The sequence below is a fragment of the Parus major genome, chromosome 7, assembly GCF_001522545.3.
Source record: "Parus major isolate Abel chromosome 7, Parus_major1.1, whole genome shotgun sequence".
Taxonomy (NCBI): Eukaryota; Metazoa; Chordata; class Aves; order Passeriformes; family Paridae; genus Parus; species Parus major.
Genome location: NC_031776.1, coordinates 6,514,521 through 6,784,129, shown reverse-complemented (window position 1 = coordinate 6,784,129; position 269,609 = coordinate 6,514,521). Strand labels below are relative to the sequence as shown.

The 269,609-nt window shown below is 37.5% G+C and overlaps 1 protein-coding gene across 8 annotated transcripts; it reads right to left on the bottom strand.

The window, feature by feature from the left end:
* Positions 1 to 26,456: 26,456 nt before the first annotated feature.
* GULP1 (GULP PTB domain containing engulfment adaptor 1) lies at positions 26,457 to 170,137 on the bottom strand. Of its 8 annotated transcripts, XM_015635108.3 has the most exons (15): positions 170,041 to 170,119; positions 167,925 to 168,004; positions 150,698 to 150,751; positions 141,636 to 141,737; positions 101,797 to 101,885; positions 89,111 to 89,172; positions 67,832 to 67,903; positions 58,550 to 58,648; positions 56,219 to 56,356; positions 54,704 to 54,820; positions 54,259 to 54,351; positions 45,652 to 45,876; positions 42,689 to 42,827; positions 35,949 to 36,043; positions 26,457 to 28,543 (listed from the first exon to the last, which is right to left on the bottom strand). In XM_015635108.3, the coding sequence occupies exons 5-15, from the start codon at positions 101,822 to 101,824 to the stop codon at positions 28,472 to 28,474; spliced, it is 1,140 nt and encodes a 379-aa protein (XP_015490594.1). In that variant the 5' UTR covers positions 101,825 to 101,885; positions 141,636 to 141,737; positions 150,698 to 150,751; positions 167,925 to 168,004; positions 170,041 to 170,119; the 3' UTR covers positions 26,457 to 28,471. The 8 variants fall into 8 exon arrangements, with proteins under 8 accessions (XP_015490594.1, XP_015490595.1, XP_018863078.1 ...); XM_015635109.2 differs by lacking the exon at positions 167,925 to 168,004 and having other exon boundaries at positions 170,041 to 170,137; XM_019007533.2 differs by lacking the exons at positions 141,636 to 141,737; positions 167,925 to 168,004 and adding an exon at positions 34,189 to 34,199 and having other exon boundaries at positions 170,041 to 170,137.
* Between the last annotated feature and the right edge of the window lie 99,472 nt (positions 170,138 to 269,609).

Below are 269,609 nucleotides of genomic sequence, written 5' to 3'. Positions count from 1 at the left end.
TGAGTGAGCAGGTGAATATCCCACACCATGTCTGTGGGCACCAGGAACAGATGCCCAGCCCTGGGGCACTGGCAGCTCTGCAAGTCCAGACTCCATCTCTCACACTAGCCAAAGCCGCCATCTGCATGATCTGTGTGGGCTTCCAGCCTTTAAGGGAGTTGCTCTTTTAAGCCTCACTTTTATAGCTCAAAAATATAAAATATCTGTCACACACAACCAAGTTAGAAGTAGCAATAAGCCAAATTTCCTATTAACATGCCAGCTATTGTTCTTCTCTTATACTATTGTTCATTAGGGTTGGCAAAGATTATCTGGGGAACTGGATGACTTTATCACATGTTATTTATCCCACACTCAACACTCAGCAACGTGCTCACTGATACGGTCAGCGAATCCCATGTTCACCACATCCCATAAAGAAAACTCCCTCAGGTCAGCTTGTGATTCTCACTGTAAAAAAATCTCCCAGCAAGGTCCTCTTCTCTCCTCAAAGGTTTTGACCAGCTATAAGCCATGAATTATTCCATAGTCATCACAGGACATAGTTGTGTCCACAGATCCATCTTTCCTAATATCTTTTTCTGCCTTACTTTTGGATTTTGCTGCTGCATGTCACCAATCTGTGACAGCATTCAGTGTCAAATGGGGGAGGAAAAGATGCCCTGCTCTCTCACCTTAGCATTTGAGCAGATCCTACAAAGTGGCCTCAATGCTCCAGCTATAACTTGCTGTGTGTGATGCCTCTTATCTCTTGTTGAATGGAACAGTGTGGGGAGACCAGTGACTGTTTGCACACACCAGTGTTTTGCAGAGTGATTTAAACTCAAGTAATGCACAGAATTAAAGAAATGTTATTTTTCCAAACCACAGGCAAACAAATCCCAGTGTTCTGCTCTACCACTGGTGACTGGATTATCCATTTTACATCTTTACAGTTTTTCATTCACATTTCTTTGTACTCTTAGTGAAACAACAAAGTGGATATGCACATGTGGATTTTGTCATGAATGGAACATGAATTTGTAGATTTTCATCCCTACTGAAATCCCCTGTACATAAAAGAAATCAGCTAAAGAGGATCCTGATTAAGAGTTTTTTTGTTTGTAGCCAAAACTTCTCTCAGCTCTAGGACAAGACGTAAACAAAAGAAATACCTAATTGGCTTTTATTGCACTAAACTTCTTAAGTTCTATAAACAATAATAATCATCCCAGATAGCAAGTTTGCTTTTTAGAGTTTTTTTTTGGTTGGGTTTTTTTGCTTTAAGTTAAAGAATAAAGATGAAGTATCCAGTTTGTTAGTAAAATACAGTTAATGGAGTGCATTTTTATATCTATCAAATTCAATGTAATAACTTAAAATGCAAATTAAGTAAAGCACAAAAATGAGAGTAGATGAAAAAAGATTGAATTCACTATTTCAGGATGTTTTGTAAAATGGATCTGTATATATCCTGAGCTTTCAATATGAGTCCTTTCTAGGAGGTGGTCTAGGGTGAATTGTGTTGCTTAAAGCAATTTTAGTGGAGGTTGCAATATATGCAGGATTCTGGTGATGATGAAGACTTTCTGCATATCAGATGTTTGACTTGGTCTCAGCAATCTAAGTTGGCAAAAAAAAGTACCTCATCTTTCCCATTGCTGGGTCTGGCCTCCTACACCATCAGGACAATTATAGGGTTTGCTGGTTCAAATTCTTGCCCATTTTCCATAGGGTCTGACCCTCTTCTATGAGACTGAGACATTAAGGGAGGAACTCCAAAAGAAACTTGCATGTTTATGCATAGCTACTCATAAAAAGCTTTAGTGGCCAGAAGAGTGTTTGATATTTACTCCATTTGCCAGTTTTCTATGAAAGCCAAAAGGATCTGAAATTAAATGATCTGTGTTCAATACAAGCCATTAATGTATCCAAGCACTGTTGGATGTTGAAGCAGAAAATAACAGCTTCGCTGGGTAATGATGTCTTTCAAAAAACAGACACCGTACTTTACTTAGCTGTGGTTGACAGAAATAATTGCTATCCTGAATATATGCAACCTCTTACAAATACATTTCTTTATGCTTTTATCAAACTTGGAGAAAAAGATTTTCTTGACCAACAGCGCTTATAACTAGAAGTCCTCATGTAACTTAAATTAAAGTTAATTGAAGGTTTTAAGGCAGTTTAATTGAATCTACAGACTTAAAACCATGGAGTCACTATATTTAGTGCAAGGATAAAATCCACAGTTTCCTTTTGATCACATAAAACCAATTTACAGAAGAGAAATAGACATTTTAAGATCCCTTACTCACATGAGTAGCATGCATGCAAGTGGATGTGCCTTTTATTTATTTTAATCTGCAGTGGAAACCACTGAAAACTTAAGAGTGTCCTTCCAAACTGAGCCCTAAGGAAACCCCATTTTCCTCAGTACCATTTGCTAGCTTTTTACTAGCAAACAGTGCTGGAGTGAGGTGAGCCAATAATAAAGGACTGAGCAGAAGAAAAAAGCTGCAAGTGGCTGCAGACCATGACATGGGACACTATAGCTGAAGACAATAAACACTAGCCTATTTTACAAATAGGAACATGTCAATTTAAAAACCTTTTTGTTTTGTTAACAAAGGAACTAAATTAAGCACAAGGATTACTTTGGCTTATGAATTAGCAAAATAAACACAGGAAAGAAAGCCAGTCTTCAAACAAAACATACCTCACGAATGAGATACCAAACCAGGCTGTAAAGCACAAAAAGATTTTTGAAACCTCCTCTGTGTGCAATACATATGACTTTCAAAATATGTACACCAGGTCTATCAACTTGCAAGTATGCATGTGTTTGAAATGGTCATGACATCTAAGGGTAAACAAAAGCATGCAGAACATACATCTCATGAGTATTTTGCAGAAAGTACATCTGAGAAGAAAATAAAAAAAATAAATAAACAACAAACAAACAATCAGCCCAAATGAAATCTGACCGAGAAATAAAATGGAACGGGCTTATTACACATCCTTCTTGATTTTCCCTAAAACAATTTTCAACAGGCCAACAAATTATAAACATACAAATTCTCATACTATTATCAGTCTATTTCTGTATAAACAAAAGCCTAAATACCAGTGAAATGACTTTGTACATTTATAGATAGCATTCTTTGGCCCCATCAGAAATAGCCTACAGACAATTTTGACATCTGCACTTGTGTCCAAAGCAGAGCCAAGGCCCTGTTTTGGCTTTCCATCTGCAAGCATAGAAATACTGCAATGAGCAACCTGCAGTACAAATACTCTGACAATCTGATTATTACAAATTTGGATTAGTTTTTCTTCATTTTTGACAAACTAGAGCTGGTGACCATCCCCTCAAAGATACCCAATCCCCACTTGAAATGCAACCACAAACAGAGACAGGTGGTGCTTAACTTTTTGAGTTGAAGACAATGGAGTTTTATTTCTGATGCTGAAGTATAAAAATAAGATAGAAAACCCAAAAATATGGCAAGTTTTAACAGCTTTACTCTTCATTCCTCCTCCCTGGCCTTATGACTGATGTGAAGCTTACCCCACCTGCTGAGACATTTACTCCTTGGTTACTACATGTAGTAAGGCTCATTCCCCACTTATCCACTGGGGAGTATGGCAGTGTTTAGTGTTTCCCTGGCTGCAATTCATGACTTTTCTGTCTCATTTCTTGGCTTTGTGTCTCTAAGAAGAGTCTAGCTCTGTCCTCCCTGTAACATTTGTCCCCAAGGGAGCTGAAGGAAGCAAAGGGATGCTCTCTGCCTTCTGCAGTGTGTGCTGAGCAAACCCATCCCCCTCAGCCCCTCTGTACATGAACATGGTCCCATCAAAGCTGTCTTGGTGGAGCTCTGCTGGATCCCCACCACCTGTCAGCACCCCTCCTGTCCTGGGATGCCCCAAACGGAACATGGTACTTATGATGTGATTCCACAAGTGCCACATGGAAAGGAGTGATGACTTCCCTCAACCGGCTGTGTATGTCTAGACTCCAAATATTGTCTGTTTTAGACTTCTTGAGGATGTGGGACTCAGCCTGGGCCACAGTCCAGCCTCTGTGTTCTCAGCTTTGCTTTCAGTGTGTCTTCCAGCATTTTGTGAAAAAAGAGAAGCTTTTCCTTATCTGCCTCCTGCCTTGGGGTTCCTGCATTCTTTTTCTTCATCCAGCCTGACCTCTAGTCTATCCCTTCTGGAGTCACTCCCCAGTGACACAAATTTTCAACTTTCATCTATCTGACGGGGTCCCAGCCCCATCACATACTTTGAGTCATGCTGTGTAGCCCAGAATTGTAAATGACTCATGTGCTTGCTTTATGGCCACATCACATATTTGTGCTAAAGCATGGAAGAACTTAGTTCAAAACCCAGACATAATGCAGGGGTTCCCAGCAGAAAAAGGATGTTTGTCAACAGCTTCCACACAATCCCCTTGCATTAGAAACAGGAAATTCTGTGGTATCTCAACTATTGCCATATGGAAGACTTTTCTAAACCCCTAATTTTTACTAGTCTTGGGTAGTCATCAAGTTGCTGTATTCATCTTGGCACCAAACCACAGAAATTTCCTTTTTTTTTGTGTCGATATGGAGGACCTTAGGAAAGAGTCAGGGCAAATAGGTACTGTTCTCATCTGGGGTGATGTTGCCTCAGAAAACTCTTGCAACAGAAGTGAATGAAAACTATTCATACATTACTACACACAAAATACATCTCTGTTGTGGATTAAATGCAGAAAAATGCAACCTTTTTGCAATGCATCCTTGCTAGTGATACTGAGATCTGAACAAAATCTGCTCCCACTTCACCATCAAAGTTTTTCTTTACAAGTTACAACCTCTCCTAAATGCAGAAACACTGCTGTGCAAGATAACTGTAGTTTTCTTGTTAACATTAATGTGGCAAATGCAGTGCCCGTACACCCAGCCCTGAACTGTGGATAGAGGCTGGCCTGGCAGAGGTTCATTTTGTCCTGCATGGGATGAACGTGCTAATCATGGTTATATAAGTCTTGCACCAGGTTTTGCAGGATTCTTGGTACAATACTGGCACTGTAAAGTGCTGCTGACGTTACCATAAGCCACCAGAGTTTTCATTTATTTAGAAAATAAGCATGCTTATTTATATGCTGTTGAGGTAAATTCTAGTGCAGACAGTCACGCTGGCTTCCTCTGCAAGATTTGCCATATTAAGTCTACCTTTGTCTATCAGCTATATCTGATACCAGTGCTCTGGTTTGAAAACTCTGAACACCCCCATTGTACTACCTGCTTTCCTGCTGTGCAGAAACAGAGATGTTCACTTTTTTTCAGTGTTTCATGTTCACAGACATAAGGGGGCCATCATTTGGGCCCATGTAAATTAGAGCCACGCATTCATTCGTACGCGGGTGTTTGAGAAGCGCCTCTCTGGTTCACGCTTCTCCTGCTGTTTTGTAAAAGCAGCTGGCGAGGGAGAGGACCCAGGCAAATGCTTCTCAGTAATGAAGCCCCGAGAGGTCACATGCCTCACACCCTCTGCGTTCCTGCAGATGCTTTCCATCAGCAGCCGGCAGGGATGTGCCTCCAGGAAGGCTCCCAAACAGATGCTCCGCACAGGCTGTTTCTGCTTCTCCAGCACGTCTTTGCTGGGAGGGTGCTTTGGGCTACACACGCCTGAAGGGGGAAGAAGGGCAGGGAGAGGCAGCTAGAACTCACCAAAGCCACAGCAAACTTCTGTAAATCAACGGGCTGCAGATCTCACAGGCAAGGCAAAGGAAGTCACAGGATGGATCAGAGGGATTGCTGGGCTGCTGGTTAGAATCAAACTCCCAGGGATATGAGGACTGTCATGAGAAAACTGCAGAATAGTGGAAGATTTCTTCATTGCGTTAGTCAGGGTCAGGATGCCTGTTCTGCAAATTTTATTGTCCCTAATTCCAAATCTGCTTTTGGCTCAGTTAGAAACAATCTCCACTCACTACGTATTATGAATATATAATAATCATCATTATATCAATATAAATATAATTATATTAATATTGAGATATTTATATATTTCAAAACGGTTTTAAAATATTTTTGTTTGAACCTACTGTAAAATGAAGCTATAAAACATCAGACTTGTACCTCAAGTGGAATGTTTTGGAGCAACTTAAACAACACACAGGCATATATTAATGCAAGCTGCAGCTCCTCCTAAGGCAGTTTATAGTTCTATTTTTTAAAAGCTAGCCTGCTTGCTTTGTTTAAATTTCCAAAACTGAAGTATTTTTTAACAGTTTTATAACATGAATATGATGCTTAAGTAATATAAAAAATAATTACATTTGTTTACTTTTTTTACCATTATACTTTAGGCTAATCTTGCTAATTAATATAGCAGCAGCACTTTCAAAAAAGATGATACATGATTTAAATAACAATTGAAAGGAAATAAAACTGTCAATATTACATTAGCTTTTATGCTTCCATCTACCAATATTAATTTCCCTTCTGTTTTAACTAAGATTTACAACTTAAGTGATACAACAGCAAATATTTACCAATACAAATTTTTCCAGTAAACAAGAACAATTCACTCAGCTTTCTTTTCCCCAATGAGTTTTACTAGATCATGCTTTTATGTTAGGATTGATAGATCTAGCTTTAACCATTAGAAGGTAAAATCTGCTGTATCTAAATATGAGGCCAAAAAGTCAATTGAAAAAAATCTCATTGGTATTGAATGATTTAGGATTACCCTCATTCCCACCTTCCTGTAGACATTTGACAGCCTTAAATTTAATCAATATTGAGTAAGACTACTGTCAAGATTTGTTTCCTTATATGCTTTTTCCCCCCCAGAGATTCAAGAACTGATTTAAGCCTGATCTATTTGGAGGCTCTTTCTGCTTTTGATTTTGTCTACAGTTCCCCTATCTGCCTCATAAAGTAAATTAGAAAACTTCTCATGTCTAACAAATTTATGGAAGGCTTGCTTACAGAAAGTTGCTATCTGCATGACACCACTGCCATAATCTGGTGTATGTGGCAGTGCTGGTCTGGACAAGCCCTGGATGAACTTGCTCTTTTTATGTAAAGCAACCTCTTTCTTCTAAGAGTTAAAGTTGAAAGACAGGTCAGTGTGGTCCAGACAATCTCGGTGTTATCACATGTCATTAATTATGCTTCATCCTTTATCTCCTGAGTGATACATTCATTAGACCAAGGCATGTATTGCTTAATGAGACATTTTGACTTTATTACTCTTTCCCAAGTGTTCAGGGAAATTTATATTTTTAAGTTTAAAGCACAGCCAAATTGACAGTGATAGACAGTTTGGCATTAGGCACTTTTTTCCAAGATTTAGTCCAACACTGTCTTATTGAATACAGCTGCAAAACTCAGATCCTACAGATGGTCACCACAATTCTCAGAGACTAGAAAGCCAAGTCATTGGTGCCAGCTTATGTAATGACCCTTAAAGCACTGACATGTACAAGAAAATCCACGTGTCTTTACTGTGCCTTTTTTCCTAAGCAGGCGTGGTTGAAAGGGGGACTTTAGCTGTGTGGGGTTCTCTGAGAGGCTGGTGTTACCCGAGATGGGTGTGAGGGTCCCCACTCTGGTCCTGTGCCCAGCAAGAAACAAAGCCAGACTGTTAATGACAGCTTTCCCATGGTGGTGGGAAAGAAGGACAGCGGACAATCGTTGCTAGATCAGTTCCTCTCCCGGACACATTGACCTTCTCATGGCAAATAATGGTAATTTTTTTGCAGCTGAACACATAAACACTGTTTTCATTTTCTGTGGGCTGTTCTGCAGGGAAAAGAAAAAAACCCAACTCCAACAAAAAATCAAGCTGCAGTCAGTAAACCAGTTTCTACTCCTGCCCTCTTTCTGTATGCATGGCTCCTAGGGCTCATATTTTTATGGAAAACCCAAACATAGGTGGTAATAGTTTGTAAAAACAAGAGGGGCAGTTGTTCCAAGTTTTCTCATTTTCCTTCACTGCAGTTTGGAATCCATCTTCCAGTCCTAATGTTCCCACTCCTTACCCAGCCACTGACACCTTAACATGGGGCTGATCGTTGAGTTTGATGTCACAAAGGGACGGTTCAAGAGTTACACAGAAAATAAGAATTGGAAAGGCATAAACTTACATTACAAGAAGCAGATCCTATTTGTATACAAAAATAAGGGTTGCTGAACATTTGAAAGGGACAGAACCTCCTCTTGACAAAATTTAATGATCTATTTTTGTCTGATGCTTCTTTGAGGCATCAGCACCTCCCTGAGAAGGAGAAGGAAACTGCAGAGTATTTTGGATGCAGATGATCCAGCAGGCAGTCTTCTACCATCCCCATGCAACACTTTCTCTAGGTTTTCACTAAGCAAATTAGTATGAGTGTAGAATTTATATCATTATGATAAAAATAATTTTATCATATTGATAAAAATTATTTGTTTGCCCAATTGCAGAGATCTTGTTAAAAAATTCTGCAAACTGAATTTCCAGATGAGTTTTGCATTAATTAATTGTATGTGTTTTAAATATGATTATGCATTAATTAATTAATTTTATGTGTTTTAAATATGATTATGAAATCATATTTGGACTATTATTAAAATTTAGTATTCTCTTTTAATGACATTTTTATTCTACCAATAAAAAAGGTTAGAATTAAACATTACATGTTTGATTCTAATTAAGAAGATTAATTCTCACCTTAATCTGTCTATTAAGTAGAAAATATAGAGTTACATATCTATATATATTTTTTGAGAATAATGTTTTGATAGCAGAAAGCAGGATGGAGAGTTGGATGCATAGTTAGATTCTGCTCAAAACTCAGTTGAATAAAATCAAACCATGCCAATTTAAATCAGCTGCAAATCTGGCCTCTGACTATGTTGTTTTCCATTTGGACAGAGGGATGTGCAATACATCAACCGGTCATATTAAAAAATGATCCAAGGTTATTCAGCCAGAGAAATCATTAAGCTGTTTGATTTTTCACTGTGGGTGATCATACAATTTTTATTCCCAGAAAGAAAATAAGAAAATTGGTCTAAACGCTGTACTCTTCTAGTCTGCCCTATTTAAAAGAGGTTAATAACATTAAAAACTCACCCTTGAACTAAAAGTCACTACCATAGTGCAAGGCTGAAGGCTTTGAGGAAATGACCAGTGCCTGGAGAGGCAGAGAAAGTTTGGAAGGGAGGGAGGAAGGGGATATGACCATTTGGGCAAGGAGAGCCCAGCCAAGGGCAGAGGAGCGTGAAAGCTCTAAAAGAAATCAAGGAAGAACATTGGAGGCAGGGACAAGACACTTTGTAGGTAGCTAAAAATTAGACCTTAGAAGAATGTGCATTCCAGAAGTTTGCCAGAACCTTGCTTTCTGTGCTCATTGCCCTTCCACTCCCTGCCTGTTCATCACCAGCGAGCTATCTGCACCTGCAGCCCCTGCACAGCTGAAGCATCCCCTTACCCTGCCCTCCCTTACCAGAGAGGCTTCCACCAGCTCCTTTTCCAGTGCCATCCCAAAGGCCCAGATCCCACCCAGCTGGCCTGGTTCTTGCCAAGCACCACATTAATATTTGAGTTACCAATGTGTCACAGTCACCACAGCAAACAACCTAAAAGCTCTTCTGCAGGCTGCTCCTTGTGAACACCCCACAGCAGCAAGCACTGCTGGATGCAGCTGCACACCAATGCTGGCAGACACAGATGAGCCCTGCAGCCCCCTGTGCCTTCACTCCATGAGTGCTGGCACCCTCACACCCTGGCACAAAGCACAGCTGCTTCCCACCAGGCTGCCACAGATACAGCTGGCATCAAATAGAAGCTCCTGGACCTCAGCCTCTTGTGTTTTACTCTGCTGGATGCTGCTGCACTCCCTGGGGATTGTGCAGAACTGACACCGTGCCTCAGTGCTGACCAAAATATTCATGTTGCTTTGTTGCCTTTTTAATATTTTGGCAAGTAATTGTTTGAACATCTTTTTCTTACCAACCTGCTAGATTGAAGATAAAAGTACTCTGAATTTACCCGGTGCTACAAAAAAACCTGTGAAGCTGTTCACTAAACTGCTGCCATCTGTCAGACACTCATTTAAGTACACTGCATACAGCAAAAGTGGATTTGATTAAAGAAGGTCTTGAAAATATATTCTTACTGTCTGAGACTAAGCCAAATACCTCTTTTCTTCCCCCTCCCCCCAGACCCCCCCAGCCTAAGCTTATCTGTACTTATTCCAAGGAACTGTACTGACATGGTCTCCTTAGAGATTTTTTTTATAATCTTTGGCACAACCAAAAGCCTTAATAATTTCCTTGACGTTTGCTGTTTATTTAGGGCCAATGTAAGCCATCTATTATATATCCCAATCCTTAAATGACCCTTAAATGGCAATTTAATCACATTTTTCTCAGAATCAATACTGTTGTTGGCCAAAAATCCACCTAGGACTGCTAAGGACTAATAATGTAGTCTAATGACTATGACTACTCTAATAAATTCAATCCATTTTTACTGTGTCTTGTCCTTCACAGGGCTTCCAGAAATTGCAGTTTGGAGTCTAGACAGGTTTATATTTTTTGCATAAACTTGAGACATGTAGTTTCTCACTCCTCAAATCAGTACATTTTTGCCACACACAAGGAAGAGCTTCAGCTATCAGATATCTCACATCCTTGGATTCAACTCGAAATTTCTACAACTGAGACTAAAAGCAATCTTTTTATGAGTTTTTTTGCCCAAAGGTGACTTAGAGCCTCCAGTCCTTCTGTTCCAGTGCTCCAGCCCCCCCTGGATCTGTTGACTTTTTGATTCTTCTTGTCCTCTTAAACCTCTGTCCACTTGAGGTTGCAAACCTCTGTTCAGTTTAATATCAAGAAACTTTCCATTTCCTACAGGAATAACAATTCCAGCATGCTCTGGAGCTCGTGCCCATGGACCCCTGCAGATACCCTGATCTGAGGTGTGGAGTTGTGTGCAGCTTGCTGAGCATGGGAAGTGTCGGAGCACAGGCTGAGCAGAGAGCGAGCCTGCAGCTGGGACAAGGCAGCAGCCACGGGGCAAAGGCAGGACACTGAGCCATGGCAAGGCCTCACTGGGGATATCAAGAAGCTTTTTCCACAAGGGAACACCGTAAAACTTCTTGCAAGGTTTCTTAACTGAGAGCAGGGAAAAGGCACACATGCTCTCTTTCAAAGTCAAACAGGGCTGGCAAAGGCTATGTTCAGATCTTTTTATTTTTATCTCTTTCTTTTGAATTTCCTGTTTCATATATGACCTTGTTCCACATATTACACAAACAAATCTGATTTTTTGTTTTTGCCTGTTTGCTTTGAACAAGGGTGCAGACAGATCTTAAAATCTTGGCTGACTTGAGATCCTGTCACCCTTCCTAAACTAAAAGTGCTCTTGTCACGTGCCAGCCAATGCACTGATCTCTCTTCTGGCACTTCCAAACCACCACACACTTCCTTCAGAGGGTGACTGCTGTTCTGGTTTGTATATGCTGTGACAAACATGACATGTGATATGTTTTGTGCTCTGTTCTCAAATTGCTTCAACTGGACTGCTTTGGATTCTCTATAAACTCCAGGACGTGAGAAGATAATCTGCTTTCTACACATTCATTCTTAACAGCACTGACAGGCCAACCTCTAATTATTTTATCAGGGTTTTGTTCTGGTCCTGCAAAGTATCCAACAAAATTTTGTCCTAGATCCCAGTTCCTGTCCAGAATTCCTGTTACTAGAATTTCAGCACCCTCTTTTTCACACAGCTTTTAGAGATCTCTTCATTTTATAACTTTCTTCTTTCTTCTTCTCCTTTCCCTCCCAAGATTGACATCACTTATTTCCTGAACAACATACAGAAAACTGTTACTCAAAAAGAAAAATGGGCTTTGTTCATTTGTTAGTAATTTAGTAAATCTTCTGGAAGCAGATCATTGCTTTCATAAGAAATTACCTTGATGATTTTCATGAACAAAATCTTTAAGAGGCAAGAGAAAACTGGAAAATAAATTATTTAAATTGAACCATGAGACTAAAAAAAGAGAAACCATGACCTAGAAACTGCAGATTTTTTGCATAGCTGTCTAAAACTTCTCCAAGTATTCAATCTTTAAATGGAGATCTGGATGAAGGTGAGAGATTATATAGGATGGCTATTATTAACTGTGGTAATCTCTGCAATGCTGTGGAGTTTTTCTACAATTGACTCTCTATGGGAACTTTCTGTGGTTTTATTAAAAGTATAATAAGGTTCAACAGAAATGTTATAAGAAATTAAAATATTTAATTTAGATAATCCTAGAGGATTTAATTCTTGCATATTTTTACTGACATATTTGAATACACAATTATGCAGAGTTCCTGTTTTGGTTACAAGATCCTTTATAAAATTGATACAACATAAGAAGTACAGACTACTTTTCTAGAAGCATGGAAATGTAAATATCCTTATGTTCTTATATTATTACCTCACTTGTGATTTTATATACTTACTGCATTTCTTCACAGTGTTTAAGTTGAAAGCAGATGCAACTGTAAGACTGAAATCATTATATTTGCTTACTTTATTTTACATTATCTATCTTTTATTAACTCTCTGGATGTTACTCATCACTGCACATGTTTTCTGCTCAGGCTTCTCCCAGTTTTCGTTCTCTGGCTCACAGAGTCACTCACATGCAATATTGCAGTGACAGCAACCTGAAAGTGGATTAATGGGACAGTTCAGGTGAGGTATTCTGATTCAAGCTAAGTGGGAGACAAGTGATTTGGAAATTAATGAAAGAACCTGAGCAAAATTATTATTTAATGACTCCATCAGGTACTGGTAGAACAAGAGATGTGAGTGATATATTGATATAAAACAGTATGACAGGTTCATTAAAACAATAGTATACACTGTAAGATTCACAATATATATGGAAGACAGAATTCCTTGAAGCCTCTGATAATAATTACATGAGAAAAGAAATTGGGAATTATCATGGGGGAGTTTTATTCTGCAGGTCTCCAAATCAAGAAAACCTGGTAAAGTATCTCTAAGTGTAACTATTTTATCATTACATTTCTTTTTATTTTTAACTCCATGAGCTGTTGCCATTGTTATTTTATAATTTTTTTTTAACAGCAGGGTGGTCTTAATTATCTTGTTTATGGTTCTAATGAGAGGTATAGATGAGTGGCAGTGCTGGTTTTTCAATCACACCTCAGTAATTTGATTTGTGGCATAGTACTCCATCTCTCCTCACAACAGTGAGGAAATCCACTATTTACCAAAACAGATAGAAAAGGACCCTTTACTCAGCTTGGATTAAAAGCAAATAAATAACTCATATCTCCTTTGGTACCACCAGGAAAACCCAACACTTGGCACCATGACACCCAGTAAGGCTGGGTTTTAGAAGACTGCTTACTGCAGATGCCTTGTTTACTGAAGCTTTCCCTCAAAAAAATCTAAGTGTCCAGGTCTGTCTTCTTCCAGCTGTATTCTTTACAGCTGGAACTCTTTGTTTTTATTTTTATTTTTGTTTCCCTGGTGGGAAAGCATGATCAGATATAGAAGAGTTGACATCACCTCCAGCAGGTTTAGGGGAGCCTTCAAATCCTGAATCATGGGGAAAAAAATCCAAAAAACAAACAAAGCCCTCAAAGCTTTTGCACAAATCAAAGGATTCCGTTCAGGCTTCAATTCCCTCTGTCCAGGCATGGAAGAAGATGGCCCAAACAGCTCATCCAAGCATTTCCTTGCAGGGCCTGTGTGCCTGCAGTCACTGGATGTGGCTAAATCCCCAGCCCAGAGCACCCAGGGAAAAGGCTGATTGTAGCAGGAGGATGCACAAACCAGTCCTTGAGGCAGTCAGATTAAATCCAGGGGTCAGGCAAGGACTGAAAGGGTTCAAATGGCTCAAAGTACCCACAAATGTTGAGTATAAATACACAAATATCTTCCTGCAGATCTCCAAGTTGCACCTCTGTCTCTCCACTGCCCCACCTAAACTTAGTTATGCTATTGCAAAGTCAGAAAATACTTGGGACCTGATTAGCATAAGAGATTTGATAATCAGGCAAGAACAAAAAGAGCTTTGAAGATTGCAAGAAGATAGAATCAGACTGGCAACAGGGAAGAAGACTGAATCAAGTAGAAGAGATGCTGCAAAAATGTGTAAGTTTGTATAATGTTTAACCTAATCATTGTAGTAAAAAATTACTAGCCTTCCTAGAATGGTATATAAACATATGTAGTCCACAGTAAATTTGGATTCTGATCACCAGTCAGTTGTCCCCATCTCTCCCCATTGCCAAAATTGCACAATCTGGTATTTTCCACTGAATTTCTGTGGAATTTGGATTCTAAATTCTGACTGAATCCTGAGAAAACCACTGGAAAAATATAGAAAAAAATCAATCTACACAGTAAGGATATCTGAGTGGGGTCACACCTTAAAGGGATGTCTTTTAATGATGGTAAATTTTCAAGTCTCAGGTTTGTAACATAAGGACTTTTCCAGATAGAAAATTTTCGGAGTGAACCACATAATGACACATATAAAATAAAAGCAGGAAGTTGCACTTTCTCTTAACAGATGGAAACAGCAGATGTGCCCAGATAATTTAATAATTTGTGGCAATATTAGTTTTAGATCCAGAGCAGTCTGAGAAAAAACACATTGGATTTTCCCCAAGGACATCAGTAAAATAAAAATCAACTAACATCCAAATAGATGAAGCCGATCAGCACATCACTACATTTCTTCATGTAGTAGTTTGGTGCAGTGTCACCTTGACACAGGGTGCTGCTGCAGCAAAGGAAATCACACAACAAGAGCCATCTGCATGTGGTAGAAGTCAAATTGAGTATCCCATGCTTAGCATTTCACCAGGCAATCCTTTGGAAAGGCTGCTCTGGAACACTGCAGGCTCCTGCTGGGATTGGGGGTCTGTAAATGTAATTGTTTAAGACTGCAGCTGTGTGACATGCTTTACTGCAGAGATGTACAACTGCAGGATTAAATGGACAATCCATCCAGAGAAACAGAAACAACTGGACTGAAGATCCTCTGTCAGTTTAGGATTTTAGCAAGCTGAAATGATAACTTTCCCTGCTGTTCACAACTGTGCAGCTTCTTACTGAGCCTGCAAGAGTTTCAGCATCAAAATAAGCTGCACTCTGCTCACACATTATTGGGATTTTATACCCACACTTTAAAGTAGTAGGACAAAGTAGCCTACAGATGTTTCAGTGTCTTGAAAGAGCCAGGATTCCATACTGGACTCTTCTGATAAGAGTATTTCTAACGAATTCCTGTTCCATCTGCAATAAAATAATGTCAGGAAGCACAAGTATTTTAAAACAGCATAAAATCATAAGATAGCTTATTATGACACCTTTTTCTTTCATTATATCTTTTTTCCTAACTCCAAAGGCTGTTGTCTTTAAAAGGATTTAAATTTCCTTGTTTAAGAGCAAGTGGTTTGAATTATTTTCTTTATAGCTGTAGTGAGATCTATAGATTAGAGGTTTTTCCCAGAGCTCTTCCTAGCTGTCTTTTCCAACTCATCTTTCTTCATTTCTGTCCTCCCTTCCCATAAAGGAAACATTCCTGCCCATCTCTCCTCCCTTTAGATTTATTCACTCCTTATCCCATGGGAAGATCACTTCCTCATCTGTTAAAACAGAAAACCCAACCCAAATGCCAACTCGACCCACCAACAAACCCCATCATTGCAGCGTTAGCAAGCCTGGATGAGAAAGGACATTGCTGCTTCCCAATATCCCCTGAGGCACTCGGTGCAGTCCTGCTGAGCCACAGGATGTCACTGTCACTCCCCAGGGGACACACTCCATGCTACCCTGCTGAGATCAGGAGCCAGAGAAGCTGACATCTCCCCTCATCCCCCTTTGCTTCCCCTAAATTCCCCTTTGCCTTCGAGCACTGCTGCACTCCCCACTAACACAAAGCCACCTGGGGTTTCTGTATGTGCCACAAGCCAGGTCCTGCAGGGCCTCCCACCCTGGCAATGCCACAGGGGGGTGAAACGCTTCCTGCTCAGCTGAGATATGGTTATTTCTGAGGTATTTCTGAGGTTATTTCTGAGGTTATTTCTGAGGTTATTTCTGTTTGCAGTTATTGGAGGCCAGAGTCTGTGGCACCTGTGTGGTTTGGAAGAGTTTCTGTGGTCTGTTTTCATGTGGAGGTATCTCAGCCCTCTTCAGCCTCTTGCTGTGTGTTTAGGTAGGATGGGACATCCCAAAAAATAAATCACTGCAGTTGTGGCATGGCCATAGAGTGAATGATGACTAATTCAGTATGAGCCTTTCTCTCTGCCAAGCTGCTAAAAGAGTACAGAAAAGGGACAGGCCTGATTTGACTCCCCTGGTGTGCCAAAAGCTTGGGCAGTGACTAAAATAATCTAGGATTTTGGTAAGTAAAACAAAGCAGACACTTGTCAAGGTTTTCCTAGCAGAGCAGCCTGAGATTTGCAAACTGCATGTTCTGACTTAGATCAAAACCACAGAGCATGTTGGAGTTTAGCTTGGATTTGAGTTTTTCCAGAAACAATGGAAACTTGGTATCACTTCAGATCACAGATAAAAGTAAGATCTTCATTGCAGAGTTCAGCTTGTGGTCATGTCATGTGAAAGGAGGTCAGATTACCAGTGACCGCACTGAAAGCTTTACTCATAGCTGAGTTCAGATATCATGAGAAGTAAGAAAGCTCTCCAATATCTGACCAAAAAACATTGCAGCCTAGAAGTATTAATGAAATTAACTTGGGTTAAACTTTGCTAAGTAGATATCTAAAGACAGCTAAAACATCAACTCAGAGCAAAGTAATTCAGCTCAACAGAAAAAACACCAAGGAAGGCTTCCATCGCTTTTGATGGTTTGGGCTTTTTTGCCTTGAAAATGCTGGCTGCAGATGACCTACATACTTCTGTGGCTAGATCAAATGTATTAGTAAAGGATAAAATTAAAACTATGGTCATGCCATTAGATTATAAAAAAGCCTTCTGAGCAATTTTTAACTCTTTGTTCTGGGTATATTTGAAGAAAGAGTAACATCTTAATCATGTAATTTTCCTATTTTCCTAAAGCAGCCATTCCCCCCTTTTCTTTTCTCCATTACTCTGTCCTTTCAGTGGCAGCCTTGTGTGAATCAGAAAGAACAACTTTAATTAAGGAGGTCTAGGACTTACAACATGGTACATTTAGAAGCTGGTTCTGGCAAATTTACCAGTCAGTCACACTGAGGAGTGTACTCCTCTGTGGCACACCCCTGATTTACCACAACACAGGCTCTCCTTGGAACACAAGACTCTCAGGACGATTTCAGTGAGAAAATTAGCTAACAACTCTTCCTACTGTTAACAATTTGTCTAATAAAACCTAGGTACTAGGATGTACGTATCTGAAATCAGATATGGGGAAGAGAGAACACATCCTGCACATGAGCTAGCTTTGTTTTAGTGGTGTAATGCACTGAGTTGCCTTCCAACAAAACCTTCTCAAAATGTGGTGTTAATTTTGACACAACTGCCCTTTCACTGTAACTCCCTGATGTGTAATATTTTTTTTTTATTTCTATGTAAGGCTGTGTTAACCATTCAGAGTAACAGCATCTGTCACACATCTACCACAACACATCTCAACCTGTAGCAAGAACTTTGCATCCTTGATCTCTTTCTCTCAAAATTCCCTTTGTTCTTCATTGAAAATGCTAGAGTAAATAAAAAATATTTTGATTTTCTCTTACTATATTCATATCCACAAAGAAAAGTTGGCATAAGCTATGTATTAAATAAGAAATGCATATAAGTGTGTATGTACATAAATAAAGTCATTAGTTTCTAAGCTGGTAGATTGCAGCATCACTGATGTGGCAGCAAGGAAGGCCACAGCTCTTACACATATTTCATGTGGTTACTTACTGTGATATTGTGGGCTTTTCCAAAAGATTAAAGATGAGAGCTGGAGTTTACAGTATTGATAAGCCAGCCTTGCCATATTCTTAGAAAGAGAAAAGGTTCTTTTTCTTTTTCAAACTGCAGGGTGATTTCACATAGGCAGAGATCATGATATAATTATGAAATGTATACTTATTTTTTCTTTCTTTCAGAAAGGGAAAACAAGAACTAACTAAATTTCCTGGAAATGGGACTAGAAATGTGTTTGCTAATTATTCCAGGGAGGAGATATCTGCCAAGCCTAGGGGAGCAAAGTGTCTACATTATCTGTCAAATATCTAAGGGTACCTATGGGACAATCACAGAGAGAACCAGTGTCACACTGAAATTTATTATACTCTGTCAATAAAAGCTATTGTGAAACAATACCAATTAAATTAAATGCCTAACAATCCATGAAAGGGTCACATAAAAACATACTCCCATTCACCACCACAAATCTGTATCCCTCTGAGCAAGGGGTTCCTTGCAGTTAAAATTTCCTTGATTTGGACACACAGACTGAGTGGAGAAGGAAAGCATGGGCTCTAAACACATCAGTCACTGGATGTGAAGTCAGGCAGCAAGAACTGGGAAGGCAGAGAGGATGGATGCCCCAGTGCTACAGAAGTCCAACATCTCTGTGCTGTGCACATATAACCTCGCACAGAATGCGGTTCAGTGCTTCTCTGGCAGCTGCTGAAAATGCTGACACAAGATGGAAAGCAATTGAACAACAGAATTGTACAGCCTTCCCTCCTGCCTTTCCCTGCACTGTCCTTGGCTGCAAGTCTTTCCTGTGCCTCTCCCTATTAATTACACTAACAGGCTGCTAATGTGACAGCTTGTCATTTTTGTCCCCATCCCAACCTTCTCTCCAGCCAGCCTCTGTGCTTGCACTTTGCCCAGCCACACTGGCCAGACACCAGCTCCAGCCACAACTTCCAGGGAGCTGACAAAGCTGTTGGAATGTGACCTGGCCCGGCCTGGCAGTCTGTGCAGGGACAGGTGACATCCCTGTGGCACACACAGCCCTTTTCTCACAGAGACAGCGCTGACTGAAGAGTGTTTTACCCTCAGCAGAGGTCAGGAGAACCCCTGGCCACACCGCAAAGACTCACAAGAAAAGCTGCTTATACCTAATGCAGCTGAAGAGAAAAGAAGATTGTGCAAAGGCCTGGACCACAAAAACCGTCTGAGAACTACTTGCACAGGATCCTGAGTGTCCTGGAGTTACCAGGAATTGAGACTGCCATGACAGAGGCAGTGGCCCATGTGGAAATTAATTCATCAGTCAGTGCAGGGGATTAAACTGGAAGCTTTACAGTCTGCTTGGATGGTGGTCTTACCCTGAGTCAATACATAAGTTTGGAGGAGGCACTGCTGTTGGTAATTTTTCTGGAATTCCTAAGACATGGCATATGGGCCTTCAGCAATCCACAGGAGGATGACAGGATTATCAGGAATACTGGTCATGAAGAATTGTGTGGGTGGCAGAGCTGGGATGGTGGAGGCAGCCAAGTCTGTGGGGCAGCAATTCACTTTTCCATGTGTATTCAATTGGCCATAGCCACAGACTGGTCCTGAGACAGCCCTGTGGAAAGCAGGAGAATATTTGGCCTGGCCTCAAGCAGCATCTCCTCAGCAAATGAACTGCTGAGGACCATGATGGCAGCCACACAAAGAAAGTCCTTCCAGACAGACTTTAATGGGAACTGGGACTGATTCACTGGAAGTATCTAGTCTGCCTTTCATGAGGTTAAAACGCTCAAACAAGGCTTCAAACAAGTCCTACAGCAATGCTGTTTGGAAACTTGGTTTCCCCCTCAGCAGACACTCCAAAGGAACCAATTTAAGCTTGAGGGGAAAAAAAAAACAACCCAACTAAGGCCTAGCAAATGGGATTCAGGACAGGGTTTCCTTTAAATCCTTTAAGTTTCCTTTAAATTTCCTTTAAGTCCTGTAAACTCTGTTCAAGAGCCCAGATTAATGAATGTGGCTGTGACTATGTAAATATGATTCTGGTGTGGGCACAGGGACTGCTGGGGTGAGGAAGAGGAGAGCTGAAAGAGAAGAGAGGAATCCAGAGCAGTGGAACAATATAATAAATAACAATATAACAAAAATATACAATTTATACATAAAATCTTATTTCTGTCTAAATCTCACTATGAACATAAAGGAATGGCCTGACATCCAATGACACCAAGAGACTGAAAAAGATATGGAAGCATTTTTCTGTTGCTATCTCAACATACCTACTGTGGTACAAAAACTGGGAAACATCCAACATAGCAGTACAACTGGAAGGTAACCAGTTTCTCTTAACAACACAGCTTTGAAAAGGAAGTTTATAGAAGACAATCTCAGGGCAGCATGCAAGAATTTTAGCAAGAAATTATTTTTATAAAATAAAGATATGGCACTGTTTGCCTGCTTTCTAAATTTGGCAAAGTTTTTCTACTATGTACTTATGCACTAATGGGACAAAAACTGTAACACCAGAATAAAAACAAGTCACTAGCTGGTTGGATAAAAAAGGAAGACTACAGGATTGTACCAACATTACCCTTAAAAAAGTGTTTGAGGCATTACTGCATCTTGAATTTCCCTGCCTTTGCTCAGGTCTGTATGCCCAGAACTTGTTTCCCTGGGTGCCCACAGGAACAAACTCCCCACAAACTCCTGCTGTGCTCTCCTGGCAGTGTCCTCAAGTGCTGCTTTCCAGGAGTGTAACCTCAGATCAGCTCCAGTCAGAGCTCAAGTCGTGTGATGCTGTTGCATAAGGTGGGGGTGGGAAAAAGCACAACTGTAAGGAAACAGGGAGCTGTAGATCACAAACTAATCCAGCATTCCTGGAAAACAGCAGGCTTCTTGGGGCCAACCACAGGAGATATTTTTTTTTTGAAACTTTTCTTGGAGGCTTATTTGCCCTTTAAACACCAACATACAATTTGTGATTCCCAGGAGGAAGGCTGGAGGTTAGGTTTTAAGGAAAAAAAATCTTGCCACTATTTCTAAGCAGAAATGTCAGAATGTTGAGATATACACCCACTACATATTTCTCAGCTTTCCAGACAGTTCTCTAGGAAGACTGAAATTGTGGAAAAATAAAAATGAATTCATAAAACCTAAGCAATTATAAGAAAAATAAGTAGTATTCAAACAAATAGAATCTAGAATACTCTATGGACTTGCAAATAAGAGCTTACATTTATAAAACATAGGGATGATGCATTTTTTTTTATATTTCATTAAACTCCCTTGCTTATTGTTTTGTTGCTTTTTAATCAAATTTGGGGAGTCAGAATGTGTCCCTGTTTAATATAAATTCTGCCAGAATGTATTTGAAGGTACCTTTTACCATGGCTTCCCCCTCAGGCTGAGGAAAAGCAAGTTTTAAATGTTCTCTGTTTTGTGATGGCTGAGAGAGGGGCCAATGTCTGGAGCACATTTGATGTCTTTCTGCACCCATTTGCCTTGTGCTTGAAATCCTGATGGAGATTGACTTGACATTTCCACAAACTCTGTCAGCTCTGTTAATCTGTATTCCTGTTCAGCAGCAGCTGCAGGGTCTGGAGCACGTCCCCATTCAGCCACCCCAAAGTGCCCCCTCCTGACTCCAGGGGGACCTTTGGAAGCATCAGTCTCTGGAAGGAAAGCTTGCAGTGCCCCCGTTTTGCATGTGTGCAGCATTCCCACTCCAGTGTGAAGAGATCAATGAGCAAATACCATTTGAAATATTGTAAACAGCTTGTCCACACGTTTTTTTCTGAAAAATGAAAGCCATCTGCAGCACAGTAGTTTTAGGCCCTTGATAGATATTGCTCAGTAGCATTTTCTGCATCAGCTATACATTCACAGATGGTCTAAAAATAGCTTTTCAGAGCAGTTAAGCATCATGTGAATGTTTTCTGTGGTCTGTGTCATGCAAATTCAGGTTTTTCCTGCTGATAAACTCATACTAACTTTCTCATTTTATATATATTTTATATATTTTCTCACTGCTTCCCTGAACCTTTTCTCACTGTAACAGTTTGCTTATGAGCACACAGCAAGATTCAGGATGCCCCCTGCACAGGAATCAAGTATTGCTTAGAATATTGTGTGGGACTTTTTCCCCTTTGGCATTCAACCCTTTAGCCAGGGAGGTCTGTGAGAGACTGAATCAGTGGTCCTGAGAAAACAAATTGTTATTTTCCTAAGTTTCAAGTAAATTCATTATGGCTCTATGACTCATGTAGCTTTAATGGCCTTAGTGGTTTATTTATTAGAGTGCCAAGAGGCAATTTATCTTGTTTACTTAGCTCTCTAGTCACATGTTTCAGACATTTAAATAAGATTCCATTCTTTTAAAATACCTACTTTTAAAAGGGCTAATAAATAGTAAAATCTATGAGATTATCCTACTCCAAATTTCATACATCAAACCTTTGCCATGTTAGCACAGCACACAACTGTGACGACACAGATCACAGCCTTGTTCAGCCTTTTTACATCAAATATTACAGAAATCTACAGGTTCTATCCAAATACACACAGTGAGTGCTAAAAATCCTTCACATCCTGGGGGACAGATTTTAGTGCAGACTCACTAAAACCTTAGAGATATGAAAACAGACATATAGTTTGTAAAGTCAACATCAACACTTTTCATCAGGAGACACTCTGACTCAAAATCTGGAAACAGCATCAAGTGTTTTAATTTTTTTTGTTAATTTTTTTGTTTGTTTTTTTGCTTCTCAGCAGCAGTATGGCAGATCATCATCTAAGCTACATAAATACAGCCTGACTCATGAATTCAGTCACACAAGCAATCCCACAGAGCATTTCCATGCTCCTGTACAATCACTCATTCACTCACCTAGAAAACTCTTACCTTTATTGCCAAGTGCAGTTGCTTATTTTGCATCCCAGATTTATCAATCACAAATTATATGAGATCATGTCACTATTTTACAGAGTTGAAGAGTTTCATAAACTTAAGATTTATTCTGGCTTTTTCATAATATATAAGGTTGCAAAAATGGGGGAAACCCATTCTTGCATTGTTTACACTGCAGGTGACTTTAATCTGCCATTATGGTGGCTCTCTTCCACTACAAAAACAATAGCAAAGTATGGAAATGAGTAATAATGTTCTAACATAATCTAAACATTAATGACAAAGAGAAAAAAATCTCAGATTTTTAACCTATCCAGGCCCCTCAAGTAGGTTTTGCTGCTTCCCCCCCACCAAGAACCATATTACCTTTAGAGCCTTATCCTATTGCAGTGCACAGACTAAGGATCTTCTGTCTTTTCACTGTCAAGGATTGCTTAATTTGAAAACAATGAAGCTCCTTTAAAAAAACCCCCAAAATACAAGAACACCAAAATATTTAAAATGGGCAATAATTATCCAAAGCAAACCAGATCCCTAGAGAACTCATTCAGTTCCTTTCAGTGAAACATGCTCTAAATATTTCAATTCTAATATGGCACAGAAGCTTCAAAAAGCATCTTGTGTTTACTGAATAAAATGCTTACAGAATACAATCATAAAAGAAATAAAACTTGCCACAATTTAAATGTCACACATGGTAAAACCAGAGGTAGCTTTCAGGAGTACTCAAGTTGAACAGAATTTCTGAGTTTCTTTTTGGTCAGAGAAGCTTGTGTGTAACATGAAGTTGCAAAGCAAATGGAATCAATAAAAATTCTAAAGGGTCTATTCTAAAACTCCTCTTTTGGGAAGGTTTTCATAAGGAGATTAATTTATATAAAGGTTTTATTAACAGGCATTTAGAAAACATGGATAACTGTGATCCCTTCCAATTAATATTAGAATAAAGGCAATTAGCTAAAGAACTTTGTAATGGCTTAGAACAGCTTCCTTCTGGAAGCCTTTGTCAGATTCACAACCAGGTTTTAATAAGGTACAAACTAGCAGAAATTAGGATAATTGCATGGAAACTGGAGCTTGCAGCAGGCAGCATCGTGGCTCACTGTGACTACCTACTCTGTGTGAGGCAATATTCATTGCTTCTGGCACACTCCAACAACTCCAAGAGCAGTTCTTGGGGACTGCAGACATGGCAAATCTGCTTCTTGGCAGCCCTCGTGCAACCCTGAGATAGGCAGAGAAAGTGATGGGGCATAACGAGAGAAGTTCTCGCATCACTTAAGTTCCACAAAAAAACACAGCGTGACTGAACTGCCTAAAGCTGGCACAAGATGATATTTTGTTCTCTTTTGATTTTCTTCTAGACTTCCTTCCTAATCTGTTTCTGCTACTTCTTAATGTTTATTGTCATGCATCAGCTCTGCTGAAATAAACAGTGGAAAATGTGAGGGGGGGAAAAAAAAAAGGAAAAAGGAGTCTAAAGGCTGAAATCTGCTGACTTTGGTTACTGTCATTCATACAAAACTTAAAATAAGTTCAGTCCATTCCAGAATCCACTTTAGGAGACTTAACCTGCAGGGTTCATTATCCTCAACAATATAGAAATTAAATTCTTAGGAAATTTCTTAAAAACAAAAATTAAATTACATATTCATATGTTTGGAAAGCTTTACCTCATCACACACATAAATTACATATTCACTCCACAAATTCCACCACATCTTGTACTTGCAGAAAGTGTTTTGGTCTGATGAATAAATAAATGTGCAGTTTCTTTATGCACCACCACTGGCTGAATGCCAAAGCATCCCAGGAAGGCAGCAGGTATTACAAATATCAGGCTTTCCCTCAGACAAAACACTGCCTTACCCTTCTGAAATAACTGAACAAGCCCAGATATTTAAAGTCCTGGTCTCCATTCCATTTATGACAACTGCTCACCAGTACTTTTCACCAGCTCACAGCGTAACTCATGCCTCAGTCTCTCATTAAGAATTTGTCTAAAAAAGAAAGGGGGGGAAAATCAGGCTAATGAAGTACCAAAGCTCACCTAACACCTAACAGTAGGCATTTTCAGTTGCATTTTAGAACATATGGACAATTATTCTGAGGGTTTTTACGTGTGACTTCTGCATCTTCTAATTTTAAAAAGCAACAACAAAACCCCAAAGTGTGAAAATAAGGAAACTGAGAGCTTGCCTGCAATTCTTAACACATCTCCTGTCTTGAGAGGGTGTCCAAAGGGTGACAACCTCTAGTGACAAATGAGATACAGTGCAGATAGGGGTTCTGTGTGTTTAAGGAGACGTTTCTCAGGCAGTGAGAGTCTCCTCCTTTGCAGAAGGGACTCTTTTTGTGAAGCAGAGTTGCTTGGTGTGGATAAGACCATACTTAGTTCCACAAATTGAAAATTAATCATCATAATGAAGTCTCAGAGGCAGCCCCATTCCTTGGCACATTCAATCACCTCTGGGATTACACAACCACACTTCTGCAAGTGAGAGAATTTCTCCTTCTTTTCTTCCTTTCCGTCTCTGAAGCCAGAATGGAATATAATTCCTTTCACCACATGAAGGATTTGGTCTTTACCTATTTGAGCAATTTGATCAGTTTTATCAGTTTTTTTAAATTTGGTTTTATCAGTTATGTTTAGCACAAATCCTATGTCACATGGAAGGGCAAGAACCACTTGTTGGAAGTAAAGATGAGTTAGGCCAAGAACATCCTGTGATGCTGCTCAGTGATTCATCAAAGGTTAAAAAATGAAAACACAAACTCACCATATTTCAGCTGTTTGACTTCAGAATTCTAACCTAAGCAGCTCATTTACTCAGGTATACCACAGTAGGCAGCCAGGAAGAAAAACCAGTTCATATCAAAGGAAAAAAAGGAATATAAAGAAAAGAATCCTGCTTCCAAGTGCTAATATAGCTTGGTATGACAGGCCAGGACAGTTGCTGAGCAGACAAGTGGAACCAAAATCTACTATTACATGTCCAGAAGTGATACAGCCACAGTTAGCATGGCCAGCAGAGTGATCACAGATTAAGGAAGAAAAAAACGGGAATGGAAAGAAAAGGCATCCAAAAGAAAGGAAAAAGTGTTGACAAAACAGGGAGCATGAAGCTGCACTGGTATTTTATTTTTGTTGCAATAATCACTTTTCTCAAAAGGACTGATGCCATCTGCAGCAGCCTGTGCCATTCAAACACCTGGGTTATAGAGATTGTTTTTTAAGGCTCAGGAAAACTTCATTTATATCCTTCCCTCCTTAAATAGTCAGCCAGCAGCCAAGCATAGAGAAAAGTATGGGTGGAAAAAAAGGCAAAAAGAAAAGTCAATTAAATCCAGGAAGCACTGCAGAGAGTTACTCCCTAATTGTCAGCATTATACAGCTGCATGTAGAACAAGATTTTCCTCTGCTGATTGTAGATTAGCCCAAATTCAGTAATAAAAGGGATTGGAGTCATTCTACCCATCTGAGATCATCAATCATCTGATCCTTTCCAAAGGTGACTTTTGACCTGTTCCAGCACTAAACCCTCCTTTGTGGCAGGTCCAGCCCAATATTTAAGCATCTCCCCACCCAACCTTCCATCTGGGCATTTTAGTGAATGAACACTGTGTTCTAGGATGCAATTTATTTAAAAACATTTATTTTAGGCAAAATTAAACAGACATTTGAGATTACATAGAAATACAGTTTCCAATTGGATCACATAAAAATTAAAAATGCACTGTTGTGTTGATTGAAGTATTTAGGTATTTTTGTATATACTGACCAGGTATATAAGATTTAACCATGCCATTTGCAGTCAACTATCATAAAAATCAGTAACGAAAAAGGTTTCTTAAAATGTGCAAATATTATCTTAGTGTTACCATTGATAATAAATGACCACTAAATAGATGCTTATTATGTAAAGCTTTTTAAAGTACAATAAAAATACAAATTCTATTTGTTAAAAAAGGCCATTGCTATGGCTACTAAACATCCTCCTTATACAAATTCAAAAATACTATATGACAAACAAAATTATAAAGACTTTTCTTTATGAAACATATACTATTCTATTTGTTAGTGATTTCATATATTTTTATATATATATTTCTCTATAATACTCTATATGAATGATGAACTGAGAATAAGAGACAGGAAGACAAATGTAATGTAGGATGTTAAGGCCCCAGTTCAGCAAGGTACCTGAGGATGTGTCAAACCCAGCAAAGGAATAGTCCCATTCTTTTACTGGACTCCAAAAGTACATGCACAAGTACTTTGTTGAACAAGGCATAAAAATATATGTGATAAAATTGAAAAATGTCGTTTTGGTGTAAAGTGTGACTGTTAAGGACAAAACCATAAGTGTCACCAAAAAAAACCTCTCATAAAAAAAAATAATCTGAAAATTTTTGGGGTGGGTTTTTTTCCACATTTGTATGTTTTGAAGGGAAAATCCTAGAAGTTTGAAAGTTTTTGAAATGAACTCAACATAGTAATTTTCTGAGATAGGTTTAAGATGGTGTTTTATTGCTTATGAGAAAGATTAATGAATATGCATAGACATGTCAGCATTCATTTCACCAGCAGCTGAGAATTTTGGTGTGCAGGTATTTCTGTAACATGAACAACCAGTGGGTACAAAGGACTTACTTATAGTTAATTCTTTGCAGAAAGCCTCAAAATTAAAGACATGGAACACTAAAGAAGAGAGTAAAGTAATTATACTCAACAGAGCCTGATTCTAAACACTCAGGTGTTGAAAGTAATTACAGAACTGAGCCCAGTGCCTGCTTATAAACAAAATTACACAAGTCCCTAAGTAAATGCAATACCATAATCTTCCTTTTAAGTTATGGCTAGCATGTAAAGGATTCCAAGGTACTTTACACTTCAGCTATAAAATATCAAAACAAAGGGTGGTTGCTTTGCCATTCTGCAGTTTAGCAGTTCTTCTAGGCTCATTAAGCACTAATTAGCAGACTAACAACTTTGTTAGTTTCAAAAACATGAATGAAGGACCTAAAATCTGGATTTTATAAACCAATGACAACATATGTACAGGACAGTAACCACACACAGAGATGGAAATCAATCACGCTGCATCCAGATTTACTTCTGAAGCATATAGTTATGGTTAGTATTTTATGCTTTTTTCACTGCAAATTGAAATTTTTGTAGTAGATAATTTTTGTAGTAGATATTAATAATTTTATTGTTTGAATATTAAATAATGTCTTAAAAGCATAATTTCAAAAAGCATAATTTGAAATGCCAGGTAAAATATTATGTAGAATTCATGCCTGGACATTTGCAGAGAGAGACAGACAGAGACACAGAGAAGTATGTGAGACCTTGCTGAAGAACTTCTCCAAGCTAATAGTCATAAAGCATAGTAAACTCGGGCCAAAATGTGACAGAAAGAAACACAACAGCGTAATTTAATCCATAATTCATAAAGAAATACAACTTTTTACATTTGTACAGGGAAAGACTGGAAGTAAGTTGGATTTTTACAGAAGCAAGCCTCACGAGAGTTTACATGTTCAAAAAAAGCAATTTTTTGGCACATGGATAGTATCTGTGAGCACATGTTCAGAAATAAAAAAAACCCACTGTGGAGGAACTTCACATTGACTTTCTTGGCATCAGCACCTGCTGTCTAGTGGGTCAAGACAGAATACTGTGCCTTCAAGAGTTAATCCCATTTTGAACCCCTCCTGCAATGAAACAAGACATCATTAGTAAAGAGCCAAGTGAGTTCTGGAGGATTATGCTCCTTGTAAAAACATTTAAATTCAAGCATATCTTTAGGCAGACAAACTGCTTCAGTACATCAGCCTGAATTCACAAACATTTACATTATTTAGTCAGCCACTTTTTCATAAGTCTTAGTGGTTAACTCGTCGTACAACAGCACAGCTACAGTGTGCACACAAAGTGAAGAAAATACTATAGAATAAAAATATTGAATATTCTTGTACATAGGTCGACAGAAATCCAAACAAGTTTGACTCTACCATGTTGTTCCTGAGTAAAAATCAAGAACATTAATATTGAAAAATACAGGTATGACATGGACATTGCTACTGATACAAAATGTCTCCAATGTTCTGTGGTGCCTAAGCCTGACAAAACACGCTGACTACCCCACCTCAGGGGGCTGCTCTGAATTCCTCCCAGTGCACTTAAATTGACAGGGCTTTACTGCCCACTGCCATCTGAGCTTCATGAAAAAGGCACATAAAATCATACTTGCTCTACTGCAAATGAAAAAACTGTGCATTTTAAAAGCATGTAACTCAGTAAAAAAAACCAGAGGGGTATTTTGAAAGTGCAATGAGTTGCTTTAAAAGTTCAGACCAAGATTCCTGAGTTTACTCATATTCATTTTATTAGTAGAAACACTAAAAAGATTATAAGCTGGATGCTATCACCTCCTCTATGGAAAAGAAATTCATTCTAGAAATACTTTTTTTTGTACGCTTTTATAATGCTTGGCTTGCTAAAGGTACTTAGTTCACACCAGTCCTAAAGTAACAACTGCACAATTTTAATACAGGCAAAATACTCTTTTTTTTCATTTCTCTTTTTACATGAAGAGAAGCTGAATAATTGTGGCTTGACCCTCAAAAGTCATCTTGGAGTCAAGAAAATTTCAGTCTCTTGGGTGAAAGTACTTTGAAGGTTTAAGCAATTGGAAACAGGGCTCTGACTTGAAGTGCCATGAGAACATCGACTCCAGTGGCGGCTGTGGCAGCGCTCTGTTCAGTGAGAGAGTGCTGATTGTGTGCTATGAAATCAATAACAGGTCCTTTCATCAAGAAAATATCATATAAACAAGATAAATCTCTTTGTAAAACCATCTGTGTGGGGATTAGGCACAACCTCAAGTCCTTCCCTCACATGCAGAGTAGTACCTCAAGAATGCATCTTTTGGGTTTAGAAGATAAATCCTGTGTCAAACCAGCTTAATTCAAACAAATTCAAGGCACACGTTAGCATTTGAAAAGTGTATGAATATCTAATAACCCTGCCAGCTACTGCTATCAGGAGAATAATGTGGAGAAACAGAACAAACCTCCTGGCAATAGCTATTTAATGGTCTGAGAATTTCCAAGTAAAAGCTGCATTTTCCTAAAGGCAGATCCATACCATGATATGCCAAGTAGCAGCACTGTGGTGGAAACACTCCCCAACTGAGTTACCCAGTTTGTTCTGACTGGGTGACACAGCAACGCTCACTAGTGTTATTTAAGATTTGTTTTTTTTTGTTTTTTTTTAATCTGTATTTTCCAAAGGATTAAAAGGAAGAACATTCAATGCAGAAGATTGTTCAAGCAAACAGTAGCTGAAATTCCAAGTGAAACACATCCTGTTACAGACAGTGTTAATTTACCCAAAGGGTAAATTAATTCATGTAACTGCAGTTAGAGGACCGCTAACCCAGAAGGAAAATTCAGAGAAATTAGCCCTAGTGTCTAACCTGTTACATTTTAAACCCTGCAGTTAAAGTGTGCCTAGGATGTTCAACTTCTGAAGTATCTCAAGGCTCCTTCCAGTTTTGAGCTTGTAAAGGGATACAGCAACAAAGGATTGTTGTTGGTGCTTCAAGCTGAGGATGCTCAATGAGCTCCAGCAGCAGAACATCACCAGCAACTGGTTTGACAAGGACAGAGACCTTCATCCTGAGCCAGCCAGAGCCTTCACTGAACATCCATCCCATTCCAGTCCTGCCCACTCTTATTTTTATCTTATTTTTACAGTGCTTAACTTTTCCCTTTCCCCTTTGCCCTTTTCCCAGCAAGTGAAGAGCAAATCAGATGATGCATTTTGGAAGTACGCTCATCTCACTGCTCTTATGTTGAGCATGTCAAGTTTTTTCCCACACAAACTGATATTTTGTCACTTAGCACTTTGCTTGTGTTTGCTATGACTTGACTTAGAACCATTTCCACTTTCTTGAAGAACTGTGGCCTCCTTGACCTTTCCTTCTGCAGCTTCATTCCAGACACTTCCCCTCACCTCTGTTTAGTCCTTCTCAAACTGTGGTATTTTGCATTTAAAACAATTACATTTCCACACATTTGCAATGTGATCAGTGTTAATCCGCTCACAGACTGCTGCTCTTCATGGATCATAATTATTAGAAAGCCTTTTTAACTTTATTACCAAAATGAATTATTGCCTATCCTAAAAGAAATCAGTGCTGTGGTTGCCAGGTGCTGTTACCAGCTGCACTCCTGAGAGCAATGGCTCATGCCCATTCTGTGACAGGGACAAGGCATTTCATGGTCACTTCTGAGCCACACCAAACCCACAAGCATCAATATCAGATTCTGCAGTTCCAAGCAGGCTCAAACTTCCATGACAACCACAAGGCCAAAAGGCCCAACAGCATAGAGAGGACATCAAAGCAATCCAGGTGTCCAGCTGGGCATTACTTTCATTAAAGGAATGTAAAATCTAGATTTTTTTTCCTCTTGGATATTTAAGCAGAAGACATGAAGTGCACAGGAGTATAAAGAGAGGAATTGTTTTGTCTAAATCAATATTCCTAAAAAATAATTGCAGTCCTCAAAAGGGAAAAAAATAATCAGAGTATCTCCATCCATAAGACTTCCTGGGCAAAGTGATTGCAATTTCCAAAGATGAGGAAGGCACAGATTTCAGATCTCCCACAGCCGTCACTATTCCTAACCCTTCAGGTTCAGCAACATAACTCCAAATTCTTAGTTAATTTTTGGAATCTCCAAAACTATACTTTGGCAAACACATAATTAAAAAATCAAATCCTATCAGCTGCAGTCAAGCAAGCACAGGAAGGCTGTAGGAGTAGATTCTCCTTTCCATGCAGAGCAGAACTGTTGCTGATGCAGGCAATTGTTCTCACAGTGGTGCGGAACACTGAGTGCCATGTGTGCTTTTAGTACTGCAGTTCATATCTACCCTGAGCTGCACAGGGCTCCCCAGTGCTCTGCCTCCCAGGGGAAGCTGCTCTCTGATCATTTCAGAACAGCACACACCAGCTTTTAACTCCACAGCTGTAATAGTAATGAAATCAGTTGCAATGACACAGATTACAAATTATGATTTTTTTTCCCCCCCTAATAAACCTGACTAATGTGTTAGGCAATTCTTTTTAATGACATATATATAGAGTCAGCTTCTTGGTAAACATTATAGTTTATATCTATCTATATAAAATACATCACTAATTTTAATAGACAGCACTTAAAATATTTTGCCTTGTGAAATTCAGACCCTTCAGCTTTTAATAATGTGTTTTCTTAGCATAACTCTGCCTGTTCATTAAAACCCAGGTGTGCTATGGCTTCCTGTATTTCAAAGGTTCAGGAAACAGAAACTCTTCATGCATTCAGAAAAATCTCTCTGATTTGCTGATTTTCAGGGAATGCTGAAAAAGGCCACCCCATGGCACTGGCCAGGAGAGGGAATAAGAAGGGCTATGAAGTGTGCATCTACATTGTGCCTTGCTTTCCTGTGTTCATGTCCTCCTCAAGGAGCTTTTTTACTTTAGGGGCATTTTAACACAAGGACTGAGTGGTTTAGTCACCTATTAAGTAATGGTATTGTACTAAGGGATGTGATTGATGCCTTTAAGAGAGGAGCAAAGCTTGTTTTCACTCAAAGCAGCTCAGAAAAAATCCCTCTTCCAAAACCAGCCTTTTTTTTTTGGTGTCAGGGGTAAAAAGATGTGAGCTATTCTGGTTAAAACCAGTAAGCAGTACAGCACAAAGAACTTGCACTTTATCAGGAGATAAATTTGCCAAAGTCAGCCTTATGGCTCAGAAGCTAAATCGCTTATCACTTCACAGTGACTTCACTCAATGAGCTTAAGTCAGCACAAACCCGAGGAAACAATGACAAATTTACATATCTCTGAGAAGAGTATTTAGAGGGCTGAGCATAACTTATTTCAGATGGAAAGATGTCAGCCTACTGACTGCTTCAGGGCATGCAGGGAGAATGGCTTGCAGCTCCTGGAAGCTTTCTGATATTAACTACCTTGAGATTTTAATAAATTATAGCAACTGCTGCTGGTGTGATTCATGATCCAGGGAAACTTCTCCTCACTGCAAGATTTCTGGGAAAGTAGACATTCATTTTATTAATGTCTGGATACAGTCAAAATAAAGATGAAAATATGTTTCAGCATAAGGGTGCAGGGAAACAGGAGGTTGGACAGTCATCAGAGAGAGGCCTGAGCTGTAAAAGTCACATCTCGGCACATGTTTGAGTTTTAAGCTCTCCAAAAAGATCAGCAGAGATTGGACTGAGAAATGGAATAGAAAGCTTAACTGTGAAATTTGGATCGTCACTGAGGTTTAAAAATATGAGTGTTCCCCTAGAGGCCAGGGAACTTTATCTGATCTCATGAAGTTCAGAATGCAGGATGCAAAGGAAAAGCACCCACTACTCAAGAGTTTATTCTCCGGTGCCTCTCCTCTCCCACTTTGTTCCCAAATCACCTCCAGCACAAGGCTAGATCAGGACAGCTTTTCTGCACATGGGGTGTGTGTGCTGAGGCACCTCACATGTTCCACACAAGAAACAGGGTAAGAGAGTCTGGACTGGGCTGCTCCCATCAGGCTGACACAGCTCTGCCTGCCATCCTCACTGCAGGGAGAGCTGGATTCAACAGCCCATGGAGGAAGCTTTTACTTGGAACTATTTGCTAGGTGTCTGCAAAAAACTTACCTTTACAGATTTAATGGAATACATAATTACTGAAACACAGGTTGTACTTCCATAATGCAAAGATAACAGATTCATTCACTTTGCATTTCAGAAAAGAAGAGAGGCTCACATTTCTCTTCCCTGTTTCTCATGGATTGGATTTCCAGAGCATGTTACATGTTCTGTGCTCCCACCTTCCTCACAGGCTGCGTCTAACAGCTGTTGAGACTAGCACAGCTGCTTCTGCTCCTTGAAAAGTTTTAAATCATTATGTCCAAAAAGAGACTTACTCTCAAATGTGACTGTACTAACACAATCTCTGTACTACAGGTTTTGCTTAAACCATTTCACTAGTGACAATCTGATAATGACAACTGGAGATTTCACAAGTACACATGGAAAACAAACAGCAGTGAAAACAAAGGCCGAGTATGAGCACCTGGCAAGACAGACTAAAGAAAACAACCATCAGCTGTTCCTAAATTAGAGATTGTAGGCCCCTAAAAATGAAAATGGCTCTGACTCAGAGTACAATAAATAAAACATAAATCCTAAAATTTTTAAACATTATCAAATATACATAAAAATAGAAACACAAGACAAACACGTGCACATTTCAACTGTAAATGCTTTAAATACCATTAGTAAAATATGAAATACCAACCATCGCTGACGCTGTGCACCCAGGAAAGCACAAGAAGATAAAAGAGACATTAGGAAAAACATGTTTCAATCTGCATTTTGCACCAAACATGCAGAAAAATCACTGCACACAGTCTTTGCTTTGGCTCAAGTTAAAATATGGGATTTTGAATATCCATTTGGGTGTACACTTGTTCTCAGCTGGATCATACATGGCAAGATTTGTGCCTACATAAAGGCCCACAAATTAATTTTTAGTGAATAGCTGATATGCTAGGGGTAGTGCCTTTGCAACAGGACACAGGAATACCGTAATGCTTGGAGGTTTTGATTGGCTGTCTCCTTTTTTTTAGATCAAGAGAGTACAAACAATGGGAGATTTTAATTTCATGACTTCAAACATCTTTGATAAAGACATTTACTACTCCATTCCCTGATGTTCTATGAGTTGACAGCACTTTGTAGTGTACTAGCCAAGCAATTCCAAATATTGTCAGAACATGACCTGTAATACGAACTCAGTATGTGACATTTAAATATTGACATACCATTATTAGTGGTAACCACAGTTGTTATGATTTATTTTTACCTAAAACAATGGAAATGCTGGTAATATATCAATGGGAGGTGCTGTAAGATTTGGGGTTTGTGTTCAAGGGCTTGGTAACAACATTACAGCATTCACAAGTCTCAAACATGATGTTGGAATTGCAAAGAAGACAGTTTTGGCTTTTAGCTGCTCTTTGAAATTATGTGGGGGACCAAGAAGCTAAATTTCTTCCTACACTGTGAGTAGAGTTTGTCAGTGGAACCATGCTGAACTGACATGGAAAAGAAAATGTACTCAGGAAAATGAAATGGTATTTAAATCATTTTTAAGCCAGATTTAAAAGCCTCTGCTGCTGTCTAGGCAGGACAGAAGGAGCCCGAGAGCAAATGCTCTTGGACTTTGTGGGCTCCTAAGAGACAAGTGGGCTGCAAACCCTGGGAATGCTTTCTGCTGAGGAGCCAGGATCCTAGAAATTCAAGTTTCCATTGTTTCCAGACTTTTCTTTTGCTGGCAGGCTGCTTACAAAACAGTAGAGATAAGCAAGCTGGCAAGGAACTAGAAGTTTTGCAAGTCTGACGGCAGAGCATCATTTGTTCCAAAACTTGAGGACTTTCTCCTAGAATCGTTTCACAATTGGGTCAATAACTGAATGGACAATGCTGAGTGTTTCAGAATCAAAAAACATTTTCTAATAAAAACACAACAGTTCAGAATTCTTGAATCAATTCTCAAGAGTTGAATTGCCCCAGGGCTCCGGAGAGTTGTTTTTAAAGGCAACAGAAAATTGCCATGGCCCCAGAAGCACCTAAGTCTGCCTGATGCTGTGAAACACCAAAGTGATGCCACTGAGGGAAAGAGGAGGGTACATTGGGATGGTGGAGATTGCTGCAGCTCAAGATCAAGGGATCTGGAGGGCTCTTGGCTCAGCTCTTTTTTTCAGCTCCCTCAGCCCCTTCCCAGGCAATGATTCCCAAGCCATTTTGGTTACACTGCTGAGAAAGCCTTCATTAGTGTAGCCAACTATTGTATTGCATTGGTACCAGGTGGGGCTCTGGAGGCAAACCCAAACTCCAGCTTAGAGATCAGAGATAGACTTACAAAAGGAATGGTCAGAAATAGGGGTTTGTCTGTGCATTAGTGTGTGCATTGTGGAACAGGTTTCCAGAACGTGGTAAGAATTTATTTCAAGAAAAGGCATGCAGCCATTTAAACCCACGTAAATCAGTAGTTACCTGCATCTCATCTAGTTTGGACTGAATGTCTGGAGGGAAATCTCCTGCTCCACAGCTAAAAGGGTCAAAAGGTTCTGCTCCAAAAAGGTCTCTCTCTGCAATAACAGAAAAGTGAGTCACTGGGAGAACAGATATGGGCTACAACAGCGTTCTGAAAAAGCCACTTTACATCTCCTTCTGAGCTGAGTAACGGCACCACCAGATACACCACTCATGAACCACAACTTTTAACATCCCAGTTTGAAAGCCAAGTCTTGGGCGGTTTTCCAGACTTCAATACTGAAATATATTTCCAAGAACACCAATGAACTTCTGTTTAAGCCTCTCTTTGTCTTCCTTTAATGCTTGTGACTTCTAGAGATCCGATGAGAAGTTGCTGCTATTTGAAGAGGACGTCATACACTGATGGGTGCTCTGGAGTCTGTGTGCACAAGGAGTTTCAAAAATGAAGTGGAAGCAACTGGACATGAGCTGCCAAATTTCATCTCCATATTATGTCAACAACAAATTACCAACCCACTAATCTCCATGCCCCCCATCTGCAATTCCTCAGATTAAGGATGTTTTTGTGAGACAAGCAAATACTCAGGCAAGGCAAGGCCTTTGATACAATTCCTCAATGAACAACTAGCAGTAATTAAAACTAAAAACCATGTGAGTTTTAAAATCTTGGATAAGACCACAAAATAGAAACAAAAACCAAAAAAACCAGGATCATGAATTGCCAGTTACACTAAAATGTCACTAAATTTGGGTGCATAAATAGGATGATTGCAAATTTCCCTTTCTCAATACCAAAAGTTTCTCAGTTTTTCTTAACTGCAGCATGCATTCCAGGGGTCAAAGGGAGGGGGATGTTTCTTTTTTCATCTGGGAAAGAAGAAACACCTCCAATACAATTAGGTTATTTTATCATATTAGACCAGTACAGTTCTTCATATCTGCCTGCACAAATACTTTCTTTGTTTTTTTCAGGCTTTGGGTTTTTTTTCCTTCCTTCTTAGTAATGTATTTTTCTTTCCTATGGTTAAAGGTTCCAACTCTAGACACTTTTCCCATCTCACATTGGATTAAACTACAGCAGTTAAAAAAAGAATTTTGCTAACCCAACTCAACTCCACTGATTGCAGAATTTAAATAATCAAGTTTCTACAGTCTTGTCATTGGTGGAGAAAAAACCAGAACCATTAGGAGATATCCTCTCTCCTAACTTCCATGGCTGCTAGCAAGAAACCTGACAAGGATTCTACCTGCCTCAAAACAATTTGAGTTTTAGAGCATGACAATAAGGGGGGGGCAATAACCCTGAAGTGATTGGATAGTTAAGCACAAAATTCACCCTGAACACCTGAGGTCTGGGTGACAATTAACTGCTGGACCCAACCCTTCCCTATCACAGTGTTCCCAGTCCCATTATCCTTGGAGCATCACTTCCCTACAGCTGCACAGATGGTTTGGTTTTGGCATCCTCAGAGGCAGAATTTTACACCTGTGTTCTCCAGGCTCTTCAACAGTTATTGCATGTATCAGTCTGTCAGGGCTTTGCCCTTATCAATTAGGTGTTATCAGGCTGCACACCAGGCATTTTAAATAACTGGCAACTACCATCATTTGCTCCCACAATAAAGAAATTTCCATCACAAAGTGCAGAAACTTGAGCAGAATTTGATTGATTACATATTTCAAAAACTGTGACTAAACAGCTACAAACTGTCACATGGGACCAGGAGATGGCTTGGAAAAGAGAGCCTTATTCCAAGAGCCCACTGGAGCCAAGAAGAAATCCAGTCTTTCCTGGCAGAGGCAGACCACCTGCGTGCAAGAGAGACTTCAGCTCGGATAATCTAATGTAAAAATTAGGTTCTTCCTCATCCTTTGCCTCTTTCACAGCCAAAATGGGTCTGCTCCAGTATAACCAGTGTCCTGAAATGCTCTGATGCTCCTAGCAAATAACCTTCAGATGTGTAGCAGCTTTGACTTGCAATCTAAGCTCTACTGGGCAAAAACTGATTCTACTTTGTAACACTCAACAGTCTATGGTTCATTATGTAGGTCCATTTTCTTTCTTTTTACCTTTAAAAGGAGCTGACAGCTTTCTCTGTGGTCTGACAATTGAAAGCAGACAGTTCCAACACCAAGGCTCAGCAAACATTCTATGAATGTATTTAGGAAAAAAATGGTGAAGGACAAAACTCCTGTGTTTAATTTGTACCGAATTATGTCTTATGACTATTTTTAAAAGCAAATATTTTGTACACTATTGTGGCTACTATCTCATTCATGCCTTGTTATTGGGCTTTTATTAATGAAAGCACTTTTGAGCTTGTTAGCAGGAGAACAACAGAAGTTTTAACTCCTTTAATGCCACTTCTTCCTTTAATGTGAAAGAGTTTTGAATTTATACTGTATACAAGGCAGAATTTAAAACCAATCAGTGTGATTTGTTCCAAGTGACAACAACTTGTTTACAAGCCTAGTAAACCCTGCACAGAATCATATTCAAACTAGAGAAGCATCACCTAGGTGGATTTTTGTGGAAAGCTATTACTTGGGGAACTATCTCTATCCTAATTTGCTATCCATTTCAGCTGAACAAATCCACAGAACAACTGCTTTTCTGCATTTAAAGTTTGAGTGTTGTAAGACAGACTTCACTGCTAAGAGTCAGGGAGGGACAAAGTTCCATGGAATATTTTCAATAGCACTGTCAGTATTTGCCTTGGGAACAAGAGCTGAAGAACATGTGTAAAATGGAGAAATATGAAGATTTCATCCCTGCAGAGCTGCACTATTACATGGGATATCCGTGAGCTTATCCACCAGTGTTCACCCCACTCATGATGGAGGGGGGCCTCCTTTTTAGCACAGATTGGATAAATTGGTAACTTTTTATTTCAGGCCAGAGTATTTGCATGAAAATTAGCTCTAACCAGAATATCTTGCCTGGTACACTCCCCCAAATTACTGTAGCATAGACAGGCATTTCTTTCTCCAATAGACAGCAACCAGGAAGCCTTTGAAAATGATCCTTTCAAATGGTACAAATGATTTCCTTTCCCTTTCTCATTCCTTTCTAAATGGAAATAAATTCACAAGCTGCAAAATTGACCCACAAATTCAAAAGCCATGAAATGTTGATGTTTTAGATCCTCAGCTCAAACCACAGGATAACATGAACAAGTAATAAATTCTGGGACCTGACATTCAGGAGAACATACACATAATACTGGAGAATAGCGACCTGCAGTCTATGATCAATTCAAAATTAGCAATTACTAAGCAAAAATACAAATATTTGGCTTTTCTGCTGCACTTGACATCCCAGTCTCTACCTTAGCTCTCATCCAGGCACACAGCTATGCTCATATACACTTTGCCCAGATGGAGCAGCTGTGATGACAAAAATGAATCACACTGAGAGACAAGCACACAAAGAAATATTTGGAATAAACTGAGAGGGATATCCAGAAAGCCTTTCCTTTAGCTGCAGGCTACTCCATATTTTTTTCTTTGGAAGTAAATACAGCCATTATTCTGACAAAACACTCTTAAATATCTGTAGAAAAAGAGCACCTTGGAGCAGATTTGTGACCTTTGTGACCTTGGATTTTTCACAATGTATTTGTGTGAAAAGAATATTGAACAACTCAATAAAGAATAATCCTCTGCAGTTCTTTTCTGAGATATGAAAATAATGCTGTGCCAAAAAGAAACATAAGTTAATTCCTCCTTTAATTAAAGTAATAATTTAATTCTGACCATTCAGATAACTTACAAGAACATACAACAACCCCTTACTCCATGAGGAAGAAGCAGCATGCAATCTCTAGTAAATCTCTGGCATTGCAGTTTTGGTTGCATTTCACTATGCTGCAATTATTACCTAAAGAGTCAAATGTGCATTTGTCCAATGTGCAACCTCCTGAAACAAAAATTATGCCATTTTCTCCTTTGAATAGGTAAACCCCATTTATTTGCTACTGCTGATACAGCCAGTAGTGAGAAGACATTTACTGAGTAATCCTGTTGGAGCACTGCTGAATATGAACTCAAAATCTCAAGATTTAACTGATTTTTTAAAGCTTAAATGCCTTGGAAATAGCTGTCTTTCAAAAAAAAAAAAAACAACAAAAAACAACAACAACAAAAAATCAAACAACAACAAAAAAACAACCAAATTACACAAGCAGTCACTGTTGCCCTCCTCTTATTAAAGTATTAAAAATGTGGGTTTCTTAATCCACATGCCATGAGCTTGGCAAAGCCAGAGATACCATTTATCATCCCCAAATTATTTTCTCTGGCAAATTACCACAGGAAGAACTGGTAAGCAAAATTCTAACTCTGGGCACTTCTCTTTATGGGAAGCTGAACTGTCATCCTGGTGCCAGTAATTACCCATGGAACTTGGTCCTGGAGGAATGCAAAGTGCTTGGTATTTTTGCAGGTTTCCTACAAGTCTCCATGCCTTTCTGGGGCACTGTTATTTTTGGCTGGTTTCTCAAACTGCCCAATGGACAATTAAGATGAACTTTGGCTTTTAAAAGCACGTTTTGCTTGAGCAGCACAAGATCCCTGGGTAACAAGCCCCACTTAGCCAAAAAGGAATAAATGAGGTGATACTAACAAATATATGGTAAACCCTCATCTTTCTTCTCTATTACTGAATATCAAAAAGGTAAAAGTTACAAAATTACAAAATCCAACAAAATCACCCTGTAATTTCACCAAACCATCTCTGCTTGAGTGCAGTGAAAAAGAAAGTAGAGATAGGAATAGGAAAAGATGATCTCAGAAAATGGAGACTCCAAACTTTGGCTGCTCTTGGTTGCCAGCTGTCTGACTCATACTGGAGAAAGAAATGCCAGCTTGCTGCTACTGACAGCAGTAACACCACAAAGCAATGCATTATTGCCCATTGTCACAGTAATGGGACATTGCTCAGCCTTATGGCAGCTGAACTTTCTCATCTGGGACAGTAAAGTCCTTCTCTGATGATAAAATATTCCTCTCCTGTTTCAGTGACACTCTGAAATATACCAAAAAGCATTAATAGCTGAAGAACACAGTAATTTTTAACACAGAAAGTACCACAACACAGACTGAAAGAGCAGGGATCAAAAGTACAAAGAACATGATGGGCTTTGTAATCGCTCCCTGAAGTGGCATCTCTGAACAGCATCATCTCAACTGAAGGCAAATCAGTCAAGTGCAAAAGCAGTAACAACTTAAAAAAATAAATATCACTGTTAATAACCAACACTTTTTTTTTTTTTAATATTAGAAAACCCACTGCCTGAACAATTATAAATCCCATATAGCTGGAATTTTCAAGATCCCTCAAGACTGAGTGCTGACTCCCACAAGATTTCTATTCAACTGAGCCACAATCTCAATGGAACTGAGGTAGGACAATAGGTAAAAAATAAAATCTTGACCTATAATTGAAGTTGCCATTCTTGAAGCTGTATATGCACATTTAGACCTATTTTATGGCATTCCTGTAGTTTCAGAGAAGCAATCCTTCAATTATTTATTACAAAGCCATAAAATCTCTCAATAGAGCAGTTCTATTCTAATATTCTATTAGAATATTTTAAATTCTATAAAAATAATTAATACTGACTATACTTGATAGATGTAAAATTCTGTTAGTATACCTTTTGAGATTCCCACAGAAATTCATTAATTATTCAAAAATATTCTCTTTTAAAAACCAGCGTTCTTTATTGAATTAGAGTCTCACAATTTACTTTCTCTTTAGAAGGTGACAGACATTGTGAGCAATGGAACCAACCAGTGCATCAGACGTGGGCTTGGGGAGGGAAGACTTTCACTGATTTAAGTTATAAAATGCATTTTTTGTGCACAGCTCCCATTCATAGCTGAAAATTCTACATCCTCCGAGGCATGCCCTGAAACAGCACAATCTCCTCAAATGTGTTCCATGTGGTGGCAGGCAGTAACGTTAATGTCCCTTATCCACTCTAAATTAGACATCAGGAACAGAAGATGCAAACACAGACTGGCATTTCCACAACCTCTAACATCACTTGTGCATGCCCAAATCTCCTCTCCCTCAAGGGACTTCCAAAGCTTTTAAAAAGACTTTCTGGACCCAAAAAAAATCTCTAATGAAGTCAAGAACATTACCCTATATTCTTTCAAGCCTTTGCAAAATAAAATTGCTGTTGTTAACAACCTTTTGAAGACCTTTCAGGAGTGGTTGACAGATCTGGAGAGGTTCATCAACGATAGATAAACAAAGTTGTGCATGATATGAAAAGCAGTATTGAAAACAGCATTCTAAGTCTCCTTGAGGGGTTTCTTTGGCTCTCCCTTGAGCACCACCATCACCATACTTACTCCACCTGCTGCCTTCCCCAGAAACGCAGGCTCTAGGTGCTAGAACCGTGGGCTTGACAAGGAAAGAACTAACAGGAAGGGAAAGTATTCCTTGAAGTACAGAAAAGAAACTGTAAAAGAAAAGCCAAGTTAAAATCCCCAACCCAACTCCTTCCAAGTGTATATGTCATAGTTTCACAGTAAGTTTGTTTATAATGCAACTTGGCAGCAACATCAAGGACTTTGGGAAGATGGTATAAAGATGAAACGGCATTAGTGAATGTGATTTACCAAAACTGTATTTGGCTTTTCATGCAAAACGTACGTAAAACTTTAAAGATGCTTTATTAAAAAATAATGTAAGCAAAAAGTAGGTCAGTTGTTACAAAACTTACTGATCTCTGTAGATCTACTGGGTACTGGAGGAGGCTGTGTACCATTGCGAGTAGGTGTTGATGACTGAGGGGATATGGGAGAAAAGGGAACCATATCAAAGATGTCAGTGGAGGGTGATTTAGGTGTCACACTGCCTGCCTACAATAAGGACAATAAATATTAGGGCAATGTTTCACATGAAAAAGATCACAATACTGAATTCTTCAGCATGCAGATAAGAGTCACATTTTGAAAATAAAGTTAAAAACAACCATCAGCATGCAAACCCCAGCTCCTGACACCAAGCAAATGGCATTTGCAGTACAGACTCTGACACATGCTAACATTACCAAGTACAAAAGCAGAAAAATTTTAATTTTTCACTTTTCAGTCAAAAATGTATCACAGTTACACCTGAGAAAGCTGTGACAAGCAGTTCTCTCTTGCAAAGGTATAAGCACAGACACCTTCATAAGACCCAGCTGAGGTAATATGGCACCAACAATGTGCTCTGCTCTGGAGAGCACAGAACCAAGTTAAAAGATACAATCCCAGGATTTTTGGTTTACTAATTCTTCTTTACAGGATCTCTTATTTGGCAGCTTAGAGAAACTGGTATGATCAAAGCTTTAAATGGGTTTTTCTATAAGCAATAATCTAGACACGTGATATACTGAATGTTAATATCCAAAATAAACCTCTTGTACTTGAAGGTAAAACTGAAGAGATTTCATTCAGAAGACCCAGAAATTTGGAAGGGTTCAAAAAAAATACTAGGCAAGCAAGAAACCCCAAAACCACCATTTACTATAGTTCTACAATCATATTTGGTTTTGAATGGTTCATTCCTCCTGCCACCAGTCCACTACTCCAGGGCACAAGCGAGGCACAGTCAAGTCAAAATATACTGAACACTAAAGACAGAGGATGAAATAGATTAAAAATGAGACTGAAGAGCTGAAGGCAAAACTAGTTTGCATGTTCATGTTATTGCTGAGACAATACAGAAAGCCCCCTACCCTGTGTATTAGAAAAACTAGCCAGGCACAGCAAAAGCCTGCAGCTTTGAAAGAAGATTCAGTTTGCCCAAACTATCCACACAGAAATTTTGAAGCACCAGTTAAATTAGTCACATGGATCATTTTATTCAGAATACACAAATATGATAACCTGGCAAGCAGGTGGTCCTTAGCACTGCTTGTCCATGAGAGTCCCAAGGGTAAACCCTTAGTTTGGAATGCTGCTTTCTTCAGAGCCCGTGCTGCAGACCTGCAGCTGCCCTGGGACAGCTCATGTCACAGATTCCTAAGCCTATAGGAAGCCCTGAACCACCCCTATTTCTCTCTGGAGGCTCTCAGCAGTGGCTGCTGAGAAGCAATATTGATCCACAGCTTTCCTCTGAAGCACTGTTAAAAGAGGAAAAAACACAAAGCTCTCAACTCCTACATTTCCTATTTCTTTGAGGTTTTGTGATTCTTAGGAGTTTTGAAGTCGTATTTTAAATTTGGATTAATATTTTAAAATTGGATTAAGAGAGATCTATCTCTCTATTCAGTGTCTAAAAGATCCTAGGATGTTTCTTCCCAGATATACAGAAGCATAGCAAATGAAAAAAATCTACATTTAACATGCTGTTTTTACTTTTTTGCCTTTTTTAAAAAATATTCTCTCAGTCATTGCTATTCCCAAGCATGACCTTAGATTAATTAACTTCATACAAGAACCAGTTTTCAAGATTTTAACACACCCAGAACTCTCACTGTCCTCAACTTGAGTTACTATTGGAATTTTGAAGATCATGTGTTGTGAAAAGATTTCAGTGCAGAGTTTAGACACCACAGGCTCCTGTCAGTGTCCATGGACCTTGCATTAACCCTGCAGAGAACCAGGATAATCTGAGTCTGGCAGATCCCTGGATGTCATCTGCTCCCACTCAAAGCAGGGCAATGGATGTGCTGGACCCAAAATAAACATTATAATAAAGAATCACACTCCTTCCTTCAACCTAAACCTGCTCTGATTCTAGACAGGCTTTTATCGGCATCAGGAAGGTGGGATCAGGTTTAGGGCATAAATAAAAGCTTACATCAACACCCATGGACAATCCTAGAATGTCTTGGAGATCATATGTGCTAATGGAGAATCTTATTATTTGCCAAATGTTTATGGCTAACAACTCTTACATTTAGCTATAAATGCGCCTTTTAGGCAAAAAAAGAAAACCCAAATTTTAGACTAATTTCCCAGTTACATTCCATTTTCTTGAATTCCCTTACTGGTATTGTTATATTGGTATATATATCCCTACTGATATTGTTTAATTAAAACTGCAAGTGAATTAAGAAATGTGTATTTTGAATACATAAGAGCACAAAAAGCATTTATATTTAGTGTACACATGCAGAAAGCCAGGATGGTCACTAAATAAAGCCAAATATTACTTGCAAATGGAAGAAAAGTTGAGAGTATAAGCACATGAATATGAAAAAGCAGGCAATATGCCCATTTCATATTTGAGAATAATTTTCAACCTTCATTTTGCACAGTTTTTATAAAGTATGCTAAAAGTTATTTAATGGTTCATTGCTTTTCTATTAATTCTTAGGGGGAAGAAGCCCTTGAAGTAGGGCCTTTAGAATTGTTTTGAATCGTTATTCTTCATATAAAAAAAAATTAACAGAAGATTGACAGATAACAGAGATCATTAATTAATAGATTAATTTAAACATGTTGGAAAAATAAGCATTTATGTTTTGGGGATTGGAGAGAAAAAGCTCTGTAGAAATAAGAGTAATTCTTCACAAATCCCATATTTTGAGAGTACCCCTAGAGAACCTAAGATTCATCTACCCTATCCTTTAGCCACTGTACAAAATGCACATTTTTAATACAAGTTAATACACAACAGAGAACAAAAGAAGGCCAAAAAATAAAATAAAAAAAAAAAAACAAAACTGAAAAAGCTTTTGCACAGCAAGATTACACGAGGTCTTGGGCAGCTGTATTCACTGGCAGGCTTTGGAAGACCACTTTTTGAAGGTGGTGGTATTAACAATCCAGGTGGTAGTCTAGAGTCAGGAGAACTCCTAGGAGTAAGCGTAATGGAAGAGATATCTAAACAAGGAGGTGAATCCTCATTGTTACACCAGAAAAAAGTAGAGGGTCTTTGAAACATATGTTCATCATTATCACACTTTATGTGCAGCAGCTGAAAAGGAATCACAGAAAGAGAAAACATTTCTGAGGAACAGAACGTGGTAACATCAGGGAAAGAAGAAAAAAAGAAACACATTTCATATTTCAAAAATGCTTTTCAGCAACTTGCTGTTCAGTGCTATAGTTACAAGATACAGAACTTGAAAATACTTCAAAACAAAATATTAGAATATGCCACGTTAAGACACAACCCAGTACCAACTGGAACAAAGACAACTTGATCCTTGATCATGACACCAAATAAAATGAAGTCAGACATCATTCCAATAGTGTGTGTGAGATGCTAAGAAATGTCTAAATCCAACAAGGTACCAGCAATCTCTCACATCTGCACTTGTAAATTAGCATGGAGGCAAAAATCTGGGGAGAAGAATTACTGTGCTGGTTAAGGCACTGGTCAGGCTTTTCTCTAACTGAGGAAAAAAGTACCATATCTCATCAATGCTGAAAGAACAGCTCATTATTCAACTAAAATCTTCAGTAGACAGATTAATCTTTGGATCTTAACAGAAAGGATTGCACCCTTGTGCAGAAGGTTCTTGGCCACAGCCAAGAGTTCCACATGGAGAAGCAGGATTGGCAGCGGGGCTGGAGATGTCCTGCCCAAATCTCTGTGACTGGCCCAGGCTGAGGCAGTGGCAGATGAGTGCAACAAGAATTCTGAAGCTTGCTTTTGCTCCCTTTGTAGTGTTACACAATGGATATGTCATGATTATTTCATTAGAAGTTTGCATAACTTAGTAAAGCAGGATTCAATCAATTATTTTAAACCATTTTTTTCAGTGTTATGTAGGAAAAAACCCAGATTTCAAATCCTTTTAAAATGAGTCTCAACTTCTTTCTTCACTTTCTTTACAGATTAACCTGACTAAGGGTACAGTTGACTAAATGTAGTAACAATGCCATACTTGAGAATATCAAAAGAATCCACAAAATTCCCTACTCAAAACTTGCAATTCAGCATTAAAGAAAAAAAATAATAAAAAAGATTTTCATCTCAACTTCAAAAATTTCCATACTGGACTTGTGAAATGGAGGGTTTGGAATGATAACCAATAAAAAAGAAATAAAAAAACCTACAGGAGAGAATTTTGATTATTATTTCAAGAGTATCACCAGACTACAGGTGGAAGAGTTGCGGTGCTACTGTGAATTACTGCCATGGAATCTGTGCTGCTATACATAACTATGGGAAAAAAACAGCCCTCAGAATAATAAATGCTCAAAAAGACTAAATACAGTGTCATTAAGAAAGCCAAATACTCTCCTGAAATGCAAAACAGCGAAGGATAAGTAGTTTTCCTAAGAAGGCATGGATGTCACATGAAAATGACACAGAAAGCAGCAAAATGCACAAAGGACACCAAGCAGCAAAGCCATGAGGATGATGAACATGTATCAAATCTAGGGAATGGAAAAATTCAGTACAAAAGCAGAATATACAGCCCTGGTCATCTGAGCCTGGAACTGGAGCAGTCACAGGTCTCACCAGTGACACTTAGGACACCACACAATAAACACCGTGCCGAGCTTCTTACAATCGTTTTGGGAATTCACCTGCTCAGGAAACGAATTTTCCCCAGGAATTCTTCATTTGCAGAGCAGCACAGAACCCATCAGGTGCTGGGAGTGCTGCTCTGCCTCTCATGCCATGTCCCAGAAGGACCTGTGAGGCTGATGGGCTTCCTGCTCACAGCCATCTGGTCCAAGGAGCCCACCACAGGGGCAGCAGGGTGAACAGCAGCAGATGCACAAAGTGCAGGGGGAAAAAGGAAGAGACCCTCACTCTAAAGAATAAAACCTGAAAGGGTGTAGCTTCTGAAATTTAATACTCTTACACAAAATTGTAAAGGAAGAAAATATAGCAAAAATAATGAAATTGTCATGTCATTTAGCAACTGTCTTTTTTCTGAGGTTCCCACTCAGACCTGTAGTAATAGTGGCATTGATACAATATGTTCCAATTTGGGCCTCATTCCATTAACATAAGAAAACAAAAAGAAATGATACTCCATGAAATTATCATACTAGTTCAGTGGATTTGGTCTCTTTTATGGTTAGATATAACTATGTGCCAGCAAAGGATTTATTTTTGACTCTACTGAAAATGGTGCTGAAGATGCATTCTTGTGCTGCATCATACTAGAAAATGTAATGTGACTGAGGATTTATTAATCAGGAAATCACTTCAAAATTGTTTCTTTTTACAATTCTCTAGACACTGATTGCAATCTCTGTGTCATAGCCACATAGCAATCACCTAAGTGTGAATTAGAATAAATCAGGAAATGGTTTTGTTCCTCAGAACAAATCGGTAATATACAGAACCACCAGGAAACTGCAGTGATGTTCCAGGGAATGGGGAGAGACCTTCAATGAAAATTATGCATTTAATAAAAGAACCTGCTCATTTCCTGAGATTTGGGACTACTAAGAACACTCACTAATTCATAAAATATTGTATAAATATTAGCAGTTTCATTAATTAACTGCTACATCTTCAGTTCATTTAGTAATTTTTCAGTGACATGAAAAAGCATAAGCAATTTCAAATTAATTTTGTTTAACATCATAAATGTAACAGAATTTTATATCCTAATGAAGAAGTGCTCAAACAACTGAATACAGAATATTATAAACCTAAAAAAGCTAAAGATAGGCAAAAAAAAAACAACAAACCAACAATAAGGTGCACTTTCACACTTGGCAATTTTGGTGGAAACAGGAAACAAGTGAGATGTATAAAAACATTCCAAAATGGTTTTTGAAATCTGAATACAGTTCCAACTGGGGCTTTCCCATGAGTGTGGTCACTGGGGCAGGTGGCCTATGCTCCTAGGTCACAACAAAACCTTGGAGGAAAGGTCTAATCAATCAGTATCTTTAATGCTCTGCTTAGAACTGGAGGGGTTTTGCACCACCTCCATGTAGGAGCATGGACTCCACGCTTTTTTGTTAATACTTATGGTGCATGGAAGAACACTGATCCTTCTGGGGCTGCTTCTCCCAGTTCCTCTTCCTGCTGCCCTTCAGTTCTGCTTTGCCCACATTTCAGTGTTCTCAGGGAAGCCTTCTGGGCAGCACTGGTGATGGAAACAGCAGCAAGTGTGACATGATGTGAACCCACTCTCCAGGGCTGCACTGAGCTCTGGAGGCTGCAGCTACACACAGCAGCAGCACCCAAAGCCTCCCTGTGCTACAAACAGGAGCAGTGTCCCCACAGGCAAACGAGGAGATGAGAATCCAGCAGTCCTCACATAATCAAGACCAAATGCAAAAAAGACCAGCGATTAAAGCACTGCCAAACCACTAAAACAGATGAGAAGTAAACAACAGATAGACAAGTCACAGAAACTTCAGCAGTGCATGCAAAGGAGTGAGACAAAGGAAACATTCCATGCCAACATTTCCCATGGCACATGGAAGCGCAGCTCCACAGGCAAACTAAGGAAACTTAGTTTGGGGTTGCATGTCCTCGACAGAGCCACTCAGGACACCAAAAAAAGTGATAGTTCCTGTTGCATAACACTTCTGCACTGGCAAACACAGTCAGCTTTTCAAAGTTCTAGGAAAACTGCTCAAAACCATTGACCCAAATGCAGAAAAAATGATCACTAAGCCGTTTATTATTTACTAAATGTGCTGAGCAAATGTAAATCTAATTAGCTACAATATCCTGAGAGAAAAAAACCTGAAGATTGATAATTTGATGTTCAACTTTCACAATATATTTTATGCAAAAGTATTTCATTATACAATCCAGTTTTCTCTCTTTTATTTCCAACTATGATCTCATTGCCTTAATGGCATCTTTTATAGGTTCAGAAAGAAATTTTATTTTTCCCATAGAGTTTATGAACTGACAGAAAAAGCACCTAAATTAGATTGATGTTGATTTGGCCATATGGCTAGATTTAGAGCAGCTACAGAAAAAATTTTCATAGTGTTGCTAATAAGCAAGCAAGGAGAGAATCCTGATGGCAATTGTATCCCTCAAAAGCAGAACTTGATTGCTGTCAATGCTTTTCATCCTTTAACATATTGCAAGAATGCAAAGGGTAGGTAATTGCATTATTCACACATGTATTTTGCACCCATTTCACTGTCAGTGTTACTTTAAAATATGTCCTCAAATAAGCCCTTAGTTGGCCCGCAAAAAAAACTGCAATACAGGCAAGAATCATCAGAAAAGTCGTTTTAGACTAAATTTCCCTTTGTACATTCCAAAGAAACCTTTAACTTGCACTACTTATGGATTGAGAAATGTCATCACTAAATTTTTAAATTATTACTACTTTCAATTTGCATATGCAAGTGTATGGGGTTTTTTGTTGCTTTTTTTTTTCAATAGAGCAACCGAAGACTCGCAATAAACTCCCCAGTAATCCAATTCACTATTATTACTGAAAACATAATTTAATTGAAATAATTCATTATAGATATTTCAACTGGAAAAATGTTCTCTTTTATGAAATTATAAACCCAAAGTATTTTTGATTCTGTGCTTGAAATGAAGCTTTAAGCTTACAATTCACTGCTTGCATTTTGTTTCTCTTAGGCCATGCATGGATTTCTGGGTAAGTCATCAATTTGTACACATTTTGATGTGAAGGATCAGCAAATGAAGGTGTTTTTGTATATGTTTTGCAAAGAAAAGTGTTCAACACTACCACCCAAGAATTCAATATGTGAGAACAGGGCCAACTCCTTTTAGAGAAGTAAATCTGTCAGCAAAGCCACATATTGCAGTCCAGCCTGGCACATTGACATAGTTTGTAAAACTACAGAAAAAATGTTTCAAAAACATTTTGGAAGTAAGAGAGACTCTGAATTTTAAATCTTGATAGTATTACATGGATCCTGAGCAAATGGTTTTATTTCATATTTAGCTACAAACCTATTTTCAGTGACAATGGGAAGTTAGAAAAGTTTCTTCCAAATGACAGCCTGGATGTATCTACTTAGAACTGAAACATGTTGAAACAATTTTTAATTTTTTTTCATGTGCAGTGAACCAGATGCTTAAAACCATACACATACTAAGTTATCCATCCAGTTTAAAGATGCTCTCACATTCTATTTTCTTTTGATATTGAAGTGAAAACAGGAAATATAATCTGGTCCTGCTTGTGGGTAAATGATCTGGGAATCAGGAGACTGAGCTGTCAGAAAGAGAAGAATTGGCTTGCTTTAAAGAAAAAAAAAAACAAAACCAAAAAAACCTCCCAAACCACACAAACAAACAACAAGGGTCAGTGATATAATACAAAAAAAAAATGTATTTTTCTGCTGCATTTCAATTTCCCGAAAGAGTTTTCTCCCTCCTTTATTTCATTAAAAACTAACGGGAAGACTAATCTGTCTAGAATGATTAAAGACAAGAAAATCAATGCACCTCAGAAGCAGAAATAAAGAAATTATATAGACTGGCACTGCATGCAAATGGTACCATGGCTTCCCAGTTACTGCCAGGTGGGAAAGGCATTCTGTGCTGGAATCTTAACATATAAATCCTGACAGTGACAGTGACAGTGTGTCACACTGCAGGTGCAATAAATTCTAAAAGCCCCTGTCTCCTCTCCTGGGGATGGAAAACAGCCTCCCACTGCCAGCCTGACACTCTGCCTGCTTAGACCCCCCTGGCTTCACTGGGATGGGCTCTGAGGGAGGAGAGGACACAGCCCAGAGTGATGCCAATGTTCCTGTTGTTTGTGCACTGCCAGCACAGGCTCCTGCACACCCCCTGCTCTGGGAAGGAGAGGAAAAAACTCTTCAAAACTGTTGAAACTGTTCAGTCAGTTGCTGCTGGGGCTGCTGCAGTCCTGCATCAGCTGCTGACTGCAGGGACTGCTGTGGCCATGCACTGATCACAACAGCAAGGGCTCAGCCAACAGCCTGTATGGCAGGGAAGCCACCTGAGCTCACCTGCAAACACTGAGAGGGCACAAACAGCAGGCAAACAAACAAATACAAAAAGGAAAGCACAAGGTATGGAAATCCAAGGTACTGGTTAAGCACAAACAACAACAAAGAAGCAACTTTTAAGCATCTGTAGCTGGCTTCTGAAATTGAATATTTCTTTACAAGCTGCTGTGATGCCCGTTAAAGGCACATGTTCTCTTATCACATTAGGTGTCAAGGATCAAGGCTTAAACTTTCCATTGACCACTGAACAATCCCTTGCCTAGACCTCAGCAGAGGAGCTGGACTGCCAGACAAGGAGCTCCAGCCGTAAAAGATTAAAAAAAATATAAATTAATCAGAATTTTTATTATGTCTTAGAAAAATCTTATGGAATCTCTGCATAATTCAACAGTGTGATATGAAAAATACAAGAAAACTTAGAACTTATAGTTTAATAAATCTGTTCTAAATCACAAGAACGATTATCTTATGTTCACAGCATATAATACCAGGACTATCTTCATGGAAGGAAGCTTTCCTCCATCCACACAAAAGTGCTTAGAAAGGGGCTCAAACAAGGTATTATTTCCCATGTTGGATATTCAGCATCATTTAAACTATTTGATTTCAGAAAATACTATCAGCAGATGTGAAAAATTTACTCTGACAAAATAATCACCATATATATCTGTTACTTTAATTTTGAAGACAGAGCAGCAGCAGTACAGATATTTTTAGTTTAAATTCACCAAAATCTCCAATTAATTAGTTTAAAACTAAAGTGACATTTTTCTTTACAGAAATTATGTGGAAATAGGGGAAATAAATTTTTGCACCACTTCTTTTTTTTTCTGATAGGAATTGAGACTTTGCAGAATCATACTTGAAATTATAATTTATTTGAATGAAAAATGTAAAAACTTGATTGTAAAGGATAGCAGGCAGTCAATTGTCTTATGAATTGTTTGTAATTTTGTTCCTTCATACATATTTGTTGCTCACATAGTAAAAAAGGAGATAGGTGTCATCATATTTAATACTATTCCAGGCATTTTGGCTGATAATCCTTTTAATGAACTCAAACTGCCCTAAAAATATTTATGCTTCTTTTTCTGAAGCCACTTGACAACCTCACCAGTCCATTCCTTCATTCATTCTCAGCCTAACACTTGCACTGACATGGAGTTATACCTGCACCAGCACACTTGAGAGCTCTGATTTCCCATCTCCACAAGATCTGGTTCAGAAAGGACTGCCTGAAAGCTGCCTCTTGGGAAGGTGCCAAAGTCGATAGTGCTTGGTGGGAACGGCTGTGGGCCTGGAGCTGAGAAAGACATTTTCCTAAAAATGTGCTTGGTGTTGCTTGGTTGGTTGGTTGGTTTTGTTTTGTTTCGATTTTTGGCTGCACAAGTGATGGAAGAATCCTGTAAAAGGAAAGGAGCTTAATCCAAACAGGATCCAATTAGCTGAGGCTGTTGAGGACCATGCTCAGGGATGACCCAGCATCTCCAAGAGTACAGAGAGCTCCATCCTCTGGGCATCCTGTTCCAACACTCATCCATTTATAGAAATCTTTCGTGTCAGAATGGATGCAGATGTTGAACAGGCTCTTAGGTGACTCTTACTGCAATTTTAATCATTTGTGACAGGAAATGTTTGGGGTTTTCATTTTAAAGATTAAGGAGTAAATAAAGCAATAAAATACAAGTGCAAATTAATAGCCAACAGTGATTATTGAAATGAATTAATTAATAGCAATATTTATCAATATTCCATAGTTTTGTTGAAGCACAAGTGCTATTTAAGTGATATGCTTATTCACTGTACCAGTAGTAATTAACAATAAAACACCATCTTGGGAGAGAGTTTACAAGTGGCTGGCAAATTAAAATATTTAGATAAGTGCAACCTACATTTTTGAAGGTCCTCCCTGGGTGTCAGGAAGTGCCAGCCAGCAATTCAAACAAGCTTCTGTCCTGATCATCTACGGGAACCGCAGAGCAGCTGGAATTTCCAGTGAGGAACCCACCCTTGCTGCTCTTTCCCTAGCACCCAGCATTAGTTCCCAAGACCTAATGACTCCTTGGCAGTCACTGTCAGTCACAGGTGACTGTGTGCTTGTGACAAAGTTGTGAGGAGCTCCCAGGCAGCATTTAGCAACCAGATCCTTTCAGTGCAGAATGGATTTTCACCCTCAGCTGGCACATTCAGATCTCTGCTCCAGGGAGCATTTACTGTCCTAGGCAGCAACAAATAGGTATGGGAGAGGCAGAACTGGAGAGACTGAACTCTGCACTTCTGCTGACTCCTCCAGTGCCACTGTTAGTTCAACACTGCCCTTCAACAGACGTGTTACTTGATCACTGCATGTTAATGGCAATCTCTGGGAGCAGCAGGGATGCTCATAATGATCAAAAAGTGATTAGAAATGCCAGTGACTTCAGACACAAGAGTTATGTCATGTACTTACTGGAGACGCGTGTACTTGTGTTATTCTTAACTGGTTTTCCAAATCTTGAACTTTATTTTTCAGTTCTGCATTTTCAGTTTCTAATTCTTGAATCTACAAAGCAAGTGGTTATTCAAAAGCTGTTGGGATAGTCATGGATTTCAACAATAGCATCCACTGAGCATAAGTTTCATCAGAGGTCTGGTGATTTAGAATCAAGGTTTAACTCATGATCTGACTACAAAACATATTTAAATTTCAGTACCCTTCATATTTCAACCTTGCTTTTCTAGTGTCCTTGCAGGACAGCAAAACATAAAATATTTTTTAACACTTTTTCTTCAAAAGAAAGTGTTTTTTTTACCTTAGCAATCTGAGAAATTATGCTTCCATATAAAGCAGATAATACAAATACAGTAGGGTGTACTTTTATCTCTTAAAAAGAACAACATAGTTCAGAACTTACTCTTTTCTGTAAACCTGCAATTTGTTTCCTTGTTTCAACATCTTTTCCTCCGGATTCCAGAAATTTCCTGTAAGCTAAGTCAAATGCTTGACCAATTGTTAAAGTTATCTCTTCCGCCTTTACATAAAACATAAGACTGAAATTAGTAAATTCAGAATATTTGCTGGAGCTCCTTTCATTTCAGAAGATCACAAAATACTTTATACCATGTATCATATCCAAAGGCTTTGCCCCATCCACCACGAAGCCAACACTACAAAGGAGCATGAGGAGCATGAAAAGCACCCCTCAGCAAAAAACCTTGGCAAAACGTTATGAAGGAATGGAAAAGTATTTTGGGATATTTGAAAAAAGTGCCAGGACACTTTTACTTTGGAGTATTGAAAGAAAGGATATTGGACAGTATAAATTATGTCTTCAACTTCCATAAACACAGATACCATACCGCAGAATGGCTTTTCCTGGTGATTTCTGAAGCAAATACAGCCGGTTCAATCATTAAAGTCTTTTAGATTTAATTTAAATAATGTTTTCATGTCATTGGATATTTTGACCCCTATTGATTTTAAATCTGGATTTCAACACTTATTTTGGTGAGTACTATAAAAGCTCACTCAGAATACTGTAGACAAGTATTTATCTGCCCAATTATTTCCAATTACATACATCCAGAAAAAAAAAAAATCCACAGAAACTGCATTTGTATATGCAAAGTATACTAATTTACTACTTCTGTGCTGATTCATATCCTATGTTATGATGTGTTTATACAGTCAATGCAGTATATCTGTGTCAAAAATGATGGGGGTAAAATAAGTCTACAGGAAGCTGATGGAGGACACCAAGGTTTCAGAAACAAATGATGCCAAAGCAGGACCAATAAAAGGTAAACTTATGGATACACTACTTGCTTAGAACAAGAGCAGAGAAAGTAAATACAGTAAGGAATAACTGTTCTGTCTCAGACACCAGAGAATGTCAGTGCTTGGTGCAATGAGTTCTCTGGGAGTGCTTTGTGGTGCTAAACTTCAGAGATGTGGCAGGGAAAGGGGCGGACAAAGAAGGGAGAACCTTGCTGTGATAAAATAATAAGAAACCCCAAAACAACAAACAACACACAAAAACCCCAATACTAAAAGCAGAGACAGACACATCAGCAGAAAAGCTTGCAATTGGTATCTCAGCCCCAGAACTGCAGTAATCTGTGCAAACAGCTGTGCAAACAGCTCAAGCCTGGTGGGATGGAGCCTGTTCTCCAAGAGTATTTTGCAGATTCTTCCCCCATGATGCTGAGCTCGGCAGTAAGAGAAATTATCCCAGAAAACCACCTCAGATAACTGAAGAGACTCTTCCTCAATTTAGTGCTTCTAAGTTGCAACACACCATACTGGCATGAAAAATTGAGTCCCAGTTAAAAGGGAGGCTGTCTCTTCTTAACCATTCCCACCTCATTTCAAGGCTGACCCATCAGCAGGACAGTGACCTCGAGCCCTGCAGAGCGTCCCGTGTACTTACACACTTTTCACTGTCAAACACATAGCACAGGTGCTTATTTGATTCTGAGTCTTTGCATATGAAAGTAAATATTCTCTTGTCAGTTTTGTCATCAGCACAAAAGGATATCCTGTGGAGCTGGCAGTTGTGCTGGACCTCCTGCAAACAAACAGAAAGGTAATTTTTAAGAAATTGCCGCACTCACTTAGGGTAAAGATACACAAAGGAAAGCTCTGGATTTCCTTATAAGAGCAAGCAAGCTGCAGTAATGTTTTTGAATGTCTCTTATTGTACATGAGAGCACCCAAAAAATGAACCTAAAATGTAACAGAAGTTAGCAAACTCATCTACTTTAAAAAACACTCCTGTTTTTACTGAATGTAAACAGGAAGTTATTATTTGGACAGCATTTATCTGGAAGTGTTTATTTGGACAGTAATTTCTGTTCTAGAAAATTGATTTCTGTTGCCTTGCATCCCTCTGCAATTTATTTAGGGCCTGATTATGTAAAATAATCTGTTCTTTTTCCAGGTGCACACATGTTTAAATTTCATCATCTCCCAAGGTTTGTTAAAATGGATTTACTGAAATGAGTCCTTACTTTGCTACATTAAATATAGAGAACATAAATAAAATGACTTTGCTAACCAAATAAAGAGAAATAAATCTGACATATAAAATGTCATGCAAATACTGTTTCCTTGAGGTGTCACATAAGCAGCTTCTAAGCATTATTATTTGCATATTTTTGCTACTCTGTTTAATTTTCCATTAAAAAGCAAGTTCCAGCAATTTAAAAAGTTGCAATGGCAATTCTCTTCAGCTGGGAGAGCTTGACAAGACTGAAATAAACTATCTCAACTATTTTTTTTTGTTGTTTTTCTTCAAGAAGTCTCTTCTTGGTATTTTATTTTATTTTATTTGGCTTATTACATGGGAAAGCGGTATTTGTTTTAAAGGAAAATATGTCGCTTAGATGTGAACTATTATCTATTAAAAAAGAAAATCCCTGCAGCACTGGGGTTCCCAGCTTGCTGTAAGCCCATAAACAAGGCCATGCACACAACCACATAGCCAAAAAATGCACCCTATGGGCAATCTTTTCCCTTTGCCCCAAGTGAGTTCATTTTCTCAGTCTTCACAGCTGTTCTGAGTATTCTGTTTCTCCCATGTCCCAAATCTCTGTCCTGTGGTAGCTCCTTAATACACAGAAATAATAACCTGTGCTTGCCCTATGAGGCTTACAGAGCCTTATAATTATTTGATATCATTTAAGGACAGAACCAGTTTTCTGTAGTCCTTTTTTTGAGTGCCAAGTACAGAATCAAGTCCTGATATATGTGCTGGCCTCTTGTTCCTACTGCCATTAATAGTCACTATGTGACTAAAACTCAGTATTCCTCTTTAACATTCTGAAGTGCTTTGTTTCAAAAACACACTGCAAAAAAGACTTTAATTACTCCTGATAACATGAAATTGAATTTCCTAAAGCATTTGTAAACTGTGAGAAAAAGAAGGAAAACTCAATTGAAATTTACATGCAGCTACAGGAACCTAAGTGGGGGAGATAAAAAGACTGCTCACAGATGATTACTACATGAGTTGTAATAACAACATTGCTAAGAGATTAGAATGTTCCTCCTCTCCCAGGAACATATATCCCACAGCTTTCTGTTAATCTCTGCAGGAAGGCTAAGATCCTTTGGCATTTCAAACTGTTATTTTAAAACAGTTTTTGCCAGGATATGGTGTTTAGCACCCCCATCTGCCCTACGGCATAAGGAAGATGCAAAAACTCCAATTAAAGCTGACAGGGATATTTCTTGTCCCCTCTGCTTTTGTATGAACTGTTGAGTTCTGGTTGTGTAAAGAGTCTGAAGAAAAAATGAGCTGCAAGCATCTCTAGCTTTGAACTACAGCTATCATTTGAGGAAAGACACTGCTACTGCCTGAATGCATCAATTTATCCACAATTAAGAAGCAGGAACAAAAGAATTTTCCAAATTCGATATTCAACATATATATGGAAAGGTTTTTATCATATGCAGTGTTAACATTTATTTGGATAATTGCTTTCATCTACCTCCAACTTTAAAAGTCCTGCTGTGAGAGGATTAGAAAAAACTGAATATCACATTAGGTACAGCTTGCCTTCAGGACTATCATGTACCTTCCTGGAAAGATGTCACCCAGGTGTTGTAACAAAACATGATATTTTAGAAGATTTTTTTTGCATCAACAGAATGGATTTTGTTATAGTACCTTAAAAAATACAAAACAATGAAAATCTTAAAACCAGTGAAACAAATATTTACTAGTTCAGCATGAAAAAGCCCCATGTAAGTTTCTTACCTTTGTCTTTGGATCTAGAATTTTTACACCATAGATTGAGATTTGTAACTCAACTTTGGGTGTCTTTTGGCCTTCAGATTTCTTGATATGTCTTGCAAACTGAAACATGAAAAACACAACAGCAATTGTATTAATACTAAGTTCATTTGTTCTATTAATTCTCATTTTCTCTCAACTCTCTCCACCTGAAGTTGTTTCCTTCCTTCTTCAATAAGCTTCTCATAAACAACACCAACAAGAGTCAGTTTCATTCTTGGACAATTCCAAGAGTCTCAGTTGGGCACAGACCAACATTTCTAATGGCACACTACAGAATGTTCCTAAAATTCAGGAAGAAGTGTTTTAAAATTACTTATTATGTTCCCCTGAAACTTTTATCTGCTTTCTATGCACTTAATTGAAGCTTTAGCATGAGATTTCTCTGAGAGCAGAAGAATCATGAATACTTTCAACTTAGCAGCAGCCTGGTCGCTGAGTGGGGAAGATCAGTGTGTTTTCCACACCCCCCTATTTCTAAACTCACATCCATACTCGTGCATGGAGGATACTTCCAGATGTTTAAGATATTCCATATCCTTTTTTAAACAGTTTGGGTTTCAAACAGGGTCAGTTTGAAAGCACTACAGCTGTTAACACCTAAGAAGTACTCAATCTATTTTATTCTCAGAATTCATCTGCCTGCAGCCCACTAGATGATGGCTACACAGCAATTTATATGGCTGGGCTGGGTAATATGTCCTGTTCAATATGTTTTCCATCCTTTTCTATCTCCTTTTCTAGACTTACCTCCCTCTCTCTTGTGAACATTGCCTATGAAATCAGCTCAGTATCTCAAATTTGCTCTTTTCAAGACAGTTAAGAAGTGCCCTAAATTTGAGCACCTTCCTTAGAAAACATATGTGATTGCTCCATGTTTTGCTCTGTAACCAGAGCAGAATGTTTCCCTTATACTCTCAAGTCTTTGACAGCCTGCAATGGTATTTTCAAATGCTTAAATAAGGATGATGATTCACCAAAGGCCAGAAGTCAAAGCCTCTCTTTCAAAGCTCTATGTTTGAACACATTATCCTCCACATTCCCATTCAAGAATGAGCTGGGTCAGTACAAACATTGTGTCAGAAGTCAGTGTGGGCAGTGGCTTTTAGTGCCATCAGTAATCTAGGGTGTCACCAAGGGTGCTGTCCTGTCAGATCTGGAAGACACGAGCCTGAATTGCCTTGTGATTGTGAAGTGCTCGGCTGTAGTCAACTGACACCTCTCCCACAAATCCTTAAAAATTCTGATTAGTTATTCATTTTAGTGATAGTGTAGGGTTTGGATTTTTGCTCTGATCTTTTTCCAACTAGTTCTTGGAAAATCTTCTCGTAGCACAAGTGATTTACACAATATGACTGTCAATCTCTTTTAGTTCATTTTGTTTATGGGCACCTTCATTCATGGCAAATTATTAACTTGTTTGGAGAACCTCCCTAAAAACACAGAATGAATCTGGTTTTTTCCTTCCTCCCAATTTTATTCCTCATTTTGAAGGCACACTTATTGGACTTTCAATGGCTAAACATTAATTAATAATTAATCCTATTAACTTCACATGGTAACAGGACTTACCCAGACACTTCAGAACTGATTAATGCACCCCAATAGCTGATCAGTATCACACACTTGGTAAAACAAACTTAATCCTCCCACCCCAAAACCCCCAACAACTAACCCCCATCTAAACCACTCTGTGCCATTCTCAATAACAACTCCTAAATAAAAATACCTATTTTGCATTTCAACATCTAAAACTGCTACTGTCACTGGCCAAATATTTTATAAAGGTTCATAGAGGATGACTTACTAGTGAAAACCACCTAGTTGAGAGTCAAGAAAATATAATTTCTAGTTCTGCCTCTTCAGCAGAATTTATATAGCATGTATATGCCTATTGCAACACATCCTTTCCCAGCTGTCTATTTAACTTCAAGCCCATATCTTGCTATATACACTTCTAATACACATTAACTCCTGTATTTTTATTAAGGTTTTCCATTCCATATGCATCTTTTATATTTTTTAAAAAAACATTTTATAGAAAATAAGATTTTAAAAATCATAATTGCTGTTTTACAGCATTTTGGCCAATGACATCTGTTGACTTTAAAGGACAATTAAAATTCACTACAGAGAAAAAAAATGTTTTCTTTAATCAAAATCACCCATTAAATCACACAAAATCTGTCCTACATTTTATACTGCAAATTTAGCTTTCTAAGCTTGTGCTTAAAGAGGAAAAATATAGGGCAGCCATTGTTTTATTGGCACAGATTATTTTTTTCCAAGATGAATATAAAACTTAAAGTGTCTTTAGATAATTTTTAGATCATGCATTTATTAATTAGCTGCACTCTGTCAGCTTTCCTCCCTGATTTGAAATTTCCTTCACTGGGTGGGACTTTGAGGACAAGTGTGATCCCTTTTCTCAGAACTCTGCACTTTGCCAGGTTAAATGGAATGACTACAAAAATGATCCAGAGATCGCCCAGGCAGTTTGGACATCTCAATTCCCAACATACTCGATGGTGCCCAGAGAGACAGCCATGGAACAGATATCCCCAGGGCACAACTCAGCCTGAAACAGCCTGGATGGAGCTTGAGCAAATCCTTTTGGAAATATCCCTTTGCAACAAGCCATGCACGAGTATTTCTGTGCAGCAGAGAAAGCACAAACAATATTTGATTTTAGTGCATTAAAATCATGGTATGTATTGAGAATGATGATGGAATGCTTGATTTTCCAACAGCAATCATCTCAGAGTCTCAAACAACAGTTACAACGTGAAAAAGTTGTAGTTTTTAAAGAAAGTAAGTTTTAAGGAGAAAGGTTTTAAAGTCAGGGATGTGAATAACTTGCACAACTTTTAGAACAGCTGGCCAAAGCTTGCTCCAAGTAGTCAAGACTTACAGCACTGAGGAAGTTCCAGAAGGCAGTTCTGAGCCAATTGTAAAAAAAGGGTGAACAAACTGACCCTACCACGTCACCACTCTCAAAAAGCAGAAATCCAGTTCAAGAACTAGAGAGTTCAAGTGAGATGAAATTAATGATGATCAATATTTTACAAAAAATGCAGCTTGTCTCCAAGTAGACAAAGCATCTGCATTTTGTATGCCATTATATTTAAGAAAGTGAAGCAATAGAAAGAAAGTATGAGTTAAGTTAGTTACATTAGTCTCCAGATGTAGTTATAAACAGGAAATTGTCATTGGGAAGATATGTTTCTAATGTATTCCAGCAGGGTTTATTTCTTAAGCATGACATTATTGAACAATGACCAGGAGAAAAATAATTACTGATAAAATCTGCAGGCAGAAAAAATAATAGAGGAAAAAAAGGGGAAGAAACTAACTAATGATCTGAAACCTAAAATTGTTAAAGAAGAAGCTTGCAGACCACAAAGACTGATGAAGGGGCAAATACCAGAGAGAACCCTCATCAAGCAGAACAGCACAGATTGGTAACCCAACAGAGCCCGCTGTTTTCCCACAAGCAAGCCTGTGAATCCCACACGTGGTTACAAACTTTGGTGCTTGGGAGACCTCCCTGTGAGGATGGAAGAATGAAGTCTTGATAACTTGGTAGGATTTCCACTAACTGAGGACCTTCTCATGAAACCTAATCTGGGAAGGAATTTCGAAGAGATCCTTGAGATGACAACAATCGCTGCACTGGATCAGCTGCTTGTGAGAAAACACTCAAATGTTATCTGCTGAGGGCTTTAAATGCAGAAGGATGTTGACAAAAGGGAGAAAAAATTCACAAGATATTTACCAAAGTTAGCAGAGGGCTGGAAAACCCGCTTTAAGAAGCTCCATAAAATCAAAACCAGGCCAATGGTGAAAGAAACCAGTCACAAAAGAGCCCATTCCACACAGACATCCAGACAAATGAGCTTTTCAGTCAAAGGTTTTCTGGGTAAAGTGAACTGCACACAAAGATTAATTCAGAAAATCTGTGGCAGTTCTCTTCTTAGCATTTTTCCTGCCCACTGTCCTGTGCAATAACAGATAGCACACAGATACTGATCAGCAATTTCTCTTATATCTGACATTCTCCAGAATGCCACATTCAGCCACCTCCCAAACTCGTGTGGGGTTTGAACAGCACATCCCATCACTGAGTCAGGTATCAGGAATTTTCTCTTTTATTAATTTCTAGTCCTTCCTTCTACCTAAGGGACTATTCTAACCCCAAGGGGCCTCTGGACCTGGGAGATGTACAAACATTCTATTTTCCTATCAGCACACATCTGAAACCAAGAAATATTTGTATCTCACACAGTAACAAGATTATTTAAGAGGGTAAAAATCTGCAGCCTCCCATTGGCATCAAAATGGAAAATGATATAAAATTATAATGAATCACAGCATGGCTTGGGAAAAGACACAATGGGCCAAATTCTTAAACTGTTAGTTTGTACATATAATGTTCTCAGGCACGAACCCCAGGTTTGGTCCAGCTCAGTGGGATGGGCTAGTTTGTGTTCAACTGCTTCAGAATTAACATTAGATTTTCATGGCATTTTTAGTAAAAGGAGCAGATACAAATAAACCTATTTTCTACGAATTAACTTAGCTTTAAAAATAAAAACAACAAAAAACAGCCATATATTTTGTAATTTATCACAGCAGCAGGGGAAATTGCATACTCTAGGAGTCTTATTAAAATTAAATTTGATGTGTTTATGCATCAATTCTTAGCAAACCACAACCAGCAAAAATGCCATGAGGAAAAAAACAATCATGTTTTCAAGACAGCCAGGAACTGGAGCTAAAGAATTAATTCTTAAGACTAATTATCTCTATATATCTATAAATCAATTTAAGCCATACAATCAAAACAAATCTATGTGCTTCTCTTTAATATTTACACCTCCCTGCACAATTCAAGATTTAATTAAAAATACCTGAAACATCAAAAGGGAGATGTTCCTGCAATCTTCATCCCAGGGAAGAGAGGTTCAGCTCTTTCATTTAATACAGGCGATCAATGCCAAATCAGACATTGCACTTTACACCTTAAAAGAGCCCTGGTTTAGGGCAGGGTCACTGGATAAGTTGGGAAACAGCTTTGTAACCTGTCTTGGAGAAAATGCTTTTCTCCTTTTTTCCATTAGAACATCCATTATAAGGAAACATTTCTGAAAAAAACCCAACAGGCCCCATTTTTTTGCAGTGCTTTTGTGTCATCTAATTGGTCATGTTATGGTCCAAACTCTCATGGAGGTTTGATGTGGGCATAATGAAACCACAGCCTCTGAAAAATAGCTGTCAAGAGGAGGAAAAGGGTGAAAAGGCCACTGATATGCAAAATTCAATCTCTCAATAATCATCTGGGCAGGGAAAAAGCCATCCAGAAGTGTGCATCTATGGAATAGGTTGTATTTTATTTTCCAGACACACACTGGACTGAGAGGAAGGATATTATCCACATCTATTATCCACAGTGTAGAAGACTGTGCAGCTTTTTTTCCATCTCTCACTTCCTGACAGATTTTTTGTGTTTTATTTGGGGGTGGCCTGCTTTGTTGTTGCTGTTCTGAGACCTTTTGATTATTTTGTGTGGTGGCATGGAGTTCTGGGTGTTTGTTGGGGTTTTTTTGTTTTTTTTTTTTTTGTTTTTCCCTGGTTGGTTAGTTGGTTTTGGTTGATTTTTTTTGGGGGGGGGAGGTGGGGGCAGGGTTTAATTTTTTGGTTTTTTGAGAGGCAAGATGAACAGGTATTTTCTTATTCAGCTCTTCCCATCTGACTTGCTTTGGTCTTCAGTATGTCCTTGACCGGTCCTGAACCACAAATTCCGCTTTCTGCAGTACTTTAAAGAGAACAGTCATGGCTGGAAGGCTTGGCTGCAAACCTCTCTATCCCAATATTAAAAGCTTCTCTGTACTCCACCCTCCTCTGTCCTTTCAACAACAAATGAAGCTGAGCTTTAACATGGAAGGGAGCTCAGAAAAATATCCACGGATGGTCATTTAAGGGCAGCAGCAGGACAGCATCTCTGCGTGTGTGGAAGTGTGTGAACCAGTGTCTTCACTCTGTGTATCCTCAGAGGTCAAGGACATGATGAAAAATATTTCAAGCAGTTTCAAAGTGATTCATTCTATTAGCATTTTGTCTGGTCATCTCCACTTACAGAGGAAAAGAGGAAGAAAAAAAGGATAATGAACTGAAAGCTGGGTAAGCAAACAGCCATAAGTCTGGCCCTCACAGACACATCCCTTGGCAGACTGTGGAAGAAACAGCCCAAAACTCAGGTCTTTATTCTGGTTTCTCCCTAACACACCTCCATGCAGCTTTCTTACCACTGCTCTGGTTATGCTGCTCCTTCCATCTGTCATGCTGCTCTTTCTACCTGTTCCCACCTCTGGAAATCTTTCTAATGCTTGATAAGAAGGATCAAATTCATTCCTACAGTCTGATCGGGCAGTTACAAACTTAATTAATCAAGGAAAGTAATCATTTCACTTATAAAATAAAGTGTGATTTGATAACATGTAGACAAGTATTTGAGTACCGTAGGCATGTTTGGATACAGCATCTGGGTGTCATGTGCTTTAGTTTTTGTATCATTCCATAAATAAGTTTGACTAGAAAACTTGAAGGAAAACATGGTTTGTAATAAATTATGACAGTAGTTCACCTTATCTTACAAATAAATAAATGCATTGTAAAACATTAATGTTCAACTTGCTTCTTTTTTCCTGCAGTACAGCTCCAAGCACTTGGAAAACACAAGGGGAAATGCTACCTTGATAAAGCCACTGGAGAATCCTCTAGAAAAATTAATCATAGTTTCTTGGAAAAAACTGTCTTCTAATTGCAACTGTCCCAGAAAAATTGTCAAGAAAATATAAGAGTGTTTGGGATAAAAGTACAATGAAGCATCAGAAAAAAGTTCGTCCAAGATATTTTACGTTTCTGTAGAACATCAGCTCCATCTGCTGGGAAAAATAAGTTTGTGGAACAGCAGCTGCAGTTTCTGTGCTGGGCAACCCAAATTTTTGTGCTGAGTTAAGGGCTTTAGATTTAGAGAAGTAAACAGTTGTATATCAAATCTTGACTCTGACAGTTTGGTGACACGAGGGCTTAAGAAAAATGTCTTCTGGTGGCCGTGTTTCGTGGTCTGGAAACTGGAAGCATGTGACTTCAAAAGCTTATTAGAGTGATGAATGCCACTGCTAAAAATAGTTCTCAACATCAAGAAAGTGTCATTTGTTTTTCTGCTAGCTATTAATTTTAATTTAAAACAAGTTATGATTAATCACATTGCAATTAAAAACAAAACTAGATTAAAAAATATAAATATGGCATCAGAAGCTACATGCCTTCTAAAAACTTACCCCCAAACCACTTTATATTTCTTCAGTATTTCTTCCTATATGACATTAGTTTTTCAAGCTGTTTTAATTGTTGAAAAATTTTCAATTAGCATTTTCAAAACACAAACTACAGATGTGAGCTTAATAAAAAAGTCCAGTACCTCTAGGCTTCTCTTCAAAGACTACAGATGCATAACGTAAGTCTGTCTTCAAATGAGTATTCAATTAATTGGGGATTGTTTCAAAGATAAAAGTCTTTTCATTGCTCTCTGAATTCAGTTCCAAGATTTTTCAAGTCCTTCCAAAAGTCATCTTTATTTAGTTGGGAAGTTCTCTAATAAACTGGTGATTATGTAAGATCACATGCAATACTTGGGATCTAAGCTCCAATATTCCAGACTTGAAGAAAATAATGTAATTCTGGTATCAACTATTCAGACTTCTATCTCCAAGGTGGTTTACTTAGGGAATGTATGTAGAAAGTTAGAGCAGGTATCTACATACCCCAGTGACACCATAAACATATACATACCATTTCTGAGAGCAGTTATTTGAAATCCTTTTTGGACCAGCTCTCAGAGTAAACCACATGTGAAACCATAGAATTCAACCCACCCAAAGCCTCCAGTGATCAGGGAGAGCTGAGGCCAGCCTGCTCCACCAGTGAGACAGAGACACTCAGCATTTGGTTTACTCAGGAGTCCAATAAAACACCACTAAAACAGGCACAAAGCTCCTGCATAGCAAGAGATCACTGTGATGGATTTCTGCACAGAACTAACTTTGCTTGGAGTATTGGAATTTTCTAAAGACCAACTGCACAAGGTGCACAAACACCCACATATTTTGTTTCAACTGACAGAATGCTGCAATGCTTATAAAAAGGTCAAACTTAGCCTAAAACACATGAAAACAGGTAGGCAATGACTCCAACTGCAGCACAATAAAGTCTTTTTGGCACAAAACACTAAGAATCAACTGAATGAATCTTTAAAGGCAGCTGTACTATTTTGATGGAGTGAAAACAAAAGTAAAGAATGTGTTTCAATACCTTAATAAGATTACTGATCCATCTTCTAAAGATGGCTTTCTCAAGGGAAAACTGAGCCTTAAAAGCTGAGCTACATGAGTAGTCTCTGTTTCCTTCCTGCATTTTTTAAGTATGGTAATAACACAATCAATTCTTTCAGTATTGACTCCCTATATTTCCTGCCCATTTCCAAGGAACTTGTTTAAATGAATAATAAAAACTCTTCCAAAAAAAAAAAAAAGTTACAAAAAATGCAATAGTAGAGAGAAAGATTTCTACATCTAACTAAACTGAAGGGGCAATAGCTCAGAGCAGCTAAGCATGAAGCAGTGCAATTCCACAGGAACAAGACAGAGGAGTGGAGTGGAGCAATCAGCAATCCCTGCCCCAGCTCACAGTGTCTGAAGAGCTCTGAGCTCACCAGCTCTCACTCAGCAGTCAAGGTAAAGCCACATTAACTGAAAACAACCCTCAACAAGTCATTGCACTCAGATATTTTTAGTTGTCCACCAAGTCCCTTGGTGCCCAAGAGGAAATTGCAAAAGGCTGATTCTTTCAGCCATAGCTGGGGATGGCAGCTAAAACAAATTCTTGCTACCTCAGCTTGTATTAATGAAGCCCTAAACCAGCCTGGAGAAGAAGCAGCATTACCCATTGAAGTACATTAACTTTATAAATATTTCTGAATAATTATATAATCTGTAAGACAACTAAATATTGTACACAGCAGAACACCTGAACATACAGATATAAGGAAGAACCTACACACTGAGGAGATTAATAAAAGCAACTACTTCTAGAGCCAGTAAATTCACCTAGAAAACCTACAAAGTGTCTGAGTTGTGAAAAGAGGTTAAGAGTACATTGCAATTATGTTTCATTCAAAATTCTTACCTTTAATTTTCTAACAGCATCTCTTACAACTTCTGTGCCTTTGGGCTGCTCCACTTCTGTACTGCCTAGAAACTGAAAATATTGTAATTTGTGAGCAGTAAGTTATGCATTTAAAGGCCTAATCAACTTGAGTGATCTTATTTTCTAAGTATTTTCTAACAGCATTTTGGAAAGGCAATTGTTTCAGTAGTTGGTAAATTAAAAACCTTCACATAGCTATTTTTAATCAAGAAAATATCAAGAATTAAATTCTATATTAATATTAGCATTTTCAAAATTGACTTTAAAAACACATCCTATAGAAATCTGTAAATTAGAGAACCAAGTACCTTTTTCCACTGGAAAATTACCACTTTGGTAACAATTCTCATTAGAAAATAATGAAAAAATGCATACCAAATACAGATGGAAGATACCTCCCATGAATCAACACGAGCCAATCATTTGGACTACGTCACTAAAATATTCATACAAGATGTAAGATAAATTAAAAGAACTGATTTTCCTCTCAGAGCTGCTTGGTATAGTAACTTCACAGATTTACTGGAACTAGGCTCCAGCTTATGTAAAACATGAGTCATATTCAAGTAGTTTCTATTACAATTCATATTTTTACCACAAAAGGTTTTAATGAAAACCAAACACATGTTGTTCCATCTATAAAGCATAATATTGCAAATGGACCTTAATTCTTTATTTGTACTCTGAAACACTTTTATTTTCTCCACAGTCACACTTGCCTTCTACTGCACTATTACAAAAGGTATGATAATCCTTCCTGAAACCCACCTATGTAATACACCAATTGATTTTCTATTGCCCAATTTCCACACTGAAGTACAGTTAAGTCACACCATGTACATGTACATGCTAAAATAGTGCTAGGGAAAAAACCTCTCCCTTTTTTCCCAAAGTACATTTTTCTGTGTACCATGACACACAGAGGCATGTACAATTTTTAAGTCCTAGTTATTTTGAAAGGAATTTAAATTTGCTAAGATACAGACAATTTAAACAGAGTAACTCTGAAGTTTTTAGTTCTATTAAACCTTCCAAACATGTTTAGTGTAGTCAGTGTGCTCAAGGTACTCCTGCAAAGAAACTGCAGCTCCACCAATAATGCAGCCTCATTAGACATTTGCTACTGACTCTGAAATATGACGTGGCACCTTGAAAACAATGGTGTGTAAATCAAAACACCATATGCACATCTACTGTCAATATTCTCAAAGGCTCTGCTATTGATTTGATGTCTTTCACACAACATCTCTGATGACTTTAGACCAAGGGGGTGATCTTGCCTGGAAAAGTGATAGCTGCACAAAATGCATGTAGAGAAGGAAGAATGATTCTTGGACATGATGGATACTGCATGTGGCAGAGACAGAAAGGGAATGATGAGTGAATATTTTAAGGAAAAAAAACCCAAACCAGCAGCTAAGATGAGATGAGAGTGTATGAGGAAGGTTGAAACACCAACATAGATATTTGTACATAAGCACACACCACACCTGGCAGAATACAAGAGGCAGAATTGTTTTAAGTTTGTGAGCAGCTCAAGGTATGTGATACACGGAGCAGGAATCCTGCAGAAACACAGGAAACAAGAGCTGCAGGTGTGAACAAGGCTCAGTGAGCAGAGAGCAGGTCACTGCTGCCCATGGAGAAGCTGCCAGCTGAGACAGATGCTTCATCCATGGCTGTTTCCTAATCCTTGTGCTGTTGTCAAACTGGCAGTACCAGCATCAGCGTAAGCAGCCCAGTATTTCTCAATACAGATTTAGGACCAAGCCTTGGGTGGAACTGGGTCATACACACAGAGAGATGCCCCAGGTTATCATGCCTTGCCTTCAGCTGCTTCTCCAGAAGAGCACAGGGCTGCCCTACATTTTTTATTTACCTACTTCCATCCAGATGACTGAGCTCTGATAAAGATAAGAAAGAAACAGTCACTTCCCCATAGCTCTCCTCCCAGCTCTCTCCTCTGCTTCACAGTCCGAGAAGGATGAAGGCATCTTTGCTGTATTCAGTAAATCCCAGCAGCAGACCAATCTTTCCACAAACAGTACCTTCCACAAATACAGTTTTCCCAGAGGCTTGTACCTCATGCTAATTCACATTACTGCCTCAGAAAATGTAAGCATCAAATTAAGCTTCTGCCACAGTTGGGGAATCTGTTAAATGTCACTGAATTTTAAAGCTTATAGTAATGTTCCCCAAACCAGAAATTACCATTTATGATCAAGGAGGGGAGGGAGAAGTAGACTTCTAAACAGAAAGATAAACTGCTAAAAGCACTTTAAAAGACTGACAAAACCTGAACAAAAACTCTTTGTGTTTGCTCAGTAAGTTATGAAAGAAATAAACAACCAGGACTCAGAGCATATAGAAACACCACGAGCGTTATTATCAGCATTTATGGAATATAACCCACCAGAATTCCGTAAGTCATTCACTCTCTTCCAGATAAGTGTTGCTTTTGACATTAAGCTAAAATTTCTATTTCTATTTTCCACTGAAATTTCTATTGCTCTCAGCAGTTTTGAACTGGATGTGGAATTCAAGCTTGTGCATAATAAACTATTAAGCATAGGAAAATATAGTAAAACATGTTTAAGCCAGATATACAAAGATTTGTAGCTTAAGTGCTAATACCATGAAAAATGACAAGGCTATAGAATGGATTACACTGTTTGTATCTATTTCTAACTCTTTTAATTGCAACTGTACTTTTTTTTAATTCAGGTGTGTTCGAATTCCTTACATATTTCATGCTTGACCTCCCTTCTTAATTTCTTGGTAGGAATACTAAAAAGAAAACCAGCAATTAAGGGGAGATATTCAGAATATTTGTATTAATTGGACTGTTCTGTTTGGGAAAAAATTTAGATGGGATTTCACACCAAGACAGATTTGTAACAAAAGAATGATTATGCAATAAAGGCTTAACAAACAGCTAATGTTTTAATGGGAGGCTTTTTATTGCTTGCTTTTTCATCTGCTCTGTACCTTTTCCATCTCATCTATCATCATTTTCTGTTTAATATTAGGTACCAATTACTGTGGTATTACTCATGATAGTTAAGCTAAGCAAACAGATGTATTTGCAAAGCTGGGGCTTCAGCTGCCAAGGTCACCGTGCTGTTTGTACGGCCCCTGGCACAGCAGACACACTGCCTTCTAGGGGAAGCCACTGACAACTAACTCACCACCCTCATGGAATGGGAAGGTGGCCACTCCATCATGGTCTTTTCAGCAGATTTTCCTCACCAAATCTCGTACAAACATAGAGAATAAATATTTGTTATATCAGGAAGTTGGTCCAGCTGTGGTATGAATAATACAATTATTCAGCATTTTGTTGTTTCTGCAATAAAAATTTCAGAGCAAAGGGGGCAAATGTGAAACCTCCTATTCAAGCCCAGGCTCCTTTAGAGAGCAGTACTGATCCAGAGTTTTAGATGGGAACTTGGCAAGTCAGTGTTTGTTTTCAGCATTTGAGGTTCCCTTCTGCAACTCAGCTCATGCAGAACAGCCAGCATATGAAACCTAAGTGTTTCCTGAGAGTCAAACTAACACAGCTCCTACACTTCACTGGATAAGAGGGAAACAGAAAATAACAGTTCTCCTTTAGATCATTCACTATTAATCCTAAATCATCCATTAAATGCTTAAGTGTTCTTTACATAAGTAATATGTTCAAATACATAATACAGCTGAAAAATGTTTACATATGACTGCTACATCTATTTACTGTCTGCAACTAGCAAAAAGATTACTCTTGAGGTTGATGTACTCCATGCATAATATGCCTATTCAAACAGACATGATACATAATTTAGGCATGCTGCTAGGCTCCAATATTTATGTGTTGTTTAGTATCAAGAATAAGTTCATCCTGATCATACTGAATTTTCATTGGATACTTTAAAAAGTTGAAAGAAGATGACATTTAATATTTTGTATAACATAAAGCAAGCTAAGACAATTTTCTTTACCACACATTCTTCACTGCAGTCTGCCATTCTTCCAAACATATACCTACAAAACTGACCAGCAGTTATTATCCTAATATATTACTAATTCTCATTTCACTTGCAGCTGCCTGCAATCAGAAATAAGTCTTATGAGACCAACAGATCCTATCAGTCAGAATCATTTAAGTGTTCCTTTAATGCACAGTGATGTTTGCCATGAAGAAAGTGATCTGTTGGCCAGCCACATACACAACAAACACCTCAGATCAAACTGTTTCTAATCTAATATTAGCAGACAACCAGATGTGTACACTCCACCACATGTAAAGATTTGCAAGATAATGCAGCTGCAAAGAATTAACAGACACTATTTCAACATATTAAATCAACAGAGGTTTTATCACTGACAGCAACTGAGAGAAAATTCAGCCCTGTAGTGGTCAGGAGGGCTGTCTTACACAGCAAGCTATCAGACAGATCCTTTGTGGGGAATGCCTTTGTCAAAATGTAGGTGACATTTCACTGGTCATTAACATGAACAAGACTTTTTTTGGTCCAATTCCATTGTGAAATTATTAAAAATTGTTTTTAGAGTTGTACTTTGGCTGGAGATATTAAAATAAAAGGTAAATAATCTTTTACTTTGCTGGCTCAAGAAAAAAGTACTTCAAATGTAAGACAACTTCAGGTATCCAGAATCCCTTACATTTCTGACAAGTCTGCTGCTGTTCTGATATGCCCAACAGGTCTCAGGAAGGCCAGGTGAATTGTTAAGGTTAGCAGTGCACTTTTTTCCATGACATTAGCAGGAAACTCTCCAGTAATTCTCCCCCTGGCAGCTTAGATTTTGACCCTCAACATTTTATTGGCTTTACATGCAAAGCAGGTGCTTTTCTATCCATGCTTAGGAAAAGTTAGCTACCAGACTAAAAAAAAAATAAAATAATAAACTTGAATCTTGATTAGGAAATAGTTTTAAGTGCACTTCTGAATAGTTAATGTAGACTTCCACTCTTCCAGTAGAGAGCAGTGTAGGATATTTTAATAATAAAACAACATCTGTTTCCCTTTGTCAGCACATTTCAATCTTAAAAAAAACAAACCCAGTGTTTAACAGGGCCAAATTTCTTTTTTACTCTGAAATTCCTGAATATTAAAGGTTCTCTTTTATGCAGACTTAAATACAATTATATGAAAACAGTACTTACTAAACTCATACAATGAAGAAAGGAAAAAACAACCAATGCAAAATTATTGGATATCTGCTGCCAGCTTTTGACAAATTAGCTCCTTCTACCTCCTCAGTTCTACAGGGATGCTGATTTACTGATGAAAGGAAGACAAATGGATCCACACTGTGAGAACACCAGAACAATGGTGTATAAAACAAGAAGGAAAGAGAAGTGGGACCAGTTTTGTACAAATGTTTAAGCTGTTAACCACTCCATAAGCCCAGGCAGAGTTTTTGCTCAGCCTTGCACGTGTGAGCCTTCTCCATCGCTCAAACAGCAGAAGGACAACAGGGACCATAAAACAAACAATACTTTGTATTTTGGGTTCCTTGTCTTTCCCCACTCCACAGTCCAGTTCCTCACCTGCAGCAGCTTCCTCGATTCTCTATAAATATAAGTTTTTACCAGAGCACATAAATGTTTGGATTTTTCCCCTTTGGAAAGCACTTTCCTAGTGCCACCTTAAAAACAACTCCCAGGCATGATTGCCACTCAAATGAGAGCAGAAATCCAATTCACCACAGTATGAAGCAGCAAAGTGGCACAGACATCAGCACATTCCCCAAATATCCTCTGCTTGTCTGACATCTAATGTTCTGCACAAATGGTGGCCCTGACACAGGAAAGAAATTCTAGGTATTTTTTGAGGTAGTGTTCAAGTACTACTGGCAAAGAAGAAAGATGAATGCACAATTAAAAACATCCAAAAAAAGAAAAAGGTTATCTAATGGAAATAAAATACAACCAGGTATTACATCCATCAATATAAACATTTACAGTAATTAAGATATGAAGAAAGAAAAATCTATTTTATAAATTATTGAAATATTTGGGGAGAAGAAAGCAAACCTTACAGAAAGGATCATAAAATAATTAGGTTCAAAAAGCCCCACTGGCTTAATTTGTACTTTCTTCTATTCTCTACAAGTGCAGTAATTAAGAGCTCTCCACCATCAAATGTACAAGAAGTTATTTCAGTCTTTCAGTCTGCATCTACTGATCAGTAATAAAGAACATTATTTAATAACTAAAGCTCAACATATCTTTGAACAGCTGACAGACAGAGACCACAGACATATCCCTGGAGTAGTGCACCTCACTTGGATGTGGCTCCTGCCCAAATGTCTGGAAACAGGAATCCCTAGAAATATTCTGGCAAAAGTACCTGAGAAATTGAGGACTTGTGGCAGCCCTAATCCTGCCCACACCTGTCTTCAAACACATGTTCAGATATAGTAAGAAGAGAAATTATTGAGCCTCCGACTGGAAGAAATATGACATGTGGGCCAAGTCAGCTGAATCCAGTTTGGTATAACCTTAAAGGCCAAATAATGGAATAATTACACAAGGTCACACTCCTCCTCAAGTGCCACTGCAGCCAGAAGGGAAAGTGGCACTCAGAAAGAAGAATACAACCAGAATATATATTTGTATTACCAAAACTAGCTTGTTCGTAAGCAGAACTTCAGAAGACTTTAGGACACACTTGGTAAATGATCAAAACTTAAATCTTCTCCAGTGTGGTCACATACTAAAGGGGCTGTCAACAAGGATAAATAAAAAAACAAATCAAACTGCAACAAAGCTATCAAAGCTCTGCATTAAGGCATCTAATTCTAAAGATAAAATAATGCTAATACAGCTAGGACCAGTACCAGGGAGATAAGAGCAGGCTGGAATACAGAAATCGAGTAGGAAAGGTAACACAGGTGTCTTGTCTAGACTGTCACTACAGACACCACCAGTTGTACAAGAGAAAACAGCCAGCACTTCTTCAGCACTTCAGAAGCACATCTCAAACTGAGCCATGCCCTGAAGGGCTGTCAGACTGAACCTGGAGATTAGAGAGGCACTGGGGGTGGTGTACCCTGACCTCTCATTGCACACACCACCACCAGCCACCCTCTGGCTACTCAGACTCCAGGCACAGGCTGAGAGCAGCACAGCCACCCCAGACTGACTCCCACCTTAGGCACTGGCAAGGACAGAACACTGCCTGGCTCTGCTCCACACACTTGTAGGCTGGAGCTGACTGTTCACTCCAGCTCTGAGTGACAAGGCAGCAGCAGGAGGGTGATAGGGATACATCTTAGGGATAGTCCAACTTGGAGTAAAAAAGGCCAGCAAGCTCAAGTCACTTTTAGAACATTCCTTTAAAACTTTAATGTATGGGAAAAGTGCTTAAAAAGTGCCAGTGCACAAATGGCAGTGATGCTAATACTAGCAGTACATCATGCTGAAGGCCTGTTTTCCTTTTAATCCCATGTGCACTTCCCATAGCTGATAAATAAAAACCAAGGATAACATTGGCATGTAATAAACAAAGTCAAGAGAAAATGGCAGTGAGGGAAAATTCATCAGTGGAAAACAATTTCTCATCATCCTGGCTATGACTGGGTCACACAGGTTCTTTAGACAGCATTCTTTCCTCATGTGTGTTGCAATGCTCTTCAGCCTACACATGCAAGAATCCTGTGCTCAGATGCTGGACAAAATGAAGGCATAAATTAAAGAATGACACATTTCCAAAATGTATCTATTTTGCTTAAATTTGGACATACTCTGTATTTCCAGTTTGGGCTTTACACATGTGAAAAGGTTATTTTTTTTTAGTAGGAGAAACTGTCAGATCCTTTTACTGCAGCAGAAGATGTCTGTGAGTAACCCAAAGGCACCATCCTCAAGTTATTAGTGCTCTTTTACTTCAATCCACACACTATTGACACACCAAACAACAGAATCAAATCACTGTCTTCTGTTTCTCTGCCTCTACTCATCAACCCTGCAGAGCCTCCTGTAGCACAGCTGGATACTGCCTGAAAGTTTAAGGATAACAACCAGGAGAAAACCCATCAAATGAGCATAGTATTGACTAATGTGATCTAGCTTGACCCTACATGTGGCCTGAATTGTTTCTGACTCGTGTAGAAAATGACTGAGCTATCCAACCACAGATGCTCAATAACATCCTTGCCAGCTCCTGCAACCCTCTGTTGTTACTCTCATATTATTTTAGATTCTATTTAGTTTGTGACCTCCAAGAATTACAAACTGGCAGCTCTAAACTGACTGGTCAGTCTTAAAAAACAGCACATCTTTAGCTCTGTAATAATTTTCATTGCTGAACCAATATTCAGTGAAGGCGTGCACAAGAACTACTCTGTATCAAGAAAAGACAAACAGACCTAATTATAAAATATAATACTTCCTTTAAAAAGGATATTCAAATGTGGAAAGCCTCTGATACTCATTGAAGACACATGACACTGCTTGAATGTCTCAGTTTAGAAAAACTTATATTCCTGATTGGATTGTTCCCAGTAAAAAAAAGAAAATATTTAATTTACCTTCACTGAAGAAAGTCACCTAAAATAATTCATGTTCACTATTTTATACATCAAATTTTCAAGTTCAGAAGTAAATAATAACAGTGTGGACAGATTTTTCAGCTTTACAAATTCATAATTAGACTTAGTTCTGCACCGCAGCAACTCAACTCAAGAATCATTCCTTCCTGAAAACTGTAAAGTCAAAGTAGGCCCTTAAATGTACTAAAACACTAAGTCCTAAATATTTTCAAATATCTTGATGTAACAAATTTGATACCATTTGCTGCTTTTTTCTGTTTCCATGAATCAGATGCCAATGCAGCAATTTAATTTACCTTAAACATAAGACCCAGAAATTGCAACAACTCCAGGACTCTTTGTACAGATGTGAAATGTAGTGTTAGAAACTTCATAACACAGAGGCCACTTTGCTTCTCTTCCCCCTTAACCTCTGCAGATGCCAGCCACCAACCCTGGCCATTCAGTAGGAACTGCACTGCATTGCTGTATGAGAAACCCTTTAATTGTTACTACTTGTGTAAAGCCACTACTCTGCCCAAGCTGACGTTAAAGATCATCTTCAGCACTCCCAAATGTGAAAGGACAGATTTCCACAGGCTCCACAAAAAACACACATCTCTCTAGTAAAATGCTACAGTTAAAGGAACAGCAAGATGAAGTGCTGGTATTCTCACAGCAACTCGAACAGCCAGTGTAAGCCATCCAAAGCTGCTGTCTTGGTTTGACAATTTGGCCCTGCTGAATTAACACTCTGGTTTTCATAACCCCACTGTTCCTTTGAATGCAGCACCTACTAGTCAGCTCTGTATCAGCATCCTGAAACTATCTTAGTTTTTTACAAAATACAGCAAGCTGAAGCTTGAACTCTGTTAAGCTCCAGCTGTCCCGCTGACTTTTTTCTTGTTGCACATACTAGGTCTATCTCCCCACAAAAGAGTGGAAACTGAACTGTGAAGAAAAGACCTTATGAAAAACCAAGATATGCTCTCAAGTATTTGATAACAAAAGCTATCTTAATTCAGTAAAATGACAAAACCACTCTGCTCTACCAATAAGGTGAAGTTTTCTAGAACTGGGAGCGTTTTGATGCACTCAGAACTTTCGGGGTGCACCTCTGAGCCAGGGGAGCAAACAGGCCATGACACCAGTGAGAGCAGCTGCTCCTTCCAAGAGATGTTTCCCAGATGAGTTCATTGTTAGGAAGGGCTCTGAGCACAGGCTTCAGATTCTTTCTTCCATAACAACACGTACAAGAGCAGCCAGGAGTTTCCATGTGCCAGTTCAAGGTGGGATTGTGCAATCTTGAGCATTCAGCTTGTAGCAACTGAAGCTGGACACAAAATTCTTCCTCTCTTCAATGTAAATAAATTCTACAATTTTTTCTGGAAGAAATTGTGATGGATTTATATACATATATATATATATATGTTAATAAACACAAATTTGGAAATATTGAAGTTCTTCTTTTTACCAGAAAACACTAACAATATCTTATAAAAGCACAGATTGAATTCCACAGACATCTCCCATTTTGAGGTTCAAGTTTATTTTGATCTAATTTATAGCTCCCTTGTCCTTGACTAACATAATACTGAACTTGTACTATCACACTTTTGCCATGGCAACATGCAATGACATTATAAACACAGAAACAGGAATTCCCTGTGGGACAAAAAACAGAAGTCACAGTTAGGAACAAAATCCTCATTCCAACACAAATAGCCTCAGTAATAGGAACAAATAACTATTGTTCCTGACTCTGAGTTTATTAAAGATCTTTTCCAGTTTAATGTGAAATAAGAAATGGCCTATTTTAAGGACACTGCATTGCTTCTGAATCAGGACTTTTAATACTGCAAGGCTTTCTGCACCGTAATTAGAATAAATGACTCCTGATTTAATTCTTGATTCAGAGAATCGATGTGCTGTCAAACAGAGGACAAGAGCCATTCTGAAGAAAGAGCCATGAATGTGTGCAGCTAATGCTCTAGCAGCTTGGAAGTATAGTACAAATTTTGGTAGGCTTCTCAAGGAACCCAGAGTTTGAACAGAGTATCAATTTTTATTTTTTTTTTTTTTAAGGTATCACTACCAGAGATCATCTGCTCTTTAAAATCTGGTATCATAACTACTTTGTGTGTAGTAAATAATTTATACATACATTCTGATGGCAAGATAATAGACACCATGGGACAAATACAGGTGCTGAGGAGTATTAAAGGACAGGAACACAAAACATGAAATAATTTTGTTGTTTTTGTTGTTTTTTCATTGGTTGTTTTTTTCTTTTTCTAAACTGTATATTTCCTATACTGAGAACCACTTAATTTGTAAAGAAAGAATAAGCCTAATGCTTTATTAGTAATGTAACTTCAGTGGGAAAATATGTTGAGTCAGTATGCAAAGTGTAATCCACAATCACATGGGTGATGAATATGGAAGCAGATGAATAATCTAAATTAAATGCTGTATTCACAGCAATTAATATTAGCATTTTGATAAAAGAAAATGTCTGTGTTCAACTAAAAAGGCTTTTTTTTTCTTTGCTCTTAGAAAGTACTTCCTAAGCTACCCTACATTTACTTTTTTAAATGTGTTGGTAATTTTATAGAAATGACACATATAGACTTCTCTCTCAGTTGCTATATTCAAAAAATACACTCAGAAATTTTCAGAGAATATTTAACTGGGATAGCCAAGTCAAAATCAAATTAGTTACTTGTGGAAGGAACTAATTCTACAGAGAGAGAAGGTCCATGCAGCAGATAAATACACAGGGGACAAAGCAGAGCAGTAGCTATGCCCTTAAAATTGCAATGTGCTAGAAGTTCTGACAAAATATCTTTAAGTGGGTATCTTGGAATAAAAGAAAAATGACAGGGCAACCTGCACTGGTTCTGGTTGCTTTGATTATTTGGACTAAACAGGGGCAATAGCAACAAGACAGCACAGCTTGGAAAAGCAAATGAAGAGCAGGGGCTGCAGAGGAAAATTGCTCTTCACCCATAGCAGTTCAACAGCGTTTTCCTCTCCTGTGGGCTCATGACCACAGCACAAGGTAAGCTGTTCAAGGATTTTTGGGAATTGCATTCAAGATTTTTATGGGAAAACACAAACATGTAGGAAATCTTCCTTTCCAAGGCTGGGAATGTACCCTTAACATAGCTCTGCCTTATTGTCTGTGAATGTAGTGCTGCACAGAACACAAACCCTACTCTAAATCCCTCTTCAATTCCATCACGGATTCTGGAAGGAAGTACAACTCCAGCGATGGGCCTCAACAAGAAAAGCACTTCTTATTGGTTTAGCTGTGCTGGATCTTCCACTTTTCCTCCAGGGAATTGGAGGTGTCTTCTCTGAGATGATTTCTGTTTTATAAGCCTGTCTATATTCTCTCTTGTTAATCTGTTTTTGAGAAAAAGATTTCCCTTCTTTATATATAATGTCCCATAAAAGACAGCTATAAAACAGATGTGATTACCATAATTCAACGCCTGGCCTTCAGGCACTTGAAGAATATCCATAACAGTGTTTTTTTCAAAATCTGCCTAGGATGGGAGTAATTTATTTTAAAAAAACTATCTGGAACAGAAATAACTGTCTCTTTATGTTATCATTTAACAAATGTGCAGAGCACTACTGAAACACAGGAAATATTCTTCCCACTGAACAGTACAAATTAGAAAACTGAATTTTCTTACTAGAATGATTATTTTAGCAAAATGCAAAAAATATTTCAACCTGACAACATCAGATAAGAAATGAAACCACCATTATCATGACCTCAGATACACCAGCAGGTGAGATGAACATCTTGGATGAAGCGTTTAAGAGAACATAACTGAGATGGAAAGTAATCTGTGAATTATTTGACAATGGCAATTAATCCAACAAAAATATTAGCTTTCACTTCTTACTTCATAAAATATGTTTTCCAAAAAAAGACTTCAATCTGGTGTTGAAATGGTAAAATTGATCTAGCCTAGATCATTATAGTGATACTCATATCATTTTGTATTTAAAAATCCTTCACATAAGGATTTGGAGTCTTCCCTAAATAGCAACCTAATCCTTTCCACTAAGAGAGCATGTATTGAGAAGACATTTAATCTTGAGCTCAAGGCATGAAAGCAGGGTTCAAAATTTGGGGTCTGATTTGAGAACAGAGATTTGGGGCAGATATGTGGAAAACCTTCAGTATTACCTCAGTTCCTTATCTTTAAGCTGAGGATAATAAGTCACCCATTTCTTATCTGCATTATCATTTAATGATCCCAAGTGAGAAGAAAGCTCATGAGAGAAGACCAAGGTCTTCTGTTGCCTTCTTATTTTGAGCTTTGATCTATGACTATTTGCATCAAGGTAGCACCTACAGCCTATCTCTCATTATTCTAGAGGCTGTACAAACATCAAAAAGATAGCCTTTAGCTTCAAAGAATTTATCATCTAATGAACTGTGATAAATTGCAGTAAACCCTTGGAAATGCACAGCACAGTTTCAGTTTGTACCTCTGAGTGTTATTGATGAATCAATATTAAACATCGACCCTATTCTTCCTCTTAGACATCAAACAGCAAACACTAACACAAATAAAAAAGCTATAACCACTAGAAAATTAACAGTTATACAGCACACAGAGTGCTTCAGCAGATTTCAAAGATAAAAAAAAGCATGTGAAGATGTCCCACCTTCCCACCTGCCCCTCTTCAAAACCCAAAATTTAATCCCCAAACCCACACCTAGTTTTAAAGATTTAAAATCTTAATTTAAGATTCAAGCATTAAGTATGCACATGCAATTTTGGGGAATGATTTTTCATTTTGACAATGTGTTTGCCTTTAAGAGCTTCAGGTCCTCAATGCCTCATAAAGTGCAAGCTGGGATATGGCCTCTAAATTCTGACTTAACAAGACCTATACATTCCTGATTTGAATGCATTTTTCCACAATAAACCTGTACTCATGAGCAAACAAGATTTCCCTCCCACCTAATCTTTTAACTCTAATTAACATGATTTGCTGAGTTACTTATCTGTCCTCCTAGTTTCTCCCTACTCAGAAGCATTGGGAGCTACAGCATTAGTACAAGACAGGGTTTAAGAACCTTTCCAGCTCATGCTTCATGTTCTCTTTTCCTTCAAATACAACCCTTGGTTCCATACAGTTCAAAGATTTAATGGACATCCTTGTTTCTACATTTTCACTATTTTCAGTAATACTACAGCAACACATTGAAAAATAACTTGTAAAACAATAGGACCTGCCCTGTTTTGATTTTACTTCAAGATTCAGAATGAAGAGAATATTAGTTATGAAAACACAGAAGAAAAAAAAAAGAAAGTTTAGACCAAGGTAACCCATTATTCCCTTTTAGTGGGACATAATAATTCCAAGTGAAAATGCAAAACATTTCAACAAAGTTTATGAACTACTTAATACAAATATTTTTCCTCTGCTATGTTCCAAACCAGAAATTATTAGTTCCTCTATTAAGTTACACCTATCATTCTCATGTTCAAAGTTCAAAATGCTTTCTAAAACAGGCCAAGATTGGTTTTACTCTTTCTGAACCAGACTAATCTGCAGGAGGTATTTCTGAGAGAAATATTCATTGCAGACCAGGATCCACAACTGACTAGTGTACATTACTATTTTATTAAAGTTAATAAAATCAGAGACTGCAGCTGGTGGTTTGTCTGAAGGTTTGTTGAGGATGAATCCTCATGGAGATCAGCATATGTGAAAATTTTTCTGAATGGTGAACAGCCTGGCTGTTGGACAGACTCCTGTAGTCTTGGTTTCGTTTTTAAAATTGTATCTCCTTATAGAATTTTCTGCTAAAAATCTTGTGCCATTCCCTTATTTTCTACAAACCAGCTCTGTTTCTAGTTTATAGAAGACTGAGATTAAATATGAGAAATAAGAAAGAGTAATTCATGTGCATGCTGATTTAATTTAAAGCAAACCAATCTATAAACAGCTGTGGGCCACCTAGCCCAAGAGGACAATAATCCAGATGTTTGAACCCTACAGCCTATTAAATTCCAGTGTCAGGCATGCAACTCACCTGCCACTTGACAGTGCAGAGGCTGAAAGGGCTTCTTACAGAAACCTCACATTCCCACAGCTGACAGCTCTCATGGAAATAGAGCTGCAGAGGGAATCCCGGAGGATATGCTAATGAGGCTAATTGGCAGTTTCAAGCAGACTTAGGGAGAGGCAAGGGAATAAATATGAGCAACAGAGAAGGAACAGAGAGGGATGTGGAGGACTGAGTACATCTTTGTTGACCCTGAGGTCTTTGCACACTCTTTTTTGCTTTGTTAATTCTGACTGGACAGACCTCTGAGCTTTATTCGTTTGTCTTGAACAGGCAAATCACACACTGCTCCTTAGTGGAGTGCCTGCTCTTATCCAGGGCTGAGGAACTCATGACTCTGAATATCACAGACTAGAAGACATTCACACACAGAAGATTAAAACCCAAATACTGACTTAGTCTTTCTCTGAAGAATAGGAAAATGACATTGTAAAAGCTGCTACAAAGCTTCTAATGATTTTGTGACTTTTGTCTCGACAATCCCGTTGCTCGCCTCTTTTGAGACAATACCAGGGAAGGCCAGTGATGCAATTGTTCAAAACACACTTTTAAACTTACAGTTAATGGGGTATCTTTAGAAATAGGCTTCAGATGCTGCATTCAATACTAATTCATAGAATCATTTAGGTTGAAAAAGGCCTCTAAGATCATTGCATGCAACTGCTAACCCAGCACTACCACACTCACTGCTAAACCATGTCCTAACTGCTACATCCACATGTGTTTTGAACACTTTCAAGGCTGGTGATTCCACCACTTCCCTGGACAGCCTGTTCCAATGCCTGACCGCCCTGACCGTGAAGAAAGCTTCCCTAATATCTAATTTAAACTTCCCCTGGCACAACTTCAGGCCAATTCCCCTTGTCCTGTCACTTGTTACCTTAGAAAAGACACCAACCCCCACCTGTCTACAACCTGCAGAGAACAATAAGGTCTTCCCTCAACCTCATTTTGTCCAGGTTAAAATCTGGGGAGCATCTGGGGCTCCCTCAGCAGCTCCTCATAGGACTTGTGCTCTAAATGCAACATTATGAATTGCTGTTGAGAGTTGCTATTACTACCATAGAAAAACCTCCACATGCCTTTTCAATAAAAACAAATATATTCTACCTTCAGAACTTTTTGGATTGACACTTGAATACATGGCTGTTCCTCATTCCAACAAATAGCTCTTCTACACAAAGAATCACAATTTAGAAGAGTAATCTAATAATAATTATCTACATGAAGAATAATAATTTATACAACAAAAATAATCTAAAGAATGGACCTAGTAGAGGTTGGGTCTCAGGTGCTATGTTGTTCACCAATGTGCTCAGTTAATCCCACCATCCACATAAATCTTCCATGCCAGAGAAATCAACACCACAGAATCCCCTGATGTGGATATTCAAACTTGACCAAAACAATACACATACTTAGGAAACCAAATCTTGTAGTAAACGGTTGCAAAAAGCTTTGAGCCAGGAAGAAGTTTACCATGCATGTATAAATTATGTAACCCATAATCCAGAAGTCATATAAATTCCAGGAGTTTCATGCCCCAGCCCTTCTATAGCCAAGACAAAATAGAACAATAACCCATTCTTTCAGTAAAATAAAACACAAGCTTAAAATTACACCTAGGCCAAATTCTTCCCCATATCTAGGCAAAGTAAGAAACATGGCAATACCTATGCTCCAGAAACTTGAGAATATTAGCTCCTAATGTTGAGCACAGCCCTCTGTCACCAAGAGACCAGCTCTGTATAAGTAGCAACATTCAGCAACTCCCTGTACAGGCACCCCAACAGGGAAACTCTTCAGGCCCTGCAGGGTGAATAAGGCCTTGTAGTTTAATTGTTTCCCTTAAGCTGCAATCACACTTGGAAGCTTGAAGTAAACCTGACTTCCATGTGAAAGGTTGCTAGACCAACTGCTATGGCAGTTGAAGCCTTTTAGTAAGACACCAACATCATCTTTTCTCTTAAAGCCAGGGCCAAGCAGCAATCAGTTAGACTGCATAATTCCCAAAAGCATTCCTGCCTCCCTGAACAGCATCCAGCTACAGCTGGCAGAGATACAGAAGGAGGGTGTGGAAGTGGGACAGGGACAGGCAACAGAGGAGGAATACAGATATATTTTCCAGGCATGCAGGGATGAATTTAGAAAAGCCAAACCTCAGCTGGGGTTGAAAGTGGTGAGGAATGTGATGGAGAAGATGATGGTCAGGAAAAATGGAGCTGCACTTGTTCAGCCTGAAGCTGATGAATCTGGAGTACACACGAGGATTTGTAAGCATGGCTTAGAGTTACAAGCTGCAGAAAATTAAAACTAGAAATAAGGAAAAAGAAGTCAGAATTGTAGGGAATGTGTCCTGGAACTGGCTGCTGAGAAGCTCTGAATCTCTGCCCTTAATGGCATTTATGGCTCAATTGCATAAGGCTCTGTTTTGTACCACCTGGCTTTGAAATAATTTCTCAGATGGGAATCAACTGGATCATCTCCAGAGGTCTGTTCCAACCTATATTACACTGGATTCTTCCATTTCAATTCCCAAATCAAATCCTAATCCAAATGCAGGACAGCCAAGGGACAACTCCAACATTCAAGGATACGTAGGACATTCCATTTTCCTAAAACTGAGGTGTTTCAAAGTCCAACAATGAGCTAAATCTTTTGCAGGTTTGTAAAATCTTTTGCAGGTTTGTAATTTCAATCCAGATTATAGTTGTTAGAAATTACATCAATATGCAAAATAACTGATTTTAGAATTTGCTACCAAAAGACATTATCTAAAGGTCTTAAGCTGTTTAAAAATAATTTTTCCCTGATGAGAGAAGTGAAAATTAGACTGCTCAAAGTCAGAGATGATGAAAAAGACCGTAATTGAGCAGCCAGGGTCCTAAATAAATGGATGTGATGGCAATTTATGCGAGAGAAACAAACTGTTCAGATACAAAGCTCAGGATAGGAAATATTTTAGGGCTGTGGTAGATTTCACATCAGCTTCAATGTAGACAAGGAGCTTTGTCTCCATCTTGCTTTATGACATTTTTAACATCTTACTGCATTACTGAGAGAAGGCCTCCAATTACTTCTCAGATCCGATGCTGAATGCCATTAATAGGTATGAACTATTTGTTACTCCTGCCAAGAAACTCCAGCTCCCATAACTTACTTGTGTTGCAAATGTTTCACAGTTGGATGAAGCAACGTCACACAGGACTCAGAAATTTCAAGGAAAATGAAAAGCTCAAAGGATGACAAGCAGAGCCTCAAAGAAGATGACAGCCCTGAAGATGGAGAACTATTGATTTGTCCTTCAGCTGGACTTTATAAAGTATTGACAAACATGACCACTGTTTCTTAGTCACTTTCTCAGTTAAATTAACTCTTGTCATTTTTTTTTGTTTTTTAACTGGGATCTACCACAAATATTTCACTGAAACACACAGGCACTATTGGTTCCTTTTCCAGAAAAAGGAAAGAAATGAAACGTTATCCATTATACTAAACTGCCTTGCATTACTATACACAAATGGATTTTAAGGAAGAAACACTGGAATTGCTCATAAATTTGATTCATTTCTTGAAGGAGGTCCTCTTCTGGAGGGTAAGAACAATCAAACCAAGTCTGTTGAGAGTACCTGTTGCAGACTTTAAATATTTTATATTTTATTTACATGTTTATTGATCTTTGGTAAAATGAGCCCCAAACTTAATGACTGTAATGTATCAGAAATAACTAAGAAGTTCAAATTTGCATTCCCTTGTAAAATTACAATTTTCTGCTTTCCTATATCATTTGGGTATTTCCACAATACTAATTTTTCCTGTGCTTAAACACTAAATTAATTATGATCACATGCAAGACATTTTGGTACTCTAAAGAAAATTAATTGGTGTTAAGTCATTAATCCTAATTATAATAAATTTAAAGTAGGAAAATTCATTATTTCTCATAATTTCTCTTCTACTGCAGTAGTTTCTAATTTTCAACATTTTTGTGCTCTGTTTGAAATATCTTGCTATATCTAATTTCACCATATATCTTAAATATACTTTTTAATAGCGTGCCTTGTAACAGTGCTGACTTGGGAAAGCTACATATAATTTGCCATTTAACATTTTTTTCAACTCATGAACTGCTTTTTATCAACAAGCTGTCTTAGAAATCAACAAAATCTCATCTTTCCCAGTAAACTCTTCCCGTGTTCTGATCATCTCAAATTAGTGTCAGAGAAATTATCTTCGTGCCTTATAAAGAACAGAAACCACTTTTCCATCCACAGTAATCTGCATCCAAAAAACTATGGAGTAAAATACAGCCCACTTGTTCATGGACAAATAACCTCTCTGGTATTACTTTCCATCAGACTGGTTTGATTTTCTGAACATGTCATTCTTCACTCATGTGATTACTTTTTGAAATAAATCAGATCAAGTGTTGTCTTTTCTTCCCAACAAACATGGAAGATACATGAACTGACTGTTAGAGAATTGGAGGTGGAATAATGTGGGCAAAAATCAATGAGTCTTGTTCAATACTTGTGTTATGAAGGTTTTCTGAAGCTTTTAATCATTCTTTCACAACATAGTTACAAGTTATGAATTCAGAGAGACATTTCACTTGAAAATGAAAATGCTGCAAACCCCAAATAGGGTAGATAGATACAGACTTTCCTCTTAAAGTGGAAAATACTGCAAAAATTAGTAAGAATGATATTTGAGAACTGAGGCAGAAATATCATCATCTAGATTTATTAATGTTATGCCTGCATATGCCAGCTAACTTCATAAAAGCTGTGCAAATTTATTCCAGGTGTCAACAAACAAACAGGGTAGGGAATCTCACACCCTTTACACTCCAGTTACAGAGCAGAGCAATTTTTTGCTTGCTTTGAATCAAATAACTGATAGTTCTAAATAAGAATTTTCTGCAGAGATCCAAATGACAAAAAAGGGTTAACATTATTAAAAAAAACCTACAAAAATACTCCCCAAAACAAAACCAAAAACCCCAACATATGTGGTATTTAAATTTCAGTTTCCTGTAAATGTTCTGACAGACCTTAGAGGCCACCAGCACAAAGGTGGAGGAGGCCCTGGAATAAACAACAAACAGGAGTAAAACTGGAGAAGATACTTAGGTATGTATCAGCCTAAATAAGTGGAAAGACATTTTGGACCTAGAGTCTTCCTAACAAGGCTGAGAGCAGACTTCCTTTAGATTGGAATTCTCCATTCATTTCTTCTGCTCTACAAGTTGCTGATGCTGTTTCTACAGTTACCAGCACCTTAGCACCATTTTCTGTATTCTAATTCTTTTTCTGCGCAGCTGCACTGACACCTACTCACCAGATCTGCCCTTAAGCAAGACAATGAAACGTGAAAGATGAAGGAGATTTCTTTTTTCTCTCAAATACCAGAAGTGAACAGCCATTGTTCAGTGCTTTGAAAAAACTCACTGCTTCAGGTTGCTCTTAAAATAGATGGCACAGTCACCAAGGCAAGTAATCCTCCCTCTCAAGAAGTGTAACATAAAGCCAAGGTGTCTGGCAAGGCTATTCAGTTAAATGGTAATACATCCTTTGGACAAGAATTCAGTTGGAGAACACACAGCATAAAAACACGTTCAAAACCTGGACAGTGTTAGAACGAGACTCCACTTCCCACTACAAACACTTGCTCACTGTGTGGCAATACTAAGCAAAAGAAAATTGCAAATACAAATGCAGGGAACATTCATATAGAAACCTGAGTCCTGGCCTGTGAAACAAATATTTTTATCTAGATCTATAATAAGAAATATAAATTTTTATATTAATAATTTTCACACTGATTTTTTTTTATTAAGACCATTTTAAGAAAGTTTTTTATATTAAGAAATACTAATCATGAGAGAATATTATCCAGAACATCCCACAATAGAATTTTATTGAATTATACTCTCAGTTTGAGCAAGTAATTGCAAATTACTCAGTTTTCTGTGAGTTATGCTGATGGCTGCATATTCTCTCCTCCTTTTAACAAACTATCTTCTAAGCTGGTATTTAGGTAAGTATTTAGGAACCTTTAAGTTCTCAGGTACTTAGGCAAGATGCATTTCCTGTCAAGGAATGTCATTAGACAAATTGAAGCATTAGTTATATAAACTTATCTCACTGTAATTGGGATAAGAAAATAAAAACAAGGACTCTGGCTTTACTGTGCAAAAATGCTATTATTGCTCTACCACATTTCCTGAGTATTTGACATTTCAATATATCCAGTAGAAAGGGTTGTTATTCATTGCCTTTGATATTCTTCAAAAGAAGTTTGTGCCATTAATTTTAATAATATTGTAAGCATGCAGCCTGATGTTAAATTCCTTTGCACTCAGAATTTCCATCCATTTAAAAAAAAACAACATCAAGCAGAGAAGGAACACTAGCTTGCTTTCTAGCAAACCATAGTTCAGAGCAAGAATCTACTGGCTATTATAAACAGAACATTTTCACCTGCAAAACAGACATTTACTAAGCTTGTCTTCATTATTTCATCTGGCAAATCTGTCTCTGCAGTTTCCAAGTTAAAAACAAGATAGAATGTGCTGTGTTCTAAAGGTATGAGGAGAAAATAACTTCAGATGTTCTTACCTTTGCATTATAGGGAATATAATGCTTTGATAAGGCTTCAGGAGTGTGCATCCATGTTTTGTCTACAGAAAAGCAAAATAAAAGAAGCACTGAATAGGTTATTCGAAGCACTGAATATTCAGTTGTTAAGTATAACAGTATCTCTGTGGAAAAGTTCAACAATCATTCTCTTACTCAAAAAATTAGCTATCTGAAGTAGATAGAGGGGCTGGAGGGAAATATCTCACACCTTCCCAAACATTTAGAAGAAAGAACCTGCTTCACTCTGTTGGGCACAATTCCTGTTTTAGCCAATGTGGGTTTCCCATAAGAACTACAACTCCTTCCCCCAAATGTATGAATTGCTCTGAGGTTGTTGGCTGTTTCTGCCCCAGATCAGTATTTTCTGCATCCTGCTGTTAAAAACACTGACTGCATCTTGTGCATCTAATGATGTTTTTTCATGAGTTATGTGCTTTTCCTGATGAATTATCAAGACATTAAAGGGACAAACCAAAAATTATCCAAGCTATAAAGCCCTTGGACAGAAGAAAGCCCTGATCTTTATAAAAGAAAAAGGATATGCATTAGATTCCTAAGTTTTAGATCTGATTTATAAGTTCAGACCATCTGTAATTTTTCCATCCATATGCTAGATAAATTTGCATATTCACCTTTAACTTTCCCATTACAAGACTGTCTTATTCTCTTACTTTTCCTGCTGCATAAACATAATTCTGTAATTATTTTTCAAATACATCTTCTCATATTTTAATGGCCTTTTAAAATGTTCAACACAATTTAAGATGCAATTCAAAATGTTAAGAAAAAGCTTCTTTTTGTTACAATCTTAGAAACAAATTTTCAATGTTTTCTCATTTGAGAGCATTTAAGAAAACAAAAATGTTCCAAAATACTAATCTGCATTACCACAAATTTGAAAGAGTTTGTAGCTATAATTAATATTTTATATGACATATATTGAACATTTAGCAGTATTTTCTAACTTGAGACTATCCTGGTTTAAATGAGCATGAGTTAAAGTCACAAATCTGGAACTTTATTGAGTTAAGTAACAGGAAAACAGCTTAAAGCTAAATTCTACCCTCGGATATTCACAACTCCCTTTGCCTTTTATGGGAAGTTGCAGTTACAATAATTACTAACTTTTTTGTTAGTTACACTTAAGAACAATAAAATTCTGTTCACTCAAACTGTTGAAGAGCAAAAGCTGTGACATTGATTGACACTAAAGCAATAATTAAATATTTTAGATTATGCAGAAGCAAGAAAACCGTTAAACAAGATATTCACCAGTCACCACAGTAACAGGATCAGAACTACAAAGATGGGAGAATTCTTTTTTCCCTAAGTAAATTTCATTCTAGATGGCAGTAATGTTCAGCTCCATTACTGAAGAGTGATATTATCACTTCTTAATTAAGGAAGAATGATTTTTCCATTCAGCAGCCCCCAGGGGGACGATTAAAGTGGCTCTTCCTTTTTAACTGTGGCTTGTGATTGGACTGCTGGAACCAAGAAATCATTTCCCAGAATATTTTAACACCTGAAACCTGATCTCTAACATAAAATCAAAGGCTGATGTTATCTGAAAATGCAAAATAACCATCCCAGTGAACTTTTAGGCCTGGTAGAAGAGAGGCTGTCAGCCCAGGAGATAACCTGAAGTCCAGCCAAGCAGCTGTCATGGGGCAGGCTGGCAAGGCAAGGCACAGGGGAGCTGGCACTCAGGACAGGACTGCTCAGTGCCCCAGCCTGCTCTGTGAGCACCTGAACAGGGCCAATTTCAACTCCTCCAGGTGCAGTCACATTATTCATACCAAGGCTTAATTTACCCATTTTCTTCATATCACCTTTTACTAGCTTCATCTTTATACATTAAATATAGACAATATTTTAATATTATATATTTATAATATATAATTATTATACATTATAAAATAAACAGTGCACATTATATAATATATAAATATTATATATTCGTCATATATAATTATATAAAATAGTATCTATTTTATATTAAATATATACAATACTGTCATATTTATACATTTATAAAGGGAAATCTAGTAAAAACAGAACATTGAACCTCTTGAGGAAATTGCAATAGTTCTCCACATACTTTATGCCTAGTACCACCACAAACAGGTGACAGAGCTGCAGCTTCTAAACCAATTTTACAAGCAGACATGTGTCTAGACAGGTACCATCAAAACTAACTATTCCTTGCAAATGTTTCTTCCTCCCTTCTACCCATCAGGGCAAATTCAAATCTGAAAAAAGTGTTTAGGAGTCAAGTGTGAAATTCAGCATCAGGTAATCTTTCCAATTTTATTATCATGTATGAAGCTTTACTTAAAATGTTTCTGTGAAATCATCAAGTTGCCTACCAGCCTCCAACAGTAATGAGCCAGAGATTCCAGCAAGAAATAACACTGCTAGGCAAGTGTTGCTCTAACTGTTGGTACCCCTAATTAGGAGGGATATTGGGAAATGTGAGCAGGTGGTCTCAGCTCCAAGTGAATTTTTCCTCCTGTGAAATTAGGAACTTAGTGGGGTACCAAAAGACAGCTGGTTCCAGGAGTCTTGTGCTGTTGGTTAAAATAGTCCAGCATTCAGATGTAGATCCACAGATACTGTGACACAGCTACTGAAGATTTCCACTGACGATGGAAGTCCATTTCTCAGAGGCAAGGAATAATTACAGTGTGGTGGTACTTTGGAAAGACCTCTTAATGCTAAACTAAATCAATACAAGGCAAACTCAGGCTAATAGCAAAGAAGTGCAAAAAATCATGCATGCTGTTATGGGGTAGGTTTTTTTACCAGCATCTCCCTCTGAATTCTAAGGTCTGATTTTGGACTTACACCACCCTCAGAAGCTGAAATACTGATTAGAATTCGTTTGATTTCACAGCAGTTGAGAAAGACCAAATTTCAGATATTTTTCATGCAATAAACCACAAAAACATGAGAAAAGGAAACCTATAAAAGAAGTAGTAGTCAAATATCTGATGTAGATATGTCTTGTGGTTTGCATGATCCCTCACCTAATTTAATTTTTAAAGATTTTTCACAGCTTAAAGCTTAATTATTCATTCTGAAGCAACAAGCAAAATAGGAAGCCCTACAATGAAAATCACAGTTTGTATTATTTTATTAGTTACACAGCGGCAAGAATTCTAGACAATTCCCAGCTAAATAAAACAGTAGGTTCTAAAGAAAGGACCAAAAGCCCAGATAAAACCAAACTTGACAACCACATGCATCTAATGTTAACAGTAATAGAAAATGAAAGGACTCATGCTGTCACACTGGGTGAAAACCACAGTAATTTTAGATAATTATTACAATCTAGATTGCCTTAGAGTTTATATAAAGTTAAAAAAAATGCTCAGTTGTTTTTTCAGAATTATGAGGTTTCAGGAATTCAGATTTTGAGCCATTCAGAACCCAATAAAACCTATGCTTAACTGAGGTACGAGAAATTCAAAGAAGCCTGAGTATGTGGTGGTTTTGCCACACTCACTGGCACTGTGTGGAAGAAGAGGTACAAAAAGGGTCACAACTGTGATTTCAAGGGCACAGGGTAAACGACAGCCCTGATTAACCAGATTGGCAATCCTGTGTGGAGCCTCTCCACACCACTCAGCATGTGAACGGTGTGCTCAGTGTGTGGCACAGGCACAGAGAGCCCCTGGAGCAGCAGCACAGCAGCCTATCCAGTTTTTAGGGGAATTTGACTTGGTTGAGAGTGACTCTGGTTTTGTTCCCTGCCAGCACACACCAAGAGAAAATTGCATCAAGTTACCACTGGGAGACCCAAGGGTCTGATTTGCAAAGGTGGAGATGGGAGCTGGGCTTCCATGGGCAGAGGATTAATGCTGCTCAGAATTGCACCTTCTCTCCTTTCTAACCCGCCTGAACCAAGCCAGCCCCTTCCCATTAAAAAGGGGAGGTGGATTTCCAGTGTGCATTTCCCAGCACCTGCTCCCAGCTGGGTCCCACGTGTGAGCCACGGCAGAGCCGGGCCAGAGGGACAAATGTGTGCTGACAAATCACACAGCGAAGGCAATCGACTCTGGGACTTCATCAAGGACCCTGAACAACTGTGCTGCACTCAGGGGAAGATGACACTGGGTTAGATAACAGCACAGCTCACCATTTATCTACCGAAGAGGAAAGAGCTAACAGTGCCAAGAAATTGTTCTCCCTTTGAGATTAATTTCCCTGTGTATTACTGCCCAAAGAGATTGTGGAATGGCTTATTCACAGTGCAGCTTTAGTTAACTGCCTCCCTAAACCCCTCTGTCATTATTAATTCATTAACATTAAGTAACATTAATTAACTAATGTTTCTAAAGTGTTTATCAAGGCATACTAGACCTAGTGGCCATTCATTTAATATGATGAACAGAGAAAGACTCTGATTTTAACTTTTTCTTTTCTAGTGCTACAGAGAAAAGACAGTAATTTCTAAAAGGTAGAAACTAAAGCCTTTATTCTTTATTAGATCAATATCGTTTCACATCGATGGGTGCTTTTATTGCTATCAGAAGAAATCCTGGAACTGTCTTTTCTTCTTGTTTTACAAAACTTTGTATGAAGAAAATATTTTCTGTGACAAGCAGCCTAATAAGAGTCTCCTGAAGAAGATATCACCCTAAGAGATCCGTAATAGATCTAGGTATTACTGCTTCAGGAACAGCTTACTTGCTTCAGTGTATGTACATAAGTACTCTCTCATTATTCCTAGATTACCTATTTTTCTGTAAAGAAAGAAAACCTTCACAACAGGACATGAAAGAACTGTCACCTTGTTAAATAATTTCCTTTTTTTCTGACTGCAGTAGAAACAGGCAGGTGCTCATAAAGCATCCCTTATGCTGGTCAGACAGCAAGGTAGAAACTGTCTCCTTGACCACTGCAGGTAACACATGAATAGATAAACTGAGGCCTGAGACTAAATGCTTGGCACCAGATTTTTTATTAGAATGTAATATTGAAATATTACTAACAAAAAAATCTACCCATATTATTGCACTGTTCAGCTCCAGCATTTGTTCCAGTCACCTTCTAGAGCAATGACTGAGTAAAGTCTGGGTGTCTGACAGTAATTTATTGAAGTTATTAACAGGTTACTATGACCAAGAAAATGAAATTATGAGTCAGAGCCTTCCCTAGAAACATATAGAGAAAAATACCCATAACTAAAAACACTTATTTTTGCTATATTTTCTTTTCTTCCTCCCCCAAACATAAAATATGCTTTGGATGTACATTTAGTCTTTGCCAAGAAAAGAGCCATATCTCCCTAGAACAGAGTGAGCTTGGCAGAATGCTTTGCCTGTGTCCTTCTCCCCTAATATTTAGGACCTTGTAAATGGTTTTAAACAGCTGATTGCTATAATTGCAAAATGGTGTCATGGAATGCTGGGTTGGCACAGTTACAAAATGAAAATAAGCCCAATATTTGCATTTCCTTCAACAATAACATCTGCTGCATAGCCTACACATTTTATACTATTTTTTGAGATATGGATACCAATATGTGAGTTTTGACAATGAAGGAAAATAGGATGAAAGTGTTAGTGCAACTGACCAGTGATTAGCAAATCTGGGCTTTTGCATTTTTGATTTGTTGATGTTAAGAACTTTTTAAAAGTTCATATTCCTAAACCAAAAGGGAAAAAACAAAAAAAAAAAAACCTGAACTATTTAACCCGTACCTCATACGTCTTTTCTACTTAAAACAAGAGCTCCACTGTGTTTGATAAAAGCTTCTATTTGAAGTCAAAAAAGAGATTACTGGCATAGCAACTCCATATTTCACTTTTGTAGTCGTGTTGTAAAAAAAGAGTTCAGTGAACAATTCCAGTATTACTATAAATAAATTTGGAGGAATATCAATTAAACTTGTAAAAAATATTTAAAAAGCCAGCTTTTGAAGAATTTCTTGCTGTTAAAGAACATTATGTAAATAGGTCAAAACAAAGAAAAAGAAGCATAAATTACAATCTTAATATACGATTAAAATAGAATTTTAATTTTCTGATTCCAGAACACTGAAATAATATGATATAGAGCTTCCTTTAAAATTCAGACTGGAAGGAGAAGAAAGGAGCTTGAACAACCAATGAGAGCAATTAAAATATGCACATCTATAGCTTCCTCTTGCTTATGTACCTAAGATAAATCCTTTTATGTGCCAGAAGGATTTGTTTTCACAAAACAGTGATTTCCTGAGTGATCTATTTTGGATGCTCCCTGAAATTCTCCGACAGTTTTATAGAACAAATTCTTATAAAATCAAGTAGCCACTGTGATTCCTATCGAGGTCTGGTTGTTTTATTTAATTTATTTCACACAGGAAAAGATATTTTGCCTTTAACTAGATACTTGTCCAGTTATGTCAGAGTCTACCTGTGTAAGTCAAGCATTTAGGCTGTGGCTGTGTAAATTTTAACAGGGTAGAAACCAAAAAGCTTCAGCCTCCTTCCATGCTGTTCCCATTGCAAATTTAGTATTTGTGCCTATGGTTCAGCAGCACACATGCCTTCTGGAAAGGAGCTCCTGAGGCTTTGGAGAAGTAACAAATAGTTATTGTTGTAAATATCACTGTTAACCTGCCTAGAATATTCCTTACAGCAGGCAAGAGATAAGATCAGTTCTGCAATACCTTTCTGAAAATAAGGCAGATAAAATAAGCAACAGGAAATTATCCTCCTATTCTTATGGGACCAGAAAGAAAAGAAAAATCAGGCTTAACTGCACAGAGCCAAGCATCCATCAGAGAAGGTTTCCAAAGCACATCCTCATCCGTATATGCCTCCTCTGAAGAGATACTGTAACCTTTCTTTTCCCTAAACAATTAGAGCTGTCCCTTCTGCTTTCAGAACATGAATATAATACCATAAATATGTGTGTATTTGCATACAAGTGTCTACAAACACACACAAAGTGTCAGACTAAGCATGTTCCTGTCCCACCAAGGGAAGACCACTGGGTCTTTGCCAAATGAAATTGGAAAACCTGCAGGTCTCCTTGCTGGTGCTCCCACAGCCTAAGGAGAATCATAATACAAACAATACCAAAAAACAGAGCCAGAAATCAATATAAAAAAGGGACTTAGCCACTGAATATTTGTTTTCCCCATGACCTAACATTTAGAAAGACAAGGAACAGTAATTGGAATACATGTCTTCCTTATGGAGGTGTTATAAAACTATTACATTATTTTTTGTGTCAAGACAAGCTGAATACAGAAATATTTGTTATAACAAAAAAAGCACACTGTTTTCCTCCCACCCTTCACTCCTGAAAAAAATTTTGCTCAAAAAAATCTTACAAACATCAAGCAGCCCCTTTTTTTGCTGTAGTAGGGCAGAAGTGGAAATTTAGACCTAGGTTTGCTATGTTGAGTTGTTGAGTTATGGGTTTTTTTTTCTTTCTCCCCTGTAAGGTGAATACTTACATGAAATAACAAAGTGCAACCACAAGAATATCTGAAGACCACAGTGGGGGAGCCCGTGGCTGCTTATATTCCTTTAAAACGATGTGAGTATATCCTCTTTATGTTTTTTACCATATTCTTAATGTGGAAATCCAGCACACAATAGGCCATTTGTTTAAAATCACTGATGTGAAATAGACTCTGACAGAAGGAAAGTATTTACTTTAGGATTACACTTATCCCCATCACTCTTTTGGGCCTTCACCTACTGTCTTTTCATTAAGAAATAAAATATAGAACAAAATATTTTTCATCTCTAAAATGCAGCATGTGTTTATAATAAAAATAAAGATCATATTATAGCCAGTCCAATAACATAAAAGAGCATCCTAAAACTTTTGATTGCAGTTTTTTATATGTCAGCCCTTGCCCATTAAATGCACCTGTCTAGACTTTCATAAATAAGACTCATAAAAAGCCATTACACAGAAATGTTATTGCTGAAACTTATGATCTAAAACAGGTCATTACTTCAATATATTCTATTTAGCATTCTAAAGACCATCTACATCCAAGGAGCCGGTAACTGGCAGCAATTATCCACCTTATTAACTGCTATCATATGGCAAAAAAACCTCAGAAAATTTAGATTTCCACATACATTGAACTTCATGTCATAAGAAAACGAGGGCTGACTTTTTTTATGGGATGAAGGAGAACCATTGGGGCACAATAAAGAAAAAAATTAATTCAACTGCTACAACCTGCACAGCCTCACCCATTTCAGCTGCTGTAATTCAACAGACATATATATCTACATTTTTTAGCATTATTTTGTCACTCAAACAGCTTCAATCTTTTGTTCACAGTGGATTTGAATTACAGTCATTCCTTATTTAAATATGTCTCAGTCTCACATTTCTGATGAGGCAAAAGCCAGAAAATACTAGTTATTTTTCCCTATTTATATGTGCAAGTTCTTACACTAATATCTTTTAATAGAAGGAAGCAGTAAAATGTGCCAAATTCATTTATACGAGGCAAATCCATTCACTAAAAAAAAAATGAACAAAACAAAGCCCCTATGGTTAATATTTTCTATTTTGTTTATGTGAATAAATACCAGGAGAATATCAAGTCTAAATTTAAAAACAGGTAAGTAATTTAGTTTAGATACAAACATACTAAAAATGGGAAAAATTTGCATAACAATATAGCATTTAGAGAGATCTCTTACAGAAGAATTACATTAATATCCCTAAGCTACTTAAAAGATGGACTGAATTTATCAAGATGCAAACATATTTCAAATTGAACAGACTTCCATCTGCACTACAGAACTTTTGTACTACAGCATTTCAAAGTGAGTATGCTACCATGTGTGACTTTAAAGGAATTTTTTAAAGGAAAAATTGAAAATGAAGAGTAAAGAAGACTCTTCAAAACCCCTTCCCTAAAACTGGATTACATACAAAAGCAAGCTTCCAATAGTGTGATAGATATGAAAACATTTTCCCAAGTTTTGTCATAACAACAAAACAGCAAGAACATACCTATTGTTCATCAATTTGGTTTTGTGGGAGAAGGAAAGAGACTTAAAGAAAATATAATTATCTTTTCACTGTAATTTATTGCAGTCATTGATCAATGAATGGAAAACAGAATGCTTGCTTTTCTACAGTTTGCAGAGTCATATAGTGTTTCTGCAAATGAGAATTTTCTCTGTAACACAGCTATTTGTTAGTCCAACCAAACTACTGAAGTCAAGAGAGACACTATGTTGCTTTGAATGGCTTTTTTTTTATCCATATTTAAACACACAACTTAAAACACCAAGTGCTGATATCAGCTTTAAGCCCAAAATGATCCTTTTAGTCAACATTAGTGCCTACAGTTTGTTTCCCTGTTATACAAGCTCACGAGTAACAGATGAGAGCAGATACCACAACCTGGACTGCTGAAATATTCCATTTATTTATCTTTACTGGTGTAAGGACTTTCTGAAAGAAACTGAATTTGTTTAAAATTCACATTTTCTTGTATTTTTCATTGTTACTGTTAGGATGAAAGATGAACAGCTCAATTTTTTTCAATTTGAAATTTAAGCATATCAATTAAGCCTTCAACCAAAATGACTATCAGACAAGTACAAATAAATCCAACTGAAATGCAAGCAAACTCACCAGTTCTGGTTTGTACTAAATCTTGGGCAGTCAGACAGGCAATGACTGTACCACCTTTTTAAGGCCAGAGCACTCAACATAACTTGTCAGCTGAAGTGGCTATTTCATGTCTAAACCATGACCCTCAAAAATAGACTTACACCGAGTATTGGCTGCAGATATGATACCTGTAGTAAAAAATTGTGCCTTAAAATGAAGTACTGGTAGTGCTGAAAGTGGAGATGTGTGCTCTCAAGAGCACTGCTCTGATTTATGACAAAGCTGATGTTCCCGTAACAGATTGCCTCCATAAACACTCATGCCACACATCTTATCTGTGGGAAAATTTTGCCTGTAAAGGATCAGGTTTAATTTTTAAAAGTGCTCACTTTCTGTCTTAGCAACTCACATTTCATGGCAATTCTTTTGCAAAAGCACAGGTTGTTATCCAGCCTCCAACACAAGAAAAAGGGGGGCAAAGTAAAGAAAGCTTGCTTTTAGTGCTTCTTTTCTTTCTTTGTGTACCAATATCTGCAAATTAAATGATTTCATGAACATTTAGAAGAAAAATTTTGTTGCTTGAATCAGGTGATGGCATGAGAACAGAGCTGATCAGCACAAAGAGCAGACTCAGCCATTCTAGTGCCCAGTTTGCCCAGTTCAAAAAGATGGGAGCTATGGCACGAGCAACCACCAGCTCTATATGCATCCTGTTAAAGGACTCAGAGAGGCTGATCATCACAATGAACATTAGGAAATGTTTATTCTGGAAATTTGCCCAATTCAGACATAATCTCTGGCTATTATCAAAGTATCACCTACACTTATTTAAATTCCCCTCAATCCTATGGATTTAAGGCTATTGTTTTTGTAGCTTCAAGGTAACAGATGGTGCAAACTTGTAATTCACAGAAATCCTACCAGCATAGCCAGCTGCAAACTGGTTTGGGTTTAGGAAGAACTGCTTGGGAAGCCACAGAAGTCACACAGGTAATGCTTCAAACTATCTACACTCTTATGGAGAGAAAAAACCCACAAATAACCCATCAAGAACCGGAAATAACTGTATGTATGAGACCTGTGGGGGAAAAATCAAATAGTATAAAGGAAATTCAACAACTGAAGCCATTTTAAGTGCAGTTATTATGCATGAACACCGATAGAGCCGAGTTCTTCTGAACTTCAATTTGCATTAAAAATATGTAATTTTCACTTAATCTTGACAATTGCTTAACTGAAACTTGTTTTTTTTCACAGGGTATGAGAATGGAAATGCCACGAGTGTTACTGTGAGTAAAATAAATGGATAACAGCATTGAATTCCTCTGTCTCCTCAGGTTCTGAATCATTATTAGGAATCCACAGGAATTGCATTTCATTGTGCCTGACAGCTTTTATATGATACTTCTTTCTTGTTGAGGTAAAATTAACTGAACAGCAAAGCAAATGTCTTTGAATACAATGGAATTCCAATAATTTAGGTAATGACTTAGTAAGAAATTAGTAAGGATTTTCTTATTAAGAAATGAAAACAGAGAGAAGTTAATTGAGACCCCTCAAATGAGCCAGGAAACTGAGGATAAACCTTCAAATGTGATGATAAAGGCAAGATGCAGAAACTGCCTAGGGTAATATGAAATAGTGACAGAGTATTTTAGCACTGAGTCCAAGTCAAAACTCTGAGAAAATATGCAATAAAACACAACTGGTCTGTTTCTGAAACATGGCAGGCTGAGCTTCAAACATTATCAGGAGTCATTAAGGAAAAAAAAAAGGAGAATAATTACATGGTCTCCTAGACAAAACAATCTACAATCCCCAAGTTTCCTTCTCAGTTGTGATAAATCAATCCCCAATTAAAGAATAATGAAATTGTTTCTCAAATGATCTGGAAGAAGCCTGGCAACACTATCAAGCATCTGGAAGGTACAGACCTGTTGACAGCAATGTTACAATTCCCTACAAGAGGAAATATGGCAGTCCTTAAGAAGAGCACATGCTATGGGTTTAAGCTTATTTCCTCCTGCTGTCAGGGTATTAAAAGATCTTTCATCCTATTTTGCAGCCTTTGTAAGTGTGATTCCTTTTGTGATCATGTGCTGATATTCTGAACTGCTTCTCTTACCTTGACTCATCTGGCTTTAACCAACAAATGCACTGGACACACAAAGATGCAGTGAAGCTGTCATTTCATCTCGGCCTAAGTACGCAGATTCCTTTTATTTACAGGTTTGATATTATTACCAAAGCAGAATTTTTTGTTATAAAAAGCAGATATTAACCTCATTAACCTCAGTCCCACTGAGGTTATGCCTACTTATTCATGCAATAACTGCACATGCCACACTTAAGGACCTTCAGAAGAAAACATGGAAAATAAAGAAATGAGATCTACTTTGAGATTTTCTACCTTACAAACAAATGGGGGAAACAGCAATAAAGCTGTCAGGAAAAGAAGCTTCATCCCTAATGCTCCTTCTGAAGACTTATGTTTAAACAGTCCCTGGAAAGAGACTAAGCAAGCCACAGGAGCAACATATATAACTGAATATTTAGAGCTTTGATATCCTTTTGGAAAGCACACCATTTCAGATTGCTACAAATCCAGAATAGCTTCAGCTAAAAATACCCTGCTGCATGAGATATTTCAAGTATATTAAACACAGTTTAAAAAACAGCTTCTCCAAGAATAAGACCCAAATGAATATATATATATATAAAGAAAAGCCACTGACTCTTTGAAGATCTAAAACCCTCCAGCACCTCCTTTGGTGTGTGCAAGCAAAAAAAGAAAACACAATGTGTATTTTATGTTTATGTATTTATATGTGTGCGTGTACACACATCCTGCAATAAAAAATATATGAAATTCAACTTCAGCCTTAGAATGCAGAAAGCTCTGTAACTACCAATCAAGAATCCTTTACTCTGTACATCTCCTAGAAGGCTGCTCATTTTTATCAAGATAATTCTGTGCAATAATTAAGTTTTTCCTTGTAAATTTCTTAATATGCTAGAGAATTTTTACAGGGCATATATGGAGACAAAGAAATAGAAGCTAAATTGCTTACCTTTCTTCCTGCTAAAAGCACGATTCATCTTGAAAAACCTACCCAGTCAATGATGCTTCTGGGTTTGCTTTTTTCCTCCCCACTTTAACCTGCAAAACACATATAAGAAAACAGAAAGTTCCATTATTATAGTTGAAGTTCCAATTATCTTCATATTGAGGACACTGCAAATGACCTTAAGAATTCTGAAGTAAATCTGAGATAACAGGGATGTGCTTTGCAGAGGAGAAAATTTCAGCATTGAGAAGACCTGTGTTCAAAACACCCATTGGTGCTTCATGCCAAAAGACATTTTAAGGTTCCTTTCAGCTGTTCTCCTGAAGAGTTCAGAGGCACAGAGCAGGTGGCATTAATATACATGAAGACAAATACCACACACAAATAGGTTGGAAAGCAAGCTTTAAAATGAATGCTGACTACAAGACTCCATAAAAACACTCAGTTCACATTTGCACTGCCTTGTTTTGTGTCATTTAGGCTGTCAGATTATTTCAAGCTAGGCTTTCATCTTCACATGAGCTTGACACTGGGGAAAGAAAGTAAAAATCACAATATAGCGACTCTTCTTCACTCAGGGTCTCAATACAGATAAAATTGCTTTCTATCAGTGCTACCACATCCTTACTCCATTTTCTTCAGATTGTACAGTAATTTCTGTATTTTCTTCCCTTGAAAACATGGATCCATTCTTAAATTCTTATTTAATTTTTGATTTACAATACTATTTTTTAGTTTTATTATTTACCAACATTAAAAAACCCAATAAAATCACTACACCCAAAGCTATTCAGCACCATCACATTCTGCACTACAGAGCTTTTACTTTATAAACATATGTAAAGATATTCCCATTACTACTTTTCATTCTGTTCAGACCTTCCAAGCAAAGTTGCATCAGTGCCCTTTCTCTGCTCTCCACACAGTCCAGTCAAAGGAAAAGAAAAAAAGAGGGATGGTAAAAAAAGAAAATCAAAATACTTTGCTATCAGATGATTTTTTTAATCAACTAGAACAGTATTTTTGCTTTGAATAAAAACAAAACTTATGCCAGTACTTCAAATGTCAGCTTTAAGATGAGAAATTCATTTATGATACTTTATGCAGCTCATGAATGCTTCCTGTGGTGCTTACCTTTCTTTTTCAAGTAAGTTCAATACCAATTAAAGCAAATTGGATTGAAGCATTATCCAAATTTCCATATAAATATTTGGTATTTTTCAGGTTGGAACACATGGGAGATTACAGCTAGGGGAAAAAAACAAAAAAAAACACTAAAAAAAACCCAAGGAAACAACAAAACCTCAATTTTATTTGCCACTAATCACTGATGCAAAGGACTTCACACAGTCCTTTGAGAATGAAGGAGCAAACTCTGTTTAATGGTTTAAATAAACTTACACAGCACCATGGACATAAAAACAACCATTTGTTCCTTTAAGCACAGGTACCAGATCGCTGTTTTACAGATTTTACTGAGCATTTAAGGAGAGAGGGCATAGCACAATAAGCACAGAAAAGAGTTATCCATGTATTTCCATGCCATGATTTCGATACAAAGCCCAGAGAGTGCATCTGGTGCCCAGCAGTTCAAGCAGCAAGGCTGGGGAAGCCTCACCCACCCCCAGAGCATCCTCTGCCCGCACTATCAGCAGCACCACACGGAAAGCTGTGCATGTACAGCGGGCAGAGAAACCAAAAAACACCCAAGAGGACTCTCAAGTTCTAGGAATGGTTTCAGCAGCATCCCTGGAAAGTGCAGTGGCATTAATGGGGGAATTCCAACACTCATCAGTGTCCCCAGAAGCTGAGAATGCACAAGCAGCTCTCCTGGGAGGGCAGGCACCTTGTGGGGTTTTCATCAGCGTGAGGACAATCAACTCAGTTGAAATAAAATAATAAGGAGGAACATTAGAATTTCATCTTTTTAAACAACTGCAAGTGTGTTTAACTTACAGGTTTAACATAGAAACCTATTAGATATGTTTAGGATATATAAGCAGTAGCACAGCTTTGTTCGGGATGTTCATCCTCATGAATTATCACAGTCAGTTTTGAGCAAAAAACTTCCTTTCCCCTCTAAGATATCTCTGGCACTTGTCTTGCACAGCACCAGACCAAACACTTTAGTTCTCCATGATGGGACCATAACATGTCCTTTTCAGAATGCCTTTTGTGTATTCCTGTCCTCATCCAAGAGACTGCTAAGGAACATATTTGAGATGGTTACTGGATAGAGCATCTTCTAAATAGAAGCTCTGCAGGCACATCACAGGGCAGCTGGCTGGCCACATTTCTAGAGGTCACCATTCAAGTATTTTGTTTAAAACACAGTGTAACTAAGTGCATGTTTCTTCCTCATGAGCAAGGATATATTACCATTGATGTAACCTATGATAATAAAAGCCAAAATTTATCGACTTCTTAGCTAAAAATGGGCAGTATTTCCAAAACTATGTTCATAATTTCAATTCCAACAAAACATTAGTAGAACAAAACAGAGATGTGGTTTAGGCAACAAACAGTATCAAAACAATCAGTGTACTTCCACTTCACACAGAAAATGTTATTAAACAGGGAAACAGAATTAGCTACATGCAACCACATTTACAATTCCCTCAAACTCTGATATGAACATCACCAACCTCTCAGACACTCAAAAAGCAGATAATTAATTAAATGCTACATAAAATTTTGCTATTTATAAAAGGCCAAGCCAAACAGCACAAGGTTAATTTCAATCTCCTCAGTGAGGCTTGGGGCACGAGGGTAGTTATCAGACTTGTACACAGGGCTGCTAAGTTTTCAATCAGAAAAGCAAAGTTATGTTTAGACATATCATGAAATATCTTTGTTCCAATGACAAAGAATAAAACTTTTAGGAGCAAGGAAGCAAAGAGTCCCTTTCTGGTGCAGGGGGCCTCTGCACAAGGGCAGAGTCCTCCCTAAAAATCACTTGACTTTCTAGGGTAAAGCTGCTGTTAACAATCAGAGGCATTAGGGAATAGGAATGTAGACCAAGCCATTCCATTACTCATCACTCAGGAAGACACACCTAGGTAAAAAAATGTTTCTCCACCTTACTCCAAAGAAGAGTTTTCTTCAGCTTTGTCCAGAAACCAAACCCTACTGGGAAATAGAAAGCCTACACAGGATTTCACAAAACAGTTAACTGAAAAAATGTGGAGTTCTGACAGGTACAAACTATGGAAAATCTGGGTAATATCAGGTTATTTCCTTCAGGACAGAGATAAAAGAAACAAAAAGAAAAAAAAGAGAGAAAAGGCTTAGAAAATAATTTTACTGCACTAAATTTTTCAGTGACAGAGAACACCCTGAGCAGGAGACGTGACACCCACAGCCTGAACACTGACATGGGCATATGTCGTGGGCAGGTGAGTGTTTAAGCTGTCATATCAAATTTTAAGCAGTCACAGAGAAAGCAAACACCATCTCCTTTTTTCTTCACTGCCATTAACCCCTTGGTTTGCATGGTGAGGTCCTGTCACAGCAAGGAGGAAACTGCAGAATGGCAAGGGGTGCAATGAAACAAGTGGCCTTGGCGACCGTGGTGTTGGCAGGTATTTGGACTGGGGAATGCAAGGGTGGCAGAGATTACTGAGTAATTCCTTTTTAACACTGACACTCATGTTGGTGACTGTCTCCTGCCTTATGCAGCAAAGGCAGTGAACAAAGAAGTGGAGTGGCAGACTTCCAGCTGCCAGCACAAGCAGCCCTCGCTGCCTGCTGAAACAACACTGAATTTCCACACAGGCGCCTTCACACGCCTGCAGGCTCCTGCAGAATGCTGGGGTTTGATATGTTTTCTAAATTTAGAGCTGTCTCAGACAAGCCAAGAGAACACACTTAGGAAGGGAAAGAAACAAGCCATGGATGTAACTCATCTCCTTTGTCTCTTATTTCCTCTTAGAAATATTCCTGAGGACTTATTTGGAGTTTCCCTCCCAGTCAGTCCCTTTGAATGGCACAGGCTATAACTATAGTATAATTACCTAGTCTGAATCTTTGATTTTATACTTCTTTTTCATTCCACAAAAAATTACAACAAAACCTCCCTAAAAAGTTCAACTTCTACCCATCCACTCCCCATAACAAAAAATACAAGTCCAATCTGTCTCTTCCCTTGCACACACATATAGTTTCCCTACAAAGGCAAATTTAGCTTCAGAAGACATGAAGATTTGTCTCTTCCCCATCTCAGATCCCAGCCTTTAAAGCAAATTGGGTAACATTCCTTAAAGAATGAAGCACAAAATGTCTTAAAGCCTGTTTCAAAAGGGCTGCAGCAGACAGGAATGTGTGATTCATTGACTTGAAATGAAACTTAAGCTTATAAAGTTATTTCTGAAGGAAAGATGAGAAACTGGAATATAATAACAGCTTTGTAAATATTTTTCTGATTTAACCAAAACTTCATGAAAATATTGCCTTAGTGTGACATGGGGCATAAGAGAGAAAAAAATTATGATAATACAAGACTGCCTTAGGTAATACACAAACCCAAGTAAACATCTTAATATTAGGAGGGACTTTCCCTTCCTTTTGTATGAAGGTAAATACAGCACTAAGTTGCCAAAACCCTTTTTCCTCTGAAACAGTAAAATAATTTAAAAATGACTCCTCAATGAACATATTTAGGTGCCAACCCAAACATGCACTGTCATGCTAGGAAAGCAGCACTTTCAATCATGGCTAAGAAAACACATAGGCTCTTTATGTTTATAAACATAATACAACAGTCTGTAGGACTGTAAGCCACAAGAGTATTTAAATAGAATTTAGTACTACAAAAACATGCAGGAAAAATAACTCAAAACTAACTCCATGGGCTTCACCAAAGTTGAAAATCTTTCTGTCAACTGAAGTTCTTAGCCTATGCTTGTGCTTTACAATTCACAGAAGCACAAATGGAGTATAAAGGAAAACATTCAGTCACTGGAAAACTTTATTTTTATGGTTTTATTCATCACCACATTTTCAAAAACATTCATTAGCCAGAGCCATACTTTCCTCCTGAAGGTCAATCTGTAGAAATAACAAAATTACTCCTTGCAGTTTTTCAACTTTGCAGAGGATGGGGCAGGGCTAACACATAAAGAGCTGGTCTACCATCTAAAATTCCCATCTTCCCACCAAAGCAGGCACTGCTGCTGAGATGACAGTATTGCCAATGGGACAGAGCCCAGACCTGCAGACCCTCGGGCCTGCAGCCAGGGCTCCAGGTGAGTGAAGTGCCCAGAGGTGTCACTGCGGCTCACCTGGTGTCAGTGAAGAGAAGACAGAAATGAACTGGGCAAACACCAAAACAGCTGGAAGCCACAGCCTTAAAAAAAGACTTCACCTTCCAATACACTGATTTTCCTTCTGTAAATGGAATGGGCAGGAACATCCCAATCTGAAGGCTAAAGACCTTCCTGTGGTCTGACAGATCACCCTGTTCTCCCCAAGTTCCTGAAACCACCAGGAAGGTACAAGAGTCACACATGCCCTATATTTTTCTTCCCCTCTCTCAAGCAGTATAAGCCTAGTACTGCTGTGACAAGTGCTTTCCAGCCCACAGCAACAAGTCTTTCAGACTACAGGTAAAGCATTCTCATAGAGTAGATCTGCCAAAAAGTATTCGCAGGAACCAAGGACAAGCAGAGAGTAGTGTTTTGCTATAAATATCAATATCAAAGAGAGTCCAGGAAGCAGAAAATCCATATGAAACTCATGCATTTCATAGCAGTTTTCACAAAACTTTTCTAGGTGATTTTTTACTCTTCCATTTCCTAAAATAATCTGTCCCTTTCAATAGGAAAAAAATGAAAATAGAGAGGGGTAAACAGGTAACAAGGGGATATCACTCAGACAGCTGACAGCAAAAACAATTCCTTGGGCAAGGTTATCACCAACTTTTGTTTTACAGCAAGAAGAAATATCAACACCAATAAGTATAACAAGAATAAACTTCAGTACTGAAATAGAACAATGAAGAAAATGTGTTTAAAACTGTTGCAAGCACCAATAAATCCTCAGACAAGTTGATAATGGAACAACCTTCAAAAACCACAGACAAACAGAAAATGTACTTGTTCCACAAAAATATTTCTCTAGATGTCGTTTAAAGTATTAGGAACAATGTAATTAAAAAAAAAAAAAAAATTGCACTTCTCAGCATATTTACTTGTAAGCAATTATTTTTATTATGTTTAATTATGCTGATACATATTAGTGGATTACATGACTCATTGGACAAACTGAAGTTTATACTGTCCAAACAAAAGGAGTCATTTCAAGCACAAGAGCATCCTCTTCTGCAGAAACCGGTTCTATTATTTGCTTCATTATGACAAAATAATCACAAGATATAAGAGGAGCTTTCTTTTTCCAGTCCACAAGCACCAGTGAGTAAAACATTAATGATTTCAGTCTTGTCAGCCTAATTCTTACTCCACTGTACAAGAACTTACAAGTGTCAGATGCTCAGAGCTAGTAGAAAGGTTTTATGTTCTCTCCCAAAGAGCTCAGACATGTTCATCTGCTTCCAAAGGACAGACAGATGGCAAACATCCTGCAGACAAGAGTATTCTGTATTTCACATCCCATTAGCCATTTGATCAACTAGATAGAATCAAAACAAGATTTCTGCCTGTCCCACTACCTTTAGATGGATGATGGAGCACCTGGGGAGCTTTGTGAGTATTCTGTTTTTAACAGCAACAGAGTGTATCGCTGGGGTTTACCACAGACAGGTAAACACAGAACAGCTCTTAACAATAAACCAGTTCTGGTGGAAGGGATAACTGGACACCTGAGCTTTTCATTTACAGGAGGAGCAATTTCTCAGAGTTTCACACACAGTCCTTTCTTGAATAGATAGATACAGTCAAAAGAAAGGTATTTTCTGACATAGAGTATGGTTGCTTCTATGCTGGCATCACTGTTTCTCCTCTGGAAGAGTGGATTGTCCTACAGCAATCTGGAGAACCTATTTATTTAATTACTGGCAGATGATTTTCAATTCCTTCCTTGTATTTTCTTTAATGGGGAGGGAATGTATTTGAAATGTTCAGGTCTCAAAAGAGCAGCAACTTTTTGTTAAACCTTCTGAATTTTTTCCAGTTATGTTTACTGCATTCACTGCATTTTCATAATCACATTGTAAAAAGTGCTGCTTACAGAAAAGGCAGAGACCAAAAGACTCATTAGGTATTCTGAAGGTAAATCTCCAAACAAAGCACATCAATTTCAGAAATAGGTTTAGATCCACTTAAGAGTAAAACCTCATCATATTTAGCAGATATGTTATGGAGGCACGAGATTTTAACAAAAGGCATAATTTTTCTCCTCTACCAAAGTACACTTGGCCAATCCTGAAAAGTGCATCAGACATACCATTGTGCACATATGCTCAACAGGTCCCAGAAGACCACTTCATGTGCTTCCCTCAATGTGCATTAACCTTAATTGAAGTTCAAAGGCTGATTACTGATGTTCCAAAGACGATTATGAAGAAATGAAAACCCCAGATATCTATTTAGACAAAAGCAACCAATAAAAATCTGGGTAGCTACTAGGGAACAAGCTGCAAGAGAAGAATGCTCCCTACACATGCTCCTGTATTTTCATTACTCCTGTACAGCACACACTAGATGTATTCTTTGCTACAGTCCCTCTCAAAGCTCAGTCCAATTTATTATAAATGCAAAATGAAAAATATAATCAACTTTTCCTCAAGGGATCTGAACTATGACATTCCAAATGGTTTCCTAAGTCTCTGAATTCAGTTTGGGTTTTTTCTTCTAATTGTAAAAGCTTTTGGCATTTTGTTTTTATTGGGGTATGTTTTTTAAAGTAAAAGATTGATACAAAATTAGCAAAGGTCATCCTGTTATGGAAATGCAGGACTTAGAGTCCAAACAAGTTTATACTTTAATTTGGGGTCCCTTGTCCCATAGCTGTCTCTCAAAGGGGAACCAGAAGCTTGTATAAACTCTAAGCATACAGATTGCTATGCAGGCTATATATGCTGGCCTTCTTGTCTCTTACAGTCCAATTCCTACCAGCATTTAGCTCCAATGCTAATGGTTATATGATGGAAAAAATCACTATCATAAAAATTTCCAATAATTTATTTTCTCATAATCAATTTATTCACATATTACATACTTCTGAAACAATGACATACAAAAGTGTCATTCACTTAAAGTCTTAAAATCCGTGATCCTGAACACAATCCCTTAATATTAAAATCAATAGATTTCTCATTAACATTAATGCATTCAGATTCCTTGCTTTAACTGGCCAGCCTCAAGAACAGTATTAAGTTTTATTTATATAGATCAGATGGACTTTATTAAGTGATTTCAACAATTTTCAAAATTGAGAAAAGTTGGCAATATCCACTTTCTCACTTATACTAAATGAATCTCAGAGGGAGTATGTTGAAAACAAGATTATATTGGGTTTTAGGCTTTATCACTTTACATTCCTTTAGCTTATCTGAATAGTTTGAAGAATCCAACCATTTTGGTAAGGTTGTGGTATGAAGTTAAAAGCACAGATATGGGAAGTGACATAAAATCATGGGAACCAAAATCCTATTTATTACAAATTAATCTCCTCATCTATGTCTTTCAAATCCAGTGTATATTCAAATAGTTCATTATCGTGTCTATTCAGGAGAAACATTCAGGTTTTGCACACCATTACAGTCACTACTAATCTTATTTCAAGATTTTGGCAAGTGATCCATCCTAGAGTAATTTATTGGAAAGTACTGAAATACAGACCAACACCTGTCATGTTTTCAAAGAAAGAAATTTTTAAGCTATCCTCTTGGGGGGAGTGGGACCACAAGGAGATAAGGGAAAAAACAACACAAAACAACAAACAAAAAAAATCAGAAAACACCAAACTTCAAAATTTGGAAGTACAACGTTTAAAAAAATGGAAATGGACCCTTGCCACAGTTTCATATTGAACAGCTTAAATGCCTGTGCCAGTCATTTCCCTTTTTTTTGTCTACAGTTCTGAGATAGTAATTCTGGTCTATGGCTCTGGGTACAGTGACTAGATTTGCAAACACTGAAGCAGAACTATTATCATTTCACAGCACCTCAGTCCTCGAATAAACTTAAGCTTCACTACCAAGGTTTCAAGAACTCAGCATATGAATACACAGTGTATCAAACGTGACTCCTTTTGAGTGAGATTTTGAAATCTGTTTGTGCAGGTGAAGATTGCAGGCTAACTGAACTTAAACTCTGTTCATACTTCTGTAACATCTGTCCCTACCAGTGGGCATGAGGCACCTGAGCACCCAGAGCTGCCTGACTTCTTTGGAAAGCACAGCTCGCAGTGCTGACAGCTGTTCTCCTGCATTAACACACACAGCTCCACCAGCACTCACTGACACCCCTGTAACACACAGCAGGAGAATCTTCTCCTACAGTTATCAACACTCTGTTCAAGGGGGCAAACCACAGAGCACAAAGTGCACTCATGCACTTGAGAAAATGCTTTTTCCAAAAGCCAAACATAGGAATCAGCTGTTAAAACAAAAGCAGGAACATCAGTGTGAAACTACAGCCTGTATCCCACAATTAAACTAAACCAAACACTCATCTGCCCTGCTCCTTCCCCAACAACATATTGATTTTATGAGCAGCATTGCTGATTTTAGGAATCACAATGAACTGTTCAGATTCCTTAAGTTAGTTCCAGGACAATCACTTGCAAATACTACTGGCAGTCACCAAAGAAAATTAAATTACTTGATGTTTTGGATTCATATACAAACACACCTTCATGAACATTGTCTCAATACTGCTTTTCCAAGAGTCTATAATGTTGCTATAAAGTCAGAGAATGACAATTCAAGAGAGCAAACTGTGCATTTCTACTGGTGTTTACGTAATTCACAGTTCATTTAAAAAGAAATAGCTAGGACTACTGAAAAAAACTAAGCTTGTGTGAAATTACCATCCTAAACAGCTTGCTTCTACTTCGGTTGCAAATTTTTTTTGGTAAAAAATGAGCACAAAGCAAATTACTGAGAAATGCAGAAACATATGAAGATTTCTTTAACAGGGAATAGTCATTACCAGCCAGTGTTAAAATTATCCTGCTCAAACACATTGCAACTTTAGCTGTAGTTTTTCACATCCATCTAAAACCCATTCTGTTTTAATAGAAAATGTATGCAAGAAAACTAAAGCAAAGTTCATTCTTCATTGAAAATTGCTTTACTGCATAGACAGATACATAGATGTGCACTCTCCACTGTCTCCTGCAGGTGGACAAAAAGGACTGCTACTGAATTCTTACATCTTGGACTCTGCTTATAAAAGAAAAAAAAGAAGGCAGCCAAAGAACAGCAGCATTGAGACCACCTGAGAAAAACCTTTCTTGAGGAAACCTCAATGTAAATACCAATGTGAACTGCAACACAGATTTCTACATATAAAGAAAAAAACATGAAGAAGAAATATGGGGAGGGAAGAGATGAAAATTAAAGTGACTAATTAGCAGTTTCCTTACAAACTGAAAGCATAAAGCATTATTTAAGCTAGGAGAGAAAATTATATGTGAAAATACATGCCTTGATAAACTGAAGAGGAAGCAATGTTGGAAGTTGGGAGTACTGGAGCCATGAATTACTACAGTGTATTTGTGGACAGAAATTCCCCATCTCTCTGCCAAACCTCTGTTACTTTTTCTTCACTTTGTTTACCACTATGACTTGCTGTGCCTTCCTTAACAGAAGCAAGTATTCCATCTTTCAAATGGTCCTAGCTTACCATCCGAGATGAAATTAATCTGTTCGATATTGAGGGCAGCTCATATTCCCCTCATGTTGTTCTGTGAACAGGGTGTAGTTCACTCATGCAAGGTCCTGGACAAATTATACTCTTATTTTTCATTTAAGAAATTTGAAACCCAGAGATTCTCTTCCAAATGCCTGGAATAAAAGGAGGAACAATTCACCACTATACCTTTGGTTCTGTGTGTTGTTAATGCTGTCATTGGTGTTTGTTTGCTTTATTATACATACTAGTAAATAACTGTTACTCCTATCCCCATATCTTTGCCTGAGAGTCCCTTAATTTCAAAATGCTAATAATATGGAAGGAAGGGTGTCTATATTTTCCATTCCAAGGGAGGATCCTGCCTTCTTTAGCAGATATTTGTCTTTCAAACCAAGACAGGGGGGTTTGGGGGGTCTTTTTTGTACATAGCTGTAATTCCAGGACTATGTCCAAGGTTTCCAGCACTGAATATTCATTCAGAGGAAAGCAAATCTTTGCTTTGCTCAGGGTCATGAACAACCTCACTTGTGACATTTACATCTATTGATCTGCCTGTTTCGTGAATACTCCCTTACAATATGTTGATCAAAATCATAAATTGATATTTCATTGCATTAGAAGATCTGCACTTTTCATCTCCAAGTCAAAACATTTTGGTTTTTTTACTTATACAAACAATCTTTTTTGATACTTGTTTTTACTTATCTGTATTGAGATGGTTTCAAATTGGTACATTTTCAAAGCTCAAAAAGTCAGTAACCAAATCCTATAGAATTTCCTTGATGATAAATGGGAAGTTGTTGGTAGACATTGCTACCTCCCCTTATCGAAAAAGTTAATTTTGAGAACTATCTTTATTCAACAGACTGCTAACCAGAGATCTGTGCATCTTCATCAGCAAGAGTTAATAACATTTCTGCTGTTGAAAAGATACCTACCCAGCAGCATGGAAATGTGAGCACAAAGGATGACCATGAGTGCAGTCCAAGGTGTATAAGAAGAGTCTGGTGATATTGGCAAATAAAAAGTCAGTCTTATCATGTTATCAATCAGGGATATTTTTACAAGCAATGTGATCCACTCTCCAAAGAAAAGAATTAAAAAAAATATAGACTTGCCTTTACATTTGTAACAAATTACCACTTTGACTCAAGGTTAAAATTCTATGTTTTATCTTGTAGCTGTCAATAAGCCATTATCTGTGCAATTAAGATGGCTTATCTGAATAACAGAAATTCTCTAAACTGCAGTAAATCATTTCTGTAAGGTGAATGGCAATTGACTTACTAGAAAATCACCTGGATTAGCTATCAGTTCTTAAATATCCATAGAGCTGCCATTATCACAATATTTGACACCTTCTTTAATCACATAATAAAGGCTTGCCACCTTCATAGCTCACTTTCATTTTATAGATGGGAGGGCAGAGACACAGAGAATGATGTTCAGGAGAAGACATTTCTGCCTCCATTTAGCACTCAAGGATAAAACACTGGAGATACCATATATATATATATATATATATATATATATGCATGTATAAAAATGCAGAAGCAGGTGCTGGGAAGCCAACACCTGGAAACACACTCTGTGTTTTGAGTGAATGTCCACAATCAGGATGTGTAGAAGAATATTCAGAGGCATGTTTTAATTTTTATCTCCTCAGCGGAGGGGAGGAATAAATGGAGTTTTAAGACTGGCAGTTTTAGATGAACACTTGTTCAGGGATCTCTTGGAACGTTGTGTGAATAACAATTCAAACACACAGCGCCTTAGTGAGGGAAAATTGCAAAAGCACTGAGCCATGCCATTTATTTAAAGGTGGCAGAGAACTCTTCAGAGATGTCTGTAACAGAACAGCCACCCTTTGGGCTGTCACCTCACCCCGAGCTGCTGCCACCCCTGCCACAGCCACAGGAGCACTCTGGCACAAATCCTTTTTTAGAGTCTTGCATATTCATGTCCAGTATGGCTGAGCAAACACGTGATAATGGACATGCTAGAGAGTTACTGTCAGAGCAGTAAGTCTGCAAAAAGCACTAAGTTCACCCAGGAAAACAAAACCTTCTCAAAGAACAAGGGATGCAGGCAGATTGAGGAAGAGGGCCTGTGACAGAATCCCTACATACCACCACAGAGTCATGAACCTCACAGCAGAAGCTAAAAGTTTAAAATTAAATACCATTAGTCTTAATGTTCCTAATTTTTAATTTTTTTTTTCCAAAATGCTTTTATTATAGGTGTAACAAACTTCAGAGAGACACTTCAATATTTTTTCCAAAAAAATGTCCTAGTGTAAAAAACAATAACACAGCAAGCCTTTATTTTTTGTTATTCTGCATCATTGAAACATGACTTATTTGGGTATTCAGGTCTGATACCCTTTAATTTTTTAATTTTTTTTTTTTTAACAGACCAAAACTTTAATGTTCCTGCCAAAGTAGATTTTTGGTTAAATTTAGAAATATTAAAATTACATTTATTTAGAATTCTCCTTTGGTAGGGTTTTTCATCTTCCTCTCAAGTCCCATAATGACTTAAAAATGCAAAATATAGATGTTTTAAAGAGTATATATGCTTAGAGAGTCAATTAAGTAAATTTTTATTCACTTCTAAATCATTTATCAGGTTTTCGAGTTGTCAAAGTAGAGTTACTCTCAAAACACCCACATGTTAGATCACACTGTCTCCCAAACATTTGCAAGGCTAGCTGGCCTTTGTATTTCCACTCCAGGAGCAGGTGAAAGTATCCCAAATACCAAAAAAGTTAATAAAAATCAGAAAATAAGGTTGCAGAACAGTGGAAACATCAGTCCTAATAGATCTTGGCCTTTGATTATGCTTTGAGAAGCTCCAGTCCTGCCACTCTTGCAGTACAATAATGTTAAAGCTGAGCATGAAGCAGCAACTTCCTACAAAAAGGAAGTAACCCAAAGGAGAGCAAGGGCACTTTACTGCTTCAGTGCTTAACTTAATAGTAACCTTTTTTAAATGTAGTTAGGATACTCCTGTCTGCAAAAGAATAAAACAGCCTTGAACCTGGATTGACATAATAAATAAATGTGTAAATTTCTCAGTTCTGGGAGTAAATTACATGCAGTGATTTATAAATACCAAACCAAATACATAAACAATGGGAGAATAAATAAAAGATTAATTACAACACAGTACCTTCAGCAAGACAAATTACAAGAATATTATGTGTTTTCATACCAAACAGAGATATGAAATGTAATTATTTCCCTCTCTGAAGAGCACCAAAAAAAAGACTGCAGTTCATCTTTTTCTCCTGAAGGACAGGAAAAAATACAACCTCTTCTATACTTGTTAGGAATCTTAACTGTGGGGAGAGAGATCTTAAAAATGAAGTAATTTAAAAATGAAAAGAACAAGTGGCAACAGATTGCATTTGGAAATTGAGAATGAATTTTTCAATTTCACATATCATTTAACCAGTGTCAGAAAAAGAAAAATAAATTAAAAAAGACCTGATAAATAGTATCTGCAGAGCAAAGCCACTGAGCTGCTGACCACAGGTGGATTGGCTTGGACATGATTCAGAAATATGGAAGAGACTTGCAGTTAAAAGCCAGATTGAGGGTTAGCTAGAGGGCAGCTGTGTAACTTCTCTGTCTACATCTCTACTACAAAAAGTAACACACACTACAGAGCTGTCTCACAAACCCATTGGAGGAGGCCTCTGGTACTTTGATTCATCTGTTCACTCATCGAGAAAAGTACAGCTCTATAAAAGCAGAAAGTGCAAGCCACTGTGTATTTCTAATGAGCAAAGAATAAAACAAGTAGTTTTGAGGAGCAGTACCAATTGCAGAATGGAATTAACCCAAGAAAGCACTGAAAGAGAGACCAGGCACATGATGGCATTTCTTTCAAATATCCTTCCCAACAGTATTTGTGGTTTGGGGAGGGCAGATGGGAAGAAAGACAAATACAGGAACAGAATCCATCAGATTTTTATTTGTTTGCTTTTTTAATCACTGATTTCCTGTGTTCAGGCTATTGACAACCTTTTTTGGCAACCACTTCAGACACACTTACCTCCACCTGGAATTGGTCATGGCTGGGACATCAATTCATTCCTTGTGTCCTGTGAAACACCAACTGGGCTATTCTGCCCAGTAATTATTCTGCTGTAATTTGATTACAGTAAATTGTAAAGATGCAGTAGGACATCCAAAAGCTTTACCAACTGCAGCATGGAGTTTCCCTGGCTGCTGAAACTTCTGGATTACAAAGGACATCTAGATATTGATGAAGTCCTTTCTTCCATAGGAGACACCTCTGTTCTTATGGTTATTTAAGTTAAAAGGGATACAGCAGTTAGAATTACATCTCCAATGTACCTTAAACTAAAGGGTAGTTATACTTTGACCTTACATATTATGCCAAAAGGCACTGCAATGCACATATTTATTTTAATAATACACCAAAAAGTTGGAGATAAAAATGTTTTAAAATTATATAACTGCTCAACTTGAAGAGATGCTAAAGCCTAATGCTGAGCTAAAAATAGCAATAATGCAACCTAGATGCAGGTTAAAAAAATATATAATTGCCTATAAAGAAGAAATTAATTAGAGATGTGGCAGAATCATCACCCCCCCCAAAACTTGCTAACGTTTAATGGCTCTGTGGAAAGGAGTGACTCTCCCAAACAGCAGGATGCCTGTACGAAAGGTGACTGTGAGAAGCTCAAGGTAAAGCACTGAAGCAGACCTGGAAGACATTTCACATTCTGAATCATTTGGCTGCAGCCTTGCTGGCTCCTTGCCCACACCACAGGCAATAAAGGAACCAAGACAAAGCAGTGCTAAAACCAGTCTGGCGGTTGGGGAGGCAGAGATCCAGCAGCAGACAGACAGCAGGGATGGGGGCAGCTCGGCACACACTGCAAAGAAGAGGAACAGAGCTTTCCACAAGCAGATCAAGGTTAACGGTATGGAGCTCACAGGTTTTTACAGGTGCGCTGAAATTCCTGTCCCCTAGAAACAGAATCCACTTTTGAATCAAAAAAATCACACACAACAAAAACAGAAAACCAAAATCCAGTCATGCAAACACCTTGCAGTTAAGACTGGATTTCACTATGGTTTTTTGTAGGCTTAAAGATCTACAGGAAAGACTTTCAGAATCCAGACTGTGTAAATAACAACTCTGCCCACCTACTTGAACACCATCTTCATATATTTTGCTTAAACTCAGAACACCGTTCACATTCCCTACACAAATGTTTTTAAGTGCTTTAAAGGAAAAATATCTTTTGAATGTACATACTTAATAGTTATATGCTTAGTTATGCTTAATACTGCTTATTCAAACATACTACTTCATGTTTTTCCTGAGTTGTAAGAAGCCCACAGGGATCATTTAGTCCAGCTTCTGGACCTGCATGGAACAGCCCCAAGAATTTCACCATGCATCTCAGATAATTGTCCAAAAACACTTCTGGAACTCATGCTTGGTGCTGTGACTGCTTCCCTGATGAGGCTGTTCCAGTGCCCAATTACCCTCTGGGGGAAAACCATATCCAACCATGACTTATAATTTTAGTTATCACCCTATGAGAGAGTAAGTTTTCTACAGTTTTGACTCAATCACATTAAAGTACAGCTACTTAAAAATCCCAACAATCTAGATTATAGCTTCTGTTTCTTTAAAAACATTGCTAATGCACTTAAATTACTCCCCACCTCAGAGGCTGAAAACCATTTTGCAGAGCTACAGCCATTCAAACACTGCAGATCTGATGTTACTCTATCATTAGTCACGTAAATAGTTTCACATTTGATTTAACACACTCTTGGAGCAGTTGTGCTCCTCGCTGCCTTCTGTCCAAACATTTACTCCTACTCATACTGCCCTTCTGCACTGACACAAACAGTTCCCGTAAGGAAACTGTGCAGGAAAAAAAGCAAAAAAAGCCCTGCAAAAAACTGTTGAAGTTTTCTCCAATCATATGCTACAAAAGAAAGCTCTGACTGTAAACGCTGAAAAGCAGAAGAGCAGCAGGACACTCTCTGCCACCTTCCACCCTGCCATGTGCTGTGGTACTGAACTGGAAATCCCAGCCTCTGTGTACATCAGAAATCTTGCAGTAAATAACTAACTGTCTCTTCTTGGGTGTGGTGACAGTCACACTTCAGTCCACAGACAGGTTGTGCCAAAATAGTCAGAAAAGACATGAATTCAACTCATTTATGCTCAATTTGCTGCCTCTAGAGGCATTGTGAGACATCAGCTCTGCTCGACAAAGCCATTTAGATGCTATAGCAGAGACAAATTCCCTGTACCTTAAAAACTGTTTAAAGTAACTGAAGGCAGTTCTGCACTGAGCTTACACAAAATGTAGAACACCAGTATGTGCAAAAGTCAATTCATTAGCTTGCTCTAATGAAGATATTTTTATTATGCCCATTATTATTGGAATAGGCCCTTAAAACAAATCCAAATACAGAATCTTGTATACTCTTGTATACTTTGCAAACAAATATTATAACAACTCTTATTAAACAAAACTTTCCCAATGAAACATTAAAAGGCTGTTTTGCTCTAAGTGAAACTGCTTTCTTAATCTTCCTTGAGCTTTTAATTTCACTTGCCTGTTGAAAAAGGAGCGCAAGGGGCATTACGTGTCCCACTGGCCTCTCCTGCAGGTCTCTAGAGTGCTTAACACAAACAGTAATTTATGGTATTACACTCTTGGACTACAAGTACCTCAAATTCCACTTCAGGGTATTAGGCCAACTGCTGTTTAAATTATGTGTAAACTAGCTGAATCATGACCCTCCACTGGAAAAGTCTGCCTTATAGATCATGTCCTTGGGGAGTTGAATGCTGTAATGACAAGTTACCACTGTGCTAATCAAGGATCAGAAAACAAAGTTACAATTAACTAAAGAGAGGCGCTGAAAAAACAAATCAATAGTGCTACCCAGCTGAACCAGGTCATGCATGCCAGAACCTCCTACTGTTTACTACTGCAGTACATGACTCCTACAGCAAAAATAAACTCTAACCCCTCCACAAAATCAGTTATTGAAAGATGTCTTTTTACTCTACTACAGTGATTTCAGAACTTGTTCATAAATTTGTATTTTTTTAGATCCCATCACTGTCAACACCTGATTTTGAAAATGTCAGTGATTAACCCTGGCCATAAAGGTTTCTGTAGTGTTGGTCTGTGCATTTTTATGTAATTTCTGCTCTAACTTTACTTTGATACATGTTTTATTCACTCAATAAAGGATGGACACCAGAAGTACATACACCTTTAAAAGCCCAAGGACTCAATTTTTTAGAAATAAAGCCTTTATTTATAACACCAGATTTGTCTTTAAAATCCAGAATTCCACACACTACATAAGCCTGCTGCAAATCAACAAAAGAATTTGTATCTAAGAATCTTATACAAATCTGTTTCAAATAAGTCTATATTTACAAAATTATTTTCTGTGCTTTGGACTGGTAATGAGTCCTATCAACAACAGTTTCTGCAAACGGGTCAGGCTTTGCCCCTCCCCGTGGAAAGAAAGACCCATCAGGAAATCCTGAGTGCAGAGCTAGAAGGCAAATCCAGAACATCCATGGGAAAGATGTTGAGTTGCTGTTGTCAGAAAGAATGAACAACCAGGTGATAAACATACACAGTGACTTCCTGAAAACCAGCAGTAACTGAAGCCATTCTACAAGATAATGCCACAGCAGTAATTCCAAATCCAAGGAACTTTTACTCAAAATACAGCGTTTGCACACCATGGTTCACCAAGGAGGTCAGGAAGGAGCTGCACCTGAGTGATCTACTGGGGGCAGCAGAGAAGTCAGGGGAGTGCTGTGCAGAGGTTGAAATATCACTGCCAAATCCATCCTGGGGCCCTGAGAAAGACAACCTTTGGGAAAGCCAGCAGCATTCACAGAATCAGCCTCAGCCAACCTCAGTTCTACACCTTCTCCCAGGTACTTCAATGGATTTGGGAAGTTACAGTCAAATTAATCACTTGCTCTAGAGCACATTGCAGCAGCTGAAAGAAGCCAGCCAAAAGAAAGTTTTTGTTAACCACTAGACTGCTTAACAAACGCTTTTGCTTATCCCTGCTCAAGATCAGTAACAGTTTGATACATTGTTTTAGTTCATCTTCCTTTCACAAAGCTCAACAAACATTCCATTTTCCAGGGGCTTCTAAAATCCCTACCCACACTTAGAAATCATTTAAAGCATTTAAAGTTTTTCACAACTGTATTAAAACAGGTTTTGTAAATGAACTCTTATACACCATAGCGCTGTAGAACCCCAAGTTTTGCTGTTTTTTTTCCCCAGTAAATCAGTGGAAACTCCCAGCTGCTGCCTGGTCTTTACCTAGGCAAGGCTTTCACTCTAAACTACAGAGGAGTGAAGCAAGGAGACTGCAGCTCCAGTGGGCTCTAGCAGTATCTGCAGTCTAAGCCCTGAGCTGTGGACAAGGGAGGGACATAAAAAAAAAGAGGGGGAAAAGGAAAAGCCAGTTTGTAAGTGTCATGCCTGCAAACATTATTCTCTCATTCAGCAGTAGGGTTACTGAAACACAGATGCTTAGACTGGGAGAGCTTTGGGTCAACAACTCAGTTCTGATATACACTCAGTGGGCCTTGTGTCAGGGGTGCTGTTTAGTAGGGGAAAAAACCAAGAGCATCTCTCTAACCCCTGAAGTATATAAACCTTTGGCTTTCTTACAGGCACTCTCTATGGAAAAGAAAACAAAAAGTCTAGCTCGAGTCATTCACTCCCATCTTAAAAAAAACTCAATGACAAAAAAATTAAAATATTTGCTTAATCCTTTTCTGCAAAACACTGCAGAGCAACAATTTCACCAGCTTACCCTTCTGCATTCCAATTTCTTGCCAAGGTACAGAGCAGACACTAATTCTCATGTGGAATAGATCACTCATTTGCCAACATTTTGGAACCTTTGTTACTGCTGCTTTATAGTTTCTGATGTAGCAGAATAAAAAGAAGCAATGACAGATATAAGTTCTGAACTGGAGTATTATCAAAGCACAGTAATTGTTTTCTCATTTTAAGAAATGTAATGCCAACAGCTCAATGGAAATACATTTCATGTAATTTAATACAGTTCTGCTGGAAAGGTGTAAATCAAACTAAAGTGCTGTGAGCAATAGATCTGTATTTTCAAATAGGAATTCTGATACATATATTCCACCATAATTTCCTCATCCACATCTGCCCTATACCAAGAAAATAACCACTTAACACAAAGAGCAGTAGCCTGACTACTTTTTAGATTAATTCCACTAAATACAAAGTGCACAAGACATGCAGAATTAGACAAGAACTCTTGGTCCTTTATGGAAAGCTGATTGGCAGTCTCATAATTCTTAAAAGGGAAAAATAAAAAATAGAATACTGCACTCCCACAGCCTGTAAGAAATGTGTCTGCAGAAATGATACCACACCTTGTTTCAGTATAAGGAAGTTCAATCCCCTCTAGTGCAGAACTAAGAACTTGAAAATACGCTCTTTACTTAATGTTTGAATAAGCCATCCTAGTTTGAATCTTGATATTTTTGTTGATTCAGTCTGAGCTATTTAGTTGTAATATTTCCTTCAATTCTCTTAGATCTCTTAACTTTCAAGTATTGACTCATCAAGACCTAGAATTTTACCTAATCAGCAAGGGAATATTATTTCCCTTATCCATGAAATGAATGAATGACTATATCCTCATATAATCTTTTGCTGCCTTAGTGTAAAAACTATCTTTGTGAGGAATATGAATTTATCCTATTTCTTTTCCTTCACTTCTTGTTTCTCTACTTCATTCTTCTTCCCCTGACATGGCTGCTTTTTTTCCCCCTTCACTTTAAGAAAAACACCAGAAAACTAAATTATGCAGTCCTTCCCCACTTTGTACCATTTTCTCTATTAATCACCACAGGGTTTTTTTCATTAGTTCTGAACTGAGTTTCACCAAAATCAATGCAATTAATTATGTTTTCCCTTTTTCCTGTATCATTAGTCAAGCTGGCAAGTAAAACCAGGTGACACCAATGCCTCTAGCACATTATTTAACAATTTCCTACAATATGATAGACCTTTTCTTCTTTTTTTGCAGTCAGTTGTTACTAAGAAGACAAAGTTGATGCATTCAAGGATTTCCAAATAATTTTTTAACCACAAATTGGAGAAGCATGAATATCCAAAGCTTTCCAGCTACAGCACAGAGCCCACCAAAAATAATACAACCTGATAACTACGCCAGTACAATGAATGAACAGGTAATAAAATTTGAAAGTACCCAATTCCTTATCAAACATGCAATTCTTGCCATTAGATCATCTTTTCATCTTCACAGAAACACAAGAAGACATATATATAAACTTATGTTTTATAACATAAGTAACAAACCTTATAGTCTGAACTATAATTTTATTTTACTTTTGGCATCTTTATAATCACACATGCACTTGGTATCTATGAAAGGGAAATTTTGGTTCTCATTGTGGTCTTAATTCAGTAAGAAAGTCAAGATCATAGTAAACTTTAACCTCTGAAGCCCCATGATCAAATATTACTCAAATCTAGACCTATATTCTTACCTCAAGTTTATCTGAGGCAAAGGCACTTTTTGTTGATTCAAGAAGCAGAAGACCATTGGAGGCAAAAAGGCTTCAGGATATTGCACCAGGTGCTTCATTATTCCATTTATGCTACCAGGGACAAAAGTCAGAGCTCCCAAACACACTTTACTATCTTTGAATCCTAATATCTCAAATAATTTCACCTAGCAAGTTGCTGATGGTCCCAGTTATTTGGGCACTTGCCTCACCAAACCAGTGGTCAAGACCCCAAAAGTATAGCTGATAATACAGTTTACTATCAGAACATAAACCAAGTGCTGAAACATCAGAAAGCTTCCCTAACAGGCTGTACACTGCCCCACAATGTTGTCATTTCACTGCCTTGTTATTCTGCCAAACAAAACATGTGTCAGTTTTAGTAATTACACAATGCATTACACTTGCCTATTTCACTTGCTTTCTATCATGCCTTCATTGGGATACCAAGATAATAAATGCTGAAGGTCATTTGTCTAAGAGAATGTGTTCTGGAGCTACAAGATACTTTTTCCCTTGATATGATGTGAAATGTATCCTGTACCATTTCATCATCATGACAGTACTGAACTCAGCACACAAATGCTGCATTCTCACTCTGATATCCTAACACTCAAATTTTTCTACTAAAAAAAGTGCAAAGGACAGAGAAGAGTGGTAATTTCAGATTTTTCATTAATGTATTTTTGTTTCTAGGCTAAGTCTTTTTAAGAGTTCTGTATTACAGGCAGAAGATAAAATCATTAACTATTCCACACATAGTGACTTTGTGACTCGAGACTACAGCTGAGGACCTCCTGGTCCCCTGAGGACAGCAGAAGCTCTAAATTCTCAGCCTCCCCCTCTGCAAATTTGGGTTTTACAGACAGCATCCACGCTAACATTTTCTTGTCAACTGACACAGGATCTGACCCAGAAGACAAGTCTGAAACACATATTTAAGTGTCATTCACACCTAGATTGACACCTCACTCATGAGATTCAAAGGCTGTTTAATTAAAAAAAAAAAGGGTAAACACTTTTACTTGGCTCTCCCAGGTTGTGTTTTTTTGTTGTTTTTTTTTTTTTGTAACTATATGGTAACAGCATTCCAACTGTGTTTTCATATTAAAGCAGAACAAGAGAAAAGGTCATAGGATGCTCTGGAAGGCAACACTCATTAATGCAGCGTTCAAGGTTAGAGCAAAAGGAGCAGTGGAACTGGGATTACACTGACTCAAATGGCTCTACTCCTTTTTGCTTATTTGCTGTTCACCCCATAGTGCCTGAAGCTGTTGACACAGCTGCCTGCCAGCAAAATGTATTTAAAAACTCCTTCATATTGTACTGTTCAAAGCCACTGTAACCAAGATCTCAGGAATTATATTTATAGAGAAGCTGTCATCAAAAGGACCTGGATGTGCAGCAGAAAGTTACAGCAATTCACTGTTTATATTCAAGGCACAGACATTGCAGAAACCATACACAGAGAGGTTCTTCAACTGAATTATCAGAGAAAGACAGGGAAGCACCTTGGCTGTGTTTTGTTCTCATACAGTTGCCAAAAAGCTGTCTTTATCAAAACCAGTATTTTCTCACTTATAGATATCCAAAGCAATCCAGCACGGGTTCAGTAATACCCACATCATAAAATAACAAGTAAGAAACTCAGCTTTCAGAATACATTTCAAACTGTACAAGTCCAGGATGTAATGTAACTTCTTCCTGAATGCTCCATTTTTCCTCTTCCTTAAAGAGGGGGAGGATGACTCTTTATAATTATAGCTTCATAGAAGCTATGGCAGTTTTAGAAGACAACAAACAGCATTTACAGAAGGCTATAAAATCTGTGAGGTACAGTATGCTGGACATCATCTCAGAGCACAATGTTCCAGATAATTTCAACTTGTCTTTTTGAAAACTCTGGTTAAATAACTACACTTGTCCTAGCAGACTTACACAGCACATCTGGGGCAAATACACTTCACTTGATTATGCCATTAAAAAAAAAAAAAATTCCAAACAGGAAAGTTTCCACAGTCCTCCACAGCCACAGCTAAGCAAGCAATTTTTCCTAAACTCCCTTTTCCAAATTTATTTACCCCATCCTTGTCTATCTTCTTCAGTTCATAGATGAATTCCCTATTGAAATCTTACAGATTTTAAATGTGGTTAATAATCTCCTCTTTGTTCTGCAAAGTATTTAACCTTCTTCTTTTACAAGGTGATAAAAATAATTGTTATAAATACTCTGGTTCAGCAGACCTAAGAGACCCTGCTTTTCTACAGATGAGAATAAAAGCCTTGTACATCTCAGGAACGTGGTATCTATGTATTTCACATTACAACTGGATTTACTTACATACCCACAGAGTAATGCTGACAACACAGTTTCAAAAAAAAAAAAAAATTAAAAATTGGACTTGCAGTGTAATGTGAAATAATCCTGGAAAATTAAAAATAAAGCTAATATGTAAAGGCCTAAAGTAAATTCTACAATTGGTGATAGAAGAGAGAAAGCAAAGCTGTACTCAAAGGAATTAAACCACTCTGCAATATAAATGATAGAGTAGCCCCATAAAACAATGAGCTATAGCAGATTATGGAAGGAAGCAGCCAGAATATGAATTAGATGTCAGAAACTGTATCCAAATCAAAAAGAAATCTCATGACAATTCTGAGGGTTGTCCAAACACCTTGTTGCCCATACAAGCTTTAAATACTGTATGCAACGTGGTGGTAAGAGCTTTCAATGAAATAAAAGACAGTAGACCAACTTGTGAAAACAAACAAACAAACAAAATCCACTAAGACAAACTATTTTCTTAAGGTTAATTCAGGGAGCAGGAAGTTAGAGTGCTTCTCAAGGGAAACCAGCTATGACTTCTTACAGCTCAAAACCACATTGTCCTCTATACAAAGACTATGGGGGAAAGAAAATAAAGTTCCCAAATTAGACATAGTAATTTCTCACACTTTAGGTAATAAAGTATTTGCAAAGCTGAGACTGAAGATGCAGTCACTCTTACACAGGGAAGCAACATCCAAATAGAATATTGCTGAATTCCTCTGCATAAGAAACATTTCTGCCAGGGATATTCTGACGGTCTCTAGGACTAGAGAAACAAACAATATACATAGGCCTATCCCAGGATGCTGGCACTCCATTTTATTCTGACAGTTACACAGATTTTGGGTTGTTTCCCCAGGTATTCAGGCAGTGCATCACCACTGACAGGTCAGCAGCTGTGGGACTCCAGAGATCATTCCTTTGTACTCCCCTGCTGATACTGGGAAGGAGCACAGGGCACTTTAGTCAGCTTGCAAAAGTCACTGGCTAATGTGAATTACTCTGCTCAGCACAGACAGGCCAGCTCTGTGTGACTCACTGACAAGCCTCCACTGCCGTGACCAGGGTTGAATTAACTTCCACAATGAACAAAACACTCAGTGAACCCATCTTATTCTCAGACAATTCATTTCATATTTTATTTCTCTTGGTAACATCATTAAATTTTTTTCTGCTCATTCTATTCTCACTCTCACTAAAAAATAGCAATGTAGACAAATTACATGCTGCAAGAGTTCTGGTCAGCAGAACATGAAAGAACAGCAAAGTGTAAAATGCAGATTTGAGAGTTAAGATAAAGTACTATACTTCTTATGTGAACATTACATGTCATCTGTGCTTGAGACATGAAGAATGGAAAGGGTATGAGCATATCAAGCTTAATAAATAAGCAAAACTCTCCTGGAAATATTGGAAAGAGACTCAAAGGAGTTTTCAGCTATTGGTAGTTGGTATTTAATTAAAAGCACAAATTAAATAGAGAAACTGACAAACTGGATTATGTTCAGCTGTAAGTGCTATGTACAAATACAAATCTTTCATTCCTATACCTCATTTATTAAATTTCTTGAGAAATGTTTACAAGGAATTGAATCAAACAAGAACTCTGTGCACAGAGTTCTGCCAGAACAACCAACACACAGCTCCTGGCCTTACAATGGACAGCAAGCTTAGAGCTCATTATCTAAGAAATGATCAAGAAGGAAAGTTCTTCCTCCACAGCCAGTCTTTGCACACATACAGAGCCCTTATCCTCATGTAAACCAATCTGCAGATATCCATCTATTTGAGACAGCTGTTTACAAGCAAAGGCAAAAGCTTGTCTCAGTGCATTTTAATGGGTATTACAAAAGATGCCACAGAACCAAGAAAAATCCCCTGACCAGCTAATATTTATATTCTGCTAGAAAACAGCAGGATGAGAAATTTTAAAATGTCTATGGTATCTGTAAAAAACAAAATAAAATTGTGGACTGTTGGATCATTTTTATCCATGAGGAGGTTTTAAAAAAGCTTTTTTGATCCATGCCCACCCACATGCCAGCTCCAAAACATCTGTGAGATGAAATAATTTCAAGCAGATCATGACAGCCTTGTGAGATTGAAAGAACAGCGATAAATCTGCACACTACATCACTCTAAAAAAACTCAGAAGGCAGTGAATTACTTTATGTCTTTAGGAATGAAGTGTATGCACATGCAAACACACATTCCTGTGTGTATACATGCAGAGTGTACACAATTACTCTGTGTTGTGTACTTCAGGCTGGATCTTGGCAGTACTGTTTCCATGAGAGCCACAAAAGCAAGCAAGCAATCTTTCCTTGAGCTAGTCTATTTCCTGACTCCAAGCTGGAGAGGGACTGAGACAGGGGGAACAATGCAAGGCTCAGAAGCAGTTGTTATGCAGTCAAGAAACACAAACTTCTCAATTTAGAAGCTGGGATTCAGAACTCCTTCCTCAGTAGAATTTATAACATAATTACAGTATTGCTTGCAGCTCCAAATGACTCATGCAGGACCATTTTGGAAAAATACCTCTGTCTCCCAGAGCAGCTTTTCCCTCTAAAACTGCTGTGCACTGTGCTGAATTTATTCCCACAGGGCACCTCATCGTAAAAAAAGGTTTACATTGCGAGCCTGGGCACTGCAGGATTTACCATTTGGCAAGGATGGTTTCCTCATACAGCTGCTGTAGCCTGGCAAGATCCTGGCACTGTTTGCATTCCCCTGAAGTATTCCTCATGCACATGGACTGCAGAATTCATGCAGGCAGCTGAAGTCAGCCCAGGATGTGCCACATTCACCATGCAAAACAGCAGTCCAGTCCCTGCAGCAGGAAACACCAGTGGTGCCATGAGGAGACACTACAAATCCATCTCTCTGACCAGGAAATTTGGTGTAGTGATAGGAAAGTTACGTAACTATAAGCCAGGAGTCAAACTTTTAAGAGGAGCTATTACATATTTAATGGGAATTTTCATGAAACACCACAAACAAATTTCATTTGGAGATGAAAATCACAAAAAGCCCCAAACAACACTCTAGTTGTACTAAGAGAGATTTCAGTGTGTACTCCAGACATTATTTGTTATGTCAGTAAATAAAGAAGACAGTGATTATAAACATTGTCTGACGACACATGTAGAGCTGGAAACGGAGCTAGTGGAGACAGGGCAGGAGAAGAGTAGACACAAATAATGCAGGAAGTGTGTGGGGAGGGAATGTCAAGTACATGACTTTACTAAATTGATTCCTTCCTACCCCACCAAGCACTGGGAAACATTCTTTTAGATTTCAAAAAGGACAGTTTAGTGCTTGGTATCTTAAGTAAACAAAGAGTTAAGTGAGGAACATCCAAAAATTACCAGCTTGCTAAACTATCACACAAATAGAAATACAAGGCTGTGGCTGGACTCAACTACTCAACTCACACACTAATTACTCACTCCTCCATGGTTTTCAGGCTTTACTGAAGCCTAAATCACTGTACATAAATTACAACTGTTTTCAAATAGCCAACACAAGCCTCATCATGTATCCTAATTTCTTTTTTATTTGACTTTAAAACATCTGCACCTTGGAGGCAAGCCTATGTCCAACCTCACAGCCCTCCTCAGGCCTAAAAACATATTTCAAGGCATCAGATGGACTACGCCTGAACATTTCAGGAAGCATAAACTTTGTTCTATGACTTATGACAGTTTCATTATTTATAGCCCTTGAAAAGCTAGGGAAGGGATTGATCCCTGCTCCTCACTCCCAGAGGAACAGCTACATGACTGTATTTAAGCAACTGGACACACCAATTTTTCAGTGCAGGTTCTCTAAATGTAGTAGTCCCATGAAAGCAAACCTGGAATTCGAGCCTCTCTTTGTAAGCCTGCCACCTGCTTGCCTTGAGTTGATTTAAGGAAGCACAGCGTTTTTTCTCCTGTTTAGATGGCAACTTTGATTTAAACATTCTGACAGGTTATGCATTCAGGGCCAGTTTTAAAGAAAAACATTGTTTTTATCTGGTGATAAAAGTTTGATTATGTTTTTGATTCTAAGAAATTATTTTAAAAAGGCCAGGTTGCAGATGACAGTCTGCCTACATCCTACAGCCCACAGCTGCATAAAACAGAGTAACTTCAGCATCACAGCCTTTGAAACATGATTAATGCTGATTTAATCTTTCCACAAATGGGTATAGAAAAAAACCAGAACCATTATGCCTGGAAAATAAATTGTCCAACAAAAATACTGTAGCCTAAGTCATTTTCTAAATGGACATATTACTTCCCAGTAATAAAATACACTTGCTCTATATCCAGACAGAAAATAGTAAGCAAATGTATTTAGTATCAAAATATAATTTTGTTTAACTTTTCAGTCCTGGGTTTACTTAGGAAAAGAACCCAAACAATCTGAAGTTTTCCAATCAATAAATAAAAGATTAAGATCTCTATATCATACATAACTCAACCCCAGCTAACTGATATCTCTTATCACAATATTGATAGTGAACGTGTATTGATTCACAGTTGCATTTGGAGCAGCTGATAGTGCCATCACTTCATTTGAGAAAATACACTCAATACAGAAATCATCCCAAGGATAAAAAGGGAGAAAATTATCTTTTATGATGCATTCAATGTTGCTACTTTAATTCGTGCTATCAAAACTCATGAATAAAAGTGATGTCAACACCCAGTAACAATCATGATTATAGATCAAAAATAGCTTGTTAAAACTAGAAAATTTTGCACGTTGACACTCAACCAACTGTAAAGGACTGGCAGGGTTCAGAGATGAGCCCCTGCCATCTGCACATGAATATGTATCAAGGCTTCATCTGATCAGTAACAAACAACTTACAGTCATTACATCAACCATAAAGAGCACCACATAAAGAAAGACTAAGGGAGTTACTTCAGTCTACAGGATTCCTGTATGAGATACAGTGACACCTTCAGAATGTGCAGGCACTCCAGCAGCACATCACTCCTAATCAAGCCTTTGAACAAATAAATTCAAATCAGGATGGACAGGCTGAGACAAGCAGCTGCCAACATGAAAGATTAACAATAGTGCTTATGTCTGAAGCTAAAAAACCCATCCAAAGTTGTAATCTGACCTATTAGCTTTTCCTAAACTCTGAATTTTTTCATGATTCAAACTGGAGAACGATTCTCTTGGTAATTTGAGATCATATAGTGAACATTGGTGCCAGGTACTCCTCATAGAAAGCCTTCACCTGAGCTTTCAGAATGTCTCACACAGTAAGTTCTTCGCATGGCCAAGTTTCTGCTGTAATATTGTATCCCTTCAGATTTTTCTGAAACACTAGGTTTATTGCAATTTCCCTAGACTTGAAAACACTGTTGGTTAGATTGTTTTTGCCATACTGTAAGGGTCTAAAGCACACCTTTGCACAGCTCTTTAGTCACAGTCTAAATTTCTCTAATACTTTAGAGAACCTCAGCTGAGATTGGAATCACATAGAACCCCTCTCCCACAATTCTGAACTGCGCCTGTAGATCAAGACACAGTGGGCAGCATCTAATTTTCCAACCTCTATTATATTATTCCATGTTATGTCCATGTAATAACACAAAATTGATAGGTAAGAGAAGGAAAAAATTCCACAAGTAACTAAGTGGAATCACAAAGAAAATGAAACTCAAGTAAACAGGGGCAAAAAGCATCAGGTATCTAGTAAATAATAAATTACTCTGGAAAACAATGGTGTTTTCTCTACAATGATCATGGCTTTTAAAGACTCTCAGTTGCTCCTCTCTTGGCTCCACTTCACGTGTAGGACACAATATTATGATTATGTATCCTTGGCTCTATCCTCACTGCCCTTAATTTCAGGCATGGAGCACCCAACTAAGGGCAGGACATGAACCACAATTGCCTTTGCAGATGGAAGAAATGCAAGGAATGAGGGTCATGGGCTTCTCTTAAAATCTCAGGGCTATGCCAATATCACAAAAGCATCACACAGAGAATTCGATGCCCATCTTAAAGAAGTTTGCCTTGGTAAAGGCATGACTAAGTAAGACTTCACCACCCAGCCTCATCCTGGATAATTCATCCCATTTTTCAGAATAATCCAGAAAAGAAAAGAGCAAAAGTGCAAAACTACAAGTTTCACAGCACAACACATGGAATACTGTAGCTGCAACATTTCTGGCACGCATGGCAGCTCCTCAAATTGCCCTGGCCATAGAGACATTCTCTTTTATGAAAAACCCTAATTGCCATTAGACACAGGTAGTGAATAACAGTTACCTGACAAACAATGCAAACACCTGCTGTTTCAAGTGAGAAACATTTTGGCATTAATTTGTATGAGGTAATATGGGAGAGGTTATCTATAGAAACTGAAATTTCTATCTTGAGTTATGTTCTAAATGTCAGTAAGAATTGACGAAGAGGTGAAGGAGGCAATACAAAAAACAACACTACCAAACTACAAACCTACAATTAATGATCTATCACTAAAATACACTATATGGAAATAATGTGTGCTTCACTGAATATTTTAAACTAAAATAGAGGTATTTCCTAGATACTTACAGAATGGAAAAAGTCCTTTACAAAGAATTTAAAACAATTATCTTTTTATAAGTATTTTGGATGGGTTTCTCAACCATATCATCAGATAGAGATTTTTAACAAGCTTAATATATTTAATGTGGGTAAGTTCAGTTTTCATCCAAATTTTTAAAAGCTCTCTCAGATTTTTATTTGCAAAATGCATTGCCACCACAAGACCAGTAATCAGTGACCTAAAAGCCAGATATTCTCCAACTTTGGTTTGCAAATCACATTACATAAAGCAAAGATAAGCCTTAGTCATAGTGAAAAAATGTATTAGATGGATAAAACACTTTTAGATAAGAGGCTCAAAAATTATCCCTGAACCAAAGCTATTAATAGGATTAAATTTAAACATCTCCCACAAACAAAAGTTTCAAGCAAAGTCAAGTTGAGATGCTACACGCAGGAAGCTCTATATAACATCCTTTCAAAGTTGAACACATTTAAGTAAGGATGCCATGGGCAATCTGAGTGCAGATACTTGGCAATGCAGACTAAAGGAGAGTTTCACTACATGCTATACATCACTCTTCTATAAGGACTCACCACGAGAGTAAGCAACCCCCATGAGTTCCTGTGGAGGAAGAGGCATCCTGTAGTATTTGTGTGGATCTGGGAGACTGCTTTCAGATACCACGAAGATTACATAAAAATGCTTCTCTCCTTCTCTTGAACTCCTCCACTGCAGTAATGACCTGTAAGAAAGCAGCACAGCTCTCCTGCCACCACAGCTGCATTGCACATGGACATTCTCTAGTTTTGCATGAACCCACCTGCACCAAAGTGAGCCATCTCCAGTCAGGCACAGGCAGTACACTTTATCTTCCCCTAGTTCCAAATGAATACCTAATGTATCCTGTTGAAACACAATATTTGGCTTTGCCACAATTTAGATGCAGTGATCCCTGCAATGGCCAAGGTCATTCATCACTGTAAATGCATTAAACCTCACCTGTCCTAGAAGCAGGAAGATGCACACTCAGTTAATTAGGAGAGAAAATAAAGTACACATTAAACATCTTCCTTCCACAGTAAAGCTTGTTTTGATCTTTTAAAATAGATGGGGATGGGCATTATCTTCACAGAAATTAAGAGTGCTTGCTGTTTATATTCTTCAGTAAATTTATCTGCCTGAAATATCATCCTGGTTCTAGAGCTCATTTTGTGGCCAGTAACTGATCTCCTATACCCTTCCTACTCAAAACTATTTTAATCACCTATAACATTTCCCTCCTTTGTTTGCCTGGTTAAAACCTCTGCCTGTTGAGATAGCAGCAATCAGCTTGTACTGACTGGGTGATGGGAAATCAATACATACAACAATCCACAGTTTCTGGAGTGGACCTTGCATTACATGCTCTGCACCAGACTGCTGTTGCTGGCTTTGGAGAGCATATTATTCCAGATAAATACCACTATGGTGGAGCTCTGGTGAGGTTATGCTTGGCTAACACTTAACTGAATTAAGGAATATTACTTCTAAATGCTGTCCAAACACAATTCTGTTGTAAAAAAGGTCCAAATTTTGTCCTGGCTGTACAGGGGGACAAATAGACTCAAAACCTGCATAGCCACTCCATAGCCTTCTATGGAGTAATGTTAATAATAACTTCAGCCCATCAACTTCTTCTTGCCAGGTTAGGGTTTGAATTGATCCCTTCTTTCCCAATGAGATGAAAATTTTATCAGGTATTCTTTTATTTGGTAAATTTTATGATTAAATTCTTTCCACCTAGTAAAAAGAGTTAAAGGACATTCCTCTTCATGTGCATGTTACAGGGGTGTCTACTTCAAAAACAGGTTCAACTCTCTAACCATTCACTTTCCCATAAATATTACAGAACAGTGAAATTTGGACAGTTCCATTTTGCTTTTCTTAAGTCTGTTGCTAGATATTCCTTTATATTCTTTCAGATGTGCATTGCTTTTTCATGCCTAGAGGCAAAATGTAATACTACACATCACAAAAAAAATAAAAAGAAAAACTGATATAGTGATAGCTCAGGTTGTGTTACAGAACTGTAGCCTTGCTAACATTTCCTAAATTTCAGTTAGACAAAATATTGAATTCAGTTTCACAAAGACTGGTATTTCACACACATAACAAGCAAAAGCATAACTGCCAAGTGGGAAAATCCTATCTTGAGTTCTGAAGCTTCCCGAAAGCACGTGTACACCAAGTAATATACTCCAAACCAGGAGCAGATGGAACTCCTCTACTATTCAGACTTTAGTTTGAATCCCCAAGATCCAGGTCTTCCAACCCTACCACTCTGAGAATTCCCACAGGGAGGGCTGGAGAGGTGATGGTCATACAGGCACTGGAATCAAACAGTGAAGCCCTATACGAGCCCAGCTTCAGGGCATAACAAGGAAACCAGTTCCAGACCCAGCACAAGTTCCCTCCAATATGCCTGCAAAAATTCCACCTGATCTCAATTCTATCTTCTCTGGCTGTGTACAGTTCTGCAAGAAATAATCATATTAAAAAACAAAAAAACAACAAAAACCAGTAAATCTCTGTATTTTTCCATTTCAAATTAGAAGCAACCTACACCTTCAGTGGACAGAGCAAATGTTTCCATGTTCAAAACTTCCAGGAATAAAACTATAATTTATTCTTATCACAGAGAGGAAAAACATGGATAGCATGCTTTAATATGTTGTGAGGTGATTGCATGTATTCACATAGTCTGACAGTAAACAGATGTTTCTCTGCAGAAGCCCAAACTACAAGTGTATGAAAAACCAAAAATGCTGAAAGAATGCAGCTGACCTTCTCTTAGGGCACAGTAATGACCATACAGTCACATCCAAGAGAAATGTAGCCCAACTGCAGAAACATTAAGATACATACACTTGGGGAAAAAACAGGAAAAGAGATACTTAGTAAAGACTAGCAAAATATGGAATCAGCATTTTATAACAGTGAAGTCTTTGATGAAGAAAACTTCAGAGTCCCATAGTACATTTTTAATTTGTTTTACTTTACTGGCTATTAAGTCACACTTCCCACAGTAGGGAAGAGGGTATGCCAGCAGAAACAGAACTGCAAAAACTACAGAAGGCGTACCTAAACATTCATGAGACTGATATGGGACCCTAAATAAGGCTCCCCTGCCCTCACTTCCCCAGGCTGCTTGCTATAATGTAGCTTTTAAAATTTAAAAGCACAAACACCCACACCCAAGCCTGTTACAACCAAGATAACTTCCTACAGAGCTCCTAACAAAGAACAAGCCCTTAGCAAGGCTGTTGGGTGAACAAAGGAATGACTCTGATGTACCACAGCAAGGTGGAACTAGACATGAAAACCTCTTACCAGATCCTCAAAGCCTCTGCAGGCTATCAGTTTCCCTAAGTGAGAAATGCCCTAGATGTCATCTGAAATCATTAAAAAACACAGTTTTCAGTTCCCCTGACAGGTAACTGGGGTGTGGGAGGAAGATGATAGAAACCTTTCCCTCTAGCCAAGTATAATCTGAATCCTGCTTCTAATGCACCACAGCCCAAGAGATAATTTTTTTCCTATTAACAACTCTCAAGGTGACTGACATATACATGCCGATAATCATTAAAAAGTTATCTTAATTTGAAAAACACTTTTCATTTGGTATATCTGTAGGATGAAATGATCACAGCTTTACCAATTAGAGGCTGCATGTCAAAATGGGTTTTCTATAACCAGAGTTGTAAAGAGAGCAGAATCCCAAGGATACCCTTGTGTATCAAATCTATAGCACTACCACAAATAATCATAATGAAATAGGCTTTGTTGACTATGAAAACATAAAAAAACCTGAAGAGATTTATGGCAAGAAACATTGACTTTGCGATCCAATGAACATACAAGGAGATGTGAGAGCTGCTGTTGCTGTGAACATTCAATTTCCATAAGGGATACCAGTTAGATCAAGCATTGACTTGTATTGTGCTGGAAAAGCTGCAATTTTAGCACAGAGCTGTTCTGCATGGCAAACTTCTGAAGGCAACCTTCCTGTATTATACATGAAGTTCTTTTTCAGTACAGCCATTCTGAGCAGGGTTTTGAAGATCAAGGGGTTTTTAGTTAGCTCCTTTCTTCTACTGCCCATGTGATCAAACTGCCTCTCCCTTCCCATGGCTGCTACAGCAACTGTGAAAAAAAGATGTAGCAATAACATAAACTCCCTAAATATATATATTTTTTTTTTGGCCTTCTTTCTTGACACCTGCCAGGACTGCAACATCTAATCTTGGCATTTACAATAAATTCTTTTCCAAGCCTCCCTTTTTGGTAAGGTATTTGCTGTCTAAGCCTTCTAGACATCCTGGCTCACATATCAAAAAACTTCTAAAACTGCTGCAAGCCCATTTCTCTCCTCTCTAATTTTTGCAAAAATATCCCTGCACAAACCAGAAAAACCCAAGTTTTGGAGTTTTTCCTGGAGCTCGCATACTTTATCTTTTTAGAGTGATAGAATTTTTGAAGCCTCATTTGAAAGATAATTAAATTGACTGAAAATGACAAGCCAAGTGGTAAATAAATCAAATAAATTTCACTGTTCCAAAAGTATGACCCTCTCAATTTTGTATCAGCAAAACCTTGAATTCAGACAGGTCCAGTTCAAACTTATACTTACATAAAATATGGGACACTGATAGGTATCATATGATTTCTAGTAACTATTTGTTTCAAAAATCCCACAAAGTTTCTAAGTCAATTCTAAGACGTTGCATATTTCCCCCTGCATTGTCCTACAAAGACACAGTACATATTTTACAAATCAAGTACAAACTGTTCATTTTTCACAGTGCATAGAACTGGAAAAAAATATATGACTTCTTTGATTTTTAATTAAAAGCTGAACAGCCACTACAGTACCTCTGTTCTCTCACAATTCAGCTATTCACTAGATTTCCTACCCAATGGAATTACATTCAATTTGCATTATTGTGCTCAATTTCCTTTAGAAAAGTTCTTTTCCTACATCAGCCTCTCATTTCTCTAGAAGCAACACACCATTTAACTATGTATGTAACCAGCAAAACTTCAGAGCCACTTCCCCTGTTCTACATCAGTGATTTAACAGGAACAAAAAAAAAAAAAAAAAAAGTCATATTATGCCTTGGAATAAAAGGGCAATTTTTTTTTCCAAAGTTAGCACTATGCAACATACAGCTAGGACATCTATTAACCAATTATTTCAACTGTGTGCTAGAATGTTGAACAGATGTCCACTAACCCCTTAAGCAGTCAATTTAAATCTGTTTGCCAAATCAAACAGTACTGATCTTTGGCAACTGTATCAATACCATTACAATAACAATTCCCCCTATGTATTCAATATGCATGCATACAGACTTTCCAGCTTGGACACTGATAAAAGCTCAGGGTTTTTCCATGTTCCAAATTTTCAATCATTCAAAAAAGTGTCTGAATAAACATATAGGGGTGAAATGTCCATCTAGTTTCCTTAAGTACAGAATAAATCTTCTTTGATCCAAGTTGTCCTTGGCTTGCACATCACTAAGAAAGTAACTCTGTGTTCTACTTAATTCTTACCTTTTTCCTCAATAAAGAATAAAGGAGAAAATTAGTCCACACACAGGACAGCACAAAGAATACTGATCTGATTCCACACAACTATTCTTAAAATTTCTACCTCTTGACATGGGTGTATTCCACGATAACTACAGCCTTTGTTGTCCAAGTCCTCCAGAGCACTTGAGTACATTGCTCCTACTTAAATGCTGTGTGATGCTCTCCTAGAACTCCAAGCTGGGCTCAGCTAGAACTGAATTTGTTGTAAAAGTTACCAAAAACAATTCAGGGATTGCTAAACCCAAAAATCTAAGTTTCATCAAAGCATGTGTTAGAATAAGTCAGCTGAGAAAAGAGAATCCACTGTGAGTGATCCAAAAAAAGACAGAGATTTTTCCTGCACACTGGTTCCCTGCCAGTGAATCCTTTTGGGCTCAGCAGGTTTGTCAGTCTGTAGATTAATTTAGCTGCTTCTCTTTTCTTATGGAGTGTAGAGTCTCTGGGGCTTTTCTCTTCACTACTCCTTCTGTCACTTCATGGGAGCTGTGCCTTTCTGCAGCACTTGCCAGGTGTCCTGTTGTGTCTGGGAACTCCTCTCCAAAAGCAGACTCCTGTGCCCCAAGAAAAGGAGCTGCCTCCCATCTCCCACTTGGTACCTGTCATCCACACTCTCTTGACAAGGATTGCAGGCAAAGTGAAACAACAATGTGAAATGGAAAGAAAGCAGTCTGTCAAGTCCACAGCCACTATGCCAGCCCTTCTCAGTTCTGCTGTTAAATCTCAACTACAGGGATTTAAACATTACCTCTGATACTACATCAAAATCCACACAGTGGTGAATGAAATGGACCACTACACAATAAAACTGGTGGGATGTTCTATCCCCTCAATCTTCTAGGTCCTTTTTAAAGATCATAGGTGAGTTGTCAACCTTACAATAATGAGAAGAGTCCACAACATGAAGAATTCAATGCTACAGAGTGTTGTGCTAGGAGTCCAACTCAATGCATTGGTGAAAGCACCAAAATATTTCTGAGTACAGCCTGAAACCATAAATAATAAATAGATAAACTATCAGTAAGTTAAAGGCCAAGCCTTGTTTCTAATATGGCTTATTACAACAAGAAAAAGGAAAACTGAATCTGTCAGAAGCCTAAGAAATGGCTCTTTTCTAAAACACTATCACAGGAAGTTACTGAGTTTTGAACAACATGAAAAAATCAAGAAGCATAAATCAAAGAGAAGCTGCCTATTAAAGATATTTCCTAAGAAGGAAGAAGCTTCTGCAATGCCAATAAGTGACCAGTGTCCTGGGAGCTTATCTCTGGACCCTGAGATCAAAACCACACCTTAAAAAAAACAGTAAGTGAAGGAGACTGTTCTAGATGGAACAGCCAGCAACACATCAGAATGCTAAGCTAGGAAGCAAGAGCATTTCTAAATTTCATGACAAAAATTACCTGCTGCACCTGTCACAGGCCATTAAATTTCATCTAGGAAGGATTTCTACCTTTGAAAAGCTATAGCAAAAATTTACATTTTCAATTTCAATGTCTCAATGGATGGCTACAATGTTTTCCCAAATGGTAGCTTGTCCAAAAGATGAATCATCTTCATTGTCAAAAACATATGCCTTACCTCCAAAGTCAGTTATTAAGCATCTGTTTTAGTGATTGATACTTGTTATGTGTCTCCTTCCAAATGAACACAAGCATTGCTACCTGCTGGTTTCCTATATACTAAAGGCATCTGTAAGTGCTCTTTCTGAAAATCATTAAGTCTCTAATTGCCAATCTTCTACACATTTTTATGGCTCTTTTTTACAGTCATACAACTGTATGTTCTCAAGAACTTTTGTTAACAGACATCATGGTCATGGCTGTATTTTAAAATCAAACTTGGTTAAGATGGAGACAAAGCAAAGATCACCTACCCCATTTCCATTTCCCCTCGTTTTCTCTCCCATCCTTCCTCATCTCTTGCTAACACAGAACAACGATGCACCTCCAGCTAGGACTCACAGGTGTCACAGAGGGCAGTCTCCTTACAGATCCATTATTTCAGACATCAGTGACTGACAAGACCTCAAAACTGTAATTCAGAGAGATACCAACATACCCAGAATACATCAGAGTATCTCACATTCATTTATATGGACCTGAAAAAGCCCCAGATCATCTGAAGGACAGAAAACAACACAATTGCTCACAAACACAGGTTAAGAAATAGTTGGCCTGAGACTTCTGGAACAAGAACAGGCATCTTCTGCATGTCATCACAGTCAGGGGTACCATCTGCTGTAACTCACCTGTTTCATTTAACACCTCTTACGTCAGGTTGACAGAAACAGAAACTGTATTTTGAGAGAAACAAGCTGTGCATTAAATATGTAAAGTTCATTGGCTTCCAATGTTGTCAAACATGCCATAACATTCTGTCAGACACAAAGTGGCTGTAGTACATGCTTAAGAGAAAATCCTCATTCCTTTTATATCAGAAAGCCACTTCCACTTCTCTGGTCAAAAAACAAGAAGAATATTTTGGAATACATACTTCCTTTTTTATATATTTTTTTTGGCAGAACCCAAAGATCTTGCAACTAAACAGCATGAAACATACCACCTAGGAGACTACAAATAAAAATTTCCTTAATGGAAGCAGTTGCCAGGATTCATTCACCTGGATGATGCTGGACCCTATTAAACTTCCTTCAAGCAAATCACAGAAGATCATGTATCTTATCAAAATAAAACCACACATACTGTGACTGCAACCTTCAGGCTGCTACTTTCTTTGAATAGCAGGGATAGTGCTAATCCTAATGAACCATGGAAGTGCATTAAGCCTATAGCAGCACTCCTTTGCTTCACCTCTCCTTCCACTATTCCCAGTTCTTTCCCAGAACATCTTGAAAGAGATAAAAGCTCCTAGGTTTGGAAGCACAAAGATTATCAGATTGGAAAAGTCTCAGAAGAGTATTTCCATGGCTGTTATTAAAGTCTTAATGTACATCAAGGGGAAGAATGAGAAGAATGGGAAGATGAGCCTGAAAAATTGTGATACAGGGCTCTTAAAATAAACTTTGTGTCTCATGGAGCTGCTCCACTTTGCATTGACACCCTGTACGTTTTCAGCTCCAACTTGGCCTCTAACAACTCTAACCACACAAAACAACCTTTTGAATAAACCTTTAACCTGTAAAGAAATTCAAGAAGAGACAAACTGGATTTGTGCCTTTTTTTTTTTTTTATTTTTTACTTTATTACCACCTCTGGAATTTCATGTTTCATAATGAATGAAGTTTTTATGATGCTGAGTACACAGCCTTGAGAAAGAAAGGAACTGCTTTACATGTGTCCCCTTAATTGTTTCTAATAGGAGTATTTCCCAGTACAGCAGCATGGGGTTTCTAAGTGCATACTGGGCAAGCCCTTTTAGTACTATTAAGTTCCTGACAAACCATGTCTACAAAATTTATATAATAAGGTACCCTTGAATTTTTAATTCTGCCTTCTCTTTATTACAATAAAAAGAAAAAGCTCGTCCTTTATTTCTGTAAGTTTGATTATCTCCATCAGCTGTGAAAGGGAAGACAAGAAGTTTGGGAGACTCAGATATCAAATTTAAGTGCCCTTAACTACTGCAGTTACATCAACACTTATTTAGCAATTACTCTGATAAGAGAAGATCAGTAAAATAAACAGATTCATTCATGTTCCTGCTATCATTCCTACTACTACATGAGGAGAGATGTATGATAAGGAGCAGAAATAAAGCACTAAGCGCTGTCTCCTCCAGGTGTGGCCAACCCCCAGAAAACACATCAGCAATACAAAATACATACCAAGTTAGCAGGGTTATTTGGAAGATGAATATTCTTTCAGCTTCTCCTGAGTCTTCCTTATACACTTGGAAGGAAAACAAAACAAGCCACCTTTTTTAATGCCATCCTTACCAAAATTGTTCCAGGCATCACTGTGTGTGGGTGATCAGGATCCATGCTGTGCAGCAGCAGTCTCCTGTTCCCTTGCCTTGCCCAAGTCTGCAACTTTTCTACCTGGGATAGATTGGAACCCTGTCAGAGATTAACTTTTTTTTCCATAGAAGTAGAAATAATGGGACATTCCTGTTCAGAAAAAGTCTGGATAAAGCACTATATTGCCCTTTTATGTTGCATGTCAGTATGTGTTTACCACGCTTCTTATTGTACAGCAGGAAAAGTGTCCCTCTTCCACGAGAGGCAAGGGACAACCAATCTCCCACTCTCTGTTAGCAAGGCAACTTTTTAAAGTCTCAAAAAAGAAATTTGTAAAAAGCCATCCTATTCTTTCCTTACAACCATCCAGGAAGATTCACAGTGAAGACTGGTTAAAAAAATTGGCACTTTACCATGAAAAAAACCCAGCTTGGGGCTGTCACATTCTGAATGCAGACACACAGTCACATCCAGGAAAAATGCCAGCCATACCGAGACACCACAGAAGATGACTAAGAAGTATTTCCAAACAATATTCATGCTTCTTACTTGAGTCAGATTTAATATCTAAAACAACAGAAACATCTGCAGAAAGCATCAGGTACAAACAAAGGCAAAATGAAAGAGTTATTTTCATAATCCTTAGCTAATTTTTGCCTAAGTCACTATTTGGTAGATATTAGTAGCCAGCATTCCCTGAATTTGTAAAAAGGAGGAAGTATTGGTAAAGCAAAGCACACTAAACAAGTGGTATGGCAATGCTATGTGCACTAGCAAACTGCATGCCCTATGCCATTCCATTGCTTCATTGGGTAATAAAATATTGTGTTAACTGCTTGATTAAAAAAATTATCACAATATTAGCACAAAGTCAGTCAAAGTCTAGAGCATCAATCTACCAAAAGGTATAGTTATGAAAATGCAGTGGGGACATTCCATATTCCTCTCTCCATGCATTGGGTTTGCTACCTCTTCAAAAATTGGAGAGAAATTCTAAAGTGTCTTGTAAACTTAAATCAAGCAGAAATTATGTGTCCCATCATCCATCTGTTGCTCTAGCTCTCATTTACAATTTAATAGTATGACTATGTCTTCCACACAAGGAAAGAAAGAAGCAAGATTTTGCCAGAAGTCACCCTAAACTGGATGGATAAATTTCAGCTAATACATCATCCTGAACATTTTAGATTTCTATGTTTTAAATTTTAAGAGAGAACACAATATTTTGCATATAAAACACTCATATATTCATTATTTCTACAGCCTGAGGGATCTGACATCCATATTGCAAACAATCGATTTGTTTATTCCACAATTTATTTTCCATAAATCAAAAGTTTAGAGTTGATAACCTCCCACCACAGGCACGCCAGATCTACCACAAAATGCATTTCATACCCACATTATCCTTCTGATCTCCCCAAAAAGATTGCTTATTTAGTTACTTTAAAATTTATAATGTGTCCTTCTGTTCAACCTATTTCTAATGTGAACAACAACCAAGGCCCCAGTAAATAAGGTTGCCAGTTCCCAATTAGGAGTACACGGTTTTAGCATTCTTTCAATTAAATCACACCAGAGTATTCCATCATTAACTGGATGTCCTGACAAACTGTACAGGCAACACTTTACACTGGCATTGTGTTAAACAGGCCCTTGGAGGTTGAGTGGTGCAAACCACTGCTCTCCAAAGTCTGCTGATCACAACTATTTGAGAAGGGAAAAACCCCTTCTGGATGCAAACAGCCTGGTTTTACACAGGCTTTTATCAGGCCACAATTACAACAGGATACAATTACCTTGCAACCAGGTTTTAGCTACTCTCATAACATTAAGACACAGAGCACGAAAAGAAGCAGGAATGCATCTGCAAATTCAGAATAAGATCTGAAAAACCCCTTCTTCCTAGGACCATAGAAGTATTTAACTACTAAATTCAAGTACTTTATAAAGTAGAACAAGGAATTTGAGGCCGATTCCCAACCTGTACTGAACTAATGGACAACAAGTTAAGAACCATATTCAGTTTCTTTGAATTCAAACTGTAAGGGAAGTTCATTCTACAAGAATACAATTCACCTTCCTGGCTGGTCTGGAAGTCTAAATGAGGTCTTGTACTTCACCTGAATACTTTATTAAGCCACTGCTAAGCTGAAAACATTCTTAGGAAAACTGCACAGAGTGCACATTTCTATCAAGATATGAAAATCTATGTTGTGAAAAATATGTTTTCAAATACTGGATAATAAAACTTTTATTACAGTAAAGATAAAAACTTTAGATTTATAATTACTGTGTCAATAGATTCCTGTAAAACAGAACTACAGCTTTGTGATTAACAAATCAATTCAAGAATCAGAGACGATAATTGGTAAACACAAGGAGTTTCAGACATGCTAAAAGTACTTATTGTCAAGATGCTGCTGCTTAGTGAATACAATCTCACAAAACCTATTTGTAAAGTCTATGTTTTGAATAATGCACTATTTGGTTGTAGAGAGAAGTTATCAAAACCTAACCCTTTAAACAGAAATAAATACAGCACTTAACAAGCAGTTCAAAGATTAGAACTGCTGTATTCACAGAGCAACACATAACCAGTGCTAGTGACTGAGTCTCACAGGCCTATCTCCTAGGAGAAAAATCCACATTTTACAATGGTTTAGGACTTTGTTGCACATGTAGATACTTTATCATTATTAGACACTCCATATAAAAAGTCTGTCATTCATCTTCTCAAACTCCAGCATCAGACAAAAGCAGCTGTTCAAAGTTCAGATCTCTTTGAGAAACAGCTCTGAAATTTGCAGGGGTAAATTCAGTATTTGGATATTTCCCAGGAAGCCTTTCCTCCAGCAGTACTCCAGACAGCATTCTTCTTTTACCAAATCAGCAGTAAATATGACAACATAAGCTCTCCAAGAACTATGAATGTTGCATGCCAAATTAGACATGTGTCTTTTCCAACTGTTATCCTATATGAATATACTTTCACTCCACTATGGATTGTCCTCTCAAATCTCACCTTCACAACTCCCTGACCATTTCTTTGGGAGCAACACATGATTCTCTGTCCCAGGTAGCTGTCAATTTGCTCCGCAGAAAAGTGAAAGGGCAATGTTTTAACAACTGCTCAGCTGAAATGTAATTTTTTCCCCTATATTCTTAACTGCATGTGCAGCAGCTAAATAGAGATATTTTTTTAGATATTAGAGAAATGTACTATATTTGAGTATGAAAATGTATTTAATTATTAACTGTGTTTTAAGATATTTCTGAACTTAGAAAGAGATGATAATATAATATTAGAAAAATATTAGAATTACTAAATATGACAACAATGAAAAAATTACTAAACTCCACCCACTAGAGAACTAAAAGCAAATCACTTGCTGCTTGTCAGGCATAACCTGCCAAGCTATTATCTCTCATTTTGAAGGCTTGCTTTTGCTCAATGGCTGACCTGCACATTGCAGAGCCTTAACATAAGAAATGGCTTTTAGGCTCAGCTGCTTTCTAAGTGCAATCCATCATCAGAAAAAAGAGATTATTCCCTTTATAGTCGGCTACTTTGCCAAATTCTTCTGGCTCTGTTCCGTCAGTCACACCCACAGCACCCTGGGGAAAAGCAAACCCTAGCTCTCTATCACTCTGTTCTTGCTGAAGTGTGGAATGAAAAGCAATTAGCGTTTGATGCCATTTATGAGGAAACTGAGGCGGAAAGACAGCTCTATCATTTAGCAGCCCCGCTCCCTGCACCAGCCAGCAGCTTGCAGGGGCACATAGAGGCAGGCTGGGAATTTAGACTGGAGAGGGGGGTGGAGCTGAGAATATCTCGTGGTTTGCATAACAGAGCCATAAACAAACCCACATGCAACAAGGGGCCCTTTCGAGGCCCTTCTAAAAATACATGTACACACACATTGTCACTGATGCAAAACACCATAAGAGTCATCACTTATTGAACCAGAAGATGGTCCAGGAAGGTTTCCAGTAAGGCGTCCTCCCCACAGTTTGTTTATACTCAAGAATTATAAACAAGATTCCCTTTCAAGTCAAAACATCCTCTCCTTCATTCACAGTACAATGAATACATTGCAGAACAGATTTATCTGCAATACAAAACAAACCCCAGATGCCTCCAAAGGTGGCCTTTGCCTGCCCATTATTCTCAAAAGACTCTGCAAAGGTGTGTGCCAGGTTAAGCTTTCACCCAGTGTCCTGTGAGCACAGTTCACTGCAGAGCTACAAAACCACCAACACAGCAGGTTTTTGCACCCCAGTCAACAGGCATTAAAACATAGATGCACCCCAAGGGTTCTAGTTCCTACCCCTCCAAGAAAAAGGGAGAACAAGAAAGAGGTCAGGACTGTCAGCCTATTCAAATCCAGGCCAGAAAATTGGACTTTCAGAATAGCCTTTGCTTTTCCTAACTGGACATGTAAGAGGCTAAGGAGGAAGATTACAGTCATCACCTCTCTGTTCATGGTCTGTGTACAAAAGAGTGCAGTCACCTACTGAGGAAAGGCACAGACAGCTGGGCTTAGTTCTTCTCTCCTTCCCTTTAAATTCCAACTTCCTTCTTGTAGCCACCAGCACGGAAACACTTTCACAATAAAATAAGGATGACGAGATCTCTTTGGGTCTCTTTGCTGTTTCACTGCAATCTGAGTAATACACACCATTAACCTGTTTAGTGAAAATCCAGCAAGAGAAACTTGAAAATATTACCCATAAACTGAACAATCTTTCAAAATGGTCTATCACTGGAAACACAAATCTGAACATCTGTTCCTCTGCTGAAAAATACATGCACAAACCACATTCCAAAGACATTTCCAACTTAAAATGTTACTACTCTTTCCTGCCACATTTAAACCTACTGTGGCAGCAGAAAACAGAGAGGTCCCAAGTTCAAAGGATTCTCAAGACCCTGACAAAACACGCTTTGAAACCTAAAGCTGCCACTAAAAATGTGATGTCGTCTACTTCACAGTCAAATGGCAAAAAGCAACTAAAGCAGCGCTGTGGGTTTGGGTTTTTTGAGGAAGGAAGAGATGGCACTTAATCCCTCCTAATACCCTAAGCAAGGTGTTTTAAGCACCAAATATCTTACCTGAAAGTCAGGCATTGGACAAGAAATCAGCTGGTATACATCCTAGCATGGCCCATCAGCCTCCCCTGCTCACTGATAAATGAGAGGGAACACCCCAAGCTCCACCAGCCCTAAACCAGCTGCAGCAGCTGCCACTACCAAGGCTGGGCTTGCACTTGCAGGAGGGGCTCAAGGCACTGAAGAACTCCTGTGCAGCTGTTCTGAGAGCCACTTTTCTCCAAGCAGCAGGCACAATCAGCACCAAAAAGCTGCAGCCAGGGCAAACAAGCAGCACTGGACTGTCCCTTTCACACAAGAGCCCCCAGATTTGACCCCAAACCTTCACCTTGTCTACAACTAGGGCCACTTTGTGACCAACAATGTCCTCTTTTCCACTGCACAAAGGATGGTAGCACCAGATCGCAACATCCTGGATTCCTTAATTCCTATCCTTTCTTACAATGAGAAGTTCATCAGCTCCCACACAAAGTGGACCTTCCCTTGCCCAGTGCCTTCCTGACACCTGTGTGGCTCCACCAGCAGTGGCCTTGTGTTTTCCTCCTTTAGCCATGGTGCAACATTGATTGGAACACCACAAAGAGCTTTCCCCTCCCCACAGCTGGGGATGTCCCTGTGCATCTTGTGAATCTTGACTCAAATCAGAGTGAGGAAAATTACTCAATCTCCTTCTTAATCCCAGACAAACTGCTTCCTTGGTATCTGTGCTGCAGTTATTGGCAATTCCAGGTAGTAAAGAGGAAGTAAACAAGCTGAGGGGAAGCAAATCTCAAATGTAATAAAGGAGGGGATGTTGTCTTATCTGCCTGGTTGTTGCTAACTAGGAACCAAAGTTCAATCCAGCCAGTTTTGACATTTTTTTTTCCCTATCGGAGGAGCTATTTCATTTAGAGAAAACTAGCTGTCTTTGAATTGATGACAAACTGCAAGAATAAAGTTGTGTTAAATTAAGAAGTTTGTACAGAGAGACTGCATTAACATTTTTGACAAAAATTCCTATATTCAAACCCTTCCCCAAGTTGACCAGACTCTATGTTAATTTAATTGTTTTCAAATAATTAAATTTCACATTAAGTGGGGCTAATCTATGCTGTTTCAGCCTAATTACTATCTCAGTTCTAAAAGTTGGTGGCTTTTTTTCCCCCAAAAGAGATTAAATGAAATTTACTCTAACATTTTGAGTCTCTAGTTGTCTGTTAGGTCTACTGACTGAAACCTTGTAGCACAGTAATATGGATACAGCAGAAAATTCAAGGCTAAGTCAGTCCTGCTCTTTCTGCATTTATTCTGCATTTTGTTTGTTATGCTAATTGAGGCTGTTAGCTAATGGCTTCAGTACACTGTTAGTAATTTGTGGTTTTCCTTTGTAAAAACGAAACTAAATTGGTTTTCCTTTGTAAAAATGAAATTAAATTGCCCCTAAATCTAAAGGAAGGACATCCATATAAACAGAGGTTTATCAATACTCATCCTCCCTTTGCCAAGAAATACTGCTTACTCCAAACAATTCAAAAATCATCAGGAGCTGGCATTCTTTAAGCTACTCAGAGGTTGTCCTTAAAGATGCTTTAGTACATGTAGACATCCCAAAGGATGAACATAACTCATGCAAAACTACATCTGTTACAGTAAAGGCTTCTCTTACGGTGAGGACATCTGGATCTGTAGAAGGGACTGGAAATTTCCTTCTTATATGGGAATATAGGCTCCACTGTTTTTTCTCTCACCTTAGATAAGTGCAAGCACCACTTTGTAAAAGGAAAAAATAAAAATCACAGAGCTTGCCTTTTTATAAACTTAAGTAACAGATTTTTTCCCTTTTCAATTTCAACCTAATAAGCATCCAGTATTACTGTGTAAATTAACAGTAAAGACAGGTAGTGGGGAAGACAACAAAGTCTTGCATTAATCCCACAGGTGAGGTTAAAGATGCCAAGACAGAGCTCCAGATTAATGCCACAAACAGTACATTAGCCTACCCCTATGGAACCATAAGATCACATCAGCACACCAGGCTTTGTTCAAGAAATAAATAAATAAACCAACAATTCACAAAGCACTTTTTCATTAGATATTTGGCATGCTAATAAGAGTAATCAGGGAATATAGATATAAACAATAGCTTTCTATTCCTTCTGTCCCAATAAATAAGACCCTGGAAGAGTGCTCACTGTAACTAAATGTATCTAACAATTTTCACAGTGCAAGTACTAAAATTTGAGGCTTTATTCCTAGGCAGAAAGGCAAAAGCCAGAAAAAAAGGCAAGTAAGTGAAGCTTACACAGACTCTTACACAAAGAGTGACTGTCCCATGTGACAAGCACCAGCAGAAAGAGCCCATTTATATTTCTCTGTCTCCAACAATCACAGCTGAAATGTATCTTTAGGAGCCTGATCTCAAGTTTAGAAGACTTTCAGTATACTGCTGATTCTGCAGAACTCATATTTCTGGGTTCTTTCTCATGTCTCCCAATTTATGCCACAGACCAACATAATCTGATGCCCGAGAACACCAGGGTGAGGGCTGAAGACACACCAAATTCTTCCTTGAAACATCACCTCTTTATTTAAAAGATTTATCTATGCTAAAAGTAAGCCCCAAAAAAAGGAAAAAAAACCCAACCCACTAAAATCCCAAATAAATCCAAAACGACTTGCAAAAACCCAGCAACCTGTTTCCATAGGACATTCATTAAGCTAAGAGGCCAAAGCTCACAGTTTGTGGCAGAATATCAGACCATCTAGCTATTTCTGATTTATTTCAGAAATATTTTAATCAAGAAACTTCAGCATCAGCTATGATGCTTTACAGATGCCAGAACATCATCACTTGTTACACAGTATAACTCCCCACTCTGAAAGCCCATGCTGTTTAATACTGCCCATGACAGGGTATGTGAGTACCTCATCCTCTCACCCCACACTCCTTTATTTAATCCCATGCCCTGGATCAAAAATGCAATTATATGCTTTTAACATAAACCATACATATTATAATTCTGCTTCCTCTTGAGAGAAAATAAATAAAAATGTTTGTAAGGAAGTCAGGTAATAAAAATATCACAGTTTTATGGCAAGTCTTGCTATGACTTCAGGAACAAATCCCTACCTAGCTTCTTGTGTATCTTCAACACAAACTTGTTTGTCAAGTTCTAAAAGGGATTACCCCTTTCCAACTCGCCAGAACACAGCCTGCAATTTACACCAGTAAGCCAAATCCTACAGCAAATCTTAACCCCAGAGTCCTACTAATTTCCAAATCCATCTGACCTGGTCAGTGATACTGGCTCCTAGTACCAGAATGCAACAACTTAAATGTAAATTAAATGAACGGAACAAATTCAACAGAAGGTCACGAGTGCAATTTTTAAATGACTACACTTCCCCAATAAAGTGACCCAGTGAAAAAGCAGATTGGTGTTCTCTCAAAGCAATGATGACAACCTAGATGAAGACACGTCACCTAAAGCACTGACAACTACATCTGCACGTTCTGTGGTCTAACCCAGCTGAGCATTGAAATAAAAGTAAAGCAACAGATAAAATAATCAGCCTGTGGAAGTGAGATAAATAATGGTCAAGAAAAGGCACATCAAGGAACCATGAATTAGTAATAAAAGTTTACATAGGTCTGAAGATACGTGCTAGATAGAAAGATTTTAACCACATTCATCTAGTGTTAGCTTCCACTATTCCACAATTAATATGGTTTCATGTGCCCTGCAGTGACAACATTCAGATGGCAAAAGGACCATAGGTGTTTACAGATTTTCCCCTGCGTAAACAGCACACTAAAATCTGTGATATTTCTGTTCCAACAATAAATAGAAATTGACTCTATTTATATCAGATCACCAATATAAAGGATTTGCTGTTTGTGTTAGTAAGCACATTTATGTGATCAAACCAAAAAAGGTTATTACTGAACCTGATCTAGTGGTTCCCTCCTCTCCACGTGTCTTGCATCTCACCTCGAAGGAATCTGTCAGAAAATTCAGAAATCACAATCATTAGATCAAACTCTTAGTACTCATAAAATGATTTTATATCTTCAATCCATACTTGCATATATTGCTAATACTTTGGACATCAAGTTTACCTGGCCTAGTGATTTTTCAGACATGAACCAAGTGATGATTTGAGATACAGATGAACCTTTTTAAACACACGAGGAAAAATTTGACAGTGCCAAGGACTAATCAACTCTCAAGTGTTGAACACATGTAAAAATTTAGGGGACGTGTTCTCTGGGATATATATCCACTACAACTGTCCCAACAATTTCCAAAGCTCCTATAAGATCTTATGACAAATCACTTAAGTGCATTTGGGTAATTTTACCATGTCTAGTACAGAGGCTTTCTGTATAAAAAAGGCACAAAGCTTAATCTTTGTGCCTTTTTTAATAATCTCATCAACTGCACTTTTCCCCAAATATTAAAGATTAAAATATAACTTTTCATAAGCAGATGCATTTCCTCTGAAGTTAGCAAATGTGGAGAAATAAAAAGAGAAAAGACAATTTTCAGTGTCTGGAAGAGGTCCATGTTTAAAAAAATGTAGCAACATCCCCAGAGAAACTAAAAGCTTTCCAGTGCAAAAAGTGATGTGTTCATCTCAGTGCTGTGGGCACAGAAAAGCTCAGCAGTCCTTGCCCTACAGGCTTATGCACCTGGGATAAAGTCCACAGGTCATTTTTCACCCTTGTCACAGGAATTTGTACTCTGCCACCTGAACTCAACATCCAAGAGAAACCCTTGATCTTTTTCACCACTAGGAAAAATCAGTATTTCTGGGATCCAGCCAATGAAGTCATGCAAAGGCATAACAGTGACAGTTAATTACTTGCTAATCATGCTTTGGCTTCAGGATGAATGCCACCAGAAATACTTCATTTATTCTTTTCATTGATATTAGACAATTACAAAAATGTAATGCAAACAATTCCAGACAGAAGACTGTCTCTGACAAATACTTGAAAAAAAGCTCTTTTTTTTTTGTCTGCAGCTTGCAGAGATCATTCCACAAACCCCACGCTGTTCAGATCTGATGTGCAACTGAAAAAGAAATACAGAATTTGAGAGAAGCCATATGGCAAAAGTTAAATATTTTGGTGTCAAAATACCCATCATAGCTTAATTCAAACTTATCACTTTTGAGACATGAGATCCAGAGACTGGTCAGAACTGTACAATTTTTCCACCAATTTTTATGACCAAGGGTCAATGAATTATTTCTCCTTGACAAGCGTGTGACATTTTGAAGTTTCCTTTCACCACAGAGCTCTCTGTAGTTTCAGAAGAGACAAAGAGATTGCATATTGCCTTTATACACAGTTAGGCAATCAGAAAACATTCCAAATCATTTCAGAATTAATAAGACAAGCTTTATGTAAGCATCAGCATAATTTTATTTCCAGACTCACTTATGCTTAAAGAGTTCTAAAACTTGAATATGCTCAATATAAAACATGAAACATTTACATCACAGTTGACAAGGACCTTGTGTTAAATTATAAAGGACCAGCAGAATAGCTGGTGCCCACGAGCAGGGGTTAGAACTGGATATGCTACCAAACACATGTGGATGGATCATTACTGTGCCATAAGTAATGATCACTGCTGTACACTGGGCCTCCACAACACTGCCTGTCATCAATATCTATTAGCACAAGGCTGCAATATAAACATTTATAAAGCAGACACAATACACCAGCTAAACCACTAATGCATGTAATTGCTAACACAGAGCCGTATGCTGAAAATTCATCTCTCTTTACATTTAACCTGGGCAAATCAGACAACTGTCTAGCCCACAGTCTTCCAAAATTGCTTACTGAATAGAAAATTGTAATCAGCTGCCAGTTCAATTGTTTTTACAACATTCTACATAAAACAAATGAGGTCTGTTGCCCTGACTTGTGAAAGAGCTCTAATAAATGCCAATTATGAGAGCAATTAGGGGATCAAATCTGACATCACAGGTTTCTCTATAAGATATTAGCTCAATGACTTTTTTATGAGCTAATTAGTCATGGACTCTGAACAAGAAACAGATGATCCAAAAACAATGATTCTGCAAAAGTATGTGTTGTCAAAGCCCCGTAAGGGTAATAACCCCAGATTTCCAATGGGAATTGTACCTGTGACTGTAAACTCCTTCAACTATATTAACAATAACAATCTAAATAATGAACAAGAACACATGAAGTATTCCAAGCATGATCAGCTTCTTTAAAGTTCTTACAAACCCTGAATTTACCAATATTTCCTTTGGCAGAAGCCCTGCTGTTAATCAAATATGAGATAAATCTTCAGGGATTGCTCAACAGGAAGAAAGAAGGAATTCCACCATAATATGGTGAATTTGCATTTTCCTAAAGGAACAGAGGACATAGCAGGAAGTGGGTGCTTCAGTTGAACATTCCTGTCACAAAAAGGCAAGCCTGGCCACCAGCACAGTCCAGGAGAAGAAAAGTAATTTGATTTTCTGAAGAACTAAGTCCTCTGTTGTAAAACAGCAAAATGTTGCCTATATGATCATAATTGGGATTCCTTTACATGTGTAAATAATGACAGTATGTGATTGTGCAATGACACCTTTTCTGTGGCCTTTTGCCTTGTTTAGTACACGAAACAGATGCACTTCACCAAATGAACATCTTCTCTGACAGTCCTCAGAAAAGCCTGGTGCATTATTTGCCAAAAACTCCTCAAGGTGCAGCCTGAAGCCAGAGGACACACAAGAGACAGCTCTTAGGCAGGTCTCACCAGAGCACTTTATGGTCCACAAACTTAGGTGTACCTCAAAAATCATGTTGTCCTTATTTTAGATTTAGTCAGTGTGGCTACTTAATACAACAGAATTGGGGGTCCAAATCTGAAATGATCAGCAAGCATTTTGCTGGCTCTTCTAGTGAGAGGTGTAAACTCAGCTATACTCAAATTGATTTGCTGCAGGTGAAATAAAACCTGGCAGAAACTACAGAAACAACCTGCTAAGGAAACTTGTGCAAGTCCTCAGGTGTTTTCTCCTAAAGAGCTATAAAATGTGGAGTATTTTATGATCAAAGCAGGCTGCCCTTGATTTCAGGTATGAGAGTCAGCACTTGCTCAAATCACAGCCAAGAGCTAGAAGCAGGTATTCCTAATATCAGCAAAAAGCTTCCTACAGCACCTTGACCACTATCAATTAGGAAAAACAGGGTGGGGTTGGGAATCACATTCCCCAGAATGATATTTGACTGGTTAAGTTTCATTTCAGGGTCTGAAGCAGGAAATAAGTTTTCAAGGAAGAAGTTCTGTCTTTCTATCATATGCAAGATAAACCCTTTGTGTTTATATCTGGGAGCACACTGACCTGCACATGTACACAGACCTTGGAAAAAGATACCACCCCACAGAGAAGCCACAGCAAATCTTTATGATTCTCCTCAAACAGGGGCAGCCCAAAGCAAACCAGGCAACGCAGACAGAAGTTTTACATCAAGCCACAGCTTTCCTCAGCCAAACATACAGACATAACCCTTTTTCCTCATTAAAATTACAACCTAGTTGATATGAAAATTAACCTAAAGGTCTCTCTCAACATGCTTCTCCAAATAACTTATGACTAAGTTACTCCAGATATCTTACAACACAACAAATATGCTATGACACAAGTGCTAGAAAATCTAATAAAACTCTAGCAATAACACTGTCAAGAAGCTACAAAAAGATTTTGACCACGCTCATGTACTAACAACCGATGTACAGATGACCACATACTGCCCAGAAATACACATGGAATGAGCAGAGAGGCAGCAATGTATGGGCACAGCATGGAAACTGGATATTTCCATGGGTTGTCTTTCAACACCCCATTTGGGACTGATGCCATGAAACACACATGACCTCTGAAACCTCACACTGTTTACAGCCATGTCTCAAACACCCTTGCACTCCTGAATTGCCTCAAGACTGAAGCATGCTGACATGACTCTGGAGGTAAACATACAGCATTTCTGGAATGGAGCTGTTCCTTCTTTGCTTAAACCAGAAGCTGATGTGTTCAGTTCTGTCTGCACTCTAGTGTGCAAGTTCATAAGCTCAAGTATGGGACTGCACATTTTTTCTTCATTTAGAAGACTCTTCATAGATTCACAAAAATTGTTCCTGTATGCCATTTTTATTTTTCCCCATTTCTTTACTCCTGTTGAAGTAAAGGAGTATGTTGGTAACCATATAATACTGCTGCACTGTCAGAGTTCAACAAACAGAACCAGACATAAGCACATAAAAAGAAGCACTGCATGCACTATTGAAAAATCTTACAGGGAGTTACAGATACTAATTTCATCAGAAGACTTTTACAGAGTGTAACTATATATTTGCCAACAACTAATTCAAGAAACAATAAAAAAAAAACAAAATTACATTGGCTTTCCTACTTCACAAACCAAAATCTTCATTAGACACACCCCATGCACAGCTATCCACATTTACAAAACTACCAACTGCTCAGATTTATCTTAATGAAGGCAGCTCCTTAAATGAATCACAACCACCTCATGACCTGTCAGTCTGTGATTGTGACTGGACATAGTGACATACTTGCTAGGTTGCATGGAATTATATTTCTGTTACACCTGGATTATATAGAATAGGACTGCAAATTCTGTATCTATAAAAACCAAGGCTGCTTTTTGGGGACTGAATGTTTTTTACTGAAGCTTAAAAATATAACAAGTAAAACAGACTATTTATTATAACTAACAAATATTTTTTTTAAGTAACTGGGATCTAGGTGATTAAATATTCAGACAATATCAAGTAGAAATACTGAAATGTAAGTAAGAATAGACATTTTGCATAAATTTTTGACTGTAATACATAATTCAGCTAGGCACACCGATAAAAGTTAGCTAGAGCCCAAACACTAAATTGTGTGCTCACGTAGGCTATAATATGCAGAGAGACTTAAGAATATTTTCTGTTTTCAAGCAATAAATATAAATTCAAGCAGTGTCAACAATATAACCAATGGACTAAACAGATGTAGATGGGCGAAGCTTAAAGCAAAACCCTTTACTTCTCTGCCATAAATGTTCCAGTTTGCATCATGAAAACATCTAATTTGTTCACTTGTGCAGTTTGAGCCAGGAGCTGTCTTTAAATCCTTGTTTCACCACAAGGAAATCTTCCACCATATTCTTTTCATTTTCATTCCAGTGCTCTGTACAAGCCCATCCTTTCACAGATATCACCACATTCAGTGTACATTTTAAGGGTGGAGAAGGAGAACATTGATGACACTATTATTTCAAAGTCCAGGACATCAAACAACCAACTAAAAACCTCCCCCAAAACTATGATTATTGCTATGACAGTAGTGATAGATTGTTTTGGTTTTTTTTGTTGGATGGTTGTTTCCTCTTTCTACTTGAAAAATGGAGAAAAACATATTTTAAGCATATTGGCCCTAATAGTTACCATAAATCTCCAAAAAGACTTGCTGAAACTTGAGATATCATCACATCCAAGAGTCCTACTTGGTCTTTAGATCAGCAGTGTATTTCAGCTAAAATGATACATAGTGCTTTCTTCAGGACATTTGTGTTTCTCATCACAGAAGAGAACAATAATAGGAAAAGCCTCCTTTGTAAAACATATTAAGTATCAAAAAAAATCACAAGAGGCTAAAAATGTCCCATCCATGACATCACTGCAATGCAGCAGATGAAAGGAAAATAATTTTGAACAGGACTCATCTTTTCATCCAGAGGAGAACACCAGATCATATTTAAGGCCAGGATGTCTTGGTACATCTTTATCACCTATCATTTAAATCATAAATGGAAATCCGAGTATGTGGAGAATCACAACGTGGTCAGAGGTAAAGTATTTGTGAAACAGCACAGAGATGGAAATTGCATCCTCAGGGTTTGAGTCAGACCTATCCCTTGTTTTCTTCTGAGCAATTCCCAATGGGGATCAGGCACAAAGAACAAATGTGGATATGCTCTTTCAGACTTCTAATCCTTGCTTTCATCAATTAAGTTACCACTAACTTCTGTGAATGAACTGGGAGATGCAGATGGACACACACACACATTCAATTTCAAAAATGTGGTGTAGAAACAGGGGTATAAAAGGAATAAGGGAGAATATATATTAAAAAAACCTCCAGCTGAAACAGGTAACTGAAAAACACAAGAAAGCAAAATATAACGTTTTAAATTTTTATCCAATTAAAATGAATCATAAGAAAAAAAAAATCCCTGCAAGCATGGACAAAATTCACAAACATCAAACAAAAAGCAGCAGAATTACTGCATAGAAAAGGTACCAATCAAATAAGCACAGCTGATGAAGCAACCCAGAGAACAACAAGATCCTAAAATTCTTTCATGTAATAAGAGTAACTTTCAAAGCCTCTAGATGGACCTTACTACATAGCTGCTTGCAAAGGGAGAACAGGCAGAGGCAGCACACAAGATTTTCTCCTTTAGTTTTTGGTTTCATTTGAGAGCACCAAAGCATGCCAAGCCATAAAAACCCCCAAAAATAAATACAAAAAAAAAAAACCCTGGCAAGTCTGAATCTTCTGCAGATAGAGGAAGAGGTCATTTGGAACATTGCTGAAACAAGAATATTGAAATGACATCTGAACACAACCAAACTATGCAGTTTTAAAGCTGTCCAGACTTCTGAAGGAATATTTGTAAGAAGAAAAATTGGCTGCAGATCTTGGAAGCATATGGAATGCATAGAGACCACCTACGGCAAACTGAGAATTCCAAAGAAAAACATGTGAGCTATTTGATTGATAGCCTATTTCCAAAAGACCTGGAACACTGAAGAGACATGGGCAAAACAAGGAAATTTATGTATACTGTACATATATTGGAAGTGACATGCCAATTCTGAAGCACTACTGAGTAAAGGAGTGTCTCCTGAAAAAGCAGACTGAGAAGGGCTAAAACAAAAGTTTCAAGAAAATAGAATGTGATAAAATGTGATAGAAATAGAAGATAAATAAAAGAGATGACTGAACTGCATATGTATGATAAAGAATTCACAATAAAATTCAATGTTTTGTTCCCAATAAAATTCAATGTATAGGTGCAATGTTGTGCACCTATTAAGGCCACTCTAAAACAAAGTGCTGGAAAGGTTGCATCCATTGTAAAAGGGCTTAATAGATTAATCTTCATGACCAAGGAAAAAAAAAATATCAGAGGTTTTATTACAGGTAACTGTCACTACAACTCAGCAGATTTAGGTGATTGAGCAAGAATTCACTCTTTCAACCACATCATCCTCCAGTCAGCTGCATGTATCCTACAGGGACAGTGACATCAATTTCTCTTTTCAAACAATTCATGAGATTTTGTGAAATGCACGAAAATTTTATTGGAGGACTCCAACAAGTGCCAAAATCATTGCCAGGGTGAGAGGCAAAAGGAAAAATGGGACTATTGTGCTGCAGCCCAGTTCCACTAGAGACTAGCTAAAAAAAACATCAGCTGAAATGGTCTGCCTTCTTTTTGAAGATCAGTCCCTTTAACACCTGAATCCTCCTCTCTTCCAGCACCAGCAGCATCATTAACTGTAAAAAGACCTTCCAAAAGGCAATAAAGTTCTGGATGTTGTTCCACACTATGATATACCTTACAAAAGTGGAGATTCAAAGGCAAAATTCTATCTTCAACAATAGCATATTTTAAATGGTGGTGAGCATGGGACAACAGCCACTGGACAAGACAGAGTTGCCACATGGTTTGCTGCAACTTCTGATTCTTTTCTGTTATTAATTAACACATAAGCTGAGCTCTGGTGTGTTCAAAAGTCAATACATTCCTCATTTTTAAAGAGAGGTGAGAACCAACAAAAAAGCTTTTCTGGTTTGTTTATTTTGTTTTGTTTTTTTTTGTTAGAGCTCAAAAAAAACAAAACAAACCTTCCTAATACACGCACATAGAAACCTTGATTCATGACAAAGCTAAATAAACTTGATATACATGGATTTAGTAAGAACAAGCTTTCTGCACTACAGTGCTGTTCATCCTCATTTATTAAAGTGGGGTTCCTTGAAGAGCATAAAAGTACAGGAGTGCAGGCCAGATAGAGACTATGTCCACGTGGATAAATCTGTTCTGGTCGGATCAGCAATGAACTACTCTGCAAGCACTGAGGAAACCAGAGTATGATAAACCAATGCCTGGGTTTTATATGCTTGGAAAAGCAACTGTGTGCTCCACACACAGTCAGACTGAACATGTCTAAATTAACTTGTTCCTCCCACTTCCCAGAGTTCTTGGTCATACTTGATCCAGTTCCCAATGTCTTAACAAAAATACCTGAGCCAGTACCACATGAAAGATGCACTAGACAGGAAAAGGGCGGTGACATACAGAGAAATGCTTCAACCACCATCTCAGGAGCATCATTTCACTGAAATGACTTCCAGAACCACAGGGTGAACATCTAAACACCCTGAGAAGTCAAACAGACATGAGCAGGATTCCTACATCCATATAAAACAGAACTAATAACCATATAATCACTATCATTCACAATGCAATTTTTCACATTTCAACTCTCACACTAGCTAGTACTTTGCCATGTGTACCAGTTTTCCTAATATCCACATGTCAGGGCAGACTCAAATAATTGACACATTTCCAGATAAATGACAAGATAGGAGGGAGCAGAAAACACTCTTCCCACCCTTCACCCTTCCACAGCGCCAGAAGCTCAGAGTAGAGTTAATAAGTTGCTTTCTCCAGACATGCTACAAATGTATTTGAGCTGCAACATCTCTTTGAAGATCTTACCCTGTAAAATGTTCCCAGCTATATTGTGAAACACGAATTTCAGAAATCTGTCAAGATATGTCAAGATTACACCAAGTTTGTCAGCTAAGAAGAAATACACTTGATTCTACCTTAGACAAACACTGCCTGGGACTTGTATTTGTGTCATGTTTTCCAAAAAGCAGCTGTAATAATACAAAATTGAATAATGCTGTCTGGGGGGAAAAGAAGTATTTAGACCATAAACAAACAGGATCAAATTACCCAGAAGTACACATGCCTTGCAGCAAGCACAAGAAACACCAGAGCAAATAACATACATAAATATTCTTCAAAAGCATCTGGTAAATTCACCATAATGAATTCAAAATATTCAAGCAATTATTTCCAGCCAATCACTTATTTCTTTCAGAACTGAGATCTTTAGCATTTTATTATGTTCTTTACTGTCAAGGCATATTTCTTCTGCAGTTTGACTATTTTTTTTCCTCCTACCATTTGGCTAAGCAACCAAGTAACTTATTCAGTAACTTCCAGACCACCTTGCAAATGGAATTGATTTGGATTAAATAGCTACAGATTATTTCAGTGGTTAAGTAGTCACGGGTATGCCAGCAACATAACACATCTCAAATATATTCCACTAATCCTATCAAGTATGCTTTTACTTATCTTTCACTAAACATCTATTTTATGGTCCATTTCTTCATACCTTCTAATCACAGCTCAGTTACAATGTCAAAAAATCTGAAATCCCGAACTGAAAAGCACACAGTCACAACAAAGATAATTTTATGAGTAAGAGGTACATAAGGGACTGCTGTGGAATCATTAGTGTTTACAACTCTAAGCATATTTACTGCTTTCCATCCTTTACAGGACAGATTTGTTACAGTTGAAAGCTTTCCCTTCAGGGCCTTTTAGAGAAGCACATATATCCCACAGATATGCCATAACCCATAGTCATCTCAGTAAGGCACAACACAACTGTTCTCCTGGGGTTTTTTGAGAGTACAAGGGCAAGATGAAGAAAGGGACAAGGAAAAAGGAAGGAAAAGGTGTGCATGCAGGAGAGGGAAACTGTACCTCTAGTTTAGAGCTGAAAGGATTTAAATTCATCTAAACCAGAAGTCTTTTCCATTCCCCACCTTTTGCTTGCTCAGATTTTGTTTATTTTTCTGACTCATTACTCAAAAATTTCCTAGATCCTAATCAAGTCTAACAATGCTTTAGAGGAAACACAACTCCAAAATGGGAAGGGGGAGAAAGTCTTATTTAGGAATTCTTCATAAGCCATTAAATTATAAAAACTCAGGATATCCTCCAGGAATGGTAAGAAAAATGCTACATAATAAAGTACAATATCCTTAAGTCATCAAAACATGACTTGGCTCTGAATTCTGGATGTCAAGAGTTTAGATGATGATTGTTCATTCTTATATGGCACTTCTGTTTGAAGTACCCCAGATTCTTCCAGGAGGGGAGTTTGAAATGAATTCAAGATTCAAGCCAAAAGTATCACAGATGAGGAAATCCTGAAACATATCAGTGGTCAGCAAAGATATCTGGACACACTAAGTATATGAATCACACAGGGTCTCCCCAAAAAGCCTCTGCTGTCAGAAAGCCTCCAAAAGAAGCACCTTTCTACTCCATTTTAAATGATCACCTTAGCTGACACCAAGCTACACATGATGCACTTCATCAAGAGCCTCACCTATGAGCACTTGAAAATTATTCACTTTACCCACACAATACTACCTCTCATTTGTATTAGCTCTATTTCATTTTCTTATCTGGCTTTGAATAAAAAACAAATTGCAATATAAGCAAGTGATGTTGCATCTGTATTTATAGGGACTACATTTCCTTCTGTCTTTGGAGATTTGAAAGTAAAGACTAAATCATTGCTTTATTTATGAAATCTGAGAGTTTAAAAGACAAACCAGACTAACATAAGAAAGAAATTCAGATAAAGAAAGATATTTTGTAAATGCATTCTAGTTCAACAAAGTAACATTTGCTCTTAAGATATCCTTTATCCTATTAGATTCGACCTTGGGAAAAAGAAGGCTAAGTAAGACTGCAAACTGTTCACTAAAGCATGTCAGTCTTTTCTGAGTCTGAGACTGGGTTTAGAATTCACGGTGCAAATTGTGCATTTTGAAAACAAAGACTGAAAGCTATCAGTTATACAGGAAACAAGTTAAATATGTGTATTAGCATGTACATGCTAGGCTTGCCATCTAATACTAAATGCCCATGTAGAATAATCTTATTTCTTAATTATCTATTTTAATTAGATAGCTACATGAAGCAGGGTGCCATGACATTATATTATGGGTAAGTACTCACACCCTCTCCTTCTCAGAAAAACCAACAACAGAAGTGAAAATCTAAGCAGAGTGACAATTTTAGATCTACTGCTGTGGATAATGACCAGCATTTCCACTTTTGTGCAAGACTGGAGAAATAAACACCATACAGAACACCAGGCATTAAAGCAGTTCCTCGAAAGTACAGCACACTATCCTTGCCTACCTTGACACAAATCCTCCTTCCTTGCAGCAGCACTGTCACTTGTGCAGTTAAATCATTTTTGCATTGCCAATCAGTAGCAAAGCCAAGCAAACACCTGCTTGTTTCTAAGAGAACTAATCAACAGTGCTGTCAACTGCACTTCAGTTTCCTGACAGATCACTGCAACACCCACATAGGCTCTGCTCTCTCTGAGCTTTCCACACTGGCAGATTCACAGTGGCCGTAGCCACCAGCTGTCTCATGCCATCCCAGTCAAAACCAGTAAAAAAAGAGCCATGTAGCTGTCCTGACATCTGGGGATATTACCCATGCAATATTACCACATCATTCAGCACAGCATGGCTGAAATGCCAGCTAATGATTTGGATTCAGGAATTACTCTTCATATCAGAGAAAATTACTAATACAAAACCAGTCTAACAGCTTAATAGCTACATTCAATATCCTCAGACATAAAACACGGGGATTGGAACCAAGACCACTGGGAGATGTACTTAACTTTGAAAGAAAAACAATAAATATCTCATACCTAGTCAGGATGGCCAGGTTAAAGTACAGCTTGCAGATTCTGCTGTCTCAGTGCAAAAGCAATAGGCCCTGAGAGTACTAAGGCTGGGAACTGAAGTTCCCAAGTGCCCTCTCCAAGACTGGCTGGTTTCTTAGGTACAATTTCAAACCCTTAGGGATTAAACAGAGCTCCCCTCACAGAATGGGATGGGAGGGAAGATAGAGAATCATTTTTACAAGCTGGATTGTTTCTAGGTGAGTTCCTTTGGTCTCCAAAGAAGCCTAATGTGCTTTTAAAAGAATAAAAAGTAGAATTAGCAGTGGAGAGCCCCACTGAAGTAGAAGGACCAAAAGCAATTTAACAAGAATTTTAACCACTAGCATATTAACAATTTTACGTGGCTGTGTAAGAAAATGTTACTTTACATGTCCCTTTCCCAGCCCAGGGGCATTGGCCCAGCCCCTCTCTTACCTTACCACCCACTTGCACAAAAACATGTGCAAAGACAAAACCAACCCATCACCAGGAAAAAACAGCTACCAACTCTGATTACAAGAAAATGTACGAAGCACTGCATTGGTAGCTACACATGAGCTGTTTCATCCAGTTTCTCTCTTTCAAGAATATTAACATTATACACACTGACGTACCTGTTCAGATGTGTTGACATACTGCATTTCACACCATAAAACACAGCAAAAGCAAACAATTAAGTGCAATTACTATATGGCACAGAAAGATTAGGGAATTAGTACCAACTCCAGCTGCACAATTTGTTGGAAAAGTATTTCTTCCATCCTAAGCCCATTTGCACAACATGATAAATTTAATATTAATGCAACATGTAACTTACAAAATTAGTAATGTAATTTTTAGGCTCCTTGAATCAAGAAAAAGACTGTCCTTATCTCAGACATTAAAGACCTTTGTGTTTACAAATCCACAGTAGGTTCTGCTTTAGAGCTTACACATGTGAAACAGATTAAGGGGCACCATGGTGGGGGTTAATGTCTCAAACTTGCTGCTGGCTACATCGTCAGTCCCCTGCTGCTATTTTCCATCCCAAGTAAAGATTCAGCATCATTTACCATATACACTTCAGCTCTCACTTTTTGCTTTGTTTTAACAACTCTTTGCACATTAATCTTAACTACAGTTATTCTAAAACAGGTATGATGTGGGCATACAATATCCTGTAACATGAAATCACTGTTTAGCTTTAAACCCAAGCATCCACTGCTTTGGAAATGATGGTTCTGCACTTTATCAATTAGGAAGCAGACAAAGGAGAAAAGCTATCAGCTACCATTTTCAGCTGTAGGGCAAGCATCACAAGAAATTTTTTCTTGAAGACCCAAGTCCTAAAATTTGGAGTTTCTGTGAAAAAAAAATGTTTTCAATACAAAATAAAGATCTACATACCTGTATAAAGAAAAACCTTTAAAGAAGGAAAACAATACTAAATGCTCACAAGGAGCCTACAGTATTTTAAATCTCATTATTTTTATGATTTTTTTTAGGGAACCTGACTCATGATCTTTGAATGCACTCAGCTGCCAGCTCAGCGTGCAGGAAGAAAGCATTAGAGACTGCACATATCTGCACAGCAAGACACTTGGAAGGATGGCCTGGACAAAAGTTAAAAAATAGGTTTGAGGACACAAAAAACTTTCTTAAACAACTCCTAATGTAACTGGCATGCAAAGATGATTGCTGTTCCAAACAGCATTTTGAGATGGGACAGCAGGAAAAATAATCTATTTTACTGGGAACACAGTTCTTTATCTAGGCTCATTACCTCACTTCAGTAATATGTTCCAGAAGATTTCACAACAGATTAAGAACAAAATGCTGCTGTTTCAAGAGATACCTTCTTTAAAAGATGTACAAACACAGATACACACCCTAAAAAAAGGCTCTCAATCTGACAAAAGAGAAAATATATTCATTAATATCAGGAGTACCTTTGTGCACAGGAAAACCAATAACTATGTTGGGCAGCAGATATCAGTTGCCAGCACTAGCACAGAAGAGACCTTCCAAAGCTGTGCCAGCCCAGTCTGCAGCTGGGAAGAAACCAGTTCTCCCCTGCCACAAGGAGAGTTGCAAGACCAAAGGGAGAATGGGAAACCACCTCCCTTCCAGACATCTTTCCCCACAGCAGGAGCAACCTCAGCCCAGCCTTTTGCCTAGTGGAAAACAATTATGATTTTCTTCAGACTGCTGAGATCTCTGAAGAAGCCTTTAAGGGCTGCAGGGATTTGAGAAGATCACTTAGGAAGTTTAAGCACAATGTTTAAGTGCCTAACGTCCCATTCTGCCTACGAGGACCTGAAGATCTGACATCTGCATGTGAAAGAACAAAAATGGAAACAGAATAGAGTATTAAATTTCACAACAGGTACTAGTCAGGATTCTGCTTTGCACACTGTGGCACTGCTGCATTTTGCCTTTGGGTCAAGAATTTTCCCCATTAGAACTGGGAGGGATGGAGAGAGCAGAGGAAGAACTGAAAAAAAAATAAAAATCATCACATTAAAGATCTTTAAATGTTCCAGAGAACTCAACAATCCTCAAAAAACTAATCCATTCTATCTGGGAAGAATGAGGAAGAATTTGCATGCAGTTTTACTGCTTTCATGTTATTTTGAGAATGATGAGAAGATTGAAGAGATTAGGCTTCTGTATCCATATCTATTCCCAAGTACTGGAGTACCCACATACTCCTCTCCACAAAGCAATAAAGCAAGCTAGAAACAGCCATCACAACACTTTTGAATGCCAAAAGATTTGCCTTACAAGTACCATACTTTTTAACATAAAATGTTATTTCCTTTCATTGCTCAGGATATCTCTACAGCATAGGAATAACCAGAATACTAAACAATTTCCATAGATTATTGTTCTAATTTCTGGTGACCAAAAAAAAATAAAACCCTCACCTTAGTTCTATCAACAGAGCCATCTGCAGTCTCCTATCAGTGCATTATTAAGAGAATTGTTTACAAGTTATATTTGCAGAGACCATTGCTAGGCAAGGGTGTTGATCAGGTATTGCTGACAGAATACACAGAAAAACATCTGGCTGCCCAAATGTTGCTGAATCTTTACAAGTCCATGTGATATAGTAAATGGAGAAAACACAGCTCAGTTCTCAGAAAAAAAACAGAATATGCAAGCTTAGGTTGCAACATTAAATAAACGCAGTAGTAACCAAGTGATTATATTAATAAGATTAATATCTTCAGACTCTGGAATTAAAATGACAGAATTTCTTAATGGCTGCCCTTCAAAACAGAAAAGAATATTGCAGAAATTAAAGAAATCCAGTGCCTTAATCTAAGAGGCTTTCCAGTACTTTTTGTCAAATTATCAATTATGTATGTGAAACTGTAGGTGTTACAGCCTGAGTTCTGCTTCTTGCCCCAGTGAAAACTACTTAGATGGCTGTCAGAAACCCAGGTGATGTCTGTTCTACAAATATGTTTGTTTCCTTCAGCTACAAAATTCCACATTCTCTGTCTTTGCCTGATATGTAATTAGACATCAGAGATGTAAGTCACTTCAGCCTGATGAAACAATCATATTTCAATTCGGAGCGCCCTCTTAGCGTGGTGATAAGAACATCTGCTTAAACTGGCAGAGGAGAGGAGGAATGAAAGTGGAATTCCTTTCCTGGGAATTCATGATGTGTTTTCAGCTGGATAAATTCTCTACTGGAATCCTGGATAAAATCCGTGGTAACATCACTTTGGACTCTTGATGTTCAGTTTAGTGTAACAAATGTTCTTTGAAAACATACAGCAATAGGGGGCCTTAAGGGAGGACTGTCTGATTATTATGTGCAGTGGAGCTGCAGCCTAGGTTTAAAAACACATTTTAAATGCATTAAAATGCTTAAGAAAAAACATTTTTAAGACTTAAGAGCTACAATCAACCACTCCCAGAGTTGTTCAGGTGCCCCTGGGCAAACAGAGTAGCACAACAAGGTCCACAGCTACAAATCAGACTTAAAGGGTGAGCAGTGATGCCACTATTGCATTCAGGTCTGTGCCCAGAGGAGAGACCACAAAATGAAGATAATTGAGTAAACTTACCTCCTTCTTCCTCCCAGCCCTAACCAACACGGGCCATGACTGTAAAACCCAGATCAAGGCTACCCATTCTGTGGGTAGAACAGCTTGATGAAGCATGTAAAGTCACAGGGAATGTTCAGTGGAGCACTGGCAGTGAGGTAGAAAATCTATCTGCATGAACAAAGCCAACATTCTGATCTCAGGGATTTGGGAGATACTAGGAGGGAAATTACTTCCCAAGATATTGACAGATACATCTGCATGCGTAGTTACATTCTGAAGGTAAAAGAAGCAAAGAGAACATTGTTATTAGCTATGCAGAGGCACTGTGTGTTCTAACAGGGGCGGTATTGTTTGCTCTTTTCTGGATTACAACCTGAGTCTCTAAAGGAGCTTATCCCTTCAAAAATCAGATTACAGTAAGGCAAAAAAAGCGATGGGGAAAATGTTTATTTGTGCCCAATTAGCATATTCTTATGCAACAACTCTATTAAGTCATGAACTAGTGATTTTTTTGCCTCATCTCAAGAGCTGATGTATTTGTAACTGTACTTGGAACACAGACTCATCTTCTGCCATGCATTCCATCCTTGATAATAACTGAAAATTCTAAGGGACCTGCAGTTCCTTCAAACAGAACCTGGTGGACTTTTCAGCTCTCGGTGTTTTACTTGTTCTCTTGAAAACAATGACGGAATTAGAATCCTGACACAAGCCACACTAGGTATGACCAAAATTTAGTGAAAATGTAGTTTCCCTCTGTTCTCTTTCAATCTGTGTCAGTTCCCCAGTTCAAACTGAAACTAACCTTTAATAATTCAGCTGGTAATTCTAATTATGTTCTTATGACATGTTTAAGCAATGCACTCTTGAGGGACTATCTCAAGAGAAAAATTAATTCTGTAACTGTAGTACAAATTCCAATTTTTTTGTGTTTGACCTCTCCAGTGCTCCATGTTAGTGTCCTGATTATGACTTTCAGAGCATCCAGCAATGTTTACAAACATTGTACATTACAAACAATGTTTACAGACTAATATTGAACCACAAAATGTAACCTTGTCTACAGGCAATAGACTAGCAAATTATAATGAGCTTTGAAAGGAAATTCTGAAATGCCACTGAATGGCACCTGAAATCGGGTGAGTGTTTTGCAGAACAGTAGACTGAACTCTAGAAAAACCCTCAAAAATGGTACAAAGTTGCTTCCAAAGACTAAGGAGGCAGAACAAACCAGTAGTTTGCATATCTCCTCTTGTTTTCCACTGCTGTTACATCTTCTTCCTTGCTGGTCCTCCAGTAGCAGGAGATTTCCTATGAGATTTAAAATGCTTCACAGTTCACTGTTGCAATAATTTTAATTTCTGTACTCATCACTCACAAGACACACCCAATCACGTCATCCTAACTTCTCAGGCAACAAGAGCTGTACTTGTTTTTGCTTATTTACAGTTCCCTTTTGTTGATATTTCTTTGAATAGCGATTCCTTTCCCCCCTGTTGATATTCAGCCACTGTAGCTCTGCTGAAAGTATAAACCAAAGTTCTCCTTGCATCCTTTAACATTGTGCCATAACACCAGGCTTTTAATCCCTAAATCACTCTCTTTATTCAGGCCATTCATGTAAACATATGTCTTTAATGAGATCTATAATCACTAACGCGTTCATACACTTAAAATGCGACCCAGAGAAGTGTATGGCTAATAATCATGAAATTATTTCCCTCCTGTCTTGTCATTTCTTTCTCTAAGTTCATGTGAATAATCTCCAAATACTTTAAGTTGTACCTGACATACTACTGCCAAGTATGACAAATCAGCCAAGTAAACCTATAACTATGAGGAAAAACTTACTGTTCATTATGAAATGACCATAAAAATAGAAACTTGACCTTCAAAAAAAGATATATTGTTTTCCTTTCTGATTAATTGTTTTGTCTTATCTTGACTGACATCCTAAGTAGCTCTGAAGTACTGATTATCCTACAACAATTGAAAGGTACCACTCCTGTTACGTGTTCATTTAACATAAAGGGGAAGAAAATCACAGAAAATAATTTCTAAAAGGAGAGGTATTTTTATAATACACAAACAAAGATGCTTATTTATACTTACACTTAAAAAACCAAATACATTGCTATAATATTTTATGTGAATCTCTGCACATTCAAAGCACCTTCATAATCACCTTCATTTATGCCTTGCTTTCCAGATCATTAGGGGGAATCTTTTTAGTTACGATAACTTTTTCTTTCCATAAAGATGACTTTTTAAGAACTTGCAACTGCAATGGAACTGCAGGAACGGAAAAGTTTAAAAGTTACATTCTATTTAAATTAGAAATCTAATAAGTGTCTTAAATTCAAAAAAAGACCCCAGAAATCTATTTCTTCGGCAGGGTGTCAATTCCTTTGCATGAAGAATACAATTAACCTTTACGGGCCTTAGATTAACTCTAGGTGCCCCCTAATAAACGAGAAGGACAGCGAAATTAAATAAACAACATACTTTTGTACGTTCCTCCGACTGTCATAGAACTTTTAGACCCTCTTCAACTGAGAATTTCTCCCTCAATCTCCTTCCCTGACTCCAAGAACCTGCAGTTCTTGCTCAGATTTCTCTCTATTCGCATGATGATCCAGCAAACTTCTCCAGCACTCCACCCTCCCGACACACGCGGAGTTAAAATTAACTTGGTGGTTTGGGTTTGGTTACGAGCCGAAGATCCTCCCTTGTACAACTGAGCGCTCAGCAGCCCCAGCGGCGAGCTCGGCTGCCGCCCAGCACCGCCGGGCTGCCACGGCGGAGCCTCACGAGGAAAACAAAACCTCGTCTCGGATAAAGGCTTTACTGTACTTACAACGGGCAAAAAAACCCAGCCCCGAATGAAAGGCATCTCATTATTCGCAGCTGTTTGAAATTGAAAAAGCCCTGCCCGGGTGTCCGAGACAGGGTCCGTGCGGGTACCGGAGCAAGCCGCTGTCCCCGGTGCGGGGAGCGCGGATCCCCCGGGAGCGGCACGGCCGCGCAGGTGAGGCGGGACCCGCGGGAGCGAGGAGCTGCCCCGGCGCCAGCCCCGCTCCGCTCGCCCCGCCGAAGAACCGCGGTCCCCGCGCCGAGCTCCGCCCGCCCCTGCCAAGTTGCCCGCCGACGGCAGAGAGGGGCGGCGGAGCCCGGGGCAGCGCTGCCGCCACGGCGATCAACAGGCGCTCAGACCCCCGTCCCTCCCTCCCTCCGCGCCTCGGCCGCTGCCGGCCGCCCCTCAGCGCCGCGGGGCAGGCGCTGCCGCGGGACGGGGGCTGTCCCGGCGCGGGGCCCCGCGGTGCCGCCGGGCGCGGAGCGCCGCGTACCTGCCGGGGATGGAGCAGCCCGTCCCGCCGCCTCTCCGCGCCGCTCCCGGCGCCCGCTCCGGCCACGGCCGCCCCGAAAGTTTCCTGACGTCAGCGCGGGCGGGCGGGCGCGGACCCCGCCTGCTGCCGGGCTTGCCGCCGCCGGGCCGGGCCGCCGCCGCTGCTCCCGGGCTCCCCCTGCCTCCCGCCGGCACAGCCAGGGCTGCGAGACGCAACAGCCAGCGCGGAGAGAAGGCGTGAAGAGTAGGCAGCAGTCGAGAAAGTGAGGAACGAATTCGGTCACTCTACGTTCCTCAAGGAAGCGTCTCCTAAAGAAAAGATAGTAGACACACATGCATTGGTCTTGGTTAAAGCTGCGATTAATTTTGTGGGGTGCAGATGCACAACATCACGCTGACTTCTGAGAATGTCTGTGCCATGCGCTCCCCATTAAAATGTGCTTTAGAAACACCGGAACGCTGTAATCCAATACATGACAGTCATGGTACGTGCAAATTACGGACAAAGCATTTCCCGTTGAAAGGCAAGGAATTCGCGTCTCCCATATTTCTTTTATTCCTGGTGGGCTTCTGCCACGATAGTGCCAATAATAGGGCATGTAGTGTCTGTGGAAAGGCAGGAAACTCATCTATTACTCCTCCCTCATTATATTTTCTTAACAGCACATGAAAGATGCATTTTGTGTTAATCAGTAGACAAACCTCGAGAATGGCCATTTAGAGAGCAGAATAAAACATGTCACTGAAGTCAAAGCAAAGGTACTTTGTCTGCAGCAGGTGTATTCTTGTTTTAAAGACAAGATGGAAAACGTTTAACGGTGGAAATTGATGGTCCAGAGTGGAAAAATCATGACAGAAAAAACCCATGAAGGGTAGAAGACAGGAGCAGTCAGCTTTTTAAATCAGTAAGCTCTAGATAATTGCATAAATATGAAATATGTAAAAATTTAATTAATGTGGATGCCTTTTCCATTCATGACTAAAATAAAAACCAAAACAAATCAAACTCCAAAACAGGTAACCAAAACCCAAGTAAATTAGTAGTTTGTCTGCTCTAGACATCAAATAACTACTGAAACTTTCTATCAGTTTAGTCTCTCAAGTAAAGGAAACAAATGCTAACTTTTCACATGGTTTCAGAGATATTTGTAAACTTTACTAGGAAACTAACAAGCTAAATTCCAAAATATAAATAGAAAATGAATTCTGAGAAAGAAGGAAAATGGAAAACACTTGGGGAAATTTAATGAACTTTATATTCTAAATAACATCAAATCCAGGAATTGTTTTCAGCTACTGTTTTCATCTAATAAATCTTAAATACATTAGGTGGAGGGGGGAAAAAAAAACAACAAGAAAAAGATACCCCTACTAAACCTGTCTACTGCAACATTAAGACAGTTGAAGGAAAATCTGAGGAATCTCAGCAAAACACATTTCATTCACAGATGACACATGAGTGGCCAACAGAAAGAAACTTTTTTTTGACTGTTGTTGTTACTGACAGCTATTCCCACACACCTTTCTGCAGAATCTTGTTGGAGCTGACAGCTGCATTGCATGCATCTCCTCAGCCATTTGTCCCTGTCAAAAACAGTGACAGGGAGGATGGGAAGAGAGATAATCTAAGAATTGTATGAAATCATTGAAGAAAAGCAGAAGTAAACTACTATCCAGAACCTTATTTTTTTTGAGTTTTTCAAAGGTACAGACACTAAATCATCTAGCACAAGTTTCAAACTTAAAATTGTGATGAAACATTTAGGCTTCAATTGCTTGTTTTTCATGTTTGTGTGGCTGTTTTTTAAAGCATCAAGGCCCTTCATGCAGTGCTTCCTTAAGCAAAACTGCAGCTCATTTCAGTGTCAGGAAGCATCTTTATCTATTTGGCATTCCATAACATACTTTCCAAGTTGGTCTTTGGTTCAGATCATAAACAAGTGCTCAGCCTTGTTCAGTAAGTGTACCAATTTTAGTTTGATTAGACAAGCTCAGCTGTCATCTGCAAAACAGAGCACACTCTAGACAGAGAGAAAACATTTTGCCTATTGAAATACATGCTATTAGTTTTTCAAAGGTGATGCAGAAAGCAAGTAAAATTAAGGGAACTCTAAAATTTTTTTCTGCTACCATAGCAGATTCTACACTGGAGGAAGCTAAAAATAAATTCTTATGCAGGAATGTTTTTTTTTTTTACTTTCTGAGTATTCTAAAGTAAAGTATGTTTGATGAAGTCAGGGTAGATTTTTTCTAAAATCAAGTTATACCATTTTAAATGCAATAAAATTACATGTATAGAATACATTAGTCAGGAAAGGACATTTTTCAAAATCTCTTCTGCATGATTTTTCTTTAAAGAAAATGAGACATTTTATAACACAAGAGAAAAATGCTCAGTACATAGGAAGCTTTCTAGTTCTTCTGTGATATATTTTTGACATAATCTGTACTGAAATGCTTAAATAAAAGGAATGTAGAGCAAGCCTATTTTCAACTTAAATTTGCTGCATAGTATTTGAAGGGAAGAGAAGAAAATGTGACATCTTTCTTCTATGGTCAATTTTTTTTCCCATCAACAGTGGTAACCTCAGGGTAGAATGAGGACATTGTTTGAGAGGAAAAGTAGAGCAAAAAATATTTGAACTCTCTCATCAATACCTATTGCTCTTAGTTTTTAATTTGTGTGGTCCATCAAGCAAAGGTCTGAGAGCAGAAAGAACCAAATCCTGCCTTGGTCAGTAGATCCCCCACAGTCCAAGTGGGCAAATTCAGGTCATTACCAAGACTATCATACTTGTATGTTGCAGAGAAGTTGAGCAAAGAACTGGGCACACAAGAAATCAAAATAGGATACTCAGGGAGAAAAAATGTCTTACAGAAACACACAGAACAGTCTGGATTGGAAAGGACTCTAAAGATCATCCAGTTCCAATCCCCTGCCATGAGCTGAGACCTTTCACTAGGCCAGTGTGCTCAAAGCCCCATCCAGACCAGCCTTAGACACTTTCAGGGCTGCAGCACCCACAATCTATTCTATGCCCAGATTTCTCTGGGCAATCTATTCCAGTCCCTCACAAACCTCAGAATTTCCTCCCAGTATCTTGTCAACACCTGCCCCTTTCAGCTGGGAGCCATACTCCTTTGTCCTGTCACTAGTACATGCCCCTATGAAATGTCCCTCTCCATTTTCAGGCTTGCACTCTGGCTCCTACAGGAATGGTCTGGGTTTGTTGGTCTCCTGAGGCTGTAAATGTCAGTCATGTAAGCAAATGGTGATGGCTGGGTGGAGATCATAGAGGACAAGCAAAAACAATAGAATCACAATCTTTTAGACCTGTAGCTATACTGACATCAAAGAGTAATTTCCAGTCACTTAGTCTGATTTGCCAGAAAATAGTTACTAGAGAAAACAGAGATTAAAGAATTGCACCAATTACAAAACCTGAGAAGTTTCCCACCCGTCTGAGTACTGTCTCACCTCTCACAGACCAACAGGTACATAACATTGCTCTGCAAGGACATGAAACAAGAAACCAAAACAAGCCTTGTTCCATCCTTCTTATGAAGGAACAATGCCACAGAAATTATTCCCCATTTTCTTTTTAATGTGTAGCTCCTTTAATGTTGTCATGGTAGCACAATGTACATCCCCATCTAAAATTTTCCTCACCTTGCCAAAAGAACTGTAAATTGCCATATTGTAAACATATACCACAAACCAAAACTGATCTTAATGATCTTAGACTATAACAACAACAAGCTTCTGTATTTCAGCAAGGGGAAAGGCATCATTAGCCCTGTGATCATTATGTGTATCACAGATGGCAAAGGCCAGAAGGACCTGAGTAGCCTGCCAATTATTTGCCTTATCTATAGACTTAACCAAGCACATAACAAGACTACTCTTGGTCAGATCATCAGAGCAGATGCTAGTCTCTTTAAGGCATCTGTACAGCATCATATTACCTGAATCTTCACTTTGATTTGAAAAAATAAAACCTCTTTTGGGAGAGGTTTTATGACAGAGGTTTATATACATTAGAAGGTATGACGTGGAGACAGTTAGGAAAGAGGGAAAAACATGAGTAGATGTCTAGTCTAGCTTTATAACTGGGAATATAATCATGTTTCAAAGATGTGATGAGTTATTCACTCAAAAACCACAATATTTCTTGTGGTTCTCTTGTGTTCCCATTTATTAAAAGATTCTTGCCAGATATTTGATAGTTTTTTCTACTTGTTTTGCTGTTACTCTTTTTTCCCATATTTGTAAAACCTCAAGAGCAGAAAGATCTATTACATTACTTTAATTTGGTAGCTGCCATAGGCTACACAATTTTAACCAGATGTCTCAACCATTGAGTTGTTAGAGTCCATTCAGGGCCTGAGGAAACCAGTACTAAATGGATGAGAAAAACAAGCTACTGACAATGCTCTAGTGTGGGTGGTGGTGACTGATTTACTGTTGCTCATTGCAAACCTGAGCTGGTTATCACTGTGTAATAACAAGATATATAAAAAAGGTCCTTTATGTCATAGCTGCCAGAGTTTTCATCCCAAAGGCTATCAGACTATCCCTGAAGCTTTTTCTGGGAGTATGTGACATTAAAACTATTGTAGCAACCCCTACAAAATATTCCCAAAATAGAAAAGCAATATTCTGTGTAGAACTTCTTACAGACTAATGCTGCTTATAAACCTCCCATCAAAAAGCCAAGACAAACAAAGAGACATTGGGCATTTCATTCTAAAGTTTTGAGAAAAGAAAGAAGCAATCAAGAATTTTCATTAGAAACTAAAGAATACTAACATATAGTATTCCTTGCAAAGAACAAGAGTAGGAAATGCTTATTTTATTTGGGTTTTTTCCTGAGCCAGTCATCTTCTGAAGTGTGCTAGAACATCTGCTTCTGAAAATATCTGAATGGTCTAAGTTGCTTTGTCTATGACAAAAGCCTAGAACACTAAGAAGGCCTAAGAAACTAACCTTGCCACTAGCTCATGACAGAAAGAATCAAAGAAACCATTTGCACATGTACCTAAGTTTTTAAAAAATATTTATAGTATTTGAAAAAAAATTGTAACAAAAATTTACTCAATGGTGTGCAAAACAAAGAAAAAATTCAAGTTTCTTCCCACAGAACTGACAAGGATTTTTTCCTGTGGTCTTAAAAGAGAGCAATATATTAATTAATAAAATATCCATACAAGAGTAAAACCTCAAAATAGAATGCTTTTGCTTTCAGGCCTTCTAATTGGCAGAATGTTGGAAGGAGATCTGGAAGACTCTCTAAGCCCCTGACTAACACTACAGCATCTATCAACAGGTAATTGGAAAAGGAAATCTTCAAAGTTTAGTAAAATAGCCTAGGCCAGGCCTTACAAAACATAAACATCATTTGAGGTTTTTAATCAAGATCAAATCAGTATTTTATACACGCATGTCATAATCCAAATTCCCTTTCTTTTCCTTATGTAATGCTTCATTCTACTTTACTGAAGACTGGATGTAGAGGCATATGAATTTAAGGCTGAGTTTATTTATTCACATTAGATACAAATCACAGCCTTGGTGATGGACAATAGAAGTGCTGCATGCATTTAATACGCACATTAAAAATCTTTGGATTATTTTTCATGTAGACCTGAAAAGTTAGAAGAAACAAAATTAGGTAATACTTTTAAAAGGCTGGGGGAAATATATGAAAGCTGAAGGCAGCATGGGATTAATACTACAGCAAAGAACCTAACACTGCAAAAAGAAATAAAGCCCTGATATATACCGTGTTTTTGTGGTCTGTAGGAGAAAGAATAAACATCCAATTAGAGCTACCTTGTAGCTGACAGTCTGGAGTGTAATGAATTATCAGCATTATTTATGTGCTGCAGAAATGAACCTGCTTCCTTTGTAGTCAGCTGTACCATCATTTTTAAGCCCACTGCTCTCATCATTGGTCATAAGTACTAGCCAAAATCATGATGTTTCCTGCTTACTTATTTTTCACAGAAAACACATTAGTCACAAAAGTTTAGTACTGTAAATATTTTTATGTATGCTCTCTTTTCTGGAATATATCTGTCTAGAAAGAGAGACTGCCTTTAGTCTCTTCCAGTGAGTATCATCTAAGAATCTTCAGTAAATTTCAGACAATGAATTTGTCTTTTTAGGTAAAACAACATGAGAAAGCATCACTTCAGAATTTGGGATTGCTGACTGCCAGATTCTGGTATAGACTTCCCAGCATAAACAGTTACCTTCAAGGGAGGAGAGCAAAACATCAAACCTTTTAGTGGAAAGTAACCCCTCTGAGCTAGCATCTGCAAATACAGACTTGGAACGGGCTTGCTCAGATATTTGAATCAACTTCATGTTCTCCTCTAGGCTGCTTAGGTACTCTTCCTGAATTACAGGAGTGAGCAATGAACAACAGAATCATTCCTTAGTTTGTAACTGATACATGTGATTAATGAACACATTCATAACCCTTCTTTGCTTTCACCAGGCATAAATTCACATGTTTCCACAGCTACCAGACCATGAAAGCTTTGTGCTATTTGCTGCTAAACATTTCAAACCCATACTTTCTTTCAATTTTCTTGGTAGGTATCTCACATAATTTTTCCTGTGTTTGTCCTTTAATAGTAATCCTTCTTTTTTATGCTTTAAATAAAAAAGCATCTGAGCCTCTAGACAGCTTGTAAATGGACTTTAATATTGCGAGCAAAATTCAGCTCTTGTCTAAAAGGTAATAGAGCATTCTATAAAACAGAGTAACGGGTGTGAAGAACTTGTGCGATGCAGAAAACACTAAAACATACTTGCAAATCCATCTCTGACTGGTACTAAGCTGAACTCTCTCTGTATTGTTTGTCTTGGAATTGTTATTCTTGCAGAACTACACTGTGGTATTTCTTGCCCCTGCCTTCAGTAATGGACGAGGCAATCCCTCGGACAGTACCATCCATATGCCACAAGTGGAGGTTAAAAAATGCCTTCCCTTTACCAGAGGCGGTTAGCATTTAATTTGAGGTCTGCTGATGACAATGATCTTCAGATGCTTTTAATTAAAACAAAGAACGATAATTTAAAGGAGTAAACATTTCCCAGAATTGGGCCGTATGTGAGACAATATCTGAACGGTGTATTGCTTAAAACTAATCTGAAATTGTTCAGGCAAAAAGGCCAGCTGAGCTTTCAAAAGAAATGCCAAGGAGAGTATATTTAAGCTGATATTACACTGAGTGCAATATTTTCAGGTAAAGTTCAAAAATTGCTGTTGATGAAGGAGCATTTTAATGCTGTGATAAAAACTTGTTCAAGATGAACCCAAACTCCATCCAGAACTCCTATATCCCCCTAGTGACTATTTAACATTCAGCACGCCTCAGAGTGGAGCCTAAGCATCCCTTTGAAAGCAGTAACTGTCCTAATTTGTAAAGGTTTATGTTATTATTGTGTTACTTTCAAAAAAGTCATGGGTGCTTATCTGTTGAATAAAGAGCAGAGTTCACAGAGCTACAGAAGTGCAACATGTGGCTGGGCAAAAAAAGAGCTGTCTATTATAACCATCCAAAAACCAACAGGGATGTACTGTTCTTGGTGCTGCACCTTGTAGCTGCCCTTCACCTAAGGAAATGAAGGAAAAAAAACCCTGTCTTTGATTTTATAATGACATTAGTAATCAGTCATTAGGCTTCTGCAATGATAAGTTATTTTTCCAACCACCCACTTCTTGCTAGGTAAAGCACAGGGAATAAATTAATTTTTGCATGCTAATGGTTCCCACTATCAGCTCAGCAATTGATCCTTAGAGCTGGGTAACAAACATGTACTTTAACACTCCCACGCAGGTGGGTAGAGTGGCTCTCTACTCTTCACTGCTCATTTCAATACCTGCCTCTGGGTAGCCAAGCCCACCCATGTCAGTAAGCAAGTAAACAATGTATTTGTTCCACCAAACAAAAGATAGACTCAGTAACAAAACTAGGAATAAAGTTCATAAAGAGAACAGCAAAATGTCCATCAATCTCCTTTCCTATCTTTCACTCATTCTTTTCTAAAGAATGTCTTTGCTGTAGAAACAAAGCAGACAATTCAGCATATTTTATCTTACTTTGCTCTCTTTTCAGAGTCTTTCAGCTCTTGATATTCAAGAAAAACAAATGTACCCATATGACAAGTAATTTTAGGTTAGGATGCAGCCAATATAAGCAACACAAAGCAGCAATGCCCCTGAAAAACCTCCTACCATCCCTCTACAATCTCTTCTCTACCTTAACAAAGCCAAAGGATGTCTGCTAGGACAATACAATCCTGCTCACCAATGTCATCAGACAAAATAAACTTCCCTGAAAGTGTATTTTCTCCTAGCTTCCTCTAATCATTGATCTCTCTGCTTCTGCCTCTAACTTAGTCCAAATAATTCCTGTTATATCAATGCTTCTAAGTTTTATTTTTCTTTGGGTTTTTTTGTTTTGTTTTTTTTTCCTTTTCATATCCTAGTTTTGCTTATTGTTCAGCTGAAACCAGTGCTGGTTATTTCCACTTCAGTTTTTTTCCTGGCATAAGTTTTTTCTTACTTATTTTTCTTTTATTGTTCTATTAGAAATCATTAAATATTGACCTTTGGTTAGTGCTTTTTGGTACCTTGTTTGCTTGGGGATCCCCTCTGTCTTGTGTTTGCACACCAACCTAACCCAACTTCTCAGCATCTGACACTGACTAGATCTGAGCTCTGAGAGGAGATCACAGCACCAGAGCATCTCATGTGTGGTCGGATGACAATAAGTAATCAGACCAATTGTTGACTGTTCACCTGCTTCTCTGTTTGCTGGAGGAGCCTAACACTTGCTCAACATCATTAAAGTGTCAATAAGAAGAGCTCAGCTGGTTCTGAAGTTAAATTTGCCTGCTCACTCATGCCATTTTACAGGTGTCCAAATTCCTGCTGAGTTTCTACCTCCGGATATCAGACCTCCTTTTGTTCTCTGCTGAAAGCATGAAACACTGATCAGTTTTGCTTTTCTTTCTGTCTGAAGGGCACAAGATTTTGAGGGAGTTTTAGACTGAATATTAGTGAAAGGCCCTTCCCTGAGACAGTGGTTGGGCACTGGACAGGTTTCCCAGGGAAGGGGTCACAGCCCTCACTTGACAGAGTTCCAGAAACTTTTGGGCAATGCTTTCAGGTAAATGGTGGGATTATTGAAGCATCCTGTACAGGGAGACAAGCTGGATTTTGGTGATTCTTGTGTGTCTGTTCCAAGCCAGGATATTTTGTGATTCTGCAGTTCCAAGATGGAGGCCTCTTTTAAAATTTAAACTACAACAGAAGAGAGCTACAACCACTTGGCAACCAACATACCAAGTAGTAAACATACAGCACAGATTAAATATTGCTATGAGATGAATGCCAAATGCATGGTTTCAGCAAACATCTGCCTTTAATCTATATTGCCCATTAGCTGGAAGTATTGCATGCTTGGGATTAGTTATTGTAAATAATACTGAAACACATTCAACATGGATACATTTCCTCAGTATTAATGTGAGAACTGAAAGGAAACAAAAACCAGAAAAACTCCCCCATTAAAAGCTGCTTGGCTGAAATTTAAGATATGCACAGAGAATCGAAGAAAACTGTTCAATTCCTAAGATAATTCCTGATTGCAAAAAGTATTTTATAGTTATTCACCCTTAAAAACTTGCTTTCTCACCTTTTCTTCTGCTGAGCAATTTTTGTGGCCTCTTTAGAAGTTTAGATACACATTTTGTACATTAAAAGGAGTACCTTAGAAGTGCAAGGGCTCATTTTTTCTTTTTCAGCTTACCTATTTGAGAGCAGGGTCTTAAAAATGACTGATTAGGACAACTAGAGAGAGCAAACTAGGAGAGAGAGGAAAGAGATTAAGATTTCAGGAGCTGTTTAAATCAGCTGTAGGTTGACAGAAGTCATGTGTTGCAATCACACTGTACAGTGGAATATTTATTTACCTCTTCCATGTAAAGCAAATTACTCCAGTTTTAGCTTTGCCCTTGATCTAATATCACCCTTTGTTTAAACAGATGCCTAAGGAATGCAGGGTTGGCTTCTCTATATGAAATGCAAATGAACAAATTTCTTGATATTAGCTACAAAGTCAAGGATGGAAGTTATCCATTCAAATGAGGGGGCAAGGGGTTCTTAAGTTATTATTTTTAGGTTTAAAACCATAAACTCAGCTACGAACATCTCACTTTCTACCACTTTCTGCCTTTGTTCTTTTCAAACAAAGATCTTTTCTAATCATTAATGTGACATTTTGGAGGATTTAATTAGATCTTTTCTCCTTAGAAATACTGTTTCTCAATATACACCCACAGTCAGTCATACTTATTTTAGAGAACTCATAGCATATAAATTATATTTTTAAAGCAAATTTTAACATTCTTTATTATCTTCTTTGAAATCTAGCAAGCATACATTTACTTCAAAAGAATGATTCAGCATCTCCAAAGAGATAAAGTTCCAAAGAAAATTTTTGGACTTTAATAGTAAATCTCTTTCTCATATTGAATGCAAATTAAGATAAGAATTAATAGTATTTTTTGTATATAACTTTTCAGTTTTGCAGAAGTACAGCAAGAGTTAACTAGCCAGTTAACCAGACAGATTAATCCAAGGGTTAACTCATTGTCATGGTTTTTGTGTAGGTATTTGGGATTTTTAAACTCAAACTGAAACTGCAAAAACACATCCAGAACTGAGGAAGCAATAAGCAAAACAGCAACAAAAATCAAAATCCTTGCTCTTGCTGAAATTGGAGCAGAAATATCCTTTTCTTTTAGCTACTTGTTGCCATGTCTGGTTGTGCTCTTGCAGTCTGAAATCTGGTTGTGCCATATGGCAGCAACTCGGGTAAAGGAAGCCTCTTGCACAGCTGACAGCAAAAGACTAAAATAACGCTGCCAGCAATAAATGGAGTCTAGAAAACACACATATCCACAAGTTTAGGGTGTAGAGAAAGGAATTTTAGGAAAGTATGTATATAAAAATAGAGAGTAGAGGGGACTCTGAAAAAAGATTTAGGAAAAGAAGAGGAAACAATGAGAACAGAAGTGATAGATGACCCAAAGAGAAGAGACAAAACAGATTGGATTTACAAGGACACACTTTACCTATGGTTTATACATTGATTGCTATCAGAGATCACTAGAGGAAAGATCTCAACATCAGCAGCAAAATAAGTTGATGTTTCCCTCTCTGACAATTTTAACCCATCTCATTGAAAAGGGTGGTGTATTTGAGATGAAGGTATCAGTATCAGTCTACCTTCACTATTTTCCATGTACTAGTCTTGCCTTTTATGCCATCCCCAACCCTGTCCTAAGGCAAGTTCTGGAACTGGGTAGTGAAGACCACTTAACATTTACCCTTCAATTTCATCATTGCTTCCCATTCTTGTGTCTCATACATTACATAGTATGACTTTTTGAAATTATTACCTTAAAATATAATAAAGGAGAGCAAGAGAAGAAATATTGTAGGTTAGTGTGATTTTCATAACAACAATAAAAAATCACAGCAGTGTTTGTGAACTTGGATCTAGGAACTATCACGTATCACTGCATCTGTCTCCTCATCATGGATCTTGCTACACCACACAATGCCAAAGAAGATGCAATTGTTCAAAGATTATGCATTTAAAATGTAGATTCATAAAGGCACAGCTATTTTTGCCATCTTATTGCAGTTTTATTGTTTTGGGGACATCTTCTGTGTCAATACAACTGGGAGGGTTCTTGTGCCATTTTATTAAAGAGGATGGTTGATGAGTGTCTCCTTTTTGAAATCAACACCAGCTGGATTTCATGTCCTACTTGCAATGCATAAAGACTATGTGTTAATCATTTGAGTAGAAGAACACAGAGGTTCTGTTGTCTATTTATTTTTCTAATGTGGCAAAGAGAAAAAACATTATAAAAAAAATAACAGGGGAAAAAGGGAACATGAGAAACAGAGCAGCTTTAAAGTTTCAAGTTTGAACAAAGTAACATCAACAGCAGTCAAAAATACTGCTTAAATCTGTGTATTCATTTCCAAAAAAATCTTTTCACATTTAACTGAAGTATAGCAAAACAGACACAAAGTGTCCAGAATCACAAGTTTAAACAGCTGTTTTCAGAAAGAGGAGATTTACTTTACTGCAAAAATATTTTTGTTTTAGGAAAGGAAAAATTCCAGACTAAAAAAGACCACAGTTGCAAGTCAGCAGTTTAAGTTACAATTACTTTGATGTCCTTGGTTAGGAAACATGAATAAAAATATCTAGAAGGAAATAAGTAGCTTGTATGGATACCCATGGGTGGATATCTTTCCAAAGATCTTTCCAAACAAACTTGTTCTATCAAGCAAAGCCAGTCTTTCAGTCAGCTCTATTGAAAGGACATGATACGAACAAAAGTAGGATGCCCCAAAATCTCACATTTGTGTTAGAAACAGGAGCCTGAAAAAATATCTATTGCATCCCTGAATTGTAAGGTGTACATTTAGAACAGAAAATAAGATAGATATCTCTGAATTATTTTATGAAAACAGATTATCACTGTTTTATTTTTCCCTTTATATCTTTGCTTGCATTAAACCATCAGACCTAGCAATGTGTTATCATCTATGCAAGGATATTCCTGATCAGGAAAAATTTCCAATGGCAAGAAGGCATGATTTTCCCCTTCTTTAATTCTTAATACATGCAAAAGCAGAGGAAAGGGAGTAAGAGACTCTTGGTAGAAGAAATAAAAACTCAGGTTTCATATAATTAAAATAATTTGAAGTGATTGGAAGTTGATTGGCCCGGTTGCATTAGGTTTTTAATTAAACTTGCAGTGTAATACTAATTACCTCTAAGAAGTGAGAGAGTTTAATGCTGTAGAAAGCTGACCTTTCAGACCAAATCTGATTTAAGAGTACAGGTTGCAGAAAATTGACTAATATTATTCTATCACATTATGTTAGGAATTTGTTATTGACTAGGACAAAGTGTACTCCTGGATGTGTATTTTCACCACAACTCTGAGTTTGATTTTTTGTTATGTAATAAATTTTAAATAGTGAGACTGTCATTCAGAGCAATGTTTAATCGTGGGGCAGCAGAACAAGCTGGAAAGGAAAAAAATAATTAGGAAAATAAAATGTGAGCACACTGAGGAGTAAAGTTCTTTGGATCTTCAGCTGTATGTATTGAAAGCACTACAGATTAGATAAGGGCAAGCTAAAAACACCTGGCAGTTATCTCTGAACATGTGTGGGATTGTCCACGGGAAAACTGCAAAAAACTTTTTTGCATTTCATTTAAGATTACAGCTAAAAGAATCCAGTGACATTTCAAATAATATTAAAAACCAGGTATATCAGTTGAAAAAAATGATGAATTTTACTTCTTTATAAAATCTAGTGATCAATATATGCTAATGGAAAAAGGGTTTTTTGGCACTTAAAAAACCATCAAGAAAGCAGCATTAAAAAAAAAATACATAAATTATACCCAGTTCAAATACTGCAAGATTAGGTTAATGCATAAGAACTTTGGCCCTCAATTTTGTTGGCAGCAGCACTGAATACTAAAATTAATATTTTTAAGGTACTGATTGGACTTCATTCCTCATTCTAGATGTGTCTGCAGACTGAAAACACAACATGCCTGCTCTAGTCCTGTGAAAGGTAAAGAATATAAACAACACTATTTAAAAAACATTTAGGACTAAATATAACCTCAAGTAAACACTCTAGACTGTTTACAGAGAGATTCACCTATTACATAGTAAACAATTTTCTGTGAAAATAAAAAATCTCGTCAGTATTTCTATAACACAGCTGATCATTTTGTGATATTTTATTATTAAAGGTTCCTTAAACTACACTTTTCTCTTTACATGTTTGTATTTGAGTGGCTTGACTATTAAAGCAGATAAATTATGTTACAAAATGCAAATCAGCCAAAAATGTGCTTCAAGGTTGGTCCATGGGAAAAATATATCCCCAGAAAAGTCTCTCTGTCTTGGGAACAGGTGAAGATCATTGCCTTTACTCATACTGAATTCTACTGTATCAGCTCAGAGTGCAAAAAGCCTTAAAACACATCAAAAGCCCAAAGCACAGATGAGGTTGTGACCCTTTTCATTACATGATTGCAGAACAGCCTGGATATTCCTTGCAAGCCAATTGCACCGTGTATAAACTCTAATTTGAATTACACTTCTGCCACTGTGAAACTGATTAAAGTCACATTTAACTTGAAGAGAGCTGTGTGCTGCGATTTTACACACAAACTGCATTCACTAGTAGGAATTCCTTATATGCCTTCCTATGTTCCCCAAATTCCATGCAATAAAAAGTCTGTGCATTAATTTTAGATCATTGTTGCACTGGCTGCAAAACATACCTTAATATTTCATTGTTTGAATTATTCACTTCCTATTGTCCTAGTCTTAAAATAGATTACTTTCCTACAGCTCAAATTACATTCACCAGTCACATTTGTACAGCTTCCAGACATCAAGAAATAGGGAATGAGAAGGAAAGTTTGCACATTCCAATATTCAGCGAAAAGATTGAGCATTTTTCAGAAATGCAGAATTACACACTACTTTTAGGATGGAAAAATATGTCCCACATTAACCTTAATGTGATGATGCCCAAAGAGTCAGACAATTTTTGATAATTTCTTAGATCAACATCTATCAACCAAATGAACTCCAAAAAGTCAAAGTCCTACTGCAAGTCATTTCCCAAATGTACACAGAAAATGTTATCAGGAGTTAAAATACTGAGTCCTCTCTTATCTGAACCCTTTCCAAGCCCACGTAGCATATTTTGAAGCTAGGGGCAGTTGTTACAGCACTTTCACTACAGGAAATCCTCAGAGAAAGTCAAGTACAGTGAGGTTCAGATGAACTCCAGCAGCAGTTCAGCGGGATGATGGGGTGGTACAAAGCAAGAAGAAAATAAGGAAATTGGATTATGTGCTCGGTGAACCTGCCTGCAGATATACTTCACAGCCTTCCCTGAGCTGTTTGATGAGCCTTCAGCAGGCAAAGTTCAGATTCTCTTTTGTGCTGGCAATCTCCCTCAAGCCTGCAGGATCATAGTTACTCTGGATAAACACTTGATTAAATGAAACACATTGACATGGTTGTTCAAGGAGGTACCATCTCCCAGCTGCTAATCAATTAAAAGTTGGCACAATGCTTCCATTACAAATTCACAGCAAAGAAGTAACAGGGATTTTTAAAGTAATTGCTAAGTTACAGTTGTACCTTGCTGTGCATTAACCTCATTATCCTCCTAGGAGTAGTTTTAGGCACATGACACCACAAGAGAGTTCCCCTGCCTCTTTAATTTATCTCCCCACATCTCTAATCTGATGATAGCAAAATAACCTCCATCAATTAGGCATGATACAGCAATAAGTAACTGGTGTCTGGCTAATGTGATTTTTCTACATCACTAAGTCCTAAATGGGGAGAAAATTTTTCTGTCAGCCCACAAGTGGAGAAAAAAGGATATGGTAGTTCAATACAGGGACTGATTCTAAGCATTTTAACACAATTTATCAATTGATGTATGTTGTACTGTCATGGAATAATCTAAATTATGTTAGTTATTCATGGTTGGAACTATTGCTTTTAATACTGCATCCTGTTGTTGCAAACAAGATTTGGAGCCAGTAAAATTATTTTTCCCCTCAAATATTGTGGACTTGTCCCTTTTGAAACAAGTATTAGACTTGTTCAGATCTCTGTACCCTGTAAAAGAAGAAAGCCAATGTCCAACAGCAAAGGAAAAGAAAGCAAACAAGAAATGTCTTCTTTGAAGAAGTTTGCTGAAAAAAGCAGCACAATTTATTGATTTTTGCAAAGAGGTTCTGAGAAAATATTCATCCCTATAGCACTCCCTGATATATCAAATTGTGATTTGATTTCTTCCCCCTACTTTGTTTGGCATATTTTGCTAAATTTGACTTCAAAAAGTAGAGGCTACTAGAGAGCAGAGATGGAATAGCTCTGCTTCAGTGCAAAACCAAACTAATACAGACAATTCTTTCTGGGTACAGGCAAGAGCCCTGCTCAGATTTCTGAAATTGTTTCTTTATAACATGAAAAAAAACAGAGACGGGAGTAATTATTTTTAGGTCTTTAAATGAGTTACGTGAAGTATCTAGGAATATGCCAATATTTTTTATTATTGTCTTATTATTAAATTTGAAAAAAACCAATCCCAAACTCTTCTCTGGTCTCCAGGTTATTTTCTTGACAGGAATAATCCAAATCAAGACAATCAAGAGACGAGGGGAAAGTACTAAGAGAACTGGGAAACATTGGTCGAACTGCCTTTGTGTTGTGCTTCTAACAGAATCCTGTGATTTTTCAGGGTATCAGAGTAAATCAAAATATCACATAAACAACATAGATCAGGAGAATCTAATGGACTGGGGGAAGGAAAGATAGTACAGCAAATGATCAAGAGAAAAAAATATCTTCCCTAATGCAGATTTTTTCTTACAGAAATAATCAGTTTTCCTTTTGTTTCTTGAAAAAACTCATACATATGATATGAATAAAGCACACCTGGCTTTGATAACTCTTTGTTGGAAGGAAATGACAGAATTTCAATAATAGAAAAGATCTGCTACCAGGATCATAATGGATTCAGAAATTTCTAAATTCACTTTAGCCCAAATTTTTCAGGCCATGAAATATTCTAGTTATTCCAGTCAAAAAAGACAGTTTAGTTGCATGGTTGCATAGTCCTCCTAGGACACTTTATTATATGGATATCTTTTTTAGGAGAAAAGTGTGGGAGATTTTGGAAATTGGTGTTGTCCTTCCTGAAGCAAAATGTCTCCTCAAAGAGCTTATTCCTTTTCCTGTAGAATCCAGATGATAAACATCACTCATGTTTGCTCTTCTGGACTATTCCCTAGCATCCACTCCTTGTTATCACTGGCAAAGGTCTCAAAAACTTCTATAAAAAATGGTTTCTATTAAGTCTGGACATGCATACATTTTAAAGCAGGATCTCTATAAACCTGCAGAATGTAGCCCTATAGAAATTATTTCTAGTGTGGTAATTTAATCATGTACAGCATAAAACATTGTTATTTTACAGTGGTAAAAATCCATTCAAAATGTAAGGTAAGGCCTTGAGAAGATTGATCAAACTGGCATGTAAAAACTGTGCCATTATGTGGGACTGACATTTTTATTTACAAAGGGAGAAAAGTCACATTCATTCATATATTTTACAAATATTTCATATTGATTCATATTGATTTCAGTATTTTAGCCCCAGAATTAATTTTATAAACCAAATATTTTAGCTTAATATGTCAGGCTGCACTTACAATTTCTATGTGCCTTGGCCCAGTGGTTTTGTTTTTTAGAAAACTGAAAAATCTACAAAGTTCTGTTGCATATATCCTATACTAGGAAAAAAAAGATAACCTTTGAACAAGTAACCAAAAAATGAAACCATCAAATCTCATTGAGGGGCTGTTTTTTTTTGCTAGTCTTAGTCTGAAAATTAAAATGTTCCAGGATTTTTATTTGTAGAATATCATACCCTTACTAAATGTCTCAGATAAGAAGAAACTTCTGGAGAAACATAAAAAGACAAATCAATAAATACCTGTTCTCCTGGTTAGCGTGGATGGCAATCCTTTGTCATAGACTGTCCAGCTACAGAGTCTACCTGATGCCAGGAAAAAAAGTGAAGCATCCTTTTCCTTCACAACACACTCTTACTAGAATAGGCAATTAGGTGTTAGAGGATATCTGCATTAAAATTGTTTCTTGTCAGTTCCAAATGCATTAGAATAATTATTTACAATTGACAATCAGAAGGAAGCAAATATTACAAAATTGAGAAAGCTGAAATTAAAAACTTCAGTCCTAAAAGTCACTAGACCTTGCATTCAGTCCTCAGGGAGATGTATGACAAAGATGTATAAACATTTGTGGATTAGAACAATTTGCAAGCTACTTGGACTATTTTGTCTTTCTGTATAGAAATGTTTTTCTTTAAACTTATAGCAGAAACTGAAAAAAGAAAAGGTTTTTTCATCTGAAGTTGAATTAATGATCAGAGTAGCTGGAATAGCAATTAGCACTGTTGAGAGGGAGACAAAGCATGAGAAATACAGAGCAGTGCCTTTCTACAAAGCAATAAGAAAAGTTTTTCACAACCTCAAGTCTATCCAATTCTCGAACTTCTAACTACAATGTCTTCCATTCCATTATTTTTCACCTGTATATGCAGCTCTTACATGGAAGTAAGAATACAAAGCTCTTTCCTACATTTGTTTTGTTCCTACAAAAGTGAAAATCCCTTTTCCTTCTTAAAATGTTACCATATTTTGTTTCAGGGTAAAAACATAAATTTTCATCTGTCTTGTTAAAAGGCCATAGAATTCACTCCAAACTGGGGAAAAATCCCAAATCCTCAAAACATCCTCTAATACTTCCATAAAAGATATAAATCTGCACCATTTTAAATGCAAAATATTAACTGCATAGCAGCTTCTCTAGATTTCAGTTTTCAATTAGTTTTTTTTATTAGCTTAGTGCAAGGTTGTACTACAAGCCCATTACAAAAGTAAAATCCTTTTCCACTTCAATCTGCTTTGTTGACTGCTACAGATCATTGCAAAGAAGCCAAGGAATGCAAAGCAATTAAGTTAATTTTTCTATTTAAATTAGCTTTAGAAAACAGCTTTGGATATAATTACCTTATTGTTTTACCTTCAGTTTTTAAGGCATAAAACACTAGGCTTTCAAAGAGGAAAAAGCCTTGTAAGCAAAAGTGCTTAAATAGCATTTTGAATGCCGTATCATGAAGTCAAGGAAATTCAAATGGATAGCTTCAGATTTTTAAACCATGAACACCCAATACGAGCACCTCAGTAGACTTTTTACTAGGAGAATGACCATCTCCAAAGATCCCCAAACTACAGGGTAGCACTGCTAAATGCAAAATATTCCACTCCACAGAGATATCTAGTAAGACAATGTCTGTCCTGAGAGAGTAATTTCTTGCTCTTGCGAGCTCAATATAACATTCATGGCATTTTGTCTCATTCCTTTTGTTCATGTCAGATGAAATAGCCATCAGAACAATAGATATTCATAACACAAAAATACCGTAGACTAAGTGAGGAAACATTACTTACACTGCCTGAGACACTGTGAGGGCCAGGCTACTTCTCTTTGAATATCTGAAATGCTGGACTGTAGTTCTGTATAGCCAAGAATAATTAACTTGCTAAGTAGAAAAACATTTCATCATCTCTAGAAGATAGCTAGAAATAAGAATAAACAAAGAACCCTTTTCAGCCATTGTCTTTCCAGTGTTGCTTCCAGCTTTTGTTTCAATTAACTGACTGAGCTGCAAACACCAGCTAAGTGCCCTCAGGTTCATCCTGTTTTTTAGAGTCCTGCCCAGCAGTTGATCCTCTGCCTGAGCTTCAGCTCACCAGTCAAACCCTGCTTTTAGCCTTTCTACCCCAACACTGCCTCAGGGCTTCTCCCCTAACACACTTCACACCACTCCGGCCCCAGGGATTTACCTGAGAGTACACACAGCTATTTTCATCTATCACAACAGTGTAAAATCAGCTCTTAGAGATGTTCTTGGGGGGATATGGGTGCTATAGGAAGAGTATTGTTGCTACTATCAGCACTACAAAATTATCAAGCATTGTAACATCTTTCTGATACAAGTTTTGAAAAGTAAATATGTGAGGTGTTACTTGGCAAAGAAATATCATTGAAATCTTAGTCTACATTCATATTGTGATACCTGACCAAACTGAAAATGGGGTAATAGAATCCAGTTAGGGCTTGCCTGACAGAGGCTATGCAACTCCTGAACTTGCTGCTGCAGCAATCTGCAGGGGAATTAGAGAGGTACTGCAGGCTCAAGGTAGAAAGACACAGCACTTTCAGGATGAGCCACCCTCAAGAAGGGCACATCATCAAAGCAGATTTTATCATTAAATACTGTATCAAAATACTTAATTTGTCACAGTTCCTTTACTGTCTTTAACCAGGCCTTACAATAGCGCTTTAATTTCTGCATTTCTAAAAAGAGAAGGTCCTATTAAGACCTTAAAGTTAAGTAAAAAAAGTAAGACCAAATTTCCTAGCTCAAAATGAAATTGAAAAAAAAAACAAAAGAAAAAACCTATCCAAAAACATGGATGATGTTTTCTTTTAACAAACCCCTTGAAAAAAATAATGTCCTGTAAGCTGCTAATTTTCATATGAAATCAATATTTGAAGACAGAGCTGTGACAAGTAATGCATCAGCTATTATCTATCTGTCACTATTTAACAAAAATTATCAATTTTGCATATTTCTAGTCTAAAAGGCTTCCTTCATGTACCATCAAAAGCATTTCTAACAGGAAGGTTAGATTCCACAGTCAATAATCAACAGCTCATTGTGGTTTCCCTGATCCACCTGTGAGGTTGCATGGGCATGACATGCTTGAAGCTTTATCAAACAGAAGTATCAAAGAACTAGTCTGATTTTTAATATCAGGAGTGTCTCAAAATAAAAAGTTAAAAAAATAACCCACAGCTCCCCTCCTGCTATCATTTAGCATTCAGAAGAGTACCTGAAGTTTCTACAGTAGTGAATCTTTTGCAGAAAAGTTGGCTTCATCAAGTAGCTATGGAAAAGAAGACAACAAACATGTATTTGAGATTCAAGCTGGGCCAATGATATAAGTTGTCTCTTTTTTACCCTGAGAGGCAATTAGATAAGATCTACATGTATCAAAGTTCTTTATTGTAGCTTATACTTCAATGAATATAAGCTTTAGTACATATCAGGTAAGACTGTTTTAATTTCAATGCTTTACAGAGCATAAGAACACCTTTCAGTATCTTGTAAAGGAAGTAAAAGCCACGCTGAGTCCCCGTGTCCCTCACCAAAAGTGGTTTGCTAGTCCTTAAAAACTGCTTGTCCCATGGGCACACTCCCTGTGCCTAACAACCCACAACAAAGAACTGTAAAACTTATCTTCTATAAATTACATTTTACTTTATAGCAAATATTACAGTCTTTTCTATCAATACTATATTATTTTTTCCACCTCTTCCAGAAGATATCTAAAGCCTCACCTTTTGCAGGCTAGATTTTCCAATGGAAAGCTGTCATAACCTCTGTCTGTACCTGTGGACTTGATGTGGGGAAAATAACCTGCTAGTGAAAGGCAGTAATTGGTTTTTCCACACAGCTTGTGGGGCCTTTAGATACTGGGTCAAAAAAACCTGCTCCCCACATGTGTTTAGTTAGAAATACCAAGATAAAATGCTGTTTATACATAAAACATTAATAAGTGAGGGGTAAGAGCGGGAGTTCTCCCTCAGGAAGGGCAAGGTGACCTCTGAGGGAAAGCAGGGCTGTCCACCTCAGCTGCCATGGCCATTCCCCACAGCAGGCAGGGGAGGAAAGCAGATCTCACCAGCCATCAGGGAATGCAATGTGGCCAAAAGCAGCGCCAAGGGCAGCACCCAGCCAGGGACATCACAAGGACCATGACCCAGGCCCTCAGAAGAAGGGTAGGCCCTGTCCCCAGCCAAGGACATCACAAGGACCATGACCCAGGCCCTCAGAAACAGGATTGGCCCTGTCCCCAGCCAGGGACTTCACAAGGACCATGACCCAGGCCCTCAGAAGAAGGGTAGGCCCTGTCCCCATCCTTGGTTTAAATGGAGCTGTGTGTGGAAGGCCCTGGTGAGGCTACTCAGGGTCCTCAACATGCTCTGCTCCAGCCTTTGGAATTCCTTCCCGAGCCCCTGTTCCCTTCCCAAGTGCCCTGTGTTTGTTCTATTGCATTGTGCCTGTGGGTACTTTGCTAGAAATGCTGCTGCACCCCTTCAGCGTGGGGGCAGACAAGTCTTTGTAGACATGAGTGGCTTTAGAATGGGGTGATTCTTTTTCCATAAGCTGCTTTGCTGTCTACTCTTTCTTTGAATATATTTTTGCAATGTGCTTTATCATTATGAGTATCAGTATTTTCAGTACATCAGTCTATAATTCTGTGGGTATGTGAAAAGTACTTGTAAAAGTATAACTCTGAGTTTGTTTTTGCAGTGCCTTAAGTACCTGTGATTGCTTCCACATGAGGTGATAGCTTTGTTCTCCCAACACAGGTAAGTTTCCTGATATTAAACATGCTTTATGGCAACTGAAATACACCAGTTTTTAGTTTTTCTGCATTTTGAACAACTTAAGGTTTATATTTGCTATTTGATCTTATTTTCAATTAAAGTTAATTCATGTTTTTTTTTGAAACGAGAGGGAGGCTTTTTTTGGGGGTTTTGTTTTGTTTCATCTTTTTTTGCCTTTGGATTTTTTGTGGTATTGGTTTGTTTATTTGTGGGTTTTGTTTGGATTTTTTGTGTTTTTTTAGATTCTTTCTTACCATTAAATCTCTGTAGAGGAATTTGGTCATTGGAATATATTGTTTCACTTATGATGAGGCTACTGCTATCAGTAGGAAATTGGCAGTTGATTATAATAAAAACAGAAGAAACTTTTTCTAGTTCATAAAATAATCACAAAAATTCACCAGCAGATTATATATAATACCATGTATATGGTCTTTGAAGTAAGATACCTATGTTGCTTTTGTAGCTGGAAAATCTCATTAAAGCATATGTCTAATATTTAATAAATGTATTTACCTGCTCTATTAGATAAATACTATGTTCCTTCTTTTCAATGGCTTTGAAAGCTGAATTATCAAAAATGTTGAAGAAGCAATGACAAAGACTGATGTTTTTGTGCCTCTAGGAGTAAAGTCACATGGAGCTCTCAGGTTTAATTCCTGATTAAGGTTCAGAAACAGATTGGAGCACTGAAACACTTTGAACAGGACTTAGACACAAGCACATACAAAGCTTTTTTAGGCTATATCCAAGTAAGAACATAATACAACAGTATGATTTAACTCTGGCATTTCTGTGCTGACTGCTGGGAACTATAACCACATCTCTACCCACAGCTGTGACCACAGAGTTTGAGCTGGATTAGCAGCTAAAATACTTACCAGGTGACTCACTGGAACTGCTGCAGAGCTGCCCTACAGCTGATGTTTGATTCCTTCAGCAATATCTAGGGGTTTAGTGCTATTTGAATATTCGTGCAAATGTGCTCACGTGTGCTGTAGTTACATTTCATTTGGCTGTGCAGATACATCTCTTTGGAGGGGCATACTCCTCTCAGAGCAGGAGGGAAAGGCAGATGTTCCTGTTGTGGTGATCTGAGATGGAGTATTGTTACAAATCTGCCTGACATAGCTTTGTGTCTTGGTTTTGTCAAATCTGCCTTGAATCAAAGGCCTCACTAACAGAGTCCCATTGGGAAAGATATGGGGCATAGTCCAAAGCTCCCTGTCAGAAGTCCTGCAGCCTTGTACTTCAGGTGATTTACACAGGCCTAAACCTAATCTTGTTCTGAACAGACACAAAGACAGCTTGGTTCCTCTCAAACTCTTAGCTTAAGCTACATAGTGTTTGCTTTGAGCAGTTCTCTGACTAAACCTGGATTTATCAAATCCAGTGGGAAATACCAGTGCAGAAAGCATAAAATATGTCACCACTGACAAATCACTCCCAGTTTATCCACTGAGGAGTTTGTCAAAATCCCTCGGAGAAAGCCTTTCAAAATGTACTTATATTCTTGCTAGCTAGAGAAAATGTGGTGATAGCTACACTAAAAGTAATTAGTGCCTTCAGGTAAGACATTATCTAGCTGTGCCAAAATGTGCAGGTTAGCTAGTTATTCACAGCTGCAAGGAATCGCATCAACTTGAACTAAGAGGGCTGGAGGGTGGGGTGGTGGATGGAGGTCTTTGGTGTAGCAGCAGTGAAATGATAGAATAATTTATGAATGGCTGAGGTGATGCTGTTAAAACCATGGGAAATACTGGTGAAAAAGAGGTAGAATTTGCAATGTATAAAAATGGTGAATATCTTCTTCTGCCTCTTATGTTATTAATGGGAAAGCTGCATGTCCAGATTATACTGCTATCATTTCTTCTGTCCTTGATAAGGAAGAAAATTAAATGTTTCTTATACTTAAAATTCAGGAAGAACACATTTCTTGGTGTTATATGACCTAAGCAAATACCTGAGAATGAAGCTGTAACTGTGAATAGCTCCTTTCAAAGGAGACAAAAGGCATAGGAAAATGTGTAACTTTATTAGTGTTTATTTAATTACTAGATTTATGACAAACTTTTAGACCCTTCGAGACTTCTTGTGCTACCTAAATAATTGTTCTCACTGTCTAAATATCATAAAGGTATATGGTGCAGGAAGAGTTCTACCTGGTATAATGATTCTACAACTTAATTAGCCTTACCCAAATACAGGTAGATTATTCATTAGTCTTTCCATGTCTTTCTGTATTAACTGCACAGTCTTTTCCCCAAAAATCCCCTACATACCCATGTAAAGTATTATTACCTTGTTAAAAAGTAAAATAGAGCTACAGAGTATACAATGTAACTTTTTATTGATTATTACAGTAGAATTAAAGGTTTGGTCAGGAACACAATCCCTCACATGAACAAAAAAGTCTGCCTGCTGTTAAATATCTAAAATCTCAGAAACTATATGTATAAACTGGTGGAATTGCTGAGTATTTTAAGATGTGTGCAGATAAGGACCCAGTGAGCAGACTTATGCATTGATTTGCTTCATTAAGGAGTTTTAAAACTAATTGAGGATTCTCCAGCCTTACCATGTAAAAGCTTGCTGGTATATCTTGGTTATTCATCTTTGAACTAAAATTACTTAAACTTTGCTGTGCTTGGATTATAAATGAGAATACTTGAAATCCTAGAAGCTCCTGAGAGTTGCATTAAATAATTTCATTTGACTTCTTTTAGGTTAAATTGGTAGCCTTGTAGCTAAAGAAAAGTCAGATAATTAGAAAGAAAATGAAAAAATCACAACCATATTTGTTTTCCATGCTGACAGTTCAAATTCCAGCTTGGGGATCACATTTCCTTGCTGTTACACTTTTCAAAGGAGCCAGACATAATAGTGCCCTTTGCCAATCTTTCTTAGTTTGCTCTTTCCTTGTGCAAGGTCTCGCCTCATGAATTTGTGATTGGAAAATTGGTCTCTTTCCATTATTACTGTTCTCTGGGTTGCTGCTAATGCTGCTGACCAAACACATTTTTTGAACTTCTACATTATCTGTAATAATCCTTCCTTTCATAACTTGTAATACCTTATGGTTTTAGCTGTCAGTTTTATCTGTTTGTAGCTTTAAACTTCCTCATCCCAAGAAATTCTGCTTATTCATTATTTATCTGTACATATAACTTTCATAAAGTAGCTGTGGAGTGCTGAAGTATCAGCCTTGATGGGGACAGAGCTGGTGCTCTGAGGATGTCTGCAGGAAGAGGAAGGTTTGAGTGATTAGCTGTCCTCTTTGGCTTCCTATGAAGCAGCTGTGAATTTTCAGATTTCTGTGGAGCATGCTGTAGTAGCTGCTGATTTGTGCATTAAGGACAAACATCTAAAGTAGGGAAAGAAAGGATGGTCTTAGATTTTCGTGTATTTTTGTGATTTCTAAACAGTCTGTTTATTATTTCAGACTTAGCTTTGAGTCTTACTTCTCCTATACATCTTACTTTAAAATACTGTATAGACAAAAAATTATTGGCAGAATTGAGTATTCTTAGTACCATACTTCTAGATTTTGTTTATAAGTATCCTGGAGCAAACTGTGTTGCAAAAGAAATAAATTGTACAAGAAGAAAATCATAATTCTGATTGATCCTGAACCATTTGGGTGATCTGTGGTGCTTCCATTTGTGTTTCATTTTAAGATTGAGTCATTAGTGAAGGCTGACCTGGCTAAAGAAATGCAGTCAAAAAAAGGCATGAAGGCTAAGGCAATAGTGTAAAACATTTTTTTCATGCAAACACAGGCATACAAAGAGTAAAGCAATACAAAGAGTAAAGCTTGCATTGGTCTCCTTCTCTCTGAATTATTTTGTATTATAGTTTCATATTGCTTTCAGAGGTAATTGTTTCTGGTTTATGTACATCTGAATTTTACTTGAGAGCCAAAGTGTTGTAGCCTAGGCATGTGTATAGATATTTCTAGTACCTAGGCCTGGCTTTTGACAGGAAGGTGACATTCAAATTAATAAAGGAAGTCTAGCTGTGAAATGTGAAAAATGAAAGACTTACACAAAAGTGGTTTTTTTAAAATTATAAAATATATAAATGAAAGATGTCTGTGATGGGGAGTCTTGGATCTCAAATGACACATTTATCCCAATCTTAATGAATCATGTAAATTATGAGAAGAGATTCAGCAATATATCTCAGTTGGTAATACTGAGCAAGATCAGAGCTCCTGCACTTACCCAGGGTTTGGTAGTTAAAAGAATAGTCACAACTCTGAAACAAAGGGGACTGATGTAATTACACTTAACCATAGCTAAGAGTTTTATACACTATCATACAAATGACTTATCTGTGGGGTTAATCAATACTGCACAGGGTACGATGAGTAAAGTATTAATGAGAACACCAAAGACAAATAATACTTATGTGATGTGGAAACAATTTGAGAGGGATATTAAACTTGTAATACTTCTAGTATTGCTGATGAAAACATTCGTAACAATATCTTAACACATTGATTGCTTAGGGGTTTGTCATTGGAATTGTACTAGCAAAAAATAATTATCTCTAGGGTAATTGTTTTTTTAAATTAATAGTCTTGCACATGAATATATGTTTGATAAGGGTGAAGGGATTGTAATTTTTGTTTAATTTTGGTTCAGGACAGAAGACTACAGCTGTATCCTATTTCTGTTCATGGTGAACATGTTTTTTACTGCTGTAGAAGAAATCTGTAAATAATTACGAAGGAAAATATCTTGTAGTTTGGGTAAAGATTTTTTAAACCCTTTTGCTACTATTTCAATGTGAAAATCTTTTTCATATTGAAATAGTACCAAAAAGGTCTAAAAAAATGGTTTTTTCCAATATATAAATTCCTTCAGTGAAGGTTAAACAGGGGAGAAAGATGGTCAGAAATGCAACTTACTGGAATGTCAAAAGTAGTCACTATTGCTTGTTGATCGTGTTAAAATTAACAGAGGAATAATCAGTTCAGTCACAAGAAATATCTGTTTTCAGATATTCATGGTTGTGCTTTCTTATAATATTTTCTAGCTCAGACCAAAAAGAAGAATGAGGTATTTTCAAGTAGAAATTCAGCCTCCCTTTGAGGGGAAACTCTTGGGCTGTATTTGGGTTTTATTGGGTGCTGCATGTTTTGCAGGGAAATGTAAGTTAAAACACAAGTTAGGAACACATCCATTTTAGTGAGCAGTCCTTGTGGGCTGCTAGTCCACAGGCAGTATTGCCAACATGTAAGGGTTTGGAGATTGTTTAATGCTTTATATTTCCAAATGGAAGTCAAAATGAATTATGATGAGCCTCTGGTCCAATGTCTGCATTTCATGGGTTCAGCGCATGTAGATAATGTTTTCCTCTGGGGGAACACAATGGAAATTATGGCAGAGTACTTGGTAAATTTTTAAAGAGTCAAAGATGCATGTCTAGCTCTAAAAAAAATTTTTAAAAATGCCTTAGCAATGGAGAGACTCTAATTGTGGGAGGGGTAGATGTTGCAGCTGTGTTATGGAGCATTTAATAATGTCTGGAAGAAAAGCAAAACTAAATTTTGTTCAAATTAAATTTACATGTGCGTAAGGTTTGTCTTAAAGTCTGCTTTGTTATGGGTAGAAAGAAATCTGCTAAGGCTCTTTATAAAGTGGTATGGATAGCAAGTAGGAATACACCAAAGAATTGGCTCTGTATTTTGCTGAATAATCTGAGCTGGTTCAAAAGAATTTGTGATCATCAGTAGAGGCAGAGATTCTGACACATTGTGGAGGACAGGTAAGGGAATGGTGGTGATTGGATGACAAAATTAGAGTCATGGATTATGTATATGCCTTATATGAAGAAAATATTTGATCAATAACCCTGTTATACAGCAACCCCAACATCCTTTCTTTGCTTCTTGTGGTTTTTCTTGCTTTCCTGAAATTGCTTTGCTAGGTGTTGTAATCAAAGCAGGTGCAATTATTTTTCTGCTGAATACTGAATGATTACTGAAGGATAAAGGTTTAGGGGCATGAAGCTGTGAAGGGGGTGTGTACATGGCTGCTAATACTCAATGTTGCCATATGCTAATTTGGGAAAGGGGCATGGGTGGGGAAGTAGGTGCAAGCAGAATAGTTTGGCAGAATTACTGAATTATTAAATTAAACAATTAATATCCTGGAAAACCAGGTACTGTCTTGCTAGTAATTTGCCCAGAAGGGAAACAGAATTTTCAGCTAGAGCTCTGTTTAAATGGGCTCAGATTCCGTGCTTGTTGACACTTATTTCCATGTGGCTGAAGCAAGATGTACCTTTTTAGTTGTGCTCACTGGAGACAGCTGAGTTCATTGTCCTGTAAAGGCTGAGTGACACACGAGCACTGCAGGGACAACTAGTCAGTCTTTCTTACCTGTCATATGCAGCAGGGTCTGTAATGGTGAGAGTCAAGCCTCTAAAACTCAGGAGCTGAGCACACTGGAAGTGAATCCAATTGGCTCATTAGAGCTTCAGGACAGACAGATGGGGAGCAGGAGCTTGTTCTCTCTTACAGAGCAAGAGGGAATTGCTGATAATGAAGGTAAAATAGTGTGAGGATGAAGGTTGTTGGGTAAAAACTTGCAATCTGAACAGTCTTGAACAGAAGACCCTTGTTTTGTGCACATGGGACAAAAAAATTAAGCCATGAAAAAAATTCAGCTTGGAAGCTCTTGACAGAACAGTCCTTGCACACTGAGCTACAGAAATAGCATGGAAGGGCTTAGAAGCTGTTAGAGAAGCTGTTAGAGTAGCTCTGTGTTGGTGTTATTCTGAGCTTTAAAAACAAATCTGCTTAATGCTTATTTTGCTTCAACTGAAATTGGAGGAAAGACCTGTGGAGCAGGGTCTGTGTGACTCACGGAGCTTTCAGCTGGAAATTTAGTCACAATAAATTAATTTCACAATTAAGTGTGATGTTAACTACTGTAACTCGTGCTAGCTGGCAACAAAGGTTCAGTGCTTTCAAGAAAGCCAAGGATTATTATGCAAGGTGAAAGCTCTGAGTCTGGAAGAAAGCTACTAGTAAGGTCTGTCTGAAAGCTTAATCACCGGATTTAATATATAGCCACATGCTTCAAAATTATTTCAGTGAACTGCCTGGTCAGTTTTGAAGAAATATCTTCTTGTAGAACTGCAAAGTAAGGGATGTCTTAATCTTTTACTCAAATTATGAGTAGAGCAGATGAGCAAAAGTGTTCTTTTGAACTTTTGCATTAATTATTATGTTGAATGATAGATAAGATATTCACTAGAAGATGTAGACTCCTGCCAGTTCCAGGTTTGTGTAAATGGAAACTTAATGACAGGGAATTGGGTTTTAAGTAACATACTTTGAGGTCATTAACTTCTCTGGGCACGCACAAAAATGTAATCAGACATACCCTTGCCTTCAAATTCAAGGCTTCAAGTCTAGAAACTATTTATCCCTCTATTCTGCCCCAAATATAGCAACAAGTTTAAAATTTGTCACCTCTTAATGCAGAAATGAGATGAAATGGAGCCATTTGTCTAGTTAGATGATACATTTTTAAGACTGATAGGAATAGCGCCACTGAAATGCTGAATCTGTGGAACTGTGGTATACAAACATTTAGACCCAGCAATTATTCCTATGGGCTCGATTAACTGCATAAAGAATCTGAGTGAAGCATGACCTTGAGATGAGTCAAAGTACTTATTAAATGGCATAATTCTACTCAAAAGGGTTCAGCTAACAATTACTTGTCATCTGACTTTTAAAAGTAAGTTTGTACTTACTGGACTTTGCAGACAGAGGCATAAAAGACACAACCAAGAATAGGGAAAAAATGAAATGTGGTGCTGGGAGCTGGTAAATGGGCTCCAAAGTAAAGTCTCCTAATAGGTTCTGTTATTTTGAGAGACTAAACAAATTATGTAAAAACTCACATTAGACATGATTCTATTGTAAATGTATATGTTAAGCTTCAGGGATCCTCAGAAATCCGTTTAGTCTGAAACTGGTTCCACCATTTCCAAAGTAAGTCTGCCCAGTTTCCCTGGATTTTTTCCAACAGAAAAGTGGAATATAAACTAGATATGTATTCTTGTTATTTAAATAGCCTTGGCCATTTTTTTCCTTTTATACCCACTGCTTTTTCCTTGAAATTGGATCTTCATAGCAGAGTAAAGTAAAATCTAACAGTAATATCTAATTTGATATGGACTGCTACAGTGTTTTTAAGTTCAGATATGTCTACAAGATTTCACAGAGCCCTGAGTTTACCTGCTTGATTGTCCTAAGGTTAGTACTAGGTTAAGTTCATTTTCCAAGGCCTTGTTTCTTCATTTTCAACATTAAAATCTTTCCTTCATATTAAACTGGGAATCAGAGTAATGTGATTTTGCCTGTTCCTTACCTCTGGGCTTGCTGGATAGAACAGTCCAGATAGGGGTGAATTGTACCCTGGAGTTTGTCCATCAAGAGTTAAGGGCTCTCTGGCAACTTCAGGACAGGAGTAGGCAGAAACAATTTGTCTGTCTCTTTCTGCCCTCCAAGGAAGGGGGAGGGAAACTTTCTGGCATCCAGGTTTTCTCTCTGCAGCAGACTTGGCACATCATTTATTTGCCCTCAGTTGATGTTTGAAAGGTTTCCTTTGCAGAATGGGTCTGGAAGCTTTTCTTCCCTTCAAAGCTTAGACTTTATAAATGCTAATGATTCTTATGTGAGAGAAGGGGTGACTATGTCCTGCTCCTTCTCCTTTCTAATGTGCCAGTGAGAAAGTAAGCCACTTATTATTCTTTGAATTTGCTTCCTGAAGATTTGCTTGATAAGGATTTTCCAATCTTAATTCATTTGATTAGCTGCAAAAAGTTCAGCTCCCCATTCTTTTCCTTTCCTGGAGCAGTCACAAAGGAATACAAGCAGTGTGTTGTGGGAAAAGTACACTTTTTCTTTAAAAAAAGCCCTACATAACAAAGCTACCTTTTAATGTGATTAGAGAAATTCATTCTTAGCTCATTTATTGCACCAATTGACATGATTAGTTCACAAAAATTTGTGCATGGTCAAGATGAATATTATGAATTTAGTGCTCAAAAACATACAGAAGAACCAAAGGTCTGCAGAGTTCCTGAAAATTCAGGAAAAAAAAAGCTTTTTGAGTTAAATGCATCTGAATAATATTCTATTGGAATAATACCTTTGGGATGGTTTATTATACAGCTGTAGTTGTTAGCTCACATTTTTAGAGTTCAGACTGACTAAATGAAAAACTTAATTTTATTATTTTTATTTTGCATCTAATTTACAAAGTTAGAGGCTTTCAGACTATTGCATAGAATATGGTAAAAAAAAAATTCCAGAGGCTTTCCTTTTTCAAAAAAAACCACAGGCTGAAGCTAGCAATTACTACAAATGCTTTGAAGTTGATGCTCAGTGCTTTGTTCTTGTTGTAAGAAACAATACTGTGCAAGATATGGATAAATATTAAAGGTAATGGGTGAAAAGTAATAAAAATTGTGAAAGTAATGAATTTGATTCAACAAATGAGTGTTTGTAAGTGGCCTTTGTTCAGTCCCACATGGCCTGAGTACCAGGTAGGCATCTGACATGGTGAGAACCTTGAAGCACTTCCATAGAAATGCTCTGGCTGTGGGTTGGGCATGAGGAGGCTCTGTTGGGGAGTTTGGAGAAGGGGATTTCAAACCCTCTGAGTGTATTTAATCTTGTACCTTTTAACATAAGCTGAACTGATGGTGAAGAGCAGAATGTAGGTCAGTATTAATTCCAGGTCAGCCCTCTGGAATTGGTATTTTAGTTGTTCAGGTTAAGAAGTGTGCAATGGGTGCCAACGTTTAACATCTTGGAAAGTGAAATAAACTTTTAAGCTGTGGGGTTTTCCTCTCTCTTAAAAGGGAGAATAAAACAACATTTCCCTGAGGTGTGTTTCCCATAGAAATATGGAATCTATAGTAAATGCAGAGGTAGACATTTACTAAAACTTCATGGGATCTGAACCTGGCTCAGTTTGTTTGGTTTCATGTTTCCTCAAACTGATTTATGAACTAATGGCACAGGGTCTATTAAGATTTTGTTTTACCAAATTGGTATCTCCATTGCACAGTTGGTAAAATGCAGAATGATCATGAAGAGCCCTCTATTTTCAATTCCATACTTAGAGCCAACACTCAAAATTTAGTAATTTTTTCACTGTAAAATGAGAGGGTGTTTTTATGATCTAGTGCAAACATCTAGTATAATAATTTCAATTTTACCTTCATGTTTGTTGGCTTCTTTAAAGAAAGCTTTCACTGATATTTTGGACAGCCAGTGCTGCCAGCAGAATTGCTTGCTAACATATTTAAGAAAATTATGTCAAGAGCTGTGAGAAATTCATGCCACACTTACATAAGATGTGTTAGCATAAGTGATGTAGAATTTACTAGTAATAAAAAGCTTGAATAAACCCACTTATTTACAGCATGTTTGTAATCTTGTTTCACACTATTTACTCTTCCCAGAAGTGGAATATTAAGTCAGTTAGCCTTACCAGAAGTAGATGTCATAACTTCAAAACAGAACAAGCACCAAATTTTTGGTGAAAGTTATTGTTTTATATATATTCAAAATAAACTTTCTGTAACAGTGCAGTAAATCGGTGAACACTTGCCAGTTCCTTCCTGCCTGAAAATTGGAAAGCAAAAATCTCACACAATAGGGAGAAATTTTGTTTTTACATACCAAAATGTTACAGAATCTCTGGAACCAAGTTTTGTAAAAGTAGAAGCAGCTATGTGTGAGCACTCAAAGCAAGTAGAGTTAGAACTTAAATGTGGGGCTATTGATTCTGAGTCCTGAGAGGTTTTCTTAATTCTTTATCTTCATGCATATCTAAAGAATAGGTATAAATTAGAAAATCCCATTTGTGTAAGGGGGACTGGATTGGGGTGTTTTTGTTGTGGTTTTATTTTTATTTAATTCCATGGTGGTAAATGGAAGAAAAGGGGTGTGTAATTTTCTGATTTTTTATTTTTTCTTTTTCCCTTTTTCTTTCCTTTTTTTTTATATTTTTTTTTTCTGGTGAATAATCTGATCTAGAAAATAAGATGTCTAAACACTTGATATCATTAGCTCAATCTCCTACTTTCTTCTCATGCCATCTTTTCAGATTATGATGCTCATAAAATTAGGAAAACCATATTTAATCTGTGGAACAGGGAACAAAGCCTCATAAACAAAAATAGTCTAATTACAGACTGAGATTAGCTTTTGATTGCTTAATGTGTAATTTATTTCTTTATTTTGCAATTCAGAAGGTGATGGAACATTCTTGTGATATCAGTGGAAATATGAGTTCTTCTGTACTATAATATTTGTGATATCTTGAACATCTCAGAGGTACTTGTTTTAGAAGACTTCAAATTAATTTTCTTTTATCAAAATCAAGACAACAGTTTTAAACTTAAAACCTGAACCCTTTCAGCAGTAGCTTTTGTTATCTTTACTCTCCATCAATGTTCATAAGCAGGTCTGACTATTGGGTACCTTCTGGAATGAATGAAAATGGGTTGGGTTCAGATTTCTTAAACAAGTTAATTTCTGCAGAGAGGCTCATTACAGTCTGAATTAAAGTATGGATTGCTGTTTCAAGGTGTGTTTTAGGAATCTCCTGGATTGCTTTAGCAGGAATGCCAGTCTTTTGGCAGAGATTGGTTTGGAGAAAGGCTTGGCTCTTGTATCAATTCCAACAGGTAGCTAAGCTACTCTGATCCTGTTTCCTGCCTGCAGAGAGATGATAATTCTTCCTTTCCTCCCTGTCTACAGTCAGCTCTTTGAAGAAAAGAACAGGAGAGCATTATGTGAAGGGAATAGTGTGGAAGATAAGAGTGTTTGTAATACAGATGGTACACAAATTTTGCTTGTGGTGTACTTGCACATAGCAATAAGTTGTAATCACTTTGATGTGCAAAAGAGGAAGTCTTGCAGCATGAAAGAAATGAAATATTATGCATTCTCATAGTCCCAGACTCATTTTACGGCTGTGTTCTGGAGGCTTACCTTATAAAGATCACATTTTGCAACAAGTTAATTATTTAAATACTATGTAGAAAATGATTTAAGACTTAAGGCTTCACAATAAAGTACTTTAGGTTGCTTAAAAATCAGTCAAATCTTCAATTGTGATTTATAGCTTCTTAAATAACTTGTTCAAATCTCATTAAGATGAACAAGAAGTACAAAAGAAGCAGTCTTGGGAAAAAAAAATATACATGATTTTAAGGGAATATATTGAGTGAAAATTTCCTTCTAGGTTTAAGCCTAGAGGCTAGAGAGTCTGAAATTGCTTTTCAGTGTAAATAACTCTTGTAAATGAAACTAAAATTTATATTAGGATTGACGTGATAGTCATCCTGATGAAAACCGGATTGAACTTATGGTATTAGTAAGAAAAAAACTTTACAGTGTGTATGGGGAAAAATATTTTAATTTTGAAGAGCTGTCCTTGGGCATCAGATGCTGGCCCACATTTATGGCAGGTAACATTAGATGTTGTCATGGTCTGTTGGTTGTTAAGGATGGTGGAGTGGCTTGAATCAGACAAAAAGCACTGGTGAGGATAAAAAAGTGACCAGTTTTCAAAAGAGAAGCAGAAAGGTTACCTTTTTCACATCTTTTTTCTCCTCCCTTGCATTGGTCATCAGAACAGCAAAGTACCAAACCCTGAAATAAACCCCTTGTCATCTATGATGATTAGTTTCTTTAAATGCAACTGTAAAATACATTGCTTGATTTCCTAAAAGCTGTAGTGTCTTAACAATAGTTACATGTGCAGTATCTTTATTTCTTTAGCAACAAGAGACATCATGGAAATAAATCTGCTCCAGCTGCTGAAGAGAGCAGAGAACCCACTTGCTTGTTCCTTGAATTACCCCAGTTCTAGAGAGACTTGGACACTGCTGGCTGGTTTTGTTCTAACCTCTGATTTAATGGCTTGATCCATAAAAGAGCTTTTAGATGCTTCATGATCCAGTAGGTCAAATTATCTAGTCAGTCTTTCTGTGCTTATATCAAAATTTTATCTTAGAATTTTTTCATTTGTTTGTGGGGGTTTTGTAGTTTTCTTCTTAGACAGGAATACTTAAAAACTCAGAATCTGATGTTTTGTATAAGAAATGCACTGTCCTTATAAATTCCATATCTCTTTTTCAAAAATTAAGCTATAAATAAGCCTTTATTTTTTCTAGATTGGAAGCAAGAAGCTCAAAATGAGCAGTGTTTGATAACTTCTAATCAGAACCAAAGTTATCACAGTAAGTGACTTTGATTGCATCATGATTTTATAAAGAATTCTCTGTGAAGTAATTTCTGTTTAATTGTAGATTCTTTGCAATCAGGATTGGTTTAGATTTCCTTACTGGAATGAGAAGGACAATGAATTTGACCCCAATTTCCTGTTTGGTTGGCATCATGCTGTTCAAGGAGAAAATCCTTATCACTTAATCAGAATGGTTTCATAAACCTACAAGTTTTGTGATATTGCAAAAATTATCTTAAATGGTGTTGTAAATTCTCCTTCAAACATATTCTTTCCAGAGTAAATAATTAAAATGTAAATTATGTACCCTTTTTGAACAGAAACCTACTACCTTCTATAATGACAATTTTTGTGTGTTATGGAATCACACCTTTAACAAAAGACAATCTCAGTCTGACTGGAGATCAGAAGTAACCTTGTAATCAAGAATTCTCAGAAGATGCAATTCATTCATTAAATCTGTGCTCTATGGCAGGTCACCAGAGTGGGTAGTGTCCCCTAGCTTAATGAAATATTAAATCACGAGCTGAACTTTTGACTCATCTCTGCAATTAAGTATACTAAAAGCGTTTTACAATAAAATTCTGGTGTAGATGTGATGCTTGGATGGAGAGCATGTCAGTTCAAATTTTATTTCTTCAGAAACATAATTTTTGATACAGACCAGACCTTCCGAGTGACAACAGAGTGGCCAGCACTTAAAAAACCTATTTTCTTAATATTTTAGTTGAAAAATTACAAAATTCTCTCTGTCCTGACCAACAGCCTATTTCTAGGTCCCTCCTTATTGGCAAGACCAAACTAACTGAGAGGGACAGAAAATTTCTGATCTCAAAGTTTAGACACAGGTTTCTGAAAGTCTTGTGGAACCCTCCCAGCCAAGGATATTAAAAAGAAAAAAAATAAAAACTATTACTTCCCCCCGCCCCCCCCACCCCAAATTTAGGACTGTAGTTGCATCACTTTTCCAGAATAATAAGATTTGAAGTTATAGTGTGCACATGAGTAGTATAGGCTCAAAATGCTGTTACAGCAGTCTTTCAGTGTTTTTTTTTGTGCTCAGGCACTTCAAAATTGGTTTCAAGAGAGCCCTGTGGAAATGAAATTACTTTCTTGCTTCATTCTATGTATCCTGCTGTGGTGCTGATAGTTGCAGTCAAGCACCATGATTTTAAATATCATGGATCATTGAAACATAACTTTTTCTCATTTGAATTATATATAATAAACATATTATATTGATAGTAACCCACTTCTCAGGTTGCCTATGATATTTATTCATGAGACAGGAGTAGTAATGGCTGCCTTGTTTGTCACAAGTGATGCACTGTTTGTCATGCAACAGCTCTGCCTTTAACAACTGAACACCAGCCTTCCTAGAGGATTTGATAGAGCAATTATAAATTGCAGGGGGAAGGAGTCAAAACTAATTTCTGACTGTTTGGCTTTGTTTATTTAGTGTTAATGTGATATTGCTACATTTCAGTTGATCTTGGTGCATGTACATCTTGGATACTAGAGGTAAACTTAGGAAAGGCACTCTCATCAAACCTTTTTTGATGCAAAATTTTCAATATTTATAAGGAAGAATAGGAAATCCAAGCATTCAGTGTTTGTTTTCAGTTGAGACATGCTTTGAGGATACTAGTTTGTATTCACAAAGGAAATTTTTTATTGTGTGCATCACAGAGTGAGTTTGTTTTAGTCTGCTCTTGACAAATTAATGTTTGTTTTAAAGGAAAGGTTCTTGCAGGAAGTTAGTGGCTCTACCAGTAATGAATCTGGAAACAAATGAAACCTCTCTAGACTTGAGGCCTTATTGGATTTTTACTGACTCAAAGAGAGGAAGGAATGTCTAGGAAACATAACCTTTCCTTAACTTTGAAAGAGGCTAAATAATTGTCTACCATTATGTGTAATTCAAAAGCTGTTCAGTAGTTTTATATTACATTTAAAACATAGCCTGACATTAGGAATTTCAAAAACTACATGAATCACTATTGCCTTAAGTTTTTTCCAAAAATTTTAAGCCCTGAATTTTAGTTCATTATTTAATAACATAAAATTTTGGACTTAATGAAACTTCTAACTTCATCCCTTGGTAATCTAGTAATCAGAAAAGGACCTTTGGTTATGCTTAATTTAGGACTTCACTTGGTGGAATTAAAATTAATCAACTGAGTTTAAAATTAAAGAATTCAGGAAAACTGTTCTTTTTGAGTAAAATAATGACCTCTTTTGTTGGTTTTAGGGACTTATTCTTCCTTCTACTACAGCTTTGATACATATATATATTTTTGCCATATGATGTAACATCTTCTATATGTTATAGATACTTAGTTTACTTTAAGACTTATACAAATAATGCAATGCAGATGAAAGCTGTGTAACTGGTTTCCAGTACTTTAATCTGTAATAGAATTTACTAATGACTTTCCAAAATTTAGTTACTGACTACACTGTGTTTTTGTGTATAGTGATGGTAAAACATGATCATTCATACATTTTTATCCTGCTGTGGGTAGGATATATATTAAATCAACAGATGTTCAGTAGAAACATTTTTCAAAGAAACAAAGGAAATATTGGAAATAATGGATCTGTCTAAATCTGATAAGGCTTTTTGTAGGTTGTGGTGGGTTTGGGGGTTTTTGTGTTTGCTTGTTTGGGGCTTTTTGTCACTTTTCTTTAAAAAATATCCCATTTGAACAACAGTGAGTTTTTCCAGTTATATGTTCAAATTCTTGTATGCAAGTCTGTGCCTTTAGGGTAATGAGCAAGGCATGACTAATTTCTAGCAATTTGGTCTCCAGACCAAATTTTTATTTGGTCCTGGAGGACCAAAATAGTCACATGAAAATGTTGATTTTAATCAGCCTCTCCATTGCCTGATGTTTCAATTACAGCAAGTCTTAGCTTAGCACTCTGACTCCTGTCAGACTTCATCTGTATTATTTTTGTAAGCTTGCCAACAATTTCCAATTCTGCTCTTTCTTAAAAACCTCAACTCACAGATGCATGGCCCCAAACACAAGCCTTCCTGCAAAGCCAGTGAAGAACTAATTACAGCTGACTCTTTGTTCATTGCTGTTCAGTGTGATTGGGCATAAGAAGTAACCTCTGTGGGCATCACTGAAGCCTGTACATGTGAGCATGCTGAAATTGGGTAACTTCTGTCACTCTGCGTGTATCACATATTGTACTACTTCCTCAAACCAAACTCAGTGGCTGTGGAGCAGAAGTATGAAACTAGCTTAATTTTGTGTGTGTGGGGGGGAAATCATTGGTTTTTATTAATATCTATTTAAACTGTGTTACAATGAATTTTAAAATATATGACCTACAGAGAATTAGAAACTCCATTGTGGACAGTTTCCTGGAATTTGCTGGATTGAAAGCCCTTGTGTATTGACAGACTTTGCCTGAAATACATCTTGTCAAGAGGAAGGATTTCACTGTGGTTCTAACTGTGAAGTGATTTCCAGATGACTTATCCAGAAGCTCTGGGCTTTTCAGCTCCATGTAGGAGGTCTGTGTGCAAAGGAAAGGAAAAAAAGAATGGCCATTTTTGATAAGGTTTGACAAAGCTGTTCTGAAACATTAGTTCAGAACTTGATGCCATATGCATCCATATCTATCCCCAACTGTGTCCTCTGAAATAACATGGACATGATGGCTGGGGTTGTCCTGTGCAGTTTTAAAGAATTCACTTTTTACAGTGCTGGGTTAACAGTGATATATGAAAGCTGTAAAAAGTGTGAGAAACCAAGGTAAAATATCATCATAGAAATATCAATGGTACAACAAACAGATCATGCCCCTTGACCTCAGTCAGATATTGTTCATTTTTTACTGATAATGTCAGTTGCTGTTATGTCTGAAGGAACAGTTTGGAAAGTGCATCCCTTTGGTGGGAATTGTGGCAGAACTTCTAGAGGGGACCTAAAACCTCTCAAGTAATTGAGTTGTTCAGACTTTTTCCTATCTGCTATGTGATAATAAGCTACAGCTCATTGCTTGGCATTTTCTTGTTCCACCTTAAAGTATTCTAAATCATTGCACATTGTTAGTTTTCCTCTTAAATATTTTCTTGTATCTCTATAGATACAGATGAACACAGATAATAATTTGTAATCTATTTATCTTGGTATCTTGTCTGCATATTAACAAGGTAATCTTCAGTTGTCCTTACTTTAATTTAGTCTTACTTGTTTGGCTCTGTTCCTTCAGAAATTCATCTCTCAATATTGCATTCGAATGTGAGAATGATGAATGGTTTTGATGCCAGGTGACTTGTATGCTGTGGTCAGCAATCTCTTGGTTAGGATAACCTGTCTGGGTAGTCAGAAAACAGGGTGACAATAGCCAAGTAAAGTGGCCAGGATGAGATGACAGTAGCATGAAGATAGAGGGTCTCCATGTTGTGGAATCTCTTGGCACTGACAGCTGGATGAAAATATCGTAACTGTTCGTCACTTCTGCAGACTCTCCTGTGGTGACTTCAATTCATAACTTTATCAGGGTTCTCCTGTCCTTAAGTATCTGTTTAAACTAATTTTCTAGCTCCACCTTGTATTTATGTGATCTGGATTTTAGATTTAGAGGTTTTGAGTGTCTGCAAAGATTTGATTTCTAATGCTGGGCTTGTAAAGTGTCTATGATTATTTATGTTTTTATAATTATTCTATAACTCCCAAACATATATTTAGACTATACTTCAGAGTACACTGACAGTTTTATATATCTGCATTTAAGCTTAGCAGATGCTTTCCTTTCTAGTACTTGAGGCTGTAATGAAAACAACAAGTTCACAAATGGGAGTAAGAGCTTCTTTTTCTGCACTGTCAGAGTCTGCATGCAGACCTAGGGATGGTGCACAGACCAGAAGACAGGGATCTATTGAGGTGCTTCTGAGATTCCTCCCTGCTTACACATGACTAAAAGGACTCCCACCCACCTGTTCATGACTTTTAACATCTCCAGATGAATCCTTCACCACTGTTGTGATGGAGGGTGCAGCCTTAGGGAAGGAAGTAAAAATCAAAGATTTGGGGACATGTGGTGCATCTCCCTCTCTAACATTCTTTTTATGTTTGTTGCTGTCCCTTTAGTTTTTGCCATTTTCTCTCAATTTCTCCCAATATTTTATCATCCTCTCCAAAGACAGGAATGGAAGCTTTATCATTCTCAGAGGAGAAAGTGAACTAATGAGTCATTAAAAGAAAAATGTGTTTTCTGCCAGACTTCAGGTACAGTTGTCTCCCACAGATGGCTCTCAAACTAAATTGTTCTTAATGCTGGAAGACAGATGGCTTTCTGAATCATCCAAAAAAAATCTTATATCTGGAATTATTTTTTCTTCTTCCTAGGTCTTTAGTTTTTCATCCCCTGCCAGTGAAAACATTTAGGATAATGATTATTGTTATAATGTCATACAAAACTAAGTAGGCCTATGCTCTCATTATGTCTTTCATAATGGAGAGGGAAAAGTCAAAGAAATGAACTTCCCCCTTGATGAGTTTGCTTTCATGTTACTGTTTTGTGTATCAGCCATACTTGATACCTCATTCTAGCATCAAATTCTGTCTCATGTCACAAACATGGTGCTGTACAATCTGCCAGTTCAGATAATTGATCCAGGTCTGTCAAGGAGTATTCTCTTCAAATACGTTGTTTAAATGTTACACCGACAGAATAAACTTCTCTTGGCTTTGGAAAGGGTAGTAAGCAGTCTTCACGTTAAAAGTCACCATGTGGATTAGTATTTTTATGGAGCAGAGTATTTACAAAATGAGTTTTCTACCATATGCCATACAGCAATTCTTATGTGTTAATTTATTTCTGCTACTGGAAGTATTTTCTTTCTCAGAATTTTTTTCCTCCTCAAAAACTTATGGAAGATTGAGTAAACTGGTTTTGAAGACATTAATCCCTTGAATAAAGCTTGGTTTGGTCAAAGTTTCACCAGAAGTTGAAAATTTGCAAAAGATGCATGGGAGGGGGAGAACGTGGTCTGAACACCAAGTCTTCTTGTAAGCGAGCTGTTCAAGGTAGTAGGTGGTTGGTACACAATTATTTAATGAGCTCTGTTTTGATGTCCTCATTGCTCTGTTCAAATAACTAACATTTTTCTCTCCAACAGTTTCATAATTTTACATAGAATCTGCATGCTGAAGTTTTTTATTATCAATCAAGTTTAGTACTGAAAAATCAAAAGAAATGTGATGAAATGTGATAAAATGTGGTCCGGGTTTTTAGCATGACAATTACACCTGTTGCACCTAGATTTAGGAAAAAACCCACAAAACACTGTGACTTAGCCTTTTTTTCTTTGCACTTGCCACCTGCAACATATTATTTCCAGTCCTGCCTGAAGGACTTTGAGATTGCTTTATTTGTTAAAAACTGGCAATGTGCTAAAGCAGTCCTTTCTGTTAAGTGTGCCATTAATTACTAACTTACATTAATTAAAGTAAATGCAATCATGAGGGCAAGCTGGCAGTGTTAAAGTTAATGACCCAAGACATTATTACTTAGCACAACTTCGAAGTTCATTCAAGCGTTTTCAAACTGTAGGAATTCGATTGAGCTATGCGGTCATAAAATTCTAGATGTCATGATTTTAGCCTTTGTGTGAGACTTCTGATGAATCTCATGTCAGCTTGAATAGTTTAAGGGTGGAGAAAATTGCCCAATACTGGTGATTTTGCAAAAACTTTAATATGAAAGAATGTACATGCTCAGAATTTACATAAACATGCAAAGTTTGTGTGCTGATAAAGGCAAAAGCCCAAAATCCACTGAAGCCATTATATAAAGTGCTTCATCACCTCTAGGAAGCCACTGTTCTCACCTGAGATGTCAACAGCAAACTTAATATAAGACAAAGGGTGTGAGTTAATATCAAAAAGAGGAGAGAGAAGAAATAAAGTTGTGGTTGTAGATCATGTAGGCCTGAATTAAAGATTATTTGAAATAATGTCTTCTCAACCCCCATTTACTTCAGGCTTTGGAACTCCACTCAGTTATACCAGTCTGAGTTCCACTTTGACATCTGAATTCATATTTTCTAGGGTGTTTGACAATTTATTGCAGATGACTTTAGATTATTGGAACACAACACTTTGAAACAGTGGAGTTGTGCAATGGAACCTGGAGAATCTGTCTGGTTCATTTATGAGCATGTTTTATGATTCAAATGGCTATTCACTGATATCCTATCCAGGTGGGGTTTTTTGGGCTGCTTCTAAGGATTTTGGTCTTAAACCATTTTTGATGCATTTAAATAAATGGTAAAGGTGTGATTATAGGGACACCTATTAAAGGATCTGCTTAGCAGCCTCTTCTGAAGCTTCTGTTTGTTTTGGGCACTATGGCTCATATTTGAAATTAACAGCATAAACAAGACAGTACTGACTGAAGTCATAACAGCAAGAAATGGTAACAAAGTAATTACTTACGAAGTTATGCAAACAAAATACAGTTGCTGGGACTAGAACAGACTCTTGAATCAGGAGTAGTGTTTCTGTAGCTGTGGGTGAATACAGTCAGTCCCCTGAGCTGGTGAATGAGGTCCTGCTCACTTTGATGTCTCAGCTCACTTTCCTCAGTGAAAAGTACTGAATCTGATCTTTGTTAGTAAAGCAATCTTGAAAAAAATCTATACTTTCACCTTTTGTACTTAATGTTTAAATTACATAAATGAGGGAGATAAAAAGGCTTATGCTGACAGAGGTGTGTGAGGATTAATTTTCATTGTTCTAATGTGTTAAAAATTCTGCTCTTATTAAAGAGAAAGAAACTAATTGTGAGCATTTGTTTATGAAGGGAGGAATAGGGAATTGAACTAACAGATTGTAAGAATTTCTATGCTTATACTAATATGCAATATTGCAGTGCTTTCTGTAGTCTAAATCTTGGCTCAAAACTGAGTCTGATTTCCTTTGTCCTTAAGAAATTATTAAGGATTAAAAGGAGAACCAACAACATGACTCTCCTATGGAAAGGAAGTGAGCAGAACCTTATATCTGATGTTTTTATGAAAAACCATTGCTGTCCCAACCCTAGAAAATGTTAGACACTACACCCTTTCCTGTAAGAGCAGCACACTTAAACCCTGTGTTTTAGGAACATGACAGCATCCGTGGTGAGAATTCTGAAGGATTATAAAGGAATCTTCTGTGGTAGGTGGTACTGGAAACCAACTTTGGAGGGGGACAAAATTGCCCTTTTCTACAAAAATACTGCTAGATATCTCTTTCATGACTATTCTGGGTATGTTTACAGTGTTGCCACAAAACTTGCCTGGGCTTTTAGTGTGCCTTTTTTAGGCTGTAATTCTTTTTCAAGGCTGCTTTCCTCCAAGTATCTATTACTTTCAAACTGTCTATCTTGGCTTAAACATTTCTTTTAAGGTTCAAATATCTATCAGAGAGCAGAATAACTCAATGTGACACATTTGCCCAAAGCACTCAGTAAGAAATCCTGTAAATGATTATACATGTCTTGCCACTTCTTCAGGAAGCAATGAGGGAAATAAGTGCATCCTTGCTGAGGACACATTGCTCAGACTTCCTGCCAGCAGATGAAAAATCTGACGTATGCAGCACATAAAGCAGCACTGAAATGACAGCGATCTGATGAGCTGCAGTGTGGTAAATAGCTACCCCATTAGAGATGCTGGAGGTAGATGGCAACAAGAATGCCAAAATATACTTATTTACAGCAAGAATGGGCAAAGGAAGGAGAGAAGTGGTGAAAAGAAATGGAGCTGTGTTGTCAGAGCATGAACTAGACAAAGCTTTGGTGGTCCTTGTCCTGTATTCCTATGCAACTGCAACTCTGCAGTAAAACACTTGTGCAATTCAGGGGTCTAAATATAGACATGTTCACGGTGAGATTGATTTCACAGGACACTGCAGATGTCTAAACAAAGCATATGGGAGACTGAAGCCACTCTAAAGGATTTTGTTCTTTCTACTGGCAAGTGCACAAGGCAAGGAATGTGAAGAACCAGAACTTTGTTCTGATAGATGTGCCAATAAAGAACGGATTTTCACTGCTGCTCTGTAGATTAAAAGACATTTCCTTAAAGTTCAGAAATTTCTGTCATGCTTTGGGAAGGGACGAATGCCAGGGACTGTTCTTACATTTCTATGTTCCCTGCTGTTTTTCCCAGAAAATAGAATAATGTGACCAATACAGTCTTGTTATCTCAGTTAAAAAAACAACAATAACAAAAAAATCCCAACAAAAACAAACCAAACAAAAAACTCAAAAAACCCCAAAACAAAAAAAAAAAAAACCCAAAAAAACAAAAACCAAAACCAATAAAACCCCAACCCAACCAAAAAAAAAAAACCCCAAAAACCCCTAAACCCAAACCCACAAAATATTAAGAAATAGCTCAAATATAATGATATGTTAGTGTAACAGTCCCATTTTTTTTTTTGATACTTGGTAGTCTTACAGACACAAGATGTATTTTTTCCAGCATGTATACCAATGACTTTTGGGTGGACTTATGTATCTTCTCTGAAGCAATGATGATGTAGTACCACAAGTACTGAAATCTGTGCCTGTTATGTGTAGTTCTGTTCTGAAGCCTCACTGGTTAATACTAACCAGCATCTCAGAAAGTAAATAGAGTTTTAGAAATACCACTATTTATTGTGGCTGTGTCTGATTATTTGAGTGCAGTGGTATCTGTGGTGCAGCTGTGTTTGTAGCACAAACTGCTTCAATGAGAAACAGAAATCTGCTGCATCTATTTCTGCTTCATATGTTCCAGCCATAGCTACAGAGCTGCTCATTCTATATGGCAGAAGGACTTGCTGTGATACTCTAAATACAGCCTGCAAGAATTAGGGACTTGTAGGTGTGGAGTCCGGTTTTTTTTCTTAATCTTGTCATTTATTTCTTTTACTTTGTAGCGTGTGTGTGTCTGTAATACAGAAATAGATGACTTTTATCCAGAAAGGAAGAAATCAAGCACTTGGCTTTGTATTTAAATTGTGTGAGACATGTCTCCTTTTATTTCTGTTTATGCCTTTCTAGTCATAGAGATTCCAGAGTTAGTAAGTTTTATGAAAGCTGTGTGGACTTTGTTTCAAGCAATGTGATTAACTGAAATGTCTGAGTCATCAAAACATTATGTGGAAGAACTGGTGTATGTTCTTAGTAAAGTGTGTAAGTTCAGAAGTTTAGTTCTATTTTTTAAACAACTTTCTAGTTTCCTCCTTTCTACACTGAGGACGTTGTCTCTCTCTCTCCTACTCTGTATTTGAATTCTTAATGTTCAAGGCAAATTTCTCAAATTTCCTCTAGAGAGAAATATTGATATACCAGTGTAAAAAAAACCCCAGAAATCTAAGCAATAAACCACTCACAACCTACCCATGCCAAGAAACCTTAGAGTGGACAATAATAATATGGTGGTGCTGTAAGGGAAAGAAAAAAGAAAAAGAAATGAAGTGCACCAAACTAAAAGAAAAACAACAAACAAAACAAAATCCACCAAAACCCAAACAAGACCCAACAAAAGATACTGGAATGTTTAATTTCTGTGTTAGCCATTACATTGTTATTTTACAATGTTTAATGAATTTAAACCTTCCTATCCTCTGGAATTTAACCAGGTGCTTTAGAATGTTCAGAATGTAATGGAAGCCTGTATTTGGGACTTAAAAGTCACTGATGCTGGTTGAAGTTACACAGCTAATTTTGCATTGACATTCAGGACCAGATTTGTTGGCCCAAATCTGCATCTGTTCAGATGAATCCCCTAACCAAACTAAAATACCAGGGTAGCATGGCAGGAAATTACTTTGTGCATGAATATTTTATCTTTAACATTTTAACAGCTTTGTTCTTATGACTATATTACTCATGACTTTTACACTAATAGAACAGTAGGAAGACTTAGGCTGCAAGTTAAGACTGTATATATAATGTGGAATTTATTGTGTTGCGTGTATTTTTTAAGAAAGAAAGTGTGCTGCACTTCTCTTGCTTCCCTCTATGAACTAATATGTATCTAAATATAGGATTATGCTGGGGTCTTCTGTGTGAGAAGAGAGCACCATAATCTCCATGCAAAACAGCATTTTAATGAGTACTTCAAGTTCTAATAGGAAGTGACATTGCTCTAAAGATAATTAACCAAGTATTTGGGAGTTAAAGACCTCTTAGGCCTTAAGACCTAAGAAAGGTATATAATTCAAATCATTCACTATTCAATTATTAAAGGAGGCAAACACTGGTGGCTAGAGTTTGGAATGATATCTCTTCTAAATTGCTGAGGAATTCCTTAGCCAAGCAAAAGAATAAATTAAATTATTTGTTCTTCTGCTGATTTGTTAAATTGAAAAATAGGGAAATTCATTATTGTTCTAACTAATGTTGGCCTTTTTTTAATGTGATAAGTAGGCAAGCATCACATAGACTTAGATCTAGTTGGTAATAACACTGTTAACTCTTGGTCCAGCTTTTCAGTTTTTTGCTAAACTTCTCATCACAGGTTACATTTCTTGATCCTTTCTGAGTAGGGGAGCATTCTTTTCAAAGCAACTGAGCCACTTTCTGCTCTACTCAGTTCTGCCACAAGGATTCTGACAGTAAATTAGGAGACAGTCCTTTTTATTGGGACAAATATTCAAGCAATGACTAAATTAATTTTGTTAATAATGAAGCATTGTAAACTCTACCTAAAGATCTTAAGTTCATGTATTATTTTTGTATTCATAGAGGGAAAGATATCCAATACTAGCCCTATTTAATCAGTGCTTTCAAGGCTATGTGTGAGTAAACCTGATTCTTGATTTTCTAGAGTTTTTTTCAAGAACCTTTCAGGGGAATTGACTATAACTCCACAAGAAGGTTGCACCCTGTCTTTTTTAAAGACTGCAGGTGGGTTTAAAGTGACAGCTCTTGTCTTCACAGGTTAACATATATTTGAAGATGAAAGAGTTGACTTGCAAAATCCTTGTTGCAAATTTAGAAAGATGTTGAGAATTAAATGGATTATGATATTGTATTAATATTTATAAGCAGTTTTAGAAGTTAAAAGCTTCAGTTGTGTAGGAGGCTTTTCTACAACATGGTATGTCATGTTTAGATATACAGGTTTGTGTATCAAGAAGCCCACTGCTTGTTTCTATCTGTGCTGTGGTTTGAGCTGCTTTAACAGATTAGAACAGGGTTAGTAGCTTTACAGGCTTTGATATTATCTTTATTATCAGCTTTTAATATGCAATCTACTCCTTTAATTAGCTCAGCATACACAAAAGTTTGATGAGTTCTGTTTTGTTTTATGCTGCCCTGGAAAATAGGTGGTAGTGCAGCGCTGGGTGGGTGATGTAGGTTTTCTGCTCCTTTTCAAAAAAGTTGGCTGGAGAAGCCAAGTTAGCTCTTTAAGAAATCTACTTGAATGGCTTTATTCTTGTAAGGCATGCAGTATTTCCAGTTTAAGCATAGGTGAAGGTCTGCTGAATTATGCTGTCTTTGCTCCATGTAGCCCTATATTATGATTTCTAAGGGAGTGCTAAGGTAATTTATGAAGAACTTAGGAACTGAGCTGAATCACTCCCTGTGTGCTTTTATTGAATAGCCTATAGCATTCTTTTTGCTGCAGCTCTACAGAATCATTTCCAGTGCTTTTTAAACTCTTCTGATTTTTTCTATTGTCTGTTCCTTTGGGCATTTAATGTCCTCTAATTGACTCTCAAAAAAATCACAACTTCTTTCCTATTTTGAAGCACTTTTATCTATAACTCTTTTACTTATCTAAGTGTTCATAATTTTCAGAGGAAAGAGTTCCTGAATTGCTTCTCATGGAATGACTTAGTGAAAATTGTTAATTAAATTCTTAATTCACTAGAGACTAATGTTAAGAAAAGATGAGTTGCAGTGTCTTCAGGTCGAGTATGCACTCCAAACTCTGTGTAACTTCCCTTTATTCCATTACTGCAGCTATAGATACAGATATCTCTGCAGGAACAGAAAACCCTCTCTGGGAGGAGGTGACATAGATTTAGTCTGACCCACACTGTCTTTTCTTTCTGAAGTACTGCTTGAAGGTCACTGTGAGGTAGTCAATAATTAATAACAGCAGTGTGCTGGGCAACTAGACCTGATTACCCTTGATATACCTTCTACATCAATGTTCCTGACTCCCAGGATTTGCTCCCCTGTGGGTCTTGGAGAGGAGTGGGGAGGGAAGGAGCTGTTCTCTTACTACTTTTTTCTTGTTTGATTTTTGAGAATTTCCAGAATCTGCACTTCACTAGCAGCCCTGTATTGAAATTATGCTGCTTGGGAGGCCAGAGAGGAAGAAATCAAAGGCTCCACCTCAGATTTTTGACTACTGCTTTCTCTCAGTCTCTCTCCAAAAATTCTTGTCAATCCTATAAAACAATCTGAATATTCATTTCCACAAAACTACAAATTAAGCTCTTAGTCCCAAAATTTTTAGTATTTCTGGAGATATCCACTAGGAATGAACACCAAGATTTGAAGGACCTCAAATAAAAATGTGTGGGGGAAACTACAAAGGACTGTGAAATAGTGTATTTCAGCGACTACAAAGGACTGTGAATTAGTGTATACAAAACTGTGTAGCACAGTTTGTGTCTATTTATACACTATTTCATAAAACAAGAAAATAAATTGAGGGGATAATTAGATGTTATACAGGCTGAATGCAATTGCTTAACTTCTAAAATATTTCTAGTAACCCCTGCTACTTCACAACCGTATATTCTCATTTTAACTCATTTGGAAATAAACTTACTTGTAAACCACCTCTTCAGAATATTTGGAAGAAAACAATTGGATTTCTCATGAATTTGAAGTCTTTATCAATATTGCTGTTGCATGCACTTCAGAATTTTCAGATTACCTTGCAAAGGCAACAAATGACAGCCAAGCAGGAAGTTCTTAAGTATCCATATTTTACCATAAAATTTTCATATTTGCATCTGCATGTTTTTGTACAATGTCCTCGTCAAATATGTGATTTTAAAAAGTTAATAGGTATTGTGTCTTAAAAGCTAATCAGTCTAATAGATGTGGAATACAAATGTGTCTAAATATTCTGCATTTGCATTCTTGGGAAATTGCCACTTCTTTTCTTTCATAGAGGATATGTCACTCTCAGTTCTCTCTCTCTCAGTTTATTTCTACTCCCACCCACAAACATTTTTGTTCTCTACAGTCAAGAACAATGTGAATGAGTACACAAGAACAAAACCCTGAAAAACGTTTTTTAATGTTGTTCTTGTACTGTATTCCTGTACTTCTAAGCTCTTTAATTCAACAGGGGAGGGTGTTTCAAAGCATGCTTTTTCATATCATCCCTAGCTTTTATACTTCTTTCTGTGACTGTTGGAGTATGAATTAAGATTTTTTGCTTGCAATATGGTAACAGAGAAATTCTGAGTCAAATATTTATAAGTATATTGCTCAGTATTGCAGAGCCTACATCTAAATACAATCCCACATAAATAGCAGAATCCTGTCCTGGGTGCTTGAAAGATTGAAAAATGTTGGGAAGATTTAATGAATTTCTTTTTCATCATGAAAATTTTTTTATTTTGTTTTTAGCATCCTGGGGGTTGCCAAATAGCCATATTTCTCTTACTTTCTGATTGTGTACCTTCATGAATAGACATGAGTCAAGCTTTAGCTTCTGTTGCTAAGTTTCCTTTCCATGGTCCATGGTGTCCTAGGCTGACATTGAGTCCACTGACACCTCCTGAAGTGAACACCTAACTCCTGAAATTACAAGAGGCTTTCTGGAATTCTTCTGAGTAGAGGGTGAACAGACATTTGAACTTGAGTTCAATTTTGAATCAACTCTATAAATTAGGCTACAAGAGTGCCACTTCTCAGATGTAGCTGTAGCCATCCCTCTGAGTCTAGCTTCTTCTCCCTCTGAGATTTGCTAGAAAACCGAGGTAATACTGAAAATTTTATTCATTTGTTTTAGTTTCTGGAATATTTACTATTATCAAACACTAGAGAAAAGCTTAGGTCTCTCACTGTGAGATTTCTGGTATGATATTCAGCCTTCCTGGCTTGAATATTTCATGCCTGCTTAATGTTGGCACTGCCTTGAAAGTGTCTGCACGAATCAGTAGAGAGCTGAGTGATTGTTTTCACTCCTGAAGTGTCACATTTTGTGTTACTGTTCAGTAGCATGCTTTACCTTGCTGCAGGTTTATACATTTAAAGAGAAACTTGTCAACATGATCTATGTCCTGTTGGTGTGTAGGCAGCGAAGCAAGCGCAGGTGGGTGGCTGCTGTATGAGAAACCTTGTCCACCCTAATTCAGCAAGCCAAGGATAGCCAAAATACCTTCTGGATTCGTGTTCTGCAAATTTCTTTTTCCTCAGTTCTAAAGTGACTAAATTCATAAAACAGTAATAAGTGTAATCTAGTGACTAATTTGTTTGTGTAAAATATGAATCAAGAAACTGTTTTTTTCTGACGTTCGAATAAAAAGCAGTGGACTTTTTGGAGGCAAAAGCCCCTCATTTTCAGGCAAACCAAATTTTTCTTCTTGGATTGACTGCTGGTATTTACTATCTGGGTTTGGAAAGTGGATCTTTTAGAAGTGTGAATCATAGGAATTGTTCTGACATGGTACTCTGTTTCTTTCTCTACCTTCCATGTTTAATGCATTACTGACTCTGACCACGAATAACTTTTTCCTGAGGGGAGATGAAAAATTTGAAGCAAAACTTAAATTTCCAGAAAAGTAAACTGGTAAAATATTCCAGTTTGTCTCTTAAGTATAATTTTGACCCATAACTTATATCTGCACACAAGCTGGAACACACTGTCTAATGCCCACTTCTAAAGTTCTTAAATTGGTTCTTGGTGTCCTGAAAAATGTTCTTGCTTCTTTCTATCATGTTATTTTTTAATTTTTCCACCATATTATTTTTTATTTTTCCCACCATGTTTTTTTTGTTTGTTTTCTTAATTTTCCCCTTGACTTTTATATAATTTATTATATTATATTTTATATTTACTTCATTATCAACCTTGGCTTCAAGACATTCACAGAGACTGACACCTGTGATCTTTACTGTTATGTCTCTGTGCTACACTTTGTTCAATACATTACAGAGTCTCTACAAAAGTGCTGAATACCCTTTGGAGCTGGAATACATACCTGAAGAATTTATTTGCATAAATGCTTTCTGAAAGCTTTTAACATAACAATTCAGTGAGAATCAATGTGATGCAGAAATATAAGCATCCTCTGTTAAAGAAAATTCAAGTATTATTTCAAGTCCACAGTGTAATTCTTTTACAGAGTTCTGTGCTATGATGCCCTCATAAAGCAATGAACATGTTACCCTATGTGTCTCTATTGGACACTGAGGGTTTTCTGATAGGCATGAGTCACTTTAAATATCAGCTATTCACAAATACAAGATATTGCTTTGGCATTGTGTTCAAAGTGCTATAGATTCATTATTTTATCAATACCATAATAGATTCTTTTGCTGTGAATTAACTTAAAAATACTTGGATTCTTCTCCATGTTCAGACTGGGTTTATAGATCAAGCAGAAGGAATAATAAATTCCTTCTATAGCTAACAGATATTAAGCACCTCAGAAGCAACAGTTTACTTGAGGCACTCAAGAACTCATGGTATTAACCTTAAACCCCCTATTTGATGTATATCATAATATACTCTTCCAATAACTGATAATATTCCATGAAGTATTTAAACATAAAATCTTACTGCTGGTTACACACTGTCATTCTGTTTCCCAAACTGTAATTCCTGCCATGATAATGTTATTTCTGTGTAATTCAGATTAAAAACTTGGTGCATATAGCAAAAACAGAGTAATTCACAACTGGGGAGGCTTTAACAGAACAGGCAGTTTTTGTGCCACTGGTGGTATGGTACCTTGGGGTACCGTGCCACTTAGAATGGAAAAATCCAATTGAAAAAGAGTTTGAAAATCTGTTGTAACTGCTTTGTCAGTTCTGCTTAAACTTTCTCTGGGAAGCATTAAATTGCATTACGAGACTGCCTGTGCAGTCACGTTCCTCTAATCTGGCTCTTGTATGCAATCTCTCCACTTCATTAATAGCTCCCTACCAATTTTGGAGCCTGTGAGCCATGAGTAGCTGTATACTGCTGATGTTCAACAAACTCAATGTATGAATACTTTAAACTAATTTGGCACACTTATGAACAATTTAAATAAGTGCTATTAAATAAACTACCAGAATGCCTCCGTTTAGAGTTTCAGAATACCTTTATTATTGCTGTGCAATGACATTTGTGGAATACTAGAACAATTTTTCTACAGCCTGTTATTTTTTTAGCTTAATATTTGTCATGTAGAACATACACAGCCTGAGTTGTTCAAATCAAAAACCTCCTCTGAGGCTGACTTTAAGTTTTACTAAATCAAATAAATAAAAGTTTGTGTGTGTGTGTAATAAAATAAAATTTAGTAAAAAAGCTTTTGGCTTCCTGCTTTAAGATGTAGCTCCTCTTGCCAGCATTTTCCAGACTCAGGAAATTCTTCTCTGCATTACTCTGATTCCTAATTGACCTCAGGGCTTGCACACCAGACCAATACACGCTTGGAGAACTGAGATCCAGCGTTGCTTTTCAAAGCTGCCTATTGCTCAACCTCCTCCATAGTTCATGCTTCAGTAAGAACACTTCCAAAATGTGTTTGTAGTTAAGAATGTCCTTACAGGATTGGAAATTTCCTATCTGCCCAGCTGGAAGCTTTGCCAGCAGCTAATATCTTAAAGATATGAAAAGGTTATAAAATATTACTGAAATTTGCTGAAAGGATCTTACTCATCCATTAGGCACGTTAAGGCAAATAATGGATTTAATTTTTCAAGTGAACAAATTATAGCAAAGTAATGCTAGTGCTGAGACCTGCACTAATTGAAACAACTAGTTTATCTTGGTGCCTTCATAACCTTGAAGTTGCAAGGTAATTCAAATGTCTTTGGAATGTTTTTTAGGAGAAAAGGGTACATTGTTGCTGGTGGCTGGCAGAAGGTTTATGTAAAAGATTAGAACAACCTATCATCTTTTCTGTTTGTAGCTGATTTGTTATTTTTACTTTATAATATTTACTAAAAAACTTGAATTTTAATTGTATGCTTGCACATATCATGATTTTTTTTTCCTCCTTTAAAAATTTGTTTATTCTGTATGTGAAGCAGACTTGTATTTTCTGACTGACCATGTGCTCGTGTGACAGCAGTGCCCATCTCTGGGATGCCCTTGTGAGAAGCTGCCCAAATTGAGATCCCTGGGCAAGGACGTGGCTGCCTGGCACCAGCTGAACTGGGAACTGAAGCACCAAGCACACCTTTGCCATGCTGGTATGGGAAAGGCAGGGAAGGGCTGGCACAGGGATGGAGCAGATCCAGAAGGGTTTGCTGTGCTGCAGCTGTAGCAGCACAAAGGGAACCCCTTGCATGTGCAAACTCCTGTGGTCCTCTCAGCAGCGCTGCTCCCTGGCACCTGCTTTGATAATGCATCTTTCCTCTTGCTGGGGTCACCCGTGAGGATTTGTGACTGAACTGAAACTGAAAAAGGAAAGGGAATAGCAGAGTTTCCCTTGCTCCCAAATCCTCCAACATGGACAGAGGAAAAAAATAGTTTATGTTTTACCTCTAAATTATTTGCTTGATTATTTATTGTCTGGAATTGTTTTTTTTCCCTCTAAGATCTACTTGCTTTCCTTTTCTCTTTTTCTTTCTGTTTTCCTCACCCCATCTGAAACAGCAAACAATTATCCCTTTTCCCACTGCTATGTGAGCGTGGCAAAAATCAGAGGTAACTTCCTGGCTACCCTATTTACAGGGTTTCTGGCTGAGAACTACAGAGTGAGGTAATTTGAGGATTAAATGTAGGAAGAGTCTGCCGTGAAGTAAACACCATCCAAGGTGGCACTAAAAGTGGAACATGGCCTAAATTTCCTGGGGACTAAAATCGATATGATGTATCTTTGCAGCTGGATGCCAAAGGAGGCTGCTTTTCATGTTCAGCCTATTTCACAGATGGCAGTGTGTTACTTTTCTTCCATAAAGATGGACTTAATGTGAGCTAACTTGTGCCTTATCTAGCAAAACAAAGTAAAACATTTATGCTACCACAAGAATGTTCTGGCAGGAAAACATTAGCACAAATAAGGTACATTTTTTCAATTTAAAATCCTGGATATTTTGCAAAGTATCAAGTGGAGCTTTCAGAGGCAGCTTGGATAGGAGCAGCCAAGCCTCTTGCCATTTTTAGCACTTATTTAGATATATTTTACCAGAGTTCAAGCCCTTATTACTCATATGTGAGTCCATTCTATCTTAACTAGAATATAAGCAAAATTGCTTTATATGGCATTGATATTCTAACAGCTTTTCTCTGTTTAAGTCTTCATATAATATCAGCTAATACTGAACCTCAGCTTCGGTTTCTCTTCAGGGGCTGGTGATTATGACAATTATTTATTCCTGATTAAATAAATTTTATTTTGCTTCAAGACTTCATGATCATAAATTTCTGTGATCACAGTTAAAATGGCCCAAGCCCTGCTTTATCTGTCAGACATTTTATAAGTGAGTTAAATTTTTGGCACTGTATTACATCCCAAATTGCTGTTGCTGCCTAAACTGACATTACAGCAAGAGTTACAACAGGTTTTCTGCTTACTGTTTTACTCCATTTAGCAGTAGAGACACATCAATGTAGACAATTTTCTTCTTTTATTTCTGTGTTTTTTCCTTTCTTTTTCCTGTGCTGCTCTGTGGAGTAGTCAGAAAACCTTCTCAATATTTACCTTCAAAACCTTTCTTAGGACTTGATCCTCTTGTGGTGCCAAGAGATACCTTGTAATGTTATGCATGTTAGAATAATCCAGCAAACTTGGGAATTTTTAACAGTTATGGGCTCACAGAGAATGTTACAAACCCCTTAACCTTTACAGATTCTGAAGAACTAATTCTACCAGATTTGAAACAAAACAACAACAAAAGCGCTGATAATCTAAGTTGTTCTGATGGCAAGAGTCTGCCTTTTATCTAGCAAATACACAGCTCCAAGTACAAGATGTAAATTTGATGGGGGGAAAAAATAATAAAAAAGCTGTCAACACTGCTTTTGTGGCTACTGTGAGCAACTTAACTCAGGGACTTTTGTCTTCTTCCCTGTTAGTGTTGATCATGTAAAATATTACTGTCACAAAGTGTGCTGAAGAGGTGAGTGTACAGATTTTACAACATTAACACTGGCACAATCCATGCTTAAGAGGCTTTGTTAGGAATGGGAAAGCTGTACACTTCTCTTTGAGCTTCTGGGAGATTTAAGCTAATTCCTCTGGACCAGTTGTAAGTGCCATATGGGGCTGAAGGAGTTAAGGCTTAGGGTTATTTTTAGGCAATTACAATTAAAAGGGATTAAGCAGTTGCCTAAAGAAGAGCCCTTAATTTTCTTTGCATGTCTATATGATTTTATTCCTTGATTTTTTTGTTTGTTTTTTTAAAAATAATGACAATATTAAGAGCCAAGTCCACCTTCCTTCACCTATGGATTCTAATATAAGTAAGATCAGAGAAAGTGGATTTAATTGGAAAATACTTCCATACAGCTAACTGTGCTATAAATGACAGCAGAAGGTTGATGTTAGGAATAGTTTTGTGCTGTAGATAAAAGGAATTACTGATTACTGGATAAGCAGATAACAATGAAGGCTGGTTCAGACACATAATGCCTAATCTTCTGTCACATTGACAATTTTCAGACCAACTACTGCTTTGCTTAGCAAAGCATACATTTACAGCGGTACATATTCCAAATGAGGAATGTGACGGTTACTGGGGGGAAGAAAGAGGTTACTTTTCTCTTTAGATTATCTTTTTAGCCGATTAAAATAAACCTCTGATCTCTAGTTTGATATTTAATTTTTTGAAGTCTGTGAAAGTATTCACCACCTGATGTACCCACATCTAAACACATTATTTCTTTATTGCTGCCAACTGTGGCAATCATAGATTAGAGAAATAAGGACACTGACAGAGCTTGTTCTCTCCCGTTAACTCTTAAATAATTAACTTTATAATTGTGTTCACTTAAGAATCACAGGAAAATGCCCTAAAATGTAGTGCATTTCAGAACATTGTCTCCATCAATGATGGTTGTGTCTATCAAAGCAGATACACAGCAGTGATAGGAGTTGGTCACAGGCTTGGTGTGACCTGACTGGGGTTACAGTCACCAGAGACTATGGGGAATTATCTGAGGAGGAAATAGTCATTTGTACCTAGATGGTATCAGCCTCCACAGCCATCCTGCAGCTCCTCTCTACCTGCAGGGACACAACAACAATCACACAGCTGCCATCTAAACCATCTCCAAGCAAGACAAAAGAGTGACAGGGGCTGGCACTGTACAGATGGTAATAACTTCTATTTACAGAGACCTCTGCAGTAAACAATGAATTTCCATGGATTCTGGGCGATATTTTTTTTTTTTAAATGAGAAATATATTTCACTGAACATACTATGAGTCTGTTTTCTCCTGCTTTCAATCTACTTGATAGATAAACATGAAATAGCCTCCTAAAGTATTTGAAAATTTGCCTGAAGCAGGTTCAGATCTTATCATGTCTCTAATGGTTGCATTTTATTGGAAGCTTTGTGGACAGTCAGATAAGGGAAGCTTATGAATGTGAATTTCCATGCTATCACAGTACAAAATACCTCATATATTATGGGGTATACATATATAGAAAAATTGGAGTGAACATTTTAACTCTAGTTTAACAACTCCATGTTTTGTTTAATTTGGACAGGCTTTCATATGGCTACTAACCTGTAGAACCTGTGAATTTTAGCATTTTTGGTGTCTAATACTAATTATTTGCTGCTTGTGATAAAATTTTTTAGCTAAGTTTTCCTACTTACATCACTACTTACAGTAGTACCATTAAATGCATAACAAAGCCATATTAAATACAAGATATATATTTGTAAAACATCATAGTGAAGAATAAAAGTCTTACTACCTGCAAAGTAAAAAATTATATTAGCAATTCAAATTTATCACCTCAGCATGTTTTACTGTAATACAAACCCATTAAAATATTGAACCCAATGAGATCACTGCTGGTCTAAATATACTTTGAGTTAATCCTTATTCATTTCAGTGTAACTAGGTATTTCATCTAGTACTTATTTAACTGAAAGTAATTTTCCTGGTCTTTCCAATATTATTGAAAAGTCTTTTTGAAGTATGATCCCATTTTAAGAAGCAAATTTCAAGGCTGTTTTTAATAGAGAATGAAAGCAAGCTGTCAGGTGTATTCAGTGGTATAGAGAGAGCTGATGTTTTCTCTGTATGGGGCAAACATTCCTCAAGTCTGACCAAAATGAATAAATCATCAAGCCAAAATGCTATCTGCCTGTGAAATTAACATAAGACATTTATTTGTCTTTTTTTTTTTTTACTTTTCTTACATTGTGTGTCACTCAGCAATTAAAATGTGTTGCTGAAAATAGAAGAATCTTGCTGACTCAACAGAAACTTTTCCACATTTCCCATTTTCCCCAAGACTGGGTCACAGCTGGAGTTGTACCTGTAATAACTTCTGAAGCAAACAGTTCAGCCAGTTACATCTCAGTGGAAACTTAAAATTTTGCACTGGTATTCCAGATTTTCTTATTGGTGATTATAGTAAAAGAGGACTTGGGCAAAAAAAAAATTTTGTAAATCATATGACATGGTTCTAGGTGAATGATAAATTGTCATGAACACTCTTTGGATCCTATTATATGTAAACCACGAGAAAGTCCTAAACTCTCCAGAAAGGACAGGTCTCTAAATCAGGTTTTGGCACAATAATTCTCATTTCTTTCAATGCAACTTCCTGCACACTCAGGTGGGGCTTTTTCAATCTTATTGTCCTGTTTTAGAGATTAAAGTCATTGCCTCTGATTTCAGGATTAAAAAAACCCTAACAAACAGAAGGTTTAAAAAAATCCTTAGAATAAGTCTATAATGCTGCAACTAAAGTTTTAGCTGCCTGGTGTTCTAATTTGGTCAGGATATAGCAGACAGCATTGACATCTTTGGTCTGTGCACAGGGTGTGTGAATTGCTTTGGGGTTAATCTGTAGTTCATGACCAGCCTTGTTTCACACTCTGCTTCACAACTTCAACAAAAAGTAGCTTTAGCCACGTATGATTCAGACCCCTGTCACCTTTATGGGCAATGCCATGTTGTAAAAATTAAGGTCTTTAGAAAGCCAGGGATAAGTTAACTGAGAAGTTATTTTTGCTGTAGATTTGGTATTTTTTCTTGTTCAGCTGAGGGGAGATGCAGTTTCAAGGTACAGTCTTCGATTTTGGAGTTGCCTTTACATAGGTCATCTACTGTTTGAATTTAAAATTGGGACCATACACTTAGTACCACTAAATTGTGTGTTGTAGCAAAACATAATGTTTCCCTTATTGATGAGGCTTGTCTTCAACCCTGAGGTAACTTTGTTGTGCTGCTGAATAGCCCCGGAATTGCTGTGCTCATCTTGGGAAGCATGGGGAGGGAATAAACCATGCAATCTGTGTGCCACACCACTGTTGTGATTGGAATGGGATGTAAATTCCTGGATGTGTCCCTGTGGCAAGGACTGTATATGCATCTTTGAACTGCTTTGGAGGCATGTCTGGTGAAACTCCTCTCTCTGATGCTGTATTGAAGAAAATCATGTCTGAAGCTTGTGGACAGAGGAATTGATTTCTAAGTACTGATGGTTAGAGAGAGAAATAGTATAAGCATTTATTTTTCCATTTGTATTTGCCAATTATAGCCTTGTTGTTACCTCAAATTACTGCTTATTCTTTCTTTTTCTTAGTTTTCTGAGAAGGACACTTAAAACTTGGAATCCCCTACAACTTTTGTGTGAATATTGAAATGGAAGTAATTAAACTGCACTTATGAGTGCACTTGACCCTGATGTGTTCAAAAAACCCTGTAAAAGCTACGTGGGAAATCGAATATAGCTACTGTGCTAATTTCTGCAGTTTGTAGGACTTGAATGGCATAATAGAAATTATTCTTCATTTTTGCTCCATGGAAAGATTTAATCTAACAGACATCCTGTCAAAATGCCCACTGGAAAAGAAAAATTGTGAGAATGCTGAAGCTCTTGGAGAGATCAGACCCTTTTCTGTCTGGTCTTCTCACAAGCATTTCCAGGAATTGAATAATTCTAGATGCATAACACAGGCTGATCTATTCCTCTTACCTAGTGATCATGATATTTTTTCTGACCTGGTGGCCCACAAAGTGTCTGTGCTTTCTTCACTGTCAATAGGATTAGCCAATATAAAAAGGTGTTGAGATTATTTTGTTGGGTTTTTTTTGCGTCAGTAGGGGAGATGAATAAAAAAAGCAAGTTCTTATTTTGGTGTAAAATTGTTGTACATCAGGGATGCATTTTTAAATGTTACTTTTACTGTTGTGCAGTTAATTAAAAAAGAACAGAAAGTTTTCAGCATAGATGACTGTTGTAAAATCTGGAAGAATTTAGATGTCTCTTGCTAGCATTCAATTTTTTTGTTTTGACAAATTTGGTAGTGTCTAAACCATAAACTTTCATGTATATGTTATGATTACATGGTGTTTTCTTTTTCCTAACCCATTTCTGCTCTTGATCAGAAATTCAAACTGTCTCAAATATAATATCAGTTTGTATAATCAATAAATTAAAAACATTATTTAGGACTAGATTGATATGGTGTAGCCAAAAGGTCATTGACAGAGTTGCAGGGGCTTAAAAAAGCTGAATAATAGTCTTAACTGAAGTGGTTGAAGTAGGAATGGTTATGCTAGGAAATGAATGTTATAGTTTTTTTGTGTGCTATGGGATATATTTATGTCTATACATTCCCTGCAGTTAAATTAAGAGAGGGAAATATGCCGCTGTGCTTGCAGCAGTCCTGTGTGAAATTTTGATCTCTGACACCTTGCAGGGAAGTGCCTTTGTAGCAGGGTACTCCTCAGGTAGCAGAAGGGTGAAGTAAGAGACATTGGTGGTGAAAACTTCCACAAATATTTGGACAAAGATTGCACTGAAGAACAAACCATTATCTAGCAAGCCTCTTTACATGTGAGGTTTTGTAGGGAGCTTTTTGTAACTGTGATCTCACTTCTCCAAAGCAAAGCCATTTGCTAATTCCTTTTACTTCCATGCCTATTTAATTTCAAGGAGAGTCCCTCAAAGATTTTCTCACAGCTACTCTTAAAGGAAACATAGTATTATTTATGTTTTTTTACTGAGAAGAAAATAGTTGTGTTGCATACATGGTTCCATGTGTGAATAATTTCTCAGGGAAAGTGCATATTTTTCTGATCAAAGACTTGAGTCTTCTGTAAATAATCAAAGCAGTTTTATGGAAGTGTTTTCATCATTGATGTTTGACATTCTACCTAAATGTTTCACGCAGGATTGTAGTATTTATGTCGGAGTTTTTGATTTATGCTCTGACATAAGAACAGGGATTTCAGTTTCCTATATTTTAATCATTTACATGAATATGCATTTGTCCATTTACAGGACATTAATAAAGATGCTTAAGGCTCTTGTGTGAGCCTTAAGCATCTTTATTAATATCTAAGCAGAAAAAGGAAGAGAAATTGTGGACAGGTATATTAGGATGGTTAAATCACAAGTACTGGCTGTAACAGTATTAAGCAGAATGGTTGATCTTGTGAGATGTGATCTGCAAATTTCACTAAGATTGATTTTCTGAACAAAAATTGCCTTATGTAAGACCAATGGCCTTAAGTCTGGTTAGCAGTAAATATCGTATATGTGAATATTAGTTATGACTGCTTGATGAAAGCTAGTTAGATTGGTGGATTCCTAACAGAAAAATGTATGTCAGTACAAAACCACAAGCACAATTGGAAAAGAAAGACCATGTCCTTGATTGTTTTGATGTTAACAATACCCTCTGCACATGGCACATTGGAACATCAGCACAGGATTTAATTCTGCCTAGGTGAAGGGTGGTTTGTGCACATATTTCTGTGTTGGTCTTTCTCTGCTTTACAATTCCTTATTCAGAGGAATTAGAATAAAGTTTATTCTTTATGCAATAATTCATCCTTTTAGGTGACCAACACGAACAGAGGGCCTGTGGGATAAAATGAAAGGGAAGCACAGTGTTGTGAAGATGTGTATACCTTTGACTTAAATTTGTTAGGCCCCAAGAGCATGGAGTAGTTTTCTGCTAGAGAAATCTCCTTGATTAATGCTGTTTGAGGCTCTTGAAGTGTAACCTTTGCTGGGTTCCAAAAACAGACCTTGAAATGTAGACTTCATAGCGTATAGGTGTGGATGTTTTGAAGCCAAAAATGCAGCTTAATACGTATTGTCTCTTTAAGCATTTATTTTAAAAACTGCCTATACCTTACTGGACAAATATATATATAGAAAAACTGATATTGACCCTACATTTTTACTTTTAATATCTTTCTATTTTCCCCTTTCCTCCTCTCCTCAGTCTGTGTGTGATCTTTGCCAAAGACTGCTGAAATACAACATCTCTGTGATGAATGAACTAAAGGAGCCTAACCTGATGTTGAGGTCACTGACTGGATTAGCAAGAGTTTAAAAAAACTCCAAACCCTAAAAGTTATATTGCAGGTGTATCTTATCAAGCTGCTCTTTTTTAGCTGTTTCCCTTTCAGGGCATTAAATGAGTTTTGGGCAGTGTTTTTTAAAGTTTATCTCCTGTTTTGGCTTTCTGATGCCTTTTTCCACAGACTCGACCCACATGTGTTTGAAGTATTTGGGATTGTTGGACTGCTGTTCTTCAGGCAGAAGTAGACCTACAACAATTGTATTTCCAGGTGCTGGTATGAAATAAAAGAAGCTGGCTTGCTACCCCAATCTCAGCAAAGAGATTTGAATACCTCATGACAGTGACTGATGCAACTTTGCAATCCTAGTTAATTTTTGAACAAAATAATAAATAAAAATGTCTTCCAGAATAATACTGGATTCCTGAAATCCTAGCTTAGGAATTTTGGAGAATAAATAGGGTTTCTCTAGCTTGAAACCTATACAATATTTATTGCAAACCTGCTTCCTTGAAAATATTTGGGAAATCTTAACCTGATACACAGGAATATTGAAGATTCTGTGTAAATGAAATATGAAGCCTTTTAATTTATTACTCATAAAACCACTGTGGCAATGACAGTAAAATCTGTAGTTTGGAGCTAGGATCAAACTGAAGAAAGGAAGAACAGATGTTAATGCACCAAAAAATTAGTTCCCTGTGATTATATTCCTTGAGTGGTTAATGATACAAGCAACCCACGGTTTAAATATGAAGCTGAGGAAGATGAAGTACAATAGGAATGACTTGACTGCCACTTTCAAAGCCATAAATGCATGAAAGAGAGGGGGTTGTTTCTGTTTGTGCTTGAGCACATTTCCCTGTAGGGAGATATGTCAGATGTTATGGAAATAAAAAGCAGCTTCTTTGGTATGTTGTATATTGATTGCTCTGGATGGAGAGTGATCTCTGAATTGATCTGATGTTTTGTCACACTTCATGCCCTGTCTTTTGCCTTAACGCAGTTGTGATAAGTGGAAATATTATTTAAAATCTTTTATATCTCAGATAATACAAAATAATGTTTAATCAGACCAGTTGTCAGTCAGTGCTTTTAGTGCAAGCTCACACAGGCAGTGTGAATGTGCTAATTTAAGCATTAGGGAACTTCTGTCTAATCATACTGTATGTGTCTAGGCCATGTGTTTTTACTGTGAGGTATAAAAAACATCACACTCGCTCTGTCTAAACATCTGTGCTTAGCTGAATTTGTAGTTTGTCTCAAATTTTCTTCAATGAGTAGAAATACATTCAATTTCACATTTCCCAATATCTACCCTATGTAAAAAAAGATTATTTAGAAACACCATAAAATAAAAAAAGGTCAGATGAAAATATTTTCATTTTTGTCTCTGCAATGGTTTCAGGACATTTTCATTAAGTAGTTTGATTTCTTTTACTTATTTCAGTTAAAAAACAGCACTGGGCTTATAGGTCCAGGACTATATTCCTGTGTGATGTGTTCTGTAGCTCTGTGGAATGCCTTCATATCACTGATTCTACTTAAAATGCCTTTTCTGCATGCAAAAGAAAGGACAGAAGTCTTTCTTTTACCAAACATGCTTAGAAGTTCTAGAAAAACCATACTGGAAAGACAAAATTAACTTGGAAGGGTTATTTTCCAGTTGATAGTGAAGCCTAACACTAAACACTGGGTATGAGCTATGTAGGTACTGGAACACAGACTGCACTGTACAAAGTGTTGGCAGATGCTGCTTTCAGAATATTTGCTGGTTTTCCTTAAACACAAAATGCACTACCTGCCAATTCTTTGGAGCAGACTGTGTGTTTATTGCAAAATGCCTCGTTATCTCATGGAACAACTGTAATCTGGTTTTCTGTAAAGTAAAGGGAATCCAGCTTCAGGAAGTTCTTATATGAAGAGTCAATTTCACGTGATTTTGCTATTATGGCAAGAGTGCAACTCAGTTGGAAATAGTCTGTGTAACACCCGGTCTCTTGGAAGCTCTCCCATCTTTGGGGAGTGAAGGTATGTTTGATTTCATGGAAGAAAATCTCCTTTTCCTCCTTCCATCTCTTGAACTTAAGCAGGCATTTAACATTTTTTCCTGCTGACCTGTTTATATCAATGACTGGTTTGTTCAAAAGATGCAAAAAAAAGCTTATAATGATTACTTCAGGATGTACCTTGTAAATGCAAAATGGATCACTCATTTCCTCTCCTTGGAATGTTGTTCAGTCTCTGGTGTGTTCTGGGTTTATTGCAGGCCATTTTCTTTTCAGATAAAATTTTTCCCGAGGCAGTTAGGAACCATAACTTATATTAGTTGTTATGTTTCTTCCTTTCTTTTGGGAAGACGGTTGAGTTAGAGGCTCAGCAGCTACAAAAATACTCCAACACTCCAGCTTTTTTTATTTCTTAATTTAAAGAAAACTTTGTAGGCTTTTGAAGAAAGGGATCTTTGTATCTTCCATTCTTTATGATGACAGGGATTGGGACTTCTTTCCCCTGCACCAAAGCCTCTCTCCTGTCACACCAATAGCAAACAACAAATGTGAGTGGTGCAAGGAGTACCAGCTTTAAGAAACTGCTTTCTCAGAACCTCTAAAATCTAACTAAATTTCCATTTTGCACACAATTTTCTAGTCTTTCAATGATGTCTTATGTTGTGTCAGATCTCTCTATAAAAATTTGTCAGATTTTTTCACTGAATTTAAGTATTTGACAGAGGTTTTATTTTGCATCATTTCGCAAAAAAACTGTCAAAATCTAAGTTGATGCTTAAATATTTTTGGTTATATTCTGCAATGCAAAACTATATTATAGTCTGTCACTAGAATTTCTTTGGGTTTTTCTTTAATGCTGTTTCTCGAGTCAGGCTATACCTCTCTTTTGCAGTTATAAGTCAGAACAGTAAATGGAAGAGAATGGGATCCAGGACTTCTAAACCCCAATCTGATAGTTCTGGCCTTAGGCAAGTCAAAGTCACTTAAACTGTGTCTCAGATTCCCATAAAATGAGATAACATGTATCTTTCTCATCAGAGTATTGTATGAATCTATTCACATTTCTAAGATTTTGCAGAACATTTCATATTGCAGCATTTCACTCAACCTCCTGCTGCACTCCCCACCCCCTGCTAATTTCTGGTTTTGCACTGGCCAAAAGAGACATGAAGAAGGAAGTAATTCTAATTAATAATCAGAAAGATCAAAGTAAAAATGAATATAAAGTTTCCACTTAGAGCAATATTGTCACAGGAATACAAATCCACAAGTCAAGAAAATTGCCCGGGGTCATTTTTATCCTATGGTCTCTTGTCAGGAATCTGTCAGGGAAAGGAGATATGTGTTGGAATCTAGCAAACATTGTGGAAGGTGTGAGAGCAGCAGGCTCACTGTGCCCTGTGCTGTACCAACTGCATAACACTTGTGTCATTTTAGAGCCAGTAGATGTTGAGGCTCCTACAGGGTAATTTTATCCCTTTTCTGCAATATGTCCTCTGCTATAGGATTTGTGTTTGCACAACCTTGTTTGTACTACTGAAAGGGCAGCTGGAGTGTGTTGAAGACACAGTGAAGGGTATCTGCTGGCTCCAATGGCAGGTTTTGAATGATGCCATAGCACTTTCACTGCATTTTTCTTAAATTTAAATTGTCTGGCTCTATGTTTACCTGTCTGGAACTCAGCACAAATTCTAGATGTGTTGGGAAGGACTCATGAATCATTTAATTACCTTTTATGAGCCAGACCAATGAGGAGCACAGGCTGGACCATCTTATGTAGGCAACTATGGCTGCAGATGCAATTGGAGCCAAACCCTGTTATGCCTCTAGTGTAGATGGAGCAAATGCCATCAGAACATCCCAAATACTAATCAGGCAAAATAACACTTCTGTAGGGAAATTGTCTATATCAGAAATTCTGATGAAGTCGAAACCTGCTGAGCAGTATATGTGATTTGAATTGAACAGGTGCAGCTTCATCAGTGAAACTTGGAAATGCAGACCAAGACAAAGCCTTAATCTGACTATCAGTTTTCAGAAAATACTCCCTGTGTGTATATTTTAAATGCTAATTTTAATCAGTGTAAGAGACATCTAAACTAGTCATGGAACTGCAGTCCTCTTGAGAGCAATAGGATTTACAGTGTAGCCTGTTGTCTGATGAGCCTCCTCAGCAGTCATATTAAGAAATGCTTAAATGGGAAAGTATTGTATTTTGGCAGCTTGTGACGTTGAAAAATATTGTCAGCTGTTTCTCTGGATTTAAAATACTAAAAACTGTAAGTTTCTTTACATTTGGGCATTTGCTGCTAATGAAAACCTTGTTTGCATGTGGCACTCTAAGTTCAGGGCACAAATGCAACTCCTGCTCAGATAAAGGTAAGAAAATCTGGGAGTGGGAATAGGAAAGGAGTGTAAGGAAAGCAACAGAACAGTTGTGTGCCATTATACCATATATATATTATATTATATTATATTATACCATATGGGAGACAGCAGTGTGCTACAGGAGAACAGCAAATGGCATTGTTTCCTGTGATGTGTGTGAAGAAAGCTTCCTCTTTATGTGCCATCATTTTTATCTGCCTGTAATTGTTGTCAGCTGTCCATGGATTTATTTATTACCTTATAAAATATCACTCTGATCTGAATGATATTGCTGGTTTTTTGTTTGTTTGTTTGTTTTTGTTGTTGTTTTGTTGTTTTTTGTATTTTCAAACAGGCAAATTGTAAGAGTGCCCAGAAATACAATATACAAAGTGGTGCTGTTTATTCTTTCTTCCAATCCATAAAATGTTTCTTAAATTAGCATTACAAAATGATGTTAGCATCTATAGTCATGGTCAAATTAATTCTGAGCAAACCCCTGCAGGCCTTGATAGCAGTGTAGCTGTACTATGCTTATGCTATAGAAGTGATACAGTTCAGAGCTCCAAAGCCTCCCAGAGATGGTACTGTGTCATCAGCTCTTTGAGTGATGGATGTATAACACTCTGTGGTTTTTCTGGTAAGGGCTGTGTGGTTTAAATATCCAACAATCTTCTGAGATTTGCTCAGGAAAAGCTGTTTTGAAAATGTTTGTTAGGAATAGGGACAGCTGAAAAACAAAAAAAATTAAAAAGTGAGAAAAGGTGAATAAATTCAGGAAGGATAGGATGATTGAAAATGAAGACCTGTTTGATATTTTTAAAGTCCTCTTTTACTGAAGAAACTCTGGAGATAATATAATTCAATTGAGCAAGAAATCATCATGAAATCATGCCAACACTTTTAATTAGTTGTGAGATCAGTGTCTCTTCTGAGGGAAATCAGATAAAATTTGAATAGTGATAATTAATGAGACATTTTGACTAGTTTTTGTTTTGAACTTAGATTTTATGTATGTGAAAATACACTGCATTGGCAGAAAAAGGCATGAAAAGCAAAAATATTTTCATTTTAAAAATTAAATTTGTCTTTCACAACTTTGGTTATGTGTGGAAATTTAAAATGAAGTCAAAATAAATATTAAAGAAGTGAAGAAAAAGCAAGCTGAATGATAAATAACATTACAAGAGTCCTACTGGATCTATTTTGCTCAATATCCATTCTCTGACAAGGACCAGCAACAGAAGTTTGGAGATGAGGCAGGAGGAGAAAAACATAAAATAATTTCCAGTCTTTCTAGAGGGAATTTTGTAGATTCCAAAGATTTGTGGTTCAGGAACTTCCTGATTTGGAGTTAGTCACTGCTTTATAGGAGAGTAATAGCTAGATGCTCTGGAATCTGAGTTTGTAAATTACTGTAAATTGGTTCAGATGGGTTTTGTTAGATCAATTCCTGACTAGTGAAGGCTCAGTGCACAAGCATATGTGTGAATTAACCTTTCCATTTGGAAAATGGCACACTCTTAGAGTGAAAAACAGGAGAGAGAGAGAATTTTAATTGCTTTTTTGTCCCCGGAACTAACACTCCTTTCAAAATTCCTTGAGACAAAAGTATTCCTTACAGGAATGAGTAATAGTTTACCAGATGAACATGGTCTGTATTTTCTGCTTAGAAAGATGTCTGATTGACTTGATTTCATTTGTTTGAAAACTTAAACTTTATTCAGTCTTGGTGTAGATTAACCAAATGATCAGGAAATACTAAATATTTAAATTAAGAACATTATAAGATCATCGTGGGAAATTATCCAGGAATAAAACAATGGAGGGGAAGCATGAACACAATTAAAAACTAGTAGAATCCAAGAGGTTTTCCTCATTACAAAGCATTCCTGAGTCAACATTTTGTAATCTTTTCGACATCTTTTTGCAGTGCAGAGTGTGCTGGGGAGGTTCAGTGGTGCTGGGGATATTGTGATGCTTACCAGATGGTGTTTAGTGTAGTGTTCTTATTAGCTAGGTCTTAGTATTGAAACCGTTTTCATTCTAGATAATGCAAAGATATAGTATAAAAGGTAAAACAATTAGTAATTCCAAATATTGAATTTGTAATTCCATATAATAATTGTATGAAAAAGAGATACTATATGTATATTTGCATGTTTTATGAAAAAGTTACACATTGGAGCAGCAATAATTTTATTGATTTTGAAACAAGCAACTTCTGAGGATATTTTTCTAGCTCTCAGACTGTATTTCTTAAAAATAATCCAAACAGTGTAATCAGTCCCAAGGATAGTTACTAACACTATTGTGTCTTTGTTAAGTTTATTTATCTGTTGTGATTGCCCTATGCCTTGATATTTTGTATGCCAGACTGTTGCTCTGCACTCTTGGATGTACGTGAAAGAGGGGAGTACATGCTGAGTACATTTCTTAATAATTCTGAATAATTGGTGCTCATTTATTAGGCAGGCACTGCCACAATTGATACCCAAGGGATGAGGAATGAGCTTCATGGGTGATGGGTGAATGCTTAGTACTGTGAAATGAAAATGTTTAATTCATGTCTATTACTTTTCCATTTACTTACATGAGAACCAGCATAAAATAGAGCTGAAAAGTTACTCAGTTTGGATTGCCTATGAACAGCTTTATTCTGGGATTAATTACCTCAATTGCCTGCAGTTTTCCCTTCCCAATTTTATTGACACTGACTGGAGAAAACTGTGATTTGGTTTCAGTTATATACAGGAGTTAATCAGCACAAGTGCTCTTAAGATCAGGCACTTTGTCTCGATGTAGGATACATGATTATTCACTTTGATGTGATGTTAATCTTCTTCTCATCTTTGCCCCTTCCAAAAATAGTATGCAGGAGGAAGCACTTTAACTTTTCAGTGAGATGTTTGCTGTACTTTTGTTTTCCTTTTCCTGTTCTAGTTTTGTCCTTCCTTCTCAGGTTCCAGGCCATTTCCTAGGTACTTTTTTTTTGTGCAACAATCTAGAAAATTTGGATGACTTGTCACATAGTCAAAATTTGATCATTATGTCTTTTGTGTTCTGTATTCTATGACATAGCTTTGTGTTGGCCTAAGAGAACAATTTTTTTTTTCAAGTTTCATTTTTACTATCAATTTTTTTCTAGAAACACACACCGTGCTTTGGCTTTATCACTCTGATATTGATTATTCCATGAGCTTTAATGATATACTTAGTAATACATTATGTGCTCTCAAGTACTGAACCTGTGTCAAGAATATAAAATAAAACTGATTCTTATTAGTTACTCAGCTTTTCCATCCCAAGTAAGCGTGGAACTTGTAATTTCTTCAAATGCACAAATAGGATGCTTAAAGTATAGGTCTTTTTCTGAAGTTATGGGCAAAAAAAGCCTCCTACATCATACATATGTCTTCTATGGCATTAGGACTGTATTCTGGGTAAATTTAAATTTGTGTTGGCTGACTTGAATAAGCATTCTTTTAATTTGAAAAAGCTGAGTAAAACATTGAAGAATACCTTGAAACATGAAGTACATCAGCACTGCTTCAAAGAATTTCACCATGTGCTTGTTTCTTTGGCTTCTGCAAGGGTTAATAGCAGTAATTGTTTGTAGGATCTCCTGGTTGTTCGCTGATTAATCCCCATAATGGGGTTGCTGATTTATGTAATGTCTGTACTGAGAAGCATTTTATTGACTTTTCTTTCGATGTAACCTAACACCTTCCCAGCTACCTTCATGAAATCACACCTGCAGCACAAGAGTTGTGTGCCCCATTGCCAGCACAGCACGTGTGGATCAGCAGGTAACAGTGCTGGACCCATTCCCATTACTGTAGAAAGTCTGCTGTGATCAAGCTGTCATCTCCATTACTATAGAAAGTCTGCTGTGATCAAGCTGTCATCCTCATGCTCAATGAAACTTGCTCTAGAGTCACTATCTGCATCATTTCTAATCCTTATGGTTTCAGCAAGATCATGTGGCAGGTAAACAAAGGCTTGGAGCAAGTACAGAGACACAGGAGATACCTGGCTCTGTCATAATTCTTTCTTGTTGCAACACCTATTGTCAAAATGTCAATAAAAAGGTTACTTCAGGTGTATTCACATGTATTTATCTTGCTCCTTAACAATTTGGCATATTTTAGGTTTTTTTGCAGAAAAAAAAAATCAACTTCGAATGTACCAGCAGTAATGTTGCTTTACAAATTACCTCCTTCAGCCATGACTTCATTTTATTCCTGGTTTAGTTTCACTTCATGTGGAAAAATTGGATTTAAACTCTGAAAATGCTGCTGTCATTTTCTCACTTCTCAGTCACATTCAGATTGATGTTTTCAGGTTGATGTGACTGGAATGGGCCTGTTGAAAGTGGCTTGTTTTGTGTCATCTTAACTCCATTTCAGCCTTCATCTGTGCGATTCCCCAATTTTTGAAACTGTTCATGTCATTTTTATAATGCTTCCTCCTTTTTTCACTTAATATGAGACCCTTGGCATATAAAGAAGGTTGATCATCTGTTTGTAATGGCTGAAAGTGTGATTGTTTTTATCCTTTCTAGGAAAGTAAAAAAAAAAAACTGAAAAAAAAGCAGAGTTTTTAAGCACTTGTTTAACTCATGGTATTGAAAGGTACTAATATTGGCTCCTGCATTTCTACTGAGGGAAGAATAGGGGGGCTGTACATAAATATCTCAAACAATTTTGGGGCAGGAACTCAGCTTTTAGACCCTACAGTTTTGATTGCAACAGCAGGAGTGGTTTCATCACATACCGAGAACTCTTAAGTGCCATGGTTTGGATGAACCTTTGCCTGTTGTTACTTGTGCCTGCTTTTGGCTGTCTGTCTCTTCCCATCCCTTCAGCATTGCTGCAGTTCTCAAATCTTTAATTACAGCAAATATTCATCCTCTTAAAGCTGCCTGGAAAGTGTGAAAGAGGAATTAGTGAATTTTCTCTTTTCCCAGGAGATGTGGTACTAGCAAGTCTAGTTTGTTTGCAATGACAGAGTTGGTTCAGCTCCCCTTGAAGGAGCTCATGGTGAGCCGTTCTCCATCAGCAGAGGCAGGCAGTCCTTGGGACCTGAGCTTGCAGGGAGAGAGTTTTACCAGTTGGTTGGAGTCTGGAATTTTTATTGGTTGGAACAGGTTGTGTTGAGCTGCCTCTAATTCAACTGCTGCAACTCAGAGGTCTAAACATTTAAAATATTTTCTAAAGAAGCTGTATGTTTTAAGAATGTAGGAAAATCCATAAGGAAGAACCTCTAGTCAGAGAAGTTTGAAGATAAAATGGGAAGAAATTGAATGTGGACCTTTAACTCTCATGAGAAATACAGGAAATGCATCATTAAACTATGAAGAGATGAGCTGTGCAAAGATGAAAGCCATAAAAACACTCTGTGGCAAGAAAAACAACAGAAAAGCAATAGGTGCATGGTCTGACTGTCAGAGGTGCTCAGCACTTCCATCAGTCACTGTCAGAAAGCTCTGCAGCTCCTTGGCATATCCAAAGCTTCCAGAGGCATTAAAAGATGGATACAATTTTGGTCCTAATTTGAAAAAAAAAATAATGTGAAAAATAGTACCAAGTCAGGTGTCTTGCTGTCTGCTGCATATAAAATGCCTGGCACGTTGCAACATGAAGTCTGCAACATGTGTACTTCCAGTGCTTACAGATTTAAGAGAACAATTTGTTCCTTTGACTAGTTTACCACATAAAACATCATTGTTTGGGAATGAGAATCATCAGATTCCTCATAAAGACAGGAAAAGCAAAATTAGGGTCTTTACAAACAGATTAAAGCAAACTAAATTAAAGAATTTCCCTCAGTTTACAGGGCTGAAGGAGAAAAGATGGGGTCAGCAAACAGCATAGGCATATTGGTAGATTTTTCTTATTTATAAAAAAGTTTTTTCACTGCAAAAACAACTTTTCAGGGCATCAGTAATAAAATTGAGAAATGCAGTGAAAGTAAAATATTTTATATCATTGAAGAATAAAAAGGCTATTAAGAAATATATGTGCAAGGAAGATATTAATTTTACCACTAGTACCTCAAGACAGATTATTCCATTTTCTCCTATTTCTGGGAACAGTACAAAAAAAGAAAAACACAGGACTTCTTTGATGGAAATGAAAAATGAGTTAAGAAGATGAATAATACAAGTTGTGATTCACATAACTGCTGTAGACTATTCAGTATAACATTTGTATCAGAAGTGCAGCAAATAGCTGTATGGAATTTTGTTACTCATTTCAGCTGTATAAGTCAAAATATTATTTAAACCTTGCTTCTATGAGAAACTTAATGTCTTTCTCCAATATATAGAATGCCTTTGGAGACATTCTACAACTTGAACTGAGCTCAGAGTGACTAAGAGGTTAGTATTCAAATAAATAGAGGAGTCATTCATCAGTAGAATCCATTATCTAAGATCTCATAAAACTGGAGGAAGAAAAAGTATCAGGACCGATCACAGGGGTCAGACTTAAGCAAATTTCCTTGTCCAGCTTCATGCAGAGCAGGGCTCAGGCTCTGGGAACCTCAGGTATCTTGTTCCTGCAGATGATCAGAGCTATCTAACAAGGGAAAGAATGGAAATGAAGGGAAATACCTTCATGTCTGCATGCCCTGATCTGCAGATAAACACTGAAATCTCTGGATTACAGAAAAAGTGGTAATAGGAAGACAATGGGAGCACACTGAACTAGAAAATAGGCATTATGAAGGCATTTATTTTTTTCAGTCAGCTTGAGCTGATAATGGAAATGTTCATGTAATATTAATCAGGGTATTAGATTCTGCTATTACACTAGAAATGCACATTTAAGGAATGAGTTTATTTTCTTAAATGTAACTGTCATTGATGAAAAACTAAAGGTCTTTTTTAAATAGAAGAAAAAAACCATTAAATCCATTACTTTTGAAAATAGATATTTTTTCACTGCCTTTCCCTGATAGTTTTTAAGTTTCCATAGTAACTTAATAGGAAAATTTGGCTTTTAAAGATGTGACAAATCAGAATGGGATTTCATGCTTGTTCCATTGCTGGTAGTTGTTGTTCCAGTACAGCAATTTCAGCAAATACTCATTTTAATCAGTGTATGATTAAAATGAGTATTTGGAAATGGAAATGTTTCCATTTGGAAATGGAAACATATGAAAAAAAAAAAAATTAGAGGAAATGAATAGGTTTGCATGTCACCCATGTTTTAATTCTCATGTCTGCAGGTCCAGATTTGCACTTAAAATTTTATTTGAATTAAATTGTTTCCAATTGTCCTAATGTATTCTGCTGTTTTTCTGTGGTCATAGGGTTACTGATGTGATGTTTTATAATGATATGTTGTACTTGTCTACCAAAATTAGGATTAGAAAGGCTGAGTAGTTCCCTTCTATTCAAATCAGTTTGGTTTGACAGGTCCATAATTACTGTCTGTTTACAAACAGTTGAAACTTTACCTAATGAAGTTAAATTTTCTAGCTTTTATGACTGGAACAGTCAGTGCATGTTAAGTCTTTGGAAGGCAACATTAGACAAAATGAGGTTGGTTATGACTGAATTTATTTTAAAGTCTTGTTTATCCAGCTGAAATGTTCTTTTTAGCTGATGTCATAGCACAATCTCAGGTACAGAACAAAAGCTAGCCTGTCAGGAATTCTGCTATGAGACTGCTTAGGTCTAGCTTAGTGAATCTTCCCAAAGTTCATACTATTTACTAATACACATTCCATATTTTATATAGTATTTTGCTTAAGGACTGTTTTCAGCAAAAATTAGCCTCATGTGTATGTATACACTGCACAATCAATTGGTTGCAAGTGTGATTGCCCATGAAAAAGAAATGCAGTCAATATTTGCAAAATGTTTGAATTTAAGTCCATTTAGACTTAACCACCTGCAATTTCCCAGCTATACTGCCTTCCTCTGAAAAGGAGGTAAGCTGCGTGCCTAAAGTCAACTTGCATTTCTTGGAAATGCTTAATGCTCTTAGTAAATCTCATCATGCAAATGCTTTGCTGTCTTGAGAATATTTTGGCTGCTGGTGTCTCTCTAGAGCTGGGTACTACTGCATATATTTATCCTAGTATTTAACCTGCTGCATATTTGTTTTCTAGGCTAAATCTCCTTTCCCTGTGAGCACATGCACTCTACCAACAGCAGTGTCAGTGGGAGAACACGCCTTGCTCCTGTTTTAGCAGGCAGTCCCCTGTAGAAGGCTGCTAACCTAGATCTGCCAGCTTGGACTCTTCATCTCCTTCCTCCAGGCAAAAGAACCCAGTTTAAAGTCAACCTAGTTTGAAGTTGTAAACAGCAGGTCTTTGCTCCCATTTCACCTTGACTGAAATCACTTTTAGGATTCTATTAGTGATGCTTGCACACAGAGAGATTTCCCTTTGAGCTTTAGAAATTACTTTCTTCAGAGCAAGTGGGAGCAAGCACTACTTGTTTTAAGTCTTTCAGTGAATGTCTTGCAGGAAAAGGAAATTTAGGTAAGGCTGTGACACAATCTCATGTCAGTCATGTTTTAACTACTCCCTACTGACACCAATGGGAAGTTCTTCCCAAACCTTAATGTCATAATCTTGCTTTAAAGCAAACACACAGTCCCTGAGTCCAAGCACACATTAAATGTTAATATGCTGATAAATAGGAGCCTATGATTATCTTGCTAAAAGCTATTCATAGACAAATAAGATGTGTTAAAAACATAACAGTTTTATTGCACTCAGATGACTAGAACAGCTCCTAATAGTGTTTCTGCAGAGATAAAACACAAAACAGAATTATTATACCTTATGTGTCCATAAATTTGTATGACAAAAATTGTCCCCAACAGCAGGTATAATGAAAAAACATCCAGAAGAATGTAAAGACTATTTATTACTTCAGTGGACTAAGTATAGATTTTGATGTGGCTTATTTCCATCTGTTTTATATTGGTGAAGACAGTGCAAGGGGGCTCAGGAGAGCAGTATAAATAATGTGTGATGGCCTGGGAAGATGAAGTGGAGAAGAAATACTTTACAGCATAGCTTTGTCTATAGGGGAGTTTGGACAAATACCATTGATTACAAAATTATATTGAATGGCTTTTGAAAATGCATAAGATTGGACAAGTCTGAAAGAATTTTTAGTTGCTGGTGGAGATTTTGCATGTTTAACTTACAGTTTTTGTCACTAGAATATCTGTCATTTGTCCCATTGACAAGAGTCAATTATTCAAAAGCAGAAGATTTATAGCCATGAACAAAAAATTAATTTATAACTCGTGTTATAATACACTTTATAACTCGTGTGCATCACTATTGACTGAGCTGGCTTTCCTGTAGCCTGATAAAATTAGATGATGAAGTGGGTTTTCATGGTGTGTAGTGCTGTGATTCACCTAATTACCAGTGTTGTTCTAGTGGACAATAAACATGCAGCTCTCTCCCTCAAGTTCTGTACCAGGGAGTAGTTAGTTGGCTTTATTGCTAGGATCAGCCTGTGTGATGGAGAGCTGATTTGTGCAACATTCTAACTTCTCCATTGAATTTTACTGCCCAAAACCCAGGGCTGTGACTTTCACTGAAGACATAGAAGAGGTGGGTGGAAAATTAATCCACAGAAATCCCTCCATAGAACCATGCTGTATTATCTATTCAAATGCTGCTTGAATAGGATTTTATTCATGTTATATCACTTGGAATAAAGCTCTTTGGACAGACAACTGTGTATTTATAACATGCATGAATTTAAATGAGTTTTGCTTTATCTTGCCCATAGTATCATGGGTATGAAGTTTGAAACATGGAAAAGCAGTAAAGCTCGTAATGGAGAAGCAGCACTGCCAGCCGTTCTTGTTTCTTGTACAAAGAAAGCAAAAATACTATTGTCACTTGGTAATTTCAGTCTGGGGTAACAGCAAGCAGATGCTAATTTAAATGACACTGATATAATCACAAGACCCAATAAAATTGGATTCTGACATTGTAATTGAAGTAGATAAGGCACTGAGAGCTCTATGCAGTGGAAGAGAATTATGATATGAAGCACAGGAGGGGATCTTTGTCTTACTATAAAGACCCATAATACAATAATTTTTTGCCATGCAACTACAAACCTGAGTCAGGGGAGACTTAGCCTCTCTATAAACAAAAATGCTGCAGGAATGTGATAACCTTGCAGAATATCATAATGATAGGGATCTAGATGTGCGTGTATAAAGAATTTTAAGTGGTCAATATTTTTTTCTTTGCTATTAAAACACATATAGAAGTCAGTTTAACCAGTGAAAAAAGCTGCTGAAAAGCACTGCTATCTTTTTCCTAGGCTTCTGTTGCAAGTATAAATTGCAGTATAAAGATCTGAAGGCTGGTGTTGCAATACCAAATCTGACATTCCTTCTAAACAAAGATCACCTTACTCTTCTGGGCCACTATAGATCCCACAGTAACAGAAGGAAAGAAAAGACACTTAACTGCGAGGCTCAGTACTTATGTTTTCATCAATAATGCCATTTTGATTACATAAAATACCAGAATTGTTGCTTAGGTTTCAGATAGGAGCCATCCCTGCTGCTTGTCAGCACTGGCAAAACTACTCAGGCAGAGCTGGGGCTGGTAAAGTGCTTTTAAAGCACTTTAAATCAAAACTTCAATTTTGCAGTATTTCAGATGCTCTGATTTTTATTTATATATATTTAAGCTCTGATTTAAATATATTTATATGTCCTTACCCAAATATATTACAAGTTACAAATGCAAGCAAATAGCTGGTATTATTTCAGTAGTTGCCAACCCACAAGTGTTTTCTCAATTTTCATTGAGAAAATTTGGATTGAAATGAAATCATGGTCATACCATATCCTGTTATTTATTACAAACAGAGCCTATTTTGACCCTTTTTTTCAATCTATTGGAAGATTTTTTGTTTCATTGTTTAAAACAAACTTTGCAGAGTTCTGTCAGTAGATTTTATGTTCAGGTTCTGCCAATAATTATTTGTTAATCTATGCAGAGATACTGAAGTTATGACACACATGTATCAGGATGACAAAAATTCATTAGCCTTTATTATAGCCAAAGCTGAACCTCTGAAGTGATAATTCAAACTGTTGTTTAAAATGCTACTAAAATTGAGATTATGCCTGAGGCGAATTCCAATACAGCCTGCTTTTTTTATTCACTGCTAGTAATTTACAGACTCCTGAGATTCCCTTTCTCTGTGTTTCCCTTTATGTATGATTTACAGCTATACTTGCAACAGAAGCCTAATATTTATAATGTATATATACATAGTATTATATAATATCATAATTTATACTTGCAGAAGCCTAGTATTCTCCAATGACAAATTTTAAGGTAAGGAGACTGGAAAAGGTAATTTTTATGCAACTCATCTATATCTGCCCCCTGTGTTCCTGGCCTTTTTGCACCAAGTTGTTTTAAATTTTTTCTTCTCTGTTTATTTCCTGCTGTATATGTGACTGTGCCATAGCTTATGGTGATGAACTTGCGTAATACAACACCTGTTCTGAAGTAATAAGAATGCTGAAAAAAATATCTTTATTAATAGGAATTTCAATCAAAATATATTTGGTTAAGCATGCTCTAAAAAAAAAAGCTGGAATATAATTTTATATTTTCTTTCCTGTACAAATATTTAAATTATATATGTTTGCTTGTATTAATGTTTGTGCTGTGATTTAAATAATGTAAAGTGGTTGCCTAACTAAAGCTTTCTCTAGCTGTCATCCTGAGAATTCTCCCTAAAATGAGCTAATGCCTCTTGTGGCGTTAATTTGAGGCAATGTTTATTAAAAAAATGAAAATAATTTTAAAATTATGTCAGTTAAAACCTCCCAAATAATGGAATTATGTGTCCTTCTATCATCACTCATCCTCTTTTATTCCACAGTCCCACTGCAGTACAGGTGTAATACTCTGCCACCAGCCCTATCTTGAAAGGAAACATTGAACACCTGCTTGAAAGGTGATCTGTTGAGAATGAAACCCCAACAACCAAAAAAAAACCCCTTAAACAATTTCCCTTACCACCATCCCCATTGCATGGAGCCACTCTGTGCTTTGGAGAGGCTTGGTTTCCATGGTGTGACATCCTGATGCCATCAGTTTGCATTGAGGGTTTCTTAATGCAATTGGGGTTTCTTAAATTGCAGTGGCTGGGAGAGTAACCCATGCCAGTTTAGAAATGGTTGTAAAATGCCATTTTACAGTTACTGTTCTCAACATTCTACAAAATCCCACTGAGATTAATTAGTGCGAGGGATAAGGAAGGGCAGAGAAGATTTACAAAGCTTCCAGCACTGCATTCAGTATTGATGGCTAAAAGTATTGTGTTCCCCACAAGGGGAATTGATGTGATTTGTCTGAACATTCAGTGTTTGTAACGTTTCTGAGTTGTTTTCTGCAGGAACTAGGCTCTTGCTTGAACAGACAGTAAATACCTGATGCAAGTGTCAGTGTGGGTTTGTCAGCTTGGTGTTGTTAATATAAGTGTGTAACTTACACCCTACAGAATCATTCCTCTCTGGTTCTTTGCCTAAGGCTCCCTCAGCTGCAGTTCTCCTTCAGGGACTGTGGTCTTTAGGAGGAATAAAATCCTTTTTCCTCTCCTTTCAGAGACCAATGCAGGTAGATGATTAATCCTACTCCTGGAAGGTACCTTGCATGGTTTAAAAGTACAAGACAATACAAATAGAATATCTAATTATTCTGGTATGACAAACTCTGTATATGTTATTCCCGCAGATGGGTTCTTATCCTTTGTTTTAATGTGTAATTACTGATGCAGGTTAAGGGCTCTGGCATATTGGCAGTGGAGGCCATCAGTATTTGGGGTGTTTTTAAAAAGATAAGTAGATTTTTCCACACTGAGCTTCAAGACTGTTGGAGCCCTAGGTCTGTGGCCTGGAAGCTCTTGCATCACTTGTGAACATTGCTGCACTCTTCATTAATGAAGTTAATTTCTGGGATTCTGCCTGAAGTTCAGCATGTGTTGAAATGTGTCACCAAAGCCTTTTGCTCTTACATTGCCCCCTCAAAGTTTCTGCAGAACTCAAACCACCACCAGGCTTGAGAGGAACAGTTAAGCTTTTGTTGGTATTGTCACTGAATAATATTGGAATTTAGAACAAAATCTTTCATTTTTTTAACCTGATTTCTATGGCATGAGCTGTGCCATGACTCAGCCTTTTCACCAGCTGGGGGTTTGGGACCAGTATTTATTCTTTTGTAGTTACTAATTGCCCTATTATTAACTAGACATTGTGTGCACCTTTGTTCCACTGGCCCTCTTTTGATCAATAAATGTGTTCTGTTGCTTTTTCTTGCTCATCTAAAGACTTTCTGAATCTGTTCTTTGTATGGCTTTGACTACAGCAGCCAGGGTGATTTGTTTGTTTTTTCATTTTTGGAATTGGAAAGACTTCCTGTAACTAAGAGGTAGAGGGAAAACAAAAAAAAAAAGCCAAACCAATGCCCAAAAAGTCACAGATTATATGCTGGGTTTTGAAAGCAGTGCTTTTTGTTGATACACTTCTATTTTTCTCTCAAAGATCACAAAGGGTCTCCATTTGGTTTCTTGAAGCTGGGTAGGTTGTCTTCCTTTCCATGCCTTTGCTCATACAAATAAGATGTCTGATGTAAGTGGAATAAAATATTCACTCTTAACTAAACTTTTTACCTACAGTTCGGACTATACAATACAATAGTCTTGATTATATGTCATTATGTCCTTGCTTTATGCTTATGTATTAATGGTTATCTGTGTTAATTTCTTGAATTTTAACATGAGAATTTTGAATTTTGATTACTCCTTTTTGTTTGTTTGTTTGTTCACTTTTCCTTGTAGTGCCCTGCCCTTGTAATATCCCATAAGGACAAGTTAAAAATGTCAAACAAATTCTGTTCTTGCTGCTAACGTATCATGAGGCATATAATTGCATTCCAGGTGCTGTTTAAATCTGACAGAGATAAATTTCAGTTGGTGGTACAGTATAATAACAACAGAACTAGACAGATGTTTAACAAATAAAGTGAAGAAAGTTTCAGAGACTGCTCTGAATAGCAGCAAGGTTTTGCCAGTTTCCCTTATTGTACTCCTTACTATGTTTCTAGCGTTCATTTGAAAATTTCTGAATTTAGGCCCAGTGAGACTCAGTCACACAAGGCATGTGCATGAGACTGTCCCCAGCACCTAAACTCAGCAGCCTGCACACGTAACTCACTGACAGAGCTGCTCTCTGGGTGCTGATACAGCAAGATCTGTGCACTTTGCTTTCACAGCACCTCCAACAAAGCCCGTGCTGACGTGTCCTTTATGTCCATCCTCTGCCTTTAGTCACTCAGCTGGCATGGCTACTCATGACTGGGCCATTAAAGTGAATTATTGGTGTAGATTGAGCATAAAGCAAATGTTTTAATAATTTTGCAATTAAGTGTTTCATGTAATTTTTGTCATGCTTTCACCAGATAAATGTTATGCTTTAACATAATGGTCTACTATGATCTACAAATTTTTGCAAATAATCCAGAATAAATATCTGCTTCAGATGTTAAGACTTGTTTTATGTAAGGAGCGATACTGAAATTCTTGAAAGTAAGCAGAACCTGAACAAAATAGACAAGAGCTTTCCTTAAATTTAAATACTTCTGAAAATGCTTTGTTATGGCTTTAATGTGAAAGATTTGCTTTAAAACTTAGTTATGATACAAGGGTGTTGTGAATAGAGACTGTAAATACAAAGAGAATATTTGGTTATGAGTATAGACCTGTGACCTTCAGCAAGAGCTGAAAATGATTTGTTCTCTGCCTCAGAAGGGGCTCCTGTGCCACACCTCAGTGTCTGGCTGGACAACACCAGGGACCTCCTGCACTGTTTGCTATTTCTGTCTAATAAGATGATATTAAGAGCTATAAAATGAGATATTTCACAGTGACTTGCTCCAGGCAGTACACTGGCCTCGGGTGCCAGTTAAAATTCCCTGGCAGAAGGCAGGGACTGTGGTGTGTGGTCAGTCACCACAAAGGGAAGTACTGAGTTAAGAGTGTTATCAGTTCTTTTCTTGCTCATTTGAGGGGTTATAACAGAAACTGTTTCCCCTCTGAGATGTTTTTCTGTCTTTTTCCAAAGAAAAAGGCATCTCCCCTTCTCCTCCCCCCCCAAATCTTGCTTTAGATTTAATTGTAGATTTTACTGCTAGGGTATTCCAGCCATTTTAACACTCTCAACCTCAATCTCAATGTGTCACAGCAGCACCAAATTATTTTGTCAGTTTGTATTTTAATGAGAGCTAGGATATAGCTGAAATTGGAATTAGCTGCTGTAGTTCATGGCATTCAATTTTCCTAGTCCCTGCCTCATCAAAATATTCACCAAGCTGCTTCTTTCAAACTTGCACTTTACTACTTAGAGCATTTATATGAATAGCAATGTAGCTATTTCAGGGATGAACAGAATTTATAACTTCTGTGGAGGAGGATGCTTCATCACTCATTTTAAATTCACTTATGGACAGCAGCACCATGAAGTTCTTTCTGTCCTCTATTGTGAAACAAAGTGGAACTTGTAGCCACCTGATCTGATTGAACAGCTCATTTTTCTTTCTCCTATGCTCTTACTACCACTACTGTATTTCTCCCCCCTCCTCATTCCTGTTTTGCTAATTCTGTTACTTTTTTCTTTGTGTTTTTTGCCCTGGAGCCTTGAGCTACCCTGCAGAGCTGGTTCAAAAGCTGTCAATTCAGCAAAGCAAAAAAGCACAAGGCAAGCTAGATCCAGTTGTTAATTACAGGATGAGTTGTCAGGATTTGTGAACTCCAGCAGATAATGAAAGAGAAAATTGTACCTAAAATCGAGGTAGAAGCTAGAATGTTCCAAGTAAATGTTCTGTATTTAAGAAACAGGAGTCCAGAAATAGATACCAAAACAAGTTGGGAGACTCCATGTTCCACATTTTTCTTTGTTTCCTTTATTCTCAAAGCCTAAAATCCCTGCTCTGTAGTTAGCTGATGGTTATCTATACACACAGGATTTCTTTCTGAATCACTGGACATGCACAAACAATGGGGTTTTTCAAATATCCGAAATGTTTTTTTTACTCTGAAGTTTATTTCATGAATGATATTACATTGTTAAACAGATATTTAAGAGTATATTTATAGAAAAAATTAAATGTATTATAATATTGAATCTTCATTACATTTAATACTTAATTTTATGAAGCATCTTAGGTATGATCTATAGAATTAACTGTATCAGGACAATATAAAATTATTCATTTTTTAAATAAATCAATCAATTTTTTTTAATTTATTTTTTTTTTGCATGCAATTGTTGGAAAATTTTGAGTTGGTGTTTTTTTTAGTATTTGGGAAATTTAAAGGTGTGACATTGGCTCAAAAGGTGTTTTTCAATTTCACAGTGATAAAATATGAGGAATCTTATCACTGAATGGTTACTGGTAAATCACAGCAACCTTTACATAGAAATCTGCTTTCTTCTGAGACATTTTTCTAATCTTTGGTAATGTCTTCCCTTGGGATAATATGTTGCTACTTCAGTAGTTCCACAGAAGTATCAGCCATAGCAAATAGAGTTCTGTGATTATTTTATGTGCTTGTGGGTTAGCTTACAGCAGTGCAATCCATTCTGGGAAAAGGACAGTGTGCAACTATAAATCGAGACTGAATTGATCCACAGCTCTTTTCTGTTGTGCTTTATTTTCTGAGTAAATACTGAAACAAGTGAAAACCAGATTGTTTTCATCATAACTGTGAAATAGATTTGCTTTATGGTCAAAATCGCTTTAGTCTGATTTTTTTTTTTCCATTTTGCATTGGATGAGGCAGAGAAGAAGCAGCTGTGGTCTGCATGGGATAGGGGTCCCAGCCATGTGCAAACTGTGTACATAGAGCCACACAGAGCCAGCACTGGCATGTGTCTGGCATGTCACACTTGAAATGTGTCTGTGCATTGCAAACAGCCATGTGTGTGGAAGCTGGGGCAAAAGGAATCACTGGGGTTCTGAGAATATCCAGGTACCTGGTACAGCTGCATCTTTTTTGGGGGGTTGCTCTGCTGTGTGGAGCCCAGGTCAGCCCCCAAGCCAAGTCAGAGTCCCAAAGTGCTATGTCAGTCTTTCCCTTTGAGCTGGGAAGGTGATAACCTGTGATAGACTATCTAATAGATTGCTTTAAAACATCTGTCACAGCAGTCTTATTTGGAAAAATAAAAATTTCCTGTGTGTAAGACCGTCGCATGATTACCATAGAAATCTCTTCTCTTTTTTGTGTACTGCACACGTTGCAATTTGCAAAAAAAGCTTCCTATTAAGTGTCTGTGAAGAGCATGCCATTAACAAAAATGAAACTTATAATTAAATAGAATGGCAAAGCCTTTTCTTCTCCGAGTCTCTGAGACTGGGTGTAATGGCACAATGCTGCCTTTCAAAAGTTGCAGCACCTCTTACTAAAGAATAAACTGATTTGCTGTGCTGATTTTGGCTGAAATTGAGTTCTTCTTCTTCACAGTAGTCGGTGTGGGGCTGTGGTTTGCAGTTGTGCTGGGAGCAGTTTAGATAATGCAGTGATGTTTCAGTTGTGGCTGAGCAGGGATTGCACAGTAAAGGCCCTTTCTGTTCCTCAGCCCATATTTCCAGAAGGCTGGAAGTGCACACGGAGCTGGGAGGGGACACAGCTGGACAGCTGCCCCAGCTGACCCAAGGGATATCCCAGATGGATTCATGCCCAGTGTGTAACCTGGGGGAGGTCAGTGGGGAACGTGGGCTGCTGCCTGGGGACTGGCTGAGCATCACTCAGCTGGTGCTGAACTCTTGCTTTTATTTGCATCACTTGCCTTTTTTGGATTTTATTTCTGTTTTTGTGGGAATTTTTTCCTTTTCATTATAATTTATTGTTTTAGGGTTTTGTTTTTGTTTTTTTTTCTTAATTATTGTTTAAATTATTAAACTGTTCTTATCTCAGCCCTTGAGTTTTCTTGCTTTTACCCATTTAATTCTCTCCCCACCCCTGCCAGGGCAGTGAGTGAGCAGCTGTGTGGGACTTAGCTGCTGGCTGGGGGTAAACCACGACACTTGGAATTAGTAATTCTACCTTAAACTTGTCATACTTGATTCTTTGACTGTAGGCAAATTTTCAAACCATCTTCTAGCTGAGGTAATTAGAATGATTACAGTTCACTGAACTACAACTGCAATTTTATATAAGGATACAGCTATAAAAATTTCCCTAGAATAATTTTATTAATGATAATTTGATATCTATATAAAACTTCCTTTCTTATAAAGAAAGAAGTAAAATAGACTGTGGTGCTTTCACCAAATAAATCAATATAACTGAATAATTAAATAATGACAGTTAATCTATTAAGTGTTAATTCATTACCAGTGCTTGAATTTAAGTTTGTGAAAATGTTTGTGCTTGTACATTTGCAATTACAGACTAAAACTAAGGTACTGCCTTTATAAAAAGAGAAATCCATTGTTAAAATTCTGCCTGCTGTAGAAAATTTTTTAATTTTGTCCATGGCAGCTGAGAAATGAACGTCTCCTTCAGAAAGAAACAATGTTCAGCAAATGACCTTCATCATTAGTCATCCATATCTGTTTGGCACTGCCGATTGCCAAAAGATAAATAATTTCCTGAGTGAAAAGATGGGTAAAATGAGATTAACATTTGCCCCTTCACAAGTCACTTAATGTGAGCTGCCTCCTCTACAAACTGAAAAGTGTCTGGGAACCCAGTGAACATTTGATTCCAGAAAACCTGGAGCTGCTGTGCTGTGAAGTTCCTATCTGGAATTCAGTCCTTTGGGTTTCCAAATGAGCATCAACAACAATCAATTCTTCTGAAGATCATTATGATGAGCCCTGCAAAATGCTTTTTGAAAAGGGAATATGTGCTGCTAAGAGTTATCATCTGGTTTCAGTGCAAACTGTCACTTCCAGATTTTCTTTCCCTTGATTTTGTAAGGCATAGCAGATCTGTCACCTTCAGAATCATGGGAGGAGTGATACTATTGAAGCCTTAGAACTCTTTACCAGTGACAGCAAAATCTTGCACATTTAGAACAAAACGCTCTAATGTTTTCTGAGGTGAAATTTAAAACCTTTTTCTTATTCCTATTCAGAGTAAAATAGACACAATAACTGCACAATACACAGAAATTACCTGGGATGCTCTATGAGAAGTCACACAAGTAGCTGGGTTTCTTTGCTGCCTTCTAGGCATTTCTAGAATGTGTGGAAGTATCAGAGGAATAAGTTATTTTTATAGCTGTTTGCCTGTGGGAGACTGAATCCTGTGAGGTCATGAGGTAAAAGACTGTTGGAAGGTAATAAATAATTTTAAAGGTTATTTTGCATCCTGGTCAAAATTAAGCAAATTTTTTTCCTTTATATTTTATAATATGTAGTAAAAAACACAAAACAAAATATCCTGATGTTTAGAGGAGAGGCTTGTGCTTGTTTTTTGGGGTTTTTTTAATGAGTAAAGTTGTTGGTGTTTTTTTTAGGGACTGTGTCCTGGCCTGTGGCTTTCACTATTAGGTCTCAGTACCTCTCTTTGCTTAAAATTCCTATGCAATTCATAGAGATTTTTTTAGTGCCTTTTGTTATAATAGATTTGATTCAAAACTCATTGGAATTACTTTTCATTGATGTAATTTGTTTAACTATGGAGTCAGAATTACTTAGGCTAGAAGTCAAAGTAATGAATGAGCCTAAATCTTTTTCAATCTTTCTGAATGTTACTGAATTCTATGGAGTAAGAATTTTAAATGGCTTATTGTCTTTACAGTAAAGTTCATGTTTTATGCCTTTATCTGGCTGGAATTCTGATTTTTGTCCAATAAATCACTTTCAATAAAAAATATTTTTAGCTTGAACCAATTTGGAATACAAATAAAAAGAACATTTCTCTGTTTTAAGAGTAGGGGAAATGGCCTTTGCTTGATTAACTAACTTGATAAACAGACTTAAGGGAACATGTGTGGATCTCTCTATAACCTTCAGATGTCTAGTGGCAGAACTCCAGTGTGTCTGTAGATTATGCCCAGCCCCAAAATCTTCCATTCATTCACCTTCATGTAGAAGGTAGAAGACATGAGGCAAAAGGAAGCATAACTGTACAAGTTAAACAGTCTTTTTTTTTTTTTTTAACTGGAGCCCCAAAATGCCATTCAATAACACAAAATTCAGCTGGAACCATCCTGAACTGTGCCCCATTGCAGCTGTGATGCATCCAGTGCCAGCTTTTCCACTTCAGCCCAGCTGAGTACACACTGGAGAGTGAAAAAGCCCAAAGTTTGCCCAGGAAAAGAAATATGTAGAACTGCTTTCTATTTTACACCTTTAGAGTAAAGATGAAATGGGGCAGAAAAGACAGATACTCTACCACAACCTGAAAGCAAAACAGTGAGAGGTGATCCAGAGGAAACTGGCATATGAAACATGGTTTCATTTATTGCACTTTCTGATCCAAGTCTTAGTTTCTCCTTATTTGTAGCCCTATGAAATCTTCAACCCAGGTAATAGAATGGAGACATAATGCTGAATTTCCACCTGCTGCCTGTGCACTGTTAGTGGTGGTTAGAAATAGCTACAGCCCTGCAAGGTGTGAGTGGTTTCTCTGCCCACAGAGCCCAAGGTGGCTGGCACAGATGGCAGAGAGCCTGACAGGACAGTCCCCACCGTGGCAGATCAGCTGTGAGAGCCTTGGTTTCATTTACACCACGTAATTACTTTTGATTCATGCAGGTACTCATTTGCATGTATTATGCTGGCTGAGTAGAAAGTCAGGGTCTCTCCATTTCCTGAAGCAGGCTCCCAGTGCACGTAGCTGCACTTTGCACCAAAAGGAAAACCAGCAGCAGGAGGGATGGTCCATGGGGACAAGGCTGGGAAGCCTCAGTGTTTGATATCTATATAAAACTGTCACAGAAAGGTGACTCCAGCCTCACTGACACTGCTGAAGTATCTCTAGCCTGACTGGAGTCTGGACAAGCAGCACTCTGGGGCTGCTGTGCTCTTCTACAGACTGCAGGGCACATGAGTGAACATTTTAGTGATGAAAACTTCAACCCTTTCTTTCCTTACCCACTTTTGATAGAACAAGGTGTCTGGGCTTCATTTCCCTGTTAGGAGGCAGAGGTTCAACACCCAACTTGTCCTTTCCTTTATTTAGTGTACTTTTTCCTTTCATGACTTGGACTTCCCTTTGGGATATGCAGATGCTGGCAGAAAAATCAATTATACAGATCAGTGGTGTTCTACTTAAAACTTATATTTGTCTTTGTAAGATCTGCTGACTTCTGCTTTTGTGATGCTTTCAGAATCTTCCTTTTCTCTCTGTGGCTGCTCCAAATCAATGGTGAAATGGGCAGAGTACGGGTTTATAGTCCTATTGACTTTGTTCTTTTATAAGACATCTTTACTCTGAATGCAAACTCTTGTTCCTACAATATAATTTGGATCATGAAATCCTTTCAATTTTTTTCTTGTTCTTGAGCCAGCAGTCATTTTCTTGGGTACTCTCTTTGAAAGTTTTCCTGAATGGAAAGTCACAGACTCTCAGTGGGAGACACATTTTGAAGGTAATGCAAAGCAAGTGCAATGCTGACTTTATCAGTAAGTAACCTCAGAAAAATATATTCATTAGGTTTGCCATTGAATTTGGCCATTGAATAAAGTTGCCATTGAATAAATGGCAAAGAATACTATTAGCTCTCCAGCACTGACAAATTTAGTCTTTCCAGGTTAGAAATTTATTCTGAAGGATTTGTAGTCATATTTTTTCTTATTCTGATAATATATATTTTCTATTTTCTTGCTTCATTAATTTATTCCAATTTACCCCCTCCTAAGGCACTTTCTGTAATCTTCTCCTAATATAGATTTACATGCTGCAGGTTTTATGGATGGCTATCAAGTCACAGTTTTGCTGTCACATAAACAAATAATATTATTTCAGTTAAGACCTTAATTAGCCTCTCCATAATTTTCTTTGTTTTATTATCCAAGTCCAGTTTGCCTCTGTCTTCTTTCAGTGGAGTGCAGGGATTACAAAACAGTCTAAGAGTTGGAAGCTCACACAAGCTGCAGATGCTTTCCCACATTTATTTTGACTGGGTGTGATCTGTGTCCTGAGTGTTGCTCAAGTGGTAAAGAGATATTCAGCTTTGAAAATAAGTTTGAGATTCCTTTTTGATCACTTCCATGGTACATGAGTGCACATGGAATTTTTATATTTTATAAATATATAAAATTATATACTATTAAAATATGGCAAATCCTGGAGATGAGAAAATGCTGACCTGTTCACTCATAAAAATAATTATAAAAACATATTTCTAGCCATTAATGTATTCTCTAGCTTTTCTCTGTACTTTTAGGTAAAAGATTTTGCCTGTAAATATACTCCATAGATGCTATTCTGCTTTTAGAAAAGACAGCTATCATGTTTATGCATGGTGTAGGACCAGCTGAAACATAAAAAATATCATTATCTCGTTATCAATATCATTATTGGACATTAATTCTGAGTTAAGAATTATGTTTAACTGAACTTCAATTCACTCAACACAAAATTACAAAATGAGAGGTTTACAGACTTCATCTTGCTCACATGTTAGAAACCATTGGATAGCTCAATATTGTCATGTAGGGTGAAAATATTTCTTAACAGAAGTGAAAACTCATCAGAATAACAATAAAAAAGCTGATTTATCAGTTTGACATCTGGCCCATGTTTTGTTTTATGATGCACTTAATTAGATCTCCTATTGCTGTAAATCTTCCTGGTAACAATATGTGTAATTTGTTCAAAGTAGTTCACAAATTTATTAATGCGTCCCGTTCAGCTGCCTCTCTGTATCAGCCATAGCAGAGAAATCTGTGACTTTGTCTAAAGTAATTATTTAGCTTAAAATCAATTTCACTGAACAAGCTGGGAATATAATTGCAAAGAGAAATACTTATAAATGATCTGTCAACAGAGGACTTGGAGTGGTGCTGTACAAGTCCCAGAAATGAAGAAGCAGCTTCCTGAGCCCGAGCCAGTTCTGCCCTCAGCCTCCTGACTCTGGCCTAAAACAATTATTGATGGACCTTGATTGCATTTCACATTGGGAAAAGAAATTTAATTGAAGCAAAGGTGAAACCTGTCCAAATGGACAGTTATTCTTGAGGTAGATGATATTTCTAAATGAAGGGCTCTAAAGACTCCTTTTCATAAGCAGCTTGTGATCTCTTGGTGTTTATGTATAAACAGCAATGTTGGTGTGCTGAATCATTTTATTTCTATCTAGCATTAATCAGAGAGAAAAATCCAATAAAATTAATTGTCTTGACCTTTCCTATTGCTCCTAAAATTTCTTCTTGACACATTTTACAATTAGGACTGTCCTCAACATTTCTTTATTGAGGTTATTTCAAGGTCTCTGTACCTATGATTAGTGCATTAATTTTGATTTTAAACATTATGAGACAATTTTGTTTGGACCATAGGTGAGCTCCCTCCAATTGTTGCTGTATTTTGTGACTAATGACATTAAAATGATACTGTCAGAAATAAACTTTCTATAGATCTTTTGAGCAAAAAGACAAGAGGAATTTTTGTATAAGTTTAAACACTTTATACTCTTTCAGTTTAATTGCTGCCTGAAGAGCTAACTTGGTGTTTGAAATTTCTCTTCCAGAAATAAGTAGCAAAAATTGGCCAAAGATTGGGCATCCATCTGTGGATTTCACATAAGAGAAATGGAGTATCTCTGGGTCTAATAAACCCCTACTCTGTAGTTAGGAAAATACAGAAATCTTATAATATGTAGAGGGTGTGGGAAGAGTGTTTTCACCACTTTTTAACAGAAAATCTGAATAAAACTGAGAATTCTTAGCTTGGAGTTTGGAAAAATCTTCACATGCCCTGAAAACAGAAGACTAAATTGATGAAAATCTCAGGAAATAAAGAGGGAAATGCAGATTTTTCTGGTAAAAATGAGAAAATTAATTTAATTTGGAAAAAATATTACCATTTACCTGCAGCAGAAATTCAACAGCAGTGACATTTTCCAAAAAAAAGCATATATTCAAAGAGCTTCTCAGAGTTCAGAGGAGGTGATAGTAATTTTCTGGGGGGAAAAAAGGACTATTTTTTAAACTTTGATTTTTTAAAAACTAATTTAATTTCAAACATTTCTTTGTCACAGTTTCTCACCTTTCTGTAAAGAAAAGTTGGCATGAAATACTTTATTGCAGTAAATCTTCTTACCAAAGGAGTGCTAGATTGTCATATTAGCTTACTGGAAATGTGCCTGCTTGGATTCTAGAAAAAATTATATTATCATTTATACATTATATATTCATATAAAATTTTTAAAAATTTAGTTTATTTTAGGAGTTAACTGCCAATACTAAATATTATCTCATGCTATAATAAGAGGGTAAAGGTCAAGTTTTTGAAATAACTTGAACATGCATTGCTCAAATTAAACAAGAACTTTGAGTTCAGCAGGACGAAGCGGAACAAGCAAACCCAGCTTGATGTGTGCTCGGGGTCTCTGCTGGTCACTTGCTACTGAATTCAGACACTGTGCACTTCTGCATGGAATTCTTTCCTACTGAAAGCTAAATTCCACCCAAAACAGCAAATGTGCCGCCCATTTGCTCAAATATGATTTGATGCTAAAAGGAGAAAAGCCCAACAAATAAAAAGATTGTGTGATGAATCTTGTGAGAGCAGGAGATCTTCTAAGGCATTTCCACAGATCAGTTGTAACACTTTCAGAACAATCCAACTTGGAGTCACACTGGTTACCATGAAACCACTCATGTTCTCAGTAAACAAAGGGAACAAGATGAATCCTCTTAATTAAGAACACATAGTTGATACACAGTCAGGATTTCCAATAGTGAGTAAGGACTTGAAGTCTTTTATAGTGGATGAGAAATAAGTTAAACAGTCATTTATCAAGAATCAGATTTTTTTTTTCACATTTCTCAGGTTGCATATTGAAAATTAAACATGCTCCATTTTGTTACTGTTTAATGAAAATGTTGAACTGCTAATTCCTTACAACTTACTGTGTCTACTCCTCTCAAACTGCATAACACCAACACGAGCCTATTCTGTTAATTAAATTTTTTTTGCCATGTAATGGATCTGTTAAACTTAATTTGTCATCTAGATCTTTGAAATATCTCCTCAGATCTGATTCAGTGTACACCAGTTTTTGGACTACTAAAAAGAAAATAAACCAACACTCCAAATCAAAAAACCTGAAATTAACCACTTTACTTTATTCTACTAAAATTCTCTCGGTGAATTAGTGATTGTCAAACATGCCCGTGTTCAAAATTCTTTGCAAATTGGTGCATTTGGAAGTGCAAATATTTACTTATAAAGGAGTGGAGGGGGTTGAATATTGTTCTAAATCAGACATTGCCCTGAATGATTGACTTACTGAAAATTCCCGCTCTATTCATGGAAGTGTAACATAAGCAGGAAGAGAATAATTCCATCCACCTTCTTGCTCTGAGATAATTTTCCTCAATATTGTCTCTAGAAAAACTAATATTACGAATTCTGTAGAAGTGAGAAATTTCTGTTGTCTCTAGAGAGCAGTAAATTATGTACATGTCATAATTAGCAGCATTAGGATGTTGCATTATTTATAAGGATAGAAACACTTCCAGCAACTTGACATCCAGGTGTTATATGTGGTGGTATGGATAAGCATAGTTATGTAATTGTTAAATCCCCAAGGGAAGGCGTGACTCACACTGTCTGAGTCAATCTGGAGGAGTTAATTGCTACAAATATTTGCCAGTTAAAGGAAAATGTTAAATCAGAAGATAATTCATAATTAAAATAACATTTTTATAAAGAAATATTAGAAGAAAGATAGGAAAAACCTAGTTATCAACCCACTGCAAAGATGTCTTGATAAACACACATGCTTTGAAAATCAGCCTTGCATTAAATTCTGCTTGTAGACTGGAGGGTTGGGTACTCATTCAGGAGGATGTTTTTCATTTCTGTGGATTACTGAGATTTCTAGCAGACCTGGTTAGCTTAGATATTTGACTAACTTGAAGTTGATCTGAGAGATGAGTTTTCAGTCAAACCCCAGCTGGTGTGGGGAATGGGATACCAGGAAAATCTTGAGAGTGTGTGTTTATATATATATATATTTATATATATATATACACACCCATATATATAATTAATTAAAATTGAGGTAGGAATTTGAACAAAGACCTGCCGATATTCACAAAGTAGCAGCATGCTTGCTCATTATTTTCCCTTCATATGACTGTATTACCTTTCAGTATTGAAAAATACAGTTCAGTTTTGAAGATGCACTTTCAAATAGGTGTTACTTGAAATGTAAGTAAGTGCTTGTAAAACAAAATTGTAGAATTATATTTTGCCACAGCTTGTACAGGCTGCTCTAAGCCATGAAATAATTGTTAATTGTTACACCTAAAGAGAAAAGAGTATAATCTTTCCTATCAGATTCTTGTGATACCTACAAACATAAAGCATTTTTTATAAGCTGAGTCTTTTTGTTACTAAGACTCTCTTTGCAGGAATTTAATTTTAATTTTGAGTTGCAAAGTTTAACTTCTGCTTGGAGGAGGTTCACCCTTTCCTCATTGCTCAGCAAAATGAACAAGCAAATTCCTTCACTTGGTTTTGAATTTGGTCAGGGAGATAGAGCAAAGCAGTATTGGAACAAGATACCCAGATGTTGTGTAGCATCATCATCACTTTACTACCCAACAGGAAAACAGGAGGCAGAGGGGAGGAGAGAGGTTGGATACAAATGCATTCATTTATCCATGGGACTAATCATATTTGTTTATCCATAGTACTGTAGACTACAAATTATTTTTTCTAGGGGATGTGGCAGGCAATTCTAAAATCAATAAAAGAATACAAAGACTTCTGCAGCTGAAACTGCAACCATAGCTTGGGTTACTGCTGTAGGCAAGCAATATTTCAGTCTAAACAGCCAAAGTTATTTATAGCATTTCACACCCCTAGCACTGTTTTAATATCTTCTTTGTTGTCCCTGAGGTATTTAAGCTCCTCTGTTAGGGAGTTCCTCTGTGTTCTATTATTTCAAGACTATTTGCATCCAGGATTCAGGAGTGCAGTGATAATTATGGTTGGCACTGGGAGGTATTACACAGGGAACAAAGGTGCTTAGCTCAGCCTCATTTTAGCCAAAATGTTTACCAGTGATAACCCAGCTGTCCTTTACAGGAGCCTCCTGAACCTTTGAGCAGCCAGACCTGAGGACTGAGTTTAATTCTTAGTGGTTTCAGTATCCTGAAGGACTGAGACCTGGAGCTCCCTTCTCTTTATTCATTCTGCAAGGCTGAGTTCTCACAATGTTTTTAGGAGCCCTCTCTATGGAACAAAATGAGATGGCATAATTTTTACAGCTGTGAAGTCAACAGTTCAGTTGACCCTCTCGAATGAAATCAGAATCTGTTTTGACATTTTTTCCTTAAAAATGTTGGCCTTTTAGCTGAAGTACCTAATCTCTTTACTACCATAGGAGTAAAAGAGTTCAGCTTGTTTTGTTTACTGAAATGCAGAAATAAATAGATTGAGGGGGAACATCGATGGTTATGTATCTGCAGATATGTGAAACCCTGCTAGTTAACAGAGAGGAGAAACCACTTGGAAACAAGCATTTTCACGGGTAGGAGAACCAAATAAAATCTGTTAATTGTGGCTGTTAGGCTGAGGTTTTAGTGACTCATGTCATCTCCCAAATCTGTGCTTTGTGCTTTCCAATGCTGATGCCTCTGGTGGATAGCTGAGATTTTATTTAGAGCCATCAGTTTTTTGCTCTCTGTGTTTGGACAGAGAATTGGTACATGCCATTTCTGAGCTCAGAAATCAGAACTTACTATGCTTTCAGTTTTATATAGTAGAGTGAGATGGAAAAAATAGAGCACCTGTAATGTTTCTTTGGTTCTTGAGCCACTGACCTAGATTATGTGACTGAAGTAGACAAATATGTTCAGTTTCTTGCCAGGCAGCCCACAGTGCATGAAATATCAGATTAGCTGGTTCACTGAAATGAAAAAGTATTGAAGAAAAAAAGGGGAGAAGCCTGGCTACAAAACTCAAATTAACAAAGATTTGAATATTAAACAAAAAAAGTGTACTTAGAGCAATTTAAGTTTTACCTGTCAAAGATATCTATTGATGCTTTTTAGAAGATCCTACCCTTATTTTTATTGATGGTTTTGTTCAGAAGATCCTATTTATACCATCTATAGGCCTAAAATATAAAAATACCTTTGTGTTATTCATGTATTTTCAGATTATGATCTCTACACATGATTTCTTGCAATGTGTTTTTTTATCCTGAATTATTTGACTTTTATGTCTCTTTGGTCATTCTTTATCTCCCACTTGTCTAAAGTATTTTTTTTTCCAGTTTTGTTGAGTCTGTAAAAGTTTTTCACAGACTCCATTGAAATACAGCTAAGGCAGTTGAGGCTTAAAGACACCAATAAGATTGTTGAAGAAATCTTGTCTGGTTGTCAGATTTTACATCTAAATTCATTATTGTTGTGATGTGACTTATTTAGAAACAATCTGTACAGGTCATGGACTGCCCTATAAATACCAGTGACAGCTGGAAAGCCCTTGGTGTAACAAAATTTCTGTTTTCTACTCTCAGGTGAACGTAAATTCTAAAGTCTTTGTATTTTTTCAAAGTTCACACAGAAAACATCCATGTCACTAAATTTCAAGCTGTGCATTCCATCATGGCTATGTGTTGGCTACATTTCATTGTCTGTGGTTGTTATTAAGGTGTCATAGTCTAAAGCAGCTAATCAGGTGCAGAAGTCAATGCAGCCCATTAAAAATGATGATAGAAAGGTGTGCACACAGGCATTCCTGGGCAGGTTTCCCTATTGAAAAACACTTTGAAATAAAACACCTCTCCAAAGATTCCTCTTTGCCTTCCTAGGAATGGAAATGAAGATGTGAAAGCTGCTGGGCCCCACTCTGTACAAGGTGCATTCATGGAAAAAATGGGATGTCTAGCAAGAAATGGAGTACATTTATAATTGCCAGGCTATTAGTCCAGCAAAGAGCAAACTGCCCTCTGCCTCTTGTGATTGACTTATGGCTGGGAGAGCAGAGAGCTCTGCTCTGGGTGTTTATCTGCAGTAATAAGCAGTGGAATTAGTTCTCTGGGTTGGCTGAAGTCCTGCTGTCTTCTCAGCAGCTGGCAAACACAGTGAAATCAATCTTGCATCTTTCACAACTTCTGGATTCAATTTAGGAAATAAATACAAAAAATGATCAGCATTTTTCTAGCAGATGAAGACTGAAATATACAGTTATCATTAAGCAACTTCAATAAGAAACAAGGGTAAAGCCAGGGCAAATAGATCACAAATTTATGCATGCCAGTCTTTGCATCAAAAGCAGAGTTAGCCTGAAGGTTCTATTTGTTCGTCCTTTTTAAATCTTCAATGCAGAAGGCCTTCCTCCAAGAGATCCCTGTGCCTGTTTCATTTGGGCTCTAAATAGTCCGCTTATGGAGTTTGCACCACTCCAAGTCTTATCTTGGCCCCTACAGATTTTGGAGTTCCAGGAGAGACTAACTCTTTGAGTGATGGGCCTATGAAGCTGCTGCATTTTGGTAACTCTGAGGAGTAGGCTGGGAAGTTGGGTTTTCATCTCTCTGCACTACCATTATTTTATTTTGCAGCACTATTTGCTTCTTCTTGCACAGACAGACTGATATCTACCAATTCTTCTGGCCCAGGCTGGAGTTCACTATAAAGACAATTTCATGAGACTGGGCATGGATTTGGGTTATTGGCAGACAGAGTAATCCAACCTGTTAACTTTTACATTTTCTACAGTGATATTTCCCAGTTTCTGCCACATCACCTCCCTACTGGCACAGAGTAGTGCTGCACCCCTGGGACTGCCTGCCAGGACCTCCTTTCTGAACCATATCTCAGGCTGCTGCTGGAAATTTTTATTCCACAAAATATTTCTCTATGCTCTAGCTAATTCTTGTCAAGGTCAAACATCTTATTGCCCAATTTAGGGTGTATAGAATAGCTATAGTATTGGTCTGAGGGCAGAAACATTGTAAGTGGTGTTTTTGTTATCTGTCTCCTTTGATTCTGTGTCCTTTTATTGCCCTTCTGTGGTCTGACCACATTATGTTCCATCTTGTATGTAGCAGGTGGATGTGATTTTGTTTTTCCAATTAAACAAAACTTTAATAAGTATAGTACATTTATCTAAATAGAAATAAAAATTTATAACTCCTGCTTGGCTTTTAAAAAGTTGACTATGCAGTCTAGTTTTGTTAAACTAGTCTGCCTAAAAGTGCTTTCACACCAAGTCCTTTATGTGTATTAGAGATTATTGATGTTTGGTTTCTTGTGTGCAGTACATGTAATGTGATATTCTGTCAATGAGGTTTAGGTGGTCTTTGTACAATGTACCCTTTTATGTCCTTGAGCTTTATCAAGTTTCTTCTCTGGAGTGTGAATGTGGGACATAATGTGACAGGCAATTCAAGGGACTTATGCAGTTTGTGCCTCAGTTTCCTGTACTGCTGTTTTAATTATATTATCAATAGCACAGGCTATTCTTTGAAATTTCCCAGATTTTGGTTCTCTTGCTCTGTTTGCCTGGGTGTGTCTAAACAGCAACACCTGGGTCATGACCACATCTGCTCCTTCCCAAGTCAACAAATTTTTCAGCTGTACTCAGTGATGCTGTATTTTCCAAATAGCCTGATTCACTCCTAAGGCAACCAGGACACTCTGCAGGGAAGCATGAGAAGATTTTCAGGGAGGTTAAGTAGTGCTGTTTGTCCTTGTGGCCTCATTTGAATCCTCAGTAGCAGCGCCTTTGTCATTGCTGCAGAAAGGAGCAAAGCAATCCTGTCATGTTATTTCCGGCGGTACAAACACGCCAGGAAGTCAATGTGCCAGGTACTGCCTGTGCAGGAATGTCACCACGAGGAAAAGGACCCAGAGCTCCTGGGTGCCACTGCAGAATACCAATGTTTTCCCCTGTCCCAGTTAGGGCCTTATGGGACAGTCTTTTAAGTTACTTAAGTAATTGTTAACACAGTTGCTAGGAGATAAAATGTGTTAGATCACTCCAAGAAGTGTTTTTAATTAAATCCAAAGAGACTATGGGATAACCCTTACGTTACCAGAAACTTTTTATCAAGGGGAATTGGCAAAAATTTAACCCAGTCGTGTATGATCAGTGGAAAGTACTGGTTCCTGTTAAAGACCATGGATGTTATGAATGTTCCAGAATAAACAGAGTTAGTGTTACAGTCTACACTGATCAATTTATTCTGCTTTTGACTTTAGCCAGAATAAACTTACTGCCTAATTTTACAGTGGAACTTACTGCTTTTGTAAAGTATTCTTGTATTTAGTATTAAATACAAGAATATTGTGTAAAAAGTAGTAAAGATGCAGTTGAAACTGGTTATTCCCTTGTTAGCTTTGTGCTGCCTGGGGACTTCATGAGTTGAGAGCAAAGCATTTTATGAAGAACTCTGGCTTCACTGACCTCAGTGAGGAAGGAGTTTTATCCCCTGCCTTTAGAGGAAGTCTCTCTTTGATGAGAGTGAGGAACAAGGATCCAATCCAAGACCAAGCAGAGTGAGTAGTTTTCTATGCTCTCTCTGTTAGACAAATAGAAACCTTTTGTTTCTTTCTACATTGCATGTTTTGCACCAGTTGGAGTCTATAATTAGTCTTAATTAAACTGTAAATTTAGGGAGTTCCACTGAGATCAGTTGTCATTGAGAAAGAAATATGAATTGAAGCTTTAATTTTGACTAAATTTTAATAAGGGTTTACATTTCTTTAAATGTTTAATTAATAGCAATTATCAGACTTCTCCAAGAAGCATTTTAAACCAATAAAGGACAGTGTTATGGTAGAGCTGAATTTGAATCATGTTGTAAAGCATGAAAATATACAAGATTCCCCATTTTAAAACACTTTTCAAACATGACTACTGTGCAATTAGCTTGTAAATGTTTCACTATTTATGGTTCCAAACTGAACTTTAGTGATTTCTATTGAAAGGCTAGTTCTGTCAAACACATGCTGAATTGGATTTATTTCGATATTCCAAAAAACTCATTGTCTTTAGGGTGATAGATTCTAGTGCTATTTATTAATCTATTCTATAAATTTCTATGTATTTAGAATCAAACCTAAGAGTTTAGCTATCAAAATCATTTTTAAAATCTTTGATTTATGCTAAGGTACAGCATTAGGGGGTGATTGTTTGGGTTTCTTTGCTGTTGTGCCACCAACTTTTCTTTTTTGAAATGGATAGATCTGTCAAGACTGGAAACAGCAGTTTCGGTTTCCATGCAGATTATTTATCTCAGCTGCAAGCCCAAAGTGCAAGAAAGGAAAGTTTCCAGATTTGAACTGGAAGAATTGCCTATTCTCAACTGTGTGAATTTGTATAACAACTTCTCTTTTGCTTAGCACTGTGGGGGAGAATATATTGAGTTCTGATTTTGCTTTCTGTATCAAGTCTGCACTTTGATGTTTAAATAGATTAGGTAAGCTACTCATTTAATTATACAGTGTCCATATGTACAGCATCAGTATGTTATTCTTGGGTGAATGAAGCAGCTCTTTCAATCTAATACCTTGGTTTTAAGGTTATAAATGTCATTGTCTCGCTAAGTTTTCTCCCAGCTATAAGGCTGCTGTGCAAAGGATACTATTGATATGTGATACTCTTAATTTACCAGTAGGATTGCTCCTTATAGTAGGCACTGAAAAGAAGTTATGGAAAGTGCTGTCAGGAGTATTAAATGATGCAAAATAGCCTAATGAGGGTAAGGCTGTGTACAGAACACAGAGCAATGGTTCCCTCCTCGGGAGCCAGACAGAGCCTGGAAAAGCCCTGCTGGAGGGCAGTTAGGGATGGGCAGGAGAGAACTCGCATTTGGGGAAGGTCT

Excerpts from the sequence above, each read along its gene's own strand:
- GULP1 (XM_015635109.2), bottom strand. The coding sequence starts at position 101,824 with ATGAATCGTGCTTTTAGCAGGAAGAAAG. Across the intron at positions 42,828-45,651 it reads ACAGCTGCCCAAGACCTCGT|GCAGGCAGTGTGACACCTAA; the intron begins GTAATCTTGCTG and ends TCCTTATTGTAG. Across the intron at positions 36,044-42,688 it reads CAGTAGATCTACAGAGATCA|AGAGAGACCTTTTTGGAGCA; the intron begins GTAAGTTTTGTA and ends CTGTTATTGCAG.